Source organism: Condylura cristata, unplaced genomic scaffold, assembly GCF_000260355.1.
Source record: "Condylura cristata isolate star-nosed mole 26May11 unplaced genomic scaffold, ConCri1.0 scaffold00005, whole genome shotgun sequence".
NCBI lineage: Eukaryota > Metazoa > Chordata > Mammalia > Eulipotyphla > Talpidae > Condylura > Condylura cristata.
This window is the reverse complement of record NW_004567106.1, coordinates 48,104,958-48,348,203: the sequence shown is the minus strand read 5'-3', so window position 1 is coordinate 48,348,203 and position 243,246 is coordinate 48,104,958. Positions and strand designations below refer to the sequence as shown.

At 38.1% G+C, this 243,246-nt stretch overlaps 1 protein-coding gene across 1 annotated transcript; it reads left to right on the top strand.

Annotated features, from left to right (window-relative positions):
• Positions 1–21,503: 21,503 nt before the first annotated feature.
• DOCK4 (dedicator of cytokinesis 4) lies at positions 21,504–225,280 on the top strand. The gene is made up of 52 exons (XM_004677162.2): positions 21,504–21,612; positions 23,785–23,825; positions 25,763–25,818; positions 29,630–29,726; positions 33,046–33,194; positions 37,138–37,222; positions 44,470–44,621; positions 63,088–63,169; positions 63,790–63,850; positions 67,678–67,810; positions 71,782–71,870; positions 87,240–87,365; positions 97,180–97,304; positions 98,065–98,227; positions 101,119–101,225; positions 115,514–115,670; positions 120,543–120,640; positions 120,756–120,839; positions 120,990–121,090; positions 123,560–123,641; positions 124,662–124,832; positions 129,119–129,311; positions 137,100–137,227; positions 139,358–139,492; positions 145,695–145,793; positions 155,145–155,239; positions 164,158–164,233; positions 166,414–166,514; positions 166,922–166,980; positions 173,191–173,339; positions 175,290–175,375; positions 179,682–179,708; positions 179,853–179,948; positions 180,765–180,825; positions 184,856–184,949; positions 192,350–192,498; positions 194,522–194,608; positions 196,379–196,483; positions 200,672–200,813; positions 202,227–202,393; positions 204,966–205,052; positions 208,276–208,452; positions 209,149–209,232; positions 212,087–212,206; positions 212,555–212,676; positions 213,004–213,124; positions 213,945–214,026; positions 214,182–214,291; positions 215,917–215,989; positions 217,690–217,803; positions 220,326–220,387; positions 222,686–225,280. Exons 1-52 carry the CDS (start codon positions 21,504–21,506, stop codon positions 223,121–223,123), a joined length of 5,907 nt encoding a protein of 1,968 aa, XP_004677219.1. The 3' UTR covers positions 223,124–225,280.
• Positions 225,281–243,246: the final 17,966 nt, after the last annotated feature.

Below are 243,246 nucleotides of genomic sequence, written 5' to 3'. Positions count from 1 at the left end.
CTTCCTTCCTTCCTTCCTTCCTTCCTTCCTTCCTTCCTTCCTTTCTTTCTTTCTTTCTTTCTTTCTTTCTTTCTTTCTTTTTTTTTTGTCTCATTAAAAGTCTTAAAAGTCTCCAACAATTTAAGTGTCTGAAACCTTAGAATTTGATGAGGACATCATATTTTCCCAACATAATTGTGAGGCTGCATTTTCTTATCATTTTCAGTAGTTGACCCCAAATTGTAAAGTGCTAGTAAATAGCAAATGAGTTCATACAAACTCATTATGCCCTCTGCTTGGGCAGCTGAGCTGCTTCTGGGCTAAAACTTCATCTGAACAACATTTTGTTTTCAGCTGGAGACTTATCTTCCATCCTCAGTGATTTGGTTATTTTTATTCTCTTTAATTTGGACTTCTGATGCATTTCTCACATAAATTCAAAGTGTTCTTGAATTGAGATGTTGAGGAAGGATAGCTGCAAGCCAATGAATTGGGGTTCTGAAGTAGAGGTGGGGAAACTTTTGGTAAATGGTAAGACAGTAAATATTTTAGACTCAGAAATCTTTAGCTAGCTAGTCTTTGCTGCAGCCACTCAACTCTGCCATTGTATATAGTGCAAAATCAGCCATGGATAGTATCAGCACTAAAAAACTTGTTTTTGTTCTAATTTAATTTTATAGGCACTGAAATTTGAACTACATGTTTCAGATCACTACTTTCTTCTAATTTTTGTCGAGGCATTTACAAATGTAAAAACTAAGATTTTTATAAGTGGCAGGCTGGATGTGGGTGTGGCCTGTCATTTACTCACAGCTATTATAGGATACTAGAGTCAAGGTGGTAATTGTGATCTTATTAAATAAATACATCCAGTGTGTTAGATAATACACTTGTGTTAAGTTTTGGGAACCTAAGATTTAGTGGGAGAGATTGGTGTTTGATACAGAGGTGAGTGAAACCAGAAGGGTTTGCATTCGTTATCATGGAGCACTGAGGTGAGACACTTTAACTGAATTTTGGGAATGGGAAGGTAACACTGTGTGTAATCAGGGAAGGCTGCCTGATGGAAGTGACACCCTATAAGTTGAATCTAAAATGACTTAGAGGGGCCTCCCTTGTAGTGCAAGGGGTTAAATCTCAGCATTATGAAGCTGTTGCAACCACTGCAGTACCAATTCATTCTCCAGCCAGGGAGGTGACCCACATGGTGCAGCAGACCTCTTCTATCTTGCCTGCTGTTCCCCTCAGCAGTGTCTATCAGTCAATCCACCTGTTCTATGCCCCACTCTGTCTCTAGTGAATCCTCTCACACACACCTCTGCCACACTTCTGGCCTATCCCCTAGCTCTTGTATGCATAAATAAATGAATTAAATCTTTAAAAAATATATAAAATAAAATGACTTAAACCAACCAAGTCAGTGAATGGACTTGATTGCTTTTCTTAGAAGTACTGTGTGAGCTCCTAGTAGTTAAGGAACAGCATGAGTGAAGTCGAACTACAAGCTCTGGAGATACTGATGCCAAATAAAGGAGGCTGAGACAAAACCTGGAAGTAAGGCAGACAGCAGCCCAGGCCACACAGGAAAACACCTTTGTCTTAGAAATACAAGGGGACTGCTAAGAGCTTTTGTGTAAGGAGGCACATGGTCCGCTCAGTTCTGCATAGATCATGCTGGCACCAGAATGAAGGAGTGTCAGAGGGGCTGAGCACGAGGCAGCATGAGGGTAAGAGGTAAAGGAGTTTCTCACACTGCTGGAAGGGAGTTATCTCCTCCTTGACCAATTGGATAACTCAGTACTCTGAACTGAGATGAAAAAGTCAAGAAATACCCAAGTTTGTTGTTACCATCCATGATATAAATCAGAAGCTGAGGCTGTTTTTATTCCTTATCTTCATCAAGGGTCACTGAGCTGATGATTTCATGCACACAGGGCAGAATCTAGCTGGAAGCTCAGTGAGAATTACAAATGGCAGCTTATTTATTTATATTCATCCATCTCTGGATCCTCAGTACAAACTCCATGCTGGTGCTGTAGAAGGTTGAGGATTTGGCTTATATCAGCATTTAGAAGCCATCTGTACTATCATCAGTGCCACTCAATGCTTTGGTTGGTCTTCAATATTTCTGTTGATTAGTGCTTTCTGGAGGACCAGCTGTGTTATATATACCAAGGTTCTAAACTTGGAGATTTGGGCTTTTTTTTCTTTAAGATTTAAAAAAATTTATGTATACAGAGCTGGCATACCAGCAAGAGGAATCACCAGAGACAGAGTGGGGAGCAGAACAGGCAGGTCGATGAAGTACACTGCTGAGGGGAGCAGTGGGCAAGACAGGAGAGGTCTGCTGCGCCATATGGGTCACCTCCGGGGCAGGATCAAATTCACACAGAGGTGGCTGTGGCCAGCTTGCAGTGCTGCATCCTAACTCGTTGTACCACCAGGGAGGCCCCTATTTGAGCATTTTGTAAATCTATTTAGTAGTATAAAATAGTGAGGAAGGACTATCCCTTTGGTAGATTTATGAAAGACTTTATATCACTTTGCTAATGTTACATTATGTTTAAGAATTGTGTTGATAACAATACCGTTCATGAGAGTCCAAAAATACAAAAATAATTAACCCATGTATACCATTGTAAAGCAGAGGAGGAAATTGTGTTGTTTGAGCAGAGGTATGACATGATCCATCTCTAAGACTTAGGACTATTCCGTATCCCCCCTCCCCCCCCCCCACACTGCCATGTGTTGAATTAGCCATTTAAAATCCTAAATTTTGGCAGTAGAGAGAACTTTAGGAGGCCACAGCAGTAATCCAGGTTACTGGTTTGACCAGTTTGGAGTGATAGAGGGGGTGAGAATCCTTCAGACTCTGGACATAGTTTCTAAGTCAAGGACAGGATTTGTTGATGCATTGGCTAAATGGTCCAAGAGAAAGGGGGCAGGGCCAGTTCCCTGCTTGTTGACTAGAATGACCAAAGGATACAATGCTATTTCCTGAGGCAGGAGGCTAAGTGGAAGAATTTTAGACTGGAGGGTCACAGATTGGGAGAGGGAGATGAGCAGTCCATTTAAATGGAGGCACCAAGCAGAACGTTGAATGAACTAATCTGGAGTTGAAGGGAGAAGTCTTGACTTGATATGTCAATCTGGGGATCATCAGCATTTAGATATTTTAAGAAGCTGATAAAGATCCCTTGTGACACTTGAATTTCATATTCATTAATTTTTAAAGCAAATTGATGGTCATTTGATTAGAAAATTGAAAGCATTGTATTCTTGATCATATCTTTTCAAAGGTGCACACACACATTGTCTTTCTTGAGAAACAAGTCCAAATGAACCAACATGTGGTTGATAAACATTTTCTTGCTTCAGAAAGGCACCAAAAGCATATTAGGAAGAAAATTATTAGCCTGCAAGCCTGCATATGCTTGACAAATCAAGGGAAGGGACACTTTTGTATTGGTATAATTTGTTTTCTGGATAGAAGTTAACAACATTAACATAATGAAATTATATGGATTTCTTAAAACTTATTTTTAGTGACGTGAAAATAGCCAGAAAGTGTAAGTCTGTCTTTAAAAATTATTTTTGTTAATTTGTCAAAGGCATAATGTGATTGATAAGTGAGTTGTTGGAGTTCAAGGAGAAAGCTTGGTGGGCTGAAGCCTTCACCAGTGTTGATTCTAAAAATAGTACAAAGTGGGCCCTCCCTGGTGGCACAGCACTAAGAATCTAAAGCCACTTCAGCATGAGTTCAGTCCCTGCCCTGGAGGTGATCCACATGGTGTGGGAGACCTCTCCTGACCCACCCGCTGCTCCCCTCAGCAGTGTACTCCATCAGTCAACCTGTTCTGTTCCCTACTCTGTCTCTGGTGAATCCTCTCACCGCCCCTGCACCTCTGGCCTGTACCCCAGTTCTGTATGTATAAATAAATAATTATTTAAAAAAATAGTACAAAGTATAATAACCCCAAAACCAGGGATCTCTGATTCTAAAATCTTGATGTTATATATGATTGTACTTTCTTTCTGAGTTTTTTTCCCAGTAGAGCAGATGAAATGTGTTACATTATATTTATGTAAAGAGTACATTTTTCCCCATTGCTATACCTTGCTTACCTGAATGCTTTCTGTAATCTGACTGACAGCTAAAGGCTGAATCTTAAGTGGGAAAACAGATCTTTGCCAGAGTTCTCCACATTAACTCTGCATCAAGTACAGTTTTGCGGTTTCTGTGCCCACTTCACTGGCTTCCTTGGCACCGTGGTGCAACCTGGAAACCCTCTCATGATAGGTACTTAGAAAAGGCTTGTTCTGTTTGATCGAAGTTGCATTTGAACTTTGGGGACAATTTTCAGATGTTTAACTTTGAGTACTGGGTAGGAAATGACAGCTACACATCACAGAGGTTGGAAATCGAGCAAACAAGCATTTCATCAGGGAAACAGCACCTGATGGTATCTGATGACAGTAGAGGGCTGGAGGGCAACAGCCCAGGCAGTGAGCCCTGGATCGGCCCTGTGGGTGTGCTGGTCACTGTGCTGAACACGTGTCCTGCTCTCCATGGACACATTCTGTCCTTACATATCCCATGAGGCTGATATTGTTACTGGGGCCAAAATATTATTACCCCAGTTTTACAGATTGAATAAACTGAGACAAAGCAACGTTAATAGCTAACTTGAGGGCATGTGGTTAATAAATTATAGAAATGGGATTTGAACTCACCTGTGTAGAAATCCCAGTGATTCTCTTTGCTAGGTAGGTGCTGTGGAGCCTGGTTTCCTAGCAATGAGCACTATTACAGTGGGGCCACCCATCAACCAACTGGGGGTGAGCCCTATTTGATACCTCTTGCAGGCTTTGTGGCCTTAGACAAATTACCTACAGATTACTCCACTTTCCTCTTCTATAAAATGAGATATTGGCCTTCCACAACTGATTAGGACACAGCACTGCAAGTTAGCCGCAGCCTCTTGAGTGCGGGTTTGATCCCCAGCCCCGGGGGTGAGTGACATGGCACAGCAGACCTCTCCTGGACCTGTCCACTGCTCCCCTCAGCAGTGTACTTTGTAGACCTGCCTGTTCTATTCCCTGCTCTGTCTCTGGTGAAGGCTGTCACTGCCTCTGATGAAGCCTGTGCCTCTAGCTTATACCCCTGTTCTGTATGCATAAATAAAAAAATCTTTAAAAAATGCAGATATTAATATCTACTCAGAGCATGGCTGACCATGTGTGGATACTCTTGGCTCAGTCTATAGTAGGTGGTTAATAAATATTTACTGAGTGGGTGGTTATAATGTGCTAAGCACTTTCCACAACATCCCCTGAGAAGACCCAGCTGGGCGCAGAGAAGAGATGCATGTGAAGAGATGAAGGTAAATCTTTCTGTTCTAAGTGTGTCTTACATTATCATGATGCAGAATAGTACTGTATGTCCTTGCTTATGGCCAGTGATCTTTCTCAGATAACAATTTTGACATTACCTAGAAGCGTGAGTAATTTCATGTACATTTAGTATTTTGAATGCCCTTCACATGATGCTTAGCATTCTGGGGGCTTCTCCCAGACTTGCTCGATAGTGTGTTGGTGGTGAGGGCATACTGGTCAACTTAAACTGGGGAAGCAGGGAGCGTGTGCCTTGGGAGACACCTGTGACAAAAAGCCTTGGTCTGTTTGGTATTTAGTCATGTTTGGCAGATAGAAATGGCTTGGGAAGTGTCTGAGGAATTATTAGATCAGAATTCCCTCTGCAGTAAGTAAATGAAAAGACATTTTAAGGAAGCTCTTCAAATATGGGAGAAAATCAACTTATTGAGTAGACGTGGGTGAATTTGGGGAAATGATAGGATCCTTTGTGTATGATAAAACACATGTAAGCTGACACTAAGGAAGTAGATTAGACTGAGTGCCAATCGGGAGATGTCAGACGTCTTCTACTGCAGGTAGGCTCGAGAGTTTTTATTTGGCTCATGTGTCAGAACTGTCTATGAGATGCATGCACTTTTTGTTGAAAACTAGTCAAAGGATAAACAGTTATTGATTTTACTTATTTTTCATTTGCAGTTTTTCACCTAGGTATAGGCCCTTGGAGGTACCAAATCTCTTGTAACATCCCATATCTGTGGGACTCGCTTCACATATTTAGAACATGACCAGGAACTAGCAAATACTTCTAGAACAAACAGTAGATTGTGCAAGTCTGTGCTCATACTGCTCTTTCAAAAGCAGTTTATTAATTCTAAATAATAATTCTAAATCTAAAGGGCTGATGTAGAAGTGAAAAAGTTGAAGTCTTTGGGCACCTGTTTTTGCTCTGTGAACCCTCTGCTGTTTGTCTCCCAGCATGGGCAAGAGCAGATACCAGTGGGCCGTCTCCCATCCCCACTTGGCCTCTGCCTTCCATGGAGCTGATGGTATGCTCCCCCAAGACTCAGGGTGCAATGCAGTCTTTATCCAGTTGGGAACCTGCCCTATGGACTCCATGCCCAATGTACAAGTGGCAGAAAAGATTCTACAGACTCAGCTTCTTTCTCTCCCCTCTGAGAGGAATCTGTCCTTGTTCTTTTTTTCTCTCCTCTCTGTTCTCCTCCATTCCCCTTCTTTTTTTTTCTAGATTGGAATAGCTTTGATTCCTTTCCATAGTGGGAAACCATTCACATAATATGGTTTGTAACAAAACCTTGAGTCCTTCAGGTTGTAAAACTTAATATTTAAAGAATAGTCTTAAGAATTTAGAAAACACTTGTCCCAGCACAGCTAAGTTTTTGCTAATGAAACCCTTGGTAAATGGCTACTGTGATTTCCACAACTGTTGACTGGGAAATGAACAAGCCTGTTCAGGGAAATATGAGTGAGCATTGTATACTTTGTTTTACAATCCTTCTGAAACAATACAATGTCCTCAGTGGGATGATGGCTAAGGAGTACCGGAAATTGCTAGAAATGAGAAATACAAGTGACTCTCTGTAAACATACTGTCTGGTCATAGAATCAAATATAGGCTTATTAATCCAGCCCTGTCTTCCTACCCTAATATCCTGATAATGAAATTGACCCATGACAATTTTCTATTGAGTAGTGGGATTGTAGAGTGTAGGAAAGAGTGGGACTGCAGAGAGAAAGAGGCCCCTTTTGATTACATGAGCCAACTCTTACAGTGTCAGACTACATTGTTTTAGAAATCCTGGTCTTTAGTTCCTAATATCTAGAGATAATGTTCATCTAATGCCAGTCACTGCCTTTAGTAGTTACAGTTTTTCGTTATGTTTCAGTTCCTGACTCTGTTGCTCAGTTTTTATTCATTTATTACATTTCATTTAAAATGTTAGTTTGTGGGGGTGTAAGCTCTTTCTCATAGGAAGCAGAATCAATTTAAGGTCTGGGATATTGAAGGTTTGATCATTTACGTAAAAGGTGAGTCTTCAAAAAAAAACTAACATTTAATCATTTTCCAGAAAGAAATGTAAATTTGTAGGTTTGTGTTTTCCAAGGCCAATGGGTGCAGAATGCAGACTGAATGAGGGCCAGCAGGGATTCAAATTGAAAAACATACTTTTCAACACTGAACAATACTTTTCAACACTGAACAATATTTAATTTCAGTAAGGTAAATGTTCTTGATTGCTATTCTTCTCCTCACACTGTTTGTGTTTTATTAACTTATGTTTCAGATTTATTTATTTTTAGTTGAGATAATACTGGGATACCCCTATCAGATACTGCCACCATTGTACACACAGTCAAGAACTTTCACTAGTGTTTCGTGTTTTAGAAGTAAAGGATCTCCCTCTCAGGTGTTACCATATCACAACCCCCTCCAACAAGACACCTATAGTTCACCACCATAGTCTATTGTGTATTTCTTTGTTTTTTAATAAACAGAAGGATCTGTCACCACTAGAAAATTATATGAAGCTCACCTTTTCTTACCTTCAAGGTAGGAGATCAGTGAATAGTAAGTTGCTCTTCATATGTTACTTCTGGACAGGTAGTCTTAGCAAAATGGACACACATGATCTATTGTTTCTGCATATGTATCTGGAACTAAAAAAGTCTCACAATATGGGGAAGAAAGATAAATACTAGAGGGTTGGTCTATTCTCATCTGTTTTGATGGGATCTTGGTTATATCCCATTTTCCCATTTGCTTAATGTGTTTGTTAAAACTGGGGCCGATGGTAGGAAGATTATAGGCAAATACTTGAACTTATTATATATGTCAGTTTCAAAGACAATGTAGAGAACTTTTCCCCTTTAATGTGATGTGTTTTTTTTTTTTTTTTAAGATTTATTTATTTATACAGAACCAGGGTATAGGCCAGAGATGCGGAGGGTGAGAGGATTCACCAGAGACAGAGTGGGGAGCAGAACAGGCAGATCGACGAAGTACACTGCTCAGGGGAGCAGCGGGCGGGTCAGGAGAGGTCTGCCACACCATGTGGTCACCTCAGGGACAGGCGGGGATCAAACTCATGCGGAAGTGGCTTAAGCTTTTCAGTGCTGTGCTTTAACCCGCTGCGCCACCAGGGAGGGCCAGTGTTACGCATTTTTAACTATGTAGCTCCAACTATAAATTGGAATTTCTTGATACAATGGATAAGTTGGATATTAAAATCTTAGATAAACAAACAATCAGAAAGATCTTCCTGGCAGAAAAAGAACAGAAGTTTTAAAACTGTGTTCTCTAGTGGGCAAATCTGCTATCTTGGTTCATTAAAAACACTTAACAATACGTAACTACTTAGTGTGCAAACGGACCTTAAAACATAGAGATTAAAATAACCTTGTAGTATCTTAATCTTTTACTCATGTTTCACTGAACCATAATGTAGGAACTGAATTAGGAGAGAGGACAAGGATATGTTTTTAGTTATTTATATAATGTTGATAAATTCAAAACTGTTATGCATATTATCTTGGAATCTTGAATCTCTATGGTCAGTTTTTTGATCTATTCATTTCTATTTAGAAATAGCACAATTGTTTATATAGATTGCTTTGTAATTTTAAAAGTTCTATATTTGCCAGTATTGATGCTAATTTTGAAACTGAGTAAATTATCAATACTTTATAAAACATAACTAATATATCAGTTACTATAGACTACAATGAGATACTATTGTTATACAAGAAGAAATTGTCATATCTTTGTATATGCACTTTTCATGTAAGTGTAACTTTTAGTGATGCCTTGAATTTAAGGTCATATTTCTTTATTTTTGGCTATATATAATTATATTTAAATTCCTGTACATTTATAAAAAATACATCCCACTTCAAGTTAATTTTTGTATGTTGAGGCTATTTTTGGAAGTTCGAAATTATCTTCCAAAAAATAAGATATTTTCTGTGTTGTTTGAAAAATATTTCCCCCTTCCTAATCTTATCATCTTTGGACACTTGATATTTCATTCTGGCTTGCCCAGAATATTAACAGCACTCACTTTGTACATAAGCCCCAAGGGCATTCACACTGTCAGATTCAGTTCATGAACAGACTGAGTCACCTCCAGTGATGCTTAGGGGAAAAAAAAAAAGCAAAATTATCATTCAAACGAAATAATTGCAGTAGATGGATTGTCCCTAATTAACATATTGTGAAATAAATGATTTGCTTTGGCCCTAACACCAGACCTGTTGTCTGTTTTGAAGATATTTTGGAAAGCTTATCTGATTTGCCTGGCAAATTTCATGGTAGAGGGGAAAAGGATAAATATTTACAGAGATTTTTACCCCTAGTCAAGCATAGGGATTTTTAATTTCTATGGGGAAAAAAAAAATGTTGGAGGGTAGTCCTAAAACTTTTGTTTTAAATAATGCAGCAATTTGTTAACAAAGCATTCAGATTTCAGTTATTGTAAACAACATCTGGAATTAATGGCTAAAATGCACAGTGAGAAGAAAGGCATTGGAAGCAACTGCTTCATTAGTTTATAAAATTGGAAGAGGCAAAGAACAGAGGGCATGGTCTCTAGGGAGAACTCGGCACCCTCTAAAAATCCTGAGGAAGGATTTAAAAGTTCATTTATAATTGATAAGTGCTGAGATGGTAATGTTCATTTATATCCTGGTTCCCTGATTTGGCTATTACAGTTTTATGAGTTTGCCTTAACATGTCATTAAAATCACAAAGATAAACTAGCAGTACTTTTTTCCATAAATCTTTCATTTTAAAAATAGTCATTGAGAGGAAGCAGAAAATTTTCATATATAAAGTGGAGATAGCAAGGTTAGACGGATTTCTTGGAAGATAATGAGCCACATGAATACCAGGTTCACAGATACCGTATAGATAGTGATGTGATTATTCGTGTTAGACCCTTCCAGTCTTGACATCATGTGGGTGTAAAACTACTTGTCTGAGCTCCCACAAGACCTCAGGGGACATGGATATTCATTCTCTCAGCTCTTTGTGTCTGCCTTGGGGATGGGGTGGCAGTGGGAATGAAAGAGTTGCTCTTCCATTAACCATGTTCTCCTGGGGGAAAACAAATGATGAAAGAGAGGCAGGATGTATTCATAATTATACACGTTATCTTTGGGGGGCACTGAGCAGTGTGGGTGGATCACTAGGAGATGGCAAAGTTGGGATGTGATAACCTCTCTCTGGAATTGGGATATTCTGGTAGACCAGGGCAAGGAACATGGTTCTAAGAAAGCATGATCTTGTGTCCAGATTTTCCCTCATTTGCCAGTACTTTTCTACCTTCCCCATCGTATATATCTCCACTACTATAAATCCCATACTATCCCCTATTTTTCATTACATGTGGTATTACTATTTTTATTGTTTAATTGATGAGATTATTGTGTTGTAGCTTGAGAATCCAGCCATTGACAGTAAGTACTTTATAAAATTTCTAACCATAAGATACTTGTTAGAGGCTCATTGTAGTATTTTGTCTTATTTTAATAATCAGTTCTAATACAGTATACACCAGAATTAGTAATTTTGTGGTTATTGGTCAGTACAGTAAAAAGTATTACTGTATGCCATTATTAGAAAAGGGTTTTAGGGTCCTCCAGAAACGTAGGACCATCATTAGGATGTGTATGTATAATTTATACATACATAATTTATATTATAGATGTGATTTTTTAATAGGGAATTCTTTTGTGATTTTAGAGGCAGAGAACTTCTCCAGTGCCAGCTTGGAGACCCAGGGAGCCACCTGGGGAGCTGTTATTGTGGGTCCTGGTCCAGGACAGGGGAAGACTGATGTCCCAGCTCACATACTCAGACAGATTGAATTCTTCCTTCTACAGTTCTGTGCTGTTCAGGCCCCCATGGATTAAATGATGTCCTCCCACTTCGGGGGAGACAATCCGCTGTACTAGTTCCACTGATTCAAATGGTAAAATCTCTTATAGAAATACTCACACACACCCTTAGAAATACTGTATAATCTAGGCACTCAGTCTCCTAGTCAAATTGACACATAAAATTAGCCTACACAAGGCTAGTTTTTGTCATGAAATAAAATCAATGTAAAAAATTTACTATGATTTCCTTATCAGTTACTGATAAATATAGCAAAGACAGAGGTATTAAATCAAACCTCAGGATGGTTATACTTAGTGAGAAGAACCTATCTAATTTTCCTTGAAAATATTGACCTAAACAGGTCAAAAGGTCAAAATACAGAAATATGAATTTTTTTGTTAAGAAGTTAGTAGCTAAAGAGGTCATGTAGTGTACTGAAAATTGGGTAAAAATGTTAATTTTGCTCATTTTCTGAAAGAAATGAAATGCTTTAAGGTTGAAGTTTTATTTTGTTTGATAGAATGAGGTCACCTCAGGGTTCCTATGGCAGCAGTGGTGTTAATATTGTCTTTATGGAATAAAGTCTATGCCCACCTCAAAAGGGATCCATGACAAATTTTTTACAGCAATTAAAAATAATCAACTGTGTCTAGGTAACTCCCTGTAGAAAAACAGTTAAATTGGCCAAAATTGCAGGCAGTAATCATCAGTACCTACCATAAAGTATGATGAAAAACTGTATTTGCATAGTCACAAAGTATCTTCCCACAAGATACTTAATTGCAAAGGGACGATTCATGAATGTGGCAGAGAAACCACCTAAACCAGATGATCATGGTTAGTATTACTTATAATGACACTTTGCCATCACTTGCCTCCTGGTAAGGTACATGGAACACATCGTCACATTCAGCCAGGAGGGAACATCATACAAACCTAAACTTCTAGACATTCTGCAAAATATCTGGGCATATTCTTAAAAGCATCATGACATAAAAGACAAAGACTGAGGCACTCCTATACAAGAGGAAGCAAAAGAAATAGAATTAAATGTAAAATATAGAACCCAGCTTTGAACCCTTAGTGTATTTTTGCAATGACGGCTACATTGTAATTTCATACTTTCCTTGCTGTGTGTTATCCCTGGGACAGGTAATGCACTATTGAGGCAGAACATTACAAAGCTGAATGTCAAAAATATAAATAGAATAAAAAGTTGAATCTCCCTACCTTTGCTTTAGCATTTTAGAAACATTCCCTCTTACCTTCATTACTTTCCATATCATTTTCATTTGCTGACCATTTTTTTTCCTGTTTTGTCAGAAAGAAACAGTATATCAGCTTCTGTACATTTTCCCACAGCTCCCATTGGTTGACTAGCCCTGAATCTGAGTATCATTTATTAATAGTGATTTCCAAGAAGCTGCAATAACAAAGTTTTGACTTACAATTGTAAAAGGAAACCTTACTTTTGTCCATGATAGATTCAGACCTAGCCTCCTAATTTCCAGTTAGTGATCATAATGAAAAAGTGTTCCATATTTAATTACAGGTATAGGCTTACAATTTCCATTCCCAGTGTTGATTTGATCCCTGTGATATTTCTGTAAAGGTAGGCCAGACAGGTGATAGTGTCCCAAGCTAGAAAATGGAGGACCTAGCGGCCAAATGGTACCTATGAGGTAGACTAACTTCCAGTACTCCATCTCTCTGCCTAACATTGTTGCTTTTCCCTAACTGCTTGGGGGCATTTGATATTATTGTTTAAAATTTGTCTCTTCCAAGAGACTTCTTTCAGTTGGCAACTGACCCAAACCATAACCTTTTCTATCATATTACATTGTTTTAAAATGTCCTAATAGGTAGATACAATAATTAGTTCAGAGTTTTATTGTTTGAACTTTAGTTGTTCTTATGGCCACTTAGGAAATTGCCTTTGCTTTTGTAATGTTCAAACAAGGTGAAGGATATATATTGTTCATCACTCTGGGGGGAAAACTGGTTGGTTTACTACATAGTGAGAATGTCTTCAAATAAATCTTAATGTGGAATAACTCCCTTCCAATACAAATAATTTATGTCCTCCTTTGTCTCTTCCTCCTCTTACTCTCTGTATCTAAAGTGGAATAGAAATACCTACATCATAGAGATTTGAAATAATCCATAAATAATTTAGCAAAATCCTTAACATAAAATAGTAATATAATAGTATTACTTTCCTTCTCTCTTGAAAATAATTTTGTCACATAGCAAATGCTGAAATGGGTAAGCTTTACAGCTTGTATGTAGTATGTTGGACTCTAGAAATAGACTCTGAGAATTAGACGACTTTATATGATGTCTATCAGGGAATGCTGGGCAGGAGGAAGCAGGACTGAACAAAAGGGGCCACCAAGATGCATCCTAGGTCCAGTGGCAGTCCTAGTCCCTGAACTAGAACGGCCACACTGCGTGGCACCAAATGGGAGGGAGCACGAGTGTCTGGCCCCCTATCCTTGGATGCAAGTCACCCTGGGTGTGACTGCAGACAAAACAGATCTTTTCAGCTAAGGAACCCCCAAATGGGGCTGTTGGCCACAGGCTGTCTTTCCTTACCCTCTGAGCAGCGGGGGAAATAACATATCTATTTCTGAAGGGGCATCTTGACATTGCAGCACTTGCCTCCATACTTTGTTTACTGAAATGGCAGTGGTTCAAGCACAGTGAAGTGCTTTAATTCCTGGTAGAACTGTCTTCTTACCAGTCAAAGGCAGCAATATATTTTCAGGTGGCACTTGTGAAATAGCAGAAAAGACATTTCATTCAGTACATTTGTGATTCTTCAAGTCATTTAGACAGAAGGGACCATGTGACCCAGCGTAGCCACCCTAACTGTGGCATTCTAATGGAATCCGATTAGTAAGTGTGTATGTGTTTTAGGTGTTGCCTGGCTGGTGTAAGGCCTGTGGGCAGAGCTCATTACAAGATGGAGCCTTTGCCAAACATACAGTAAGTGTGAGGATAAGAATGTGCAACAACAGTTTTTCTTTTATTTTTTGCATCATTCTTCATCTTGTGCATTTTTCTCTCTCAGTTGTAGTCCCTGTCGTCTTCCCACCACCAGCTCACCCACCCTTGTGCCATCACCATAATCCCATGCACTCTTCCCACCCCAGTTTTGATCCCACTCCCCTTCCACCCCCATAAAATGTCTGGTGGTGCAACAACAGTTTAAAAAATTTTCCAATGAACTCATTTTCAGTATCATAGCTGAATTGAGGAGGCTTTGACTTTTCTCCCTCCCAGTCTTTGTATCCTACCCCCTCCCGCCATCCCAGTGTCATACCGATAGCCACCTGGGAGCTTGCTGAAATTAGGAGTGACCACTTTGCCCTTACTGTCTTCGTTACGGGAGAAAGACAGCCCTGTGCTGGTGACAACACCAGTAGAAATCTCCACGTCACTTCTGCATTGGCCTCCCTCAAGCCCTGTCATAGACATTTAGGAGAAAGGAAGTGTATTGGTTATGAACTTTCGACTTGGTCTTCCACCACATTTGTCTTTTCCTGGAGGACAATTTTGTACACGTGTCGAGAAGGTGTCCCTTTTGTTGCCTTGTCCACAGTTGATGATTTTATGAAATAAAGTCTCTAAGAAGCACTGAGTTCTCTTTACCCCTGTTCCTTTTCTCTGTTTACCCAAGGTCTTATTCAAGTTCTTCAGTAAACCTACCCTTTTGTTTTTTTAGTCCTCCCTCATGGCACTCTTGCCAATTGATACATCTAAAGACAGACAAGTGAGAGCCAAAGGTGCAATGTGAAATGAACATCAAACAGGATAGGGCCAGTTTTATTTTTTGGAATGGGATAGTGAGTTCCATTGTTTTTTTTATTTACTTTTTGAGTTCAGGTATTGTTAATTGAATCACGGTGTGTATACCTTAGAAGTTTAGATTTACACCTCTATAAATGTATATTATTTTACCACATCCACCACTAAAATCCCAGTAATCCTCCATTAGACCCCATCTCCCTTTTGCTCCCATTCCACCACCTCCCTCTTCTGGTTGTCTTAGTCATTGTCCATGTGCTGTCTCCTCTCTGGGTTTTATTCCTCCCCCTCTGCTTCCTGTCCTCTGGATGTCTCAGAACTGTGGTGAGTTTTCACAGTTTGTCCTTGTCTGACCCTTTGTTTGGTTTCTTTATACTCTACATATAAGTGAAACCATCCGGTATTTATCTTTCTCCTTCTGGCTTATTTTGCTGAGCATAATTCCTTCCAGCTCCATCCATGTCGCTGCAGATGGCATGGGTTTTAGGTGTGCTTTGAGAAACAGTTCCTTTAAAATGTCCACAAGGTCAATGCTTGCATTGTCACTATTTTCTAATAGCCACTGCTGTGCATCAAGCCCCAGCATTGAAAATATTACAGTTACTCACACAGGAATGTTTGCTCAATTTCTAGTGTAGTCATAGCCTATTTTTGTTACAAAAACAGCTGTTTCAGTTTTGGATTAAGAAGGATTCTGTGGGATAACCCCAGAACTTGAGGAAAATAGCACTTCATTCTGGGTTGTAAATGGGGCTCACAAGTGACCTTGCAGAATCCCAACCTGTTCATGAGTTGGGAGGTTCTTTTATGAGAAAGATGAAGCCAAAACACTGCCTTTGAGAGATGAGTTCCCTTCCTTTGTGTCTCAGGGAGAAAGAATTTTTATTATATTTCATTCTACATTCTCCTCCATTTATCTTAGATTGTCAGCCCAAAAAGGGCAAGGGCAGCATTTGCCAGGCTTGAATTGAATTGCGGGGAGTAGAATCACGGCAAATATTATTTTGACAATGATGGTGAAGAATATGTCATTGCCTGCATTGTAGGGCTACATGATTGACTTGCAGTCTTTTTAATAATTTGTTTCTGTTTTTGTTTTTAAATATCATGGAAACTCTGTGATTGAATTTCTCTGTACAGTTTAAAATTCTTAAAGTATAAATTTGTTCTCTGCATGAGCAGGCCGTTTTCTGTGATCTTTTCGGTGGCAACCAAAGTTGTTAAAATTATAAGAAAGCAAAATAGAAAAGGAAATTAAGAGAATAAGACAGCGTGTGGTTATGTTGAATAAACTCTGATATTACTGGGAGAAGGGGAGTGCCCAGAAATTGTGCAATGGGGATTTTGTATAAAGGTAGTTACTTTGCTATATAACTGGGGACAAAAATGCATTTTCACTGTACACTTTTCATACAAAAACATTTGGGAGGAATGTAAAGGGATTTAGATGTAGAGTTGTATGCAAGAGGGAATCTAAACATTATATACTTTAGCTGCATTTGACAGGAATGAAAATGGAGATTTTTGTGACTGCTTAAGCTAGTTTTAAAACTTTGCTAAATCAGTTTTCCTTAGTTTATGATACATTATATGCTACCACTAATTTACATGAACCAGTCAATTGTTGTCACATTTTCTGTGCTTTTGTTTGAAACTGCCTTCCCCTTTCAACTTTCTCTTTCATAACCAGAAGCACAAATCATCTAGTATTCATTCATGCATTCATGAATTTAGTAGATTACAAAGTAAAGTTACTTGTGTAACTCAGAATTTTAAAATGGCTTGTCATTTTACAGGAAATGGTCAAAATCATGTCTTGAATGATAACCTGAAAAAAGTTACTCACTAGTATGACCTGCAGTTTAAAACATGCCGTTAGGTGTTTTGGGTTATAAGAGATGAATCTGATATTCTCCAAATCTATTAAAACCCAGGTGCCATTTTTTTATCTACTTAATTCATTTATTCCATATATTTGTTTATTTTCCATTCATGTACTCAGTTATTCATATGTGTGGCCTTGAAGATAAATATAGATAGTTCATATTCTGAAGTATCAAGACACAGATAAATAAAGTGTTATTATAATACTATATAATACCTTCCCTTTAAGGTCTGATCAGAATACCCTAGGACACAGAGAGAGTAATTGATTCCATTTGTGTCCAAAGCTGGGGAAAGAGAAAGATAATCAACATGAAAGTACATGAAAATAAAAAATACTACCCTTGAGCTAGGTTTTAAACCAAGAATACTTTGTAGTTTCCAGTATAATGGGGATGGTGAAGGCTGTCCTTCCAAAAGTCAATGCTATATATGAAGCACTGAGGTCTACATGAAAGAACTTGATAACCGAGCAGAGGGCAGTATGCAGAGTGGTAGGTGTGGTGTGAGCATGGAAAGATGGCAGGGACTAGCTGTAAAGGACCTTGTATGAGATGCTGAGCACAGGCTTTCCCTTCTGCGATAGCAGCTGGCTTTTGCAGGTGGGAACAGATATCCATTCTTTCAGAACTCAGGCAGTGACTAAAACCGAAGTCAAGCTGGATCGGGGACAGTGTTCTTCACTGTATATTATGCTGTGTCACTGCCAAACTGAAAATTCATCCAGACTTAGAATTGCAGGCTAGAAGGGAGCTTTTAGTTCACCTTACTCGGCTTGTTTTACAAGAGGAACATCCTAAACCCAGTGAAATTGAAGGGCTTAATATTATAGTTTATACTTAATAGTTATCAGATATATACCTAAATTGTAAAATCATAATTCACCTTCTTGGACTGCTTAGATAAGAAGTTGATACATAGTTATGACTCAGAAAAGCTATCCTTACAGTTTGAACAGCTCCTATGAAAGCATAAGTTTTCATGGATAACATAGCTGGTTCTTAGAATTTTGAGCAGATCCTTAAAATAGTATTTCCAGTAATAGAGGAACCTGATTATTTAAGGCCAGATCACTTAGCAGTAATGGCCATGTTCTCACTCATTCCCTAGGGATTATTTACTGGGCTCAGATTGTATGCCAAGCTCTGTACTGTATTGGGAACACAGCTGTGAGCTAAAAACAATGCAATCCTTACATTCATGCAACTTACAGTCTGTTGTAAGAGACATTATCGAAAAAGTTGTACAAATATTGGTTGTGGATGAGTGTTGTATGTTGCTATAAGTGCGTGTGATTGGAGTGATGTACATCAGGCAAGACTGTCCTAAGAAGTGACCACTGAACCCTTATTTATAGGGTGAATATAATATAACTTGAGGAATGAGCGAAAGGAAGATATTCCTTGCAAGGGATCTGTAATGCACAAAGACTTGTGTGGGAGGGAATTTATCAAGAAAGATACTAACAGACAGATCATCTTTATGTCTGGAGCATACGAAGTCAGGGTTAAGAAGTGTGGGGTGAAACTAGAGAAAAAGGCAAGACCTTACAGGCTGTAGTACTGATTCATTTATTTTCAGGTCTGATATTTAATAGGAGAATGTCATCAAGGGATGTGCACTTTGGAAAGATCTCTTTAACTGATGTGAAATGGATTAAAGAGGAATCTGAGTACTGAGCATAGACCTAGTAGGAGACTGCTAGAGAAGCCAGGCAAGAGATAATTACAAACCTGGGGTAGTGGTAGGTGGTGATTGGAGATACCTTAGGATTATATGAGCTACACAGTGGCACACAATAAGAAAAAAATAACCTCATTAATCTTTTGTTCTGTACAGCATGATATATTTAATGACTTTTCCTTTAACATGAATGAACTACTAAATACTTTAATACTAAGGAAAATTATTTTTTTTCTGATGTCATACACATAAAAAGAAACAACCACCTTAATCAAAAATGTAATAAAGATAACTTGTGAACAGTGTTTGAGGAAGAACACTGTGGAAACCTACTCCCTGGCTTTGTGGTGGTCCTGTGGAGGAATGCACAGAAATCCACCTAAGAATAGCAGAACAAAGCAGGACAAACAGCAGAAGACTAATTAGTTAGACTAACATGTTAAAGGTGATGATGGCGAGAGAGAAAAATAGCTTAAATTTTATTAGGGGATGAGGAAAGATAATGAGTTCTATTGGCTAAGTTTTAGGTGTTTTTGACATCTAGATAGACATACACAATTTGGAAGGTTCTATCGGATATTCAAGGTACAGAACAGAACTGGAAAAGTCTTGGCAAATCTTGGGACATCAGGTGATTCCGGTAGCCTCAGACTTTTGCTGAATAAGGTGAAAACATATGGATGGAAGAGCAAAAGTACAGTTTAAACAACAGAGGCAATTATTAAGTGACTAAAATATACAAACATATGGTAAATTATTTCTGAGGATGCCTTAACTAATCTACATTTGACAATTCCTTATCGTTATACTCATTTGCCTGGTGAGGTTATGGAAGTTCTTAGTGGTAGATGTCTTGACCAATGTCATACAGCTAATAAGTAGTAAGATCTGGGCTCAAACCCATATTTAATGATATCAAGTTTGATGTTATTTTTATATACCCTAGCCTTACTTTTATCTTTTTGAGAGAAGAATGCTAGATGCCAGCAATATTTAAGGGGGCTGAGAAAAATCTAGAAAAGGTTGGAGCGTATGCGCGAGGCAGAAGAATATTAAAGTCAAACCCTTGAGGGTGATGTGAATGCAAACGCAGTACAGGGCCTTGAGGCCACAGTGGAGGAGTTGTGCAGGTGGTGTGCACTGAAGCATGAGCAGAGATGAAATCCATAAATTATACCGCTGTGTTCAAGAAGGTGAAGGGGAGTAGGAGAGAACATGTAACAGTGGGGTAATGTTTATGGCAATCTTGGGAGTTAACATGAGGCCATTTGTGAGTGGGAAATGCTATGTCAGCAAGTTTGAGCTCTTAGAACTCTAAGAGAAGGGTGCTTAGTATCCAGTTGAACTGTCAGGGGGTATGAGGCAATTCCATGAGTATAGAAAGGCAATTTTGGGTGCAAACTTGTTTTGGAGTCTCTTAAATTGTGATCAGTCTGCTGTTGTGCTGTTCATCCCTTGTTAGAATGAGTCTTGGATAGTTAGCAGAAGTAACCTGTTGATAGACAGACCTTTGCTTGTTTTCTAAGAGACATTTTCTAGCACATGAATAAGAGGCCTATGGTATTTATGGTTGTAGTTAGAAATGACATCATGGATTAGCTCTTATCTAAAATGCTTTGACTTGGTTACTCTGCACTTCGTTTCACCCATCTCATGTACTCTGGGTTGTTTTCTTTATTTTGATCTCTATTGTTAATTTTGTTTTGAGGTCATAAAAGGACATTTGACTTTTCTAAAAGCCCATTACTTATTGGCATCTTATGATTTTTGACAGATTCAAGTGTTGTTTCTGGCTTATAAAATACATTCACAGCAGTAGCTTGGGATTGTATCTAAACCTCTGTATCTGATACCTAATTATAAAATTCACTTCCAACATTTTAGTCTTTTAAAAATGGTGCATCAAAGCATTTGCTATCATTTTCTTTTATTATAAATTGCTAGTTGATATCAGCACACCACCCATTAGCAGGAAGTTTCTCTTCCTTTTTATGCTCTTTGTATGTTAAAGTACATTTTCGTTATTTCTTCTTGCTTTTCTCCTTTATAACACAAGCATTATTAACCTGAGAATAATCACTGTACTTTATTTTCTCTATAACCCCTTGAGTTGCCCAGGATTGCACCCTTTCTCTTTGGTATTGTATGATAATTCTTTCCACTCCTACTGCTTATTCCCTAGAAGCAATCCATCTATTATCACTAGATAATAGGACTAACTAATGACTCCTTCCTGCCCCCATTCCAAATGGTACTGAACAAAGACTTGTGGGAATGGTCATAGAGGTTGGGTGCTTGGTCTTAGGGAAAGAATAAGGGCATTATTAAATAAAATGTCAGCATCGATTACTATACAAGAAGATTGTTTTATGCCACACTCTTGGCTAGGCTTGGGGACATAGTTAGCAAATAGATGCAGCCTAGGGAAAGCAGCGTCCATCAAGCAATATAACAGAAAGAATTACTAAGCTCAAAAACATGTTCCCTACTTACTGAACAGATATATACTGAATAACTACTATGAGTTGAATACTGGATGGAGAGTGACTATTGCAGCAAATAAGCAAGGTGTGGCTTCTCAGGGTGTTCTTTAGACTCTGCCTTGTTTACATCTGACATTGAGTGATATCCTTGATATTTTGAAGATTATTTTAAGAGGTTCCACATCTCTGACATTTATATTTCCAATGCTTTTTAGACCAGAAAGTTGGAAAATATACAAACTTAAAGATGGATCATCCTCAAACACATATAAAATTAAAACATGATAATAGGTTCTAGCTATTAAAGTATACTTCCTAGTTCACTTTTCCAAGTCAATAACATTTAGTGGTAAGCAGTATAACTGGCTTTAACTTATAGGAAGACTATATTCATGTATCCTTTATCATTTTTTACAGTGATTGCCAGTTTTCGAGGAACCATTCCTTATGGTCTGTCATTGGAAATTGGAGATACAGTTCAGATCCTGGAGAAATGTGATGGTAAGTGGGCTAGTGGTGATTACTTCAGGTTCTATGAACAGCCTCCTCAACATTGGACTGCTCATAAAGTTTAAAAATTCTGTCCATACCTTATTAATTTCTGAAATTTTGCTAGTAGAGTGAATCATTTTTGATAAAACTTGTTTTATGTATGTTTGGTATTTAGCTTTTGTGAATGAATTGTTTGGTATTCTTATGCTGGTGATGGTATTTTTCTAAAATTATTCTTCATACATTCACTAATGTGAACATAGAAAACAGTTGAAGCTACTGTATTTGTGGGAGTTCATGACTCAGTGCCAAGTTGGATGGCTTTTCTTAGAATCTGAAGGGTCTGATAGATCCCTTGGGGCAGAGAGAAACAAAGACACAGAGAAAAAAATGACTTCTTCAAGGTTGAGGAGCCGAATATGTTGAGGGAAAACTTTTGCCCTGATTTAACCTGCTCAAAATCCTACATCCATCTCCCACAGCCAGCCACACCACTTTGGACTGAAATTATTCAGTGCACTATGAACTGTATGACTGTTACTTATGTAGTATATTAACTCATTAAACCAAGTTATCTGATAAGCTCTCAAATGTTTCTATTCTGCACAAAATAGCTTTAAACTCTAGTCCTTAAAAAGATCCCAGGTGAAATCACTACCCTTTTATATGGTTATTATTAACAAAATAACCACATTTTAGAGCACTAGCAGTATGTACGAAAACACCCATTTCCTGCTAAAAGTTATCAGAAATTTATCATAGAATTTTCTATCATGTCAAGGTTCATTACTAAACTCTGTTTCCCTAGAGATAATGCATTTAGTGAGCACCTGGTATTAAATGTTGGTGACAAACACTTTTTCTGTCCACTGAAATTAAAGTATTAAAAAAAACAACAACAACAAGATTTTCTGATGATTTTTGCCTATTTCTACCTTGTATATAGGTGAATATAAATAACTTTTTACTTGGTGCTTGGAAATGGATTCCATAGCTAATAGGAACTGTTTTATAATCTAAAAGCCTTTTCTATATCATGGAGTTAAAGAGTCTCTACAACCTTTCTGCAGTTTTCAGAAAGGTTTTGGCTTTTGTTAGAAGGATGATTTATGAATGTATCTATTTTGTGGATATGTTTTTATGGAATCTTACAAATCCTGATACAGAGATTCTCCTTCTCAATTCATTTTACTCTCTTCAGACTGATTTTAAAGCTGCTGGGCATTGTATTTTATACAATATATACAAAAGTATTTCCTTTTAAGAAATAAAAATACATAAAAACAAGCTCAGTATTTCTTTAAAAAAATCAATTTGATAGACTAAAGAATAGTTTTATAGTTGAGGAAATTCTGAGTTGAAAACAGTACATTTATGGGAGGATATATATGTTTGTAAATCCCTGTACATGTATTAAACTATAAAAAGATATAGTTCCCCTTAAACATAGTGCTGTCGAATTGATTGAGTTGCTCAGAAGTTAAGTAAAAGGCAGTCTACAAAATAGCAATTACCGTGAGCTCCGTAGGACCTGCTGATAAAAGCGTACCCATAGTCATTCTCTTAGTGGATGAGAACTCGCTTTAGTCTTGTGAAGCTGTCAAATGGGTCCTAACCCAAGACAGTAGACTCAGGATGTGAGGATTCACTCACTGCATGATACTGGCTGAGTGCTGGTCTTTTTTGGTGTTAGAACCTGGACTTTGTAGTCGAACAATGAGAATTTAAAATAAACTAAATCTTGTAAAGATACTTGAATTTCCTGAGACTTAGTGTAGTCTCAGTATCTCTGTTATTAAAATGGAGAAAAATTCTGTTCAGTGAAGTCAATGAAGTTGCTCAAGATTAAATAGCTAGTAGGTCACAAAGTTAGGATTAATCCAAAGCTCTAGTTCCAAATTCTCTATTTGTGTTGTGCATGTTTCTGGGTTTTTTTTAAACATATAAATTTCTTACGTAATAGTTAAGCAGTTTTATTAATAGAATACTTAATACTTGTAGCAGTCATTTGCATTATAGTCTTGCTAATTCTAAAACCTATCTTGTTTATATTAAATATAATAGGTATAATATATACATATATAATTGGATGAAATTCTATCAGGAAAAGACAATGATTTCTAATAAATTGTTTTCTTTAATATTTTATATTGAAATATGACTGTGATTGTTTTTCCACAGGATGGTACAGAGGATTTGCCTTAAAAAACCCAAATATCAAGGTAAACATTTTTGCTTTTAACTATAATGATGGGATTTAAAAAAACAAAAGACAGTAATTTGCTTTGTTTCATCTACACTAGAAATTAAACGTTGGAAGTCAGCTGAAATACCAAATGGCAATTCAGGATTTTCATAACTTTGGAAATTCCTTTGAATTTGGATTATGGTTAAGAAATGTTACTTACATGATAATCTCAGGTAGCTATTGAAATTTGTGCTGAGAAGACCTTAATAATTCACATGTATAAACAAAATCTTTTTGAAGTGTTACTTTCTCAGAGACTAAAATGAAAATTGAGGAAGTGGAAACATACATTTCCAAAGAAACACTGAATAGAGGTATTTAATCTTTAAATTTTCTGTGGTATCATTATCAAAATTTTAGTGTGGAAAAGCAGTTTAGTAGGATATGTTAAGAGTCTTATTATTGCAAATAGAAACTAGTACGGCTCATCTAGTTACATAAATATTTAGGAATTACAGTAGGAAGTGATATGATTTTGATTTACCATTTATTTACATATTATTTTGACACTAAGCCTTACCAATACCTTTGTTTCTTTACTTTCGTCTAATTTCCCCAGCTTTGACCCTTATTTCCTATATTCTCTGATACTTCCTCATGTCCTGCATTCAGTTTTTGTTTCAATCCTGGCTTTATTAGGACTGTAGATAAAAATTATTATCATTTCTCATTCTCAAAATATAAGTGATTAAACTCTCTTGCCTGTCTTTCTGCCTAAATATACCTTTATCTAGGTCATTTGATTTGTTTAATTATTTTATTTCTTTTATTTGAGGTCATTCTAAAGGCGAGTGTAGAGACATAAAAGTATACTAACTTAATGTTTGTAATGCTTTAGGCTTCATTTAGTTACTTTTGGATATTTGCAAAGCACATGCAGATATCAACTCCAATATTTAATTATTAATTTCACTTTTTTAAGAAAAAATCTATAAGGATTTCTGTTGCTTCTATCACTTTTATAATTTCAAGTTCTGACTTCTTTATTAATTATAAGTACCCTGTTATCATATTTAGTTAAATTTAAAGTTGGATGAAAATACAAGGCTTTTTTTAACCTACTTACTATTATTGTATATATAGATTTTGCTTATTACGTTTTATCCTTCTACCTACAGTGGTGATAATGTATTCAAATCACCTTTGTTTTCCTAAATATTTAAAATTGAATTAGTCATTTAATTCTATGTCAAAACTCTCAGGGTATTGTCAATTAATGGCAATAAAATTGATACTAATTTTTTAAAATGATTTTTAGCTCTAAATTTCCCATGTAGAACAAAGGAACAATTACCTTGTCCTGCCTTTCTCTGCAATAAAGAGCTTTCTGCTAGCAGCGCTTCTTTTGTTTAATTTTTCTTACATCAGACTGGCAGCCTGGTGATTAATTGCTAAGGTACTTTCATCAAAGATATTCCATAACACATAGCATGTATAGTGTCTCAAAATTCATAGTGGTATTTCCTGAATATAATTTTTTAAAAATAGACACATGTCTGTTTTGGAGAGAAGGAACAGTAACCTAATCAACCAAACCAAAGCAACAACAACAACAAAAAGAAAGTAACCCTCTTTCAAAATGTCTGATGTAAAAAACAATGCATTCTATGCATAATTCCTTAATTTTTGGATTTTAATGTAAGAAAAATCAAAGAATGTACTCTGGGATGAGATTTATTTTTTTTCTCTTTTATTTTAGAGTATCTACAAAGTTATAAAATTATGAATAGTAGAAAATGAAAGGAACAAATCTAAACTACTGTAGATTTTTATGTGTAAGATGTGGTAGAAATGTTGCTTTTCCCAACATCTGGTGGTGGTAGAGTTGTGTGACTGTTTTTAGTACCTGGCTTGTAGAATGTGTCCCCTCTTAAATACTTGGCATCATAACCTTCATGTTTTCTCTTCTAGGGTATATTTCCTTCTAGTTATGTTCACTTGAAAAATGCCTGTGTGAAGAACAAAGGGTAAGAAATGAATTGTATTAATAGTTGGAGGATTTCACAAAAGTGTTGCTTATTCTGGAACATGAAAGCCTTAGTAATTGTCTTGAAAAATGAACCATATGTGCTCATGCCACAGTCTTTGTTGTTTGGTAAGATACATTACACTGAGGTAGTCGGTGGAGGAAATTAAAGAATCATGTCTGTGTATACTGGACTGCAGGAGGATCTAGGCCACTGAAGATGCACAGTTCACTCTCAGTTCCCTGGAAGCACCCCAACCTTACACAGGAGTTGATACTTTCTCATTTCCTTTTATGTACAGAATTATGGTAGTTAGACATATAGAATTCTAGGTCTTGTCTCAAACCCCAGAAATTCCCCCAATTCACCACTGATTTTCAGCTGCTGAGGCTGTCTTTTTCTAATTGGAGATAATGCTATATTGTTGGGCAACCACTTCACAAAGCCGCTATTCTACTTAAGAGAACATCATTTCGATGATATTTTGTTTGATTGAGCTCACTTACCACTTAGGGATTCTCATTTAAAGAGCTTTTCCAGTCTATTTCCAAAAGTACTTGAAAGCTCTGTCTGGATAATAGGACACTCAAAGAAAATATCACAGGATGAAATAGTAGAACCTGCTCATTTAAGTGGTTAATATAAACAGATCATTCATTATAAAGGGCCATGGATTTGGGCCCAAACATTTTGTGCTAAAGTCACAGGAATATGAGGATCATTGAATAATTCTTATATGATAAAAGACAGAATTCAGATTCTGGCATATATTTTTTCCCCTCAGACAGCAAAAATCACCATTTAATTTCAACACTGAATCACTTTCTAAAGCACTATAATTGATATCTTCAAACTTGAATTTCAGCAAAAATTTCTAAGAATGTTATTCAAATGGATGATTCTTGGATCCTCTGTCTGTAAAGGCATTGTATTAGATAAGTGAACTACCTTATGCAAGCACCTGAAACTATGCTATAAATACTATAGTGTTCCCTAAATAGATAAAACTTCAAACACGTAGGTGATTCTTACGCTACATGTCTTACATATGTCAGCTACTATAAGCAATGCTATTATTAGTGACAGTAGTAATTATTTACAATAGTCGATTAAAAGCATAATAATTCTAACATAACTACTACTACTTTTGCTCCTTTAATAAATGTGTATCATTCAGAAATTTTATACAGCTCTAATCTACCAGAAATGGGTCAAGCAGTTACCCTTCGTTGTGGAGCTCTCCCATTAGACTACTTTTGACACTATCCAGCTACCCTGAAGTCAACTGGAGACAGTTTATAAGGCACTTCACCCATGTATTCTGCCCTTGCTGCTTTGGTTATCTCTGCTAGACAAAGTGGAAACCCCAAGTGCTCTCTCCTGTCCCTTAAAAAGGAATTTCCTGGGCAGATACATGCAGCCCATCCTCTCTGTGTCTTCAACGCAAGCCAAGCCCTGACCCGTTCAACTCTCCAGAGCAAATGGCCACACAGCCTCTACCTTACACTCTGAGGAAGAGAAGAGAGAGAATGATAGCCAGGATGACCAGTTGAAGTAGGCTTCAACTAGTAAGAGTTCTAACTTTCACAGCAGATTGGGGAATGTAGTTTTAAATAACTGTCTCCAGTTGTTGTTTTTTTGGTCTTGTTTAGTAACTGATGAATATCTGACCTACTTCTCTGATCTTAAAGTTTAATCTGGGTGAAGGTGCTTCGTTATGTAAGTGTAAGACATGGAGTGGTTTCTTCACCTAACACAGGATATGACAAGCATTATACTGCAGGAGAAGGTTGGTGTGGAACCAGAATTTATTTTCTGGGAAAAAAATTTGAAAGAATTTGTAACTAACTGAAACCTAGATTTTAGAACTATTAGCTGCAAGAAAAACTTTAGCCTGAAAACATTTGAGAATTCACATTGCCAGGTTATTGCTTTCTCAGAGAGTAACCTCTTGGGATTTTGATGCTACCTGTATTATTTTAAGAGTATTAGCAGCCTGATGACCCACCGGAATTAAATAGCTGCAAAAGATGTCTTAAAATAACTGAAAAAAAAATTAAGGGTAAATTAAGGGTACCAACATTTTGAATGTTGATTTTAGTTTTAGTGCTATGAGGAAGAAGCAGCTGCTTCATCTGAAATGGCAATTGTGTGTGCCTTAAAAATTTACATTTGGGTGAACAAACTCCAGATCAACTTCCCACAGACTGAATTGCCTTTGTGTTCTTTATGGGGTCTTCATTGCATTGTAGGACTAATGGGGTCCTTAAATTAAATTATAGTTTATGAACGGTGAGGCCATTTCTGTATTATTTAATTCCTGCTGAGGACTTGTCACTTTTTAAATGTTAAGTAGGTTGTTGAGTTTTCCTGGAAATTCATTGTTCCCTCCTTGACCTTGCAATTGGATCATTTTATAAATTCTTTCCAAATATTCATCATTTAAATGGCAACAGCTGCTTCAAGAGCAAAATAAATATACTTCCATTTGAAAATTTCATATGTAAACTTGATAAAACATCCCGCATATGTCACAGTTCATATATTACTGTTTACTTTATTTCTATACTTTATTTCTAGTTTTAAATCCTAGTTTTACATTTTTAGCTGTGTGGAAGCTCTAGAAAGACAAAAAAATATTCACAAGACAATTTAGCAGTCAAATAAAATGCAGAGATGAGTCTCTGTTGGTGAAGAAATCAAGGCAAGAGTATAGTTCCCATACTTGCTATCAAGAAGACAAAAGACAATTATACACACATTGGACATAACATCAAAAAGGAACCATCGAGTAGCTATTAGCCTCATACAAAAAAAATAATTTCTCTTGATCATATAGACAATGTTATTTGGTATCTGATTTGTGTTACCTTCTACATAGTTGATGTTTTCCTTTAAAAATGTATGCCCAAATGAAGCTAATAATCTCCATTAACATAGTAAATTCTTTTGAAAATCAGTAGTAAAAAATAGCCACTTGATCATTTTAACCTGTACATAAAACTGAAAGCATTTGAAAAAAGAAACTGAAAAGAAGAAAACTGTTAACTTTTGTCAAAGGGAGGAAGCAAAGTGGTCTTCTCTAGTCTTTATGCATTATCTCAACATTGGATTCACCATACTACCTACTAGATGTTAATATGAATATTTTTCAAGTGTAGTTTCTGACTTTTAAGAAATTGAAAGGATGTACTAGACCTATCATCCTATCATAAAAACATTTTACAGTAGACATTCAAATATCTGTGATGTCCTAAGCCTTAAAAATAATTCTGTGAGGTGTAATAGCATTAATGATAGTACTTGTCATTTTTATGACCTCATTTGCACATTATAAAAATGATAAGTTAATGAGATCAAGTGAGTGTTCATTCGATGCCTCAGTATCTAGATCTTGATAACACTGAGTTGGTTTGGATGTTTGGGGCACCTTATGGTGGCCCTTGAACAAGTGTGTTACTCCCTTGAGTCCTGTGGCCAAAGTGCTTGGAAAGTGAGAGCTACCTGGAGTTGATGTTCAGCCCGATGGCTGTGGCTGCTCCTGGGGGCTTTGGAATTTGGAGAGGTTAAATGAGTTGCTGTTTAGTTTCCAAACTGCTTCACCACCACACTGCTCAAATTTGATCTGAGTGAAGTGGCCAGGCATTTTAATGATAACCCACATAACCCACATTGCATTCCTCATAGTGGCTCAAATCAGATCAGCCACCAAAAGATGGCTTTCTTTTTTAATTTATCTTTATGAGTATTTCAAAGGAAGTGGTTGGCTATATTTGCATCAATACTTTGTTTGTCTTTCTTAATTTCACAGACAATTTGAAATGGTTATTCCCACTGAAGATTCTGTTATCACAGAAATGACGTCAACATTGAGAGACTGGGGAACCATGTGGAAACAACTCTATGTGGTAAATAACTTTTTAATGGCATCATTTTTCAGATTGAGAATTGTTTTAAGAAATATCTGAGCAATTTTAAGTATAGACCAGTATTCGAGCACCTGTAATAAATCACTAGTATGTCTCAGGGTATTAAGGAGACAGTGCTCAATAAAGCTCATTTCTTTAAACTTATGTCCACAGGGTGTGGAGTTAGTTTTATAAATAACTTTATAAATGTGTTTTTATAAAGTTCTTTTTAGTGCTGCAAGGATGTATAAGATGGTTTTCAAATAGGGTGGTATATATGGAACAAGTGTTAGGCTTTCTGATGATGTTTATTTTCATGGAAAAATACATTTTCAATACAGTCTTAACATTGATAGTATTTTAATTCTTTAGAATAATTCAAAGTATGCTGAAAATAATAAGATATTTAGCCAGAAACAAGGGGAATATTGTGAATATACAACAAGAAAGGATTTTCTTAGTAGAGGTTTAATGTTTTGTGGGAATGTAAGTATGTACTTTATATAGTTACATTTATGCTACAAATGTTTTATAACTATATATAATTTTGGAAATGATGACAGTTAAGGAAATCACGAATGTGATTATGCTCAACTAACAAAAGAGAAAAGTGCACCAGAGGATGAAGTTCTTGGACTAGGCCATGTAGTGAGAAAGTGACTGAGCTGAGATTTTGATGCAAATCTAGTATCTTCATTCTCAACCACTGAATAAGTGAAAATTTGGGGGTTTGAAATTCGGAGGAAGGTGAATGCTATTTCTCTTTTTTCTTTCCCTCAAAGAAATGTATAGAATAGCTTAAACATTTGAAGGAAATGTTCAGGAAACAGAGGTGCATGTGCCTGACAAAATGATTTGAAACTTCGTATCAAAGATAAAATCCAAATTAAGTGAAGGACATTGGCACAGAATGACAATTTTTATTGTGACATATAAAGTGCAATAGACTATTTCATGGAGGCAACAAGACCTTAAAAAGGTCACTAATAACATCCCTCATGTTGTATTCACTGACCCTCCTTTGCTGGAACTGTTGGCTGTCGAACTCAATGGTGAACCCCAAAAGGCAATGTTAGGTGAAATGCCAGGATCTCAGCTTCACTGGAATGAATTAATGCACTGTCATGATAACTGAGCTGACCAGACCTGATCTGGCAGACTACAAAGGAAATGCAGATTTCCTTTTTATATTGAAAAAAATCTATGTTGAAAAGAATACAAAATTATTATTTTACTTAACACTGCATGTTACTAACATGGAAACAAAACTATTTAAAATCTTCAAGTCTCTGCTTCCTAAATACACACTGTAAAAGTTATAGTGTTAGTGTGTAATCCATTAGTTGAGTTAAAGCACCAGCACTTGACTTTTATGTAGCTTTTGTGAGGAACAAAGTTGAATTTCCTCTTGATTCTGCCATTTCTAGCTATTTTTACCTGCTTTTGAGGTTGTGAGTGTCTATTTTGGGGACATATAGCTTGGCTTGAAAAAGCTGTGTGTTGTAAGCACTAGGAGTAATGTCCTTACCTCCTAGTATCCTGAGTAATGGAGAGACAGAGAGGGAATCATTAAAAAAAAAAAATTGCTCTGTATACTTCAATGGTAGTCTCTGATATTAGGGACAAATGAAAGGTTTAACCTGGAGTTGCCAGATTTTCGACCCTGATAATGAGGCTCACATGATATGTTGGACCTTTTGGTTCCTCTTTTCTTGGTGTAAATGTGTGTATATTTTGGTTCAAGTTTATTACCCTTAGTATATTGTGGTATGTTCATTTTCTTTTCTACCAGTTTTAAGGCAACTAACTTCTACCCTGGAAAATATTTGATAAGTGCAATAATATCCTGTAAATTGTAAGCAGTATGAGATATACTTAATATATGTAGAATCTTTAGCACAAAGCACATGGCAAATACTTGAGAAATGCTAGCTGCTCTTTTCAATAACTTTGCCAAGGATCAAATAATGTTCTTTAAAATACCACTTAATAAAATATCAGTACTATAAGTGCAAAATGTTTAAGAGAAATATAGCAACCATCTTTTACTCAGTTCTTTTGTGCGGGCCTTTGGCTGGGTATTTTTCATCTCTCCTCTCTGGGTCTCTGCCCATTAATTTTTATTCTTAAATTTTATCAGAAATAATCTGTGCAGCATGTCTGCTAAGTGGGAATGCTTGAGTCTAAATCTATACCTGCTGCTTCAAAACCTATGCTCTCTTCATTTTGAGGCAAATGAAAACTTACCTATTTTCTCAAATGTTAAAATACATGGAGCTTTTTACCACATTTCTGAAACATTGTTGGAATTACTAAGTGTTATATTTCAAGTGTTTAATATTGTGCCCTAGTGTTTTACTTAAAGTTAAATCAAAAGCAGTTTCCATATTTGAGTCATTCTTACAAGTAATTTTAAAAACCCAGTTTTTAAAAAATTATTTTGACTAGCTATCAAATCAGTCAGGTCTGTTTTCTTTTTTTTTTTTTAAGATTTATTTATATTTTATACATAGAAATACTGGGGTGCAGGCCAGAAGTGCGGGAGGTGAGACAATTCACCAGAGACAGAGTGGGGAGCAGAACAGGATTGACTGAAATACACTGCTGAGCAAAGCATTGGGCAGAACAGGAGGACTGACACGCCATGTGGATTATGGATTAGCTCTCTGGCCAGGGATTGAACTCAGGATGTCCTGGTGGGTCTTCATGGTGGCAGTACTGAGACTTAACCCCAGACCACCAGGGAGGACCCTATGTCTGTTTCTTGGGTTTATCTGTCAGGTCTCCAGGATTCTGTGTCCTTCTGATGGCTTATACAATAAAGCATTAAGGTACAAATGCAAGAAATAATTGGGAAACAACTTTTCCCATGGAGTTGACTTTAATTGCATGCAGCTGTGATGTAGAGACAGGCATCCTTGGGATTCCCAGAATCCTCAGGGAACATGTCTCACAGCAGGTGGACTTCAGGCAGAGTCAGGTAGAGCTCAAGAAGGGAGTGATGAGGTAGAAAGGTGGGTAGAGTAATGCAGGGAGACCAAGCTAAACTCTGGGTGTCATGAAGAAACTGGAAAACAGGGTTGGGGAGTCTGAGGAGTGAAGTTGGATTCTTGGACAGAGCACCATTGTGAAACTGGATGAAATCAAGGAGTGCTTTTGAGGACAGGAGGGGACAGTTAGTCTGTTTGTAGAGTACCTGTCCAGATTGATGAGCCCAGAGAAGAGAAGCAGGGCTTGCCCTTCCTTTTCCTCTTTGTGTAGTGATGCCACCATCTGTATGGAGACTGACCACAGAATGTCCACATTTCCTTGTTCCTAGAGAAACGAAGGGGATCTATTCCACCGCCTGTGGCACATCATGAATGAAATCCTGGACCTGCGGCGGCAGGTGCTGGTGGGCCATCTGACCCATGACCGCATGAAGGATGTGAAGCGCCACATCACTGCCCGCCTGGACTGGGGCAATGAGTGAGTACCAGTCAGCTCAGGTGGCTGAACACCACAGGCCTGCCTTAAGAGGGTGGGACTAGCTCTGAGGTATTGTGGGGGGCTGGTCCGGTTTCCCCTTTTTGGGTTGTGTGCTGATGCTTGCTAGTGGGGCTGAGACTCCCATGCTTGGGTGCTGGTGTGGCAGCTGGGCATTGTTGACTCATGGGTGTCTGGTGTGGGCCTACAGGATGCCCATGCTCACTGAATATGAAGCTTTCGCTGGATTAATCAGATAAGGCGTCTGCTCAAATAGGCCTTGTTTTCAAATGGGCTTTATGTTTGGCATGTGTATTTGTCTGTGGTGTATTCCCCTTTGGTAGTGTGGTAATAGGTCAGTGTTGTCATCCAGAGGGAAAGGCTAATGAGAACAGCTTCTGTCAAGTCTCTGGATAGGTGTGCTGATGGGGCCTGTTACTGTGATTCAGCCGATTTATAGATTAGCTACTTTGATGTGATTCTTGGGAGAACTCTGTAAAAGTCTGTTCTTGACCAAGATTTATTTTCAGATAAAACTGTAAGTGATTAAAATAAAAGCCTGCTACTTTAGTTGGTGAGTCCAGTCACTGTAAGCTCTGATCAAAGCTAAGACTGTACAGGATGGATGTTCATATGTGGGTGAGAAATTAGAATAAGCTTGCTTGGACTGTGATCCTGGACTTTATAGTATTAGGCTTATGAAAGGTAAGTCATCCTTCTGTCTGGCAAGATAAATCCTTCCTTCCCTCTCCCCAAGTCTTTGCTGCTAGGACCTTTGAAGAATCTTAGGGTGACAGAAGAAAAATACGAAAGTAGTAGGAAGTCACCACGGATTAATTTACCTCTTAATGTGTCTGGAAAACACCATTTGAAGCTAGACTGCTGATCCCTGTAAATCATAAGAAGTTCCTTTGTCAGAAGCCAGTGTTGATGCCTGCCATGGGGTTACATACTCCAGGTACGGCCCTCCTCATTCTTCATACATTTTACACTTCCATCTCACTCACGGCATGCTTGGCATTGTGTTGAGTAAGATCCACTGTTTATCCTTTCACATTTAATTAGTAAAGTAACACTGATTTCATAAACAAGTGTAAGTATAGAATGGCAGCAAGATATTGTGCAAGAAACTACATTGTTAAGACACAAGGCAAATTGCTAAGTCCTTCCTGCCTTTATTGCTTTACCTTGTGGTGGAGAGCGTTGAACTAGAGGCCTGGGGCTCTTTTGGCTCCAAGCAGTGTGAATCAAAGCTCATTGCATTTCCTGAGAGAAGGTGCTTGCCAGCTGCGTGCTCTCAGTCTTGCCATCTGACCCGGGTTGGTGCTATGAGGATTGAGCTGCAGGCTATGGAACTCGACCCATACTGCCTGCCTCTCACATGTCCCTTATTATTTTGAGAAAACATTGAGTTTTTCACTGAGCTATACTGGCTCTTAGTCATTATGCTGGTCCTCATTTAAAGGCCTAGTTGTAAATAGCAAGCGGATTCAAAGTCATTAGTTTATCCAAAATATAGATCAAAGAAGATGGTACTTTTCTAGTTTTAGGAAGAAAGGTGATGACAGAAGGAAAAGAAAAGAAGAAAAAATATTGATTATGACTGATCATAACTCAAGCTTGTACTTGGGGCAGTTCTGTGGCAAGTTTGTAAAACACAGATGCATAGAAATGAGCAACATAATTTATTTAGATTATCCTTAAATTCATGAAATTTATGAACTCTTCTGTTTTCTTTGGCCTCTTATTTTTAAAAAATGACTTATAGGATATGCCTTGTATATTTACCTTCTGTAAATATAAGTTAGCTTTATTGTTGAATAGTGTTAAATGGAAAGGAAATTCATATTACTCTCTTGCTTATGAAACTACATCAAGCCCCACAGAATTATCTGTCAACATGTAGATTATTAGGTGAACATAAATTAAGACTATTTCCTGTATCAAGTGATCTAATAATCTGGAAGAGTAGTGAGAAAAGCCCTCTGGATGTGGGATGCTAAGAAGATAAAGGTGGCGATAATACACCTTGTACCCTAATGGGGCCATTAAAAGAAATCTCCCTGGAGGTCTCAGACAGTTAAAATCATGGTGAATGTTTCTGTTACCCAACGAGTTCTGTTCTCTGACTTTACTACTAAGATTATGTGATAAGGAGAATCAGTTCAATCCTGTTTCCTGAAGTCACAGGCTAGGCTAGTGGCTGAGTAGATGTAGAACTTGACTCTTCTTCCTTTCTACTGATTTCCTATATCCTGTGTGCTCTTCTTTGCATCTTGCCCCTCTGCTTTTTGCCACATTTCTTCTTGTTTTTAAAGCTTTGTCTCAGTGGGAAGCTTATTCTAAGAAACCTCAAACAATGGGAGGTTTATCCTAAGGGCATACCTAGACATGAACAAAACAAATAGAAACAAATAAAACTTCACATAGTGGGACTCTAGAAAGCAACGCAAATAGAACAAAACCTTATGAAAGAGATTTGGAAATGTCGGGAAGCTTGTAGACCCCACACCTACTCCAGGACTTCTGCAGCTGGAGTTGATCTTTACTCACTCCTTCTGCAGTGATGCAGGTCAGATGCCCTCCACGTAGCTTTGTCAATGTTTGGCTAATGTTATCTGAATTTCCAGGGTTCACATTCTCAAAGACAGAATCTCATTGACAGCTTATATCTGTACTTCCCTGTTGAGACTGAGGGTTTTATACCAGTCATGATAAAGAGCTGGCCAGTCCATGGATTACTTGTCCTTGAAACATGCGCCTACCTGTGGGCTGTGCTTCAGGAAGGGGAAATGGTCAGATGACTAGTAGGTGCTGAGTTAATAAAATCTATTTATGAAAGCTTTAGTGAGGTTTTGGGGAGGTCATTTACATTTTTTTTTAAGTTTTAAAATCAAAATAAGCTGTGGTTCTATAACTGGATATATGCAGGAAAAGTTCCACATCACATAGTTTTGATGTTGAAGGGATGTAGAACAGTTTATCCTTTGAGAATTAAGCCTGAGACTGGAGTATGTGCTTGAGGAGGGTCTGGTATCTTGCCATTCATCACTAGAGCATTACAAAGGCCTGGTGAAATCTTTGGGATGGTCTTGGATAGTCAAGAAGATGAATAGGATTGTACAGCATTGATAGCAGTAGTATTCAGCGGGTGTCCTGGAGAGGAGTATGTCGCCAGGGTTACCGGAGGGAAAGTGACAGGATTCTATTCTTTTGCCTCTGTCCATGGTAAGGCATCCAGGTCAGTTACATATATGAGCCATTGGAGGTGATATATATAGCCTTGTAGCCCTTCTCAGCACAGCAAAGCACATGTCAACCACAATGAACCTGACAGAAGACATTAAGCCATTTGTTACTCCAGGCTGGAATTGTGCTGCCCCAATTTCTTTCCCCTGCCTTTCCTGATTTTACCACTTCCACAGCCTTCTTTTCCTCTGCCTTTTCTCCTAATGACTGATCCCAGAACTGAGCAGGAATGAGTAATAATCGTGTCCAAGTTGTAAGAGTAACATGTTCGAAATGAAGTAGCTCTGAACATACCTAGGTATTTTGGTGTCAGGTCGAATCTTCTTAAATCTGATTTCTAGGATAAAACTATGTCTAGCTCTAGTTTCCATCCCAGTCCAAAGTGGAAAGGCTTCTATAGTAAAGTGCCAAAAACTACCTCCCACCCACCTCACAACACTAAGAATCCCAGTCCACATCGTCTTGATTTGCAAACTGTTGTCATCTTTTGTATCTCACCTTATACCCAGTGTCCAGCCTACTTAAGTTGATTGCTGTGGGAATAGGTAATACAGGGTAAAAAAGACAAGTGAGATGAGCATGGTGGGTATGTCTTAATTTCAAGTAAAAAAAAGTTAAAAAAAATGTAAAGGTAATTATTATAAGTATATTCTGTCGAAATGACTTTTCTCCTAAACTTCTGCAATTTGTTTTCTAGACAACTGGGCCTGGACCTAGTGCCTAGGAAAGAGTATGCAATGGTTGATCCAGAGGACATCAGCATCACTGAGCTCTACCGATTGGTAAGTATAGGGAACCCTGTCTTGCTGCTAATTTTGTGGTTTCCATGGTACTCTTCATACTTGCATGATTTTGTAAGAACAGCATGTTCCAGGTTTAATTTGAAAGGAGTAGTGAATTGAGAGATAAGGTGACTGTGCCCCAAGTACAGAACTGAGACACTGTCAGAGTGACATGATGTTCTCTACTACCCCTCAACTTCCACGTACTGGGAAGTTCTTTGGCAAATCTTTCTGCTTTTGCCTAGTTGAGTCAAATCCTTACAAGTCATGCTTCATTGTCGTTTTAGGACAACACTGTGACTAATGGTTGCCAATCACTACTCACCAATGCATTACCGCCCCTCTGCCTGCCTCTGTTATTATGATACGCACAGACTTAAATTTCTCCTCCTTGGTTTCCAACTGTTGCTCTCATCCCATCTCTCTCCCTTGCAGAGCCCTATCCATTCCTAAGTTCTGAAGCCTGAGAATAACCCTGAGGTAATTGACTATGGTGCTATGATAGCATTACAATTGACTTGAGTTTTTGTCTAGGTACATGGTAGGTTAAAATCCAATTACTTGCATAGATTCTAGATTCCCCAGATCTGGTGCAATATGCCTTATGATAATGGTTGCATAAAATTTACTCACTTGATGTTAATTAAACTATTAACAGTAAGTCTATTAGGACTTTTTTCTGTTTGAGAAAGCTATTCTTAATACCTCTGTCACTTTTTCCTTAATCACTGATCTGTTCAGATACTCTATACCTCATCATGTCAACTGGAATAAATTTTACCTTTGTAGAGGATTTCCTTCACTTTATGTTGAGCTTTTTGAGAGTGAAGTTTTTAAGCTATGCACCTTTATGGGATGACATAGCCAAGCAGAGTATCAGACCCTTAGCAAGAACACAGCAAAATTCAATTGGAAGGAGACAGGAAAGGAAGAAGGAACAAAATAAGAATATTCCAAATTAAAGAATGTTCTTTAATTCACTACTACTTCTTTTATAAAAATATAAAATCTTTATAATTTGCTGCCACATCCTCTAATATGACATCTACATTCAGATGTCATTCAGTTTCTACTTTGTCTTTCACCTTTCAAAAAAATCTCACTCAGTTTGAAACTTCTTTACAGTGCCATGCACTTTGTAAGAAGATAGTTTTTCTGAGGTCTCTGTAGTGTTATGAAAATAGTATGTGGCTATATACCCAAACAACTAGATTTGAATTCTATCTTTTGGAATTCCATCAAGATTGGCTCTGCAGTCTTGGGTTTATGGCTTAATTTCTCAGAACCTCAGTTTTCTTCATCAGTAGAATGGGGACATAATTCTCAGGTTTGTTATGAAGATAAAATTTTTAAAATGTGTAAAATGCCTTCCCTTGAGAAATAATGTTTGCAAAATGCTTAAGCACTGAGTTCAATTTTCATTTCTTTCTTATCTTTATTCCATCCTTATTAGAAAATCAAGGTGGCAAGAATAATTGATACCTTGTTTGCTCAATCTTAAGATTAGATTTGATTGTGTTCAGTGAAAGAAATAGAAATTTAGACATGATTGAAATTTATTCTCCCTCACAATAGGCAAGTCCAGAAACAGGAAGTTCTAAGCTTGTTTGTGGTTTTGTGGTGTCAAAATTAATACACTGCTTATCTGTATGCTGTGCAGTGCTTGGCTGCCATCATTAAGGATACTTAGGAATATAGTAGAGCTGCAAGAGCTCTAACCATTACATCTTTCCAGCAGGATGAAGCAAGGTTCCTCAGAGCTGATTCAATTACTTTAATGGGCTTTTCTGGAAATTCCACACAATACATGGATTTCCATCTCACATAGTCACATGACATATTTAACTCGGGATGTTTGATAAGCAACTAACAATGTCTGACACAAATGCTTTTTATTCTCTAGTTTGGTTTGGCTTTGCATGCATTGAGTTTTAACTGTTCTTTTCACTAACATCTTTCCTATTTGTTAATGGTATCTGTCAGCAGTACTAACTTAAGATTCTGAGGTCTCATCTGGACTGTGATTGATTAGCAATGACTGCCATTGGAGGGGGTTTCTAGTGTTTAGTAGCTCAAACCCTAATCTAAAGCTTTCAGTTTATAGGTGAAGAAAATAAGACATTGTGACTTTATACGAAAATTTAATTGTTCCTCAGTAGTGGCTGCAGTTTGCTGTTTTTAAATCATTCAACAGTTCAAGCAAGAGAAACCTAGATGATTATAAGCTTTAGAAGGACTTGTTCTTGTTCAGATGAAGTGAAGCTCCTAGTTACGTCTTCACTTTAGCAATGACCAGCTTTTCTGTAGCCCAGGTCTTTTCTTCATGCAATGTAAAGTGACTCATTGTGTTGACTTCACCTGGCAGCATTGGCAAGCACTGCCACCAACTCCTGTTGTCTTGGTGATTTATTGCCACTTACCATGGCAGGGAGGTGAAATGCCCCAACACAGGCTGTTTGATAAGTCATTGCTGCTTCTCTTCTTTTACTACATCTTCGCTGTATCATATTTGAAACACAGTGTTTGCATCTTACTGAATCCATTTTGCACCATTAGTAAAGAAAGTCTGCCTTTGGGTTTTTGCTAGCCTTGTTAGCAGATCTTTCTCGCCTAATTGTACTCATCTGAGCTGCAAATTGTGCTAAAATACACAGTGTTAGCATATGTCCAGTTGGAATGTTCGGATTAGTGCCAAATTCCACATCTCAGTTGTTCTATACATAATGAGAACTTCATTGACTGGATCCCCTGATAATCTTTTTAGGAATCATTTATGGTTTTATAAGATCACATTAGGTGAGTAGGTGTTCACTTTGTGATCCTTAGTTGATAAACCAGTTGCCAACTGGTAACCAGCAAATGTCAGAAAGAGGTGATTTCACTCTTCTGAGGTCATTTGGCAACATCAACAGATTTTTGATTATCGTAACTGGGGATAATGATGTTTGGGGGAAGAGAGAGATCCTGCTGGCGTCTGGCTGGAGGATCTGCTAAGCATCCCACAAGCTTAGGACAGCACAACAACAGAGAAATACCCAGCCCAACTTGTCAATAGTGTTGAAACTGAGACTCCCTGGTATAGATGATTCATTCAGTAATTAGTGCATTATAGGAAGATTAAAAATTTGCATCACTTAGATAAAGCTTTGGAAAAGTGTTTTCCTAATTAGGGTCTATTTACACTACAAGCACATGTAGAAGAACTGGTGGGTGCCTTTGTAACAAAATTATTTCAGAGGTGGTTTTTCTGTTACACTACCAAATTATAGTTTATGTGTGATTTTAGATTTTAGATTTTTGTATCTTAATAATTTCAGGTTGTCCCAGCAAGGCACAGAGCAGGTTTTCTATGATCTGGGCAGACAGGTAAAGGATGGGTCCTGGAGCCCTCACTGGCTTTTTTTTTTAAGGCCTTTAATGATGTTTGTACACCATTTGTGGTAAGGCAACCAGGTGCAGAACAGGCAGGGAGACCTAGGGACCAGGCAGCTGCAGGCCTTCTAGCTCCCCCTTCCGCTCCTCCCTCCACCCCTCTGCCCCCAATGAATCTTTACTCTTCAGGGTGAATCTTTACTTTCTGGGCTCTCTGGCCTTCTCTTGTGTTCTCCACTTCATTCTACCTCCTGTCCTCTACTGCCCCATCTCTGTGACGCCGCCCTTGTATGCTTGGTGTCAGAGCTCAGGTGCGCCCACTCACGCACGCCCACACCACTCTCCAGGTGGCACCATCAGGCACCTGTGTAAGACCACAAAGTGTCTATTATTGATGCTCATGGTGGGAGGGCAGAAAAATCCTGATCATTTTCATTTACCCTACAGAGATGTTTTTAGCAGTTCCCCCAAAATGGTGAATTACCAAGAGATGAACAAGTTATCATAACTTTTAAGTCCAAATCCACCTCCAACCTGTATGGAGGTAAGTGAGGAGAGGGGATATATAGGCCAGAGTGTGCAAGTTGTGAGGACTCGTGTCACATATATTAAAGGCAGAATCAGTCAGGCTTATAAACTGGCATGCATGCAAGGACTGAAGGCTGCAAGGCACTAATTATACAAAAGATGCAATAATACATTTTCGGTCAGCTGTGATCTGCATCTCTCTGCATATGATTGCCATCAGTAACTTTCAATCCTCATTGCACATTTGAATCACCCTGGGAGCTTTTAAAGCTGCTACTGTTTGAGACCCCAGCCCCTAGAAATTCTAATTTAATTATTCTGGAATAAGATCTGGACATAAGTATTTTTTAAAAGCTCTCTTGGTAGTTTTAAAGTGCAGCCAGGGTTGAAAACCACTGATCTACATATATTGAATTCTTTGCATGAGTGAGGGAGCTTTTCCCTCAGTTTCAATGAAGTCGTGATGTATGCTCAGAATCTTGTGTGTTTGAAGGAAACACCATATGCCTCCTGGAGGCCCATTCATTTCATAAGATCTTTGAATCTCTTTCTCCAGATCTAGCAATTAGGATTCATTCATTTCTTCACAGTAATTTGCACTGTATTATTCTGAACTTTGAAGTAAATCATTAAATAAGTGAGTTTTGGGGGAAAAGCTTGTGAGTTAAAAGTGTAGTCTTACGAATGTTTGATGCTTCTTTCACCCCAGCAGAAAGAATGTGAAAAGCACAAAACAGAGCAACTTTTCTATAAAACAAGGCAGACTTATGCTTTTATCTATAGTTAGAACATTTCTTTGCAGGTAGATTTTTGGGTAATTATGGCATTCATGTACCATAAGGTGCTGAGGTCTACTTTGAAAAACATGTACTTTACACTTTTAAGGAGAGTTGTCCAGTCTGCCTGTTAAGTCTATAGAAACTATATGTACATTTAATTAACTACATTTTGTAACTGTTTTTCTCCCTTGAGTAGTTAAAGTTACAATATGAATGCCTGGCCAAATGCTGTTGTTTTTAAGTTACTGCAATGATCAGTTTAGATGACATCATAACTGGCCAGTCAGCAGTTGCTGAACTTTGTGTAGAAACACTGTAACAGGGCAATCCAGTGTGAACTGGGCTGCCTGTCTGTGGGTCCTCACCCGCACACTTAAAATTTAATTGTACTGCAGGCACACACAAAAAGGGTCAATAATGGGTTTATTTACAAAAAGGGGAAAGGAAAAGGAACAACCCAGGGAAAGAGAAAGAGAGAGAGATACAAGTTAACTAGAACATCCTACCAGCTTGATTGACTTGGAACTCCAGTAACACACTGATAGCCACCAGCCACACAGTCCGGAGAGAGAGTGCATCTAAAATGGTCCCTTATATATCCCCTAAATTCCCGGAATGCCTGCTTAGCTCCACCCTTGGGTCCCTGTAGTTCTCTCCTTGGTATTGCTGGGAGTTGTAGTTTCCAATCACTGGAGTAGGGGGTAGAGTCCAGAAAGCCAGAGTAGGGGGTGGAGTCCAGGAAACTCTGCAGAGTTCCTTTAGGACATCCTTTCCCCCTAACAACATGAATAGATGGCTAATGTAGAAATGAGCTTAGCATAGCCTATGGCTCCATTGCTGTGGCATTCAAGTCCCTGAACTTTTTCTGTTTTAAATGTCAAGTGATCTAAAAGAGTTTACCTCATGAGTACTCTATTGTGAAAGCCATAATCTCCATATTCTTAGCATCTGTTAAGAAGCAGCCTGTGCATTTATTTCTCCCATGTCTGACCCAGAATCAGTGCCTTTCAAAGTATAAAAAAGAACTAGCTGCTCCTTGAACTGTTAATAACTGGTCCAAGTAAAAAAAATATGAGTGTATGTTTAGGAACACTTATATCATTTTGACATTACCAGGTGTTTTTATTCTGTTTTATTGGGTGGGGGTAGCAATCTAGTGGATTAGGGAGAAAACCTGCTCCTTCACAGTAAGTAGGAGCAGCTGTCCACAATGGTTGATAATTGCCCTCACTCTTCAGCTTTTGGCTAAACGGCCATTTTCCCAGCCGCAAGTCAAATCCCCTCACCTAAGGTGTTCTTGAAAATCTGGTTTTTCCTCTTCATTCATTACATGTGCGGGTAGACATTTAATGCGAGAATTTTGTTGATGTCTGTAACTCCTGGCTCCAAGAGGGTAGAGATTGCCTGTTTTTACTCATGATGGTGTTCCTACTGCTCAACACATAATAATAGTTGCTTACCATTTACGTGTGCTGAGTGAATGAGTCCCCTTCCCCCATGTTCTCAACTCTGGAATCATGGATGAGTTCATTTGCCCCCTCACTCTAAAGTAAATTTAAATTCCTTTTTCACCTGGTCCTGCTTCTTAGGGGAAGAAGCTTAGGCTGTTATATGGAGAGAAGGTGCTATTCTTACCTTTGGCTACCTCATTGGTTATTTCACTGGCTGCTGCAGGCATGCCTTTCCAGAGCCCCAAGAATGTTGGAAACCTTAGTTTAGTGGCTGAGTACCCCAGAAAGCTACCTGAATTTTGCAATTTAGTGTACTTTAAAAGGAGTTTTTAATGATGACAAGTGCACAGTCATAGCTGCATTGTTCAGCTACCATCAGCAAAATGAAGGTTAGGTATAATTTTGTGTGATTTTTGAAAAGATGACTAATAATTTGTTCTCACTCTGGGATGATAAAGGAGAAATGGAATCCTTTGAACTTTATGTTGCCTGAATCTACTCAGTGAATTGGTATCATTTAACATTAATGATTAAAGAACAGATTCTCAAAGCTAGTTTCCTGGATGATGTGCAAACTTCATACTTTATATTTTAGAAATGGGAATAAAATGTAGAATTTAACATCCAGCTATTTACCAAAATATATATCAGGTAGGGTAAATGAAGTTATCAGGCTTTTTTATGCCTTCCTGCCATTAGCCTCTGTGACCAGCACCTGTGGTCTTGCACGGGCACCTGTAATTATGGACACCTGGGCCCAGACAGCACTGAGCATGTGTATATGGACATAGGGGGCACCTTGCCAAGGAGCAAGGAGGTATTAGAGCAGCACCACCCCGAGGCAGTACAACGACTATGCCAACAACAATGATGACTACATAAAGAGGAGACATCCAGAAAAGTACAGAGAGAAAAAGCTGGTCTTTCTCCTGATTCAGCATTAAAGGCTTATAAAAATCTACCAAAGGGTCCAAAATTATCTTTTCCTTAAGTACTGAATATAAACCTACCCAGCCTAGATGGTTGCAAAGCAGCATAGTACCCCTGTACTATCACAGTCAAGTAGGCTGTTGGGTCCACGCTGACCATGTTTTTGTTGGGGGTGGGTGTCATTCAGATGGAACATCGACATCGGAAGAAAGATACCCCCGTGCAGGCCAGCAGTCACCACCTCTTTGTACAGATGAAGAGCCTCATGTGTTCCAACCTGGGAGAGGAGCTTGAGGTCGTCTTCTCTCTCTACGACAGTAAAGAGAATCGGCCAATCAGGTAACTGAACATGGAGCCATGTCTGAATTTCTTTTTTTTAATTTATTTAATTTATTTTTTATTAAGAAAAGTTTATTTTTACATCATTTTGTACATTTTTTTTTCCAACCCTGCGGGTTTCCCATCACCAAGTCACCCATGTGCCATCACCATAATCCCGTGCATTTCCCTTTCCCCACCCCATTTTTGATCCCATTCCCCACTCCACCCCCACAAAATGCCTCTGGTATATGGTTGTTCATTATTTTTGTTATTTTCCCCCTGTCCATTATACTCCTGCTATGAGTGAAAGCATCCAGTATTTTTCTTTCTCTTTCTGGCTTATCTCACTAAGCATGATCTTTTCCAGTTCCATCCAAGTTGCTGCAAGAGATGTGTTTTTCTTTTTTGGTTGCTGAGTAATATTCCATTGTGTATATGTACCACACCTTTTTTTCCAGTCATCTACTTTTGGGCATCTGGGCTGCTTCCATGTTTTTCCAATTGTAAATAAAGCAGCAATAAACATGGTGGTACAGGTATCTTTTCAACCAGTATTTTTGTGTCTTTTGGGTAGATACGTAGGAGTGGGATTGCTGGGTCGTAGGGAAGCTCCATGTTCAGCAGTTTGAGGAACCTCCAAACAGTTTTCCATAGTGGTTGTACTAGTTTGCATTCCCACCAGCAGTGCAGGAGAGTTCCTTTTTCACCACATCCTCACCAACATTTGTTGTTGTTAGTTTTTGAAGATATGCCATTCTCACTGGGGTGAGGTGGTATCTCATTGTGGTTTTAATTTGCATCTCCCTTATTACGAGTGATGTTGAACATTTTTTCATATGCCTGTCGGTCATCTGCATTTCCTCTTTGGAGAAGTGTCTTTTTAGCTCTTCTGCCCATTTTTTGATGGGGTTGTTTACTTTAGTTTTGTTGAGTTTCATCAGTTCTCCATATATTTTTGTGATTAGTCCTTTATCACTACTTTTGTGTGAGAAAATGTTTTCCCAATTAGTGATCTGTCTGTTTTTAGTAATGTCCCTTTTGCTGTACAGAAGCTCTTTAACTTGATGTAGTCCCATCTATTTATCTTTGCCTTCACTATTGTGGCGTTGGGTGCTCTGTCTTTAAAGATGTCGCTGAAGTGTATGTCGTGTAGTGTTTGCATGTCTGAATTTCTTAATGTTGCAATGGTAGATATTTGTAATTGCCTCACTATAGAATATATAACCTTGTATGTTTTTCCCTCACTCCACCTCAGTTTTCTCATCTGTAGAAATCTGTGGATTGTGAAGCTGCCTAGTGGAGATTTCCAGCTGTGATAGATAGGGTAGTGCCTGGGAAGCTCTGAAAACTCACAAGGGGGCTATGAAACCTCAGTGATTTTTATTAAGTGAAAGTATGACATTGATAGCATGTCTGTTATTTGTTTGCAATATTTTGTATTGATTATGCAAGAAGTCTAAAATTTGTTTATTACGGCTAACTCATCATATTTTTGGAATTTTCAAAGCTATTATATTCTTATCCTGTCTGAATCAAATGATAACAAGGGACAACTCAATACTTGGAAGCTTTCCATTAGGGATTCTGAGCTGTGAAATTATACCATTTTCACCTTTTTTCTTCTCTCTCAATTCTCTCTGTATCCTACCCCTTACAGTTCCCTTGTAGAAATTTCAGTGTTTAGGAAAAACATACAGTTGATATTTTGATGGTTATCCAAAATTCTCCAGTCTTATTGAAACTTTGTAATGCAAATCATCCTTTACATTTAAAATTTTTAATTTGTACTTAGAATTAAATTATAGCACACAAATCATAATGACCCAACTTTAAAGACTAATGCTTACTAAAACATGACAGTCTTAAGTAACATTGAGCCACATATGTTGTTCTACAAACACAGAATGATCATGGAATATTTATTTTCTGGTAAGAATAGACTTCTCTAAGAAATTTGAGTGAAGTTTGTGTTTTAATGAACTTATAGCCAGGAAATACTTGGTTAGACCTCACTTACTAGTAAGTGATGATGGGTTGTTTCCATAGAACTTAAGGGGTGTTTTTGTTCAGCAAAGACAGAATTGATGAGGCATGGACATAACAGTTTCAAATAATGCAGTTTCAGATAATGCAGTTTCAAAATCTACCTTATAGTTGGTTGGAAAAAATGAATCCATGGGTTAGAAAATCTCTTCCCCATCACAAATGAGCACTACTCAAATGGAAAAGTAGAAACTCAAAAATCTGATCCTAGTGACATCTGAGCATTTGCCTTAGATGTGAAAGCCCATTTAGAGGTGATTCTTGCTTACTTATTGAAGTGTTTCAGAGAATTTGATATCTTTATAATTTAGTCTAACAAAAAGGTTATACTATTATATGACACTAACATATTTAGTAAACTGAATGGAATGTGCAAAGTCTCAGATACACTTTTGTTTAGACCTCAGGAAGCACATCAATTGTTTTTTTAGAGTGTTCAAAACTGTGCCCTGAGTGACTTTGCTTTACACTGCACGGGGCACCATCCCTGTTGGTTATTGAAAGCAGATGCACAGGTGTGAAAACTGGGGTGAATTCTAGCCTCTACATTTTCCCTGAGCTTATCTCATACCTCCATCCTTTCCTTTCTCTCGAAAGTGGTGAACTTGTCTTCCTTCATTGTGTCTGCCAGGCACACCTAGTGAGTGTAAAGTGTTTGCATCATCTCAGAAAAAGATATTATAAATGTAAGGCAGAGATGCGGAGGGTGAGAGGATTCACCAGAGACAGGGGAGCAGAACAGGCAGATCGGCGAAGTACACTGCTGAGGGGAGCAGCGGGCGGGCAGGTCAGGAGAGGTCTGCCATGCTATGTGGTTCTCCTCTGGGGCAGTCGGGAACTGAACTCATGCTGAAGTGGCTTAAGCTTCTTAGTGCTGTGCTTCAACCCGCTGCGCAACCAGGGAGGACCCCTAAGTATGATTTTTATAATTTTTTTCTTGAACAAATCAAGAGGAATTTACCTGTCTAGGTGTAGATGGACGAGTCAACCAATATGTGTAAACCTTCAGGTTTGGAACTAGGAAAGGTAGTTGTTTACTCCTCTTACAACATAGACAATTGATTAGGACTTTTTTTAAACTTCCCTTTTTAACAAAAAATAGCATTTCTTGAGCACTAATCATTTGACAGATTTATTCTAAATGCTTTAAATATATTAGCAGCGTGGATTTCATGGGTGAGAAATTGAAGACACAGAGGTTCGTGTCTCTGACCTAGCAGACATACTAACAAGAGGAAAGCAGAGGAGCTGGCCAGCCTTTGGCCCCAAGGCCTGCCCTCTCATCATGGACCTATAGGCTTCAACCTCATTCCTCCTTAAATGCTTAAGTACATGTCTGAAAGCTTCCCTAGCTAAGCAGTGTTTATTGGCCAGAGTTATAATACAGTCATAATAATAAGTCTTAAACATTACATATGATAACATTGATACTGAAACAGATACAAGTTCTCAGAAATATTTTATGGTATGGAATTAGATTTCTCACATTAAACCCATCTCAAACTGTGTAAGAATGCAAATTATTCTGATGCAAAGTAGCATCACCTTGCACTATGTGTCAGTGATCAAAATCTTAGATTCAGTACTTGGAGATGTCAAATGCAACAGGTGATGAGGCTGCAGGTGAAAATGTCCCTCCTCTGATTCACCAGTGAAACAATAAAAGGCACAGTATTTACTCATCACCAGGAAGGGTACGCTTCTTGACCAAAACTTAAATTGTCAGTGCAGCTGTTTCGTACTTAGAATGCACACTAACTTGATCTCAAAACAATTTCTGCTTGAAGGTAGCCCAGAATGTTCTAGGACCCTTCTTGCTGTGTTGGTAAAAATCCTGACATGTTCTGGCAGCCTCTTGTTAACCTACACCTGCCCTGTGCCTCTTGCCTAGTCTCTTCTCAGTTGTTACTGTAACAGTTGTAGCCCAGAGCCCCTGCATGTAGAGAGCTACATTGGCCTCAACTATCAGTAAAAATAGCATTTTTTATTTAGTTTTGTACAGTCTTGATATAATTTCTCACTATAAATGGTAATTTAATAAGAAGAATGAGTGTGTCAAATTAAATTTCATGTGAGTGAAATATTTTTTTGGAAAACATTTATCTGATTGAAAGTTTGTGATTTCCCCAGTTCACATTAGAAAACAGAGAATTATTTCCCTAGATAGCATCTGTAATTTTATTTGATTCGTTTAACTAACACATGTGATATTTACCATGGGCCAAGCACTGTTCTAAGTTCTTTAAAATGTATTAATTTACTTACCCTTGTTAACAGTCTATGAGAATCTATGAGGTAGATTCTTTATTCACCCCATATTTTTAATAGATGGGAATACTGAAGTAAAGAGTGATTAGTAACTTACCAAGGTCACACAGCTGATAGTGGAGCTGGTTTTTTAATATGCTATCTCATCAGTTATCAATATTTTAAATCTCTGTGCCCCTTCTCATTACTTTCATTATTTATAACATTCAATTTTACTCTTGAATTTTATTATTTTTTAAAGATTTCTTTGTGCATACAAACTGTGGTACAAGCCAGAGGTGCAGGGGTGGTGAGAGGATTCAGCAGACAGAGTGGGGAGCAGAACAGGCAGATCGACGAAGTACACTTCTGAGGGGAGCAGCGGGTAGGTCAGGACAGTTCTGCCATGCCATGTGGTCACCTCCATGGCAGGCGGGGATCAAACTCATGTGGAAGTGGCTTTAGCTTCTTAGTGCTGTGCTTTAACCCGCTGTACCACCAGGGAGGCCCGAATTTTATTCTTGATTACTACACTAGTCAGTGTATAGTAATCACATAGCCCTTTGGAGGGTGTTTGCTTTAAAGAAACTGCAGGATTGAGCTTGTTAAGAACTGACTAGAAATATGCAGCAAAGACAGGCACTCAATGAGAAGTAAGTCTTGACTGGATCAAGGTCCCTTAGGAGGATCAGGAAGGAGATAGCCTTGTATTTCAGGTGGGGAGCTTAGCCATGGACCAGAGCAAGGAGAGGCTATGGATGCACATAACCAGGTATAGGTATATGAGAATATCAGGGTGTTTGAATATAAAGAAATTAACATTGTATGCCACCAGTGCCTCTTTTGTCTAACACTTCAGTGGTCTGTTGCACTATTTGGTAGTAGGTTAATCACAGTGTTTATACTTGTATAGGCTGTGCAGCTGTGGAGGTGCCTGCTCATCCTTACCTTGTGTTAATGTTTGTCCATTAACATAGAAAAGGCTGTAAAGTGTGTGAACAAGTGAAGACAACTTAGTTCACTTGTTGATGACTGCACTTAACCATTTTTTTTATTTGTTAGCTGATGGATTCTAAGCCTTCAGAATTTAAGTCATAAATTTGTTTCAGGACTAATCCATTGGTCTGTTTCATTCTCAGAGAGAATGGTGAACAGGACCTGAAGGTTACCAGTGCGTGCAGCTTAGCATGTACGTCTGCTCGGGTGTGCGAGCTGCTGGCAGGGGCTTTTACTTGAGGAACTAGCAGCCTGGTGGTGCTTTACCTGAATAGAAGTGAAGGAAATACGGGACACAGGTCTTATCCTGGGCATGAAATCCAAAAAGTCCTTTCCTGGTAATTAAGTGCAGATAACGTTTAATTTGTCCTGATACCTTAGTCACATACTTTACTGAAGTTATGTATTTTTTCTTATACAGTAAACGCTCCAGTTTTCTTGAATTGCTTCACTTGTATATAAATGTCATGCTGGTTATCATTACCTTCCTTTCAGTATGTCATTCCTATTCTGTCACTTAAAAAAAAAAAGAATAGTGAATATTACACATTCTTTCTGTATTTTGTGCAGCTACCAAAAGAGAAAAGTAAGTAAGTCAGAGGACCCATGTTTATATTTTGGCACTGTCTTTATGAGCTACATCAGGGCATGTTAACTCAGGTCTTTTATTGTTGTTAACTTACCTGGTAAATGAGGATAATAGTAGTTCTTTCCTCTTGAGGTTATTGGAAGACAAATAACATTGTATATAAACTTTAAACTTACTACCAGGTAATTAGTCAATCTACTGTAATGATGATAATTTTTTAAAAGCCTAAACAAGAAATAAATTTTACCATGGACAAAAATGATATATGGCATTTGGTTTTGAATTCTTAAAGAAATCACATATTCCAAGGAATTCTTTTTACTTTTTAAAAGCATATGATATTATAACTATGTAAGACTTAGACTTACTAGTAGACAGATAGAGTAGCATCAGGGAGATGGTTTGTTTTAAAACATCAACAGGAACGGGGGAAAAGCAACAAAAAAAATAAAAGGCGAAGTGGAATAAATTGCTAATTTCCTGTGGTAGGTATAGTGTTTCTTGGTTTGTGTTTAGGTTGTGTTGGGTATCACTAATGAATCACCTGTGTAAAACTTACTTAGGCTTTAGGCATGTGGGCAAAAATAAATAAATAAATAAGGGCAGGCATTTTTTCCTAGTCTTTTTAAAGAAGGCTTATCTGTCTGATCTACTCACTAGTCCTATAGATGGTCTGGATGCCATTCTGTCTAGAATAATATCCCCAAGTTCAATTGAACTAATAATATTTTGGGTTAGTATATTTGACAAAATTCAAAGAGGCTCATTTTCCTAATGGTCTGGAACAGTTGCTATTATATAACACATACATTATTATAATAATACTACCAGTAAAGCAGAAAGCATTGACTCGTATAGAAAGAAAACAGGCACTTTTAGAAGATTAGTATTCTGAGATAAAATATTTTATATGTTTAAGGACTAGCCTGTATCTGCTAGCCCCCAAAACTCTGAATTAACCTAAGTTTATCCTTCCTAATGAGAGGATACTCTAAGTCACGTGAAAGGCATATTGCCTTAACCATTATATTCACTCTTTGCCTAAACACATAGGAGTAACTGTTCCATGCAAAAGGTATGAGACCCAGCTAGAGACTCAATTGTATAATCTGGAGTAAAAGACAAGTGAGAACTAGGGCATAAATAAAGGGATCTGCTTTGAAAAAGCAAGTTATTTAGACTAAAGGAGGAAGGGAGGTGAGGGCAGTGAAATGGGCATGGAATGTAGGATGGAAAAGGGAGATTAGGTTTGTGACCTTGATCTCTTAAAGTTAAGTGGAAATAAGATCAGTTGCCATTTTTTTTCCTATTACTTGTGCTCATTTGGAGAGCAAAAGAGAAGAAAGGTACATTTAGTACTGAAAATGCATTGCAAGAACAAGGTAAGCAGTCTTTGAGCAAAAGTGGAATAGGAAACATGTTAGTGATAAAGAATAGGATTACTGAGTTTATTATGGGCTGAATGAAAAGGAGATACCTGAAGTTAGTTTCGAACCCTGGCTCCCAGGTTATGCAGTTTTTGCTGTGGTTGCTCAGGGACAGGGCTTGGTGAGATGGTGAGGCTGGACACTGAAACAACACAGTTGGCGAAGAACAAGAAAATTGGGCATCTTATCAAATTATGAGGAGAATCAAAGAAATGACAACCATAACTTCCAATACGTCTCTTCAGAGACTGACATGATTGAACAACCTTTAAATTTTTTTTAAAGGAAGTTAAATAACTTTTCTTTGGAAAAAACTCAGTCCCTGGAAAAATGTTTCAAGAGCTCTCAGAGTGAATTTTCAGGGATCATAGTCATTCAGCCATACTAGGGAAAATGCTAATATTCTTTTGTTTGTATTGTAATGCATAACAGTTAAGAGAGTAGACAGGGTTTCTTAATTCTCTGAGCAATGTGCTACAAATTTCTTATTTCATACATCATTTACAACTTATTATAGTGTGTTGCTACAAGTTTAGCCTTTGTATTTTTATATAAATTAGGGATGTTTATTGTTGTGAATGTTGAAATAGATCTCTGTTGAAAACTTTTATAAAACTAACATAAAACTTGTTACCTTGCCAAAGTAATGCAACATTTTAGGGGAAAAAGTCTGACCAGACAGATGTCCATGAGTATGGCTCCTTTTGAGAACAAAAATAGACGAAGAAGGCACTCAGAGATCCTCCTTGGATCGTGGCAATATCAACTATTCCATATGGCCCGGAGCGCTTCCTGCTGTGTCTAGACTTGCTGGCACAGATTTCACTGTGGGTGTCTGTACATCAGTGACCCACAGTGACCTTCCCTGGGGCCTCCTGTAGAAAGGCACTGATGCTTTCAGCCCCGCTTTCTCCACCATTTGAATCTTCTAGCAGGTGCATAAAAATTGGAATTTTTGTCACTTTGGTATTAATCAGATTTTGTGATTTACTATCTCTTTGACCATACTGTGTGTCACATTAAAAAACAATAAACCAAAACACAAATAATTGCTTTAGAGTTTGGGCAAAGTTATTAATAGGAAAGATTTTAAGAAATCCACCAGGAGGCAGATATCAGTTATAGTAAAAGAAGCAAAGAAATAACTATTCGTGCTGCAAATATCCAGGATAGAAGTGATACACATTTTCCCCTCTCTGCAGCATTTTAAGAGCCATACAATTCCCAATTATTTTTGGAATTGTAAATTAGGACATCATTACAATCTTGAGTGGCAGAATACTGAAGACTCATAGAGTGAATGGATTCAAAACTGACTTTCTCTTTCCCTTTATCTCTATGCACCATCCAGGCTACTTGTCTCGTTTCACTTAAACAGTACAATGTTTTTCCCTCCTATTCCTCTGTTTAGTGTTCTTTTTGTAGGATTCTGGTCATGTCTCCTGTATTCCTCTGTGCTATGCCTGTGGCCTGTCGGGAATTCAGATTAATTTAATTTTCCTAAATTCCCTACTGAATAAGTTAGTCATGCATAACAACCCACCTCTCAAGGACTTCTTTAGTTTTCAATGTCATTTATTTTATAAGATGATCTGGCATAAACAAAGAAATTATTAATGATACTGCCCTTGGTAGCTCATTCTCTGAAGATTACACTTTCCCCTCTCATCATTTCTATGTTCCCTGCCCCTTGCCCAGTGCAGGATAAGTATTTGTGTAGTTCAGGGAAACTTACATGTCTTTTATTGTCACTTAGGCAAAGCATTGAAAGGTGGTATCATTGTTGTCTCCACTTATGCTGTCATCCTTCCATTCTGTGTGGATGTACTCATTAATAAGAGAGAGTTCAGGATGTTGGCGTATCAGAAATTGAATAGTTTCATCTCTTAATCAAAACTACTCTGTTAATAAGTACTATACTCTCAGTTCTGTCTCCAGAGGAACATAATTTTTAAAAACTGTCATGCTAAAAAAAAGTAAACAAAAAATGATAAATATATAGCGTCTTCTCCTAGATAGAATAATTTAGAGATCTTTGACAAGTTAGACACTGCATCTTTTTGTATTTCCATTGAGCATCATAGATTTTATGCCATTGCTGTGGACTTCCTCGTATCCATTCATTCAGGAATAAAATAGAAATAAGATGCCTGTCTTCCCACAGCTTACTTTCTATTGCTATCCAAAATATTGATTTTTAGTCAAGCAGTATTTTCAAATACTGCACTTTCATATCTTCTCCTTGTATAGTGTAGGTTTGTTCTCTCCAAAAGGGTCAGAAAGGCATTTCTTAATATGTTCATAGTAGGCCTAGGCCTTTTCCAGTAAGTGCCACCTTAGTAAATAAAACCTAGCCCCTGTGGGACTGGGAAAATCTGTTCTTATTATTTAAAGAATGCAGATTATTTTAAATTAAAAGCAGTGACTGTCACAAAAGCAAAGGAGAAACTTATTCTTGTCTTGGTTCTTTTCCCCTTTCTCTAATTGAAGAATTGCTACTGATGCAGTTTAGCAGTACCATCCAGGTATAGGTTATCAATAAAGATGTCTTCTCTAGCTGAGTAATCTTTGTACTCTCAGTAAAGATAATGTCATCCTCTCATTATTATGTGAAGCCTTTCCACCCTTTTGATGTGCCAGATCCTTTACATCGGAGACACACACACACACACACACACACACACACACACACACACCCCTGGCTTGCCCCATTTTACTTTAGCATTTATAGCCATCTAAATTCTCCATGCCTATATTAGTAAATTGAATGTTCCTCTATCAACCATCTGATACTGTTCTGGTTTCCTGTCTAGCCCAAGGAGAAGCTCAAAGGAATGGGGATTTCCCTCTTCACTGCCAGTGATAATGATGACAATATGCTGTTTTCATTTTAGAAAATATCCATGTGTTTCTTAGTCCTTTCAGTGCCTAAAATTCTTTTTCAGATGTAAGAAAACCAAAGTTTTCAACAAAAACTATTGGACCTATCTCATACACATTAACATTTGCATATCACTTTTGAAGTTTTATAGCTTCCTGATTAAAAAGTCATTTATCTTTAAAAAAGTTCAGTTGGGTATGTCATCTAGTTAATAAACAGTATTTAATGATGACAGTTTGGATAGTTGTCACTTGCTGTAAGATGTAATGAATATAAAGGATCTATCAGTAAGGTACAGTGTGCATCACTAAGCTATTGAAAGGGAAAGTAGATACTGACTTATTTCTCTTCCATTGCAATGAGCTGCATGTTTCAACACAAGGTCCTTTAAAACAACTCAGATGTTCTTTTCTTTTAAAATTTTCCTTAACTGTAGTTGCTTTTCTTAACAGTGAGGCACTTTTGGAAAGGTCAGAATAAGAATCTATCAGTAAGGTATAGTGTGTATCACTAAGCTATTGAGAAGGAAAGCTGATACTGGCTTCCTCATGAAACATCAAAGATAGTGTTTACAATGATCAAATTATGCAAACCTCCAGAAGATTAAGCATAAATCATTCTTCCTCTCTACACACTTTGTTATTTCATGGTCCTGGTTTCTGTTGACCAGATGCAATCATTTACTTCTTTTTGTTCTCTCTCTGAGAAATTTGTTTCCAGTGAAATTTTTAATGAGTTCAATGGAAGTAAATGAACAAAAGTATCTTCCCGAGTTGTTCAGTGAGCTGTGCAGTAAAAGCATATCTAAGAATTTAACGTGAATTCAAAATTGTACTTTCTAGGATCTGAAGTCTTATAGTTTATTACTTATAGCTATTACTGTTTTTCTTAATTCAACAGTGGATTTGAATAATTTCTTTAATTTATCAGTTAGTTATATCTTCTGACAATAGGATAGGCAATGTAAAATGGCAGGTCATCAATATTGTTATTTATAACTTTAAAAACCTTTGCATTCTTTTAAAAATTGAGTTATACTTTCCTAAAAAGGATTTTGATTTAGGTAAGCTTATTCTCTGAAAATAAAAATAATAGTAGTTTTAAATCATTCTAAGTATTGACAGAGAATCAGTTCGGTGTTCAAAATTGGTAACAGTTGGCTTTTTTTTTTTTTTTAAATCTTGTATCAGTTGTCTGAAATCAAATACTTTACTGCTCTAACAAAGCTAACAAATCATTTGGTTGTTTGGTCCTTCAACACTCAAATATCTCTAAAGTGAACCTGGGTATCAGACATTAACAGAAGAAGAAAACTCAAGAGTCTATTTACTCTTTAGGTAAACTGCTATGAAAACATTGGCATCAAGTATCATCCTCTTTCCATTTCCCTTGACTCAGAAGAACTCATGACCCTAAGGTTGCTTCAACTTTAAAATTAGAAAGCACATTAATAGCCTTATCTGGGAAGTATTGCATGAGAGGTTGCTTTCATTTTTTTTGCCAAGGAAAAGCTGTCATTTGTATCAGTCATGTGCTAGCAAGAAGAAAGGGAAAGTCTTTGACCTGAAGATGACAAACATTTTCTTGCCTGTATTGGGGTGTATTTGACTGTCATGAAAGCCAGGAGGCAGTTCTGACTCTTTAGGCCTGGGCACTTGGGTCTATGAGTGGTTCTTAAACCTCGCTGGTCTTATAGGGAGCTATAAGGCCATCCTGATGTAGTAAATCAGGATCTTCAGGTTAGGTTCTGAGTTTTATAAAAGTACATAGGTAAATAGACTCGCCCAGGTGAGTAGCCTTTAGGCGAAAGCCCAGGAGCTCTTTTATTACCATTGTGCATTCCATTCACCCTTCTGTGCCACTATGAGCCCTTAGCTGCAGCAGCCATCTGGAGCAGCAGGACATTCCTACCCACATTCCTACAACATTTTGCCTGACCTGCTGTAGCAGTAGCTCTGGAGGTATTACTGCAATTCAGATTGCTACCTGATCTGTGAGTTGTCCTTTGCCAGTCAGTCATTGTAGGAAAAAGCAGAGTACCAGTTCCTGCAGAGATTGTTCCAAGTAACTTGTACTTTTTAGTCAATCAGAAGGCATTTGACAAAATGCAGAAGCAGTGAAACAGCACTGAGATTATCTTCTGGTGTTATTCTCTTGCCTTTTGGACACAGGGTTTGAATTCGGCACAACCGAACCACACTCTGACTTCATTCTCTGTCCCTGTCTCCTTGCTGCCTCAGTTTCTTTCTTGGACCCTGTGTTTCTCTCTTCACTCCTATTCAGTGTATAGGAATTAACTGTTATCCTCACACGTAACAAAAATACACTTCAGACAAGTGATTTTAGTTTTTCAAAGATGGAATATTTTCTATTTAAATTGTTTTACAAAATATGAATATAAAGGAAATGGACAATGCAGTTATTTTTCCAATTAGGTTACTAGAACATGGTTATTTATTTTCTCTTCTTTTTTACTATCAGTTTTGGAAACCATTTATTTCAGTGATTTAACTCTTCAAAAATAATTTTAGAAGTATTCTTTGTTATTACTGTCTTTTGTTTTTGGTAGATTGACCAGACTTGTAAAATTTTATATCACATGTTTCAACCCAATGTAACCTCCATCATGTGTTTTTAAATAAAGTACAACTCTCAGATGCAGTAGGGAACTTTGCTTCTTTTGAGAAGTGAATTTTAGAGTGATAAACATGACATAAATCTGTACACGAAGGGTACAGATCTCTCTGGCATGGGCCATCCCTAATTTAAGGTGCACACTATTTAATGACAACAGATTTCCCTAGAACCGGTGTCCTGGGCAAGCTGCTTGATGGATTACTCACCAGGCTCAGAGGATCCTCTCACTTCTGACCTGGAGCCATTCAAGTTCCTGCCTTTCCTGCAGAAGGGCAGCTGCTTCTAAGAGGCCAGAACAATGAGAGGGCTTGGAGGGTGGGCATCTTAGCTAGCTGAGAAGTGGAAGAGAAATTATTAGGGCCTTCAACCCCCCCCAGGGCCTCCCACGTTATTGGCATCACTGGAAAGAAAATTTTCTACCAAACTTGGCTGTTGAAATATAGTCTACATTATCAGAGGTTTTCCTGAATACATCAGAATGTCAATTTTTCAGCTACACCAGTGATCATGGACATAAATTCCACAACCACAGATATGTTTGTGATTTCATTAAGGAGTCTTTTGTCCTTAGGGATTTAAAATTATTTTTTTATTTTATGGAAATGTTCACAGTGAAGGCCTTGGTTCATCTGACATGGCTAGTTGTCATTCTGTATCTGAGGTACTCTGTGTTTTCCCAGACAGGGTGGCATTGTGATTAAGAGCAGAGACTGAAGTTAGACCCTGGATATTAATATGCTGGCTCCATCCTAGATTAGATCTCCAAACTCTAGTTTTCTCTTGTGTAAAACGAGGAAAGCAGTGTTTTCTATCTCAGCTTAGTTGTGAGAATTAAAAAAAGGAGACTCATACAATGTATATGTCCCAGTGCCTAGCAAAGGGTATATATTTATTTGCACTGTTTTCCCCTGGGTCCGTGCTGGGATACTACTTAGGCTCTTATTGCCTTCATTTTCTTTCTTTCAAGTCCTTGTTAGAAGACAGGTTATAAATAATAAATAATTGTGACTTGTTAGTCTTTATTTCCAAAGAAAGCATTTACCGTTGTTGATTTATAATGTAATGATTTACAATGGCTCTCTCAGAGAATGCAGTATGCCACGAAATTTCTCCTGAAGGAAAATTTCCCCTGGAAGAACATGTCAGTATGAGGGGAAGTCAAAGTTTTTCTTTGCTCATAATAATATCACATCTCCCCCCCCCCATTTTACTTCATTTTAGCAATTTTTCATAAATGCTGTATGTAAGATTATGTTCTTACTGCATTTTCTCAATTGTGTCTTCTGTGTATTTGACCTTTTCTTTTTCTACTTGGTAAGATTTGGCTTTGTGTTCTAGTGTGGTCTTTGTTCAGTTTTACTTTAATAATGCCCATCTTGCTGGGGTGAATGCCCACATAAGTGGTTCTGCCTTTTACTTTCTTCTGCTGCCCTCATTCAGGGTAGATGATACATTTCTTCCTGTAAACCTGGCTACTCGGCCAATTTATTGCCCTTTGTAGTGTCCTCACATAACCTGAACTTCACCATCCTTCCAGATTGGCATGGATCAGACGTTGTTCTTCTGTCTCAGCTCTTTGGAAAGAGGGGAGACATAATCTTCTTACAGATATGAATAGTTGCATTGAATGCCCTTAAAATTATTTCTTCAGTCAGAAATGACAAAGGAATTGAACTTCATTTTGGTTGCTGGTACTTTCAGCAATGGCCAGGAAAAGGGAAGAGGTCACTTTTTTAATGCTTCTAGCAACGTTCTCTTTGCTAGTTCATTCTTTAATGATGGAGGCCTTATTCTCATGTGAGAACATGTTATTTCATTTTAGATGATCTGCTATTCTGTGTTCAGTATATTAAAACTATAAAGTGTGTGTGGAGAGCAGGGGTAAAGTGCCATAATCTTCAATCTAAAGGTGTTATGTAGTTATTTAGGTGAATCCCACATCCATGGTGAGGCACAATTGATTGTTCCATGCAGTTTTTCACCCCAGAGTAAATGACATTAATGGGGAAGAGAAGGACATTTAGGAAGGAGTTAAAACTTCAAGTTATTTGGATTTTGTTGGATTTTGTCGTAAGGAAGTACCAATTGGCTATGCAGCTGGGGACAGAAAGGTTAATAGTCATGGGCTGTACTTGAGTTGCTCATAATGGAATAGAAAGGAACACACAAATCTTTTATGTTTAGGAAAAAAGCAAATGATGTTATGGGGGTGTGTCCATCTCCTAAAAGGGAGTTTTAAATTCTTGAAAACTAGCCTTATTTTCTGAGAATTTATGTCACCTTTTGACAATTGAGAGTCAAAAATGTGTTTATAGATGGCCACTAAAATTTAAGTGAGAGAATTTTAGAAGATGTGCCAAAATGAAACATCATCCACTTACTCAGTTTTTCCTTCGACCTAGATGGCATGTATTTTAATATTTGTCAAATTCATGAGAGTATGTGTAGATCTTTGCAATCCAAAATTTTCAAATGCAGTGTTCTTTCTTTGCTTACTAAGTAGCTGCTGTATCACCAAAGTGAAAGTAAATTGACTGAATTTGTATAATAGCTCCATGTCACTAGGTTATTCACTTAGTGTGTTTTAAAAATTGGCCACAAACTTTTTTTTCCTTTTCCTAAAATTTAAAACTTTTAATTTGGGATCATATTTTTACTCCTCTGTATGTGCAAATTTGCTGCTAACCCTTCACCAAACCATCTATGCTAATACCACCTATTTTTTTTCAGTTTTTTAAAAAATTGCACATGACTTCTTTGTCCACAGTACCCATCTTCAGTCTATTTTTATCTCTCCCTTAAGATGTGCTTAAGCTAAGGGATATGTCATTGGCTTCATGCATACTGATATTCTTCCTGAAGTACACTGTGATATAGTATAATGTATAATTAGGATTCTGTCTAAACTAATAAAATTTTAATAGTGGCAGAGAAAAAGGGATCTCTTTCTGAAATAGAATACCTTAGAAAACATTTTTTTAAATCAGCATTGATGAAACTTGAGAATTTGGAGTACTATTTTATATAGTCTTAGGTTTTTAATATATAGAATGCCTTGCTGACTTTTGTATATTAATCATATTTTCATTATTTTAGACTGACCTAATAGAATGTAATGTGAAGTTTGTTTCAAATATTTTGTGATTAAAAAAAACCTCAAAAAATACTAAATTGAGCATACTGTCCATGATACAAAAGGGGAAAAAATTGCTTGTGTTTAGGGCTAAAATGTAATCAGAAAACATTATACATTAGTGGGTGACTGATGATTAAGAGCAAGAATCAGTATCAAACCTCAGGAGGTTTTACAATGTGAATCTTTTTGGAATTTTGTTGTTGCTGTTTAAAATGTATTCTTGAGCCCTCCCTGCTGGTGCAGTGGGCTAAAGCACAGCACTAAGAACCTAAAGCCACTTCCACATGAGTTTGATCCCTGCCCCAGAGGTGACCACATGGTGCAGCAAACCTCTCCTGACCCGCCCGCTGCTCCCCTCAGCAGTGTACTTTATTAGTCAGCCTGTTCTGCTCCCCGCTCTGTGTGTGGTGAATCCTCTCACAACCCCTGCACTTCTGGCCTGTCCCCCAGTTCTGTATGCATAAGTAAATCTCTAAAAAAAATTCTTTACACAACTATTTCTAGGTAGGTTTCAATGAATAAACTACCAAGGAAAAATTTCACACCACAGATTGCTTTGAAACTTCCTAAGTCACTGTTGTTGCTTTTTTCATTATTATTCAGTCCAGAAAGAGCAGAAAGAGTGTTTTTCTGAGCTCTCTGGACCATGCTGCCTGAGTCACATGGGTGTCCTAGGCAAATAAATGTTTCTTTTCTCAATATTCAAGAAGTATTTGTTCAATGTTTCTATAGAGCAGAGAATTTACCTTACAGCATTCAAATGAAGGAGAGAAGTTTTGATATAATACATGGCATAAATTCCTTACTCAACAACTTATGACTGAACTTAAGGCAAAACTTAGTTCTGCCATCTATCAAATGAATAGAAGAGCAGTGTAAGTGTTTTAAGATCATAGTAAGTTGATCCATACGGAGTCCTTCGTATGCTAGTCAAATGGTGAATTCTCAAAACAATGATTACCTAAATATCACAAGTGTAATTCCTTTATTCCCAAATGTATTTGGGAATACATATCTTAAATTTGAAATAATAGTGATTTTTTTTTCCCCTGTGAGGAAAGTGTGTAATCCGTTTCCTTGAACCATAGTAAACAACTAAGATTAATTCTGCATCCTTAGTTGTCTGTCCTTGTCAGCCTCCACTTTGGAATATCATCTTGGAACTTTAACTCCATTTGAGAATCCATACAGCAATTTATATTTCTTCATTCATATCTCATCAGCCACCTTCTTTGCAAAAAGCACAGGTAATAGATGTGGAAATGATCCCATAGATATGTGGATTGGCTGCCCTTCCTCAGATGACTGGTCAGGAATAGACATTATGTAAGAAAAGGATGAGATAAACTGAGTAGCTGAATCTGTTAAATATATCTGTCTAGATTCAGATCACAGAATAGAGTAAAAATGTTCCAAAATAGCCATAAATACAAATCTATATGCTTCCTTAGAGACCTGACTATGGATCTCATTCTTCCGCCTGAATGGGATAGGGAGATTTTAGATGACAGAGGCATTTTTTAAGACTAAGATGAATATGCATAGAGATTGGTTGGTTCTGAGTCTTTCATACATGCCTGACAGCCCCTTTCTCTGCTTGTCCTCTGGGCTGAAGTTACCACTAACATTCCCATATCTTGTGTTAATATCTGTCTCTATGAATATTGCCGTGTGTCCTTTACCTCAGGGAGCCAATCATTTGATTTTATCATTGCACCAGATTACTGAGATTCATATGTTCATGGTAGTTGGATTAATTTTTCTAGGATTTATAATGATTTTATTTTTAAAAAAGATCAATAGTGTAACACATTACTTTGGATCTAAATCCTGTCTACAAATTTCTGTGGACTTTTATTAGTGACTGAATGGTATTGCTTGCATTAAATCTAGATGGTACTGTATTTTCAAATAGAAGTACTATGGATGGATTGAGGTCATATATTCCTTTATGGATCAAAGAAAATTCGAGTTTCATTTCTTGGACACTATGTTTTGGATTATAAACTTGCAAGAGCATAAAATATTAAGCCTTCTAATGGATGGTTAGCACTCTGATGATGTTGTTCCTTTATGTCGTTAAATAATATAACTAAACACATGAATTAGGTACAAATGCATGGAATACATTAGGTGATAATTCTTCTGTGCACTTACTTCTACTATCAAAATGCTAACAATAACAACACTGGTATGGAAACCTGTTTCTTTTAAAAATTATATTTTGTTTGCATATATATATATATATATATATATATTTGCTTTGTGCTTTCCAAGTTACTCTGTTGCCATTTTTTTCCAGAAATTAAGCAAATGTTTTTGTCATAGGTATTCTTCTAATTTATATGATTTTCATTGTTAAATGAATGACTTTCTTTACAGACAGCTCAACTTTCAGGATGAAGAGCAACTAAAAAAGTGGTTTAAAACAACCAATTCTCTGTGCCTATTCATCTTAGACTTAGAGATTGGCAAATCCTTAAATATTAAATGATTTTCAAAACACTAAACTTTATTTTCTTTTGTAGTGAGAGATTTTTCTTGAGGCTGAATAGAAATGGACTTCCAAAAGCCCCAGATAAACCAGAACGGCATTGCTCTCTTTTTGTGGTAAGTGAATATTGTTTTATCCATGAGATGGAATCTTCTAATTGTATTATTTAAGAGGAATAAATTATGGAGAAGGAAAATAGTGAATCTGCTTAAACTTTGTAAAAAACACACAAATTACAATAATGCCCAGAATTATGAATACCACCATTCACAGTGACACCTTTGTTATTTTAGATATAAATGATAATTACATAAAATTATGAAATGTAATTATATGAAATTATAATTTATAACATTATTAGTTTTATATATACATATATACATATATACATATATATAATTAGAGTCTATTATGCTATTTGCCCAAATTACAGTGGTGATGGGGCTCAGCATGCAGCCTTATATTTCGTATATGCCTAATAAATGTTTAAAGGAGTGATGAGAGATTGAAATAAAAATTGGCTTTTCTATTAGGTATTACTTGTCATCAAATCAAGTGGGTTTTAATGGCATTTTTAGAACAGATTTTGAATTATGGTTCTGCTACAGAAATTCCATTAAGAACTTCTGTGTTCGTCTTGGTCTTCTGTTATTTTTGAAAATGGTGTGTTGTGACCTTTAAATGTTTCCACATAAATTATGTGTTTCAACGTAACCAGACTTTGTTTTCTTGGTAGGATTTGGGTAGCAGTGAGCTAAGAAGGGACATCTATATCATCGTGCACATAATCCGAATCGGTAGGTACCACACTCATCAGTGTGACGAGGACACCACCTTGGGGCAGAAGCACTGAGAGCTCTCTGGATAGCTGTGGCTGTTTGTTATCTGGGCCAGAAAGAAATCAAACCCAGACTTGAATCAATGAAACCCAAACATTGGGAATTGTTCCCCGGTTTCTGCAAAGTCATACAACTTCTTCACCACCATGTGTGGGTGTTTTTCTCTTCCCATGTACATCATTAGATAATATGTAGTGTTTCATTTTATTTTATTGGACTCCCTAAAGATATTTGTTTAAAATTTTGTTATTTATCTTTTTAAGATTATCATGTCTGTTGACAGCATAAAATAAACATTGAGAAACTGGTTTTCTTAGAAGCTTATGAAAACCTTACACCAGTTTGCATTTTTCATATTGTACAATCCTGCCAAACATTATTACAGAGATGCTACAATGAGAGCATCATGAAATACTTAACATATATTTTTCACTTATAATAATATCATGAGATTATTAAAGTATGGGAGAAGCCCTACAGAGGAAAACAAAAAGTGTCTATCTTTGTTGACCCCAGCTTTTCCCAAATTTGATTTGACTATGGATACATTTATATCGTGTAATGTTTATTAACATTTGCAGAACTCTTTGGATGTTCTGCCATAGACTTGCACAACAGAAGAAAATATGTTCAGTGCTTTTTTACTCATAAGTGACTCTAAAAGCAGGCATTTTATGTCTCAGCAACGAGGTAAATTGAGGGATCGTATAATCTGTACCATTTTTCCATGAAAGCTAACCAGTGTAACTGGAATCAGTTCCTACTTCACTCACTGTGCTGCATTATTTGTGCAGCGCAGTAGCTGGTCACACCCTGTGGTGCAGTCCTGCATGGTGATCTCTTTTTCATTGCCTTTTATTTCATGTACATGATAATCACATTTGGCTTTGAGAGAGACTGTAAAACATGTTGTCATTCCAATATAAATTTTCTATAGATTTCTTTCTCATAAAATCTGTCCAGAAAATAATTTTCATGTAATGCTGTTTTTCTATTGTGGAGTAGCAGACATAGAACGAAAAAACTTAGCAATTTTTGGTTTTGTTTTAATTTCCTTTTTATAAATAAATATGTGAGGAAAAATTGGAAAGAATCTTTTAAAATATTGGACAAACTGCATACCACTGTATATTTATGAGGTAAAGACTCTGTTCCCAGATGGCAGAGGTACAGTATATTATGCAATTCTTAGTGTTTCTTTTTTAAATATAGATTGTAATATCAATTGTTTAAAATGTGATTTTGAATATTTTCATGTGAACATTGCTAAAATTTGAATGTAATCTTTTACAATATGAAGAGAAAAAGCAAATCACTGTAGATTTTTTTGACATCTGCCGGATTTTTTGGTGGTAGAAATACCTGAGAGTGACTGTGTCTCCTTTTGGCCTGTGGTCTGAGTATCTGTCTTCCACTCACAAGATATTTACCATGAAAGCCACTTCAATACTAGTCATGCTCTGGGACAACTTTCCAAACACATAGTGTTTGACTAATGGTTATATTCTTTAGTAAGATTTTTATGATTATTATCTTGATACAATGACTATTGCATATTAGAAATTACCTCTTCCCCTCCCTCCATCCCCAGCTTTGATCAAATTAATGTTTCCCCAACATTATTTCAAAAACTTGCATAATGATTATATTTAGAGGTTCAACATTTTGAGACTGAGGAGAAACAAGATTTAAGGGAAGATATTCTAAGAAAGATTAAGAGGTGAATCCCCTTTTTTATTAGACAGTTATTTTTTCTAGAATGTTCCTTGTACTTGTTCAGTGGGAAAAGGGCACACTGACTCTCAGTGTTGTGAGCAGGAACATCTAGTAATTTAAGTCTGGATCTTCGACTGGAAAGGAGAGGGCCCAAAAGAGAAAGTAATATCATACATTCCTGCCCATTCTACTTAATTTCTTTCTACAAGCTCCATGTTTCTCCTTTTGACTTATAGTAGATTGCTAAATATTTTGACCTTTCTTCATTCCTATCTTCTTTCTCCCCTTGCTTAGAGAACTTTCCTAGAAATCTGACCTGAACTGTGGATGCCTATTTAATCCTAGAGTTGGGAACACCACAGCTGGCACCAAATCATCTTCTCAGCACAGTAATTAGGCCAAAGATTTAGTATCCAGAGCTGTGGTGTCCATAGAGCCAGGAAAGAGAACTTAACGTCAGTGTCTAGGAAGTGTGTGGTGTTGAGGTTTGGGAGTTGTGCTGTGGTTGTCGAAGAGAGTAACGGAAACCTCCCCAGTCATTTCAGGTTTTGGCAGCAGAATACTCCAGCATCTCCTGTATTTCAGCAGTTCTCCCCAAGCACCCACAGTAGTTTTACTTTCTCTGGTGTCCTAGCAGAAAGGGTAAAAGAAAATGGAGTTCATGTGCATGTTCTGTGCCTTGTGTGCACCCGGGAAAGTGGAACTGCCTGGTGGCTAGGCAATACTCGTTGGAGTTTCTGATTTGTTTTTGTTAACTGATGAACTTGTTTTATGAGGTTAAGTAACTCAGCAATACTCCTTTCTGAAATTACTAATTACTTTGCATCTTACATTAAAATGAAATTATTTTAGTAAGAGATAATTGTCTTTTAAATCATGATTTTGATAATGCATGATTATATATTTCATCGTAAAACCAATCTATAATAACATTTAAAGTAAAGATAAACTGCCTTTTTCCTACTTACTGAGTGACCTCATTAAACTTTATGTGACCTTTAAAACTTCAAATTTGTTTAAATCAATTCTATAAGTAAAAGTACGATTTGTTGATAAAATTCAAATATGACATTATAAAGAACTTGTCAGTAAAACTTGTTAAATGTACATTTGAAATTTAGTCATTTTAAAGGACCATATTATGAAAACATGATATTTGAAAATCTTGCATTTTGGACATCTAAACTGTAGCTGACTGATTTTGGCCAGTTTTCACTTTTATTCTAACTGGTAAAATGAGAGGTTTGGGGGCTGCTGCTATTTATAAGCATTTCTTTGAAACTAATATATTGTAGGGGTTAGTTTCCCTTTATTATCAATGAATGTAAGCTGTACTAATAGTTACATCTATTTAACATTGGATTTTGGAAGAGCTCGAGACATCTGGGCATGCTACAGGAGAATTCCACTGAGTTGGAAACAACTTGATGCTAAGTATCTGCAGACAGATTTGCACATTGCTTTCCATTATTTTTCATCACATTCACTTGTTATATTTCTGCTTCAAAAATAATAGTGATAATTAAAGAGCAAAAAAACAAATTCAAACAGTATTCTTAATTGCATCCTTAAAAATACATAGCAAGTTATACAAGTTGAAACCATGTAAGAGTTAAAACCATCCCAGGAAGTTGCAGTGATCTGATTATAGTCAACCTAACAGCCTTGCTCATTTGTTGAACTGCTTTCTTCCCTCGGGGAATCTCAAACTGTTTCCTTTCATAGTAAATTCTGAAATGGTTTTTAAAATACGGAACAAAGAAGTACCATTACTGAAATTTCTGGTGTGTCTTCATAAATCCTTTGTGAGGGGTCCCCATCTGTGATATCAGCTCCAGTCTTAATACTTTATAGAGAGTAGGTAATACACAGAATTTAAATGATGTACCCAAGGTCATACAGGGAGGTGGTTGGGGAAGGTTCCAGATTGAAACAGCCTCTGCTGTTGACCCAAACCTGAGTCCTCCCAGTTGTCCAGTTATATATGAATGGTTTATCTTCAAATGCTGTATCTGTTTATAAAGTACTATTCAGATTGCTCCATGAGTTATTTGCTTTTTAATTGACAGGTCGAATGGGGGCAGGAGAAAAAAAGAATGCTTGTAGTGTCCAGTACCGGCGACCCTTTGGCTGTGCAGTTCTTAGCATTGCTGATCTGCTGACCGGAGAGACAAAAGATGACCTCGTCCTGAAAGTGTACATGTAAGACGCACGCATGTGGAGGGAAATGGGGCAGGTGCAGGGGCACCCAGGATTCATATCTGGTGAATGCTACTGTACATGGGTAGTATAAGAGAGTAGGGTGGGTTGAGTTTATGAAAGTTTTTGCAAAGCAGAATAATCTATATAGACTCGCGGCAAGTGAGCCCACAAATCACCAATCGCCTTCACTGGAATTACAATTGTGAATCAGAGAATAAACCAGTTTGAGTTTGGTGGATTGGCCACTGTATAGAGTAACTTCTCCAAAAACTCGAACACTTCTCTATCTCCAGAAGATTGATTTGTTCTTAGAAAATAGAGATAGTTTTAATGTAAATCAATTAGAATTAACAAGAATGAGGGAAGAGATGTTTAAGCAATTTCCCTCATCCTTCAGAAATTAGATTTCTAGGGTTCCCCTAACAAAGTCTAATCATTAGGGAGGCTTAAATAACAGAAAGTTCATTTTATCACAGTTCTGGAGGCTGAAAGTCCTAGATCAAGTTGTGAGCAGGTTGGCTCCTTCAGAGAGCAGTGAGGGAGAACTTGATCATGCCTCTCTCCTCAGTTGCTGGCAATCTGTCAATCTCTAGCATGTAGAAGCATATCTCTCTCTCCCTCTCTGTCTTCATTTTCACATGACTTTCAGTTATTTATCTTTCACTGTATCTTTATTGTTTTTATAAGAACACAGTCATATTGAATTAGGGTCCATTCGTTCCATCAAGATCCATTTCCAAGTAAGTTCACATTCTGAAGTATAAACAGTTAGGACCTCAATATTATCTTTTAGGGGCGTGTCATAGTTCACCCCAAAACATTGAACTAATAAAATCACTTCATATGTCAAATCCCAAGTGATTTAGTCACCCCTCTCTGACTACCTCCCCATAACTGTGGCCATTGAGAGTTGTCACACAGTGGTATCCTCTGTGCAAATCCATTGTTATTGGAGACACATTGCTGCTGTGAGGACCAGACCACTTGCTACCTCAGCAAATGAGTTTGCTTTGAGTTTTCTGCACTAGCCACAGTGTCACTATATGCACTATATGCCTGTGGTTTTTCACCTGTGGGTGTAACACAATCGACCTACTGCCTGTGGGTTGCACACTTCAGCTGGCTTTTTGACTTTATGTGCAGATTTTATGGCTTCATCCATTTGTTATCAATGCCTGAAGGGTTGTGTGCTGCATGTTTACTAATTAGTTGACAAAGATTTATTTAGAGCATGTGGTTTAGGACCAGAAATGTCTTTATCTTTTTAAAGGGGGATAAAATCTGTGACCTTGATTTTAAATCGTGAAAACTCTGGTGAAATAGAATTGAAACTGGATCCTTATTTTATCATGTCAACCTTCAGGTGGACTTAAGTTCTATGATAAACTTCTTTCCAAACATAAAACATAATTTATGCAAAGCTATACTGATAAGGCTGGCCACCTTTTGCTGGGTGCTTACTCTGGGTAAGGAACTGTGTAAGTACTTTGCATTTGTCATGTCCCTCATCCTCCCAACAAACCACAAAGCAGAAACCACTGGCTCAGTTTTATGTATAAAGGGACAGAGAGGCAAAGAACTTGCCTGAAGTAACCCAGCTAGTAAGCACAGTACCGGATTTGTAGTCAGGACTGTGATACCAGGGCCTGAGCTCTCATGTTCCCAGCGTGTACATTTCTCGGTGTTGCTCCACACCTTTCGCTTTACAAAAGTACTGATACTTTTATGTGGCATTACTCTTTTGTTTTTTTTTAAGATTTATTTATTTATGCATATGGAACTGGGGTTCAGGCCAGAGGGGCAGGGGTGGTGAGAGGATTCATCAGAGACAGAGAGAAGAGCAGGACAGGCAGATTAATGAAGTGCACTGCTGAGGGGAGCAGTGGGCAGGTCAGGAGAGGTCTGCTGTGCCATGTAGATCACCTCCAGGGCTGGGGATTGAATTCGCATTGAGGCGGCTGCGGCTGGCTTGCAATGCTGTGCTTTAGCCCACTGCACCACCAGGGAGGGCCCTGTGTGGCATTTCATTTTAAGAAAACCAAAATTCCTCACAATGCCAGCATTCTTAGAGTAGTCTTTCCAGGTATGAGGAATGAATGCCGTGCTTCTCTTGCCACTGGGTAAATGGAGGGACAAGGGCTTTTGTCGCCCTTGAGTGTGTGGCCTGTTGAAGAAGATGCCACAAATGCCAGCCCTGCCTATAGGAGACACTTGCGCTCATAAAAATCAATTGTTCTGCTCTTTATGGTATTTATATCTGGGTTTTATGTATTTATTTATTTTGCAAGCATCAAAGTTTTGGAATATTGTTAGCTATTCTAATTTAATATTGTTAGATATGCCAGTTCAAAAAATTATGAAACTGTTCCAGAAGAATACCACCCAGTCCAATAAATCACTATAAATTAAGAAGAACTGTAAATTTCATAAAACATTTTGGGGAAATGCCTTTTGGAGACAATTTGGAATACATTTATATTTGTTAAGGTGCCTGAATTCCTAACCCATCTGGGACTCAAATAGATATAACAGATACCTCATCTGAGCCTGGAAAATATGTTAGTCACATTCTTTAGGAGTTTTGGTTTTATTTGGAGTTTGGTAGGTTAAAAAGCATGGATCCTTGAGTCAGTTAACTATCTAAGAGACAGCCAACCATCTCCCTCCCTTCCCCACTGAGCTGAAATAAGAAAACTGAAGGTAAAATGCACTAAATGACAATTGGTATCTTACAACTGGACAAGTGGGGTGGTTTCATTCCGTCTTAATTTTCTGACCTTCCAAGATTCAGTTGTGTTTGGTACCCTACTGTTAACTGGTTTGAAAATATCCTCCATTGTGTTCATCCTGGAAAAGGCTGGAAAAGGAGTGGATATGTAAATAAATTTGTAAGCAAATTGTGAATTATCAGCTACAGATGCAATCCCTGGGGAAAAGAATCTGCACTGTCAAAATTTTGACTAATAGCATTTAGAATCTCAATTTTTCAGGACTTTTAGAGGGAGATCATTTATAGTTAATAAAACATAGTAGCAAATTTATGAAATGTCCAGATGAAGGAGGTGCTCCTCTGTCTAATTGGTTAAGTCATAGCAGTCAACAAGGATACAGACCCAGATATTTATTATCTGCAATTTCCAACCAAAGGCATATCCATCTATTCATTCATGCAACTGTTACTTCCTAAGCATCCACAGTAATAAAGGTCCAGTCTGAGGTCCAATCCTCCAGAAGCTGAAATGTCTCACAGGTGAATTAAACCATGTAGACAAAGATAACATGAGCTAGCAAGTGACACATGCTAAACAGACTAGGTACTGATGGCTCTGAGAGGAGATAGAAAAGCTGGGAAGGTACATGAATCACCCTTTGGTACATTTTGCCAACTTTCTACCATTGCATTCACATTAACTTCAATTTCATTTTTCTTTTAGTTTCATTTGTTATTAGCCAAAATTAGTCTTATTATCATAGGTATAGATGTGTTAATGAGAACTAACATTTATTATTTACTATGTGCCAGGTATTATCCTAAGCCCAAATTTATTTAATGTTATAGCTTATTGACTGTTACTCACATTTCAAAATGGAAGAAATCAAAGGGCAAAGAAGGTAAATAACTCAGCCAAAGAATGTAGCTCAGTTCATAGTGAGCATTTGCATACTGTCTGACTTTTAGTCTCACTGCCTTCTGTTTGCATTGTTGTCTGACATTTTAGGGAGCACGGCCTAACTCATAATCTGTGAGGTGTTCATCTAGCCTCTGCTGGCACAAGGTAGGCAGGCATTGCATTTCTGCTCAACCTTAGTAGCCGTGCTAAAACTGAAAGCACTTGCAATGGGATTTTGGAGACTCTGAGGAGTTGGAGAAGTTTTGGTTTAGTTTATGGTGGCTGTTACTAAAAGAATGGCTATGCTGTGGTGTCATTGCTTAAGCACGACAGTGTAACCACGTTTTCATGTTTTCTTAGGTGTAATACAGAGAGTGAGTGGTACCAAATCCATGAAAACATCATCAAAAAGCTGAATGCGCGTTATAATTTGACTGGCTCCAATGCTGGTGAGTATGTGGGGCTGACACATTCCCTACACGTTTCATTTCAGGGCCTGCCTTTTGTTTGTCTGTAGAAGGAACGTATTTGGTCTTTGTTTTCCTCTCTGTTCACCCTAATTGTAATTAAAACACATATCAACATTTTAGACACATTTGTGGCTATAACTCTCTCTAAACATGTACTGCTGCTCATTGGAAACAGAGCCAGGTAGCCAAGTATCTGAATCTATTCATTGGCACCAAGTCTTGAGACCTCTAAATTGTTACTTATTGCTGAAAAGTAAATGACTGATAGGTTTATGGCTGTTGTGTGGAATAAGTTTAATGGACAGAAACCTGTCTGTAAAGCCCAATATAAGCATACTTGCTATCTAAAGCTGGAAGCAATATTATTGTACTGGAAAATAAGTAGGAAGATTCAGATAATGAAATTGACCAAGTAGGTAAGTGATGTTGCCTCCAATGTCATGCAGAAAAAAATATGCACACTCTTCAAAAGGGAATTGAAATATTAGATAGCATTTTAATATGTGTGTTTCACAGTTGTATTATACTAGTAGCATTAAAGAATTACGTCATGTACCATATCTAGATTAAGTGCCTATATAGTAAATCTTTAAGTTTGGTCAGTAGACAAAAACTTGGTGGATATTGTTTGTTCCCTAGTCTACCTTCAACTCCATTTTGATGCAAAGAAAACCATGCAGTTTTGTTCTTTCATTGATGTAAACTTCAAATTAAATAAACTGTTACTGGACCCAAATGCGTTGTTTCTTAAAGCTAATTATTAAAATAATTTGAAGGTAAAAAGGTTTGTATTTTAGTCCAAACTGGCCTGGTAAGTAGAATAACCAGAATTTTAATTTCTGATCCTTTTTCTCAGGCCCATGTGTATCTTGCTGGGCTAAAATGACCCACAAAGAAAGTAACTGCAGGCAGAAACTGTACTCAGCCTAATGAAAGCCATGAGTCCCACACCTCGCACGCCTGGCAACACAGCAGGCTGTCATGGGTGCTGAGGTCAGTTTTCTCCTCCCTCTCCCAAGAGTTGGGGAGGTAACTTGGATTTTATTTGATTCAAGCAAAGTTCTACATCTACTGCTAAATAAACAAGAAATGTGCACTTATTGTTGAAGGAGATTCTCAAAGGACTATGAGGAGATGGTAGAAGTAGAATAAAACATAAAAACATTCGGTAATAAGTCTACCTTAGAAACTGTCATGCATGTCTGTCTTCACTTTTTCTGTAAAAGAATTAAATGAGCTTTTATTGGGTGTAGACCAGATGATTTCATTTAATTGTACCTTCAGCTAGAACTGCTGGATTTTTTTTTTTTTTTTAAACTTAGCTTGCTAGCTTCTAACCAAATGCAGTAGTTTTGTTCAAACCTTTTGGTATGCCCTGATGCCATGTTCAAACCTTTTGGTATGTTATGAAATGCACTCTAGGCCAGGACTACCCAGTTCGGTATCACTAGCCACATGTGTTACCAAGTACCTGATGTGAGGCCAATACAGCACTAACACAGAGTTGTGCTGTAATAAAAAAAAAAAAAAAACACACTCCTAATTCAGAGACTTTGTACAATAAAAGTAGCATAAAATTTCCATTGACAACTTTATGTCGATTGCATATCAAAAAAACAACTTTGTGGAAATGTAGGTTACATAAGCCAAATTACGAACATTTTGTTGCCTTTTTTAAAATATGACTATTAGAAACACTTAAGCTCACTGGTGTCTCATATTTTATTTGTTAGATAGTGCTGTTCTGGATTTGTCTTACAGGATTGTTTTTTTCTTTTCATGCCTCACAAACAAATTCATTATGACTTGCTGCTTTCCATCTACCCACTAATTGTGAGTGGGAGTCTAGAACCAATGTGTATCATGTTCTTTCTCCTCCATAGTTCTGTGACTCTTAATTTGCTGGCATTTACTTCCTGTTTACTTCTGATTTTCCCCATATAGTGCCTTCTGTCACTACCACCGTAGGTGCAAACTTGACTAAGGTATATTTGACTTCTTTCCTGTGTCCCATTGACTTCCAAGCCTCTCCTTTCCTCATGTTTCCCAGATCCTCAGTTTGGTTGCTTAAATTTACCATTGTCCAAACTCCGAGGAGTTACCCAGTTGCTTCTTAAATCACTGTGATCTTTTTCATGGATGACTTTCATTTAGAACAGAGAGAGCCCTAACGTAAGAGACTGTATCTTGTGAGCTTTCTGTTAGGGGCCAGAGTTCTAGTGAAGCCGAGTCATGCACTAAACTCTGCCTAAGACTGGAGTCCTGCCTTATCAACCTTCCTGCTCTTTGTTTATTCCTCTGCATCTGTGTAGAATTTTTTGTGTCTCTTCAATTTACTTGTTGTCCTCCTGAGTGTGTAGATTAATTCCAGGAAAGAAGGGCGGCACATTCTATTTCTTTGAGAAGTTCTCCAGGTGAAATTCTCATGGTTGTTACGATTGTTACGCATGCTTTGTCACTTTTACTGACTGACCACTAGTCTTAGTGGACTCCTGAAGAGATTACCATAAAGTGAGTTCCAAGCCTCCTTAATCCCTATATGTCACCTTTTCTGCTTATAGCTGCTGTACTGAAATGAAAATAAACTTGTGGTATCTTTGTGAGAGTGTTGTAGCCCTGTATGAAGGGTTTCCTGACTTTGTCAGACCATTTTCCATTTTCCTGCCTTATAGGCGACACTTAGATTCCTAGACAGCCAAATACATGCTTTTTATATGTTGCTTCTGCTGTAAAGCACTGCTTGCTCTTCAGCCCTTATGACTCAGTCTTTCTTGTTCCTTGTCCTTTCAAGCATGATGTAAAGCCAGTATCTGCCCATTTCCTGTTAATCAGGGCTCTCCCAGCTTACCATTTTAAGCTAGGGCAACCCCAGTCCTATGCTTCACTACTCCAAAATACTGCTCTAGAGATAGAAAGCTTAGAAACAAACCATAAATATACCAGCCAACCCTTTACCCTTTCCATATCTTTCTACCCTTCAGTCCTATTGGGCAATTGTATGTCACCTTGACCTATTAACCTTCTTGAGGAAAGGCAATTCTAGAAGAACAGAAGATAGACAGGTACTCAAGCTGTTTGGCTTATTATTGGAAGGGAAGCACTCTAATGACTTACTTTAAAAAATAGAGGGGGGTTCAAGAAAAAACAAAATTGAAGTTGAAATTGGGGTCACTAATATTCAAATGATTATAATGGTTAACTGTGTTGACTTCACTGTTTTCTCCTTGGACCAGAGAATTGTTGATTAAAAGGAAAAATGCAGTCAAATGTTTATAGGAGAATTGAGTTCATTCAGCAAAGTACTGTTTTTCTCTCCACTTCCCCCTATTTTGTGGCCACTGGTACTAAAGAAAGGAAAAAACTTTGAAATTAGTTTTAGAAACAAGTTCTGCCACCCAATTTCCAGGCCTTTTATGCTTCATTGATGTCTCCCTATCTCTTGGAATTGTAATCTTGTCTCTTTAATAGATAAAGGGATTTTTCTAGTTAACTGGGTTTTTTTCTTTAACCTAAGACTTATATTGCAAAGGTACATTAACCACTCCTTGTTGAGTTTAGAAACTGGGAGAAAATTGCAAGTGATCCATTTAACTTTTAAAGATTAAAAAAATTGAATTCACTTATCTCTATGGTTAGGTTTAGTTCAGTTAAGTAATTCTAAATTTTCAGTCTGTGCTCTCTGGGATTTTTAAAATCCAAAAGTAATATTGTAAGAATTTGAAATGCTAAAAATACTCATTAGGAGAAGCCTGGTTTATGTTTGTTGAGCAAATGGTTGTTATAAATGTCACCTCTGATAGGCATTAGCAGTTGAATTCCAGGAATGTGAAATAAGACTGAGCCCATATGACTTACTGTGGCAAATTCAGGTTTATGATTTGAAATAAATTATGTAGACATAGTAGTTGGTTCTGGTTGGCTCTGGTTCAATATTTCCTAAGAGAAATTTTAGAATTATTTTCATACTTTCTGTTTACTTGAATCCTGTTTCCTATAATTTGCATATGTCTTTTACAACTGGAAGAAAACATATTTGATGATCAGATCAATCCTACAGTCATAAGGTGAGGACACATGGCTGCATTCCTGATAATTGTACTTTTAAATACCCACAGAAGGTTAAAAGGAATTAGCTAGATAAAGAGCTTGTTACACACAGGGCATACATAGTAGGTTAACTCCATGTGGGAAGGAGACAGTGAGTGAGGTAGAAGGAGCCAGTTGGGAGAGTTGGATTGCTTTTGGGGGGATGGGGGGGGTGAGAGGGTGGTGGTGAGGGGAGTTGAGCATGTTCTGGTCACAGAGTTATGTAGTTATTTAACTCAGTATTATTGCATTGGTATAATTCTTATACAAACCATAAGGATTGTAACAATGATTCTGATTTTCAACATTGTGTTGAGAAACTTTGCTTTCTGATACTATGAGAAAAAAACTGGTACCTATTGGCACCACCTTATGGCTAGAAATATAGTGTGTGACCTTTCTGCTCATTTAAAATGTCCTGATCTGTGCTCTTTTTAAATTTTTTTAAAGATTTTAATTTTGAGTAGAAGAACTGAGGTATAGGCCAGATGTGCAGAGTATGAGAAGATCCATCAGAAATAGAGTGGGGAGCAGAACAGGTGGATTTACTGAAATATACTGCTGAGGGGAGCAGCTGGCAAGACAGGAGAGGTCTGCTCTGCCTTGTGGATCACCCCCACTTTGGGAATTGAACTGAGGGTGTCACATTGATAGCATGGAAACTTAACCCCTTGGCCACCAGGGAGACCCTCTCAAAGTTTCTTATTGTCAGTTTTACTTACATAAAAGTTGCAAGAGTAATAGAAATAATTCCTAATTTCTCAAAAGTCAATTGTTTAATATTACTGAATTGATATAATTCAGTATTCCTGATTTATGTCTATATGCATTTTTATAAGTGGTTACATATATATACACATGTGTCACATATAAATGTATTTTTCCCTCTGAACCATTTGAGAACAGATTACAGTATGATTTCTTTCTACCCTTACTTACTCCAGTATATGGTAATATAACTACAGTATAGTTATCAAAATCAGTAGATTAAATTGTAATAATACTTTCATCTGACCATAGACCTCACTCAGATATTGATAGTTTTCTCAGTGTTCTTTATATAAACAAAAGCCAGGGTATATTGCATGCAGTTGTCATATCTTTGTCATTTATTTAAATCTAAGCTTTAAGATATTTTTAAAGCCTCCCACAGTATTTCTTTTTTTTTAAAAAAAAACCCAACACCAAGTCATAAGCTAATGGAAATAGTGATTAGAGTTTAATTTTAGTATTTAAATTGCTTGTTTAATTTAGTTAAAAATACCAGAAATAATGTTTGAAAGATTTGTAGTATATCATGAAATTGTAGTCTTTAGAAAGTATTTCAATAAAGTAAAATAATCAAATAGTAAATTACATTTATATGCTATGCTATATATTAATATTAAAAACAGTATTTTTTTGGGCTAGTGGATTACTAATGTGCTTTGTGTTGTGAAGGAAATTACAAATACTTGGTAATAGTAACATTAAAAAGCAAACAATCTAAATCCTTTTAACCTGAACACAGTTCTCAGTGTTTGCCATTGAGGTGTTGTTTCCTAATACACTCAAGTATAGAAATTTTTAAGATAAGCACTCTCTTTTCTTAAAAAAGAAATGATTAATTCCTTCCTAGTGGTCGTGTTCACTCTTAGAATACAGTTTCTACTCTTTGCCAACAGTCCCTCTTAGCCCTCACTTTTAGTCTTTAAGAGTTAACAATTTCAGATTATCTTCTTCTGTCCTGTAGTTTGACATTCATCCTTACTTACCATATATGGCTTAAGTCCTATTTTTTCTATATGTTTTAGCCATGGGCTAACCATTTCTTTAAAGAAAATATGAGTACTTTCTCAGAACCCTGGAAACTCAGATTTGTAGAGTAACAATTATAATGATAAGATGACTTGTTTTTATTCTTTTTCCGTGTTAGAAAGTCGGATTCCCAGTGGATCAGGCTACCTGTTCAGAGATCTCAGGGAGGTGAGCTTTGGAATGAGATCCTTGGCCAGATAGTTGATTTATGCTCTACACTTGGTGGCATCAAAATTGCATCTTTAAGAGTTGATCTTATTTAAGCAAACAGTCCTCAATAGGCATATCAACAGACTGAATAATACTGATAATTGAATAATAATATAAAACTGAGAGTCAGACACTAAGCTGTGACTGTTAGGAGAGAGATTTTTTTAAAAAAAGATTTATTTATTTATTCATATAGAGCTGGGGTACAGGCCAGAGTTGCAGGGGCAGTGAGAGGCTTCACCAGAGACAGAGTAGGGGGCAGAACAGGCAGATCAATGAAGTACACTGCTGAGGGGAGCAGCGGGCGGTTGGGTCAGGACAGGTCTGCCGCGCCATGTGGATCTCCTCCAGGGCAGGCAGGGATCGAACTCATGCGGAAGTGGCTTAAGCTTCTTAGTGCTGTGCTTTAACCTGCTGCGCCACCAGGGAGGGCCCAGGAGAGAGATTTTATTGCTTTTTCATTTCTAATTTATTTGAAAGTACATCAGAATTAGGATATATATCCCCAAATTTGATCAGTGACAGTGCTAATAACTTCAGTTTCTGCTTTCCAAGATGACAGTATTAAAAGACGACTGTCTATAGGTAATCTTGTCCTGGAAGGTACAGGCTTTAAGTGATTCCTTGTATCAGGTAATTAATATACCAGTTAATAAGCTCCTGGTCCATCATGGCTTCCATGTTACTTTTTCATCTAACCTGACTAATTTCTGCTCTCCTGTTTCTTCCTAATGCTTCTGAATTTTGCTCCACTGACTTCTTTTCCAACAGTGTTATCTCACTTAACACCACTCCCACTAGACACTTGGCTTGCTTCCTTCCCTCTGTTCCAGAGATCTAAGACTCTGTCTCTGACCTCCCTGGTAAACATGTCTTTTGTTCCTGTTAAGGTTTTTCTGCTTGATGAAGCCAAGATGTTACTCCCCCCAAGTTCTTCCTGACTTTGATTTGGACTCAAATATGTTATATGAGGTCCTTGTATATAAATAGGTTAGAATTAAGTTCTATTATATGTATTTTTTTAATAAATCATTTCTTTTTAGAAATAATATACAACATTCTACTTCACAAAGCAAATCTTTGCTGATAGATTTTGTTAATTAAGCACATGGGGTCAGGAGAAGTAAAAATTCTTAATAATAATGAATTCCTTCAATAGTTAGAAATGAGCAATTTTTATTGAAGATGGTTTTCTAAAAGAATAGTACCATCTTAAAGAAATTTTGCTGATATATTATGGTGTTTATAACTTTATAGTGCAGTTTTATAAATTTTAGCTTTTCTTTTTTTAAAAGATTTTTTATTTATTTGTGCATACAGAACTGGGTTACAGGCCAGAGGTGCAGGGGCGGTGAGAGGATTCACCAGAGACAGAGTGGGGAGCAGAACAGGCAGAGCGACGAAGTACACTGCTGAGGGGAGCAGCGGGCAGGTCAGGAGAGGTCTGCCGCACCATGTGGTCACCTCCGGGGCAGGCGGGAATCGAGCTCATGCGAAAGTGGCTTTAGCTTCTTAGTGTTTTGTCTTAACCCACTGTGCCACCAGGGAGGGCCAGCAATTGTGTTTTACCTGTATCTCTCACCTCCCAAGACAAAGTATGCATGTACTGTCAAGAAGTAACATGTTCCAAGTTTCAGTTTAACTGCTCAATCTTGAGAAGAATAGAATAATTGGTGTCACTTGTGCCACAGCTCACTTCTTCTATCCACCTGCCCTTGCTCAGTTATGGAAGTTCTGCTGTAGACATGTGTCTACATGAAGATGGGGAACCTTCTCACTCAGCAGCTAGTTGAGGGACCTGGTATCTGCACAGAAGGTGAAGGCTTCCAGTACTTGTTTTCTTTTTTAATTGTGTCACATTGGCTTATACTATTGGTTTTGTGGGTTTAGCTGCCGTAGTGCATCAGCCATCAAAGCACTCGCCGCCCTCCCCGCCCCCCTGCAGCATAGTCCATTGTGCTCCCATCTCTCTTTGTTCTTATCCCTTCTTGATCCCCACTCCCTAAAGGATGCTTCAGTTCTGTAGTCAGCTTTCAAGGGTTAGTTTTAAAGCTTGTCTTTATCTATCCCATAGTTTGGTTTCCACTATTTTCCATATCTAAGTGACACTATCCAACACTGATCTTTCTCTATGTGACTTATTCCAATTAGCATTATTCTCTGCCAGTATATTTGATCTCTGATTTGTGTTGCTAAGTTTCTGGCAAAAGTGGCTAAGAGGTCAGGGGTTCCCTTTTTCCATCCTTCCATAAAGCAGGGGCTTTATTCTAGATGCAGAAGGCTGAGAATATTGGGATTCAGTCATTGGATAACAAGAGAGGCAAGCTGAGAAGACAGAGCTTATAACGCCATCCTCACTCCTTGCTCATAAAAGTGCACTGTGAAATGCTGCTGTAAAACAGGGCCTGTCACTTTAAAGAATGGCCACTGTACTACCTCCAGCTCTGGGTTAGTGGGTCAGATTTGACCCATCAGGGGAGGTTTTCCTATAGAGAGAATGTCAAAACTCTTCTGAAAGGAACTGACTTTATTAGAATTAGAATATGTGGAAAATTAAATTCTTGAAAATAATGGATATTTTGGAATAATTTTTTAAAAAAAATGAGTGAAGAAAAATAAATCAAACTTCCAAGTGATATGAATTATTATCATGTGCACCAATGTATCTAAAATGGGTGTACCAGAAGAAAGAAAGACAAAGGAAAAAGAAAAATATTTGAAGAAAATAATGACAGAAAAGTTGCTAAATTTGATTTAAAAAATCAATGTATACAACCATAAAGCTCAATAACTATGTATGACAAGCATGTACCCTGAATAATAGTAAAAATGCAGAAAGACAGTTGTTCAAAGAAAGAAAGGGAAATCCTGTTGACATGAAGAGAGTACAAACCAGAAATGTACTCTGACAGGAAAGTGGTGGGGCATGGATATAGGTCCTGATAATTCAGGGCTTAGATTTTAGATTTCCTATGGGAGTCAGCACTGAGATATGCACAAGTAACATTAGAATTGACTCTTGTCATACTGATCCTGAAAGAGCTGTTAACTGTCTAAAAAGGTGATGAATGTGCATGATTCCCCCTTGAGACATCAAAACCCCAGCCTCTGCCAGTGTTTTGAATTTACATTAGCTCAGTAGTTTGGAAAAATCCATTGCCATGAAATTTAATGTGAAAAAAAGCCCCAATAGAATAGTCTGAAAAAAGCACTTGTACAAGCACTCTATATTGCCATTTTTGCACCCATGGTACATGGGATTCCTGTGTGGAAAAAAAAAAGACAACACTACCACCCACTGAAGATGAGTCATAAGATGATAATAGCCATTCATGAAATAATTAGCAATGAAGCAGATTCAACAAATAGGAATCTTGATATCCTAGAATTTTAGGTAAAAAAATTATAAGGATAGGACTAAATAAGAGGCTGCAAAACACTCAAATGAAGAGAAAACATGAAAAATTAACAAAGAGGGTTTTCAAATATACTCATCAAAACAATGTTATGCGTCCATATATCTGGTATTTTTCAAAGCACTGGTGATACAACATTGAACTGATAAAGTGAAAATTCTTGTCTCTATGGTGTTTCTAGGGGTTAATAAGAACTAAGTAGAGCTTCTAAAATTCTTTTAAGAATGTCATTTTAAAATATAGTGAACTGTTTAAATATAAAATGAACACAATTGAAAAGAGAGTCTATAAGTTATATTATAGTTCAAAATACTATCCAGAAATGTTACACAAAGAGAAAATGTAATGGAAAACCTGAATCATAGAGAGAGAAAGAAATTAATGAAAAAGATTAACATACATCTAGTAGGAATTCCAGGAAGATCAAATAGAGTGCATGTGAAAGCAATAATAGTTGGAAAGAAATGGATATGAGTCCTTGGATAAAAGAAGTAAAAATTATGAGCACCATAAATAAAATCAAAGTAGTCATACTACATAACAACAAAGACAAAACAACAAACTGGAGAGAAAGCAATGATTATCCAAAGCAGAAATAGTAGCCTCAGTAGCAATTACTGAATGTCACAGAAAGGTATCTTTTAAATGCTGTAAATAATGGCCAACTTTGATTATAGTATCTCCCATAACAGGTGAATATAGTAATGGCCACCCAACTATTATTTAAAAGTGGGAATGAAATAATCATTCAGAGACTGAGAATTCACCAGTCAGAATCACTAAAAGTACTAGTCAGAGAGATCACCAAGAATAAAGAATTGAACCCCAAAGGAAAGGAATGCTTGCTTTAGTGTAAAAAGAGAATGAGATATTTGATGTAGATATACAGAAACATTGGCTGTAAATAATAACAGTTTCAAAGTATATCATTAGAATTTAAAAAATCTAAATTCCTGGAATTGCTCAGGAAGATATTAGAGCTGTTGATTTGACATTCATGTCAATTATTTGTGTTGAAAGATAGAATATACAACTTCCAGAATTGTGGAGAGAGAAATATGGGAACTAAGAAAACCTAATTAATTTAAAGCATAAAAATGAAGAAGGAAAACAAACAAGAAACAAAGAAAAAATATTATTGAAAATCACAAAATAAGATAGAGTAACTTCCCCTATTAATACCAAATTACATAATAAAGATCTTCTTAAGGGTATTTTAGAATCTTTCAAGTTTGGAGCTTTGATTTAACATCTGGGCACAAATCCAGAATTTGTAGGTCATTGGGAATTTGAAAATGTTAATATAGGCTTGTGTACTTTGTATTTACCAGTGACATACTTGTCAAACCTCCCAAATTAGAGTATTGCTCATGTTGGATAGAGTTGCCTTTGAAACCTCCATAGAACTTAATTGTTTATATTTCTAGAATATTTGCCTACTTGGCTTAATCAAATGGTAAGTGAGCATGCCAACTAAAAGGAGTATTCTCTTTGTGTATGGCACTTAGAAAACATGATTTTTTTTTTTTATGGAAGCAAATTTGGTTGATATTCATGGCAGGGAAGATCAGAACAATGGCATGGTATAATAATAGCAAGGACAGTGGTAATGGTAGTTGCAACAGCTAATATTTTTGTGCTAATTGTTATCTGAAGTAACTCATGGAGTTACCGTCATTATTGTCTTTATTTTATAGATGTGGAAGCCAAAGGACAGAGAAGTTAACATTAAGGCAGTGTCATGCATCTGTACAATATATACTGCTTAAACTGCATTCTTAATCCCAACATGTATTTATCAAATATATTTTGTCACTATTTCTCATTTTTGCATTGTTGACAGTCATAGTTACATGCTACTTGGTTCATTGGTAGCAAAATGGCTGATATAGTCTAAAATTAATTTTGCCTCCTACTTAAAAATCATGCTGAGCTTGCCATTTTTTAATGTAAAAGTGCAGAATTTCATGAATTTAAAAGGCATTGTCTTACAGAGTAGGTTCACTTTAATTTCTGTGAAATTAGAACTATCAGATAATTAGCCAATTTCTGGTTTAATGGATACCAAGTCTTTCTTTCCCAACAAATGCTCCATAAGCTGAGCTTAATCACAAAACAAAAAATGTTGTTTTGTGACAGGCTCCAAATTAATGACTATGCCTTTGTTTAAAATTAGACATCAATCATTACAATTGGGTCTTAATCATCTAGGCTGATAAAAAAAAGTTTAATGATTGTTTCTTATAATAAGGTGAACATTTCTCCTTTACTAATTTCATTTTTTGGTACTGTTATTAAGGGCCAGGCAAAAAGTAACTGTAAAGCATTACTGACATATTTTGTGAAATTGAAAAATTAACTTACTTATTCACCTTCTAGTTTGCCATAAATCCCTGTTTTAAAAACGCTTCCATGAACTTTTACATTCCTCATTAATGTTTTTTTATTTTAGTATTTCTATCATGCATTTAAACCATTCTGCTTCCTATTCTATTCACTCATTGTATTTACAATCACTATTAGATTATTCCCTTGGAGCAGGAACTCTAATATATATATCCTACCTTTTACCTTTTTAGGCCAGAAGTTCCTACCTTAATCAATATGGGCAGCTTAAATTGTAGCAACAGTGAGGTAAAGTGTGTGGATCACACTTTAGATAGTAGGTAAGGAAGTTGTCTTACTTGGAAGGGAATAGAAACAAAAGCACTGACTTGCACACGAATGTCATACGTGACTATTCCTGGAAAGCCGGAATCAACCTCCAGTAATGGGGCCATTCCTCTGTGGTGTTGAAAAGTTCTTGTTTTTCTTCTTAATCTTAATATGTAATTTCTTACTGCTCTGGCAACTGATTTATCCTACCTGCTTGTAGTCACAGTAACTTAGACCATACAAAAATAGGATCAGGAGTTTCCTTGTTTAAAATAGTGTGACAAAAGCTTTTTGTGGATTGGTCCCAGTGGTTTCACCTCTGTTTCATGCTTTTTCTTTGCTTTATTGAAAGGATACCCATTCTGTGGTGTTTCTTTGTTGAAATTTGAGGTTTTGTTTGTTTGTTTGTTCTTTAGTAGAGACCGAGTTTCTGACTTGGAAAGCCTCATCTCATGTACATTGTTATCAAGCCCTCTGTCCACTTTACCTTTTCAGTTATTGATTGTGTGAGAGCCGTTCATTCTCAAAATGGCAGTGTATTCAACCTCTCCTTCAAATTTTTACCTCTGTTCATTTGTTGGCTAGACAAATGAAATCATTACCCTAAGGACTATAATCTGAAACCTTCAGGTAAAAAGGATACCATGACTTCCAGACAAATGTTAGTGTGCCTAACCGCCTAGTTTCCCTTTCCTGTTCTATCTGGATTTCCTTGGCTACCTCCTCCTTTCCCTCCCCGACCATGAGCTGTTCCCTGTCCTTTTCTCTTTCTCCTTAATATGGTTCCAGCTGTCCAAAGAACAGTGAGATATGAACAATGCTCACATCTATGCCCTTCCCTACAATATTTTTGTCTTGAGTTCCTATTTTTAATTTTCCTTAACATTCACATTGTCTCTGAGCAGATGCTCTTGTCATTTTTGTATTTTCTGTAAAGCTTTACAAAAGTAAAACTTTTCAGTAAAGCTTATGTTTAAAATAATATCACTGATGCTTAAATGAATCCTAACTCCTACAAGGAAAATAAGATCTCTGTATTTTCATAAGCATTGAGTTCTTTTCTTACTTTATACATATCATAAAATGTTGCTAGTGTGTCTCATCAGAAACTTTAACAAAAAAAATCCTAGAAAATGATCTTCACTTCAGAAAAATCACAGGGCCTTAAATTTCTTGTTAAATTCAGCCTATTCTCTGTTTGAAAGCATTGCTTAGAGTACCCCAAAATTGACCAGTATCCCCAGCAGGGAGGAACTGGTATTATGTACCGTGACTGGCACACACTGGTATTCTGCAAATACCAGCTACTGCTGATGGTGTGGGTGTGGGTGAGTATTTTGAAAGGACAGAAGTGGGAGGAGAACAGAGACACCAGGGGTAGTAGGAGAGAGTGAGTCAGGAAGAAATAGCTACTGGGACAGATGGATTCTGACATGTTAGTTTGTCTTTATTCTCCTGCCCCTGTTTTAAAAGGAACCAGTAGTGCCGCATCAGCGTATGCCAGCAGTGCCCTGACTATTGTGGCCATAAAACCATCCAGGCCACTTATTCCCTACCTCATCCCATGTGGCTGAATAAGGACAGATGGTCTCTCTGTTGTTCTCAGTCTTCAGACCCAGGTGGGTGGGGGTGGGGAAGGAGATAAAGGATCTTGAAGCAAAATTGGGCTGTAGATTTAATTTAAAAGTCCCCGAGTGTCTGCCAGATGTAATTCAATTCTCACAAATACTATTAGATAGACACACCAGAAGCGTGAAGACACAGCAGTGCAACCCTGTCCTGTCCACTTGTTAATGTCATTGTCCCTCGGGTGTGCCATGTTTAGGGCAGATCTGAACCCTGTGAAGGGGCTTCATCTTCTTTCCTGGCCTATGATATTGCTGTAAAATTAATTTTCCTAATTTCTTATCTGCTCTGTTAAAAAAAGCAAGCAAGCAAACCATTGCTTTTATTGTTGTTTTTATTATATTGGGAAGATAAGAGGAAGTGCCTGGTCTAGGTGTGTAGCAAGTAACATTTTGCATTTCTTTTTGATTCTAGCATGATCATAGCATTTTATGCACTGTGTTCAGAGACAGCATTTAAAACTGTCTATTACAACTGGGGAATGGTAACTAGAACATAATATGTGTGTTATCAAGTGAGAAACTAGTAAGTAATGATGTAGTTGGAGGATCTTGGAAGTATAGACTTTATCCTCTTGACATTTACCATCCAAGTGTGTTTAAAAATTGACTTCAGGTTAATGACTTGTTTTACAAGTTAAGTTACCTTTGGTTTCATTTTCTTTCACTGATGTGGGGTTGTTTTAAATAATAAAAAAGAAAAAGAAGAAAGTAAAAAGTTGAAATAGGGAAGTAGAATTGTACAATTTATAAGCAAACATATTCTTTTTTGTAGTTCTTTCCTGAGAGTTGAGTGAACAGGATCTGAAAAGTGTCATTCATCTTCTGTATATCCCACTAGGGTAATATCATTATAATTGGTGCCAGAAAAAAAATTTAAAACAGATAATTTCACTAGCTTACTGACTCGATTCTGTTTTGTTTGTCAAAGTGACCTTGAATCCACCTAAAGTTTTCGCAGTAGAAAATAAAGCTAACTATGGTACTCTGATTATGAGAACATAATCTTGGTTATATTTTACTCACTTTTTACTTAAGTTCTAAAATGTATGCAAAGCTTTAAAATTCTTGAATTATATGCCTTCAGGTTTATGTTCATCTTATGACACTTGGTAAGTAATTATTCAGAGGCCTTACAGAAAAAGAAAAATTGGGACTCCACTTTGGAGATCAGTGCCTTAGCTCCAGGTAGTCACTACTGATTGCTTGAATGTATGTTGGTCCAGGGGATTTCTATCTGGAGACAGGAAGAGGGTGACTGATCTAAAGCCAGACTTCTTGGTGTCTGTCCTTTTTTTTTTTTTTTTCTTGTGGCAGTGACCCTTTTAAATGGCAAAATTCAGGTAATCAAATTAGAAAAGTACTATCTGAAATTTATTGCTATAGATTCTATTGATTTTTGTAAGACTATTAGCCCTGAATTGAAGCAAGATGCCATAGATTTGTATTTCTGTTCATGCTGTTTTACCCTGGTTTTTTTGACTGTGTTATCCAATGTTTGTTTTAGATTTAGCAGTTACCCTGGTTTTTTTGACTGTGTTATCCAATGTTTGTTTTAGGTTTAGCAGTTTCCCTACAACTATTACATGGGGACATTGAACAAATCAGAAGAGAATATTCATCAGTATTTTCTCATGGAGTTTCCATAACAAGGAAGTTGGGGTTTTCTAACATTATTATGCCGGGTAAGTGACTTTAATGAACCAAATGGTGAAATTTGGATACTTGTTTTATAGTCAAGACTTGAGAAATTTTTCAACTTGTCAGCTTTGAAGAGTTCAAATGTAACATGCTGAAGAATGAAATTAGTGTTCATAAGCAAAATATTTTTAAAAATAATCTTTACATTTGGCTTTATTTAGGGTACATAACTTATAGAAGCCAGGGTTCAATGTCATTGTGACTGTCATAAGGAGAAAATATTACACTCCATAGTTGAAAATATTTGTGAAGTCTCTTAAAGGAGATCTTTATAAAGTTTTTGATAAAAACAGTATTGAGCGTTAACCTTTTATGGAGGATTTTTTTTCACCAAGATATGTATATATCTGTATAAATAAGCAGCCGTATGTATACACTATACATATTTCTGTATTTGCATATAATCCAGGTCTATATTAGCCATGAACAAATGCTCCAAAAAAGTTTGTTTCTAAGTAGACAGAGTAGGAGTTAAAGAAATTGACAGTGTAAAGTAGTAGTATTTCTCAGGGTGTCACATAGCACTCTCTATAACCAAGGGGGAAAAAAACCCAAAAAACAGAAAGACCAAATTAAATAGCCTTGAATTGTTGACAGCGTTTTTAGAAATAAGGACCTCTCAATAGCTGTTTCAATTTCATGTGTAAGAGCAAGCTGAGTGTTAAATCTGACAAGGCCCTGGCGCAGCTCAGCAACTGGATGTCAGGATTGCTATGAATAATGACCTGATGTGATGCAAAAACAGACCAGTGCTGCCCATAGCCACGCTTTGTGATTTCCTGGTGGAAATTTTTCCATGCAGAGCAGTCTAAGAGAACAGCCTAGAAGTTCCTAGGATGTCCTGACCTAGCTTTGTGACCCAGTCTGCCTGAGCATCTCATGCTTCTGCTGTCAAAAATGACTGTTTATGTGACTGTTTACTTGGTGGCCTGTTATTCAGTGGCTCTTACAACGGTTCATTATTTCCTTCAGTTGCTATAAATAACTGGTGTTTCCTCTAACAACAAAGAAAAAGTTTCATCCTCCTGGGAAGCAAATTGATGGGCAAATCTAATATGAAAAACATATTTTAGAACAGAATACAGGCAGCTGCTAGAAGAATTCCTCAGCTTGGTCTCTGGGCAGTATCACTGAGAAATGGAAAAACATAAAGCAACATGGCACTTTCCCAACTGAATAATTGTCTGGGATGTGCTATGCTCATGTGGCTTTAATGACGGTGATGAACTTCTGTGCCATGAGGCTGATTTCTGCCCTCTCCCTGCACCGCGTTTAGTGGCAATTTTCACTCTGTCCAGGGAATCCATCCTCCCAGACACCAGTCTGGGGACTGAAAGAGTTTTTACAAGTACTTTTTTTCCTTTCCTCTTCTTTCTTATTTTTGTTTTAATCTACCAAATTAGGAGAAGGGAGAGACGTGTGTAATAATCAGTTGAAAGCAACTTTAAAACTCCATGAAATTTTTAACATTGACAAACATATGATCATTGTTGTTTTCCTTTATTATTTTCAGGCTTTTGACTTGTCAATTAATTCTTACTGTTGGCTCTCTCAGAACTGGCGCCGATTTCTTCCAGGAGAAAATGGATGTGTATATTTCTGAAGCACAGTCTGTTAGCGTGCTTTCTGTTTTTTTCTTCTCATTGTCTAGACTTGTGCTTCAGAGTTCATTTGTGTTCTGCTAGAGGTCAGGATGGGTGAGGCGCGTGCTGGTACCAACAGCACCAAGTTCATTGACACTGTCACTGCCTCTGCAGAATGAATTATCTGTGGTCCTGACACTGACAGGAACATACACAAACCCTGAATATGAGGATCTCACATTGTAATTAATGCCAGACTCTTTTTGGGATGGGGAAAAACATGGACACAGAAATTCTTCCCTTGCTCTTGTACTTCTAGGAGCAGATGTCTGTCACCTGGTGTGAGACGTACATCTGTCACATCCTTCCCAGCACTCCCAAGTGCTCTGAGCCTTCTTTGTTAGGAAAGGGCCATTATTTGGCATTTTGTTTTTTAGGATGTTCAAATTACAAAGAAAACAATCACTTCCTCTGAAGCTCCATCACTACTCTGTCACTACCACCTATAAACTGAATAACAGCAGAAAGTTCTTTGGTCTGGTCACTGAGCCCATGATAAGGAGAGAGCAGCAAAACCAGTTCCATCACAGCTCTCCAGTGGACATAATGCAGGCCCAAGTGTCATTTTTGTAGTATTCATTTTTTTAAAAAGTGGAAAGAAAGAGATAAATTAATTTTAACAGTATGTTTTATTAACCCAATACATTCAAGATGTTATTTCAACAGTTAATCCATACCCAAGGTTATTAGTGAGCTTTTCACACTCTTTTTCAGTCTAAGCCTTTAAACATTGGCAAGTATTGTGAATATACAGCTCGCTCAGCTGTTTTTAGCCAAGTCACTTTTCAAGTACTCACTTGCCTCATGTGGCAGTGGTTATAGCTTTGGACAGCCCAGTTCTAAATGTCTTTACAGACTCTGTACAAAACAGAGTCCAGGCCATTGGTGAATACAAGGAAACACTAAGTTTCCATCCAGGAGACGGTTTGGAGCAAAACTGACTGATGTGGCAGGGTGTCAGGGGAGGTCATGGTGCTTTGCCCCTACCCTGAAGTCCACACTTATTACTCTGAGTTCGTTTTTGCCAGGCAATACTCTCTTTGCTATAATTTGCCCTGCCTCATCTTCCCCACTAAACCCTGTCCCCTTGTAGACTTCTTTCCACATATCAGCTGGTTACACTGTAACTCTTGGATAGGGAATACCTAATGATACCTTGGGGTGCGTTCCCTTTAATAAGGGAGCTTGGAGCTCCTAATCCTAAAATGAATCGAGTAAAAATGGTGAAATGATGGGAGAGAAAGGGGTGGAGATTTGGATGCTAAATGCTTCATCTGAAAACACTTGGCAGTGCATGCTTCAAATGATGTCAGCAGTTGTAGCTTTGACAATGATCTCAACATTAAGTGTATTTTCAGGTATCAGTCACAGTAAATATCCTTTGTCTTTGATCTGTACATTATAGTTCAGAAAGTAAGATTTCCATTTAGCCAAAGTTGATTAATGATTTACCAAGTTGGGGTGAGCGGGATGATGTAAATGTGCCTGCCTCATGTTTAGGGAGATACAGTTTTGTTCTTTTAAACATAAATATTAGCGTTGTTTACCACTTACTGATAGAGATACACATATCAACAGATGGAATTGCCTAACAAAAGTCCTCTTTCAAGAAAGCAGGTAGGAACTAGTTCACTACTTTTGTTTTCCTTAGATATACATCCTGAATCAAACCCACTGACCTCCTCCTCCAAGTCTCTCAGCCTGCACGGCATAGGGGTAAAACCACATGGTTTAGACCTGAACCCTCTACTTAGGTCTATGGAGGGGGAGGGATAGTGGTTTTTCAACTGAGGAGTGCCACTGAGACTAAAGCGTGATGGAGACTGAAGTTCTAACATGTCGTGCTGAGATTGGCTCCCAGCTTTAGCTCACACTGAGGAGAAGCTGGTGGTTCCACTTTCAGACCCCACCCCACGGGTGGAGAACTTTCTCCTAACTGGCGCTACCAGTTCTCTATGCATTGCCTCCATTGTGACAGCCAGTAGGAGTCACCAACCCACACTTTTACCCGTCTCTTTGTAACATTGTTCTGGAAAGGCTGTATTGTTAGCCCTTGCTTAAAAAAAAATAAAGCAAAAAGCTAGGTACAACCCCCCAAGTTAATTATCTCTCCTAAAGATAAAGAAAAAGAACGGGCATCATAGAAAACAAAGAAGAAGGTAGACTTTACTGAAGTGTACTCTCTCTATTCTTTATGGAAAAATTTGTAGCTAATTTTTCAGGCTTTCCGTGAGTTTTTCCTGTCTTTAGTCTGCTTGCATTTCCAACTACCTGTGAGTATGCTCCCTATTCCTTACTTCCTTTGAAGGTACTATGAATGATAAAAGTTGGGTGCAGATGGCATATTGTATTAGTTTCCAGATGCCACGATAACAAATAACTGGTAACTGCCCATACTTCTTGACTCATGCCGCCATATCATACCAACTCCTGTTTCCCTTAGTACACTCCTCTTTGACTCATCTTCCTCCCTCTGATAAGGACCTTTATGATTATATTGTGCCCACCATACAAATCCAAGAAAATCTACCCATTTCAAGATCCTTAACTGAATCACACCTGTAGGTATGTTTTGCCATGTAAGGTGTCATATTCACAGTTCCTGGGATCAGGATCTAGACCCCTTGGGGATGGAGGGAAGAAATACCATTATTTTACCTGCCATATGTATGAAGGGTTGTCCAACTCAGTCTTGTATTCAGTGTAAGAATTTCTTGCCAGGTCCCTGGTAATGGTTTTGGGCTCACACTTGAATATTGGTAATGACCAAGAACACAGGATGGCATTTCCTCTCAAGATGATGTCTGTCTTCTACTCATGGGGCTGAGATTATATGTGTCGAATCTCAGTATTTTTTAATTCATTTAACTTGTTTATCTCCCTTGTTCTTCCTCTGTTGGTTTCTGTTTCTTTTTCAATGTTGTCCCTGGTCCGGATGGAGCAGTTTATGTTTATCCCTGTCCTGTAAAAATGATTCCTTGATCTGAAATCTTTGTCCAAGACTGGTTGGAACCGTGCAGAGTAAAGAAGGGCTAATACATTCCTTGCTGGAGACACTGATCCTCTGGGATGAAGGCTGAAATTTATAATTTGCTGGATGACCATTCTTATCCTGCTGATTTATATTGTTTCATGGACAAATTGGGGATACTGATTGGATACATTTCTTAACCTCTACACTTTAGTTTCTTTATCTATAAAATGTAAATAATAGTAACATCTTATAAAGTTGATGTAGGAATTTAATGAGGTGTTCTACTTAAAGGTGTTATACTTTGCTTTATAATTGAAGTTCACAAAAGATCTTTTAGTCTTTTATACATGTTCTTTTGTTTTAAACTAAAGGACAGGAATGTTTCCAGATCCATAAATATTAGCAACTATCCTTTGTAGATAAGTGACCATGGGCTAGCCTCTGTGGCTGGCTGCAGTGCTTTGTTTGATGTGGTGCGCATACAGGACAGAATCAAGGATCAAGGTTTTTAGCTATTGATTGAAAACTCTTGCTGGTGAGGTCAAGTCATAAACTGACCCCATTTGGATGTAGTTGTTGAAGTCTTTTGAATTTGTTTCCTTTGTTGTGGCCTCTTCTTTACCCTGTCTACAGTGATCTTTGTAAAACCTTTCCATGTGTAAAGGCTTCCCAGCCAGTGGGTCTGCTAACCAGAGAAGGGTGTTGTGCACATCTTATTCACAGAGTAGTAAATTTGAGAGGTACAAGGTGTTAATAAACAATGTCAAGAAAATAGCTTTCACACTGGTGCCGTGACTTCATTGCATACTCACTTTATGGTTTCTCTCTTAATTATCCAAGATGCTTCCTTAACATCACTTGGGCTTATTCGTTTCCTCTGGAGCCGACCTCAAGTGTATTGAGTTTAATTAGCACTTGTTTCACGTTTACCCTTCTGGGTATTTTGGCAAAGGTGGCACCTCACAGTATTATAACATAGCAAGCTGCAAAATTCTTGGGGAGACATGTAGAATGTCATCCAGGAGAAATGTTATTCTTGTCATGTGCTCTCTTTTCAAAGAAAACTTATTTTCGTCTAAAAGGTTTGCAAAAGATAAAGGGGCTTACAGCAATAGTGACAGTTCCAGAACAGAAAATTAGAGCATATGTGAGGTGTTTCATTTGTAAATGTATTTTATTTCAAAAGTTCTCTTGTAAATTATAAAACAATGTACATAACAAGGTAGCCTGGTCCCCACCTCTGCCTTTATACCGCTCCCATTTTAATACAGCAAACTTGAAGCCTAGAGGTTTATATTATCTTGTTTAGACATCACATGGAGTAGATCGTAGCAGAGAGACTTATTCCAATAAGACTCCTTATTCCAATATTCCTGTGACCCCATATCCTTAAGGCTTATTTGAGTTCAGAATCTCCTGAATTCAAAAGGGACAGAAGAATCCAACTAAGTTATAAACTGAACAGGCTGTAAAGATTGACTACAGAAGCTAATGCCACTTTTAACCTTGCTACTTTGTCGAAACACACAATAGTTTACTCAGAGCTCATCTTGCTGGTGAAGCCTACACTCATCTAACACCTCCTCTCCCATTCAACACGAAGTACGCCCTTCTCAGTTTTGCTTTTACCCTCAGCTTATCATTATTCAAAAAGCTATGTATTTTACTAAAACCTAAGCTCTGTGGAAAGGGGTCTGGACTTTGTTCATTGATGGTAGAATAATGTTTGGCATGTAGTAGGTGTTCAAGATATATTTGATGAATAAATATGTGGGGAAAGATTTCATGGCACTGGCAGTACTTTGCTCTCTGGCACCCTTGCCTTCCTTCAGGCCAAGCTTACACATGGGGAAAAATAGCCCTGCTATCCTCCACCATCCTCGTTTGCCTTTGCTGAAGTTAGATTAGCTGTGTCCTTCCCACAGCCCAAAGTAGAAGACCCCTCACCCGCAAGAAACATGTACTATTCATTTTGCAGGACAGCGAGTCCCCCATGCGGCTGGGACAAGCTATTTACTCACTACGAGAAATTCCCAAGGTAAAACCCCCTGTCACTATACTTCCCATTAATCAGTGTATGTTTACAGTCTATCTGTAAGCACAGCTCTCATTATATGTCACCTCCACAAAGAAAGGGATTTTGCTATTGTTAAGTAACATGTTTCGCTTTAAAGTACCTTGACTTCAGCGGTTTTTCTTTTCACCTGACAAATCTGGTAGTGAGGAAACTATTATCAAGAATTTCCTCCCAAACATATTGTTGACATAGCATGTGCTGACCATAGTGTATCAGACCTGTTTTGAGCCTGCTGCGGTTGGTCGATTCATAGGACAAACTGTGAGTTTACTATTCATCCTACAATTTAATTGTATTAAGAATATATGTGTGAGTGCGTGTATGTGTATATTATAAAACAATCTACAGACTAATAAAATTTACTAGGACATAGTCTCACATGGAGATGGTTAAAATACAACTCTCAAAGCACACAAATATAATTTTAATATGGAAATACATTTCACCTGGAATTCCAAGTTCATTGCCTCTCCAAGTTGATTTGTATGGACTGTAGGAGAGTACTAAAATCCATGAAACCACTCCCCCCCCTTTTTTTTTTAATTTTTATTTTATTTGTACATACAGAACTGGGGTACAGGCCAGAGGCTCAGGGGCAGCGAGAGGCTTCACCAGAGACAGAATGGGGAGCAGAGCAGGCAGATCTACGAAGTACACTGCTGAGGGGAGCAGCGGGCGGGTCAGGAGAGGTCTGCCACGCCATGTGGGCACCTCCGGGGCAGGCCGGGATCGAACTCATGCAGAAGTGGCTTTAGCTTCTCAGTGCAGTGCTTTAACATGCTGCGCCACCAGGGAGGGCCCACTCTCCCTTTTATCCATGAATGGATATGCTTTATAAAGCATGGTCATGGGGATTACAACTGAGAATGAAAAAAACATACAAAATGAAGAAAGATGTAAATATATATATATGTACACATATATATGTATATATATATATATGTATAATAAAAGGATTCATCTTTTGTTCCTCCCTCACCGCTATTTATTCAATATAGTATTGAAAGTCCTAGCTAGAGCATGCAAGCAAGAGAAAGCTATAAAAGGAATTCAAATTGAAAAAGAAATAGTTATCACTATAATGAGAAGGTGAAAGTGAGGGTAGGGAACAATGGAGGAACCTTTTTCAAGGGTCTGTAGTGAAGGATTGGGTACTTCGATGATGAGTGTGGTTTAGTAACTTAACATTTGAAGAAGTATAAACCTGTACCTCTGAATCATCTATAGTGTTATAAACCATTGTTATATCAATTAAAAATATAATCCTTTTTAGGATCATGCTTAGTGAAATAAGCCAGAAAGAAAAAGAAAAATACTGGATGGTTTTACTCATAGCAGGAATATAAAGGACCAGGGGAGAAAATAATAATAATTATGAACAGCTATACACCAGAGACATTTTACGAGGGTGGAGTGGGGAATGGGATCAAAAATGGTGGGGGGAGGGAAGTGCACTGGACTATGGTGATGGCACATGGGTGATTTGCTGATGGGAAGCCCATGGGATTACAACTGAGATGGAAGAGGGCACAAAATGAAGTAAAAGTAAACTATTACATTATTTTAAAAAAATTAAAAAACAAAAAAATCCTTTTTAGGACTTAATCAGTTTCCCTATTTTATGGCCATCTGTTTCCTGGTTAGCCCAGGTCACCTGAGAATGATGCTATCAGAAAATGTGTTGGGGAGTTTGTGCAGGAAGGTGACACAGGCACACTGGTATTCCCCAGGCTTTCTAAGCATGGGTACTTTCTAATGCAATTATTGGTCAGGAAGCTTTACGAATCTCCTGTTAATATATTTTTATGGTTATCACTATTTCTAGTGTATTGTTTTCTTATGGGGAGGGATTTTTTTTTTTACTAGAAATAGACTATTATATTTGGTCCTTCAAATGTTGGAAACATTTTTTTTTAAAGATTTATTTATTTGTACATACAGAACTGGGGTACAGGCCAGAGGCTCGGGGGCGGCGAGAGGCCCTCAGGCAGGGAACCTCTGGGGCAGGCAGGGATCCAACTCATGAGTGGGATCCCTTCCTGCCCCAGAGGTGACCACATGGCGCGGCAGACCTCTCCTGACCCGCCTACTGCTCCCCTCAGCAGTGTACTTCGTAGATCTGCCTGTTCTGCTCCCCGCTCTGTCTCTGGTGAATCCTCTCACCCTCCCCATCTCTGGCCTGTACCCCAGTTCTATATGAATAAATAAATAAATCTTTAAATATAAATAAATTCAGCTTTGCCAACCTTAGCCCACTTACTTACAAAATCTCTCTATTAGCACCTCACGTATTCCTTTCTCACTTTTCGTCCACTCATCATTTCATTCTCCCAGGAGAGGTGAAAGCACGCTGACAAGTGCGCTTTTCTAAGTTTGCTAGTTGGCATCCAATATCTCTTTTTTTCTTGAGACCTTAAGAAAGATGTAAACTTTTCAAGTTTCATAAATGAGCAATGGAGAATAAAGGCAAGTATTATACATGTACCCAGAATATGTCTACCTGCCTCTCTAGCCTTTCTCATTTTGTAGCTTGATGGCACCAAATTGTAAGTCAAGTTTAAATGAATGAACTAATAATCCACATCTGTATTCATAGAGCACTAATGTGGACTCTTGCAGCAGTGTAATAACTTTGTCCATGAATTTTGAAAAATATTTGTATTGTAACTGTACCCTTTGTAGTACTGTCATCTTATTCCACTTAGACAGTCCTTCTACTCTAAGTGCTGTGACTATAAAATATTAAAACTGGTTTCTGTGAGCGTCGACTGCTAAGCTGTCATTTTGTAATCACACTTCGTAAATGAAATGAGGGAACTATTAAAAAATGCCAAGACTTGACAAAGCTTTCCAACTCAGTCTCAGGATTCACCTACTAAATATATATTTTCTGTGTTACTAATTCAGACTAGCAGGCTGGCTTTTACTGTGCCTGAATATTGGCAGCAAGGGTGAGGACCCTGTTATGAAAGTATAAATATAGCATATTTTACTTTTATATGTATGCTATAGCAGTATATTTATGAACTAAAGTTTTTCTTGGTGAAGTACTTTACTACATTAATAGTAAATATAACTCGGTTTAAATTTTCCTTTCCTTTTAGGTGAAATGCGGAATGACTTATACATCACTATAGAAAGAGGAGAATTTGAGAAAGGAGGGAAGAGTGTTGCCAGAAATGTAGAAGTTACAATGTTCATTATAGAAAGTAGTGGCCAGTCTTTAAAAGTAAGTTAATAGTGGGCGCTTTCTGATAAAACCATCTAATATAATTGATCTGGCTTCATCTTTAATGTGATCAATTGATTCCTGATTTTCAGGTTTTTTTCTTCCTTCTCTGTGTAGTCTTCTTTAAAAAAAATTGTTTAAAATGCCCTTTAGAAGAAAAAGTGGAAAAACAGAAAGGTTTTTACAGTTTGCCAGCAATTTCCCATAGAAGTTATTTCTTAAATTTTCTTAAATGCAATTCCATATTTCTCTTTTCATCTGTCATGTTTTGGAGAGGAATACTTTTTCTTTGGCAAGTGGTAAAAAACAAAAATCATATTTGAGCCTCTGCTTTTTCATTCTGACCAAATTAGGGCATGAAGACTGGGGTAGTACTAACTTGGGTGCTAATGATACAGGATCCTTTATGGAAGAAGTGTTTTACATGAAGCCCAGAGCTCAGCTTGTCTCCCAGGGAAGCATGGAGGGAACAGGCTTTCCCCTGCAGCAGGTTGAGATAGTTGAATTTTAAGTGGGGCATATGTTATATACACCACCAAGTCCACCCTTGCAAGGATCAGGAGGCCCCTGGAGGTCAGCATTAAACAGATGCAGCCCATGGCATCCTCAAGTGCAGAAACAGCACTGCAAAGGGCTGGCAAGGTAATTTCACATCAAGTGCTATTTGGGGAGTAGGGAGATCCAGCAAAGAAATTGTTCTGCTGCTTTCAAAATAATCTTCAAACGAAGCTGTCTTTAACCTGCATGTTTCCTTTGTTAGGATTTTATCTCCTTTGGAGCTGGAGAACCACCAGCTAGCGAGTACCACTCTTTTGTGCTTTATCACAACAACAGTCCCAGGTGGTCTGAACTGCTGAAACTTCCTATTCCTGTGGATAAATTCAGGGGTGCGCACATCCGCTTTGAGTTCCGGCATTGTTCCAGTAAGTGCTTAGTGGGATTGACTATGGGGCTTTGTTAGCTTAGGATAATCTTCCCACTGAGCTGTAAATGACCGCGTGGGCTAATCTGCAGAAAGTGTGTGGCAAATCAGAGGCCCAGGAGAAGGAGGTAAAGGTGAGTGGAGTCCCGAGTGGTGAGTGGACTCACTTCTTCTGAGGAGCTAACAATCTCTGAAAACAGAGGAAGGAAAAGGGAAAGAAAAATAACCTCTGGAAATCCATAGGGTTTTTTTTTTAAATGGATCTCTTTCACAAACATTAATTACTTTCACTGTCTGGAAAGACACAGCATTAGCATTTAGACTTGACTGGCTCTGGCTCTGACAATCTTAGGAGTCCTGATCTGTCAGTTCACTCCCTCTCAGGACAAGAGCTGATCCAGCTTTCAGACAGATCAAAGGAACCCACAAAAGACTCTGGACATGTGATATCATTAGGAAAGCCTCTTGACGGCTGGTATTTCTATCTGATTTGCATATAGATCTGCCTCACCTAGTAGTCTGAGACAGTATGCAAATGACAATCAGGTAATGTCATCCTGAATAGTCCTTAGATGACATGAAGTAATTGCCTCATTTTATAGATCTAAAAAAAAACAAGACATAGAGATGTTACAGTATTTGTCCATGTGGACATTATTATTCATAAGGTTGTCACTTCTGACATCTCTTTTAAGCCTTTTGAATTCATTTCCATCTTCTCAGTTCAACTCTCCCTGATGCCACTAGCCCTCACTCTAGGGATCTTCTGGTAGACTTTGTTTCCCCAAAGTTTATCTTAGACACTCCCAGAGGTAGTGTATATTATGACAACAGAGGATTCTGGCAAACTAGTAGTATAGCAAGAAAGAAATGCAGAAGAATGACGTTATGGGAGAACTGGTGGTCTCCTCTCCACCCTGGAAGGAATGAAAGCATTGCCTGCAGACAATGATTCACCGGAGTGATTCACCTGAGCACTGTGTAACCCATCCAGCCATCAGGGATGGCTTGGATGTAACCAGGACTGGCATATTTTGGAACTGGCTGGTAGAGCTGCCTACGTTATGCTTTAGTGGCTGTTTAAGAATATAGAGAGATGACTATCAGGGTCTGAACATTCTTCCAAATTCCCAGAAGAATTTCAAGTCTAGAAGTTAAAGTCAGAAAACAGAAGGGACTTGGAATGGTGATATGCTATTCTTAGCAATCTTTGCTATAAATTCTCACTTGGGCCTAATACAAACTCTGAACTTTAAGCTAACAAAAAGAGAAAAATAAAGTTGAAATAGAGGGTGGAGATGGAGAAAGAGCACTTGGAGGAAATTACTAAGACTATAAATCTGGGAAATATAGTAAAGCTATTATCAGTAAAATCTGTTAGGTTCTACACACTTACCCTTGTAATTATTCACAGGATTTTTTTTTAAAGATTTATTTATTTATTCATACAGAAATGGGGTACAGGCCAGAGATGTGGAGGGTGTGAGGATTCATCAGGAACAGAGTGGGGAGCAGAACAGGTAGATGGACGAAGTACACTGCTGAGGGGAGCAGCGGGCGGGTCAGGAGAGGTCTGCCGCGCCTTTGTGGTCACCTCTGGGGCAGGCGGGGATCAAACTCATGAGAAAGTGGCTTAAGCTTCTTAGAGCAGTGCTTTAACCTGCTGCGCCACCAGGGAGGGCCGATTTTGAGTGTTTTGTTTTTTTTTATGTTCTTTGCTAAAATTCAGAATAGTAAAATGCAATACAGAAAAAAATTCCCATAATCCCATAAGCAGCTAATAATCAGCAATCAAATGTCTTGATTTTCCAAATAGTTCTCAGTGTGTACATGTATTCACTCAAAAATATAATTTATTCATGAAACAAGTATATATTGAATGCCTACTACCAAACACTTCACTGGGCATTGGAGTTAACATCAGTGAATACAACAAAATATCTCCTCTCAGAATTTTATTCTGGAGGGGGAAGACAACACCTGAGCAAGTAAATACACACATAAGGTATGACACGTGCAGTACAGAGATCGTAGCTGACATATTTTACATTTATAAGGGGTGAGCTGGTAGAAAGGGATGTGTGTTGCTGGTTGACAAGGGTACTCAGGGAAGTCCACCCTGATAAGGAGTCAGTTGGCAGCAACCTAATAGAAGTCAAGGTGCCAGGCATGGGTCTCTAGGGAAAGAATGTTTCAGGCAGAGAGAATAGTAGGTATCAAATACGTGAGATTGAAACATGCTTGGTATTTTCAAGGAATAAAGAGAAGACCAGAATGAGCCAGTAGGACAAGGGATAGGAGGTGAAATATGAGAAAAGAAAGGGCCAATCCACAAATTTTTTTTCTAAAATATAATTTCAGGACCTGCCCTGATGGTGCAATGGGTTAAAGCATAGTACATAAGGCTGTCTACAGCCACTGTAGCATGAGTTCCATTGATCCGTGGCCAGGGAGGTGACCCATATGGTGTGGCAGACCTCTCCTGACTCATCCGCTGCTCCCCTCAGCAGGATGTTTCATTCAATCTGCCTGTTCTGCTCCCTACTCTGTCTCTGGTGAATCCTCTCATCCCTACCTCTCTGGCCTGTACCCAAGTGCTTGTATGCATAAATAAAAAAATAAATATGTAATTTCAGGTGTCAATGAGAAAGAGACATGGAGAAACTTAATCAAGGAATACAAATTGCAGATGATGGGGCAGGAATCGGGGCCTAGAGAGTGCCTTCTGGAGAGCAAGGTCCCCTTTTAAAAGCACCTCTCCTTGTGCGGAGGGAGCTGGTGAGCGTGGGTTGTATTTCTTGATGACTGCTTTTTGACAACCTGTGATTCTGACCACAGGCTTGTCAACATGCACTTAAATAAGTGAGCCATTCTTGTTTTTTTCCTCCACAGCGAAGGAGAAAGGAGAGAAGAAGCTGTTTGGTTTCTCTTTCGTCCCCCTGATGCAGGAAGATGGCAGAACTCTCCCAGATGGTACCCATGAGCTCATTGTGCATAAGGTAAGTAACATTAATTAGATGTTGATGACAGCTGTGAAGAATAGGGCTGCATTATTAACTCACTGTCACATGTCGCTCTTCTGTAAAAGAGAAAAAATGACTGAAAAGAATACACTTTTGGAAGATTGCTGGCAGGGGACTGCCTTTTTTCAAAGTATGACTTTATTCTTTGTCACAGTCTAAAACATTTCAAATATGATTTACATTTTCCTCTCAAATGTAGCTATTTACACACATCTGTGTATTGACCAGAAAGCCATTTTGCCAATGCAAATTTTCCTGGCTAGATCTGAGTACCCCCAGAAGTAAATTTAGCAAGGTCAACACTTTTCTTGTCTGTTGTTCTCCCTAAACAAGCAGAGAAATAGCTGTGCTTTGTCTATGACTTCAGTAGTTCTTGCTTTCAATTTTTTGCATACAAGAGTTGTCATCAAAACATTTGGAACGAAGTATACTATATTAGTCAACAGGAACAAAATTTACAATAAGACATCCTTCAATTTTATCTGAGAATACTGGTAATAATAAAGTATAGGACAGAAATACCAGGAATTGTGAAACACAGAGTGAAAGTACACAGTTCAGCCCAAAATGTTTCCCCTTGCCTTTCTCGATTCCTGTAATCGTATGACATTTCAGACTCATCAACTCTCACCGAGGTTACTAGACCCACTGACCTAAGGATTCAGCTTCCTTTAATACAGTTTCTACCCAGTCATTATCATGACCACTAGGGTACAAATCTAACCAGGCAACTTTCCGAATTTAAGTCATTGAAAAACTCCATCTCTGAGAGGATCAGTTTCAGGTCTCAGAGTGGGACAGGCTTCTGTGCCCACCTCCACTCTGAACCATTTCTCAACACCGCCTGTCCATTACTTGGTATCTCAGACATACCCAGATCTTTCTATTTCTTAATCCTTTCTTCTCTACTGGTTTGTTTTGCTCTCCCTCTGACCCTGGCCTCCTGCCCCCACTTTCCACCTCCACCTCCTTGGAAGAACAGTCCCCACTCCCCAGCCCCTATTCCCTGTACTTCCAGCTGGCCAAGTCCCTAACTCCCCCAAGATTCACATATATCTACGCACATCCCTATACACGTACTGCTATACTCAATATCTTGTCCCATCTTATCTGAAGACCCCTCACTTACCCTAGATCTGTGAGCTGTTCCAGGCAATATCTGTCAGATGGGTTCTAGCATGTGTGCAATGAATGAAGGAGTGAAGTACATTAGAAGTCAAGCTTCCTTTATTTTGGGATTATTTCTAATTAAATGAGTGTGACTGCACAACACACCTGGTAATTTCTGTTTGTACATGCATGTATATATGTGTATGTATTTCCTGAACCATTTTTTTCTAGTTACTTAACCAACATGTTTATTGACCACAAGCTACAGGCTAGCCACTGATATAAGCAGCAATGGTGAACAGAAATTAAAGACCCTCCATTTCCACTACTTACATCCTATCTACTTAAAAATGTGACCTAAAGGAAATTAGAATGCTAAAATGCGAAGAAAAAAAATAGTTTAAAGTAGAAACACTGGTAGAACAGAGAAGCTAGATGGACAAGACACCTAAGTTGGTCTGTTATCTCACCTTTAGATAAGACAATATGAAATACATAGTTTGACAAATAACATCTTCAGCGACAGTTTTCCTAAAGACATAAATTGTTTGTGGTATGGATGTGTGTGATATTGCCTCTGTGTAACATGAAATCTTGATTCAAAAAAGGCAAGGTCAAGAGAATGAAACTGGACTCTCAGCTTCCTAATAATTCATGGAAGAATGAAACGTTTCCAGATGGCTTACCACATGTGGGCCTTCTCTCCTCTGGGTCAGAGTTCTTTAGGTGCTAAACTTCCAATCAGCTCTGTTGACTCCCTAAAAATGCCAAGAACCTTAGTTCTGATTAGAGGCACCTACACATTTAAATGCCAGGAGGACAGGAACAGAGCTTGTTTTTCCACCTGAGCATTGAGGAATCCATCTGATACCAATACCAGTTCACAGGGAGCCACTGTCAGGGTCCCTTCTAGTAGTACCAAAGCTCTTCTCACATCAGATCTTTAAATCAGTTCAAGATTATGCACAGATTTTCACTGAGTACCCAGAATTCTGACCTAGGAAGTACAGGAAATTTTATTGGAACATGAACAACTTAATTGGCAGGTACTTCTCTGTGCTTCAGCCACAGAGGAAGCACAGGATGGTGCTGGTAGATTGTGTAATGTTGAGCTCACCTATGTTGCACTGACCCCTCAGGGGCCACTAACTCCACAGAAAACTGCTATGTAGCTGAGTTGTCTTATGATTAGTGTTATTCACTGTTGCTTATTTAAAAGGGTGTCAAATTCTTGCCAAGTATAACAACTTTTGCTTTTAGTCTAGTTGATGCTGTGGCTTTCTTTTTCATAGACTCAAGCTAGTAAGTTCAGTTTCAGTTCAAGGCCACTTAGTTTATGATTGTAAAACCTTATTAGAAGTACAGTGTTTCTCCTTCCTCTGCCATAGCAGGAAAGCTTACAACCTGCTGATAATTACAGCCTTGAATTTAATTCTCTTTCAAAAACAAAAGATAGGAAGAGGACGAAAGATAGGAGTAGGCATGAATTGCCAATCATTGAGTTAAAATTTAAAAAAGCCCCTTTATACCGAGTAAGAAAATAATAATAATAATGAACAACTGTATACCAGAGACATATTATGGGGGTGGGATGGGAAGTGGGATCAAAAACTGTGGGGGGAGGGAAGTGCACTGGACTACGGTGATGGTACAGGGGTGATTTGGTGAATTGAAGCCCACAGGGATTACAACTGAGATGGAAAAAGGCACAAAATGATGTAAAAATAAACTATTATATTATTTTAAAATTAATTAACTAATTAAAAAACCACTTTGTAATGGTGTTGAGATGAGCACAATAGGTGTTAGGGAGGAAGACAGTGCTTAGTTCCTACCTTATATCAGAACGAAGTCCAGAAAAAATATGAAGAGTTTTAAAAATATGAGTGAATATTTTTATATTTCCTTAAAGAAGGCCTTTCTAAGGATGGCTCCAATGTTATAAATCAAGTACAAACATTTTGTTAAGTTGGTGATATAAAATTTAAAGCATCTTTAAGATAAAACTGTTAGACCAGAATCAAAAGACACATGGCAAAGTGCAATATGGCTACAACATAGCTTACAGACTAGTCTCCCTTTACTAGGAGATTAAAAAATAGGAAGAAAGAGAAAATGATGACTGCTACTAGCTTATTAAAAAATGAGAAATGCTAATTTTGAAATTAAAAAACAAAAACAAGGAAAAGAGCTACCTTTGTGACATAGTTCTCAGAGCATTGCTTTTTTTCTTATTATCCTAAATACAAAATAAAATATAAAGGTACATTAAAAATTTGATAAATGCATGGGAAGCCCACGGGGATTACAACTAAGATGGAAAATGCACAAAATGATGTAAAAATAAACTATTAAACATGATAAATGCAAATATATAGAATAAGTATATGAATAATCAAAGAAATATAAGGTAAATAAAGAATGTGAGACTTTTTGGCCTGTCAGATTGTTAAAGCTTTTAAATTTATAATTGGAGAGTATGAACAAGGGGAAAATGCACTATTTGCATTAACAGGAAATGTGAACAGTATTGACATTCATAAGAAAAGTTTGGCAACACAGATGACTTTAAATGTGCATATCCTTTGACTCAGTCATCTTATACCTTGGTATTTATTGGGAGATAACTGGACTAGGCAAATAAAGGTGATCCAACGATGATCACTGCAGATTCATTGAAATACTTAACACTTGAAAGTTATCTAAATTGCCAATAATACAGATCTGGTTAAATAATGCTACCTATTATGGAGATAATGTATAGTGGATATTTTTATGTACACACATAAAAATGTTTACCATATACTGAGAAACAGCACTTAATATAAACACATTTAATGTAATGCCATTTTTGTAGAATTCTTTAACTGCACATCCCTAAATATATACATAGATAGAGATGTTTGGAAGAATGTACTAAAACATTAACAGTGGTTTGTTTATTTTTATACTGCTTAGAGTTTTTGTTAGTGGGCAAATATCATTTTTTAACATTCAGAAAAGTTTTTCATTTCAAAAAGGAGAAAATTGGGTAGAGACAAAAAATTATACTTAACCACATTTTTGCACCATTTAACTCTGGGGTTGCATCCAATTAAAGATTATTCTGTTGTTGACTTTGATAGTATCTTGGTGGCAGTGTTCACAGTAATTGCCTGGAACCTTTATCCACTCCATGTCATTCATTGACATGTACAGTCTATAAAAGCCAAAGTTGGTGAGTGATGGAAAAATGTTCTTAAAAAGTGTCTTATCTCTTGCAGGTCTGATACAGAAAGTAACTGTGGTTTGTAATAGATATTCACCTGCTCCTCATGTACAGTATTAGTTTAATTCAATCCTGCAGTGAGCTAAGAAGAACACTGCTGTGTTAAGGATTATTTAATAGCTTAATTTGGATCTAAAATTCGTAGGCAAGATAGTTCCCTGTGATGGTGACTGGAACCCACCACTGTGTTCTAAGGAAAAAGTTGTTGGTAGTCAGTCAAGGACTTAAACTCATTCCTTAGTGCAGGATTTAAAGATTCCTAAAGGCAAGACCCCCTTAAGGTCATTTAAACTTTACACAATTGATTACATGTTTGTAGTGGTGTCCAATGGAAGTAAATTCTGAAATTTACAAAAACCTGAATGTCATATCTCCAGAAAGATAAGTGAAATAATGGATTAGCCATCATTAGACTTTTTATTCTTCCAGTCACATAGCAAAGAGATTGAAGTAATTAGCATAGGATAACTTATTTTCTAAAATGAGGAGAATGACAGAATCCAAAATAGGAGGGCAGGAAAATTATACATATGGACTGTAAGGTCCCAATTCTGTCACATTCCGGTGAAACACCAGCAGGTCCAGTATCATGTGTGTGTGTGTAAATAAGCAACGAATACCAAACACAATAATATAATTACTTTTAATAAATTGGATTTTTGCAAATTAACTTTTGTTCATTCACACCACCACGGCTAAAATGACCCAACTCATAGAGATTAGGGTTTTACTTAGTAGGGGATCTGATTATTTCTAATAGGATTACTGCTCCCCCTACTCTAAAGTATCTGAATAGGAGAAAGGCCAGGTGAGAGAAATCAGTCTACTAGCAGGTAATCCTGGTTGGATCACTAAGAGGGTTCTTTGTTGAAAAAGGTTTAATTTAATATTTATTATTGATTGTTTATTTCACCATTGTCCCTAAAGTTTTGTGCAAAAACCCTTTGTGACTTATATTTTCTTCCATAAAAAGTTTCAGTTTTTTATGCTATATCCCACTTCCCATTTGATCCACAAAAGGTCAGCACAGCTGGTCTGAACTGGCCACCATCTTTGGTGAGATGTATTTCTCAGATTTATTTACTCTCCATTTACCCTAACCTTTAGCATGGCCATTTCTTAATGCAAGCTTGCTTTTATAGGTAAATAAAAAGTAGGAGGGGTCTAAAACATGAAGACAGACAGTTGCGTTTCCCACCTATCTTATGTCTGCTACATGCTGTTCTAGCTATCTATGCCAAAAGAAACTTCCTTGTAGTTCTGATTGAAAGACAAAAGATACCCATCTGCCCACTCTGGACTGGGCTTGGATGTAGGAGAATTACTCATGTAAGTTTTGTATTATTATATACAAGAGAAATTACAAAGCAAATACCTGCAAAAAAAAAAAAAGACTAAACCTGATGCTTAGCATAGAACATATCAAATAGAATTTAGAAGCAGAACAGGGAAAAAAAAAAGCTGTACTTAATAGGTCAACTTAGGTTTAACACTGAAGTGCTAAGGACTGATTAATTTGATATCCAGAAAGTCCCTACATTATAGCTATTTAATATCATTGTATGTTCTGTCTTGCCAAAAATAATCTGCCTTAACTGAGCTGTGTTTGGAGTAGTGAACGAACCCATCTTCTTCAGTCTATATTCAGTGTCAGAGGTCAGCAGTTCTTTAAGTGCCTAAGACCTGTAAAGGTGCTGATAAACCAACCTTGTAAAGAACTTCCCTCCCCTCTGTAAGGCTCACTCCATATAGTGGGGAACTTTCTACTTGTCCTAGTTACTATCTTCCTCCAATAGGTATTCTGTTGATCAGCAAGGAAAAGGGGTGGTAGGTATCAGCTTACTTTGCCACAGGAGTCTGGCCTTCCCTCAAAGTCATCTTCTGGGTGATCTGTTCAGTGCCTTATCCTTCCAGCTTAGCTCCAGCTGTCTGTGTTCTTCATCACTGTGACCAATCCCCAGATCTTGTTTTGTGCCCAGGCAGCAAGTTCTCCCATGTGGATGCTAAATAAAATCCTCCAAGAACCAGAATATTTTTTAATATATTAAACTGTCAATACCTTGACCACAGCATTTCAACTTTCCAAATTTCAGACTCTACCTGTTTTTCAGTCTTCTCTGGTAGACCTCTCCAGATTCACTTTCTTCCCTTTGTTTTCCAAGTTAGACCTTGATCCTTAACTCTGCTGTGCTTTCACAGAAAGGCAAAACAGCTGTGAATCTGTCTGCCAATATTGCCCCCTCCTAATCCCCCAACCTGGGCATTAGAGGAAATTAGCAGTCCACAGTTTTACCAAATTAATGCCAGCCTGATGGTACAGATGCAGGGCCATCAGCATGCAGGCAAACTAACCAGCTCCCCCTCTGTCGGCACAAGAGCTGTTTTTAAGATTGTACCATTCTGCCTGCCACACCACTTCCCATCTTCATAACAGAGAAAACAGAAGCCAGCAGACAGGAACTTCTTTCTCTTCCTGTGCTCTCTCCCTTGTCACCTGCAAACTCACTGGCATCCTTCCTGCTTCCTGTCTCAGGGGCTGAGGCAAGTTTCCTCTCCAAGGCTGCTACTCTTGGGATCTTTCTCCCTCCAGATTACCTAGGACCCTGCTCCCCACCTCCAATGTCCCCTCCCTCCTGCAACTGTAGCAGTTTCCTCTCTTCTGGAAGTGTTTTCTCAGATTATAAACAAATCTTTTCTTTTAGGAAACAAAATGTTTAACAACTACTGCACTCCCTCTTCCCCTGCCTCACAGGCAGCCTATCTTGTCTCTATTTCCTTATGTTCTGTTTGTTCTTTAGGCTACAGCTGCCCCCCCTGCAGCTCAAATAAAATTTCTCATTGAGATTATTAGTGTCCACACAAGAGCTAAAGCCAATGTCCACTCTCAAAATCTTCCCTTGTTTACTGCTTTAATGGTGTTGAAAAATTCTAAGTGCCTTGGTCTCTGACCACCTGAGTTGCATTTTCCTTCCTCCTTGAGGACTCTCTTTGCTTGTGCTTTAAGTATTGGTGTTATCATGGATTTAATTTTCAGCTGTCATCTCTGCTGTGTGCTATAACCATCTCATCTGCCTCCATGAGCTAACATACTACATCTCTTCTGACGACAGTCAGATCCGCATTTATGGTCCAGAACTTTGGTAACCTACTGAGTATCTTCAGGTTTATGAATCGAATCACCTTAAACTTGGCATGTTTTAAAGGCTTAATAACTGAGACTCTGTCCCATCTCCATCACTCTTGCTATATACAGAAATTTACCCTTTTTCTTAACTTCTCACACTTACCTTCCATATTGAAACCTTCACTTGCATAACTGTCTTAACTCATCACTTTGATATTATTTAGAGAATTTAGAACAGAAGCAACTAACAATAACACCTCAGGTTTTTCTTGCCTGGTATTCTAGGGTAGTTCCAGGGCTTTTAAAATTATCATTAGAGACTCTCCCTGGTGGTGCAGCGGGTTAAAGCACTGCACTGAGAAGCTAAAGCCACTTCCGCATAAGTTCGATTCCCGCCTGCCCCGGAGGTGATCACGTGGCATGGCAGGCCTCTCCTGGCCCGCCCCGCCCGCTGCTCCCCTCAGCAGTGTACTTCGTAGATCTACCTGTTCTGCTCCCCACTCTGTCTCTGGTGAAGCCCTCACTGCCCCTGAGCCTCTGGCCTGTACCCCAGTTCTGTATGTACAAATAAAAAAAAATTAAAAAAATAAAATAAAATAAAATTATCATTAGAAAATCCCATACTAAAATACACATATTGTCTGAATATACCTGTACATTTGAAACTTTTTAAAAGATATTTTAAACTTACAGAAGTGTTGCAAAAATAGCACAGAAAATTCCCATATACACTCTACTCATCTCCTTATGTTGGCATCTTACATAACTATAGCACATGTATTGAGACTAAATTAACTTTGGTACAATACGTTAACACAGAAACTTATTTGTATTTCATAACGTCTTCCACTAATGTCACATTTTTGTTCCCAGATTCAATTCTGTGTACCACACTGTATTTAATGGCCATGTCTCCATTGTCTCAATGTGTGCTTTTATGTGTTCAGTGTCTTTACATGTTTGTAAACATGTTTGTTCACATATAGAACATCTTTTCCCTGCCTGGTGAGCCTCTGAAGCTTTATGACTGAGGCTAAATCACCCTGTTCCCGTAAGTCCTTACCTCCCTCTCCTGGTAGTGCCGACATGCAGTGGTCTTCATCACAGCTTTGTAATCAGCAGTAACAGACAAATGCAGAGGTCAGGTGTATGTTCAAGAGCAGATATTGTACTTATTCTTTGTTCTCTTTTTTTTTTTAAAGATTTATTTATTTGTGCTTACAGAACTGGGGTACAGGCCAGAAGCTCAGGGGTGGCGAGAGGCTTCACCAGAGACAGAGTAGGGAGCAGAACAGGCAGATCACGAAGTACACTGCTAAGGGGAGCAGCGGGTGGGTCAGGAGAGGTCTGCTGCGCCATGTGGTCACCTCGGGGCAGGCAGGAATCGAACTCATGTGGAATGTGGCTTTAGCTTCTTAGTGCTGTGCTTTAACCCGTTGCGCCACCAGGGAGGGCCTCTTTGTTGTATTTTTAAATCAATTTTTATTGATTTCCATTTGTTTATACATTATATACGATTGGGGTACACCTTCACACCTCAACATGTGCATGTGCTTCACTCACCCTTCACCAAAGCTCTAGTTCCAGTTCCCCACCACATTGCCACTCCCATCCCTGCATCCTGCCCCTCCCCTTTGGCAGCCACTATAGTAGTCACAGAATCTAAGAGTTGTTTTGTTTATTTGCATTCAACAAATGAGTGGAACCATGCAGTAATTTTCTTTCACTTTGTAACTTACTTCACTTAGTATAATTTTTGCGACCTCCCTAAGTTTTGTCCCAGAGGCACTAGTTACCTTTTTTAAAGCTGAATATTTCATTGAGCATGTATACCACAATTGTCCAGTTGTCTGTTGATGGGCATTGAGGTTGACTCCATGTCTCAACTATCATGACTAGTGCTACTCTGAACACAGAGTGCATAAATCTTTTCATATTATTATTTTCACACTTTTTGGGTAAATGCCTGGAGTGGTATTGCTGGGTCATATCATATTTCCATGTTTAGTTCTTTAAGGAGCCTCCTACTGTTTTCTATATATGCTGCACCAGTTCACATCCCTACCCCCTTGTTATGTTCTCAAGAGAAATTGAAGTAATGGCAAACAGGAGCAATTTAATAAATGTTTTATGATGACATTAGGGGTTGTCTTTAATGTTGGATTAAGTCCCTAAAAGATATTTTTCCAGTACATCATTTAAAACCAGTCTTGATTAAGTGAAGATCTATACTTATAAATGGATTACCTAACTGTATTTTTAAATTTTGATTATCTACTTCCCATCAATTACAGACCCTTTAATTTGATCATGAATTTCTGTACCAGTTGATTTCTAATGAAGTGTACCAGTTGATTTCTAATGAAGTCAAACAGCTTGCATTATTGCAAACACCACATTTCTGGAGCATAGTTTCTGACTGATCATTGTGGTTCCCTTCCACATGTCTGAGACAGTGGTCAAAAAAATTACTAGGCCTGATGTACCATTCCTTGCTGTCCCAATTGATTATACTTCTGGGTGAAGAAATAGATTGTGAGCCAAGCTATATAACCTTAAAGAAGTTTGAGACGACGGCTGCCACTGCAAAACCTACATTTTAATTCTCCTGTAAGAGTTGGAGGGGAGTTCATCTCTCCTGTCAGATCTGATTTCAGTCTCAAATGTAGTGAAGTAGAGAGCTGATTCTCAGCTCTCTCCTCTAATTGGTAACAAATTAACTTGATGCGACATTAAGATGACTTGCACAGATTGCAGCTTATCAAAGCACAAAGAAATGTCCTTTCCTGTGCCTGACTTTGTTCTCACAATCCAGTAGCAACCTCAAGAGGCTGTGGTCGGTTTCCTTGTTTCTCCCAGAAAGAATGGCTCCATTCTTGTTCCCACATCTATCTCCCAACATATACACAGCACAACACCAGTAACCTGTGAGTTTTGTCTGCATCTGCCGCAAGATGATGAGGTCTCTGGATCCACGAGGTCCCTTGCCTCCTCTGGATATGATAGGAAACAGAAATTGACCCAGTGCTCAAACCAAAACAGTTGTTTAGCAAAGGTTCCCCAGAGTACAAGTGATCCATATTTAACTACACATTTATTTGAGGAGTATAACTGATTTTACTATAGTGACAAAACTGCCTATAACTACATGCAGTGTAGTTTTGTGCAAAGCAGCAGTTTTGTGGTGTTGAGCCTGCATTGCTTGTTCTGGCAGGCTCTCAGACACCCAGCCGCAGCTCTGTTGCACTTGGTATTTCCAATTAAGGCACCACCCGCAGCACCATGTCTTACTTTGCCAGCCTCATTTCTGTGATGTTGTTGACTCTTAGCCCTTCTCTTGAAGAGGAGAGTATTTACCCCCATTCATTTTTTCAAGGTCATACCCTAATTCAGAATTGCACTCAGAGTACAGACTCTTCTACCTGGCTGAAAAATGCCCGAGAATGTATTGCTTACTCTTCCTCTCCCTGGCTTCTACTAGTGAACTAGTGAACTATATATTTTCTCTGAAGAGACCAGAGAACACTTTTGGCTTAAACTCTTGCTGACTGCTGCCCCTGTAGGCTCACTTTCTGGAATCCCATTTCTCTTCTTCACTATTGTCAACCCTGTTTGTTTTCTGTAATCTTCGAGAGATCAAGTGAATGAACAGATGATCTCTAACTTACCATTCTGTTCCTCAGCTCTTGCATCATGCTTCATCTGCTCCTGTGTGCTCCTTTCCCCTTTGCCAGGTGATCCTTTTGCTTCCTGGGTGATTTCAAAAACATGGTCTAGCCTTTAAGACTTGTAGGCATATTACATAAAGAACTAATTCAGCCCCACATGCCTTAAACAGACTCAGATGCTAAGATACGAGCCCCCAGGCTGGGGGAGATTTGAAATAAAGCAAGTGTGCTGACACTGGCCTGGCACATCGCTGGTAGAGAAGGCAGCTTGGTCTTCCATTCACAGTGCTAAAGACACAACCCTGCCATCACATCTTCAGTGACAGAAGTGATGAGCAGTGGAACTGAAGGTTGGGCTGTGACTAGCAGTGGAACTGAAGAAGTACACTGAGAAGGAATTCCAGGACTGCATGAGAATCAGGCAGTTAGTTAGGGGAAGAGTTTGAGAGATGTATCTATAGAGGCAGAATTTCTGTTAACAGATGGAGCTCACAAGACCAAAGCAGAATCCAGCTTCTGAGTAGGACACCTGGAAATAGCTAGACAGTGTACCTGGAGTGGGTTTGTAGGAGACTTCAGTTCCAGTGGGAAGTGTTCATTAGACATGGACAAGACAGTATAGGAGGGGGAGACTGGAACTCAGTCCTAACCCCACAGAGCAGATCGTGCTGGGACTTGAAATGCCCCAAGCCCTGACAACAGGAAGACTGAGGGGAGGGCACAGTGACCCAGTTTCCAGAATATTACTTTGCCTGAACACCCTTTTCTGAAGAAGCATTTTAAGTATTCACTGTAGACTGATTCTCTAAACCATATGTGTGTGTTTTGTGAACTCTTTCTGTGTGGAATAACACAGAAAGCATTTGGTGCAGCTCTGGGAGAGAATGACAGAGTTATTTCTTATTTATTGGCATCCCTTACTGGGCAGTTGTGCTGGTAAAAACATCATATTTTGTTTTTCTAGACTTGTTAAAGAAGGCTTTTTTAAAGATTTATTAAAAATTCATATATGTAGTGAAATCACACAAAATTGTCTAACCTAGCAGGGAGTCTGCCTACACTCCTACCTGCTATCAGATACTAGCCTTGAAAATACTCAGATTTAAAGGATTAAGTTTTGAAATTATATTGAAAATAATCTAAGGTATAATAGCTCCATAGCCATCACAAAAAATTAATTTAAAATGACCTTTTTCATTATAATGATAGTACACAGATAATTGTTAGCACCATAGGGTATGTCCTTAGAGATGTTTTTCTGTATGGACTATTTTACCCGGGTAATATTATATAATATGTTTTTAATAGACTGTTTTAGGTTTACAATGAAATGAAAGAGATAACAGATTTTCCACACCAACCCTGTCCCCACAGGTACACAGCCTCCCTTATCAATACCACTTCCCAAAATGGTATGTTTTTGTAATTATAAATGAACATATATTGATTCATTGCAATCACCCCAAATTCATAGCTTATCATATGGTTCACTATGGTTATTGTAAATTCTGTGGGTTTGTGCAAAATGTCCTGTACCATAAAACCATTATTGTAACATCATACAAAGCAGTTTCAATGCCCTAAAAAATCCTCTGTGCAACTCTATTCATCCTAGTTTTTTTTTTTGTCCTAATTTTGTTTTTTCTATCAGTATCACATAGATGGAGTCATAGTGTGTATCTGTTCTGATTGACTTCTCGCACTTAGCAATATGCATTTAAGTTTCCTCCATGTATTTTCATAACTTGATAGCTCACTTATTTCTAGTGATGAGTGGTAGGTACTCTGTGGTCTGGATGTACTACAGTTCATCCATTAACCTACTGAAGCATATCTTAATTGTTTCAACCAGTATCTACACACACGCATATGCATATACACATATATGTATGTATAGCTGCACACTCATCTACTCATGTATAGCAAATGAAACAACCAAAATATCCCTACATTTCCTTTTTCATCAGTGAGTTCTCCAATCATTTTTATCTCATCTAAAATATAGTCAATATATAAATTTCCTAAAATATCTTTCTCAGCAAGGTTATTAAAATCCAGGACCATATGTGGCAGCTGACTATCTCTTAAGTTTGGCTTAATCTGGAATGATTCCTTTTGTTGCAACTCTCGATTTGATAAGGAAGGCCAGGTATCCCGCAGAGTATGCTGCCTGCTGGATGTGTCCAGCTGTTTCCTGTGGTGTTGTTCACATGTCACCATGTCCCTTGTGTTTGCTATGATGTGCAAGTTGAATCTGTGGGTGTGAGATCTTCAGGTTCAGCACCCTTGGTAAGAAGGCCCTGTAGATGATGATAGTTTCTTCACACTCTCTGATGAATGTGATGAAAACCCCATCCTCTTGTGTGCAGTTATTTTTGCCCACTTGCCAGTAGAAGAGATCTGTGTTGCTCCCTTGGTGTCCTATGAATGTCTAATTCCTCAAAAACAATTTTCCTGCTGTGTTTAGCATTAAGCGACTATCCTTGACAAATGCAATGATTCCATTAGGGTTCCAAAACAGAGTTTTTGAAATCTCTGATTCCTTTTATATTCTTCAGCTGGTATTTCTGTGGAGTAGATTTCCCTCACATAGTGGGACTATTAGATTAGACATGAATACAGTTTTCTTTTATTGCCAATTTTTGAGGTCAGGAGTTGTTGACTAGCAGCCTCAGATGAGATGCTAGAAGAATTTGAACATTCTTTTAAAATGCTGTGATCACTGTAAAAATGATTTCTTGAGCACTTCCAAGTCATCAAATTCTTTGTTAAAGGCTTTATGTAATCTAATTCTTATGACAACACTTGAGGTTTAGAGATAGAAAAGGGAAATCTTGAGTGGTTAAATAACTTGGTAACAGTAACTTGTGTGGGAAGTGACAGAGCTGGAATTCAAACCCAGATCAGTGTGAGTCCAAAATCTATGCTTCATTCCTTTCATACATTCTTGTTGCATTTTACTTAAAAGCCAAATTCTATTTGTAATGCTATTTGGAATGTTTCCTACTCATAAACACTAGAAATGGAAATTATGGTTAATAATTCTCATGAGTTCTCTTCCCCTCTCCCTTTTATTTTTTAATATTTTTGACAGTGTGAAGAAAACACAAACCTTCAGGATACTACCCGCTACCTCAAACTTCCTTTTTCCAAGGGTATCCTCCTTGGGAATAATAACCAAGCCATGAAGACCACAAAGGAGTCATTTTGGATAACATCTTTTCTCTGTTCCACAAAACTCACACAGAACGGTAATATATGATACTCTTTTATTTAAAAACCCTGCACTTAAGTACTCATGTGAATTTTGGTAGGCAAATGCAATAAGCACCAATGTTATATTTAAGAAGTTTGCACTAGAAAATTATTGAGCCTTCTGCTTGTGGTGCCCAATAAAAATAAAACAATTGTTAACCCAATAATCTGTTAAATGCTTGTCATTTAAGGACTTTAAAATTATCCCAGTATTAGAACAAGTACACAACACCTCAAGTAAATTATCAAAACCCAATTGCATAGAAAAAATGAAAAAGAAAAAGGCACCTTAATCTGTTTCTAGTTGCATAGACAGTAGTTATTGCAGACTTTAGAATAAAGGCCTTTTTTTGTTTAATTAGATACTGCTTTTCTATTCTAGCATGCTTTTGTATGTCGGTGATTATTTAGCAAGTTATAATTAATAAAGCAAGCTCTTATCCTTGGCAAGGTGTCTTCATCTATAATGAAGAAATAAATTAAGCATTTTTGAATTCATGAAGACATTGCTGCCATGTAATGCTTCTCCCCTGCATCCCAGACACCATGTTAATAAATCAGACTTCTTAATGTTGAGGAGAATCACTTCATAAGAAGGTGTTGTATCTCAAAAAATGCTCTTTTGCCTGAATACTTGTAAGTTATTTTTCTTCTGTGTCATAGAACAGCATATGTGGTAGGAAATATTTTTGTTTCTCCTAGAATATCACATCAGAAAAGAAGCAAAATGTAGTCCTACAGGAAGCAGCACTTGTAAGATACCTCTTGATTTCTCATGCATTGCTACTATATTTCTATAGGACATTATTGGCAAATGATTCTCTCACATTTATAGTAGTCTGTGTTTCTCCCCCTTCTAAAAGTATTTTGGAGTACCATTTTTAAAAAATCAACTACATAATTTATTTTTAGTAAATTTGACTGAAAGGTGCTGTCACCAAGCTATGTTAGCTTATACCTGACTTTATTACTATTCCAAGTTTAGTGATTTTAATGTAGTAAAACCAAAATTGGCATATAACTGTAATTATCTTAAAACATTGATCAAGCTCAGATATTTTTTTGTGTGCCTGTGGAAATTATGAAGATATTAAATCCTGTGACTTACTCTTTTAGACAGAATTTTTATTTGTCTTGTGTAGATTTGGTGTACTGGAGTACTGGAGGCACTTTCTGAATGCCTCTACTTTCAGGTTGTACCAGTAACTTGTTGTGATACTGCTTACTACAGGTTTATTGGCTTAAACCAAATGTGTTATCTGAAATCAGTGTCACTGGCCAAAGTCAAGGTTTCACTAAGTCTGTATTCCTTCTAGAAAACTCTCAAGATAATCCCTTTTTTAACTTTTCTAGCTTCCAGGGGCCATCTGTGTTTGCTGGCTTCTGATCTATTCTCTGTCCTTAAAACCAGCTACATAGCATCTTCCAGTTTCTCAGATTCTGTCCATCTTGCATCTTTTGAGGACTCATAGATAATTAGGCCCCTTGGAAAGTCTGAGATAACCTACCTCTTTTAAGATTTTTTTAATCCCATCTGTACAATCTCTCTTGTTATATAAGGTAAATATCTTCCAAGACTCTAGGATGTGACATTGACATCTTTGGGGAGCAGAAAGTAAGTAAATGAACGTAACAATAGATTCTCTGCCATGAAAATATTTGGCCTTGAATCTTTGATCTGTGTTTTTAGTTCTGGGGTTTAGGGTGTTAGAACATAAAAAACAACCAAATCCTGAAAATTTAAAGTTGCTACTTTGTAAAAGCAAAACACACTTTCAGGTAAATATGGGTTAAGTACTCATGAAGTCATTATATTTAATACCTCATATGTAAGGCGATGCTTAGCTCATCTAATAAATAATTATCATTTGACTTTGATAAACCTTGTCAGTGTAAGACAGATCAAAATAAGCCAGGAACTGAATAGTATATTACAAAGTGATAGGAAAGCAAAGGAGAGTTCGTTGATCTGTCTGAAATTTACATGCTAAACCACATCCCCGTAGAAATAATCCAGTTCCAAATTGGAGTTAGATTACTTTATATTCATTTTACTCCACTTGGAAAATACAAAAATCTCATTTCCATTACAATTGTGCATTCAGTAAGTAATATGCCCTTTAGGAACAGTTTTCTACAGCAGATTTGCAATTCCAGATTCCTGAAGTGTGTTTACCTGCACCCTCCCTCTATTGTTCCTGCATAGTATACAGGCCTGGACCACTCCACCAGACATGTGTGAGTGCCAGATCAAGTAGTTACTTAAGGCTCCTTAAAAGTAGGAATCAGGAAAGAAATCGCTTTGCTTTTTTAGCATACTTGGGTAGCAAAACACAACTTTTTTAAAAGTTAAGAAAAATAAAAACAACACTGTAATCTTAAAGTTGTACATTTTTACTGAACTGCCTGCACCCCCTTCTCCTCTAAATAATGGTTCAGTCAGTTTGTTCCTAAAATTGTGATTAAGCAAAAAGAGATCGGCATCATGTCATCCACCTATTTTGTAGCTCCTTGTAGTGAGGCATACAATATGCAATTAGTAAATGTATATTACATGGAATATGTAAAATTCATTGGAATCTATAAGATTTTCAGTGGAGGTGACAGCTGCTAATTTGCAAAGCTTATATCTTCAAATAGCTAAAATAGAGAACTCAAGAATGAAAGTTTTGGATTAAACCTGATTACTTTATATACATGATGCGCTATGTCCAGACATAGTGCTTTACTCCTCTGTTGCCCCGTTATGAACAGTCTAGAGATTCATCAGATTTCTTTCAGGAAAGATGAACAGTCCCATCCTTATTTGTTTGGACCATTGTCATCTGTTGTTCAGCTTTGCCGATGACAGTCCTACTTCTGGCTCCCCACTTTGCCCTCTGGTGGCACCTCTGTGCCCGGCAGAGCCCCCTTTCTCCATTCCTGCATTGAGCTGTGCCCTGGATGCATCCCTCCAAGGGGCAAGGAGACAGACTGAGTGAGAGCTGGAATAGAGGTGGAGTGGCAAGTGAAAAGTGAATCTAGGGAAAGCAGCACAGGGGAATTACAAAAGACAAGATGCCAGGGAAGGCAGGCATCTTGAGTTAGATGCAGGAAGTAGGAAGTAGGTAGGTGGGGGCAGCAAACAGACTGGGGGATAATGGAGAACTTCTTTGCCCTGTGGAAATGTCTTATCGTCTAAATATAGCTAGTCATTTTTTTAAAAAGGTTTCAATCATGCCTCCAGGATGCTTGAGTTAAACATGAATATTAAATATTTTCAGGTCTCTCCACTATGAAAACAGCATAAAATTTTTTCCAAGTCAGTATTTTTTAAATACCTTCATTTTTCTTAGTCAAAATTATCCACCTGTTATCCTACTTTAAGATAGCATTGCTATTGACTACTAAATTTCTTACTGTTAGGCCTTCTTGAAGCTTTTCTCCTGTTAGGCCTTCTTGAAGCTTTTCTCCTGACTATCTTTGGTGGATGTGACTTTTCTTTCCTCTCAGAGCTTGTTTCTTTGTTCTTTTTTCATCTCTATTTCCTATGGCAAATTTGGATTTTTAAAAAATATTTATCTATACATACAGAAGTAGGGTACAGGCCAAAGGTGCAGGGGTGGTGAAAGGCTTCACCCAAGAAAGAGTGGGGAGCAGAACAGGCAGATTGATGAAGTACACTGCTGAGGGGAGCAGTGGGCGGGTCAGGAGAGGTCTGCCACGCCATGTGGGTCACCTCTGGGGTGGGAATTGAACTCATGCTGAAGTAGCTTTAGCTTCATAATGCTGTGCTTTAACCCACTGTGCCACCAGGGATGGTCCAAATTTGGAATTTTTAAATTGTCTTTTCTTTGCTTTTGTGTTGGTCTTTGTCTCTCAGCAAGCCCCACTTGAGTTTGCCCTGCAACAAGTGTAAGCTGGGAAAACCCATTCCTTGGTTTCTCTCTGGCCAAAGTAGAGTCTCAGCCCCACTGGCATGGGGAGGCCAGCCCTGCCAGGTGCCCAGCCTGTGTTCTTCCCACCTGCTGCAGCCTTCTCAGATCACTCTTCTTCTTTCATTAGCCTCCAGATGCCACCTTCTCTTATTCCCTTTGGAGATGAACAAAGCTGGACAGCATTGTCAGACTTTTTCAGTTCTGCCCAGGAAAGACAAGGGAAGAATTTGTTCCCTCTTCAGATGCCCTGCTAGATTCATAGTGTCTGTGTTGACAATTGAGGAAGCAAAGGAAATTGAAGAGTGGGCCCTATGCTTGCCCAGAATCCGGGGTGGAAGACAGAGTCTGGGATCTGGCCCTTGGGTATAAGGGCTCATTCGATACTCATGATTAACTGGACTTATCATTTAGGGTAGGGATCTTCTAGCCCTTCCAGGCTGGGTTACATTGTCAAGAAGACCTTCATTACCAGGTGGAATTGGTTGCCAGACAGAGTGCTGTGCTAGAGGCAGAAATAGGATGAGGTTCACAGTCTTCAAGAAACTTGACTTTTCTAGAAGAAGTAGAAAATTTAACAAATATGTATCAACTGCCTGCTGTATGCCTACTCTGTTCTGGGTCCTGGAAATACAATAGGACCAAGCTCAACCTGTGTGGTTTTCCTTCATAGTGTGTGATCCAGTGGGGGATAAAGGCAAATGAACCTTAGTAGCAAGATAGGGCCAGTGTGAGGTGGAAGCACAAAGCAGGGACAGTTAGCTAGAGCGTTGGGAAGGAGGAAATACATTGTAATAAATGCCATCTTAGTGGGTAAGGAGGCATAGTCTAGGGGGGCCCATGGCTCAGATAACCAGGAGGGCTCAACGACGTGTTACAGAATTCAGCTTTTACCCTTCGTGTGAAAGGCTGTTCTCCATTATGACACTTGATCTTTCTCTTCTGTTTGGAAAGGTGATATGCTTGATCTTTTGAAATGGCGAACCCACCCAGACAAGATCACAGGCTGTCTCTCTAAATTAAAAGAAATCGACGGCTCGGAGATAGTAAAGGTATATGCTCTGTTATTATCCCTCTACCAGAAGTTCCTAGAATAAAGACTATTGGGAGGGGAAGCATAGTTGGTAATTTTTTTTTTATTCATTTCCTTCTTTCTTTATTTGACAGTTTTTGCAAGATACACTGGATACCTTATTTGGAATTTTAGATGAAAATTCCCAAAAATATGGGTCTAAAGTGTTTGATTCTTTGGTAAGTTTATTACACCTGAACAATTTGGTCTCAGTTTTAACTTAAAAGACTGTTTCAGAAATGTGAACTTACAGCATAGGAGTTCACTTAAAAAGAATTTTTAAAATCTCTGTTTGCATTTGGTTTTCTAAAGCTTGATTTTCTTTTTAGGTTCACATTATAAATTTGCTGCAAGATAGCAAATTTCATCATTTCAAACCTGTAATGGACACTTACATTGAGAGTCATTTTGCTGGGGCACTTGCATACAGGTAAGGCCTGTTATCTTGTAATTGGTTTAGAAGCAGTTCCTGTGAGCTGCTCTGAGCAGAACCAGTTGTATAGGAAATTTAGGAAAAAAGGAAGCAAAACAACTGAAGTGTCTCTTGAGACACAATCTTCTCTCCTCAGTTTTTTTTTTTTTTTTTTTAATGACTAGAACTTTGATGAAAAGAAAGAGGTGTAAAAAAAAAAAAGGCCTTCCCTAGTGGTGCAGCGGCTAAAGCCACTTCAGCATGAGTTCGATCCCCACCCTAGAGGTGACCCACATGGTGCAGCAGACCTCTCCTGACCCTCCTGCTGCCCCCCTCAGCAGTGTACTTGTCAGTTTGCCTGTTCTGCTCCCCGCTCTGACTCTGGTGAATCATCTCAACCCCCTGTACCTCTGGCCTGTACCCCAGTTCTCTATAAATAAGTAACCAAGCTATCTTGGTTTCACTCAATCCTCTGGTCTGAAATGCCTCTTATTTTAATTTGCAAGAGCTCTATTTAATCACCAGCCATGCTTCTTGTTGATTCTACATATATCTCAAAGAAAAATGAAGGAAAACAGCCTTTGCCTTTTTAAACTTATTCATTCATTCCTTTATTCATCTTTTAGTCCTTAGAGCTGCCTGCATGCTGGCGCTGGGTGTTATACTTGTGCTGATAATATAAAGATCTGGCCTTGAGCTACAAGCAATTCAGCATTGGTTTCTACCTTTTGACAACACCTACCTCTTAACTGCTTCTCCTTTCCTTTCATCTCAGGTTATACAAGGATTGTTAACACTGAATGAATAATGAAATAATTTAGTTAAAACCAGTTGATATGATAATTGCTAAAAAAGCAACAGCTTAGCTTGTATCTTACGCATAACATCTACATGGTTTTTGTCCTTGTTTAACTATAACCCTGGGATGTACCCTAAAATTCTGTCTCCCATTTCCAATACTGTTAGTAATAACCTGCCCACATTTTTAACTTAAGCACCTATGAGATACGTGCATGCACTATCATGTAATCCCAGGAGTATGTTAAAAAAAAAAAAAGCATAGAATTTTACCCTTTCCCTCTTCTATGTGGTATATAAAAGGTAGTGGTAATCAGTTGGGTACCTCTATAATTGCAAGGTAAGGTATATTCCTTGAACATTTGAATGGACTTATTTTCATAAAACCTGATCCTTATAGCATGACTTTTTTTTTTTAAGATTTATTTATGCATACAGAACTGGGGTACAGGCCAGAGGTGCAGGGGCAGTGGGAGGATTTACCAGAGACAGAGAGGGGAGCAAAACAGGCTGACTAAGTACACTGCTGAGGGGAGCAGTGGGCGGGTCAGGAAAGGTCTGCCACGCCATGTGGGTCACCTCCGGGGTAGGGATCCAACTCATGTTGAAGTGGCTTTAGCTTCTTAGTGCTGTGCTTTAACCCACTGCACCACCAGGGAGGGCCCATCAGCATGACTTTTTCTGGAGTATGAAATGTAACTGCAGGGATAATTTTGAAATGTTGGCTTACCTCTGTCACGTGGCCTAACAATTTGGGCCATGGAGTGAGAATGTCTTAGCTTAGCTTTCTGAAGTTATCATTGGAAGCTAAAGAACAGGGGTGTATTTCCTAACACTTCAGGTTGACAATAAAGTAGGAAAATTGTTCCAACAAGACAAATAAAACCTGTGGAATCTTCTCAAAATGTGAGTGATCAGACACTCACTGGCATGTCCTTCAAATAGTTCTCCCAACAGCATCTACCTGCTGGCTTTAACATGTTTTCTTCCTGCCTGAGCCCAACAGAAGCTTTTTAAATTATTGCTCTTTTCTAGAAACTGAGAACTGGCCAGAGTTAAAGGTAGTGAAACTTTAACCTTGAGAATTTGGGGAGTTTTTAATTTAAAAAAATTTAAATACCTTTTCTGAAAATTCTTTTAAGACTCATGTTCACAGTAAGCTTTTTCCTCTCACAACTCAAGAGTATTGTCTTGACAAGTCCCCATGGGCATCTAATTTGAAGTGGGGAGTGTTGTCCTCAACCATTGTCACACCCCCTTTTGCCTCTAGCTGAGTATTTAACCCCTTGAATATTTTTTTCACTTGAGGAGAAATTTCTGAATTAGCAGTTATCCAAGTCTGACTAGGACAGTCCTACTTCCAAGCATTTCTTCACTGGAATCCTTGTCTCTGTTATTTGTGTTCACCCCCCACTTGAAAGCATTGCCAGACCAGTAAGAACGATAGAATAGGTCCAGACTGAGAGGAATCTCAGTGGAAAAGAAGTAACTCCCTTCAGATTCAAAAAGGGGTAATGTTGCTGAGACACAGACGTTGTCAATTTATTACATTGCAGCAGTTTGACAGAAAAATATGAGAACTAACAGGAAAAGAAGTCTCCTCATGACAAAAATAAGTGCTTGCTATATTGGCATTTAATTGAGAAAGAAACCAGTTCTACCTTCTGTACATTTCTCCCTGCATTTTAGAGATCTCATCAAAGTGCTGAAGTGGTATGTGGACAGGATAACGGAAGCAGAGCGGCAAGAGCACATCCAAGAGGTGCTGAAGGTAATAATACACCATCCAGAAGAGATAATGTCGTTGGGCAGAACTGTGGCATGGTGGGGCCAAAACTAATTGGTTTCCTCCTCACAGCTAGTAATTGGTGATGATACAGCACTGATTCCAATTCAGAGATCTTAATCAGTTTATGACTGTTCCAGAGGTGATGAAATTTGACAGGAAATTTGCCAGATTCTCAATGGCACCTGTTTGGGATAAAATCTTTGCTTCTGTGGGCTCTAGAGTACTTAAAGTGTAGGACTAGGAGAAAGGAGTTTTTCTGAGAGAGGGCTTTGCAGTTCCTGGCTCTTTTTTCAGCCACTCTCACAGAGGCCACCTGAGAATCATTTTCTTAAAATTTACAGCAGAGTATGCATCTTAGCAGGGGTCACAATGAGGAAGCCTGAGGTTTTGCTGGGTGTTATGATTTCACACTGCTCAAGTCTCTGGGTCCTATGTGCTTAGTGCAATGTGGAGATGCAAATATCTCATTTGCAAGTATGTTCTAAAAGAATCTAGGTTCTTAATGGAATTGACTCATAGCTGCCCATGTAATTTCTTGATTCATGAGTTGAATTGCACTGTAGGTGATTTCAGTAGATAAAAGCAGACAGCTGTACATGTTAAAGCATAAGCAATTTGTTAATTATAAATTTACCATTTTGGTGTGATTGAAAGCCAACTGCTAAGTGGCAAGAATATCTACCTACAAGCAGTAGCATTTGAAAAGCAGGTAATTATCTCTTTGTTGACTTAAATTAAAAACCCATCTGAGGGATCTAAAACGTTTTATGTTTATAACTCTCAAGAATTACATAAAAATTTTATGTTATGATACATTTTCTCTTGTTAGATATCAGAGAAAGATGGCTCTTCCCCTCCAAATAAGTAAAGTTCAGAAATCTCATGGGACTTTAGTGTTTTGATCATAACTTAAAAGCATACTGTTGTATCATGGTTTTTATGCTTGTTAAATAAGTACTCTTGGTCTCCTTTGAAACTGACTTTAAAATTGTTTGTTTTAAGGCACAAGAATACATTTTTAAATATATAGTTCAATCTCGGAGGCTCTTCTCCCTTGCCACTGGTGGACAAAATGAAGAGGAATTTCGCTGTTGCATCCAGGAGTTGTTAATGTCAGTGCGTTTCTTTCTTTCTCAAGAGAGCAAAGGATCTGGAGCACTGTCTCAATCACAGGTAATTTTTCATCTGTGCTGAATAGAAGAAAAACAAATCTCATTTATTTTTATGTCGCAGCTTGAGTTTTTTTTCCCCCATGGGAAATCCATAGTTTCAGCTCAGAAGTGTAGCTTAACTGCCTCTGACTAGACTTTTAAAACAAGTTCTCCAGCTTCTAGTACTGGTAGTGCTTCGGCTGCTTTCCTCAGGCTGTCCTCACTCTGAAGGGAGAGTCTGTTGGTTTCCTCAGCCTGCACTTCAGCCCCCTGAACGCCTACTGATGATTAGATACTTGTCACTGTCAGCCGTGGGGAAGGAATTACGCTACAGCCAATGTATTGAAATTGTTTTCCCCGAGCTCTGCACTGCACTTTAATCTGTCAATTTGAGACTCATTGTATTGGACTTAACTAAACTGTGTGTTGTTTTGCGTTACTTAACTTGATTCTAATCTTCCTGGGACTGATCTTATATGACTAGTGCTGAACAACTGCTGCCAAATACTATTAGTGGGAGTGGTTCCACATGTTTCCTTTAAGAACAGGAATCATCCACTTTCCAAATAGCATGGCCTTGAGCACAGTCTGAGAGGTTATTCTGAGTATCTTTCTCTACACTACAATGTCTTAATCCTTCTTTAGAGTTTTAATTCTAATAACTTGGTTAAAAGTTAGTCAGATGGGGAAGCAGCTCTTTGCTGCCATGCCCTGCAATCTAAAGTCTTACTAAGAATTGGGACATAAAATGGGAGTTAGGAAGAAGAAAACAGATTCTGAAATGATTGTTCTAATTCAGTGCCATTTGCAATTTGAAAAGCGTAATACACAGTGGTAAAATACCAGATCCTTTACACAGTGGTAAAATACCAGATCCTTTTGATAATTGCAATGCTTTTTGGGCAGCTATTCTTGTTACTCTCTTCTTGCAGAGGTGAACTGATCTTCCATATGGGCCAGGATACACTTCAGACCTTTTTTTTTTTTTTAAAAGATTTATTTATTTGTGCATACAGAACTGGGGTACAGGCCAGAGGCTAGGGGCGGTGAGAGGCTTCACTAGAGACAGAGTGGGGAACAGAACAGGCAGATCGACGAAGTACACTGCTGAGGGGAGCAGTGGGCGGGTCAGGAGAGGTCTTCCACACCATGTGGTCACCTCCCTGGGGATCAAACTCATGCGGAAGCAAAGCGGCTTTAGATTCTCAGTGCTGTGCTTTAACCCGCTGCGCCACCAGAGAGGGCCCACTTCAGACCTTTTAATGTTCTTTTGACCTCTGTCTTCAGCGTTCTAATAGCCGTACTTTAGGAATTTGCCAGAGCCTTCAATGTCAGATTCCCTACCAGCCGAACCCTGCTCTCAGCAGTTGATGTTTGAAAAGGATAATCTGACAAGTTGGTCATGTATTCCTTGAAATCAAATTTCTCAGAAGATTGGTATTTCTACAAAAGCTATTGAAAATTTTTCATTTTGATATTTTTTTCTTTTAAACTGCTGTCAGTTACAGGATCTACTTCACATTAGAAAAAACATTTTCTTACCCTTAGGAATAACCTCAAGTCCTGACTTTTCACTGAGATGCCTTCCCAGAGACTCGAGAGAATTTTTCCATCTTTAAACTCCAAGAAATATTCTTTTACCTTAGTGTGTTTCCACTAAGCCTCACATGACTGGGGCCACTCAGGAACAGGTAGAAAGCAGCTCTCTTTCCATATGTTTAATGTAGTGGCTTCCTCTGCACTTGATAGCTAAGTTCTATTTAATCAAGTTAGTGAAGCAACTTGATTAAGAATCATATTTAATTTGTCTTTTTCTGCTCCTAACTTTTTATTAGGAGGTTAATATATAAAAGATACACAGAAAGTTTCTGTCCTTATAAACTCCACTGTTTATTTTCTCTATTATTTTGTGTGTATCCCTTCCTTGTAAATTTTTGTGTGATCATTGTATTTCAGTTTGATGCTAAGAAAAAAAATTTATATAATATGACCAAGTACTTTTAGTTGGCTGCAAAATCAAGAAGGCTTCATGTCTCTATTTGTAGAGAGAGGGCAAATGCTGCCCACATCTACCCATTTCAGGTTCCTTTTGGCCCCATATGTTCATAGCATGCTCTTCCAAGAAGAAAGCTGTCACTCATCTGATTGACTCTGTTACTTATCAGTTGGTACATACCAAAGGACTATATCCTTAAGGCTTAAAATAATACCCATTTATTAGCTCATAGTTCTGTAGGTCAGAGGCTTGGTTATGGTCTGCTATGTCCAAAATCAAAGTATTGGGTTTGATGGCTTGTTTCATGGCTTTGGGGAAGCATTGATTTCCAAAATCTTTTAGACTTTTAGCAGAAATTCAATCCCCTTGTGTTTATATAGCTGAGATTCCCATTTCCTTGTGGGTTGTCAGTCTAGGGTAAGAGGAAGAAAAAGGGGCTCTCAACTTCTAGAAACCACTCCCATTCCTTAGTGACCTCTCCTCATCAAAGCCAGCAACAGTATGTCCTCACATCCAAATCTCTGATTTTGCCCACCACAAGCCAGAAAAAATGATATTAAGGGATAATATGATTAGGTTGGGTATATCTGGATATTCTCCACATTTTAAGGTCAATTCATTAGTAGATGGTATGTGCAAAGCCCTTTTTGCCGAGTAATATAATGTAGCCATGGGACAAGGTCTTGGGAATCATCTCAAATTCTATCTCCAGAGCCAAGATAGACATTGGTCCAAGTTTTACAAGTAGACTACATAAAAGGGAGAAACACAATTAGCTTGCTCGATTTTCCATGTGGACTGCACCTCAGGGCACATCCTGGCTCCTGGAGGCAGAGCATCAGTGCCAGCAACCTTTCATGTTGCATTATTGGGCACCCCACACATATCTGGCCACCCTGGCCTCAGGCGGAGGCTTATTTAGTCTGCCTGGGCTCACCCTATGTCTCAGGGACTCTGTCCTTGAGGACCCTGTCCTGGAAGAACTGTCAGCTGACTGAGTGCTATGGTGGTGTTCCTTGGTTTCCCATTCTGTGGTTGATCCACCATAGGAACTAAAGACAAGGAAAGGAATGACAGAACTTGATACCCAAGACCCTGCCTCAGATTCTAATAATTACCTTTGTCTTTACCCAGTCTGTCAGGAAGGCCAGAACAAAATTGTACTTTCATTTTACTATTGTTTTAGATGTACTATTACAACTCTGCCCTGGTCCGAAAGTGTTTATTCCTTTATCCTTTGTACATCTGCATATGGTGCTATAGGTACTTCAAGTGCTTTTTGAAAGGGAAGAGGTGTAGATAAAAAAAAATTAATGAATAAATGAAAATATGCCTGAAGAAAACTAACTTAGTTGACTTTTGCAGTGATCAGAAAGCTGGGCTCACTTTACTTTCTCAAACTTCACTGTATGACTCAGCACTTTGCAGAGTGAAATGAAGGTTACATAAATATACTTAATAAGGCATACTAAGTTACTCATTTTAAACTTGCTCAAATGAATCTAAATTTTAAGAGTCAAGGAGAACATGGCTGTTAGCCGTAGCATCTTAAGCTTTTTGATGGCTCTGGTAACAAAAGCAAGTTTTGCCTCTCCTAAATAAAGTTTTTGCTGCTACCCTGTAAGTAAATAGCCAAACCCACAAATTTGAATTGGATTCATATTGGAATTAACAGGAGCACATGTCGACTCAGTCTGTTATCTGTTGGTGTCAGACCTCCTGGCTCTCAGCATATTTCCAGTTTGTGCCTCCTTTCCCTGCTGGTGGAGGGTGGCTGGTGGGCGTTTCCTCCTAATGTCCTCCTCTTATAGAATTTTAAAAGAATGGATGTATTTCCCTCTTACTATTAGCTGCATTTTTTTCCCTTAAAAGATGATTATCAGGTTTCTTTCTTTATGTGAAGAATACTGTGATTAGTACACAGTTTTGAGTTTACTATAAATCTTGAAGCAACCAAAGGGATTGTTCCAATAATCTTTTTATTTAACAAATAATGAAGCTGGAACTGAGGGGGCTAAAATGACTTGTTCAAGGGTCACAGTGTGATTAGAAGCAACACTAGGCTATATATTATATATTATCTAGAGCTTCTGATGCTCTGTTTTGCTTTTTTTCTTTCATTATAAATTGAGTGTCTTACATACACAATGTGTCTGGTTTAGAAAATTTATTCTTTGAGCTTTAGGTGCCAGAACTATCTTGCATTCATTTTCCTGCCATTCAAAAATATTTGTCAGTCTTAAATTCATTGACATTTTACAATTAATTTCTCAGGACCTATCTGGGATTGATAAACATTTCTTCTGTTTAAGGCTGTGTTTCTGAGCTCCTTCCCAGCTGTTTACTCAGAACTGTTGAAGCTCTTTGATGTCCGAGAAGTGGCCAACTTAGTACAGGACACCCTGGGCAGTCTGCCGACCATTGTGCACGTGGACGATTCCCTGCAGGCTGTGAAGCTGCAGTGCATCGGCAAGACCGTGGAAAGCCAGCTTTATACCAACCCAGGTAGGATGAGGGCCTCTTGGGTGAAATTGTCTCTAGAAAGCCAGTACTTATCTAGAACAGCAAGGAGCCAGAAAGAAAATAAATAATAGATGGTTTCATGCATAGCAGGAGTATAATGGATCTGGGGGAAAAAAAAGTTGTAATAAAGTAAAAATGAAAATCAACAAATAACTATAAACCAGAGACATTCTACAGGGGTAGAGAGGGAAAGGGAAATAGAATCAAAACTCGGCAGGGAAGAGCGCACGAGACTATGGTGATGGCATGTGGGTGAATTGGTGGTGGGAAGTCCACAGGGATTACAACCGAGATGAAAAAATGTGCAAAATGTAGAAAGATGTAAGAAACATGTATATATATGTATAATAACATCATATTTAAATGAAAATAACAGCATTAACTTACTATGCTTTTTTTCAAGACTATGTATTCTTAGTTTTTTCCACACAAAAGTCCTGGATGCAGCTGGAATGGTGATGGTGCACAGGTGATTTGGTGGTGGTAATTTCACAGGGAAATCATGCACTGTACAAAATGAAAGATGATGTAATAAATATATATATTTTAAAAAAAGCAGTACTTATAGCCTGTAAATATAGATCAGAGAAGCAACTGAAAAACAGAAACTGAAAACCTTCTCAAAAGCATTGTGTATTTGGGTGCTAGAATGCATTTAGTAAGTAGTCCCAAATATAAAAGTATGGCTATTAAAACTTGATTTCGAGAAAGAATGAAAATGTTGATGATTAAATTATTCACTCTAATCACAAGTAGTCGTGCTGTAAGAATGCTTTTTCTTAATTATATTTTTTTATGTTCAACAAATATAACATTTTCTTTTAGAGATGCTTACAGTTACCTGGTATGACCCTTGTTTGCCTCTTTTTTCTGAAATTTTTTCTGTCAGCTTATGTTTGACTCTAGATGAAAGTTTTGGTGATACATTAAAATGATTTTGTCAAAATGTGCTATTAAATCCCACTACTTCTTGTTTTCTTGTAGTTTTTTCCTGAAATAATGAGTACCAACCTCCTTAAGAATTTATTTTAAGAAGTTTCTATCAGTATCACCAAATAAGCTTTTAACAATTGATTCTATTGAAAATATCCTTCTACATGAATGTGTATATTTTTGGAAATAGGATTTTAAGTACAATAAACAATTTTTTTACATTATTTGGTAATAAAGCATTTGAGACATACAGGTAAGATGAGAACAAAATATGAATAAATCATTAGCAAATCTTATTTAGTAAGAAGTTAGTCATTGTAGATATTTTCAGGCCTTCTTGCATTTATTCACTTTCTTCAGAGAAATTTCCATTATCAAAGATTCCAGTCCCAAATTTCTATGGTATTAGGTAGCTACAAATACACACACACACACACACACACACATATACTTTTTTCCTTTTAGTCCTTATTTGATGACTTTATGTTGTATGCAACTTAGTAGGTCTCTTTCTGCTTAATACTGCACATTTATGTTTACCAGTGCTACTAGGTAGAGCGATAGTTTATTCCCCTTATAAAATATTGTAGAGCATTGCACTGGTTTATTTTATTTTTTCCTATTCATATGTTTCTTTTTTTCCTGAAAATAGTATTTCAGTTAATGTAGAGGAAAGTTCAATCTTCTAATTTCTAAGGGGGGGGGGGATAAACCTTATCTAGAGAAAAGATGCTTGTTGTAGTGGTTTTCAAAAATCAGGTCCTCAGAGACCCAGAGTTTCTGATGCAGTGATCAAGTTCTCTCTCAAGGTTGGAGACAACTGAGGGGATGAAGATTCAGATAAGTGTTCCCAGTTTACAAGAACAACAGTTCTTTTTATCAAATGAAGAACATCCATCCCTGTTTCAGTAAATAGGTGATACCTGCCCTGTTTCTTGCTCACCAGATCATTCTTTCTTGGGTTAAAGTCCAACACCAAAAGAATAACAAATATTAAAATTCCTTTTCAAGAGTAAAGAAATATTTTGAGGGTCTTCTATTCATTGTTTGCCTCTGAGAAATGTATCCTATCTGCAGACTCAGTTCCTTGTTGATTATTGACACTCAGTAGGTTGTAGGAGAAAAGATGTTGGGTCTTTGTGAGAGAGAATGTGATTATTTATTAAGTTGGGGTAGAAAGATTCAGGAAAATGGGCCCTGGAGGGTGGTTACCACTGGGCTAGAAGAGAAACCTACTAGAGCCAAACTCGAGATATTCCAGGCCCATGATCTGCTGTTACCCACCTGCCAGTCCCACATCATGACCTCACTCTGCTCAGGACCCACTGTCTTCTGCTGTTCTCTGAATCGCCCCATTTTTCCTTTAGAACTCAGTTTAATTCAATTATATCTTCAGCTTACTTAGCAGTCCTTGGCAGTAGTAGATGCTTGAGAGACGTTTCATGAATGGATACTCTGTACTGCAGCATACCCAGAGGATTAGGATAACAGCAGTAGTTTTGAATATATTATGTAATAATTTAAAAAATAATTTTGTTGGGAAAGCAACTTTTGAGCTATGGGGGAGCATGAATATGACAACAGAGCAGTGGTGTGTGTGTGTGTGTGTGTGTGTGTGTGTGTGTGTGTGTGTATTGATGAGGGGGTTTCCAGACCAGGAGCAGAGCAGTTAACAAAAGTAAGAAGTGCATATAGCACCCACCAAGCTATAGGAAGGAGTCCTGTGGCAGTCCATAGGGTGGGCTCATCCCAATGGGGAGATTGGTCAGCAACACTCAGGGCCAGCCCAGGACTCCGCTGCTGTTTTCCTTTGTGATCCTTTATGACGTCTGTATGAGAATGCAGCCCCTGGATCTTCCCCAGTCCTTTCACTCAGGATTGTCTGTCCTCCACTATCTGAAAGGCTTGTTAAATAGTTTTCTTGCTTTTAGGACACTGAAACTACTTCAGGTGCTTTATTCAGGGAGCTGTAAACCAGTTCTGACTTCATGTTTTTTGCCAAGCCAGTGCTTCTGTGCAGCCCACAGCTCTGTGCAAAGCTGTGCAGCAGTGTGAGCCCTGCTCATGTAGTGCACAGTCTCCCCCTGAGGCTACCAAGGGTGTGTCCCACTATTACCCAACCCAAGCTGGGGCTCAGTTTCGTAAAATGACTTGCACCTTGCAACCCACCACAGACCTTGCCCCCTGGGGACAGATGCTGACTCCCAAGATTCTTATCTGAAGCTGCTGCTGCTCCTCCTCAACTCCACGCTGTTGGGAATTACTAGTAGGAACTGATTTTACCCACTCACAGGCAAAACAAAAGGTAAATGAGTCACTCCCTTAGATACCAGCCAGGCACAGAATACAGTGAACTTTATCAGAGATATGGAATATTAGACTCTGTGGGTAAATAAATGTATGGAAACTTGGTGTTTGTTCAACTGTAGGGTTTTCTTTATCTTTGGTCCTACTTAATGAGTTCAGGTGTTTTCTTTTAAAGGTAAGAATTAACATTTTAACCAGTCAGCTTGTTTGGCAATCACTCACCAATTCTGTCATTTGCTTGGCTGACATTTTTATAGTAATGGAGAAACGGCAAATCTGCAGGTAGATAATCACATACTTCTTTTCGACATACTATACCCATTTTTTTTTTACCTGTTTTGCACTATTTTCTGAACAGGCATTTACAAAATGAATTTTGTAGAAATGAAATACATAGCCAATAAACTGTATCTTCCTGCCTAATTTAGCATCACTCAGGAGTCACTGCTGTGATTTAAATTTTTTGTTTCTATTTCTTGGTTCTTTTTGTCAACTAGTTGATTTATAAATAAGCACATAAATACTCTGATCAGGCTTACTATGTAAAAGAACCCTGCTAAGGGTTATTTCAAAAGTTCAGGTTTTAATATTCTGTGTTCTTTGTGTTAAAGTCAAGAATGACTATGTCCCTATGGTTGGTTTTGATATAAACTTAAGACCAGTAGTCCTCCTGGTGTTGGCAAATCTCTGCAGGCATTAAAAGAAATACAAGACTCTAAACCTCACTCCTATAAAAAAAAAATACAATGAGAGAAGTAAAACTAACACTAATAATGGCCCTAATCTTAATTGTGAATGGCATATGACTTTATTGGGATGCAGAATCATATATTCTTTTACTTATGAATAAACTTTATAACACTTCATGGAATCCAATACAGTATTAATTGAATTGGTTAAATTGACAATTTTTTTTATTATAAGGAGAAGCATGGCATTTAATCTTTCACTATTAAGTATTATGTTAGCTAATGGAAGACATTCATTAACGCCTTTTATCAATTTGATAAAATTACCATTTTAGGTTTCTGAACATTTTTATCATGAATGTATAGATGGACTGTCAATGTTAAACCAATTTTGCATTCCCAGAATGAACCCTTTTTGAGTCATATATGGTGTGTGTGTGTGTGTATATACATACATATATGTATGTATGTATATATGTATGCATGTATATGTATATACAAATTTGATAAATCTGTGTTCATAAGGGATTTTAGTCAGCAGTTGTCTTATAATGTCCTTGGCTATTTTTAACATCTGTAATGCTAGTCTCATAAAATGAATTAGTTGTATAACCTATATATTCTATTTTCTGGGAAAATTTGTATAGCCTTGATATGATTTCTTTATAAAGACTTCATAGACTCCATAGAAGCCTTTTGGGCCTGGAATTTTCCTTGTGGGTTCTTAATTAAAATTTCAATTTCTTCCATAGTTAAAGAGTTACTAATACTAATTTTTTTGAGTCAATTAACATTGTAATTTTTCAAACTAAGACATGTATTTTTATTAACCAAGAGTAATGCCTCTAGTTGTCGAACAGGTGACTTTCTCTTAGCAATCCAAGCAGAGCAGGTAAAGGGACTAGTGCCATTAAAGTGTAGGCATGCCCATAATATGCCTAGTGTGAGCTTGTAATAGACAATAATTTTGTGCTCTTGACAATTTGTTAAAAAATAAACACTTACTGTTATTTTTTGAAGATTGGAATTTCTACTGAATAAGTCAATTTCTCACTTATCACCTTACCATTTCAAATATTTAATGGCAAGTTAGGGCCCTATGTAAGACTTACAGCTGATAGAAGATTAATACGTGAGCAGTCAAATCCATTCACAGATTCACTTACTTGCTAAAATTTATTTGTAACTCCAGAATCAGTACTTACAGCATTTTCATCATCATTTATAGACATCCACAGACTAGTGAATAATTTGAGTTGCAGGATTTACACATTCCCAGTAAAGGTTGAACAAGGCCATGCTCTTTTTTCATTTCCATTCTCATATAAGCTGCAGGCAGTAGGGGGCAGTATAGTGCAAGGAGCGCCACCTCTGGCACCAATTAGCAGGGTAAGAAACCCAGCTTAGAACAAGGCCATGCTCTTTTTTCATTTCCATTCTCATATAAGCTGCAGGCAGTAGGGGGCAGTATAGTGCAAGGAGCGCCACCTCTGGCACCAATTAGCAGGGTAAGAAACCCAGCTTAGACCTGTTAGTGGGGTGACTTCAGGCAGGTCACTTAATACTTCTGAACTTTATATTCTTGTTTGTAGAATAAAGAAAATATATTCTTGGATGAGTTTTTTTTAGGATTTAAGCATAGATAATCTATGTCAGATATGTAATTGTGTACACATGTATTTTTTTAGAAATCTGTATTCCAAGTTCAGTTGTTTCCAGCATCTGTACAGAACTTAACTTCCATGAATAACAAGAATTGAACATATTTATCTTTCTTCCCATATGAAAGTACACTATTAAGATTTTCACATGTTATATAAACATTGTTTATAAGAGTAATTTTATATGATCATGAAGTAATAGTTGTTTGATATATTGCTACAATTCATCTCCTAAAATTTTAAAAAGGGTTTGCATCTATGGTCAATGAACAATTTTTTTTTAAGGTATAACCTCATGAGTTTAGGAGATTGGGATAAGAGATGACAATACAGAAGAGAGATAAACAGTTTCTACAGGATACATGGCAACTAACAGCAGACAAGAGAAGGCTGAAATAGGTCAGGCTGTGGAGTTGGGGTAGAGCCATGGAACTACAGCTGCAGACAGAACCACATCTAACTATAACTGCTTTATCCCATAGAACAGCAGGCAACTCAGGGTAAATTCAGAAAGGAGCAAGAATTTAAACTCCTAGCTATCTCTGAAGACTAAAGGTGCTAGAAATAGGAAAATTGGTTAAATATCTGTAGAAGGAATAGTTAGCACCCTTTGCCACCTGGCCCCAATCTCTTTTTCATTTCAGGAAAAAAAAAGGTGGGGAAGTTCTCTTTCTGGAAGGTAAAATGTGTTTTTGATTCAGGAGAATCAGAAACTGTTCCATTGAGGGATCTAGTTCTATCCTGTAAATGAAGACTCAGTTGAACAGAGACACCCTCAACAGCCACTTTTTTCTTTATTTCAAATTATTTAGAAATGATAGGTTCATGCATCCCAGAGAAGAGATTGGTAACTTCCTCTGAGCATAGCAAGAGAAGACACCTCAGTTTCTGAAATTTGGGCATCCCTTATTAAATATGTGGATGCCTCCCCTTTTTGCTGAGATGCTTCAGCAGTCCACAAGCCTGACTGAGCACATTGTGGTTTTTTACTTAGTGTTTTTAGTAGTCCAGTCAGAACTAGGAGTGGGCAATGAAAGACCACAAAAAAACTGGAAAACACCCTTCAACGTGAAAGGCAGAGGCCAGTGTGAAGAAACAAAAAATAAGAAATTGAAAGAAAAAGATTATTCAGGGAGATAAAAAAAATCAAAGGATAGTCTCTGATTTCTCCAGGGAGACAAGTTACAGCACCTATGAAACAAGATTAGGAATCTATAAAAAGAGCTAATGCAAAGAAATAAACTGAATGGCTACATAGTGAAAATGTGACAGCTCTTGTTTGAAAATTACGAAGAACTATCATGGCAGCAAGAACATTAAACCACTCATTTGGGGCTCTTCTCAACACGATCTGCGTGAACATACATGAAAATTTTACAAGTTTTTACAAGTAAAAAACTCTTAGAAATTAGATTTATGATAGCATAAATAAGAAATTAAGTGAGTGGATAAAGATATCTTTATCTGCAAAATAAAGGAAATTTCCTAGAAAGTTGGACAAAAATGTTTGGGAAAATTTGTGGATAGCTTAAGAGATTCATGATGTGAAGGTAGTCAACATTCCAAAGAGAACAAAAACAAAAAAGAGAGGGATGGAACAACCTAGAAGGCTAGTTTAAGGTAAATTGCCAGAGCGGAAAGATGCAAATTTCTAGGTTTGAAGGACCAAGGCAGTGTACATGATATGAAATTTTGAATTAACAGAAATCTTTTTTTTTTTTAAGTTTTCAAAATCTGATCATATACAAAGGGTTGGAAATCAAAATGGCAGCAAACCCATAATGTTGCTGTAATCTGAAATTGTAACTGTTTTGAGAGTTTGGAGATAAGAGAAGGGAGCGAACAAACTAACTCCTCATCTACCATAGAAGGTAGTAAGTAGAGGATCAATCAGAATGGAAGATCAGGAAATAGCCAGAGAAGTATACTGTGGAGAATTTCAGAAATAGAAAAGCACCACAAACAACAAAAGAAACCGGTTTCGATAAGAGTCAAAGACCTCCTGATTGTAGGAGTCAGGAGTTGGAGAGAGGAATGGTGGTTTCTCAGTCTCAACCTTGGAGAGTTGATACCTTTTAACTACATGTGCTAATAACTTAACTCTTAAAAATAGATTGTCAAGTAGGTAAGACGGTTTGCATGGGTCTCTCCAGATGTGACACTGATGCTTCTCTCTCCAGATTCCCGGTACATCCTCCTGCCTGTCGTGTTGCATCACCTGCACATGCACTTGCAGGAACAGAAGGACCTGATCATGTGCGCGCGTATCCTTAGCAATGTATTTTGCCTCATCAAGAAAAATAGCTCAGTAAGTAAATACAGTTTTGTGGTATGTAGTTCCCATCAAATGACATCTGAAAACAAAATTTTAGGAGTCTTTTTCAAAGAAACCACACTGAGGACTTATCCCCTAAGACTCTCACTTTTATTTCCAGCTGGATTGGACTTTTTGCTTTTCTTTTGGAGGAATTTTTTAACCTTGTGGGATTGCAATGACCCTAAATAACCTTGGTTTCCTAAACTTGTATTTCAAGAAAGAACTGAATACCCAGCAAGAAAAATTAGAAAGCTCAAAGCCTCCCACATGTGCCTTTAATCTTGATATGATGAATGTTCTGTGGTAAGAATAAATTACTGCCTGCAAAGTGAAGTGTTCTGGCCCCCCTCTGAGAAAGGTTATATGATGATGCTCAGAGCTTGGCCATGGCCTTTGGGGCTGGGCCTGCCGAGAGTGGAAGCAGAGGAAGGCCTCAGGGGACTGGAGGATCTTGCAGTACAACCATAATTCAGCCCCAACAGTAATCACTAAGTTGTTACGGCTTTGGGGATTCCTGTCAAAGTTCCTGACTCTGAGTGCAATATAATTGCATTAGAGGCTGCAGTGAAAGTAGAGGAAAGGCACATGCTTGCTTCTAAGTCCCCAGCTCAGAGTATTCATGTTCATGGTCCAGGCTATCTGATGTGAAATGCACATATGAAGGATGTTCAGTTCCAGTTTTGTTGGTCTGCAGCTAATTGAGCGTCATACTCATCTGGAACAGCTTTTACGAAGCACAGTTAGACTGCAAGTGCTGAGATGCCTGTTTCTGTGTCTCCCTAGCACTACTAGGCTACAGTTTCCCCATTTTTGTAATAACTGTGATCACCTCCTGAAGGACTCAATAGTGAACTGTACTGGGACCCTGGGAAAATGGTAGTGATAGGTCCTGCATGCTGTGCACACAGAGTTGGCACTTGAGAAAAAATGACCAGAAGAAGTGTAATAGAAGAAATCTACATGGGGAGAGGAAGACAGTTGATTTTTATGCAGCCCACGAACTCTGGACACAAGGGTCATCCAGGAGTGGGTAGAGTAGTGCCAGGAGAAGGCACTAGTTTTGCTTTAAAACTTCCTCTATACAATTCAGTAAAGGATAGTTATGCCTTACTGAGTTAGAATGTTTTGTGAACTGTAATTGCAGAGAACATAATGTTAGACAGTTAACTGTAGAAAATTGAGAACGAGTATCAGTGGTAGTGGAGGTGATTTTTAAAAATTTTTCCTATTTATTTCACTTTGGCATTGCAGTCAGTTTTTGTACTTATTTGATGGTGTGGAGGGAACTTTGGTAGTTTTCTTGCAAATTTGTAAATTTTTTAAAATTTATAATTTTTATAAGAAAATTGATCATAAAATGGTAGCTGAAAAGCCATTTCAAACCAATATGTCTAGAAATTTTATTTGCAGAATCACTCTCTTTGGTAAGGGATTTCTACAGAGTTTTATCTTGTGCAGGTATAAGACCCCAAATCTACTTCATACAGTCAGTACAGAATAATTCGGGTTTCTCAAGTTCTGGGAGGTGTGTATATTAGTAATTTTGCTTTGGGGAAAGCTTTCTGTACCATAGCTACTAGTATTAAGCCTGGTCTGTAGCTAATGCCATTTGTCTAGTCTTACTTTTCACATGGATGGATTTTTAAAAATCTTTTTTATGGGAATAGTCTTTCATACTTAAGATAGGGTTTTGGAAAATGACCAGTGCCGCTCCACTGATGAGAATAATAGGTGTAAGCACAGCTACAAATTTTAAAATTAAAGGCTTCTAACACCCTGAGGAGCTGTCATTGAGGAAGTAGGATCCCCCGGGGGTCACACCCATGTTAGCAGCATCCCTGGTGCTCTGGGTCATTCTGGTGTGCTTTCAGGGTGTGTCTCAAGTGCCCATTGCGCAGCTAAGTTGTATACTGCTGGGTAAGCTGTTAACTTGGCCAATCCATGTCCATATCTGGTGACTAACACAGATGACATAGGTGAAATCAGGTTTGTCAAGCTCCTGACTTTCCTGACTTTTTGATTCTATATTTGGAAATGTGTTTTTTCCTCCTTTCTGTTAAAGAGAGATTAATATACATATGAAGTAGCCATTTCCTGAACATATTATTTGTTTTTCTAAAGGAAAAGTCGGTGTTAGAAGAAATCGATGTGATCGTGGCCAGTCTGCTGGACATCCTGCTGAGAACCATCCTAGAGATCACCAGTCGGCCGCAGCCGTCCAGCTCCGCGATGCGGCTTCAGTTCCAGGATGTTACTGTAAGATCAAAAGCCAATGACGCCCAGAACACAGGCTAGCTGTGCTTATGAAAGAGTGCATGACTTGAACAGGGGTTGCTGTCAGTCTGGAAAGTCTGCCCTGGCGAGTGACCTATGTGCACTTGAGGTACACACGAGGTTCCCGCCGCTCTATCAGGGAGTGAGGACCTGATAGATAAAGTTAAGAGACTTTATCTCAGAGTCAATTTGATACTCACTTTTTCTTAGTCCAATTTAAATGCACCCTTGCCTCTCACTTCAGAAGAAATGAGAACAGTGAAATGGAACAAGGAGAGTCAGGGGCCCAGAGTTCTTGTTTGTCTCACTACAGCTAGCTAGATTCTTAATATTTCTGGTCCTCACTTTGCTCAGCTTTAACGAGAAGGTTTGACTTAGCATTTCTGGTGCCTTCAAGCTCCACTAACTTATGAGTCTAGTACAATATGATTTATATGAAATATTAGAAATAACATATTTGGTAGTCTAGTGTACATTTGCGTATACATTAATAGATGTTAATATCTAGATATAGAGAGAAGGACAGGTAGGTAGATAGATGAATAGATTTCTATTTGAAATTCACATTCAGGTGAAGAAAAAGTTCTTTTTATGTGTGATTTAGAATATTTATGCAAGCAAGTAATATTATTTGCAAGAACAGCAGTAAATTCTGTAGTTTTCACACACAGGTTATTTACAAAAATGTCAGCCTTTGCTATAATTTTTATAGATAATGCATTATTGGACTTCTGTCTTAAGAATATTTGCTTAACCCCTATAAAATTAATTTTTGCTTTTACCTGAAAGTGATTTAAAATTCCATCCTGGCTCAACTGCCAGAGTTGACTAATTCAGGATGACCATTCTTTGTTTTATTTTATTAGCTTACAAAACTGAGATTTACCTGAGAGAATCTAGTTTGGGGTTTGGGGAGTAAAGTTCAGTTCTTCCAACAAAAATTAAAGATAGTATGAAAAGCATCCTAGTATATGTAGTTCCCAGACTGCCACATTTAAAGACTAGAAGGGTGAACAATGAATTTCTCGTAGTCTGATGGGATTTTATATGGAAAGTGGTACCTACCTCCCAAGGTTGGCATTATGGATCAGCACCTACATGGTCCATAATAAATTTTAAAATATGCTTTTTAGTACCACTAATCTTCATTATAGGCTTGGGGTTTCTGTTTTAATGTTTTTGCTTCATTTTTTTTTCTTATTAGACTTTTTATTTTGTAATAATTTGTAGAGTCACATGCAATTGTAAAAATATTACAGAGATCCCATGTGTCTTTTACCCACTTTCCCCGATGGTAATGTTTTACATAACCAGTTAGTATAATATCACTCCTAGGACATTGTCATTAATCCAAAAAAATACATATTATTTCTATTACCCTAAGGATCCTGAATGCTGTAATTCTCTTTAAAAAAAAATATATATATCATTTAATTAGCCAACCGTTAGCTCTTTTTCTTTTTTCATGTTGTCCTTTCAAAGTCTCTTTATTTCTACTTCCTTAACCCCTGGAAACCACAGATGTATTGTCCATGTCCATAAGTTTTTCATCTAAAGAATGCTACATAAATAGATTCTCTGAATAGTTATGTAGGGTGCGTTGTGTATGAGTAGGCTATTCCTTTTTATTCTGAGTAGTGGCCATGGTGTGGATGTGCCACTGTGTGTTTAAATACTCACCCATTGAAGACCATCTGGGTTGTTTCCAGATTTTAGCTTACACTAACAAAGCTGTTGTAAGCACTCAGATACAGGTTTTTATGTAAGCCAGCTTTTAGTACTCTGGGGCAAATTTCTATAGTATAAATTGTCTGATGTTGGATTGTAAAATAGTCCTGTGTTAAGTTTTTTTAAAGAAACTGCCACATTATTTTTCATAGTATCTTCACCATTTTGTAGACTCATGTAAACACTACTGATGCAATTTTTAATATCCTCATGAGCATTTGATTTTATCGTGGGCATTCTGATGGGTATGTAGTGAGATCTTACTGTTTTTTCATTTGCATTTTCCTAATGATACTGAACATCTTTCATGTACTTATTGGTCATTTATATATACTCACCAGTAAAATGTCTCTCCATAATTTTCCCCCATTTTCCCATTTTCTATTTGGAGTGCTTTTCATTGTTGAATTTTGACAGTGTTTTAAAAAATGTAATCTAAATATACTAGTCCTTTATTGAATATGCAGCTTATAAATATATATTTTTTCCCACTAAAGATATTTTTTTTCTTTCTGGGCTTTTTTTTTAAGATTTATTTATTTATTCATACAGAACTGGGGTACAGGCCAGAGAGGCGGAGGGTGAGAGGATTCACCAGGGACAGAGTGGGGAGCAGAACAGGCCAATTGATGAAGTACACTGCTGAGGGGAGCAGCGGGCAGGTCAGGAGAGGCCTACCACGCCATGTGGTCACCTCCGGGGCAGGCGGGGATGGAACTCATACGGAAGTGGCTTAAGCTTCTTAGTGCAGTGTTTTAACCCGCTGCGCCACCAGGGAGGGCCTCTTTCTGGGCATTTTTAAAATTTTTTTGGTAGAGAAAAGTTTTAAATTTTTTTGAATTCCAATTCTAGCTACTAGTTTTCCCAAAAATATTATAGCTTCAGATTTTACATTTAAATCTATGAACAACTGAGTTAATTTTTGTATATTTTGTCTGATAATTTCAAAATTATCATCTTTTGCATGTTGAAATTTGTTATCCTGTTCATTCACTTTATGACTTTCCTGGTTCTTGGTATAATGAGTGATTTTCTGTTGAAAATTGGGTATTTTTGTATTATAAAGCCCTAGATATTAAATAAACCTGTTTTGACTTGGCAAAACTACTGGGCAGATAAAAGAGAAGGTTGCCAAGTTATTGTGGCCAAGTAGAGGGAGAAATGTGGCCTCCACATTTTCTCCTCTACCTGCTTCTCTCCCTCTTCCTCTCCCTCCAAGACATACTTAAAATTCACTGTCAGCAACATTAAATATGTAGATATTTATTTTCCTCTGACACCATTCTGGGGAGAAATTTGAGGTACTTCACAGCCTTGTGAGTAAGTTTAGATTTTTTTGTCATGCTTACCTACTTCTCCCCTGGTTTTTTGGCCAAAAAGTATAGACTTTCGTTGGAGATATTTTGTTGTCTGCAGCTTTTGACATTTCAGATGGCTGTTTCTTCATTCATCAACTCTAGGTGTGGGGTATAGAGGCAAAAAGAAAAACCAGAGAACTCCTCACCACATTGTTCAGGTCCCAAGGTCCCTAGCCAGGCTGCTCTCTCCTTTCCATCTTGTAGATTTCTCTGTTTGTTTCATGTACATCATCTACATCTAAAGTTGTACTTAACAGGAAGAACTATTTCTACTTCCAAAAAAAGATGTATCTACTTTTACAAACCCAAAAACATAAGAAAGACTCCTTTGTTGTGGTTTAACATTTTAACTGCTTCCTGGCAATGCAATTCTAAAATTACAATGACCCAGCCACCAAATCACAGCAATTACTGGATATGTTTGAAGATTGCCTGAGGTCAAAAACTACTAAATCTCTCAGGGATTTGCATGGCCTTTAGATTTACACAGTGTGATAATCAGCGTGAATTAAGAGACTTGTAGAAGATGAATCATGTTTGGATATATAGGTCAGATAAGGTGATTGTCAAGATGATCTCTTAAAAAGAACCTTTCCCCACATAGTTATTTTATGCCCCTTGTTATATGAAACATCAAATTGGCAAGATATGTGAAATGGAATTTTCTAGGAAGCACGCACATAAAGTTTTGGCACCACTGATTTTTATGCTTCAGGACATTCTTTTGAGAATTGTCAGGAAGAACTGGTTTGCATCTATTCTGTCATTTGATTAAATGCATGCCCATGGTCACCTTACTTAAATTCTGTCTTTAAAACAGAAAATAATTGCACTTATCTCAAAGGTAGTGTGAGGATTTTATCAGACCTTTAAAAGCATTGAGCACTGGCAATATAATTAGTAAGTGTGGCTATAGCAACAGTCACAGCAATATTATTATTACTGCAGAAACAATCATTGCATTTTTGTTGATGTAATGAGTTCTGTGATGAGAAATATGTTCTGGTCACAGTCAGTCTCTGGCCATCAAAGACTTACTTCATTACACCATCATTTTCTCACAAAGAACAGTTTCTCTGAATAGAGAATCTTTACACGGCAAGCGTACATTGCATACTTTTCAGAAAAAGTGCCCACAGTAAGTGGACATACTGGGGGTAAAAGCAGTTCCTGCAGTGTGTGGTGAATTGTTCTCTCTAAGTACTAAGGCTGCCGCCCTGCCTTGCAGCTATGCGAGCAGAACTGGCTTCTGCTATCATAATTTCAGATAACAGTAGCTTTATTTTTATTATTTAAAAGGATTGTACTTTTTGTTCTTCTAACCAACTGTTTTTTAAACTTTAAAATGTTCTCTATGGTTGGAGAAAAAATGCTCCATTGTAATCGATTTCATTCAAAAATCTAATTGTACATGGAAGCAGATTTTATAAGGCAGCCTATATGGCCATTTGCTCACACCTTCAAATAATTGGGCTCTAGAGTTCCTTATAATTTATAAATACTTCTTTGTACATAGTTCTGTAAGTACTGTTTCAGCATAGGCCATGTCTAAGACAGATACTCCAGGGGGCTTATCTAAAATTATCATGCATTGTGGGCTTGTAGTTGGAGGTAAAGGGGTACATAAGAATTTTGTAAGAAATTTCTGCAAGGGAGCTGTATTGTAAGAGTAGTTTTCTTCACTACTAAGGAAAGATACTTTTCATATTCACTCTTGCTCTACTAACTGAGATTTTCTCAGTTCTGTTAGAGAAAAAAAGCATAATACCCAGGCATGTGTTGACACCATACAGTTTTCTCAATCCTTTTGGTAGTTTTTTTTTCTAACCTTGTATTGTTTCCTCACATACATACTCTACAATACCATTAATTGTGCCCTTAAATTTTCTTTGTCTTATATTATCAGGATTTTATTTCTTCATTAACAAAGTAATAGGTTGAGCCTAGAGAATATTTCTGTTAGCCTATACTAGCTAGTACATAGTCTGTCCCTAAACAAAACAGGTTGCATTGAAAACACAAATATTTTAAATTAAAAGTACTAAATAAGATGCAAGTGATAGTAATATTCTGGGTTTCCATATATATGGACGATGTGTATTTGTTATTTCATTATATTAAGAATTGGACTTTATAGAGATTAATTACAAAATGTCTAAGCACAAAAGGATCGCAAGTTATAAAAAAGAGATAAAAATCAGCAGTCTGCAATGTATGGCTTTCTCTCCACCCAAGTTAGCAGACAGACTCTTTAATGAGTTAGAGCAGATCTCTGAATTCAGAAATGGAACATGAAGTCACAGACTTCGGAGTCAGAAGACCTAGAGCTAATTTTCATTTTATCATTGTGACCTTGGGCAATCCTTTTAATTCACAGAATCTATATTTTGCCTTCTTTAAATGCATAGTAAGCCACCTACTTCAGAACATTGATATGAGTCTGAGGTGATATAATGAAGGATGCGAGGCATCCTTGCTTTAAATGTGTGGAATTACTTCCATAGTAAAAAGCTTCCACCCAAGTTTAAATGTTGAAATTTCATAATGTGTCTATGCCAGTAAATGGTAATCAACAAGAAATTCTTAATGATTTTAGGAATAATTTAGATTAAGAAGACTTAACAGAAATTATCCTCAGTGAAGTGAGTCAGAAATAGAAATAATAGATGGCTTCATTTATAAGTAGAAAATTGAAAAACAAAACAAAGGATCAAATTAAGGCAAACTTTAAAACTGACCCTTGTAAGCTGACCGTGGTGCTGTGGTATGGTGGTAGGTGGGATGCGGAGATGGTGCAAGGGGAGGTAACCAACAAGAAAGAGAGCCCAGTGGGCTGCGATAAAATACTGTGGGTACTTGGTGGGAGGAAAATAGGTGACCACACCTGAGGGGAGAAATCCTGTATTGTGTGTGTGTAGGTGGGGGGAATGGAGGGGAAAGGTAAAATAATGTCATTAATTAAAAATCATTTTTAAGGCGAGTCTGGATAATCAGTTTGTATGTATGTGTATATTCTTTTTGAGGACCTTTCATGGTAAGTTTTTGATATAATTTTATGTCCTTACTTAAAAATTTATGTTTGCTTTTTTTTCAACTAGGGGGAGTTTGTTGCCTGTCTTCTATCTCTCTTACGACAAATGACAGATAGACATTATCAACAGCTTCTTGATAGTTTCAATACAAAGGAAGAACTAAGGGTAAGTGACATTTTAAAAAAAAGTCTTTCAAGTATCTTTTTAATTTCTCTTATCCTTATTCATCATTGTTCAGGTAGTTCCTTGATAATTACTTTACCTGATTCCATTAATTTCTACGTTGTTTTTTCTCATTTCAGCCAAAGATCTGCTCACATAACTTGGTGCTTTAAGATTTATATTATGCAAGCAAAACATTTAGTTCTTATTTTGGATAAGAACATATGATTTGAAACATCTATCATCAAAGTCCAATAAATTCTAAACAGAATAATAACTAATGAGACAAAAGCAAACAAACTTAACTCTAATTAAGTGAACTTTGAAATTTTGCCTTAACAGGAGATTAAGAAGAATATATAACTATATTACTGATTTATTCCTTTAAAAGTACAAGAGAAGTGTGGGTTACATTGTTCTGACTAGGGAAACAGAGTTGTATTTGATATTCTCTGTCGACTATTATCTAAGCAATATGCTGGGCTAGCCTGACAGGCTGACATTAAATAGAAAATATTGGTGCTAGGTTTATAAAAATTCAATCTTTGCTGAAGTTTAGGGAACTTTAATGTTTCCTTCATGGTGCTCGCTAAAAGATTAGAAGTTGATTGTCCTCAATTGGAGGAATGACCTGCCATCTGTCCTTATTTGCTTTTATTTCTCTTCCATTTCTCAGCTTTCCAAACAAGTGCAAATGTAAACCATCATAATGGAAGAGTAGCTTAGATGATGGCAGTAGAGGGTTGTAGGGCGATAGGAAGAGTTATGCTCAGTGTTGGTGTCACTGGTAGTCTTCATAGAGCCTCGGTGAAAGAGGTGTCAACTTTTTCCATATTAGATGATGTATATCTGTCACTTCTTTTTTTTTTAAATAATAAAATAGTTTATTTTTACATCATTTTGTTCATTTTCCATCTCAGTTGTAATCCCCATGGGCATCCCATCACCAAATCACTATGTGCCATTACCATAGTCCAGTGCATTTCCCTCCTCCCACTGTTTTTGATCCCATTCCCCACTCCACCCCATAAAATGTCTCTGGTGTATAACTATTCATTATTATTGTTATTTTCTCGCCTGGTCCATTATACTCCTACTATGAGTGAAACCATCTGGTATTTTTGCTTTTCTTTCTGGCTTATTTCACTAAGCATGTTCTTTTCCAGCTCCATTCATGTTGCTGCAAAAGGCATGTGTTTATTAATTTTTTTTTTTTTGGTTGCTGAGTAATAGTCCATTGTGTATATATATACCACATCTTTGTAATCCAGTCATCCACTTTTGGGCATTTGGACTGTTTCCATGTCTTTCCAATTGTAAATAAAACAGCAGTAAACATGGGGTGAAGGTATCTTTTTGAATCAGTGTTTTTGTGTCTTTTGGGTAGATACCTAGGAGTGGGATTGCTGGGTCATAGGGAAGCTGCATTTTTAGCAGTTTGAGGACCCTCCAAACAGTTTTCCATAGCTGTTGTACTAGTTTGCATTCCCACCAGCAGTGCAGGAGAGTTCCTTTTTCTCCACATCCTCGCCAACATTTGTTGTTGCTAGTTGTTCGAAGATGTGCCATTCTCACTGGAGTGAGGTGGTATCTCATTGTGGTTTTAATTTGCATCTCCCTTATTACAAGTGATGTTAAACATTTTTTCATATGCTTGTTGGCCATCTGCATTTCCTCTTTGGAGAGGTGTCTTTTTAGCTCTTCTGCCCATTTTTTGATGAGGTTGTTTATTTTTGTTGAGTTTCATCAGTTCTTTGTGATCAATCCTTTATCACTAGTTTTGTGTGAGAAAAAATTTTCCTATTCAGTGGGATGTCTGTTTTTTTGTAATGTCTCTTTTGCTGTACAGAAGCTCTTTAACTTGATGTAGTCCCATCTACTTCTCCTTGCCTTCACTATCATTGCATTGGGTGCTATATCTTCAAAGATGTTACTGAAGTGTATGTCATGTAGTGTTTTGCCAATATTTGATTTCAGTTATTTTATGGTTTCCGTTCTTATGTCTAGGTCTTTAATCCACCTCGAGTTGATTTTTGTGTATGGTGTGAGATATAGTGATCTAGTTTCATATTTTTGCATGTAGCTTCCCAGTTTTCCCAGCACCATTTGCTGAACAAACTTTCTTTGCTCCATTGTATCTTCTTTGCTTCTTTGTCAAAGATTAGCTGCCCATATACCTGTGGGTTTATATATATCTGGGGTTTCTATTCGAATCCACTGGTCTGTATATCTGTTCTTGTTCCAGTATCATGCAGTTTTGATGATTATGGCTTTGTGGTATAGCTTGAAGTTTGGAATTGTAATGCCTCCATTCTCTTTCTTCTTAATCATGAGAGTTTTGGCTATTTGAGTCTTTTGTTGTTCCATATGAATCTCATCAATATTTTGTCTGTTTCTTTGAAGAATGCCATTGAGACTTTTATTGGGATGGCATTAAATCTGTATATCACTTTTGGTAGGATTTCCATTTTGATGATGTTAATTCTCCTGATCTATGAGCAAGGGACATCTTTCCATTTCGTGATGTCTTCTTATATTTCTTTTAACAGTGTTTTGTAGGTGTCACTTCGTTTAGATTTTGCTGCTTGGAAGATTCTTTCTGACATCAGAAGAATGTCTTAGTGACCTTAGAATGTTGACAAGCTGACTTATACTGAAATAAAGACTAGGTTTTGGCATATGTCATCTGTCCAGTAGCCAGTGATTGGCATGTGCCAAAGCCTGAAAATACACTTTATGCTTCCATTCAGTCTTGAGTTTACAATTAGTAATAGACAAAAGTTCTTAGAACTTACCCACTGTACACAGAAATTCATGTGCTTAAAAAGGAAAATAATAGTGGAGTTATTAACTTTTTTTTTGGAAGATGTATTTATTTATGCACACAAGAACTGGGGTACAGGCCCTTGTTGCAGCAGGTGAGAGCATTCACCAAAGACAGAGTGGGGAGCGGAACAGGCAGATCAACTGAAATACACTGCTGAGGGGAGCAGTGGGTGGGTCAGGAGAGGTCTGCCCGTGTCAGCTACCTGGTAGGGGATCGAACTCACACTTCAAGGGTTTCGGACAGCTTCATAGTGCTGCACTTTAACCCGTTGAGCCATCAGAGAGGGCCCAAGTAACTAACTTTTATCAGAAGTTTGCTATTTAAAACAGTGCAAGGGCTGTTAGGTTTTATTTAAGAGGTCCATGACACCATCTTTCAAAATTTTACATAGAAAAATAGTATCTGTGTTCACAGAACCCAAGAGTGAAAAAAACAGCAGAAAGGCATAAACTGAAAAACATGATTAATGTGATCTAGATTTTGAGCTTTATGCTTTAAGTCTGTTGATAATGATAAGGCAAATATAAATAAGAAATGAATTAGTATTTCTTGTGGCATATCCTCATTTTTGTCAACCCTACATATACATAGACTTAATCCTTAAAAGAACCCATGAGGGCCTCCCTGGTGGCCTAGGGGTTAAGTCTCAGCACGAACACTGCTGTGACTGAGTTCATTACCTGGTCAGGAAGCTGATCCATATAACCCAGCAGATCTCTCCTGTCTCACCCAGTGCGCCCCTTAGCACTGTAGTTCAGTCAATGCACATGTTCTATTCCCCATTCTGTGTCTTTGATGAATCCTCTCACCCTCTGCACCTCTCGCTGCACTCTGGTTTTTCTATGAAATGAATAATTATTAAAAAAAAGAAAAGAAAAGAACTCATAAGGTATAGGCACTATTGTTATTTTATTACAAATGACAATTTCTAGATTCAGCAACATGTATTGAGCACCTTGGCTAGACATTAGCATATCAAGATTAATAAACAATATTATGCCTTTATGTTATTTGAGGTGCCCAAAACATTACATTATAAATATGGTGAGGTGTAAAAGCAGCAGTAATAACTACTAGCAGTTATTGGGTACCTCCTCACCCCACCTCCACAGCAAGGAGCCAGATTTGGTACTAAACTCTTGACTGCAACATCTCATTTTACTCCTTCTCTTACTTCATAAGATTAATGCTATTATTATTCCCAAGTAATTGAGAGGGCTAGGTATTCTATTAACATCAGAGCTCTTTGTTCAGGCAGCAAAACTCAGTCTTTCCTAAACCTTAATAATAAAATTTATTAAACCAAAATCTCTGATACCAAAATACAAAAAATTTCATTTGTCAACTATTTAAAAGTAGTTCTTCTCATCAAGTGGCATTGTCAAAGAAAGGCCATAGAAGGCCTGTTCTTTGTTGATTGTGATTTTTCATGTAGAACTGTGGGGTTCTTGCATTCAGCCTGAGGATTTATGGTCTAAGTTAAGTATGGCACTGTTACAACACTTTACTGTTTTTCACTAGCTTTAAAAAATTGTATCTGATAAGTTTCAATCCAACTTTAAAACTCTGAGGACTTTACCTATAGGATGAAGTCCAATCTCTTTGCCAAGCTTCCTTATTTTTAATCTACCTCCTGTCTCCATTGTCCTCCACCCCCTCCCAAATACCTTTCAGTCCAGTCATGTAAAATTACTTATATATTCCTGGGCCCTCCCTGGTGATACAATGGGTTAAAGTACCACATCATGAAGTTCGCCATGGCTGCTTCACTGCGAGTTCAATCCCCAACCAGGGAGATGATACTCACATGGTGGGGCAGACCTCTCCTGACCTGCCCACTGCTCCCATTAGCAGCGTACCTTGTCAGTCTGCCTGTTCTGCTCCCCACTCTGTCTCTGGTGAATCCTCTCACTGCCCCTGCACCTCTGGCCTGTACCCCAGTTCTGTATGCATAAAAAAATAAAATCTTTTTAAAAATTACTTTTATATTCCTATCAATCCATATGCATGATGTTTAATTCTCCTGTACCTTCTTTTGTATCTGAAATGCCTATTCTCACCTCACTTTCATTTTCTAATTTCTGCCTGTCACTCCCTTCCCTGCTTTCAGCTCATACATAAAATCCACTTTCCTCATGAAGCCTTGAGAATATGGTCTCCTTTCTGTGACCACACACAACAATACATTGTGCTTGCTTCCTTGTCTTCTTACAGACTGTGAGCTTCATGAGCACAGGGAACATGTCTTTTTGTTCTAAGCACCTGAATACGAAATCTTTGTTGAATGAATTAATCTTCTGTCACACACCATCATTTTTGGTATAATTATTTCAATTTGTAGCCTTTATTTTATTCCAGAAAAATAGTTCTGTAATTCTCCAAGACTGAATACCATTTGGGAGTTGAGTTGTTTTTGCATAATATCCTTATGTATTCCATTTTAAAACTATGGATTTCGATGTGATAATGATTATTAACACCCTTTAATTGAATTTAAACCCCATATCAAGAGAATTACACATTTGAAACCTGTGACAAAGTTTTTTTTAAAAGAACTTCTCACTATAATTTGAATCCTAAATCAGGGGGGTGTGCCCACAAGGCTCGGCCCCGTACAGCGCCTTGGTGTGAGGAGCCCATGCCTGGTTCCCCTGATTTGACATGCCTTCTCTTCTGGATGACTTAACTGTGCTTCACCATCGCAAAATTCCTCCTTTATGTTTCACCAGTTCTGTTCCATTAACCTAATCTCCAGCTGATGCCATATGGATAACACAATACTATATGTAAACGCAAAGCAATATTTTATACAATATGGTTGGAAAATTTTTGTAAATGTGTTTGATCCTCCCACATGTCAGCATAAAACCCTTCATTGTGTCCACACTGCCCTTGGGATAAATTTCCAAACTTGTTACCATGGAAAAGGTATAAAATAAATGAAATTGAATTTCATTTATCCCTATTCGTTTAGCTTTTATTAATTTGTTTCATCTACATACCTATCTACCTACCTATCGGCCTTTATTTATCTCTGTTTATTTTTCAGCCCCATTTCTTGCCCTGTTCCCCCAACCTGGCTGCCCTCTGGCTGCTGTTGCCCTGAGACTGGCAGGTGCTTTTCCTGCTGAGTGTAAGGAAGTCCTGGCCTCCAGGCTGCCCTGCTTTATCATGCAGGTGTATTGTCTCTGTTTGATTTTAGATTAACATTTATTTCTCCCACACTGAACTCCACCAGCAAAGGCCTCACTTGGCTCACTCCCTGTAGTCTGATGTGTTTAATCTTGCTGGTTAAATGGCAGCATATACCCTACCTCAGTAGTTGTCCCCAGTATCATAGTGTCTGGCACATAGGAAAATACCCAGTATTTGTGACTGAGTATTGGTGATAACTTCTAAAATCATAACAATTGTTCTTGTTTTCTATTTGAATATGGAACTTTTTATTGTTTTTCACTTGAGCCTCTTGCACTGCAGAGAAAGAGCTTCTGTGAAATAGTCCCTTTTTTTTTTTCATTTTGATTAACCACCAGTAATATAGTTGATTTGCCAAGTTGTGCTATTTGAGATAAACAACTGGAAAAATAAAATGCTCCCTGTAGCCAAGTTGAAAATGGTGGCATATAAAATCCATTTTTGTGTGCTAGAAAACAGAAATGTCATTATAGCAGTGTTCTCTTTTCCAATTATGAAAAGTTTTGTGCCTTTGTTATTATGTGGGTTAGATAATTTCATGTATCTGTAAAAGTGATACTTAGTGATCAGAACAGCAAAAGGACTTAGGACAGATAATGAAATATTACTGTTTTGGAGAAAAGAAAGATTTTAAAGAATGTAGCGTTCTGATCTTAATGCCTTAAAGTATTGGAACTGCATTTAAAATGAAACCTGTTGCATGACAGTTGGCAAGAAAAACTTGCTGAACTAAACTACATTAAAAACCACCATGTAAGTTGTTTATGTTACCATCTGATGAAACATTACCCTTCAGTTTAGAAATAAGAAAACTGTTGTTGTACCATTTGACTTGATCATATCACCTTTTCACAGTCTCCTCTGACTGCATTCGCCAAGTGTGAGGGCCTAGTTCCAGAGTTGTTAAATTGCCAAGGTCACTGAGCTAGTTAATCACAGAGCCAGGCTTAAAATCTAGGTTTTTCTGAAACTCAGGACAGTGTGCTTTTATTTTTAAGGTTTCTATAAATGAGTGGCTTTGGGCCAATAAAGGCAGATGAAGCTTAAATGGATTTCTTAGAAAGCGACTTAGACTCTGAAAAGTTTCCTTAGGCACATTGTCGCTGCAGTCACAACTTTTATTTTGTGAGATAAATGGGAATAGGCAAACAAGAAGGCATAGAAACAGATTCGCTAGCCCAAGCTGCCCTTGAAATGACTTTTCCTTTGTCCCTTGAACTGTAAAAGAACAGTTGCTAGCTCTTAAGATCAGTATCTTATCTCCTGTAGCTAATCCTTTCATCCAACTTTTTCTCTCACACTTTTCATCCAACTTTTTCATTTCACACTCACCCACACAACCCCAAAGCCCCCATTACAAAGGGTGCCACCTCCAATTTTGAATTCTGTTAAAATTTTTGAGGAGAACAAATGAAGCTTAAGTGTGTCAGAATTTGTTTGAAGTATTTTAAGTATTGTAGACTATGAGAAACAAGTGACTCCCATTTTAATGATTTAAGAATACATATCCAAGTGAATTCAACAAGACAGAAAACAGAAGTGGGGGTACAATTCTGGAAGGTAAAGAAATACATTGTTTGGGGGGGGATGCTTATATTTTTTCATGTGTGGGAAATCCAAGGCTAATTAAAACCCATTTAGAATAGCTTCTGTAATTGCACGGTAAAGGTTTGTCACATTTTTAGTTTATGAATTATCTACTATCCCAAGGCAGGGCTAGAATGTGACCTGTTTACCAAAATTACCTGACTTGAAATTGAATATTTAGGAAATATTGATGATTCTGCAGCCATGGCAGGATCTATTTGGTCATTTAAAAACAGTTGACTTAGAAGCATGTTTCCACATGGTGTATACTACATATCAGCATATGTGTGTTGATGCCAAAGAAGCTAAAATAAATACTTGTCAAAATACTTACGGGCTTGATCATAGCTGTTAGAATATGTTTGTTTGTATAAAGCTTCCAAATGGTTCTGCGGTTTTTGATTCTATTTTCTGATGGTATGAATAACAGCCTTAATCTTAGATTCAAGTAGCTTCCATGTTTGACATAATGTGTTGTTGGGTTTTATAAATAAAACTCCTGTGTCTTGTGGGGGATATGTGTGTACTTTTAAAGCTACCACACTGTTGCTTGCAATCAGATTGATACAGAGAGATGTTTTCCTAGTAGCACTCAAGGTCTACAAAAATCCTTGTTTTCTAATTAATCTTATTCAAAGCTACACTGAGTCAATCTCTCCTTGAGCAAGGCAAGTTCTGTTTCCTTCATCACATATGGATGTTATTGCCTTGATAACCTTTAAGTATATTGTGCTACTGTGTTTTGGACTCTAGCTCTTGTAATTTTTTTTTTAAGATTTATTTATTTGTTCATACAGAACTGGGGTACAGGCCAGAGGCTCAGGGGCGGCGAGAGGCTTCACCAGAAACAGAGCGGGGAGCAGAACAGGCAGATCGAGGAAGTACACTGCTGAGGGGAGCAGGGGCGGGTCAGGAGAGGTCTGCTTTGCCATGTGGTCACCTCCGGGGCAGGTGGGAATCGAACTCATGCGGAAGTGGCTTTAGCTTCTCAGTGCTGTGCTTTAACCCGCTGCACCACCAGGGAAGACTGCCAATAGCATCTTGTCTTACTAAGTGTACTTTCAGGTGATCCAATAAAAATAACATCTCAGTAAAACCACTACCCTCTGGCATGACATCTCTGTGAAGAATACATTGATGTTCTCATAACTAATAAGCACTTGTCACTGGGCTCAGCTTTGCACACACTGTTATTTGAGTACATTCTGTGAAACACATATAGGATGATTCACTGAGATCATAAACTGCATATCTTCCCTTAATACTGTGTCTTCAGAATGTGCTCTAATGGGTTTTACTTATGATGCTTTTTAATGAACATAACTTTCTAAATGTTGACACTTATGGGAAAGCAGAACTGAGCCAGAAATACTTACAGTTCTCTTGAATTGAGAAGTTTTGATGTTTAAGACATTATAATAGAAGAAATTTTCTATTAGTAATTTTCCATTTTACTTCTAAAATCTAAATTTTCAGAGCTGTAAAGGGAAATTAAAAGTCATTTCCACTGTGCATGAAAAATAAAATGGGGGATATTTAGGAGGGGTCACAGGCTAATTGAATATGGAGAATGGGAAATGTAAGGGTTCTTTCTCCTGTGTACATTTTGGAAGTATGGGCCCTTCTCTATAATTGTTTTGGAAATGGTAATAACAACATTGTGTGTGTGTATGTGTATGTGTGTATGTGTGTGTGTGTACGGTTATAATAAGTCAGTGAAGTGGCCTATTTTCTCTTTTTTAAAGGATTTTCTGCTGCAGATATTCACGGTGTTCCGAATACTGATACGCCCAGAAATGTTTCCAAAGGACTGGACTGTTATGCGCTTGGTAGCTAACAAGTAAGACATTTAAATTGATAATAATTGCTTCATTGTGTAGGTGGATGGGAGAGTATGAGATGATTGTTTAGTTTAATCTTGAGTTTGGAAACGGAAGTCATAGGACTCTTTTTCTTTGTCTCTGATTTAAGTTCTCTCACTGTTTTTTAAACTACTATTTATTTAGAGTGGATGATATATTACAACAGTTAAATATTCAAACAGCATTACAGTATATACTAAGAGAAGTTCCTCTCCCACCTTTATTTCTCCTCTGCTCCAGCCTTTTATTATTTTATTATCACTTTTATTACTTCTTGCTTGTTCTTCCTGTGATCCTTCATGATCACAGCAGAGTGATATCTATACAGTGTTTTGCATGTTTCTCTTTCACTTAAACATGCCAGCAATCTTTCCACATTAATGTCTAGAGAGCGTCTCATTTTTTTTTCCTTACATATACCTAATTCCACTAAAAGGATGTACCATAGCTTATTTAACCAGCCCTCTTGCCTAATACGTCAGTTTTTTCTGATTTTTCTTAGTTCAGGTTAATTCATCAAAGTGCATTAAGTATGTATCATTTACATAGACCCCCATTCAAATTATGAAAGCATTTGAGATATTTTCTGCTTTATGTAATGAAATGAAGCTTAGAAATAAACCTTCAACTATTTGTGCTTTATCTCTTAAAAAAAAAAAAAACACCTGGTAATAAAACACTAGGACAATGCTTGAGTTAGATACTCAAGATTGAAGTTCCTTTTATACATCTAAATTGTATAACCAGTAGAGAAATGAAAATAGTGCTCTGACAAGTTTAAGATTAGATGCAGACATTTAGGAAATTACTGACATAAAGTTGAATCTCTGGGTATTGATAAAAATTAACATGTGTGAAGCATCATTAGTAAAAAATAAAATGATCTGAAGTTAATGTTTGGAGAAATAACAGCCAGGTAAGTCAGAAAGGCGGCAGCCATTTCTGGAGAGTTCTGTGTCAGGGATTGGTCTGCTCTCTGACTTCCTATTTTTGCCATCTCAGGATACAGAATGAAGATGAAGTTCTTTGGGAAACTAGCCAGATCTTTACTTCCACATTTGTTCATAATGATCATACCCTAGTTTGTAAATGATCTTTCTTAATCTGGTCTTTGTCTACTTGACCTTTCTTATCTTTTTCGATCTCCTGTACCCTCCTGCTAAGGGTGAAGGTTGGATTCTTTAGGCATCTAGCTATAGGCCAGGGATGCCATATGTCTTCCCCAGATGCCCAGGTATGATGTGGGTATGAGACTCAAGAACATAGGTTTTAATTTTGATTAGATATGCCTGATATGGTTTCTGCTCCAGCATTCATTTATAGACATGGAGGTGTTAAAAAGATGTGTTAAAATTTTGTAAAGTAACAAATAGTATAATGTGGCATATTATATTTTACATAAGTACAGAAGCAGCTTTTCCATTTTGAAAGCTAATTGAGACTACTGAAATAGCTCTCTTCAGAATTTAGCATAATTAGTTTGATAACTGTGAACAGAATCAAATATCTCTTCATCTGGATGTCCGGATGGTAAAGATTTATGTGGGAGCTGTTGGTCACAAGTCCGGCCTTTTTAACAAGATCAACCACTTTGAGTACCCAGAGGAATTATGAAGTGATGCAGAGACCAGATGGGGAGGGTTTCAGGCTGCTAATTGTCATCACACAGAGTCATCATTTGGTCATTCTGCCTGCCCCATATGCAGAAGAATATTTTGTCTTGAATTAGAATTTTCATTGGCAGAAATTCAAACAGAAAGCAATTTTGACATTTCCTTCCTACATACACAGACTATGCTTGAGCTTCCTGACACCATACAACCATTGACTTTTGGATATTCAGTGCCACCTCTTTGCCCCACCTAAAAATCTCTACTTCACTTATGAAGACTTCATGGTCACATGAGTGGGCAACAGACTTAAAAGTAATAGATTCTGCTTTGGAGTAATCACATGACATTCAAGATTTTCATCAATGGTCTTAAACAAAGAGGAACATGATTTTCTTGGAGATGAGCTCTGTGTAATACAGTTAAACAAAAGACACAAACCCAAGAGAAAAAGCTATCATTCTTTGCTAAATGCAATAATATTATTCCACTGGCACCCAAGTCAGTGTTGCTAGGAATCTGGTGCTGCCTTTTCCACTGGCAATGGCTGGCAAAGGCAACTACAAGCTCATGGAACACCAGGGCTAGTAAAATACCTGCCATGATGGAATAGACTGAGTGCTCCTCGATATTCTGCTTCCCTCCCCTCTCCTTTCCTCTTCAGTTAATTCCCAGTCATTTCCCATTTGAATTACGAAAGCTTCTGAGAGTTCTCTCACAATAAAATTCAGAAATAGGCCTTCAACTATTTGTCCATTTTTTAAAAAAATTAGCCTTTATGATATGAGTAGAAAAATTGATTTCTGAAAGATCTTAAGGTACTTAAGAGTGTACATTGGAACAAAAATTTCTACCTTATTAAACTACGGAGAAGCAAATTACAGGAACTGAATCTGTCACTTTGAAGTTGACCAGTTTTTCTCCCATGACACTAACCTTCTTAGACAAAATTTTGATTAGGGCTCTTCAAAGAGGCATTTAAACCAAACTCCCACTTTTGCACTTGTTGAATTTATAATAATTAGCTGAGAAGTCACCTTTGTTCCACCCTTGAACTCAACGGCATAGATCATCACTTATAATATATTTTCTCTTATATATTGGATTTCCCCCTATGTTTTCAAGTAAGTTAAATGTCTTTAACTTCCATCTAAATCCCGGACCTTCCCTTCATTATGTGAAGTTTTATCGAAAGCTGTGATCAGATATTTGGTGATAATATGGTTTTTATTTATTTTCACCTGAATATCTAATGTTTTAACAAAGTGATTCTAGACTAAATTTCTCAAGGTAAGGAATGTGACTTCTCTTACCTTCAAAACCATCTTGTGCTCACGGTAAATTCTTGGTAAATGTTTCTGATGAGGACAACTGCTCAATCTGAGAAAAAGGGAACATAAGGAAGATGAAAATTAAGTAACAAAAATATGGACACTTAGAGACAAACTTCTCTCCACCCCCTTCACTTACCCATTGCAAAACAGTACAAAAATAAAATCATAGTTTTTTTTTTTTTACATATTTTCAAGGAGATAAATCTTTTAACAGGCTTTCTTGCTGAGGAAAGAAAAAATTCCCTGCCCTCTGATTGAAATTTCAGGCACTAATTTTGTTTATCTGGTGTGCATGTTGCTTTCAAACATATGCCTTTTGTGTGCATGTTTTGTACCAAACACTGAATTATTTCATTAACTATTACCTTTACCCAGTGTAGCTTACAGGTTTGACCTATATGTTAAATAAATGATTTATGGAACTAAAGATCCTTAGGGGAAGTCGTCCATTTATTCATTGACCCATCCATTTTATAAATATTTTTCAGTGCATAATGTATAAAATAAATGCCAAAAAAGAAAAAGAGCACAGTTCTGGAAGGGTGTTTGTGAAAGGGACTTTGTTCTAGAATGGATAGGAAAGGTCTTTCATTAAGGAATACAGCTTGAACTGAAAGCTAAAGCAAGACTTAACAGGCAAACAGCAAAGGAAGAATATTCTTGTCAGTGGGAATAGCATGTAAGAATGTCCTATGGTCAGAGTAAACATGGCACATTCAGAAAACTAAAAGACTATTATTAGTGTAGGGAAGTAAGAGGCGATAAGGAATCAGTCAAGCTGAGGTTGAATGAGAAAGAGAGGAACCTGATATCAGAAGTTGGGGTGACAAAAGAGAAAGTAGGCTAACCCCTGCATCTCCTAATGAGTTGTAGGAGTCAGTAGGAGAACAAATAGATGAAGCAGAGACATCCTTGAGCCTTATAGATCAGCAGTGCAGTTATTCCCCCATGAGTGGTTTTATACCCAACAGAATAGGCTGAGGGACTTTTAAAAACCTTTGTGTTTCATTCCAATTCATTCTTTTTTAAATCTCACCAATCTGCATGCTTCCTTGACTGAAAGCAAACATGTTTTCCTGCTTCCTTGGAACGGGATGCTGTACCTTTCCCTTGGAGAACATTTCTCCATCAGCCTTGTCTGTCTAATTTCAGTTCTGTCTTCAAAATGTCTTTAAAAAAGAATAAATTGCTTACAAGCTTCACATTTTAGAATTATCCAGTACAGCAAATAATTATAAAAAGCATAGTCTACATATAGTTGTAAGGTTAATCATTCAGCACATCCTGGGCTTGGTTAGACCAAATTCCCTAAATATTCTTGGTTTCTAAATTGCAACCGTTTCTCTCCCCTTCGCTCTGTAACACCTGTCCTCAAGATTGGAAGGGTGATCACACTGGAGTTGCTTGACTGGGCACTATCACTACCAGCGTTGGGTAAGGTGAGGCCCTGGTGTCCCACACACCCGTGGGTGATTCTCATGCACTCTGAGGTTTGAGAACCAGGAGCTTTTATCATTTCCTTTGATGATCATCCAGCATTTTCATCACCCTAAATGTGTGTGCTGGTTTCTTCTGCTCCCAAGTAAAGGTAGGAGGGAAGTCATTGTACTCCAGGTCTAGAAATCCTTTGTTGTTCGGTGTGTAAATATCAGCTTTGTTGATTCACAAAGATATTTCTCTCAGTTCATGTATTATTTATGGAGATGGGTTTTTGCTTCAGCAGTTTTGTCCTTTCAAAAGGACAAATGATGAGAGATGAGATTTCTATAGGGGAGAAGTAACACTGCTTAAAAAAAATAGTTTCTAAATACCAGAATAAGGTGCAAAATGGAAAACTTGAGTTGGGTAACTTTGATTTCCTGTGCACCAGTCGCCTTTTATTTATCGTGCTGTGCCCGTGATTATGGCTGAGCAGTAGTGCTTGTGCCTGCTTTTCTACTGCAGATATTGGTAATTTGACCATTTGCAGTAACAGATTGCAAAGCTCTCTTGGCTATTGAGTGGAAACACTGAGATTTGAAATGTCCCCATATTCAGAAACTGAGTCATGTGTAAAAGAACAAACCAAAGGAGTCACATGGTTTTGGATAAACTGGAACAAATAAGGAAAGATCCCACAATACCTCCGGTATCTACTCCAATGAAGGAGCAATGATGCATAAAGGCCACTAGCTGGCCTAGGGACCTGTGCCAGAAAAGTGCCTCAGTGTTGAATTACCAAAAGAAGCCCCGGGAGCTGCCTCTGTGACTCGAACTGAATGTTCTAGATGCAAATGAAAAGCAATTGAATTAAGATTTTCTAGTTTGGGGAAGTTTCATTTTAGGAGGTTCCACCTCTTTTCATCTCAAACCTATTAACCTATTAAATAGGCTCATATGCCACATTAGATATATTTTGCTAAAGTGAAAAGCATTTTGCATTTTAACCCCTTAGTCTATGAGTAAATCATTTAATTCCCATTGATTGTGAATGGGAACTAAATGTGCTTTTTTTCCCCCTCAGTATTTACGTATGCTGGGAAGACTTGTAAAGTTATAAATAATAACCTGTTATTTTTTTTAATATCGTAGAAATTTCATAAATATTACATTGGACAACTAATGACATTATAATATTACATTGTATGAACATGTAATTAACCCTCTGAGTTTTCATTTTGCAGTATGACTTTTAAGAAGAATTTTTTTTTTTTAAAGATTTATTTATTCGTACAGAACTGGGGTACAGGTCAGAGATGCGGAGGGTGAGAGGATTCACCAGAGACAGAGTGGGGAGCAGAACAGGCAGATCGAGGAAGTACACTGCTGAGGGGAGCAGCGGGCGGGTCAGGAGAGGTCTGCCACGCCATGTGGTCACCTCCGGGGCAGGCGGGGATCGAACTCATGTGGAAATGGCTTAAGCTTCTTTGTGCTGTGCTTTAACCCGCTGCGCCACCAGGGAGGGCCAAGAAGAATTTTTTTAATTGAGGTAACATTGGGGTATCCCCATCAGGTATTACCGCCATAGTGCACCCACCACCAACTCACCCACACTCCAGTGCCATAGGCCATTATGCTTCCCTTCCTCCTGTCTTTCCCATTGGTTGTGCACCCCTCCCTCCCCTCTTGGTGTCTTAGTTCTGTAGTCAACTCTCAAGAGTTAGCTTTTTGACTTGTCTTTATCTGACAAGTTAATTTACTCTATAGTCCACATTTTAGTGAAACTCTCTTATACTTACCTTTCATTATCATTTCAAGTTCAAGAAAAAGAGAAAATGGCATGAATTTTTGATTAATAAGTGGTAGTCTATTCTGTGGTATATACATGTTTGATCCTCTGACATTTTCTCAGGGTTCAGTATTTTCCAGAGCTGCTAAAAAACTCATAGGCCCTGCACCCTCTTGTGCTTCTTATTCCTAATGATACAACAGCCTTGAAAAGTGGATCATCCTAGAGTAAGAGAGCATTTCCCATGAAAGAATCATAATAGCTGTCAGCCTAAAATTCTAAAATTTGGAGAATGTGAAGCAGAATTTGTTGGAATGTTCCTCTGACTTGGGCCTCTCTGAGCCATGCTCTTCAAAGGATGGGTTGCACACAGTGTGAGTATCTCTAGGAGCGTGTTAGAAATGCAGAATCTCAGGTCCCATCCCAGACCCACTGCATTTTGGCAAGATCACCAGGTACCCATTAAAGTTTGAGAAACTGCTCTGTCTGAAGCAGTAGTTCTCAACTCTGGGTCTATATAAGAATCACCTGGGTGCTTTAAAAATCCTATCCAAGTTGTTTACCAATCCAATAATTAGAATATCTGGGGCTCCCAAGTGCTTCCAGTGAGCAGTGAGATTAAGACTCACTATACTCACTGCCTCATAATAAGGTCACAGAGGCTGCATGGTGTTGACAAGCAAGTGAGTTTCAAGAAGATGTGAGCCCCAGCTTATAAATAACAAATGGTAATCTTCGCTGTAGAATGACCTCTCTCTCCTGGAAAATTGAGTTTGTTAGAGTCGTTTCAGAAGATTAAGCCCAGTAGTCTAAATCTAAGATATGTCCTAGTTCACTAACATGAGAGATTGTTGCTCCAAGTTAGAGCTATGAGCCATTGGGAGTTTCTCAATGCAAAATTCAGCTTGAGTAGAACTGTATGTGTTCATTGAACTTCAAAGCATGAAGTTTGCACTTACAACCTTATGGTGAGGATGTAAAAATTTCTTCTTTGAACTTAGAAGTCTAACAAACTTCTCGGTTTTTTTTTCCTCTCCACTCTCCAATAATTTTCTAGTTAATGCTGAGCTAAGTGCTGCTTCCTTGCCTAATGGCTTTTTCTGATAAACTTTAGTGTCACATAGTAAAGTTTGAGTAAAGTACTTAGGGAACTGTAATAATTTTTTCAGTTACTATCTTTGAGTTTGCCAATAGCTATGGAAAATGGTCACTTAATATTAGTATTTGCAGGTGATTTATCTCTGATAGGATATTCACTGGTGATTTCTGACATTGGTGGGGAAGGGTTGAAGAAGCCGTAGGGACTGCTCAGCTTTACAGGCATTCTGTGCTCAACTTCCATGGAACAACTCGTTAATCATGTGAACGGCATGTGTAAAATAGACATGCAGGCAACACAGTGCTGCTCGTGGCACAACAGGTGCTCATGAAATGGTGATTTTTCTTTCCCCTTCTTCACGTTAGGCTTCCATGTTGGGTCATTCAACTCCTTCATCTCATTAATGTCTCCCTACTTTCCAGGAGGTTATGATAGTGAGTTCCACCTTGATAACAATCATGCACATTATAAATAGTCTTCAAGTTAGGAAATACTCTTCCTACCTACATTTTACAAGTAGGATAACCAAGGTCTGAAGTTGTTGGAGTCTTCTGTTTTGTTTCCTTTTGTGTTTACCTTGTGTCATTCAGCTACGTCCTTCACTTCCAAATCCTCAGGGGAAACTGACACTCATCATATCACAGGCAGTCCACTGTGTATAGAGCTCAGAAAAGAACAAAGATGTTTTCAGTATTAATATATTAATACTTAATAATTAATACATTAATACAGTCATACTTCGTTTTTAGTAGTTTGGGGAGTAGACTGTCTTACTTCAATATAATGTGGTATCTAATATTAAAAGAACCTTTTGGAAAGGCATTCAGTTTTCAATATATACTCTTATTGCTGCTTGCAAACTGCGGAACTCTAGAATTAACTAAGAATGCCCATCAAATCCTTCTTTTTAAATCTCCCCAGCAAAATGCACAAAATGAAGAATGATGTAAAAAAATAAAAAATATATAATAAAAGAAAAATAAAACTCCTTAGCAAAATAACTTATGGCGTTGTATGTTCCCTGTATCAGATTCCCTTCTTTCTTCATGCTCTGAACACTAAGATGGTGTAACACTGTCAGGATGGCCCCGCTGACTACTGGGTTGAAGATAATTTCAGTCTGTCATTGTTGATTCAGTATTGTCTTAACAGCCAGAAGAGAAGGATTCCACCTTCCATAGTTCTAATTTGACTCTGACACTTGAAATAGGAGAGAGCAGAGATACGACATCTAACACATATTTAACTTAATTTCATTTTTTCCTGTTCATCTTTTGCTTCCTTCTTTTTTCTGTATTTTTTAAAAGGGTAACTTTCTTGTTAACCAAATATGGAGTAATATGTTTGTATTAAATTATTTTGTTTTGTTTGGAAATTAATAAAAACAAAGCATTAAGAAATTAGTGGGTTTCTACCTGAGTTATGTGGGTTTATAGATTTATCATTTGTTTTAGAAAGAACCTACCTTCAGTGATGGATTATTTTTGCCCAGTGCCTTTTTTCTTTTTTTTCCCAAATATGAATTGTTTTAATATTGCTCCATTGCTTACAGAAGATTTTCTTTTATCTAAGTTGCTTGTAATTCTTACTTAATAAATTATTTTTACTAAATTCTAACATAAAAATATGTTCTTTTTATCACTAGTGTTATTATTACAACAGTTCTATATCTGTCAGATGCACTTCGGAAGAACTTCTTAAATGAAAACTTTGATTATAAGGTAAATATGCTTTTAGATGACTGTCCCACTTAGGTTAAACTTATCATGTTGTACTTTAGGAAATTACCTACTGTTTTTTTTTTCCTTTTCTACTAGGAAAATAAAATTGTTCCAGCTACCTCAAATTCATCCTGGGTCATATTAATTTTGACTATGAAATATAGTAGAACTTCATTTCATTTGTGAACAGCTTAGGGCTATAATACTGCTTATCAACCTGTTGGAAATCATGGGGCTTAAGAGGATATAGTTCTCTGATGTTACTTTACATTTTAGTTATTGTTCTTTTCTTTATGATCCCCAGACATTTTAAAGAAAACTCAGAATACAATGCTCTTAAGACAGCTTTTATAGAGTTTATTTACCTGTATCATATATCCGAGAAGAAAATGTTTACAAAGTAAACCCTTCAGGTTCTGTACTTTCCCATTTTCCCATTTTTAGAGTGAATTAATGAATAAACAAAGAAAGATTCTTAATATTCTTCTTTGTTCTTCTGTAACATAATGTGATATGCCTGGGTGCCTAAGCATTGTTTTTGTTTTGTTTTGTCTTAAGATTTATTTATTTATGCATATAAGAGCTGGGTGTACAGGCCAGAGGTGGGGGGGGGTGAGAGGATTCACCAGAGACAGAGTGGGAAACAGAAAAGACAGATTGACTTAAATGTACTGCTGAGGGGAGCAGCAGGCAAGACAGGACAGGTCTGCTGTGCTATATGGGTCACCTCCCTGGTAAGGAATCTAACTCATGCTGCAATGGCTTCATATAGATTCATAGTGCTACACGTTAACCCCTTGTGCCATCAGGGAGGCCCCTGCCTAAGCATTCTTGATATACTGGTTTTTAAATGACAGATGATAAAATGTAAGCAAAGATGGACAGTGTCTGTGTTTGCGTCCCTTCTCTGTGATGTTTCTTGTTTTTTTTTGCCTTCTTATTTTTAAGTAATTTAATGTTATTCATTTAAGAAAATTCCCCTATTGAATATCTTAGAAATGAAAATATATCTATAGGTATACAATGAAAGCCAATGACTTTTAGTGGTTGCATAATATGTCTTGACACTGTGCCTTATAATAATATGTCAAAATTTCACAATTGGAAGTGTGTTTTTTAATATGCAAGCTATTTCTGTCATTCTTATAAATTATTCTTTTTATATGCTTTCTTACAAAATATTTGTATAAATATTTCTCTGGATAAATATAAGTGAAATTGTTGTGTTAAAATTATACCAATTATATGTGATTTCTGTTTCATATGTCAACATCAACATGGAAGAGATAACTTTTTTTGACATTTTGAGAAAGGGGAAAACCTGTGTTTGTTTTATTTAATCTATGGTTCTTACTAGTTTTTAGTTATTCATTATTAGGTATTGACTAAAATTCATGTTTGGGAAATCTCTTGACTTTTGATTATTTTGCTGGGGGGTCATATCATACTCTTATTTGGGGGGGTCATGTCATATTTTTTTATTTATAAGCATTCTTTAAGTATAAAAGATTCTTAATCTTTGTATTACTTCTCCTGCTTTTTATTTTCATTTTACATGTTGTTAGTAGAACAGTTTCCTTCTATGATGTCCCACAAGTTTTTAGTTGAGTTTATTTGTGGGAGTTTTCTTTTGATTTTTCTGGCACTGGTTTTGGTATAAGAAAATTTAGACCCAAAAGATTTGTCTGGACAGGAAATTTTTACATATTGTCTGAATTTAAAGCAATTAGCATATCCCAATAAATGCATGCACTTTTTTTAGTTCAACTTTAAAAGGATTTCCAAAAATGAATTCACAGTGGAATAAACTAAACCATTATGATCAGCCTCCTTGGAGATGTTCAAACATAGGAAAACAAAACATCTACTGTTGAGCATATACCAGAGAATTCATGAAACCTTGGATTGGCATTGAAGCAATATATAAATAGATGGGTTTTTTGTTTGATTGTTTTTAGTTTACTTATTTGTTGTAGAAAATTTCAAGCATATATACCAGGGTGAGTCCCCATATATTTACATCCAGTGTTGAAGATTATCAACTCACGACCAAGCTAATCTCAACTATAATCCTCTCTCACTTACTACTCCTGAAATATATCCACAAGATCATATCACTTCACCTGTGAATATTTTTGTAACACTGTCATATTTAAATAAATGCCTTGTTCTTGTTCTAGATCTGGGATTCCTACTTTTATCTTGCAGTCATTTTTATAAACCAGTTGTGTCTGCAATTAGAGATGTTCACACCTTCCAAAAAGAAAAAGGTGTTAGAAAAGTAAGTACCAGTATGCAACAGATGGGGATGTGAGGCGGACCAGCTGTTGTCCCTCTAAAGGGGTGTTAGTTCAAATGATTCATAAATCAAACGTATATAACTAGAAATTACAGTGAAGCAGCAATGGCCAAAGGTGCAAGTGGCAATCTAGAAGTTTCAGTATTGAGCTTATTTATATATTTTTGTTCTTATTGTATTTGGATTCAAATTTACTATTGAAGCAAAAATTCAAGAAACAACTCTGTTTTATTAAAAGGGTTTGTATGAGAATTTGGGTTATGAGCATTAAACATATTTGATTAAAAACATAGTTATCTTTTAATTCAAAATGGTAGATTGTATCCTAAAGAGAAATATACTTCTTTGTTCTGGAGACTGTGTCAGGCTTGATTTTTTTCCTATTTCAGGTATGGTGACATGCGAGTAACAATGGGTTGTGAAATCTTCAGCATGTGGCAAAACTTAGGTAAGTCATGACAAGAAAAGCCATCTGCATGGTATAGCTCATCACTGAATCTTTGAGGTATACAAACAGAGGGATATTTTACCAATGACAGCATTTGAAATCAAATGTCTAAATCAGTGAAGATAGTTGACACACTTTGACATTGAATAAGATTACAACTAATTCTTTACATTAGTGTCTGAAAAATCAATTTACTATTGTCTATTATTATTGGATGATAAGTTTCATAATCAAGTATTGCTCTGATAATGCAATGAGCTAACCATTCAGAATTGGGGATTATAATGCCTCAAAATTTCTAGAACTCAATTGAAGTTGAATAATAACAAATTCAGATTAAACTTCATGAAATATTGACTTGAACATCATTATTCGTAAAATCTTGAAATCATTAATCTATATCATAAGGAGTATAGACTTAAAAGCATCTGCAGTTATTAAGAAACTATTAAATCCAATTTTGTTAGTCTACCATAGTAAATTGATCATATTTAGTCCAGCAAACCTATGACACTATCTTCAAAGAAAAAAATAATATTTGGAGAATAAATTAATTTAAAATCTCACTGTTGTGAGCTTTCTTTCCTGAGGTTCATAATGTATTTCATTTTATGTTAGCTATGCAAGTTCACGGTATTCATGTACTAATATTGTACTGTAATTCTTCCTTGTGATTTATTAAAGTCGTAAATCTATTTGAATTGAATATGTAATGACCTGTAAGTATCTTTTCTTTGGAGCCCATTCAAGCAGTACTTAGAAATGGCAGGATTTGTTTTCTGTAAGTGAAAATAGAATGATTATTATTTTACCTCCTGTCTAATGGCAACTTGTCACTTGAATATGTATATCACTCAGGAAGCATTGTTAATATAATTTAGCCCATTATTCAATACTTGTTGGTTACTTCAGGGAAAAAAATGAGTTTGCATCTTAAAAACAACCCCAGCTGTCTAAACCCAGTCAGAAGTCCAGGATGAATCTTTAGATCCATCTCAGAAATAGAATCAAATACATGTCTTATCTGAGGAGCACTCTCTCAGTCTTTGTATTTCCTTGACTCTTTGTGTCTCTTCCACAGCAAATCAGGGTCTGTGTACTGTCCATTCTGTTGATATATTTGGCATTAATTTAGAAAGATGTTTTCCAAAGAATGAGGCAATGAAATGCTGTTGTGGTTGTTCAGCTCTTGAAAGCACTCTAGTTAAAAGACCCGGACAGATCTGGTTGGGTTACCAGAATGCTTAGAAAATATGGCAGGTTTCCATCTGTAAGTGAATCTTAGAATTGCCCTGCATGATTATTTCCACAAAAACCTTTATCTAAGTCAGAATAGCTGTGCTCTTAGGGCTATATCCTTTGGCTTACTAAATGAAACCATCCCCCTTAGGCTCTCTAAAACTATCATTAAACTTCATAAGCTAATACCCTCTCCTTAGTCTTTAAAACAACCTCTCTGGATTTTAGGTACAATTGTCTTTTTTTTTTCTTCTGAAAAATAGAAAATGTGGACCGTGTCCGGAGCATACTAATCCACATAAAACATATTCTAGAACAGCTCTCTCACAGAGCAGTGGCAATAGCAGCACCTGGAAGCTTGTAAAAAATGCAGATTCATTGGCTTCACCTCAGATCTGCAGAAATAGTCTGAGTGTGGAGTATGACAGTTTAAGTTTAACAAGTTCTCCGTGTGACTCTTGACCAAAGGATGAAAAGCACTGTCACAAGCACCATGCCAGCCTCCTTCACACAGCTCTAGAGACTAGTTCCAGCACACTTCTAACACTTAGAAAATGTTTACTTTTCAGTTGAGGATAATTTTGTTTCAGAAGTTCTATGTGTTTTTAAAGATTTCCTAATAGCAGAACTTCAAAGCCTTCTAACCTGAAAAATGCTTCTATAATCCAGTCATTTGATATTTGGAGAACTGTTTGCCCTATACTAAGGTCAAAACATTATGGGGAGTAGGAGGAAGGGGGTGGTCAGGGGAGTCATATCCATCTAAGAATCTCATGGATTCAAATTTTTATTTAAAAATGTCCTTCAAGTAGTATAAAATGGCAGAGTATATTAAAGTTAAAAAAATAAAATGAAAAGGCTCATTATACTCAACTATGAAGTTCCAGCATGACACATTTCAAGTAGCTTCATTCTGTGGTTTCTGAATTATTTCCGTAGAGTTGTAGCCTGAGTTTTCTGAGGCTTCCAAAACATACCATGAATTTGAAAGGTCATTGCCATTGTATGACAACTAGAATGGGAAAATGCTTAGAAATGTAAAAAACTCTCCTTTTTTAAAAACAATAAGAAAATGAACTATTCAGGGTACTATTGTAACATCCTTAAAAGATCTTAAGTCAGTTTGTTACTTGGGAATATCAAAATTCTTTTGTTATAATTTGGTTTGCCTATAATAAATCGTATTGAGTATTTTGAATGCTAACAGAGAATGTATTCAGATAATTCTAGATTTGCATTTTTTAATGGAACAGACTGATCAATTTAATGTAATTCATGAAGTACTGGCTTATGTGCAAGTGGAGGGGGGAGATACAAGACAAATGGTTCATTCCTGTTCTTAAGAATTTAGTTTTCAAATTTTATGTTTTAAACTTTTGTTCAACTTATGTTCAAGAGGAAAGTGCTTGCTAAAGACAAATTCACCATATTTAAATAAGGCTAGTAGGCTTTTATTATTTTATAAATTGAGATAGCTCACTCATTTCTAGTAGATACAAAATACACCAACTAGTAGAGAATAAGTGAAGGGAAGAAATGTCCAGAGTCAGTAAAGTACTTAAAATTGTCCAGTTGGTTAAATTTGGGAAAAGTAAATTTTACAATATCTTTAAATCAGGTTTTGCTCATTCTTGTTTCCTTGTAAATGTGGAGATTCTTCTATGGTAAAAAAATAAGTTGCTTTTTCTCTTTACTAAGGACAAAGAAAAAGGGCTCACTAGGTTAGTGACTGGTCTGTCCTTATTAGTAAAACCATAGCATTTCCAACTACTGCCTTTCTGTTCCCTAGACTTTCCTCTGAGTTAGGGATCATGTGGTAATGCTACAATGAATATTAGGGTGCTGTTTTCCACAACTGTAGTATATCCCATCCTTGCTGACAGTGCCCAGAGTTCCATTCATTCCACTTCTTGTCAACACTCATTACTTTCTGTGTTTCTCATAGTCCCACCCATATGAGTGTGAGATGGTATTTGGGGTTTTCATAAGTTATTTGTGATGACTAAAGACCAAGTAAATGATATGTGAACATCTTTTCTTAAATATGTTATTCCTTAGTATTTTTATTTTCTAAATACAAAGACTAAAATATTCTGTTCGGAAAGGGGACAGGGAGCATGTATATCTCCCCCAAATTTTACGCTATGTCCCACACTTGCAAGAGTGTCCACAAACATGAAAAGAGATTGGTCTTTACTACAGTCTCTCACCTTTGGCATTCAGCTTGCCACAAGACTAAATTTTTTTCTTTCGATTTTTAGTTGAACCAGCACTCTTACTAAGTAAAAGTGGGCTTTTTTTTTTTTTTACCTTCCACATTTGCAAACACAGCGTCTTGTAACTGCTGTAGAAAAATCAATACTTCCCTAGCAGGCTGTTCTGTGTGCATAAATATAAATCTCCAGCAGCCTCAGTAGCAGGTGCCCTAAATACTTCAAAACAAGACCATGTGGTTAACAATTAGCAATGGGAAAGTATACTAAATCTGCAGTTTAAAAAGAAATCATTTAAATGAAGTTTATTTTGCTGTTACCATACATAGCTCAAGATTCTGCTTTGCTGATTAGGTGGGAATTAAATTTTCTATGTTTGGAGAGCCTGTGCTGGTTTCTACAGATTCTGTGTTCTTAAAATGTGTTTTCAGCAAACAAGGCTATCCTCATTAATTCTTGCACAATGATTTCATTGTAGGTGTGGTTTTCTACTGTTGATCAAAAGTCAGAACATAAAGTGTAATAGTGTATATACCTGGTTGGGATGGTCTTGAGAGGAACCAACTAGAAATGAAATGTTTCAAAACAAATGGGAAATTTTAATATGGTCTGGATTTTAGATTGATTTCAAGAGTTATTGTTTGCCTTTGTTGGATATAATGAAGCTATTGCTTCATTTATTAAATGTCCTTTCTGTCAGTGATGCTTACGGATGTATGTACAAATAGAATGATATAATGCTTCAGACTTTTATAAAAATACCCTAGGGAAAAACCCATCAGGGTGATAGATGCACAAGATAAGCAAAAATTTTGCTAATGATTAAAGCTAAATTCCAGGTGTGTCTCAGTATTTAGTAAATGAGATGTTAGTATGCCTTGTGATTTTATATACACTGGAGGTTTCTTATAGTAGAAAAAATTGGGTTATAACGTGTCTATAAATGGAAGAGTTTTTTTTTTTTAAAGAAGAGAGTAAAAAATACTAAATCAAATTATGGTAAATAAACTAAGAATGTGCTAGTGATGTTTTTCATTAGAGAAGTCAAAGGATGCCAGACTCAGAAAAGATTAGAGAGGAAGATAGTAATGCAGCAGCTCTGAACCTCGCCCCATCAATGCAGGCATAAGAGAAGCCTTTGGACTGCCAGGAAATTTGATTTGATTTTATATTCCTACCTCTCCCATCCTGCTTCCCCCACCCCCCTAACACACACACAAAAAAGCACTGCAAAGTTTTGGTGCCTTACACAGAATCAAGGCAGCAGGGAGGCCCTCAGGTTATCTGTCATATGCCAAAAGAACTATCGTCCTGCAAACATGATCTTTTTCCTCTGGGATCCCACTGGGGCAGAGTCTCTGGGACTAGATTTTGAGCCCCTGCATCTTCTGGGTCAGGGTCATAAAACAGGTGTCAAACCTGATAGCTCAGGATTGCTTGCTTTTGTCCCTACACAAATTGTCTTCCCACTTTTCTGTTCCCCTGACTTGCCAGGACGTTTTGAATCAGCATTGAGTGGGTTTAGGCTTTTTGCAAATGACAGTAAAAGTGATTGAGTTCAGGTGGCTTCTACTTTCTACCCTGACAAAAATAACCAAGGAAAGGAATTGCAAATGCTAGCTGCTCGTTCCCTATTGAAAGGTGTGTGCTAAGATGATGGGAATATAGTGGAAAGAACTATGCATTGATGTATCTATATATTTGCCACAGTGACTTTGTCTATGTTGAAAGTATTTACTCTTTTGAAGGAAAATATTCAAGCTTAGATCAATAAGGTAGTTTCTTTTGATACTTAAGAGGAAGGTATTTGTGTACTGATGGGGAAATCTAAATAATCCTTTGGGAAGATAATTATTGCCTGAGTTAAAAATAAGGGTAGGAACGCAAAAAGAACCATGAACCACTTTTCTTCCTCACACATGATGGTATGGACAATTTAGAGATGATGAAAAACAGTTTGTTGACTTTACAAGACACCTCAGAGAATGTGTGACATCAGTGATGTAAAGGGTTTGATACAGACAAGGACCCTTGCATTGTGTCCAGCATTTGTCCCAAAGGGGAAAAGGGATGGGGCCTTGTTCTCACTACTCACATATCCCAAGGCATCTCCAATCACACACAAAAAGTGATGTCACAAATGCTCACTGGAGCCTGCCCACCTCTGATCCTGATGCAGGGCAGCAAGGGGCGCTATAATCCCACCCACCATTTCTGCCAAATCTTTTTCTCTCTCTCTCCTTTAGAAAACCCCACTAAAGTCAACATAAACTTAACCCTGTATCTGTATCCTGGACTTACATATGTCTGAGATCTGGGGACACCTTAATGCCACCTGCTACAAAAAACAAAGTGAAATTAATGTCAAGTAGTAACTCCAAAAGTGGCACGAGTTGAGAAAACTGAAATGTTAATACATGTTTGGATCACCATCTCCTTTTTATTTAGACTGTTTAGTATGAATAATAAACAAGAAAATATATAAAGATAGGCACCTTTTTCATATAAACAATCATCTGTAAACTGAAAAATGTAAATCTCTTTCTACTAAATGATGGCGAAGCAGTAATCAACACGTGGAAATGGACAGTTTCTGTATCTGCTTAAGGAGATATTTTGTTATCTAGGAAACAGCTGTAATTGAAATAAATGTTTTAATAATTTTATAAAATTATTAAACAAATTTTATAATCATGATTTTCTGAAGTGAATTATTAACACTGAAGTTACTGAAACTCAAATATTTTATCCAATTTAGGAGAACACAAGCTTCATTTCATCCCTGCCCTGATCGGCCCCTTCCTAGAAGTGACCTTGATACCCCAGCCAGATCTCCGCAATGTCATGATTCCTATTTTTCATGATATGATGGACTGGGAGCAGAGGCGCAGTGGCAACTTCAAACAGGTAGGCAGATCTGCTTCTCCGTGCTTCCCTGAGCCTCTGGAGGAGTTTCAGTTGTTCCTGAGCACCGCTGAACTCCCAGGCTCTCTGACTTGGGCAAAGAGCACTGACCCAGCTCTCCACAGACTGATGTGCAGCCTGGTCTGCCCACCCCCAAGGTATAGGCCTTGGATGTTTTTCTGACTCTTGTGTTCCTCTAGTCTCCAGGAAAGCCCTAAAAACTCATGTTATTTCCTTTCTAAAAGTTTCTTTAAAATGCTGTGATTTCTGGCCCTCCCTGGTGGTGCAGCTGGTTAAAGCACAGCACTAAGAAGCTAAAGCCACTTCAGCATGAGTTCAATCCCTGCCCTGGAGGTGACTTACATGGTGCAGCAGACCTCTTCTGACTCACCCGCTGCTCCCCTCAGCAGTGTACTTCATCAGTTGGTCTGTTCTGCTCCCCACTCTGTCTCTGGTGAATCCTCTTCCCACCGCTGAGCCTCTGGACTGTACCCCAGTTCTGTATGCATAAATAAATATAGAAAAAATATGCTGTGATTTCTAAGGTGTCATTGAAGAACTTGTAGAGAGCTTATTTGCTTCTAATGGGGCACAACACAGAGGAATCACAGAGTTACTAACTCTTGATCATTGCGCTCTCAGTGCTGTGCATATTGTATTTAGTGAATGGCTCAGCTTTGACATTTGTCTTGCAATATGTTTTATGCCTCTTTGCTTGAAGCATTGAGAATTAATTTAAAGGGGAAATCAGTGGAAATTCTTACAAAGGAAATTCCAAGGAGGTGAGCCTGTCATTCCTCATTGACATTGGTGCCACTCGCTCTACCTGCTCATGGAAAGACAGATGTCCTTATTATAAAAGAGATCTCTTTTTAAAAAATCATCTGCTTTTGCCATGTCAACTCACTCAGGTAGGAAATGTAGCTGTACTGTGTGTTCACGTAGTCACTTTACTAACGTGTTTGAAGGATTTGACCATCCTTGACCTTCCTTGTTTTTCTAAACCAAGCCAGTCTCAAATTTCAGAAACAATTATCAACTATACTATCAAATGGGATGCATCCATAGGGCCTTCTGACCCTAAAAGCATGGCATTTTACCTGTGTCACTATCTACATTTATTTTCAAGAAAGCTAATAGGTGAATGAAAGGCTGTTTTAAATTGCATTGGTCTTTATCATTCTATTAACACTTGACTCAAAGGATATTTAGGCTTACTCCTTGAGCAGCAACAAACATTCCTTCCAACCCTACTTGTTCAGCTCTCTCTGGCCGTGGAGAGGCTTTTTAATTTTCTGTCACTTCTGCTTCCTCAACTAAATGAAGGGATATTTTTGCCTTCCTTATATCCAAGTCCTAAAGGATTTACATTCTTGAAAGTATAAATGTTTTGACTACAGTTTTCAGGAAATATGTCCTTTCTCATGCTGCTTATTGCTGACTTAGACTATTTCTATGGATCTACCATCTGTACATGGATAGGACAAGTTCTCAACTTCAGCAAAGATTTAGTGCAATCTTAAACTGTTGTCAGAAAGAAAATAGATTTTAAACACATCAAAGATTTAAAGTAATGTTTATGGATATGTCAGTTTATTGATGTTATTTTATATATATAGTGATTTTTTTTTAAATAGGGCTTTCCAGTTTTTATAGCTACTGAAAAAGAATCCAAACATTCAAGCTGAGCTGCAAACATTTGTGTTTGAATCAACAAATAGATAGTTGTCTTTGGCAGCAGCAAATGCTACCTTGCCAGGAGTTTGAAGTTACATTGCTCCATTTAAATTAGTCTTCTTTAATTCCAAGAGGGGTGTTGTGGTTAACCACAGCAGATAATGTCACTTTCACATAACTAACTGTGGCTTTTTCCCTTGCAGATATAAATGTTTCATTTGCTTATAAATCCTACATGTGAAGGAAAGGAAAGAGTAATATTTGGCTGTGTTTCAGGTGGAAGCCAAACTAATTGACAAACTGGATAGTCTGATGTCAGAAGGCAAAGGTGATGAAACATACCGTGAACTCTTCAACAGTATGTGAGTAATGTGTTTATCTCGAGTTGATTCTATTCAGGGGATTTGGTATCAGTGCTAAGCAGCTGAGAGCTACAAAGACAGCTTGGGTCTCACAGCAGTGCTTTGTCTTTGTGGAGTGTGAAATAAAGGATAATTGCCTAAGTCTGGCAAGTGGATCATGTTATGTTGATGATAAGACATGTCTCCTTTCAATCTCAGACTAGGACAGGTCGCATGTGTTGCATAACAAATCTCACTCTTTTTATGCCTAATAATTTTAAAACCTTGCCTGCAAGATAATGATTTTAAGTAGGGTTAAGGGTGGGAAAGGAAAAGTGATGGTGTGATTGCATTTTTATATGTGGCATTTTCCAAAGCAAGATAACCTTGGCTGATTTTCAGTTGGAAAATTTAAGCTAGTTTGCATTTGTTATTCAACACTTGATTTAGTTCATAGATACCCATATCAGTATTATTAATTCCTAAATGTTTCTTATCAGAATATCACAGAAGCAAATCACTTTTAGTAAATTCTGTGGTTAGAATTTGTAAGGAGGATAATAAAATAATGGAGTGTTCTAACAGGAACTTAAGATTGTCCCCACCAGTAGAATGTGACCATAGGACCAATTGCTTATCCCCAGTATTCATCCACTGTGTGAAATACCAGAGAGGACAATAACAGTGTTTTAGTGCTTTAGGATTTCAGTCCCAGCACTTGTTTTCTCTGTGACCGATTATAGATCTTGGTCATTTTCAAACCTAGAATACTTAAAAATGTTTCTTCTTGAAGGAATAGCTAGCTCATTGTGCTTAGAAAATGCAAATATTTCTGAAGTGCAACAACAAGGTAGAAATAAATTTGTCTATGACAAAAAAATGTGGTTGCATATACCATCTAAGACTAAAAAAATGTTTCCATGCTGATTGCAAATGCAAAATTCTCTAATTCATTTTGTGATCTTAGTGCATTAGAGATTATATTAGCATGTAGGTCTAAAAATCATTAGTAACTGATATATCTCAACTTGCCTGATTCAAAAATCATCTGTAGAACTTTCAAAAATATATATTAAATGGAAAAGCCAAGAAACGGTCTACAGATTTCTGGGAGTGGAGGTGGATGATAAAACACATTCTTTGTACTAAATCCTGAAAAATACCATTTTGTTCTGTTGCTGTAATTAAACTGGAACTTTTAATAATTATTCACCAAGCTTTCATTCATTCTAACATACAAAGTGTCTGTCTTTCTTGACAGCTGGAGTTTAGCAGGAGTTCTGATTAAAACCTCATCCAATTTAATAAATTGCTTTTGAAAACTGCTCTCATTTCAGTTACTGGCCTTTGGTTTGAACAAAGAACTAAAATGAGAAGGCACTCAGTAAAATGTATCTCTTGAGATTTGTGATTATTTATAATAAATTCAAAAGATTAATAAATATACAGTTCTATAGTGCCTCTTATCTGCCTTAATAAAGACTCAATAGCATGCAAGTTGGATTGCTTGTGTGTAAATATGACTTTGAAATAGAAGATGTACATTCACATTAGAATCAGACCAATAATTAAAATATTAAGTCACTATAATTAGTATTATTTTAAGTTTCCTGATTCAGTGGAGATATTTTTAGTTTTGGTTGTTTTTAATATATTACTAGAAACCTTGCTATAAATAAACAGTTTCTTGCATGCTTTTATGATCAATATAATGGGAATAAATCAAATCTAAATAGAAAATGCCATGACTACCAGAACTCAACCAGGACTGAAAAAAGCAAGTGAAAATGTATTTGAGGAAACAATAAAATGCTTTTTTGGCAATAATAATGACAATGAATTAATTTAATCAAAATGAGTCATTGAACACATTATGATTAGTAATGCATACCGTTATGGTACAGATTCTCATTTGTTCTCTGTAATTCATGCCTGAAACTTCTTAAAATTTGCTCAGAAGCTGAAAGTAGCTGAATGCTTCCTGATAATGTTGGATTTGACAAAATAACCTCCTCAGAATGATACTTTAAATTTTCATAGTACCTTTCTTCCTAAGAACTCAACTCCTCTTTCTCTTGTCCCTAATATTATCATCATTTACTGATGCTATGTCTTTTTGAGATAAGTAGAAGTCAGGACATTTATTTTTGATAGTGCTAAATCGTGGATGGTGGTTGCCAATAGAATATATAGCCAAAAACAGAATGTCTGAACTGAGTTTTGCTTCCTACTGCACCACTTGATTCAGTCACTTGGCTTTTATTTTTTGAGCATCTCTCTGTGTCAACTCTTCTTGTCCTGGGATACCATAGAGCCTCTGCTGTAGGAGCACACAGTAGGCTTTTCACTCTTGGAGGAGGAGATTACCTATCACGGTTCTTTCCCTAGACCTTTATTCTGCTTTCTTGCACGTGGCGCTGAGTAAGTTTCCAAATCATTTTAGAGATCTTCATTTCGTGATTACACATTTAATTATAGTTTGGGGACAAGATTAGCTAGTGTCTGCACCATAGGTATCTAACACTTCTCTTTGGATTAGGGTGAGCATGTACAGACACAGGTGGTTTATTTAGAGTGATGGCCTCTACATAACCTATCTGCCCTCCCATAAACTCCCATAGACTAAAAGTTTGGTGTGCTATATATCATCTTGGAGAGCTGTGGCTTATTCTGATCCCCAATCTTATGGAGACCCACTGATCAGTTAGTACTCATGAGTCACCTTTCGCTTTATTAAATAAGTTCTCTGTATTCAGCATGGCCTAGGAGTCTGATTTTAGACAATGTTAAAAGACCCTGTCGCCCAGGATACCTAGATAGACTGTTCTCTTTTTGCTGACAGCCTCCCCTTCGCTTACGTCAGGTAAACTGAGAGGAAAGATTTTCTGGAAAAGAACAAGCCTGGCTGAGAAAACAGATCTATTGGTTCTAGACTGAGTCTAACATGTGGGTCTTGAGTTAGTCAAGAAAACAACTTCTGCAGAGCTTTGCCTCTTTTAACAAGAGGTTTATGTAGCGCTGATTTCTTACTGCAGGAGGAGGCTGTGCACATTAATGAAACTCATGCCCAGAAAAGAAGTCTCCATATATTTTTAGAATTATTACTTAACTTGAGTTCTTTGTTTTTCAGCCTTTAAAGTATGTGAGGTGTGGGCTGTCACGTGGGGAATATTGCTTTGGCAGGCAGATTTTCATTTAAGTATTGGTTCAATACCAATTTGGCATTTAAGTTGGAAACAGGTGCTGTTCAGAAGTTTTAAAAAAAGAAAATATATTTTAAACAAACTAGTGGACCTTTCCCTGAGAGGTTTGTCATGGCAAGTTCCATCCCTTCGTATGCTACTTCTCTGCCTCTTAATCTAGAAAATAATTCATAAATCAGAAAAATAGATGATCAACCAATAGATGAGGAGACACACAGAAGGTGGGGTACTTGAATGACAAAAGCAGTGAGTAGGGAGGAATATTAGGAGAGAATGTAGCCACAGAGCCAAAAAAAATAGCTTTTTTCTTTAAATTTAATTTTCCATTAAACATGATAGATGATAGATTAGATTATACTTGTAAGAAAAAATTCCTGAATCAAGATAAAAGTGAAACAAATTTTAGACAGAAATGATAATCATTAAATTCAAAGGGAAGTATCCTCATAATGCAATGTTTATTTTTTTTTATATTATGTAGAAAGTTTAGACATAAAGGCTTTGCCAAGTATATGATTCATTTGTCGAGAGGAGAGGGAGTGAAAGTAAAACGTCTTAATTATTATCATTATTATTTTGTATTTACATAGTGCTTCTGCTCCAAGGTGCTTAAGATAAGAGAAAATGTAGGAGGAGAGATGTGGTTTGGTACTTGCCTTCCGTCTGCTCTAACCACATAGAAAATCCTCTGTGATTAATGACAAAATGAATGAAACTGTTGAGTGAGTGCACAGATAGTACAATATGTATTGAGTGGGCAAATGTTAAGTGAAAGGAAAAAACGCAAAACGTCACACCGTCTGTACAAGGATTTTCCTGTAGCAGTGGCATTGCAGTAAAATTGCTTGGATGAAGATGAATTCCAGTGAGAGGTAGGAAAACATTTTTATGTGACTACAGCAAGATCTTACTTAAAAGTAAACTTGTAGGTACTCCTGTTTTTGCTTTGGCAGTATTATTTGATGTGCAAGGCACAAGTCTCTTGGTGTAAGAGAAGCTAGGAGGAAAGGTCTTTGAGCTGTGAGGTGCTTGTGTGCTTTGAAAATGATTATGTGCATGTGTTTGTATTTTATGACTTGGATAATCTGAAAATCAATTTGCTTTGTCAATGCTTCCTGGATTAGAATTCCACTATTTGGTCCCTATCCTAGGTAAGATATTGTTTGCAAATTGTGCTACTTGTGAGATGTTGCAGTTGTTGCTAAGGCATTTAAGGTACTGATGAAAGTAAAATGGTTGTCATAGTGACTGATAAAAATAAATGTTGAAAATGCCCTGCATTCTTTTTTTTCCAGTCTACTAAAGAAAATTGAGCGGGAAACATGGAGGGAAAGTGGCGTTTCATTAATTGCCACGGTGACTCGTCTCATGGAGAGGTTGCTAGATTACAGGTAAGCGGAGTCCCACATTTTCCAAATATGCTGTGCTTCAGTTAGAAAATCCAAGAGCTGAAGTGTAATAAACATCCCACTTGCATTCATTACTCAGATAATTGATAATCAGACCAAGGAACTTTATGCCAGCTGGCTCAGCACTGCTCTTGCGCTTTCTGCCCCCACCCCTTTTATTCTGTCTTGTTTTGTTTTTGACAGTCTTAGTGAAAGGAGGGGGTGGTCGGAGTCCTGTATTAAAGGAATCTCTTTCTTGCTACCTGGACTTACCCATTAAAATCAGTAAATCCATCCATTTTAGGGTGAAAAGGATGTAACAGAATTGTGTAAGTGTACTGCTTTCTTCTAAAAGGGAAAGAGAATGAAACTCATTGTCACCACCTTTCAGAGACATAATTTTTTAATTATTACATTATCTAAACTATTAAAGCAGTTTGCCCCACTTACCTGTATGGGGGTTTTAAGAATGAAGCCCTTACCCTCACTGCTGATGGCAAAGCTTGCCAGTTGCTCCCAGCCCACCGGAGGGGTTGCATTAACAACACACTTGCACGCCTTCTTCCTGTACCCCAGTTATTGACAGTCAACCTGCAGTTGAAATTCTCAGCAGAAACTGGTGTCAGGAATATCTGACCCCCAACCTCACTAGAGAACATGCAACCTGGGGTTTAAGTTTCTCTAGTGAACAGGGTCTTTATCTGATAACAACTAGCAAATTGCGTTTCTGACAGTACTTAATTTTTTTCCCCAGAAGAACAAACTGTGTTTACCTCCAGGAAGGAAGTTTGGAGTCTGACTATTGCTTTTTGTTTTTAGGGACTGCATGAAAATGGGAGAGGTAGATGGCAAAAAGATTGGCTGTACAGTCAGCCTCCTGGTTAGTAAGCTGTGTCCTTTTTCCTTTTTATATCTTAATGTTTGTTTTCACAGAAATACTATGTGTTATGTTTTTAATCCACTTTGTGTTCTTATTTAGATGTTTCTTAGAAATATTCAGAAATGGTTCCAAAAGGAACACAGCAAGTTTCAGGTTGAATTAACTGCCAGGAAATTGTTGTAAGGCTTTACCTTCCTAGAATCTTGTTGTTCTCATAGGAAATGTCTCCAGACCGACATTTTTTTTTTACTTCTCTATAGATGTGTAGACAGTGTATTTCATCCTTCTTACTTTCTTTACACACCTCAAATATTAGTTGTCTTTTGTGAACACATTAATTTTCACTAATACTATCTAACACATTAATTTTCACTGTTTGCAAATTCGAATATATAATACCACTGTTGGTAAAGTTTGGATTAGAACTAGGTTGATGGTAGCATTTATCACCCAAATGATATTCTTGAGAGTAAATTTAGACAGTAGGTAGTGATAACAGGTTAAACCAGAACTATCCGGGGAAAACTAAAACGTGTATTAAAATGGCACATAACTTTTAAATAGAGTGGTATTCACACCATAGAAAGCAAGAATAACCATGACTTGGACATTCTTTTAATATCTTCATACAGAGTGAACTGTTGCCCTTGGTAATTTCCCTTAATCAGAACTGAAATAGATATGTGGCTCTTTCTCCCGTTCTAAATTTGTGAACACCATGGTTTCTTTTTCTTACAATGCCAAATAGATTCTCACCACCTATGAAGTACTTATAAGTCTGTGCACTTGAAATTGCTAGGAAATGGAAAAATACATCCTACCATCCCATGTACTTCCTTCACCCTTTCCACTGTCTCCACCTTTTCACCTTTGGAGCCTCAGCTTGGTTAACAGTTTATTTCCATTTTGCTTTGTCATTTCATCTTCTTTCTTTCCTTGTATTCCCCATATTTGTGAAACATCCAGTATTTGTTTCTATCTTTCCAACTTTGTCTAATCCTCTCAAGTTTTTTTCCATTTTACTGCAAATGACAGAATTGCATCTTTGTTCATAGCTGAATACTACTCCCTCTTGTGGGCCTGCTACATCTCCTCCATCTGGCCGCCTGTCAATGAGCACATTGCCTGCACACCTTCATGTCCTCACTCTGATTCTCAATCTGTGGCAAGCCACCTTATTCTGTTTGTCTCCATCTTGAAATTTGGTTGTTTCCACTCAGATTACATCTTGTCTTATATTGTCTTGTTTATTCCCCGCATAGCCCGTTTTCAAAGTTCAAGACTTTTGCTTTCTTATGACTGTTTTTTTATTGGTTCCTTCATTTTTTTATTATTTCCCTGTTCTTCTCTGAGTATATGACTCCTTCCTGTCCATACCCCCTACTTCTCATTCTAAATTTAATTGTTCACCTCCCCCTCCAATAACAGTTTATGAGATCTGAACATCTCCTGGAAGCTACATCTTGTGTTCTGTGCTTTCTGCCATCATGTTTTGTCATCAGACCTGATTGTAGCCTCCAGACCTTGAGACTGAACTTCTTCCCTTGCTTCTTACCACTCACGTCTAACCTTGATCATCATCAGTCATTCCCAGTACACTCCCTGTCTCTGTTTCCCCAGTTGTTGGCCAACCTTTTACCACAGTCAAAAGCCTCAGCCTCCGCCTGAGCTTCTCCCACAGCCCGGCTTGTCTATCAGTATTCGGTGGGGGACCCACATGCCCTTATGCTTCAGTTCTGCTCAGCTTATCTCTTCAATCCTTGCTGCACCCCAACTCCAGGCACAAAGTCTCATAAGTTACATCAAAGGAAAGCTATTTTCTTTTTTCTTTTTAAATCTTCTTTCCTTGTCTCCATAATCTTTCATGGTGCCTTCTGTGTCAAGGTAAACAAATAAATATAGATCTTGGGTTCATGTGCTTGATTGATAGAACAGAAGAGATCATTTCCTCACATGAAGGAATTAATAACTACTCCGCCTTAAATCTGTTTACTCAATCTCCCAGGAGGAATAAGGCAGAACTTAATAAAATCAGTAGCCCTATCAGTATTTACTTGAGACAAAGAATTTATCCCATTGCCTTTACACTGACTCCGAATAGTCCTTACAGAAAATATTAACATTATAAAAGCTCTTCTAGTTTCAAACTGGGATACGAATACTTACCATTAAAGGACCAAATATATAATTTTGAAACTGATCTTTTTGCTTCTACTCCAAATGGAAAGTTCTTAATGTTTTCTAGCAGTTACATGGTTCTCTTCAACTATTCACTTCTTAGAGATTTTTCTTAACTTTTTCAAAAGATTAATTTCAGATTGTCTTTGGGGAAGCTCTGATTTCCTTTACAAGATTAGTGTTAAACAACAGTGTGCAGTTGGTAAAAATGCATAATCTTTGACATGACTAATACTAAGAAATGTAATTATTGTTTTGTTCTTTGTGTCATAAGTTTTGCCAGACATATGTGAAAGGTTCTCATCTGCTAACTGGAGCAATTTTTTTTTATTATTAAAAAGAACTATTCGTTTACAGAATGATTGCTTATTTTTGTTCTTACAGAAAGCTGCTTTTTACCAGAAAGCTATTAGAGCAAATCATCCTTTAATAATGTAAAAACCTGCTGTGGGATTGTTAGACTTGTGTTTATGGTACAACAATTCTTGCTAATTAAAATGATTTTGGTTATAATAAGAGAGAAGTGAATAGCATTATTTACTTAGATTTTTCAAGAATGCCAAGATCTACAGGAGACAAAAGGAAAAAGAGAAGGGTAATGGTGGAAACTGAAAAAATTACTCTTTGTGATGTGCTCAACTAAATGTCAGCATTGGAAGGTTAGAAGAGCCCTCCTATTGAAGAATGGACGCCTATTCAGTAGTGGGCAGAAAGCATATTTGCCAGGTTCTCTGCTTTCAAATTCAAGTAAAATTAAATAGCTACATTTGCTGTTAGTTTATTACTGAAGCCCTTTCTATCTAAATCAGCTTTGAAATTTTTTAAAATCCTACCACTTCTGTCACTGCTTGAGGTCAGCAGATTTATTGCCCCTCATTACTCTTTTTATCTTTCTTCACTTACCGAGTATCTTCAGTTGAAACTCCCACAGCAACAGTGAGAGCAATTCAGGTAGCCTAAGGAGAGATTTCATAATGTGCAGTGATCTGCTCCCTAAAATTGCCTCTTACAGAGTCTCACACAAGGGTGCTTTTGTTAGGATCCAACTTTATATACATTTGCTTCTATATTTACTAATTTCCATGAAGATGAAAATACTACCTAACGTGGCAAAGGAGTTGTTGTGAATGCTTACAAACAGCCATTAAAATGCCAACGGATTATGACCAAGTAACTCAAAATGGAGTTTTTGATAACTAATAATTGAAGAAGTTTGGTGAGATCCAAATATTTTCTTTTATAATCAAATAAAATATTTGCAATGAGTATGGCCCTGTAATAATAATTTCAAGTAAGACTTTGTTACTAACTCCTTCATGTTTTGGACATACTGAAAACATCTAAATTCTAGCACAGAAAGAGTAATGCCTTAGCCTTAAAGAGCCTTTTACATTGTTTTATTCATCCTCACCAACATATCTTGGAGACATTTTCTGCTTGAACAACCTATGCTTGCAATTTGAAATTAGAGAAAGTATCCTTTGAATATCTACAACAAATGCAGAAAAGAGATTAACCTGTCCTGTATTTTAATATCATAGTTGAGGAGGCAAATTGTCCTTTGACAGTAAAAGTAACAAAAAATCATAGAGAGTAACAAAAGTAATGCATGTCAGTGGCAGCAACATCCCTCAAGAATTACCGGCTGATCCAAAAGCTCTTAGGTAATGGCTAAAGCGGGGGTGAGTGAAAGATGTCACCGGGTCTCTTCCTGTGTGAAAAATGCAGTCTTTTTCATTTTAACGAACATAAATTTTATATTAAAATTTATGGCTCATGGTAAGCAGAGTGAGAAGGAGATGCTGTGGCCATGGCTGTTGAGGAGCTGTCCTTCCGTGTACTTTTTTTACAGAACTTCTATAAGACTGAGCTGAACAAGGAAGAGATGTACATCCGCTACATCCACAAACTGTATGACCTACATCTCAAGGCACAGAACTTCACAGGTAACTCTGGCTGTGGGGGGCAGAGGGCAGACACTGGTATACTTATTGAGATAACGCCTATGCTTTTCAGCACTGGAACTGAGGACTTGAACATTTCAACTTAAATATTGACATTTACTCTTGTTGGAATTTTTTTCTAGGCACTACATTTTATTTGCATGCTGGATTTTTTCCTATTAACTCTCTTGTATTTACTAGATCTAGACAATATTTTTCATAGGTTTTTAGAGGTTGCTTTTACAAATACACACCTAGCTTTTCACTGTGTACTTAGGGTTAGTTTTTTACCACTTGAAGCTAAAGGTGTGAACCAACTGGGTCATTTACTCCTCACTGTCTCATTTTTTTTTTTTAAAGATTTATTTATTTGTACATAAGAACTGGGGTACAGGCCAGAGGCTCAGGGGCAGCGAGAGGCTTCACCAGAGACAGAGTGGGGAACAGAACAGGCAGATGGACGAAGTACACTGCTGAGGGGAGCAGCGGGCGGGTCAGGAGAGGTCTGCAACGCCATGTGGTCACCTCCGGGGCAGGCGGGAATCGCACTCATGCGGAAGTGGCTTTAGCTTCTCAGTGCAGTGCTTTAACCCGCTGCGCCACCAGGGAGGGCCCTCACTGTCTCATTTTTATTGCATCTATAAATGGTAAAATTCTCATGGAAGGATGTCATAATGTTTGCCTTCGATGGACATACCTATTGATACTTTTAAAGACTTAAGAGGATAAAAGAATTCATTATATATACTTATATATTATTTTCTGTTCATTTCAGTGTTTATTTCTATTACTCTTTCCTCATGAGGGAATTTGTAAACTTCCCTCTTGCCATTTTTATTCAACCTAAGAAAAAATTTGTTAATTTCTGAACAGTATTACAGTATTTTGGTTTTGTTTTTTTTTTTAGAGCAGATCTACTAGGGAAGAATTATCTTCATTTTCCTTCATCTAAGAATGTCTTTACTGTTATTCCTGTTATTTGCTAGCTATAGCATTCTAGATTTTCTTCCTGTCTAGATAGACAGTTCTTTCATTTCAACACTTTAAAACCTTGTACAACCTTCTAGACTTCATTGTTTCATTTAAATTGCTGCTTTCAAAGCTTTACCTTTAATTTTCAGTGACTTGATGATACATATGGGCATGGTTTTCTTTAAGTTTATTCTACTTGGGTTTGCTGAGTTTCTTGAATTTATAAAGTTTTTCATACACCAAATTGGGAACGTTTTTAGACATTATATCTACAAACATGTTTTCTGAACCAATTCTTCTCCTCTTTTTTGAAACTCCATCAGGCCCTTGGGAATTATTCTATGAGTTCCCAGGGCTCCATTCTTTCTTCGCTTAATTTTTCTTCCTTCTGTTTTCAGGTTGCTTCTCAGTGCAGTGCTTTAACCCGCTGCCATCTTCAAGTCCACTGAGTATGCCCCTTTATCATTTCCATTCAGCAATAGCTCCCTTTCAGTGATATTTTTATTTTTGTCATTGTAGTATTCAGTTCTAAAATTTCAATTTAATTCTCTTATTATGGTGTCAATTTTGTTGCAAAGAACTTCTACCTTTATGTTCACTTCAAGAGTATTCACTTTTACTTCAAGAAGCACAGGTACAACAATTGCTTCATCATATTTTTCTCTAATTTCAACATCTAAGTCATCTTTGAGTTGACATTGATTTGTTGCTTTTTTTTTTAGCATTGTTTAGTTTTCCTGACTCTTTGAATGTCAAGTAAATATGAATTTTATCATGAACAACTTGAATATATTATGGGACTCTAGCTTCTGTTAAAATTTCAAGAATATTGACTTTTTGTTTTTTTGAGCAGATAGTCAAGTTAGCTGGTTTGAAAGCTCCAGTCCTGAACTACCTTCCAAAGGTTGTGACACTAATGTCCATTCAATTTTCCAAGACTTTGCAGTACTATCATGATCTTCCTGACATGTGTGTCACCCAGATCAGTTTCAGACCTAGCTAGTGATCTCTGTACCATAGTTCATCTCTCAAAAACATTTGTTATGTTGGTTCTGGTCTATTCCATACATGTTCGGTTTGAGGGTGGTCCCAGATCATACACAGAGTGAAATAATCCCTTTTCTCATCTCCCTCCTCTCTGTGCTCTTCCTCATTCTTCCCACCGCTGAAAGATCCCTTTACCTAATGACCTTCCTTGATCAGATATAGTACTCAAAGTCAAGGAATGATCTTCTTCACACTGCTGCACTCCTTCTAGTCATTATTCCTGGGGAAAAGCAGTGAAATCGAAGAGCCAATGAATGCTACTACTGCCACTGTCATCGTCCCCACTGTTACCACCTCAGGTTTGCAACTGGATTGCAGAATTAAAAGTACTTTATCCCATAGGTTGTCTTGCTCACAATCTTCTGACAAAAGGAGCTTTTCTTAGAGCTTTTCCTGTCTCCCTTTGCAGTTTCTGCTACAGGAAACTCTAAGTCAGAGCTTGCTAGGCCAAAACTGTAACTGGAAACCCAACACACTGTGGTCATTCTTTGATTATTGATTTTTCCAACTCTGTCCACCTCTTCTTACCTGTATTTCAGAGTCTTCCAATAGTTGCCTTATAAACTCTGTAGGGTTTTCAGTTGTAATAAGTGGGAAAGATAAGGTAGAATATGCTCCCTGCATCTTAAGCAGAATAAGATCCTTTAACTGGATTTAGGAGCTACAAATCTTAGTCTTTCCACACTGTTCATGCAAGAACTCCTGACCATAAGTCCTGACCTATGGTCCCTCTCTGAATTTTAGAATAAAGAAATCCTTCCTAAAGTGGGACTTGTGTTCCCAGAACTTAACTATACCTATAACTATATTTCCACTATGTCAGTTAATAGCAACACTTCACTCAGTCTCGAAACCTTAATGTCATCTTTGTGGTCTCTCTTCTTAACTTCCCTCGGGTTATTCATTTGATTTTATCTCCTAGATATTTGTCAAAACCATTTCCTTTTCGTTATACCATTTTTAACTCCCATTTAGGCCTTTGTTATCTCTTACCTGGAGTTCTCTTAACTGCCACCACCATTATTTGCTAGAACAGAGGTTGGCAAACGATAGCTCATTGGCCTACTACCTGATTTTTGTCATGAATATTTCCTTAAAACGCTGTCATACCAGCTTATTTATAAGTATTGCCTATGGCTGCTGTTGTGCTACAAATGGCAGGGTTGAGTTGCAACAAAAAGCATATGGCCTGTGAGCCTAAATTATCTACTGTCTGACAGTTTTGCCAGTCCCTTCTCAGGCTATAACTCTGCCAGTTGATATCTTCTCCAAAATAAAGTTCATTTTATTCAAGGCCCATCATAATTGAATTAACACTTCACCATTCAACATCATCCTACCACTTGCACTGCTTTCCTTTTTTTCTCTTTCAAGGTTAACTGCTTTATCTTTTCTACAAAGTCTTCACCTTCCTTTTCTTTCCTTCACCAGCTCCATGACCTCACTACCTCAGTCCCATGGGCTTTGTTGATGTTTCCAAATTTTTCCCCATTGCGATTTCATATTTCCATTAAAGCATGTACCATTACTAATTTAATTCAAGATATATGTGGATGGTGTGTGTTTGTAAGTAGACAGACATCCAAATAGAAAATTTCCAGTTACAGGGTGAATCCCTCAGTACAGAGATTGTTTTTAAAATTCTTCTCAGTTCTTAGAATAATGCTTAGCAATCAATGTAAGATTTAAATGCAACTCTAATGAATGCACTCAATTAAATTTCAACACCTGGAGAGCACATTTTTCTCCTTCAATATTGCTAATTCGTTAGTCATTAAGGGAGTCTTGGTACCTCTCCATACAGATGTGTGGATAGATTTGATTTAATGACTAAGATTATTTAATTTACTATGTGGCCTGAGAGTTTAAATGGTCGTTGGAGTACTTAGTAGTCAAATCTTGGGTGAAATGATGAGCCTGGTTTTGTACCTATGGAAACAACCTAGTAGATTTTTTTTTTTTTTTAGGGTAGGGCCCATATAGAAAGAAATGAGAGAGGGAACTGAGAACGAGTTCTTCAGATAGCTCTGAGATATTTTGGTTCTGTGAAGAAATGTCCAAATCTGTCTGATTATATTCTGGAAATGGGTAAATCTTTTTTTTTTTTTTCTCAGTGTGCAGTTTTATATTTCCCAGCGTCATAAGAAGTCCTTTGCCAATATAATATCTTAGTCATCTCTCTTCTGTCTTCATCTTTGTGTCTCCTTAGAGAAAGTAGAACTGATAGAAAAACTTTTCTATCTTTATCGGGTTCTGTTCAGATGGCTTCAAATGGAGCCCTGTTCTGGCCTATTCCTAATTCATCTTCACTCTTCACAGACGCACTTTCTTTCATATTGTTGTCCTCACTATGCACTTCTTAAAATGATGAAATGAGATGACCCATATTCAGTTACTTGGCGGTGCCTTTTGTTCAAATGATAAACACTTTCTAAAAGATTGTCTGAAATGTTGTGATTCACTCTTCCCTCTTTAATAAACAAAATTAACTTCTAAAGATATAAAAGAACAAATATATAACTTGTTGCAATAAACCATCTAAAATTTGCTATTGTGTTCCAAATCAGCCTCATTAGTCTATCATGCCCCAAAGGCATATACATCTTCTTGAATCAGCATCTCCTAGAGTATCCTTGACACACACCCTTTACCTTGGATAGACACATCATTTTCCCCACGTGAATTCTGAACCAGGTGTACTTTGTCTGCTCCCCACCCCCCTCAAGGCACCATTCAGTGAGTTTTCAGCTTTTCCTAATGGTCTATGGTGCCTACTTTTTTCTCACACTTCCCTAGAGCAAGTCACCCTCATCTTACCCTCCAGCTATCCTCTGGACCTTCCCAAGCAAGCATGATTTAGAAAGCAGTTTAAAAACTTGACACCTTTCATTGCCCTCCCATTAAAAATGTGATTGTAACAGTACATATAATTTACCATCTGACTGTTATGCGGTGTCATGAAGTGTGTTCCTAAAGCCATGAGGCACCACCACCATCCAGCTCCAGAATTTTTCATCTTGCCAGATGGAAACTCTAAATCACTTAAACAACCGCTTCACCTTTCCCTTCTTCCATGTCCTGAAAACCACCATTCTTCTTTCTGTTTCTTTAACTTGACCTTCATGTGGGAGCTGCCAGATTCAGTTAAGGCAGTAGGTCCTCTGTCCTCCTCATCCTTATCTTGTGAAATACTGAATACCCTCAAGGATATTTTCTGAGTGCTCAGATGCTATGGGACATACACAAGAAATTTGAAAGACTGAGGTGACAACTCCCAAGTAGTCATTAAGAAAAAGTAGGAATTATTCTGCAGCTCAGTGGAAAGCCTTGAGGCAACAAGGTGTGAATAGCACAGGTATAAGTTCATTGGCAGGTGAGGAAGACCACATTTGTTCAGATGGTGGAGCCAAGAGTGTGTACAACGGAACAGACAGCTATGGGGTTTTCTTAGATGCTTGGCATTTATTTTAAGGCTATGTGGGAAATTGAAAGATCAGGAAATCATCTCAGGAAGTCTCCGTGAAAACTTGAAGACTATTCAAAATACAGCACAGATCTGATAATCTAGTTAACATTATCATCTTGTCCTGTCAAAAGCAGTTTTCCATAGCAACCTACAGGGTGGTGATTCAGCTCAGTTTCTGCTTCCACCAGCTAATCAACTCTCCCTGTCCATTTTATATTCCATCTCCACAAGGAAAAAGACTGGTCAGTGCCCACACAGCAAAGGGCGCTGCCACAGCTCCTCTTCCTTGTACCCAGCTGCCCCTAGGTCAGGGTGCATGTTGTTTCAGTCATCAAAACCCAATGATGGGTGGCAAGGGCTCCCACTGTGGGTGCTGGGGCTTTATGGACAGACACTGGTGAGCTATTTCTGACCTGTGGCAGAACTCTGAGGAAATGTGAGTGAAGATGTTACAGGCTGATGCCAAATCTGTTATAGGACAGGGAGAGAGGGGCACTCCTGAAGCCCCAAACCTGTCTGCTCTAAGTGGGTTCTGCCATCCACCACGTCAAGACAAAACATATAAAACTTTAATGAAAAGGGACTTCAATACAATGAATATACAATACGGAACACAAAGAATATAACTTCTAAATCAAACACCTGAAGTTACCCATCCCCTCGTGGGTAAAAGTCAACCCAAAAGGGATTGGCCCACAGCAAGGCCTGAAAGCTGCCACAAGACTAAAGCACCTTCTGGCCGGGACCCATGGAAAAGGGTCAGAAATGACCAGACAAATCTGGGAGGAAAAGAGCAAAATCAAAACCAATATAAGCACTGCCATAGTCACCTCCCAACAGGTCTCTCACCCTCATCTGCCTTAACCAGTCCAGGGTCAGGAAAGAAGCACGGTTTCTTCATCACATGCTTGCTGCTCCATGTGGCTTCCTCAGGTCTCCTTGTTCTCCATCCTGCTTCCTTCTTTTCTTCTCTTCTGATTTCTTCTCTTCTCTCCTTTTTCTGCCCAGCTCCACCCACCTTCTGGGTGGGACAGGGAACTTGGAACTTCCCCTTTTCCTGTTACAAAGAGATCAATCCAAGTCTTGGGCAAGCACCACTTTCCCTTTAGGAAGCCCGAATTTCTTCTACTAGCTACAGAAAGTTGTTGGCTGGTTTTAATCAGGAGGAAAGTATTATCAGCACATGAACTGAATGAAGAGAGATTAGAGACTAGCTGAGGAGGGGCATGGTAGGAAAGCTTTTGTAGCTGTCATTGAAGACAGATTAAGCTCAGCAAAGGTGATTGAAGAGAAGAAAGGTCAGAGCCTACACCTCACAGAACTTCTATGACTAAGAGGCAAGGAAGAAGTAATAGGGCCCAGGTGTGTATTTTACACACCAAAGTGGCTGAGTCATGTCACTTAGGAGCTTTATGTGCAGTTTCCCTCAAGGCAAATAAATGAAGGAAAAGAATTCCACTTGTTGATAATTATGTTAGAAGCTGCTGTTAGGATTTTTGAGATGCAACTACAGTGGGAAGTTAAATAGACTTGTAACACAAGGCTTTGTCCATCTCATTTAATTTTGTAAATGAATTGGCTGTTACAACTAGAGGGATAATTAGTACAGTCCTACATCAGTGACTTAGTTCTGATTCCTGTTCTTCATCAGTCTGACCATATTTATGGTTAGAGACCTGGCGAACGGCAAGTACTAACTACACTACCTGTCAGCTGCACCTAAGGTATAGATACCATTTCCACGTATATGTACAAAGTCCCCCCTTAAATGTTTCCCCAAGAAATTCCCATTGCCCCCCCCCCAACATACAATAACTTCAGAGGCCATTACTGAAGATTTTGAGCGGCAGCCAGGAAGAAAGGGAGCTCAGGTCACAGCACACCCATCTCAGATATCGCCTTCCCACTGGACTTTCAGAAGCTGCTTATACTCTCCTGTTGTATGATGAGCTGCTGGAATGGTCAGACCGGCCTCTGCGGGAGTTCCTGACCTACCCTATGCAAACAGAATGGCAGCGCAAGGAGCACCTGCACCTCGCCATTATCCAGAACTTTGACCGAGGCAAAGTAAGTCAGCAGTAGCTTTTCCGAGGTGATCGTGTAGGTATTACATTTGTGGTTTTTTTCTGGCTAATTGATGTCCATCTCTTCAAGCAGGAGAGCTCAGATTTCAATACTGATTAAAACACCCAGGAGTGTGCAGTGCAGATTCCAAGGCACTTAGACATTCTAAATAAGCATGTGGCCTGGAGGCTTCGGTGACGCCAGTGAGGTCTCCAGGACATTCTAGTGTGTGTGCATCTTGGACCACACTGTGAGAAACACTGATCTAGAGCATTGCACATTCGGGTGTTTTATTCTCTGAAAAATCCATTATCAATACTTAATTACCTCCCCAGGTTCCCATGCATTCTGTCACACTCTACTTTCTTATAAGGCAAAAATTAATGAGACTGAACTTGCTTAGAAACTTATGTAATGTTTTTATTTCTTTCAACTATTTAATTGAAAGATAAAGTATTTAAAAATATAAAGCTATAAAGGCAACTCTTTGACTATGGGCTTCACAGAACAGGGAGTGTTTCTGTGATACCTGACACTTATAATATTGCATACTATGCTCATTTTTTTTTTAAAGATTTATTTATTTGTACATACAGAGCTGGAGTACAGGCCAGAGGCTCAGGGGCGGCGAGAGGCTTCACCAGAGACAGAGTGGGGGGGGGCAGAACAGGCAGATCGACGAAGTACACTGCTGAGGGGAGCAGCGGGCGGGTCAGGAGAGGTCTGCCACACCATGTGGTCACCTCCAGGGCAGGCGGGAATCGAACTCATGCAGAAGTGGCTTTAGCTTTTCGGTGCAGTGCTTTAACCCGCTGCGCCACCAGGGAGGGCCTTATACTCATTTTTTTTTTTTAAATAATAAAATTTACAAGAATCTTATGACATCTCATCATATACTTGGAGATACTATGAGGTTTCAAAAAGACTGAACAATAATTTAGTTGCTCTGAAAACGTGCATGCTTTAGTGAATATCTTCCCAATTGCCTAGGTTAAGCAGGAAATTATAAGACAACCACTGGCTGTCATTCTTCTACAAAATACAATGGTTGCATCTAAAAATTTGATACAAGGAAATTGCTTCTTTCCTACTCTCCTTTATTATTTATCTAGCTACACTGACATCATTGCATTAATAAGGAGATGCTTTTGGGTCCTCTGATTAGAAAGTTTCGCCATAGAATATGTTGCTAAAAATATCCTGCCCATTCACAGGAGTTTGTGCTAGTCGTTGGCTGCACACTGTGGCCCGTAGGTCAGATGACTCACTGCCTGTTTCTGTAAAGCCCATAATCTCAGAATTGCCTTTCTATTTTTAAATAGTTGAAAGAAATCAAAACAATTTTGACTTGTAAAAATTCCATGAAATTCACATTTCAGCGTCCATAGATCAAGCTGTCACTGCAAGCCAGCTAAGCTTATTCAGATCTATAACTGCTTTTGTGCTTCAGTGGCAGTGTTCAGTTGAGTCACAAGGACTGCGTGGTCCATGAAACCTACACAGGTTACTGCCCAGCCCTTCCTAGAAAAGTGTGCTCACATCTGTGCTTGACCAGAGAACTTCTGCATTTCTGCTGAGAGTATCCAACTGGGTTGGGCCCTCACTATTTATAAGTGCAATTGAGTCAAATAAGGGACCCAGCATTCCAGCTGTGCATAATTGGGCCGTAGGGGTCAATGGTCATTCTGCCTTCAGCTTTGAGGGCCTGTTTATTCATCTACCTGACATTTGTAGAATGACAGTTATTTCAAGATGATGATTCTGAAATGACGCCAAAAAATGTTTCTGCACCATATGTTAATGGCTAGATTAATAGCAGACTGTGTTTCCAACTTAATACAGTTTTAATGATTTACATGTTAATTGCATACTATTTCTATGATTAAAGTTGCATTGGTAATGTTAGAGGTAAGTTATAAAGATGAAGGTATAATATGGCTTGATGATCTGAAAGCTTTGTAACCTCTAGGTGGAAATAAGTAAACCTTTGGGCATCTTTACATTTATGCCATTCATTTGCCCACAGTGTTGGGAGAATGGTATCATCCTGTGCCGGAAGATTGCAGAGCAGTATGAGAGTTACTATGACTACAGAAACCTGAGCAAAATGAGGGTAAGATACCCAGATGAGCCCTAATTGTGCTGTGGCATCCTTTTTTGAGTAGCTTTCTGGTATGGTTTTATGAAATCGACTTTATGAACATCTTCATATATCATGTATAAATCCTCTTTCAGATTCATCATCCCACTGAAGTATACTCAGCCACTTCTTTGAAAAAAAGCAGATTGATCTTTGTAATACACTGATTATTATACAAAAGTGAGCTCTTGGTCTACTGTAAACACCACATCTGAAATACAGGGTCTAATACGGGACTAAAACTTTCATTTGTTGTTGAACATCTCAAGTTTGAAGAGCTCCTCGCCTGTGCACAGATCTCTGTCTATGCATGCCCTTCTTACTGCCAGAATCTACATAGCAAGATAGTAGAAATGGCTGACCCCTTCACTCATAAACATTGTGGGGCCAAATTCTATAGTTGTCAAATCTCTTTTGCTTTAGAAATGTTTTTAGAAACCTGAACCAAACTCTTAAGACCCAGCTCAAAGGTTCTAACTTGTCCCTTAACCAAAGGTGTTTATATGTTTTTCTCATTCAGGTTCAAAAAATTCCTTCTTGCCCTCCACATCACGATTCTTTAGAGTCATGAACATTTTGGGTCATGTTTTACAATTCTTAATCTCTTTAGAATTTCTAAAATAGGATCATTTGATTTTATGTATTTAAAAAAAAAAAGGATGTTGCTTTTTAATACTGAGGCAGCAACTCATGGGATGATATCCTAAACCTGAACAGCTCCTAAATGCCCTTGCCCCAAAAGTAACTCAGGTGGCAAGGACTGGCCCACACTTTTGGCACAGGGTCTCATGTCAGTGGCTCATCAACATTATCATAACATGAAAATGAAAGAGAAAAAAATCCTTATTTTGACTTTAGTCCATCATGCTGACTTTGGCAGGCATTGCCATTTTATATAAGGACATTGCTGTGCTCCCCCTGGCATCCTGTCCCTCCAACAGAATTGAGGTTACAATGTTTACCCGTGAGAACCCTTGGGTACCATAGCCACTAAAATTTTTATAAACCCAAAGCATTACACTTCATGCCAACTGCTCTTTGGGGGGCTATTATTGAGGCCGGGGGGTGGGTGGAATTTTTCAAGTGCAATATTAGTCTTTCTCTGGAGACCCTGGGGATGATAAAAACATCAATGGGAAACCGTAAGTTTTATGTGCTTCATAGTGCCAACACGTCAAAGACACAAGCTTTCAGCCCAGATAGCACTTTGCACATATGCCTCCTTGGGTTGGTTCATTCGCTTAGCCCTGACACCAATGCAAAGTTGCATTTCTCAGATGTCTTCAATTGCCGTGCTCAAGGTGGAAGCGGGTCCACAAGTGAGTGAATCTGGCACTAAAATTCTCCAGAAAGGCCTTGCTGCTGATGGTTCATGTTAACTTTTACTGAGCTGTGAAGAAAAGATGACTTCAGTAGACTGTGTATTGGGATCATTTTCCTTGGTGAAAACATGTAATTATATACGTGATCCTTTAAAGCAGGATTAGCAAACCACAGCCTGTGTGCCCCACTGGACTAAATAATTGTGACAGAGGCCAGTACCTATAAAGCCCAAAATATTTATGCTCTGGCCATTTACAAAATAAGTTTGCTGATCCCTGCCTTAAAGCATAGAAAGGAAGTTAAACCTTCTTTTCTGAAAACTGAATTAAATAGAAAAAATATATATTTATTTAGAAAACATAAATTGATAGCACTGAAAGATGAGGTCAAATGTTTAGAATTTCTCCTGTGCTTTACTAGATGATGGAAGCCTCTTTGTATGACAAAATTATGGACCAGCAACGTCTTGAACCAGAGTTCTTCAGAGTTGGATTTTATGGGAAAAAATTTCCATTTTTCTTAAGAGTAAGTAATTTTCTATTTAATTTGCTTTCATACTTCCAATATATCAATGTCCCAATCAAGAAAAACAAGATATTAAAGACATGTTGTCATTCCAAAACAGGTAATAGCCTCATGAGATTTTTCTTGGAATGTTTTAGTTTGCAAACACCATGCCAGTCTAGAACACCTTCTTTAGAATAATTCACCAAGATATATAACCATCTTGTGATTTTCTTCCTATGTTTGTAAGTGTAATATACCTTTGAGCAATCTTTGCTCAATATAGCTTTTTCCCCTGTGTGGATGACACTTGCTATCCTGTTCCATCTGCCATTTGCATAGCGTCAGCATTAGAGAAAAATGATGGGCACTTGGGCTGGGACTTTCAGGCTGGGGTGAAGCATTGCAGTTGGACAGCATGTGAAGATCCTGCCTCCAGAACTATGTGGAGAATGTTGTTTGGTCTAGTTGATAACTGTGAAAAAGGGATCCAATTTACTGCTAGTATAAATACTTCTGCAACGGAAATTGTCCAGACAGTCTAAGGTACCTACTGGCTAATGAAATATTCCATTCCATTCTTACCATTTTCACACTGTGCCAGATAGTTTATACGCTTGAATTTTTATTAATCATTTTAATATATAACATCTTTTTTACATAAAAACACTGGTTAGGGGCCCTCCCTGGTGGTGCAGCAGGTTAAAGCACAGCACTAAGAAGCTAAAGCCACTTCAGCATGAGCTTGATCCCCGCCCCGGAGGTGACCACATGGTGCGCAGACCTCTCCTGACCTGCCCACTGCTCCCCTCAGCAGTATACTTCATCACTTGGTCTGTTCTGCTCCCTGCTCTGTCTTTGGTGAATCCTCTCACTGTCCCTGCACCTCTGGCCTGTTCCCCAGCTCTGTATGCATAAATAAATAAATCTTGAAAAAAAAAAAAACACACTGGTTAGGAGAGGAAATGTACCCCCCCCCCCCCCGCCAGCAACCTAGGAAGTGTCTGGGATAATTGTAAAAGTGAGTGAACTAATTTCAAACTTTCTGTCTCATATACTATGATGTCGGTATTTGTGTTGCCCTAAATCTTGCTTTAACTGTTAGCACAGATGGCTAGATGAAAAGGAAAGGGGGAGGGAAAGATTTGGCTTCATTCTTTATTTACTAATTATTAACTTATCTGCCTTTCAGAATGAAAGCTATATGTATTAGTAATACATGTATTATAAACAATAAATTTATAATAAGTCTATATAAATTGATGAAATTATATATCGTTTATATATTTATTTATCCCAGAGTATCCAAACACCAGAGACAAAAGATACATTTTAATATTATACAGGAGAGTCAAAGATGGGTCGATCCTGTCTTATTTGACTGAAACATCAATGTCTCTGGGAGCCACATAGGTAAGGAGCATTTCCTTGTGTTAAAAACAGGGTGCACAGGGCCCTCCCTGGTGGCGCAGCAGGTTAAAGCACAGCACTGAGAAGCTAAAGCCACTTCCGCATTAGTTCGATCCCCGCCTGCCTACGAGGTGACCACATGGCGCTGCAGACCTCTCCTGACTTGCCCGCTGCTCCCCTCAGCAGTGTACTTCCTCGATCTGCCTGTTCTGCTCCCGGTTCTGTCTCTGGTGAATCCTCTCACCCTCCACATCTCTGGCCTGTACGCCAGTTCTGTATGAATAAATAAATAAATCTTTAAAAAAAAAAAAAAAAACAGGGTGCACATGATGATGTGCATGGTCACGAAGTGACTCAGCAGATTAGCCTAAGAATGGAAAAACTGCTGTCTCAAAAACAGTGGCAAATGTACATTTGCTGACTTTGAAGATGTCCGTGTGATGGTGGATATGCTGTTATCAGCAGCCCTGGCGGATGGCCCAGCTTCCCACTAGAGCGAGGATGCCAGTTGTGGGCACACACAGGACCAGAGAGCCCATAGAGGGCCCAGGCAGGACAATGGTGCGGCCCTGCCGCCTGTCACTCCCAATCATGAAGACAAAGGGTCACTCTTCTTCTGCAGCATCCTAGAGACTAATTGATCCATTAGAAACAGGATACAGTGTTTAGAGATAGTAATTTAGATCACCTACCAAGCTGCAGTTTACCTTAAAAGTCAGAAGAGTAAAATTTAGGTTAAAGAAAATGTTGTAATGTACACTGTATCACATATGTTAGATAATACTGAAATGTGTCATTTTATCTAATCAGTCATATGCTATGATTTTTCATATTTTCTGTTTAGGAAGGGGTCCACAAAAGTCCTAATGTAGCCCTGATTAAATTGTGAGTTCAGCTAGCAAGGAAGTATGAAGGTCCCTCGATGGCAATCTGGCATGTGCGATTAATTAATGTGCAAAGTTAAAAATAGTTTAGGAGCCATCATTTTAAAGAGAACTTTAAAAATTAGAAAGTTGTATTGGCTAGTGATATAAAGTTTGTTAAAATATCAATTCGCATAATGAAGCTCCACAGTGAGTGGTCTTGTGAAAACAGCTTTCCCTTCGGAATGAAAGAGTTGGGTTCCCCTCTGTTGGTCCCTAACGGGCACTGCAACCTTCAGTGCATGCAGCACCATGGGCCCTTTTGTAGGAAATAAGATTCTAATCTTTTCTTTGATTTAAAAACAAAGACCAACAGTAACATTCCTTTTTAATCAAGTTCAGGATCATTTTTAAAGCTCAAATGAATAGTTATATCACCAAAGTATTTTTTTCCCCTAGAATTTGGGTAGTCTGTTAACAGTGTTTTATATGTGTAAACGATCTCTGAAGAAGGATTCCTCTGGTGAGAATGGTTGAGGTCAAGGATGGAAAAGAGATCCACTTTCTGTTTTATACCCTGTACTATTTAGAATATTTTTAAAATAAAAGCTTGATTTACCACTAATTTATAATACTTTATCAATTTTGAGGATACAGCTTCACACCCCTAAGTACACAAACCTCACCTCACCCACCACCAAAGTTGTAGTTTCATCATGCTACGAAACCAGCCCACTCTGCCCATTCCTCCACTCTTCTCCTTCTTTGGTAACTACCTTTTTAATTTTTTTTCTCAGAATTTCAGTTACTTTTGTTGTAATCTCTTTGTTTGCTTTTGTTATTTATATTCCAGATATGAAGAAACCGTCCATTAATTATCTTTCTGACTTGTTTAGCTTAGTTTTATCCACCTCAAGTTTTATCCATGTGGTCACATAAGGCAAAGTTTTCTTTTTTAATCACCAAGCAGTATTCCACTGAGTATCTGTGCCACATTGTCTTGATCCTGTCATCTGTCACCAGGCACGTAGGTTATTTCCTTGTCTCGACTATTGTAAGTAATGCTGCTATGAACATAGAAATACATATATCTTTTTAAATTAATGTTTTATTTTGGAATTTTTAACTTATAGGTATGTATTCCCTTTTCCGGAAAAGGTGGTTAATATTTTATATATCAACAGGTACAACTGCCCAGGTCCATGCCTAAGTATATACCTAAGAGAACAGAAAATGTATGCCCACAAACACCTGTACACATGTATATCTGTTGATAGCAGCATGACTCATAATAGCCAAAACTGGAAAAGCCAAAATGTCCATCAACTGATGGACAAGCAAAACATGGTATATCTCCAGAAGGAACTCTTCAGCAATAAAAAAGGAATGAAGCAGTAATATATGCTGAGAATGGATCAACCTCAAGAACATTATGTTAAATAAAAGAAGCCAAGTAGAAAAAGAAAAGACCACATATTGTAGCATTCCATTTATGTGAAATGTACAGAATAGGCAAATCTGTAAAACAGGGCTGCAGGGAGGGAGGGGGGTGTGGTTCTTATGGCTATGGGTTTCCGAACTGTTCTGATAGTTGCATAACTCTGTAAATATACTTGAAAAGTGAGGCATGATACCAGGGCTTATTAAAAGCAGTGCTACCCCAATTTAAAAAGTTTTTCACAAATACATTTTGAAATTTGTGTTTTTATAACTTAAAAAGAATTAGAAGCAGCAGAAAGTGAACCTCGTGATCCTTGCCCTGAATTTGTAATATTTGGGCAAGTTTTTCAGACATCCTGTGGGGGTGTTTTCAGTCTATGAAAGGGGGTGGGGAAGTGGGGCTGGGTAGAGGCACCTGCCAGTGTCATAATATTTGTTCTTTCTGGAATCAATGCACTCAGTTACATGGCCCTAATTTGTTGAATTTCACCTCCAGAATAAGGAGTTTGTGTGTCGAGGGCATGACTATGAGAGACTGGAGGCCTTCCAGCAGAGGATGCTGAACGAGTTCCCCCACGCCATCGCCATGCAGCATGCCAACCAGCCCGATGAGACCATCTTCCAGGCGGAAGCTCAGTGTATCCACACCTCAAAGGGCCGCTCCAGAGAGGCCAAGCTGGCCATGAGCCTGCAGAGCATTTCCACACAAGGTGGTTCGGCCAGTGACCCCTTTGCAGTCACCATGTTCTTATTCTCCCTCTTTCTCGTCGCCTTAGTGTTAGCATAGCTTAGCTTTAGCTTCTGAACAAAATTGTTCTATTAACTATCACAGTGTCTGTTGAAAAGAAAACTCTTAAAAATTCCACTAAAGACGTTTTTTCCTTTGTATTATGACTTTTCTGTAGCTCAGTCCTGCTAAATGCTCTTTTTACTGATTTTCCTTAGAATACTTTTCTTATCCTACATCCTATGGAAGCTAGTTCAGCTCAAGGAAGTAATACCATTTTGTTTACCAGCACATATTGCTCACCCCTGTTCTCATGACATTTTTATTTTGGAATGAAGAAGGGGAGAGAAAGAGGTACATATACTAGTATCTTTTGATGCTTCTGAGCCATGGCTTTCTGGACCACCTGTCCTAATTGCTACCCAGGTGCTTTACTGCCCATCATCTAAATATGATCAACTCTGCTGAAATCCCATAGTCATTATGGAGAAAGGGAACTCATGCCATTCCTCCCACAGTCCCTCAGTCTCTTCCTAAAACTAATGGCCTTAAAGTCTAGACACTACCACTGGTAGTTAAGGATACCATTTCATAGTAGAAACTGAAGTGCCACAGAATCAAGCCATTATATAAAGAAAAATACTTTGTTGTCCTTCTTGAATGAGAAGAGTTAAATATGCAAGGTGTAATTGAAGGAAAATCTTTGAGAAGAGTAAGTATACAGCTGTGTAGTATATGTAGTTCAGACAGTATAAAATACAACAAAATACTCTTGGCAGTATGAGATTTGGAAGACGGAGAGCACAGTATAGGAGGGTTGCAGGTGTGGAACTGTACACAGAGAAATAGAAGTCACCGTCAGTACTGACTTCTCGCTTTGGTCATGGTTGCATCCATTTATTCATACAATTTTTAAAAAACAAAGAATTTTTAAAAGGGCCATGTATGAGTGCCTCATGAAAGACTATGAATTAGACGCAAAAATTAAAAGTTATAAAATTTGAGTACCTGAGATCCTAGCTCCAGCCTACCCCATCCACAGAAAAGTCAATGTCAGTTAAATTCTGGGGTCATAGAAATTTCAGACTGATAAAATGTTTTCAGAATTACCAGCCTCAAACTAAGAGTTCAAATTATTTTAGGTTCAGAAACGAGTTTCTGTGAGTCTAGTTCCTGACACCTTCTTGTCCGTCACTTTTTAATGATTTTAACCAAATGGAAATACCTGAGGACTACATGCCTGCTCTCCCAGCCACAGCACCACTTGAGGTAGACTGCCATCAGGTTTGCCAAATCAGGTTTCCTCCTTGACTCTTTGACCCAGACTTGCAGATCTACGCCGTGACACCTATTCCAGAGAGCCAGGAGGTCCTGCAGAGAGAGGGTGTTCCAGACAACATCAAAAGCTTCTATAAAGTGAATCATATCTGGAAATTCCGCTATGACAGACCATTTCACAAAGGCACTAAAGATAAAGAAAATGAATTCAAGGTACTGTGCTGTTGTTTTCCTATGTTCTCTCTCAGGTAGACCATGAGCTCCTGGGGGCAAACCCCTCAGTAAATATTCAAAATAGAGTCAATTTACAGAACCAGAAGGGACCAGAAATCAGTTAGTCTAGCAATTCTCAGATGCTGCCGTGAGTCAGGGTGACATGGGAGCTTTCTAACCCAACAGATTTCTATCCCTTCTGCCCAGAAATTCTGACAGTCCATCTGAGGAGAAACCCTAAAATCAGCTTTGTGTGTGTGTGTCACAACTCTAATGCAGTGGTCCTGAACCAGTCTTTGGGATCTTATTCATATTGAACTAACTGTGGGAACCTCAGTTTATTTATTCTCAGACACAGTAGAATTCAATGAATAAAGAATGCTTAATGAAGGAGAAAAGAGGATGTCAGAGAATCATTAGAAAGATCCTGGGGTGGTGCTAACGTTCTGTGCTGTCTTCTGTTGCTTGTTCCTACAAGAACGGTGTGTGATTAAGACTTCTGGGAAGACCCAGAGTAAAAACCAACCATGTATGTTTGCATGTGCTGTTTCTCTGTTCTGAGTAGTTCCAATATGTCTTGCAAATCTAGAGGTTCCTCAGTCAGAAAGAGATTTCTAAAAGCCTTGTTGAGAGAAAGAAGTAAGACTGTCCCAAGGACAAACTAGAATGTGTCCTTGACAGTGGTTAATATAGAATAGGTAGAACCCCTGGTAGTCAGTTAACAAAGACTGCAGAATGGTCTTTTACAGCTTTCATCATAGGTGATGTCCACTGAAGATGGAAACCTCCTCATAACACTATCAGTCATGATGATCTAATGTTCTCTTTCCTGGTCACCTCTGCCTCAGTGTCAGCTCCCAGGAAATACAGCTAAGTGATGAAAAGGGGGAACCCATGATAGTTTTGTAGTGTTGAAGGCACCAAAGAGCAGTCCATTGTGCAGGGAGGTCTGATGGTTAAATATCCCAGCCAGGAGTCATTTGAAGAAGCAGCACTGGATTATTATTTAAAAGATCTGTGATAATTTGCTAGTCATTTTATACACTAATATTTTTCTCTCTGCCCTCCAGTATCAATCAGAGATTATTAGGTTGTGGCACTGTTTCATTTGGGGCACTGTTTTCATTGTAGCTGCTTCCTGTGAGGAGGTCAAAGACCACTGGAGGCAGGCAGTGCAGGTGCTCAGTCACATCTCACTTCCCAGCAGACCCAGCACTAGAACCCAAATCTTTTGATACCTTCTCGGGCACTTTTTCCTGCGTGTCCTCACGGTCATGACTATTTGTCAATAGTAGAGTGATTCTCCCGCCCCTCAGAAAAATAAATCTGGCTGCTTATTTCTTTGCTCACAGCCTTTGACATCCGGCTCCAAATTGCTCCCCCAGAAGCCTCGCCCACCCAACTGTCCTCCCTCTCTGTCTCAGCCACACCAGACTTGTCTCTCCATCCCTTGCTGTGCCCTTTCACAGCCTCTCAGTGTGTCTGTGTCTGCTGCTTCCTGCTGCCTGCAGTGCTTCCCCCACTCTCCGCCTGGCAAACTCCTACTCATTCTTCAAAATTCCGCTCACATGTCACCTCCTCTGAGGAGCGCTGTCCTCCTCCCCTCCTCCCACATGATGCTGTACATGCCTGCTTCTCCATGTCTCCCTCAGCACCTGGAGCCGCCTGCCTCCCTGGCACCACCGGAACGCTTCAAGCTCCTGTCACTAGGGCTCTGCCTTGTTCATTTCAGTTTACCTTGGCCGTCACAAAGACAACCTTTCACTTCTTGTTGTGGTTGAAAAGTGGCACTATTTTGGGAAATTTTAAATGATTATTGTCCTCTTAGAAGTCACCTTTGGTTAAACCAGATAGATGAGGCATAGATGCAGAAAACCCGGCTGACAAGATACACTCGATAGCAGCTCTGAGCAAAAGCAGCCATGCTGCATGTGTCATGGGAGTCCTGGCTGGAGGGAGCCCTGGCCAGTATAGCTCCCCAGGATTAGAGCAGCTCAAATGGGTACAAGAAAACATGAGCAGTGGGTATTGCCTGGGGAAGGCAAGAGGGAATTTACTGCTGGCTCTGCAGGTAGTTAGAATAAAGCTTTGATCTGGTCACCCTGCCTCTGAGATTTCACAGCTTCATCTTTAAAATAGAAAGATACAGTTAATGGTTCCTACAGTCCTTCCCTCCTCCAGGAGTCTGTTATTCTAGTCCTGCAGTGACTAGCTGATACTGACCCCTTTCTGTTAACCCATATCCAAAATGGGTAGACCCTGACATGTAATGACAGCTTAAGCTAGAAAGAAAAGACAAGACTTTAGACTTTAAGCTTGCTGTCTGTAGCAGGCCACTTATTCTCTGTGGAAAACTGTCCCAAGTGTCAGCCGATGGAACTGTCTGCAGCAGCCCAGTGATCATTCACTGTGATGCTTCGTGTGAGAAGGCTGCAGATGCATGAGACTGCCTGCCAACAAAGGCCTGACTGAAACAGGCAAAACTAGATAAAATGAATGGTAAACATTAGTTATAGCTCTGTACCAAAGGAGGGCAGTTGGGGGACTGACTTGTTGGTTTTGTGTTTTGTAGAGTCTCTGGGTGGAGAGAACATCGTTATACTTGGTGCAGAGTTTACCTGGAATTTCCCGCTGGTTTGAAGTGGAGAAGCGTGAAGTGGTAAGCATCACAGCTTATTCTCCAGTAATTTCTCACCACAGTTGCTCACTGGGAGTCATGCTGTATACAATTGCTTCTACTTTTGGCTTGAAGTTCCTGGGAGTGCTCACAGTAAGTTAATGTTTGTCCTAGTGAGCACTATCACTAGACTTGAAGGGGGATATTGCTGTTATCCTGGTCCAGACATGGGGATTCCTTAAAAGTAACTACAACTGTGGCATGTAAACAGCTCAGGCTGTTGAGTTATGGGAACTGGAATTCCAGCGCTCCTTAGTTCTTAGCTACGTGCCCTTCAGTGCTACCTAGGTGCTGGGCCAGTGCAAAGGTTATTGGCATTATCTTAATTACATATCAGAGTTATGAGGTATATATCCTCATACCTATTTCCACAAGTTTCAATAAGAAGTTAAAAGCCTATGCCAGAAATCACAATTGTGAAAGTATAATTGAACTCCTTCCTTCTTTAGGTAACAAGCCCACTCTGTCAATGCATAAGTAAGAGTAGCTCCTGTGTAAGTCCTCTTCCCAGAATGGCTTGTCCTACCTAAACTCTCTAAACATTGAAACTTCCCATGTTCATCTAATGGCACTTCCTTTTGATGTGCTAGCAGTTGGTACAGCTCCCCAAGCAGCTCTTCCTTAGATGCATCAGTGAGGCTGTATTCCTGCACATTTTAGGGTCCCTAAAACTGACTGCTTACATGGTGTACCCCCTTGCCATCCATGGAAGAAGAGAGCCAGCTAAACATAGTGCTCAGAATGTCTTCCTGTTATGCTTTCTGCTGTATGACATGGGCCCGACCCACAGAATGTTCTTAGTCATCCAAGCCGCATTAATGATTCAAAGAGCCTTTTCAGCTACTTACTACCCAGAGCGTTAAATTCTGTGAAGTCTCATTTCAAAAAATCACACACACACACACTCACTACACTAATAAAAAGTAGCATGCTGCTAATGGTTAAAGGGCCATTGTTAAACACCACCTTTCGAACATCAGCTGCCTATTGTACTAGAATATACAATCTTCTATTCTGTCAAATAGCAAATCAAACTGGGCTACTTTGTTCCCTGAACACAGCCCACTCCTACCAACCTTATATATATATATATTTTTATTGTTCCCACTGCCTGAAATGTCGCTACCTTCTATTAAAATGACTGATTTATAGCTTTAACTTCTAATGTAGAAGGTCATTATGATCAGGGGCATATAACTCAATAAATGTATGCCAGAATGAATTGAAATTCCTAGTGTGTAATGCCAAAATCTGAAAACCAAAAGGTTTTTCATCTGGTGTTTGGACACCAAAACTTAATGTTATATATAAACCTAACCTCATTGGATGTACGATCACCTTCAACTTGTGAATGTTGCTGTGTTTTACTATAGAAATATCAGTGTATTTCATTAAAGGGAAATTTCCCAGACCCGGCTGGAGAATTACCTAATATACCATAACACCTGAAATCTGAAAAGTTCTGAATTCTGAAGCATCAGAAGTTTCAGATGAGATTAAGGCCCTTGGTTCTCCAAATCAGAGTCCCACCATCTATTAGCCCATTTGTTCAACAATAAATATAGCTTTGAGCTACTATTTATTCAGTAGTTGTTTTCAAAACATCTTTTTTTTATTGATCAAAAAGTAAACTTAAAAATGTTTAAACAAGAAAAAATAGTAAAAATTCCAGCTAACGATGAAATTTACACCTCACATTCTTCAGAAAATCATAGGCCTCTATTTTCTTTGTTTTCAAAATATATGCAAAATCTAACGGTGCCTCACCCCTACCACTGATAGCTCCATTTAGTGCCTGATTTCTGTCTCCTGTGAGGCTATGCTGACCATCTGAGGTCACTTCTTTCCTTTCTAAATTTCACTCAGAGCATATGAAGAAACTGTACGGTGAACCTAGGTTGCCCTTTGCCCTCAGCTGTCAAATAAAGAATCTCCATCTGTATCTCCATCCATCACAGTGGACTATTTGAAGTAAATCTCAAACATAATATTTCATTTATAAATATTTCAATATGTATATTAACAAAAAGCTATACTATTATCCCTTTCTTTAAAAAGTAACCATTTTTTTACCATAAAATATTCCCAATTCATTCACACACTTCATTAAATCTCTTTATATTAATTTTTCATTTGAATCTAGAGGCAAATGAGAGTCCGACATTGCAATTGGCTGAAATGATTTTTATAATTTTACTGATGTATAGGTCCCTACATATAACTTTTTTTTTCCTTGCAGGGCTTTTGTTTGCTTGTTTTTAAGTGTTGTTGAAGAAACCAGGCTGTGTTTATCCTAAAGTGTTTTCTTAAGTCTAGATTTTGCAAACTGAGAAGGAATGGGGTTATTTAACATGTATTTTTGTCCCTGGATTTTTTTGTAAATTGGCAGTTAGATCTAGAGGCTTGATAAAGAAGTTGCTATTTTTTTTTTTTCAGAAAGATTTCATTTCTGAACTGAAAGAAAGATGTATTTAAACATACTTACTGTAAATTTCAGTTGCTTTATAGCTGCAAGCTTTGTACACCTTCTCTTCCAAAGGAATGTCATTGACAATAACAATGCCATTCAAGAGTATTCTCATCATTATCACAGTTAGGTTCCCTACACAACCCAGAATTTTTATGTCATTATGATTCTGTTTGGCTCTTCTTCAACAATTAGATCCTGTAGCATATATGATTATTTCCTATAACTCCCAACTGTGTACCCTCTTGTGTCACCTTATGCTGCTATTATAGATGCTTCAGGGTCTGTATGTGCACAAGTCCCATCTTCCCAAGGGGGCTGAAAGCCCCTTGACACCCAATTTCTGTAAATGCATCTTTGTATCATAGTGCTTCGCATCAAGTAAGCATCGAGATAGTGATAATAATAAAGGGCCCTGAATATTTACCCTTCAAAAGAAAAAGCAAGCTTTGGAAGACACAAGAAGCTTGGAATTTCTTTTAAGAATTAATTTGATTGTTGCAGTGTTAATATATAATTGATTGTCAGGTACCCAAACCACATTATCTACCAATGAGTATAATCACGATCTTTCCAGACTTTCCTAATGAACAACTAATTTGTCCTCCTCGTCCTGGTCTGTTCTATTGGATAGCCCCCTAGTAGAGGGAAAATATGTAATTCAGAACACAATAATCTACTTTCTCTTTCTTCTGATTGTCACAAAATCAAATATATTTATACTCATTTGTTTCACAGGTAGAAATGAGCCCTCTGGAAAATGCAATTGAGGTATTGGAAAATAAAAATCAGCAGCTGAAGACTCTGATAAGTCAGTGTCAAACCCGACAGATGCAGAATATCAACCCCCTGACCATGTGCCTGAATGGCGTTATAGACGCTGCAGTTAATGGTGGAGTTTCCAGGTATCAAGAGGTAAGGAGTAGGTATTATTGTTTGGAAAAAGATTTTCAGATGTCATTTCTTAAGGTCTCAGAAATAATATCTTCAGTATATACATGCCAGCATGCTAAATTCAGGCTACAATTGGCACAGAGTTATTTTTAAATAAAGCAAATACAGTCATTTATGACACATTTATTCTGTTTCACAGGATGTGATTTTTTTGAGGATAAAGATGGTTTTTCTTGAATGAATTAAAGCGTAGTGAGTGTATCAAGATTGTTTAATAGATGGCATATCTTAGATCATTTCCTTGAGTAAAGATGTTCATGGTCATAGAGAAGTTTCATCTTGTGTAGAAGATACTTTTAAAACAAAGAAGGCAGATAAGAACCCACTTAAATAAAAAGGCACAGTAACTTGGAAGATGAGGCCACCATCTTAATGACACAATCAGTGCATTTTCAGGATACAATGCCATAAATCTTACTCATATGGATGTGCTATTTGCTTATTTGTTTTACCAGTGACACTTACACAATATCTGACCTCCTTTTGATAGTCCTTCCCTTTTGTTCCCATTCTGATCAGCCCTCAGGAATCTCCACATCTACCCCAAATGTGGTTTTTAATGGTGTCATTTCTTTAAAGATGGCAGGGTTTTAAAAACAACTGTGTCCTTCACTGCCTTTATAATTCTCATAAACTGACTATCCCATTTCTTACTAGGCATTTTTTGTCAAAGACTATATCTTAAGTCACCCTGAAGATGGAGAGAAAATTGCACGGTTAAGAGAGCTGATGCTTGAGCAGGTAAGGGGGGAAGGAGCCAATCCCTGAATCTTTCTCCTGACTAGATTAATGCTTGCTTAATCAGAGACCTTTGATGAGGTTTTCTATCAGTGACCTAACTGAAACTGACAGTCAAGAATTACAGACTTGTGTATTATATATCCAACTTGTTAATTCCTACTCACCTGATGCAATAATATAACAATGAGTAGACTATTGCAGCCCTTTCTAAGAACACCTAAAGTTGTTATAATGTTCTTTGGATGATTTCTCCCTAAAGACGTACTTTAGGCTTGATGCCAAATCTTCAGGCTCAAGTCAGTCCACCACAAAGTAATTGTGACATTGATTCCAGATAAAGGAATCAATAAATGAGGTTCTTAAATGTTATAAGGATGTGCGCAATCAATACACTTTGCTTTAAGACTGGCCATGTTTTACAGACTAAAAACCAATAGGTTATATGATAGACAAAACTAGATGCAACCTCATTTTTCACTTCAAGGATGCATAGTTTATTTTTATTTGGTTCCATTAACTATGAAGAAAAGGAATAACTAATCTGTTGGCTAAGATACCCCTGTTGGAAGTTCTTGTCCTGAAATGATCTGGAAACCTCTCAAGAGAAGTTATCATTAGAAGGCTGGGTTACATAGGAATCACTTTTTTTTTTTTAAGATTTATTTATTTGTACATACAGAATTGGGGTACAGGCCAGAGGCTCATTGGCGGTGAGAGACCACCAGAGACAGAGTGGGGAGCAACGGGCGGGTCAGGAGAGGTCTGCCGCGCCATGTGGTCTCTTCCGGGGCAGGCGGGAATCGAACTCATGCGGAAGCGGCTTTAGATTTTCAGTGCTGTGCTTTAACCCGCTGCACCACCAGGGAGGGCCAGGAATCACTTTTTAAACACACACAAAAATGCAGAATATGCATGGTAAAATTTGACAAAGTCAACTCTTCCCATTTGATACCATATTAATAAACATGCTGTCTTGGATTAGAAAGAGATGGGTTTGTGTTTGCTTGAGCAGTTGTCCAGAACAGCTGTACAACTTCTGTAAAAGAAAAAGGAGTTAGCTGAGGTTGAACTGCAAGGAAATAACTAGAAGTCAGTAGGTTTGGTTATCCCGGATTTAGGGATTATGGAATCACAGAAACATTAGTTGATTTTTAAAACTGTTTTACTGAACAGGGTCCCTGGTCAGTGATCTTACCCTAGGACTCATTGCTGTACTGAGATGAAAGTCTTTCCCCAGAATTAATTGGTAACTCAGGGTATGGAGCCCTGAGGAAAGGGGGGGGGGGATGAGAATCTTTATTTCCTCCACATCTTTCCTGATTACATTGAGGGGCCCTGGAAGGTGCACGGCCTAGGATGCAAGCGATCTCTCCCTGGACCTCATGAGGCGGCTCGGAGTAACTCTCTGGAAGACATGAAGTTGCACTGCTACAGTGCTCCTTATGGAAAGGCTTGTTGCCAGCCCTTGACAGATACCTTTGGTGCTCAGGTCCTGCAGGCATTGCCTGAGTTCCAGAGAGCTGCCTGAAATTCCCAGATGACCCCAATCCAATGACTGAAAAAGTGGCATTAAGCCTGGCCGTTTGGGCCCAATGCAGCACAACTCTGGCTAGACTAGACAGGTCCAGAGTGCTGCTGGGATTGGACTGCCAAGCAGCTCCACTTCCAGCTCAACTTGTTGGTCAAGCCCTACTTCTGCCACCCAGCCCCAAGCAGTAATGCCAAGGATATGCCCAGTAAGTACCGTAACCTCCCTACCTGCCAAAGAAGCCCACTTGCAACATTATGTGGACAAAAGGGAGGTATCCCAACTGCTGGTACTTAAAGTAGAGAAGACTGGGGCACCTCCTTTCCTTCTGTCCCCTCATCACAGTGAGGCCACTCTTCCTTTATGCTTCAGCCTATTCCATTTAAAGGGGTCCTTGTTTCTTGCAAGGCATTTTTATCTTTATGAAAATGTGATGGCAGTGGGTGGGAATTGCTACTTCTGTCTCCTTCAGGAAGTTGCTGGATGCTCTCACCCACCAGGGTCAGTCCTGTTTGATCCAATTCAGTCTTGAATCTTCAGACTGTAGAGATAAAAGACAGAATGTGTGAGTAGTTTCCATCCCAGCTTATGGAATTCGTTGTTTTTGACCATTTTTTAAAAATGTAAAAGAATGCCTCTACACATATCACAGGGATTAAGCACTACTGATAGTTGTACAAAGGCAACTTGAATGTTTATGGTCCTCAGAGGAAAATATTTTTTAAAAAGCAGTTGCTTTTTTGTGTTGTAATAATTGAACAAAAATATTTTTTAATAAACACAAGGGACTTAAGAACTGATACAAATTCTTTCTCACTTTTCCCTTCCTCCTTAACAGATTTTGAAAATCTGGGGGAGGGATGAATGGGGACAGAAGAACCTGGTGGAAGAGAGAAGGGTAACCCGGCAAAGGAGGGGGGGGCATGCAAACAAGTGACCCCCTGCAGAGAACTGCCTGACCTTGCTATTGGGGAGCAGCTGTCTGCTTTTACTCCCCCATCCTGGGAGCACGGAGGGCCAAAAGGACACAAACTCTTTGGAGAGGTTGTTATTACAGATCTAAAATGCATGGGAAAGAAACTTGGAGTTGATTTTCCGACAAGTCTTTGGATCAGAGACCTACCATCGAATCCTCACATCTTTTACAACATGCAGGATTTTTCTGACCTTCAGTATGCTCTCCTGTTAATTAAGAATTGTTCCTATCCTGTCAGATTGAGAGGACGCACAATAGTGCTTGCAAATACCTGGTATAGTGCTTGATTCCTAGCACTGTAGTCCTGGAAGTATTCATTGATGTGTTTTTTTCCTTACCTTTTTATCAAGGCCCAGATTTTGGAATTTGGTCTCGCCGTGCATGAGAAGTTTGTGCCTCAAGACATGAGACCCCTTCACAAAAAGCTGATCGACCAGTTCTTTGTGATGAAGTCCAGTTTAGGGATACAGGTATGTGCAGCAAGTGTCCACGATGGGGCGCTCTGACCACTGCCTTCTTACTTTTTGTTAAAAGCTCCAGAAAGTATCCAACAGCGCCATCTTTTGATTTTTCTATCAAGCTGCACCATTTAACCAAGGAGTCCTCCAATCTTAAAACCACATTACTTCCTATTTGCCAGGTTCACCTTTTACGAAAACAAAACACTAAGTGAGAGAAAGCCTGGTACTGCAACTTATAATAGGTCCCTATGTAACGATTGCATGACAGTAGAATGTCTACCCAGTATGCTAATATATCGAGAACTACTTTGCCCACATAATTACTCTTCTAAAATATTTTATTTACTGCATCTGTAGGAGTTCTCTGCGTGCATACAAGCCAGTCCTGTCCATTTCCCTAATGGAAGCCCTCGTGGGTGCAGAAACTCAGCACCTCCTTCCATGAGCCCAGATGGCACCAGGGTAATTCCTAGACGCAGGTAAGTCATATTCTGAATTATCTTACAATTTGGCATCCCTACAAGATGATCTGGAATGATTTTCCCATTCTTTATGGCACGATTTGTCAAATACGCTATTTCTTAATGAAATAATTAACCCGCGAGGCAGTTGCAGACATCTGCCACTGGTGAGATAGCACCAGCGTGATGAATAAAGAGACTCAAACATTTGATTGTATTGAGGCAAGCAGGAGACAACAAAATGGGATGTAGATTTTTTTTCCTATGGTTTTATTCCACGCCAGCATGTGATAAAAGTGCAATTCAGAGACGGAGCTAACGACATTTCTTTTCCCCCCGAAACAGCCCATTAAGTTACCCAGCTGTCAACAGATATTCTTCCTCCTCACTGTCCTCACAAGCTTCTGCTGAAGTAAGCAATATTACAGGGCAATCAGAAAGCTCTGATGAAGTCTTTAACATGCAGGTACTTGATTAGCTTTCTGTCTGGTTGTGTTCACTCCTTTTCTGTCTCAGTCATGAGTTTCTGTTCACTCTGCTAATGAACAGACTACAAGCAAGAATTTGACTTAAGGACAAATCTTCAAACATCCTTATTGCTTTCCTGGTCTCGAGTCAACAAAGCTATTTCTCTCAAAACCACCCCATGTACTCTAAGGCAACAAGAATACACACTGGAGAGGTCCCAGCAGGCTGGGCAGGGCTTAAGGCCAAGACCCACCTCTGATTTGGTCAGTCCAGAACTTGTGCAGCTTCTCCCCACATACTCGCTGCCCCAGGTTTAGGGATCCATGATAAGGTCTCTCCAGTCATGTATGTTTCAGTTTTCCATAAGATTTTTTATGAAAGAAAAAATATGGTTTTCGGGGACGTTAGAGTCAATATATTGCTTGCAACAAAAATCTTTGCATGCAGCTATGCAGCATTTATAATAATTCAGACTAGGCTGAAATACTCCTTACCACTATCTTTGAGAAAGGGGTATATACACCTTGTAGAATTTATGCTTTAAACACAGTTTTGGAGAAAAAGAAAAGGTACATTTGCTCTGGCCCATTTACATGCCCCGGGCTGGTGAGTCCAGTGCTGTACCCCGCCACAATCCGCAGCTGAACTTCTCACAAGTGCACTCCCTTGGCAGGAGTCAAAATCTTGGATTCCTTCTTATTAGGCTGAGTAAAACTTTTCATACAGTTCTAAATGACCTTTGCTTTTTTTGCCAAGTTAAAAAAAGTTAGTGATTTTGTTTCATTGATGCATGTGTAACGATGCCCTGTTTTTTTCAGCCAAGTCCATCTACCTCAAGCTTGAGTTCGACTCACTCTGCTTCACCTAATGTGACCAGTTCTGCTCCCTCCAGTGCCAGAGGTTAGTGCCAGGCTGTTTTGTAGACTGAGGGTCCCCAGAATACCTTCCAGCCCTGGCCGCTGTGACGCCAGCTGCCGCAGCCATGGGCTGTCCTCTAAACAGGTCTGGTGCCCCCGCCCCCATGGGAATGACCCTCTCTTTCCTTCTCTTCCCAGCTTCTCCCTTGTTATCTGACAAACACAAACATTCCAGAGAAAACGCTTGCCTGTCCCCAAGAGAGAGACCATGCAGTGCCATCTACCCGACACCTGTGGAGCCTTCTCAGGTAGTCTTGTGGGGTGGAGAGAGGAGAAAAATGAAAAGCCTAGAGAGGCCTCCATCTCTGCAGAAGCACACTGTTGCTGTCAGAGGTGCCCCGGGCTGGGTTAGGCCCCCAGTCCTGCTGACTGAAGCGTGCACACAGCTCAGCGCTTCTGTCTGCGGACGCTATCCGACGGGCATGTGGGCTGGTGCCGGGGCCACAAAGCTGAAAGAGAAATGGAAAATGTGTTTCCCTTCTTAATCTAGTATTTCATTGCTGCTGCTTAAACATTACAAGGGATTCTGAATGAATGAATCGGGGTGTATGTGTGTGCATGTTTGCTTGGATGTGTAGGGAGCAGAAGCGTGGAGCTACTTCTTGTATCAGCAGAAGGTCCTTGAAGAGATGCATGCTCTGCCTAGCAGTGTTTTTTGCCTCTAAAAGTAGAGAGAGCTGCAGTTCCTTTCTGAGGTGCTCCAGCGTGCCAGGGTGATAGAGTCCTTGGGCTTAAAGCCTTCATGCCTCAGGGGTAAGGGATGTGGCCCAAAACCTCCTGCCCAGTCTTGGTTTTGAAATAATTCCCTCCCAGCGCCGGTGAGAGCAGAGCTAGAGGTTGGGCCCTCTCACTGAAGGGTGGTTTCCAGGGGACAATTCAAAAGTAGCCCCAAGTTGTACTGATTATCTGGGAATGACTTAGGAGTGGGGAAAATAGATATTTGTATTCTAGCTAATTTCTCTGTTTTTCTACACCATCCTGGCAGAAGGCTGTAGCTGCATCTGAAAATGGATGAGAGCGAGTGGGATTTGGCTTGATTGGTTTATCTTTGCTGATTGTGTGATCTTCCCGAAAGTCCCCGGATACCTCATCTGCACAACACTGATCGCCCACAGAATTTACCTCTGAGTGCGTTTGACTCAACCACCTAACCAGTTTTATTTCCCTGTGTCACCTGATGTAGCAAGGGAATTTCACAGTTCCATCTGCTCTGGGAGAGCGTGTTGACGGCATGGGGGCCTCTGACAGCCTTCCTTGATTAGTCTCTGCTTTGGGAGTGTTCTGCTTTGGGTAAAATTTGAAGCTGTGTGTATGTGGCCAAAATTTCAGCAATACCCTTGCTGTGGTGCAGCTACTTTGAAGACCATGGTGCTTTTTCTTTTAATAGAGTATGTGGAGCCATATAAAATGGTCATTTTTGTGGATAAAAAAAATGTAGGATATTGGTCTTTTCATTTCTTTTAGCCTAACCTAGGAAACTAAATTAAAAGAGTTAAAGCCCATTCACTAGAGATTTTTTTGGAGCCAGCGTTCCTTCTCACTCACCTCTCATATTGTCGGCCTAGCATTTGTCTTTAAATAGAGCACCATAGCTTACCTGTCACCACTATTTTTCCTGACATTTTGTTACAGAAAATTCCTTTAATATTTTTATATAAAATCTAATACAAACTTTTTAAACACTCTGTTCTCTTCCTCCAAATCTAAGACTCTTCTCTTTTTCCTTAAATATAACTGATTCTTTGTTCCTAGGCTCATACCATAGAAAAATTACTTGTAATAGAATTGTTAGTAGTGAAATAATCATCTCATTTTTTAAAAGGACTCACACCTCAACATATTACGTCATAAAAATCCTCTCCTACCTTTGCAGAGGCTGCTGTTTAATCATATCGGAGATGGGGCGTTGCCACGTAGTGACCCAAATCTTTCTGCACCTGAGAAAGGTGGGTATAAAGTCAGGCCTGTCACGGTCCTGACATGTATAAGGATTTGTTGTATCCTCATTTCCTCCAGTCTTCTCTGTGTCTCTGTAGAAAGCAGATCTTCAATGATCAGGATTAATTTGCTCTGCAGGGAATTCACAAAATAGTCATTCACCGTACATTCTTCAAAAACTTTTCTTGTAGTAGTGAACAGCAGCACCCGAGCTAGTCAGGTAGTCCTTGGTTTAACGGCTCTTGGTGTCATTCAGTGGGTCACTGAGGCAATTTCTGGGCTTCCAGAAACCAAGCTGCCACTTAGGCTACGTGTTCAGAACAATGAAAATAGCACCTTTCCAGGCTGATTTCACCCCACCCTCTGTCCCCCTTACAAAGCTCATTCAGCCAGCTCATCTGTTGTTTGTGGTGATTCAAACACTATTTAAGAATTGCAATCTAGTGCATAATGGAGTGTGCCCTGCTGGAAGGTCACACATGAAAAATGAGAAACAAATACACGCATAGCAGTAATAGCCCATTAGCATCAGTCTCTGCCACACAGCAGAGGATGACGAGCAGATTAGATGTGACTTCCTCTCCTGCAGTGTGGAGACTTGCAATAAGTCGCTCTTGGGGTCAAGCCTCAAAACTGGAACGATCCCCAAGTCAATGAATCAAGAGTCACTAATGAAATGTCCCTGTAAAGTGCACTTTAATTGCCTTCATTAAGAACTAGATCTGTCATTTAAGAACACCTTAACATTAAAATTAAAACTTCCTTGGGAGACAGAAATTTGCCAGTCCAAAATTATTTTATGAAACACAATATTACAAGTCAGATATTGACCTTGATCTGGAAAATGAGAATATGGTATTCTCCCTTGATCTTTCTCCCAAAGAAGACCACAAAGCAAATCTAAAAGAAATGGACAAAAATATCCTAAGAGTAGCGTCATTTCATCTCACTCAATGAACATGGTGATTTAGTGTTAAAAAGTTGAAATCCCACACTTGCCCACCAGGTGGCAGTCTATGTACAGGGAGCGGGCTACTGGCAGTCTAAGACTTGCTTTTTGTAAACCTCATTGCATCAAGGCTATTTATAACCTTATGCGACTTGCCCTTGTCCCTAACAGGGTTGTTCTGAATTTCTGCATCTTACTGAAGTAGGAGACAGGCAAAATACAAAGAAAGGATGGAGGCTATCAGTATTATTCCAGGTTATATTTTTTGGGAAATATACCTCAGTATAATCCATGGATTTTACCAACAGTGGTCCCCTTCTCAAACAATTTATCAGCAGAAGGGGAAGGCGTGGCTGTTCTTGCTTTTAATTCTACCAAATAGCATGTCTTTCCTTCCCCGTTTTAATTAGAGTGCCACTTGTCCAGAAATTTTCAGTAAAAACCAACGATTAAAATAGCCCAGCAATAGCCCCTTCAGTCAGTTATTTAGCATCTAAACATGTTTATAAATTTCTATAGTGTAGAGATTTGTAGCACTATTTTACTGCTTGAGGGAACTAAAGAGACATGCTATCATCCAGTTAAATGTCAACTATAACTGTGAGATAGACAAATATTTATTTAGGAGGTTTTGGGGTTTTGTTTTTTAATCCAATTGAATTTTTTCCCACTCTGGATAATTTTGACTTTTTTCTAAGATCTCAAGTGTTCAAAGAACAAAGTGGGCCATGTGTTTTTAGCTGTGTTATTCCCTTCCAGCTGTGAATCCCACCCCTAGCAGCTGGAGCCTGGACAGTGGGAAAGAAGCCAAGAACATGTCGGATAGTGGGAAACTTATCTCTCCCCCTGTCCCTCCAAGACCCACACAGACTGGTGGGTATTTGAAGCATTTGAATAATCACCTTCACAAAATAACTTATTGACTATTCCAACTAGTCCTGAATTCCTCAGAAAGGTATTGGTGTCTGAGGTAAAAACCTTACTAACTTACTAGCTTTCTTGACCTCCTGTTATACTAAGTCAAATAATGCTTCACCCCTATTAAACTGTTCATATTTTATATTTTGTTCTCCCTGCTGTGCATCACCTCAAACTTTGGGGAGTATTCTAAACTGAATAAGCTGCTAGCATGGTCTCTGTCCTTCATTTAAGTCACCTTTCTAAAGCTTCCACTATCTGCCACTTTCTTCCGGCTTCTTCTGGACTGATGCCAAGGCAGGAGCTTGCCTCTATATAGGAACTGACTAACTGTAACTTTGAACCACTAACTAATTTCAAGTCATAACATCTAGACAACAGTTGTAGCTATCTGTTGCTTAGGGAGGTTTGTATTCAAGGTTCATATTTTCAAAAGTGTCCCCTGAGACGGCCTTGGTAGAAGCAAATTCTCTGTAAGGCTAACTTTGACCTACATCAGAATTTTAGTATTTCTGGGCAAAGACCCTAGAATCTGTACTTTACCACACCTTTCTACATGTTGAACCTCTGAAAGTTATTAAGAAGCTTTGTAAATAAATAGCAAACACAGACCCCTTTGTCTCTACTCACTCTCCCTGGCCTGGTGAATGGGGACATCTTCAACACATGTGTGTCTGGGGAAGTCTTGAAGCCTCACAAATACAGTTGGCCTGAGGAACACAGGACAGTTTCCTCCAGGAAATTTTCTGTGTTTATCATGTTTCATTGCTGTGCTTAGTATCTCTCTTCTTTGGTACTGAAGAACAGAAAACATGATTTTTCCCTTTCTAAAAAATAAATGAGCTACGCAGTTTTTTCTATGCATGACAAAGCTAAAAGTCATCAATGGGCTTTGAAAGGCATGTGAGATCCTTAAGCAGAGTAAGCAGTGAAAACAGTTACTAGTTATCTAGATTAGACGATCAGCACAGCCGTGAAAGAATAAGACTTATCAGCTAGGTAACTTTTATTGTATTTATGACATACATATATTCTGGAAGACCCCATATAAATCTGGTTGTGTCCCAAAATTAGGAATTTGAAAATATTTTTTCTAATGAACAGTATTAAAGGTAGGTAGATTCTGGGACCAATTCAAGTGTGTAGACAAGGCTACTGCTAGACCTATGTTAAGCCTGTATGGAGAGCGCCTTACAGAGAACCATTTCTAAATGTGCCCTGGATGTGGGGGCTGCTGTGGTGATGTCTGTGAACACCAGAGTCTGAAGAGAGGATCCCATGCGGCAAGAAACCTCTGCCACAGTGCTGGAGGCATTACAGTTCCCAGCCAAGATCTGTTTCTCTGAACACACAGTTTTCTCCCATCATCAACTTTGACCACTGACCGGATCTGAGAACTAACGCTGTGTCAGGACTTGCCTTGAACGTCCCTTAGTGTGCGAAGGGACTTGCAGTGTGATGAGGAACCACTGTCCCCGCCCCTCAGACAGCGCTGGCTCAGCAGCCCCAGTTAACATGGCAGGCTGCCCTCCCTTCTGCACTGATTGCTTTCAGGGTCTGTCCTCTGTCCTCATGTCATCTGTGGTCACCGTTGGGGGGAGGCTGTAACTGTCTGTGTTCCCTTCAGCCTGTCTGTGGTTCTCTTAAGCTCACTCTGACAGGAGGATGGCAGCTTATCACAGAGCAACAAGCCCTGCACTCACCGAAACCTCTGCTTGTGGAAATGGGAGCGCTGGCTTCCATTCGCTGTGCTGAGTGTCAGCAGACTTGCCACGTGTGCAGCGGTGTTGAGTGAGCTGCGTTTGATCCACAAACATACGCAGTGTCGTACCTGTAGGACTTGAAAATCTAGTGGGAAAAACAAACAATATTTCAATGATGATGAAATCTGTAGAGCAAACCCCCAGCCTCTCCCCTCAGCCCCAGGGACAAAGAAGAAACCTGAATACCGGCCTTAAGTGGGTAAAATGGAAAACTTTTCCCCTCTTATATGGACCGAACCAGGAATTTTCTGTTTCAGTATTGGGATGGGAAGAGGAGGCTGGTATTAAATGTTCCATGCATTATTCTATGCTGCCCAAGTGGCTCTGGTCTTCTCATTGCTACTCAGGTCAAAGTCAGCACCTGTTTCCCACACACCCGGCTCCCTGGCACCTCACGCCTCAACATTTTTTGAAATAGACCAAGCAGTGGAAAAGCATTTGGTTGTGTGGACATGGGTGGACGTTGTGCCAGTTTGGCGCCCTGCCAATTTGGTCAAAGCATCACCCAAGCACTGGCGAACTTCCGGTGGATAGCCCCTGTCTTGGTTTGTAAGGAATCTGTTTTGAACAGTCATTGCTAAGTTTCTCCTCATCCTCCTTCCTCGGAGGTCTTTACACTCTAGACCACCTGTATGGGTTGGACACAGACTGCACTGACAAGTAGACTACTGCCTGATTTTTCTTAATTGAAATAATCTCTCTCTCTTTCTACAGCTTCACCAGCAAGACACACAACATCAGTCTCGCCCTCACCTGCCGGGCGGTCTCCACTCAAGGTACTGGCCTTTCTTTGGACTGCAGCTAATGTCTGGCCATATGTTCCTTTTCTCCTCTGAGACTTAGCCCTGTTACATCAAGATGCAATATTTGTACAAACAGGGTAGAAAAGATGGGTGAGAAAACAGCACCAGGCTTTCCCTTGGGAGCCACCTCTATGAATGCAGCCATTTGATTGCAGATCATTAAACCTTGGTTTCTAAATGGTGACAGAGAGGGAGAATATATAAACTAGTGTGTATAGACAAGAAACAAATATGGTTCCAATGTATCTCATAGGGCATTTTAAAGCCTGCCTTTTGGTTCAAGGCACACTTTTTTTTTTTTAAGACACTTAAACTGAAAAACAGCAATAATTAAGACCTACTAAAAATATTCTCCTGTGCCTTTTTATCTTCATCTATCTCACCAATTTTGACAAAGTTAAATCCAATATTTTTTAACCAAGACTTACCTACTTACATTAGAGATACAAAGTGTGAAAATGTAAAGGGCAGATATTTGCTTTGCTATGTAGACACAGGCTATTTAACATTGCTAAACATAAAATCCCTCATGAAGGTAAAGAATAATGTTTAGTCTCTGTCCAAATTGAATCCAACTGGCTGCAAGGATTGTCGGCACATACAGAGATGTGTTTGGAGCTGCTGTACCAGAGGCAAATACAAAGTTGAAGTGAGTGCTGAAAGAGATTTGTACCTGAATGATGCAGGGTTCATACACTCGATGTCCTTTCTGTTGATGAGCTATTTGTAGTTGATGTGAAAGAAAGACAGATTAGCTTCTACAAACACAGGCAGGTTGTGATCTGATGCATCTGTGCTGCTAAGGATAGTTGCAGATATAAATTGAGAAGCTCAAAAACAAAACCCAAAAAAAAATGAAAAAAATCGCAAAGAAGTGTGATTTTGTTTGCATTTGCCAACATTTGGATGCGGAAATTTGCTAGCAAGTGCAAGTTATTTGTTAGTTGTGTTGTTATCCTGCAATGCAGCTGTTAATCAAGTCCACGTGACGGCCTTGGCTCTGGAAACCATAGACCGTCATCCTGATGTAACGAGGAGGAGAGCTACATGGTGTTGCTCCATCTTCACATTTACCCTGACTCGGAAAGCACTCCCAGCAGGTTGCTGTGGAGTAACATCTGCATTTTTCAATGTGATTTTGCTAGACTTCTTCGCTAGAAAATACGAAATCTTGGGTTCATGTTTAACAATCATTCTCTAAGGGCTGAAAACTTGCCAAATAGCAATCCAGTAGTCCTTGCTGAAAGGTGGGATAGACCGTCCTGCAGATTGGTGCTTACTGGCCATGTGCAACCTCCTGGCCGCAGGGGTTGAAAGGAAGAACAGCTAACCATCAGGTTTGTGCTGTGTCTCCTGGCTTACATTAGAGGGCACCCTGCAACCAAGCTGTGATTTGTTGCCTTAACTGAAAGGGTTTCCCACACTTAAGTTAGCCCTAGCCAAAAGGCTGTGCTTCCTGACCTTGTTTTGAACTAGGACTTTTTTATATATATAAAGACAACAGTACATCTGACGATCTTAATTGGCCATATTCAATTTTAGTTCCTGCTAACTATATGACTAACAGCATTATTTTGTGTGAAAAAGAGAGACCAAGTTAAAGTTAGCCTAGGGGAGCATTCTAAAGTATCTTCCATCTGACTTTAGTTTTATAGACCTTTATGTGCTAAGTGAAAAGAAATAACCTATTGTCAAGTAAGGTTAGAAAGTTTATGGGACTGAACAAAGTCATGTAGGTTTCTTCAAGACTAACATGCTAATATGCTTTCACTGTACTACCGGGAATTGAGAGACAAGAGCGCTTCACAGAACATCTCCTAGGACCCCTTCTCTTAGAATACCACTCTGGGGAAGTGCAAACGCAGATGTCAGAGGCGGTACAGTGAGTCTGGGTGTTTCATTAGTCCTGTAGCGCTGCCATAACAAAACATCACAGACCGGGTGGGTCAAACAAAAGTAAACGGAGGCTGCAAGTTCAAAACCAAAGTCGTCAGTTCTGGGTTTTTCTCCTTGGCTGCAGAAGGCGTCCTGTGTGTCCTTAATGGTCCTTTTGCTTATGTGCATGCATCTTTGATGTTTGTGGGTCCAGGTTTCATCGGGTTGGACCCCACCCTGAAGCCTTCATTTTAATGTCATCTCCTCTTTAAAATCCCAGTCGCCAAATACAATCACATACCTGGAAAAGCTGGGACTCGGGGAGGGCACCGTTTTCCATAACCGAGTTTGTGACTGCGTATCTCCCCCTTACCGCCTCCTTTTCCTCTTGAGCAGGGCTCGGCTCAGTCCTTCACTCCCTCTCCAGTGGAGTATCACTCCCCAGGGCTGATCTCCAATTCCCCGGTCCTGTCGGGCAGCTACAGCAGTGGGATTTCTTCACTCAGCCGGTGTAGCACGTCGGAAACCTCAGGCTTTGAAAATCAGGTGAATGAACAGTCAGTGCCCGTGTCTGTGTCTGGTTCAAGCTACTGCGGGCCAGAGGAGCCGGTGCGCAAGGAGAGCAAAACGCCACCCCCGTACAGTGTCTACGAGCGAACTCTGCGGCGCCCGGTCCCGCTACCTCACAGCCTTTCCATTCCCGTCACTTCCGACCCGCCCGCCCTGCCCCCCAAGCCCCTGGGAGCACGGTCGAACCACCTGGAAAATGGGACCAGAAGGACTGAGCCCGGGCCGCGGCCCAGGCCCCTGCCTCGGAAAGTCTCTCAGTTATAAGTCACTTTTCTATTTACCTGCAATGGGTTCTTTGCCGTTTACAAGAGAATAAGATGTATGATGAGAAGACACTTAGTGTAGGCACTTTAATAACTTACTCAGATTTGTCTTTAAATGAATGGAATTAAAACTTGCTTATTAATACAATGTTGCACAATACTCAAAGTTACTGATCTACAGTGCCAGCTGTTACATGAAGTATGGCTGAATTTCATTAAAATGTTTCTCATTTGAAAGTGGTATATAGTGATTAAGACTTCTTTTGTATCTTTTTATGTTCATCTTTTTTTACCTAGTTTAATCCTAAAACCAATACAATATTGTTGAACGTGCGATCATGTTGTATACTTTTTACTGAATACTTGATACTCTGAGAAAGCTTATGAAGTCCATGTACATCTTAACACAATGATCCTTGCTTTGGAAGACTTCTGGAAAATAGGGGATTTCTAGCTCTTTCCATGAGCAGACTGACCACTGCACATCAGAATTACAAGTTAAAGGTAGTGAGACAGTACACTTAGGAGGTTGCAAGGACTGAGACTTGAAAGTTGTTTTGTTCTTGAGACAAAATGTGCAAGGTGATTTAAGACATTTGACAGCTGTCCACACTTTAAAGCTCTACTTTGTGATTAGATTGTTAGATTGGTAAATCTTTCAAGTATCCTGACACCACTTTTTTTTTTTTTTTTTTTTTTTTTTTTTTTTTTTTTTGCATTTTACTTTGAGTTCCAATCAGGTAGATTAGGCAAAAGACCCCAGGAGAAATGGTTACTTGAATCTTATGCTTCCTTACTGATAGTTTCCGCTGCAAAATTTGTCATTGAAGGAGAGCAGATGTTCATGTATTAAAGAGGCACAAATTAATGTGTCCCATTAACAAGAATTCAGGAATCAATACAGGACAGTATTAAATCAATAGCGTAAATGGAAGAAAAAAACCTCGGAGAAAATATATTAGCATGATTAAATAGCAAAAGGATGTCAGAGGCAAGGGCATTCACTTTGAATCCTGCACAAAGTAAATTCCTCACAACTCTTCATTCTTAACGGTGGAGCTTGTGTCTTAGCTGACCTCTTTGTCTTTGGGTTGCAAGAGGATGGCTGTAGACTGCTTTTGCTTGAAAATTGCAACCTAGCGTCTTAGCTCTAGATAGGGATGCTCACCCCAGTTGTAGGTGTGAAGAAGCACCATGTATGTAGTCATGTATTTTGTACCTTTGTTTTTCTTTACTGACTGTTTATAACACTCAATTGACGATAGATATGAACTGTATTTTAAATCATACTGTTAAATATTTTCCCTCTTTTGTTGGGAAGCTCCTTTTAGTTTAACGTGTTTGTTTTTGTTGATAGCTTACCTGGAAGGCAGTGACCACTTTTTTATATTCTCTTAATGAAACCATTCAGCAGGTATACGCTGTTGAGGCTGGTTATAGAGGTTTTCTATAATAAATGTTCAGTATTTTTGTACATAACTGGTTAATTTTAATAAGAGATACCATTATGTGTACAAATAAAAGCAGACAGTTGTGGATGCAGTATGATTGTTATAATTATGCCAAATACTTTATGTATGGAAAAAGAATATTTGTACATATGTGCTTTTAACAATAATTCTGCCATATTGACTTTACAATTTTGAATGTCAAAAAATTAATATATGTTAAAATATTTATGTTTAGTGAAGGATTCATAAATGAGAAAAGGAACATATGGATTTTAGCTTTGTATCTTGCAAGTTTTGGAAATTTCCTGAACTAGCATTTGCTTTTGATGATAACACTTTGTAATCACATCCTTTAAAACATATATGTTATGTATAATATATACATAATATATCTGTGAAGCTCCATGTTTCTGTTGCTTTAAGAAGTAAAGACTTCCATTTAAATAAGGTGACATGCATAAGATAACAAAGCTTCTTTGATTTCCTTTTCTTCTGTAATTTAATAGATTTGTTGACTAGTGCTTGGGCACAGTATAAATCAGTGTTATTTGCTCTTGAAGCCATTAAAACTTTTTTTTGGCTATGAACAGTTCAATTTATCATGTGTGTGTATTTCTGAAGCAGCTGTATAGCAGAACATTTCAAGAGATTCTGTTAGCTCAGATGTTCCTGTTGGTTGCTGCTGAATGGTAAATATTAAATAAAATTACCTAATTAATCTTAATATCTCTGTATTTATTCCTGTTAACAGTGTGTACCTTCTCTTTGGTCATATCACGGTGAAGTTTTCACAGTGCTTTGTTGATAGAGCCAGTTTTTGCTGTTGCTGTTCTGACCTGGTTGATACCCTTTCACTCCAAAGTTTATTTATAACATGGAGAACAAAGGTGGTAAAGGTAACAGCAGTATGGGTTACTGGGAGTGGAAAAGGGAACATTTCCTTATTTGTGAGGCTGACCCTTACTGGTCTAACCAGGCCCAATTTTAACAAGTCAACCATCAAAGTTTGTTTGCACTAGAAAATGACACAGAACAGGTAACTGAGTAGTGTAAGGGGATCTTAGAGAGCTGCTTTTGTCTACTGTGATCAGCTCTCTGCATTCCAGCTTTTCTCCATGGTTTTCATAAAATAGAAAGTGTATTTCACAAGCACTGCAAAACTCATTGACTGCAAGATGTCTGTTAATGAAGCCTTGCTTTTACTTTTGTGAGATGGGTCAGAACTGTGTGAGATTTATGACACTTATGTACACAATAATAAGCAAGCCACTGTCTAAAGCCTCTGTCCCATTAAATACCAAAACCCATTTAAAAGCCATTGTCAGTGTCCTCCTGATTGTTTCTTAACATTAACTAAGTGATTTTAGAGCTTTTTTGGATCATTTTCATTATAGCTGAGCACATAAGTATTTCGATTCTACAAGTATAATTACATTATGAATAGCTGTTTCCTACCTAAGTAGTCTTCTCTCTGGATTGTTATTGATTGTTTTACAAAACACAACAAAGAATAACAAGTTGCACAGCTTTTCCTTTATCTGATCTTTATACATTAAAAAGTGGCTTGCACCAAAATGAATTCTTAGATATTGATTAAAATAAGTGTTGCCCTCAAATAAGACTAACAGACCCAATTTTAACAAGTTAACCATCAAAGTTTGTTTGCATTAGAAAATAACACAGAACTGATAACTGGCTGGTATAAAAGTGATCGTTTGAAAAATTGACAAACGACAAATTCCATAACATTATTATTTTTACACATTCCTCTTGTCTTTTTCTACCTGCGTATAATGTCTAATTTTTCCAAATTGTTGCGTGTCGTTTCCCCAAGTATCATCAAAAAATTAGCTGCCAATTCAGTGCTCAGAGCCTTGAGAGAGACTGTCATCTCAACAGAGCTTTGGTAGTGGGAGGCCTCTAGATGGTAAGGGCAAAGTCCCAGTCTACGGAAATTTAAAATGTTGTTTAAGGTGAGTCAATGAATAGGCCTTAAGTTTGTGTAAAATCATGATGTCATTGTTAGGGTTGCTAATCACAAGGCAAGAATTTTAGAAGGAGGGCTTTGAAGAGTCTTAGGATATACACTTGGTTTGATGGACCTATTAAGTTCTTTTGATGATCAAGATTTGCCTGACCAAGAGATTCCTTAGAAGAGGAAAGCTATGCTAATGAACATTAGAATAGTGAATGTCTCTAAAATAGTGAATGTCTACATTCATGTTGACATAAGCGGAGATGCGGGGATGGGGAGATGGTTTCAGTCCTCAATATGTGTGTTTTACATAGCTGTAATCACTGCATACCTAGACATATAACATTAAATAAAACAATGGCTAATATCTTTTCACATTATTACATGTGTAAAAAGTCAAATATTTACACTCCACTATTTAGCCATTTCTTATTAATGGACATTATGGTGTTTGCAGTTTTTCACCAGCTGAAATGTTATATACAACTGTTTCCATTTTTGGATTTATTGAAAATGGATTCTCAGACAAAGCAGAAACAAAAGAAAATGGTTTTTACAGTTCTTTTGTATATTAGAAAATTATTTCCCAAAAAGTATTGTACTGATTTTAGTGCCACCAGCAGTATTTTTCTAAGAGTAGATATTGATAATGCTTTTGCTATGCAGGAAAAAAATATTGCTGCCTTACCCAAAATTTGAGAAAATATTAAGTATTTTTGCGGCATCTCATGCTAAGGAAATTGATGTCCATGTAAAGGAACTGAAGAGAAATGAGGACAGAAAACTAACACAGTCTACTTAGCATGGCACATACTGAAATTCCCAGGAAGATACATCTTCTGTTTATAAAAAATACTAGAAAAACCCTGATAGGTCCATCAAGTACTGTCTCAGTTAGCCAGAATTTATCTCTCATTTACAACAGTGAAATTGCCAGAAATCTTTTAATAGAAATGTGGCCAATACCTGAACAAACTGCTAAGTGCTACGTATAGTCTGCTGAGGGTACCAGCCCTAAGAAGATGAAGCAGATAAAATGATGATGTGTTTGGGCTCACTGAGTGGTGAAGGGATGGAGGAGACAAGCACTAGAAAACTTATACAAGGGCAGGGGGAGGGGAAGTGGTCGGCAGTCAGCTTCAGATAAAAAATTTCGTAAGTGAAATTACATCAGTGTATGGTGTACTATGTGGATCAGTCACCTTTAAGTATATTGGGAAATAAGGGCTAGGAGTTTTTGTACATGGAGAGTAAAATAAATTTTCATCCTCCATATAGGAATATAGCAGAAAATGCCTAAAAGTTAAAAGTTTTATCTTTCAGAAATAAAACGAAACATTAAGAAGTAATATTTTTAAATGGAAATTAGGGCCTCCCTGGTGGTGAGAGGGGTTAAAGTGCAGCACTATGAAGCTATCCACAGCCACTGCAGCATACGTTCGATCCCTGCCAGGGAAGAGATCCACATGGCGCAGCAGACCTCTCCTGACACTCCCCTCAGCAATGTATTTCAGTCAATCTGCCTGTTCTGTGCCCACTGTCTCTGGTGAATCCTCTCACCCCCATACCCCTAGCCTGTACCCCAGTTCTTACATGCATCAATTTTTTTTTAACTAAAAAAAAAAAAAATCATTGTCTTCAGGGAATGAAAACTAGCTGGAGATGGGCTTTCGTGCAGGGCTCCTGTGTGTCAGGTGCTTATAAAACTATGCATATGTGATTGTGGAACATTTTCAAAGTTTGGAAAAAATGAATTTCATGACACTCATACCACTGGTTTCACTTCTTTTGCTTACTTCTCCTCACTTTACATGCTCTAGATTTAGACCTCTTTGAGCTTTGCAGAGAGATTGCACCCAGGTGTCTATGTAAAGGCATGTGTGTGGCATGAAGGGGACGGGCTCACCTGAGACTCCTGGAATAGGAGTGAGCAGCAGTGACAGGCACATTTCAACCCTATTAAAGCATTTCTTACATGTATAGGCTTCAACTCTATTCTTCAATAGCAGCATTAAACAGCCAGTGGAAATCATTTTTAGAGTTCTGAAGGAACTCTGCAATTACACTAGTTTATAGGTTCCTGTGTATCAACGATGACAATGTTCCCATTCTGATAAAAGCACACCCGTGGCTGGCGATTTCCCAGAACCAAGCATCTACCACTTTAAGTAACTTTCCATCTTCCTCTTTTTCTCCTTTTAGTTCCTTTTCGTATAACAACTTTCTAAAACTTAAGAACCTACAAAAAGTTAGCAGAATTCATGATATAAATTTTCAAGCCTTAGATAAGAGAAAGAAAACTACAGACAAAAGAAAAGCAAATAGTAGACTAAAAAGTGTTTATTGTGTCACAGCACCAAGGAGATCTTTCCCCATCTCTCTGGGTCTTCATGCTGACAAACGACAGGCGTCAGAAGGCTGGGTAAGAGAAAGCCGTAGAAAGAGGTGTGATAATGACAGGTCTACTTCTTAGATCTCTGGGACACCCAGCTTTACTGAGTAACTCACCCACATGGCTTCAGATGCCATCCTACAAAGCTTCACTGAAACAGTAGGGCCAGGAGGACGAGGGAGGTGAAAAGGAGAGGGGGAAAGAAGGTCACTTAGGGGTCTCACTGCAGAAGGTGAAACAAAGGATGCAGGTTTAGATTGTGCATCTCCATTAGGAAAAAGTAGGTCTTCCTCATATAGAGAAGTTTACCCATAAATATCTTCATCAAAAGCAACTTTACCCAGCCTTCAGCACACCTCCTATAAAATCAGTCTTCTGCCAAAAACAACTTTGGGAATGACAGATTTTTGGTACCTTACAGCACCAAATATGACAGTATTAAGTTGTCTGAATTCTTTATGAAGCTATTGATCATTTAAAAAGCAACAAAACTACTAATGTGTGTAAGTACTGGAAAGGGAGATTTTTGACAATAGTTTTACAACTGTCTTCCCCTCAGTGTACTGTTTTATAAGCCTCAAAGGCTGGGGAGCAGGAGACAAGAGGTGAAGGCCTGGACTGAAAGCCGCACTGATTGTGTCAGGCCTGAAGCCAGGGCATTCATTATGTCTGATGAAATAAAGAAACTGAAGAAACTACTTTTAATATTTTCTATGTAGCAAACAATCCATTCTCCAGAAATGAGCTGAATACATCACTTGTAATAAGGGAAATGCAAATCAAAACCACAATGAGATACCACCACACACCTCTAAGAATGGCACATATGAAAAAAATCGACCAACAGCAAATGTAGGTGAGGATGTGGAGAAAAAGGAACTCCCCTACACTGCTGGTGGGAATGCAAGCTTATCCAACCACTATGGAAAGCTTGGAGTTTGGAGGTTTCTCAAACTGCTAAAAATGGAGTTCCTATATGACCCTGCAATCCCACTCCTAGGTATGTACTCCAAGGACATGAAAACATTACTTCAAAAGGGTACCTTGCACCCATATGTTTATCACTGCTTTTTACAATACGGAAGATATGGAATCAATCCAAATGCCCAAAAATAGATGCCTGCATCAAGAAGATGTAGTACATATATACAATGGAATATTACTCAGCAATTAAAAAGATAAACTCATGCCTTTTGCAGTAACATGGATGAAGCTAGAAGAGATCATACTTAGTGAAGTAAGCCAGGAAGAAAAAAAATACCAGATGGTTTCAGTCATAGCAGAAATATAAGGGATCAGACAAAAAAATTTTGTAATAAAACAGACACATTCTACTGGGGTAGAGAAGGGAATAGGATCAAAACTGGGATGGGAAGAGCGCATGGCTTATGGTGATGGCACATGGGAAAAGTGGTGGTGGGAAGTCCACAGGAATACAACCAAGTTGAAAAAATGCACAAAATGAAGAATGATGTTAAATATATATATTTAAATTAAAAAAAAAGAAATGTGTTCAATAGTTACTACCTTAACTGAAGTATTTAATGAGAGGTAGTATTTTAGTTTGTTTCTTTTAGTTTTTTAAAAAATTTCTTAATCATTTTACATCATTTAGTAGGTATCAACCTATTTTATTCCTTCCTCTACCTCATCATGCTCAGCTGCGATTTCAAAGACTTTTTCAGCTAAGAGTGTGAGGTTGATTTGAACCTTCAGTCTTCAGTGTTTGATTGCTGTAGAATTTAAGTCAAAAATACTTGAACAACCCAGCAAGGGAGTAATGACTCCCAGAGACTAATTTCCTTAGCTTGCATATTTCTGTAAATGGCTTTTAAAGAATACTCCTGCATTCTCTAAGACGGTGAGGCCTGTGTGAAGATATGTTCAAATCAGAGGTATAAAATACCAAGAACAGAATGCTGAAAGGGACTGATCGGGTGAAAAGAGGGAACTGGATGGCAACAGCAAATGTGAATTTACTTAAGATATGAAAGTGTAGCCCCAGAAAAATTCCCTGAAAGGAGAAAGCATGCACTGAACACAAAGGAAGAATGATGTGATATATATATATAATATATATATGTATAGATATAGATAGATATAATTTAATTATATCTATTAAAAAAAAAAAAAGAATGTCCTCAACATTCTATGTGACTGCTAGCAATGCGTGACTGCCTCAGCCAAGATGATCAGTCACCACCTGTCACACCAAGGTGACATGGAGCAGAGTCACCTGCAACTCTATTAATTATTGTGCTAAAGTGTCATCATTGAGGATGTTTAATTCTTGACTTCTGTCTTTTATCAGGGACTGAAAACATTAGCAAAACCTCTCCATAGTGGTTTTATGATCAAGACTAGATTCATTTGATGTTTGAGGACCTACTCAGACTATAAACTTACAGGTATACAAAAAAAAATTATCTGTCATTTTCCAAGAATCTATTCTTAACTGAGAAAAATATAGATATGGATATTAACCAGCTAATAACACAAGAAATCTTAGGATGGTCATAAACAAGCAGTTGTCAAACCAAATGAGGGGCACAGCTCATGACTGCTGACTCCTCCTAAGAGGTAATATTCACCACACAGGCTCCAACACCCTGCTTATTGTGCTGTTAGTAGATGCACTTCTTGAAACACTGGGACAAAGCTGATAATGCTGAAGTCCCTTTTTGTGTTTCCTCATTCTTAGAGAAAGACCCATCAACGGGATGCCAGGAAGCTCTAGTAGGTTTGATTCTGATGTGAGACAGTAGTACCCCATGTGTGGTCCTGGGGACATAGAACCAAGCAAAACAGTATTTTTTTTTTTTCTTGGAAGAGGCTCTAGACTAGTGAGAAGGGAGAGAAACAGACAAGCACTTAAACATAGGGTGATTCTGCTGGGGGGCAGAATTTCTATCTACCAATACTTTGTAAGATCCTGTGATGCATAAATTTCATGTTTAAGAATTCCTCCTACGAAAAATGTGGAAAACTTGTACCTACAATTATTGCAAGTTTGCTATAATAATGAAAATTTTGAAATCTTCTAAATGGCTAATAATATGGAATGGCTTTAATAAGGTATCCACACTATGTAATATTCAGCTACTATTTAAAATCATAATACACATGTATATTGACTGATGTAGAAGATGTTTACAATATTACTCAGTGAAACAATTTACGGTGTAAGTCAGTATGCATAGTACAAACCCATTATGAAATAATGTGTTTGCACATACATGTATATCTGTGTGTATGTGTGTATACATGCTAGAATATATGCCAAAGATTTTGTGTTGATTAAATCTGGATAGAGGAGTAATAAGGTTTATTTTTGTTCTTATTTTCAACTTTATGTGATTTATTTCTAAAAAAAAAAAAAGGTAGATAGCTAAGTAAATGCTAAGGCATTACAAGGACTATAAAAGAATCATAGAATCATGAGGAGTATTCTATGATAGTGCCAAGATATTTAGTCAAAATGGGGGATAACAATGCAGTGGGCAAAGAAATCATCACAGAAGTGGTAGCACTTGATCAAAGATTTGAATAATCACCTGCCATACAGGGGAAAACACTGCCATACAGCTAGTAGTGTAAGCTGTATGGCAAGCTACTAGTGTGCAAGCTAAGCTAGTAGTGTTTAGAGGTTAATAAGTGGACTTGGACTGAAGAAGCATCAGAGAGATGGTGTCAAAGAGGTGGGCAAGGACCCACACAGTGCTGTCTGAACTTTCTCCTGGTAATGATAAGGAGCCTCAAGGATCTTAACAAGATTTGTTCAGAATTGTGCTTTGGAAAGACTGATGCATAAAATTATAAACAAGAGATGAAGAGGAGAAAGTGGAAGAAACAAAGAAAGGAGAAAATCAGGGAAGCTAGATAGGGACTCCTATGAGCTAGCAATCAAGGCAATAGGACTAGAGGCAGAATTATGGAGAAGCAGGAAGGGCACATTTAAGAGCTCTGTAGTAGAAATAATAGAATACATATCAGAGAGAAATGTTTGGCCCATCTGGGGTTGGTGCAGATGCTCCCGGTGATAGGAATGGGGTCTATAGTATAGAAAAAAGATTGTTCTTGAGCCAAAGGAAAGATACCTCTTATTCTGGGGCTCTTGTGCTGATACAGACCTGTATTTTTTTAGAGACGCAGTGACAGTTAAAAAAGTTCCCTCCCAGTGGCCCTGTTTTATTTAAGTAGCAAGAGGAGAATTATTTGCTGGAAAGTTAAGGATTATGAGCTAGTAAATTAGACCTTAGATTTGTCAAGTTTTAGCCAAATTTGGTGGCTGTGGTGACTTCTGAACATATGTAAGAATTACTGGGCCCTGTAGATGCCAGCTTAGATGGAGATCATGAATTTGTGATTATAGCAGTTTTCTCCAAGGACTGTAAGTGGCTAAGGTCTGCTCCCAGGAAGACAGGTGAAAGTTGCCACCATAATCGTGTATCATACTTGATAACAAGTGGGGCCCAAAAAACAGGCCCCTAAGAAACAAAGCAATGGCCCATTAGGCTAGGCCAAATGTGAAAAGAGCACAGTCTATGGGACTTGACATGGAGGAATATAATTTGAGGACTGGATAAAGTCAAAGAAGGGATGATGTAGAAGAAGATCATTGATTAAGTTGACAGGGAGGTCCTGGTGGTGTTCATTTCACATCAGTTCTGGGGGACAGTCCAGAGGATGCAGTGGATCTGAGTAGATGGTATTAGTGACAGTGGAAATTAGAAGTCATCACAGGAAAGTATCTAGCCATAATGTTTGCTGTAGATTAGCAAGCATTGCTACAATGGTCCTTGATGCATTCTTCTTTGGAATACTATTCTTTTTGTTGTTTCAGTAACTGTACACTGATTTCTACACTAGACTTTTGCTTATGTTTTGAGACACCTTCAATTTTCCACTGGTCAGAATATTTGATTAATTTCTCCAGTTCTGGAAAAATCAAAATCTACAGGAAGTAAAAAACAGTCGAGGCAGAGTTTCCTGGGTCCCTTGCAGACCTAGAAAGCAGAAAGTGGGTTTCTTCAGACCTTAACCAACACTTCAAAGTCTTGATAGATTTTATCACTTAAACTCTCATCTCCAGAACCTTTATTTGGTATTGCTCAATATTTTTTTCAATAGAAAAAGTCAAAATATCCAATTATTTGATATCAAAACAAACCAAAAAAACCTGACAATGAATCAGAGGAACAATTAATGACTCGAGTCCACAGCAGAACAATCCTGAGGTAGACTTGTATGAGTCCTCAGAGAGCTCTTCTATCTGTGTTTTGTCTCTAACTGACAACTTCCCATTTCTTTGTACATCATTTCTCATGCTTTTCTCCATTAATTCAGTACTTCCAACCCATCGTCACTTCCAATACAATCAGGAAAAAAAAGTTGATACTCCACTGAAATCAGTAATGAGATGAAAATGTTTGTTTCTGCTCCCTAGTTTTTAAAAAAACTGCCAAAAAAGATTTACTTTCACGCCTTGGGACCCCCATCAAATGTAATGAGCCAGGAAACAGCTGTTGAACCAGACTTAAGAATTAAACCAGGGAAGGGTGCTGTTAGGCATGAGTGGACCCTGACAACAGAAGTGGCCACAGAGGGCCCTGGAAGGCTGCATTTTACAGGAAGTCCCTTCCATATTTTCTCCCACAAGTAGAATCCAGGTCATCATGTCACTTGGAATTAACTGGTTTAAATGCCAAACCCACTTTTCTTTTCATGTAACCACTTGCCATAAACTGCAGTGTCACTCAGACCAGACAGCTTGGGAAAGAATTAAAGATTTCTTTTCCTTATCAATTACAACCAGGCCAAATTCCTACAAACAATGCAGAAGACAACTATGAAAAGAAAGCCCTGTTGTTATTCTGACCTGTGGGTTTCCTTGGCCTTAGTGACTCATTTTCTATTCACTCAACAATTATTATGAGCCTATTATATGTTCATAAATACTCTCTCAGAGTTCGTTTTTTCAAAATTTAAAAAGGAGAACTCAGTAACCCTCAGGGCTTCAATAGTATTATTAAAAGGACAAATCAGACACCCCAAGTAACTAGAATTGTCATCAAACTACCTGAGCACTGACAGCTTCTGTTTTAAGCCCAAAGAGCCGGCTCTGGCATGACACTAGCCCCGCCCATGGGTCAGGCCTGCTGCTGGGACTGTGACCAGCATTAAGCGCCACAGTCACCTAGACAAAGGGAAGCACAGGTGCGACTCTTGTAGACAACTTCAGTCAGGGCGGAGGCTGCTTTCTCATGCTGGCCGCTCAGCGTGAGCAGGCGCGGGGGATGCCACAGACCAACAGGGAAACTGGAGAAACCAACCGGCAGTTCCAAAGATGTCTGAAAGTTCTTCTAATAACGCACATCTGCATGAAAAGGTAGGTTCCCTGCCTCCTAATGAGGGGTGGAGCGGAGCAGCGTGGTGAAGCTGTGTAACGCCAAGGCAGGTGGGCTCAGACAGAACCTGGAGAAAGGTGCGGTGACACACAGATGTGACATGACAGAGTGCACACTTGCTTCTCTGCTTTTGACTTGCACCAGGAACGCGGGGGAATTTTCCACACATTAGTTGTCAGATTTGATGAAGACTGTCGAGTTCCTAGTATCCATTTTTCCTTCTTCCTTTAATGCTGAACTTTTTTTTTTAAAGAAGATTCATTTATGTATGCATACAGAACTGGGGTACAGGCCAGAGGTGTAGGGTGGTGATTCACCAGAGAGAGTAGGAAGCAGAATAGGTCAACCGATGAAGTACACTGCTGAGGGGAGCAGTGGGCGGGTCAGGAGAGGTCTGCTGCGCCATGTGGATCACCTCTGGGGTGGGGATCAAACTCATACTGAACTGGCTTTAGCTTCTCAGTGCTGTGCTTTAACCCACTGCGCCACCAGGGAGGGCCCAATGCTGGCTGAACTCCTGGCAAAGAAAATTTCTACTCTCCCTTTGAGGTAGAAGTGGCCATGTGGCTGAATTCAAACAATGGGCAGTTACCCTAAAGGATGCATGCAAATTCTGGGGTAACTAATGTAAAGATAATCTGCTTGCCTGGCCCTGATAGCCTGTCTTCCTGGAATGGAAAGAAGGCAGCAGAAGCCTTGGGCCAAGAGATGAAAACCAAACATTCTGAGCAAAGATTAGTGGTCATGCAGCAGCACCATTTACTCATCCTAGAACATTTGGATTATGATGTGGAGGGGAAAAAAAAACTACCAAATTTAATCCACAGTATTTAATCAGCTTAGACTAAATCCTAGCCAACGCATGTGGAATTTGAATTAGAGAATTGAAGCAAGTTGTGTCGGCAAAAAGTCTTATTTGCCAAGGGTTTCTTGTTGTATTTTTGTACTACAGTAAGCACTCATAGGTAGGATGGGATCAATAAAAGCAGACACTCAGCATATTTTTACATATACAGGAAAGATTACTTGCAATGAGTCTTTTTGTGTCTGTATGAGTGTTGGAAATACTGTATTAACTCTAGGGAAATGCAATGCCTTAAAAACACTTTTGAAGATTACAATCTCCCCAAAAATCTAGGCTGATCTAATTCATATTTCAAACCCTCTAGACCAAACACACAGTTTAAAGTGACAGCAAATCAGATATTTATATTGAATCTCTGTCGCCTAGCCTAGAGGATTTGATCTAAAATATTCTTTTAAAGTAGACACAAACATTTAACAGTCTATGTAGAAGATTTTTGTATGTAGCAAAATAACCCAGAATCCAGTCTCCATTTCCAGCTGGGGGAGACTCTACTGCCAGTAGCACTGAAGCTAGACATTGTTTAAAATCTCCCCAAAAGGGGGCCTCCCTGGTGGTGCAAGGGGTTAAGTAGAACACTATGAATCTATCCACAGTCACTGTGGCACACGTTCAATCCTCAACCAGAGAGCTAAACCACATGGCGCAGCAGACCTTTCCTGTTCAACCCGCTGCTCCCCTCAACAGTGTATTTCAGCCAATCTGCCTGTTCTGCTCCCTACTCTGTCTTCGGTGAATCCTCTCACCCCCTTCACCTCTAGCCTGTACCCCAGCTCTTATATGCATGAAATGAATCTCCCAAAGGAAGGCAAGAATGCTAGGCCCTATCCTCCCTTCATCCTGGAAGCCTGAGGTCTCTAGCTAGGTACATCATCACCACCAGGATTTTTCCTTTTACTCCAGTGATGTGAAGAAAAAGGATCTAGTATAATTCGTCCAGGTTTCTCCTAACGTGATCCAATCAACCACACCCCAGCCATAATGCCCTCCCCCATGCCACCTCTTATTTCCAAATATCATCCACAAATTGTCCTTTAGCCTTTCCTGAACATTCATTCCATTGACTCTCTTGTCTTAACTAACACTGACATTTGTGAGGATACCTTTGCAAGCTGCAGTCCTCTGAAAGGCAGGATGCATTTATACTCTTCTATCCCATGTACCTTGGAACCAGGAGTTGGCTTCAATTTTCTTTTTAATCCCTCAGAATTACCCAGTTAGAAACTTTCTTCCAAAGTCACAAATGATTTCCTTTTTGCCAAACTCATCATTTCTTGATCCTCATTTTACTCAGTCTCTTCCAGCATCCAAAGCACAGTCACAACACCAAAAGAAAAAGCAACAAAACTAATTGATTAAGTTGGACAACAGTAACGCTAAGCGTGTGCTTCAAGGGCACTACTAAGACAGTGAAAAGGTAACCTCAGAATGAGAGGGAGTGTTTGCAAATCACATATCTGGTAGGAGACCTGTATCCAGAATGTTGAGAGAACTTTTACAACTTTTACAACTTCAACAATGAAAAACAATAAACCAATTTTAAAACTGGCAAAGGACCTGAGCAGCCATTTTTCCCAAGAAGATATGCAAATGACAAATAAACACAAGGAAAGATTCCTAACATTATTAATCCTCAGGGAAATTCAAGTCAACTCCACAAAGAGTTACCTCACACCAAGTAGGAGAGCCATAATAAAAAAGATGGGCAGTAACAAGTGTTGATGAATGTGCAAAAGTTGACCCCTCATTCACTGCTGTTGATGGGAGTGTAAACTACAGATGGTATTTGGGGGGAGGAGGAGAAGCAAAGTAGTCTCTCAAATCGTTAAAGACAGTTACTATATGAATCCCAGTTCTAGATATATAGAACTGAAGACATATATAAGTAGAAAAAGTGTATATCAATATCCTCAGCAACATTATTGATAATAGCCAAAAGCAGAAAAAAGCCCAATTGTTTATCAACTGATACAGTAAAATATGGTGTATATATGCAATGGAATATTATTTGACAAAAAAATAAGTACTAATACTAGAATATGATGAATTCTGAAAAAAGTACTAATACTAGAATATGATGAATTCTGAAAGAAGCTGGCTTCAAAGACCACATTTGCTATGTTCCATTGACATGAAGTATCCAGAATAGACATGTTCATGGAGCAGGAATGCAGACCAGCGGGTGCCAGAGTTTTGGGGGAAAGGAAAATGAAGAGTAACTAATAATGGATATGAGAGTTATATTTGCAGGGAAGGATAAAGAGCCAGAACTGGATATTAGTAGTGGAAGCTCAAGTCTCTCACTTACACACTTTAGGAGGGTTAATTGTATATGTGAATTATGTTTTCATAAAGTTGCTTTTTCAACATTTACTGTCAACCTCGCCATCCCTCTTGAAGCACTATGTCTCCTAGGGCACCATACACTCCTACTTTTGTCTCTCAGATTGCTCCTCCTCAGTCTCCTTTGCAACTTCTACATTCTCTCTCAGACCTCTGGGATATTTTCCTGCCATCATAAGCACTCTTCTTTCTCTGTCCTCTCTCCCTAGATAACCTCATCTCATTTCCTTGGTTTCCCAGAGCAGTTTATGCTAAAGCCACATTTCTTCTCTGAGGTCATGATTACTCTCACAAATAGTCTACTGGATAGCTCTTGGTGATTATCTTATAATCAGCTCTGGCTTATATTGTCCAAAACCAAACATTTTAAGCACACAAAGTAGCTTTGGAAGCAAAATTACAGCTTAGGGAAGCAACTAGGAGTTAGAGTAAATTATCTTAGGGAAAAAATAAAGGGAAATGAACAAGATGTGGACAGGAGGCATTCCAAGGTCAATTTGTGCCAAAATCCTTGACTATATGCATGAATGTTTTAATTGTATCCAATTTATCCAAATGTCTTCAGTGTTTGTGAGCATCCCAAATAAAAGTAGTCACCATCATACTGTATACATCATGAAGCAGAAAATAAATTCAAATTCTTTTACTCACAGGGAAGTCACACAAAAATGTGGAGTACCTCTTATTAAAGTATAAATAAAATCAACCTGGCAGCCTCCCCGGTGGAGTAATGGGTTAGGATACAGCTTCAGCCACTTTGGTGACAGTTCAATCCCCGCCCTGAGATGATTCACATGGTAGCGGCAGGCCTCTCCTGACTCTCCGCTGCTCCCCTCAGTAGTTTACTTCATCGATCTGCCTGTTCTGCTCCCCACTCTGTCTCTGGTGAAGCCTCTCACTGCCCCTGCACCTCTGGCTTGTACCACAGATCTGTATGCATAAATAAATCTTAAAAAAAAATCAACATGGACCAGATCCAATATATGCTTGCTAGCAAACTATTCAAACATAACTGCATATTATAGTTTGGGTGTTCAGAAACTGATACTGAGAGAGACAGTTAAGTACAGAATTTTATTGGGGAACTTGGGAACAATATTGAGGGGTGAAGGCAACAAGACCTCAGAGGGGGAAGTTGAATTGCGATGTCCTGGCACAGTCTCAGCTGGTTGCACAGGGAGCACTGGAGCAGAAGTCATGTCACTAAAGGGACAGTCAAGCAGTTCCCACTTGGCTAAGGGCAACTAGCGGGTGGAATGTGGCTGGGATACATCTGCCAGTGAGTCGTGACTGTACCCCTAGCAACAGGGAAACGGTCAGCTCAGTCCTCCAGAGTTAGGTACAACGGCTCAGCTGATACCCTGTTTCCTCACATCACTGCTTTATTATACCACCATGCCATCACAATAAAGCATTCCAAACCTCAGGATTCTTTGATGCAAAGCTATTTTATTGACTCAGTAAGAGAAAGGGGACAAGTCTTCATTCTTTGGTTTGGAGCAAAAATGGAGTTGTTTAGAACCCGGCCAACTGGTTTTGGAAAATTGCTTTCTGGCCAAGGAGCTATGGATTTGTTAAGAGGTTCACACCTCTGGCTGCACTGACAGGTGAACAGCAAATTCTGTGCAAGAATGACTGAAAGGCCAGCACTGAAAAGGGCTAAAATTTCATACACAATGCTCAGCAGATGGGGAGGTCAGCTTGTAGCTATATTTATCTAATTAAAATCTTTATACATATTGTCAGGTAAAAATCAGCTGTCAGGAAGTCCACCTGGTCATAACTGATCATCATTAATCAGTGTGTTGTAGCCACTGCTGCCAAAATTTTAGTCATGATCACATAATCTCAATTAATTAAGTAAATAACTCAAGTAACTGACTTTGGCATTATTTTTCAAAACCAGAATGAAATGACGACTTACTGCCATGACAGAGCATGTTTGTCAAATGAGTTAAATATATGTCAACTCTAAATCCAGGTATCATTACAAGATATGGTCAGGTTTCTCTGATCAGACTAAATTTGATTACGACATGAGTATTATGGATACAGCACAATATTGATGAAAACAAATGAGTCTGGAGCTCCTATTTACCCTTTGAAATGAAATTCAGTTTGGGGCATTCACTTGACCTTTACTTGAGACATCTTTATCTAAACTATCAATTTGCATAAGTCCATGGAATGAAATTAGCTTTGATTTGCCAAGAGTTGATTTTTGCTTTCTCTTCAGAGAGATAAGGAAGACTGATTATACATTTTCATGTTAAAGGAATTGGAAAAGCCAACCATTTTTGAAAAAATATTAAATAATTAGTGAAATATGTCCATATAACTTCCCTACCCTCTTATATGATGAATTAATGTCTTTCAAAAACCCTTTGCTGGTGCAAAAGAGCAAACCCAGAATACACGTGTCTGTTCACACTCTCAATGTCATGGATAATATATTTTCTTATAGAACACATCCTCCCATAATATTAAGTTGATATATTTGAAATTATATGTATCCTAATGTGATTTTTCAGGCGTATTCCAATAGAATTTTCCTTGAAAGCTATTTAAGCAATTGAGGAAAAGAAAAGATAAAATACAGGTGTGCATCAATTCATTAATATAGATTCTCTCAGACTTTCCAGAAACCAAGGAATGCAAAAGAAATAAGGTAGATCATATAAGGGTATTATACCTAGAAATATGATGCTCTTTCTATGGTAGGCAAACTCCCTTTGAACTCAAAAGTTTTACTTAAGCAGCAAAGTATTTAGTTCCCTAGAAATACTATTTGAAATGAGGTTAGGGATTAGCTCTCAGTAAATAGAGAATAGATATTCCTATAATTGGCTTTCTCATATAAAATTATACCAACTCAGACCTTAGCACTCCACAGATTATATTTTCTCATAAAGCAAATTTCTCAGCTTCTGGGATATTTTGGCTATGCCCAGTGAAAGTTTCACAGAGAAGTGGTGGATAATTCTAAGTAAAATATTAAAGTTTACCTAATGCTTTTCAAAAATGACTTTAAGAATAGAACATATTTAACAATTTGGTTGTATGGGAGCAAATTTGAAATGAAGTAAGTAGTTTAGCTCGATCGTATTTGACCACAATATTATATCTTAGGAACTGCATATTGAACTCTTGGCCTTTTACTTTTTTACAAATGGGATATTTAGGTGAGAAATTCTATAACAGATATCTAACATTTACAGATTACATTCTTGACTTAGTAATAGTGACCTTGGAGTGTAGGGTATTTTAAATTGTAACTTTGCTAAAACAATTTGAAATCTATAATAGCTTGATGACTTTAAACTAAGAAGTTACAATTCACCTCTATGCAGAATCCTTATCTCAGGTCAACTTTTTTGTTCTATAAAATTAGTTTAACATGTATTTAGCAACACTATGTACCAAGCATGGTGACAAAACTTTGATTACTGAGTCATCGCAACACCTTAAGGTATCTGTTCTGCTCATTAACTGTCTCTCTCTGAAAACTGCTCCCTTCCATCTACGGTGACATCCTGTGGAATGACATTTCCACCACTGAACATGGAGACAGGTGTGAGCACTGGGTCCAAGCTTAGCCAAGACTTTGCTTGCATAGGAATTTAGAAACCGCTCTAGCCTTGCACAGAAACATGTGAGGCATCACTGCATGTGAAAAAGCTAACAAAGCCCATCTGAAGAGTGAAGAATGAAGCGGTTGGGGATTAAGTGTATACAAAGTCCTTGTGATCTCAGACAATGGGAGATAGAGAGAGCGATACAAAGAGATGAAGAGAAACAGTTCCTCATGGCAGACCAGCCTGGATTCCATCAGACTTGACTGTGCTTCCTGCCCTTGCATTTTGTGAAATAACTGTCAAAACTTTAATAAATCCCTTGTTTTTCCTATGCTGGTTTGAATGGATTTCTGATTCACAGACATATGATACTGATTCTACAAGCAGGAGGTCCCATGGCCAGGGTGGCAAGGAGTCAGAGCATGGTGTCAATCCTCATGCACAGAATTAAAAGTTTAAACATTTCCTCCAAGTTTTAAGTCACAGTTACTTTTCAATACATAGTATGGGTAGAGAGAGCCCCTGTTGAAACTTCAGTGTTTAACATAGAATTATCTGTTAATTTAATTGATAAGTGTTGACAATAGGTCAAAGACTTAATGAGTTTCAGAGTTAGAAGGCACTTTCCTATGACTTCCATAGCAGACAGTCACCCAGCAACTTCCTGACTCACACGTCACCCACAAGAGATACTGTGTTCTCTTACTGAAGAGCTCTGGGACAATTTCAAAGAGCTAAAGGCTTACTTCCTTTGACATTAGTCCTCTAGAGTCTAGCTCTCCAGAAAAAAAGTTTTATTGGGCACTACTATGATGTTTCCATACTTAGGTATTATAAATAGTGCTGCAAAAAAAACATAGAAGCACATAAATGCCCTCAAATTAGTATTTTTGCATTACTTGGGTACATACGTAGAGTAGGACTTCTACTCTATTTTTAATATTTTGAGAAACCTTCATATTGGTTTCTATAGGAGTTGGACATTTCCACCAACAGTGTATCTGGGTGGATTCCTTTTTCTTTGTTGTTTCTGGTCTTTTTGATAGTTGTTGTTTCTGCTCTTTTTGATATGAGTAATTCATCACACATGTAAAGTCTCATTGTGTTTTTTTTTTT

Coding starts and splice junctions, on each gene's coding strand:
- DOCK4 (XM_004677162.2), top strand. CDS start 21,504: ATGTATCCTTTATCATTTTTTACAGTGATTGCCAGTTTTCGAGGAACC. Junction 120,641..120,755: donor ACGGCTCGGAGATAGTAAAG/GTATATGCTCTG, acceptor TTTATTTGACAG/TTTTTGCAAGATACACTGGA. Junction 129,312..137,099: donor CCAGCTTTATACCAACCCAG/GTAGGATGAGGG, acceptor TTCTCTCTCCAG/ATTCCCGGTACATCCTCCTG.